The following is a 288,358-nucleotide window of genomic DNA, read 5'->3' as shown; positions in this document are numbered from 1 at the left end:
CATATAAGCATAATAGCAACGCTGAATACCAGAATTCAAGAGTACAGCTGGCCTACTGATAGCCCATCATAATTTATGGGAAATATTCCAAAAATGTTGCACCCTGCCAGCCCTGTAGATAGACAGTGGTCAAGTTATGAACAAAAAAAAAGTTTAATCTGGTTTTTCAGCCTCAGGAGGTATGTGGGAGTGGGAGCGGGGGAGTCCAGTATGGGGAATTAAGAAAAGTCCTTTACCTAGCAACTGGTGCAGAGTGGAATTCACTGTCAAGCTTTATCGGACTTACTCTCACTCTTTGTTGCTCAGTGTTACTATGGCAAAATGTTGAGCAACAGCTATGGAAGCGATAAGTGCTGTGCAGCGCTTTACATCTTGCTTTCCAATCCCCCCCCCCCCCCCCCCCCCATGCTGCACATCACTGAATGCATGGCTCCAGCAACAGGGTTGTACCTGGTTCCTAAGAGTTTATTCCCAATGGTGTTTACCTTTGAGCCACAGCCTTGTCCCCACAATAGATGATTACAATACAGTGTGTCATTGATTGGACATGGGTCTCCCTCTCAAACACACACATGCATTGTCGTTCACACACCTGTGACGCTGACCCTGCGGGAAAAGAGGTGGGCTTCTGCTGGCAGGGGCTGTATCCCAGATCCCCCACACCCTCCCTCCCTCCCGCCATCCTCCCCCCATGCCTTCAGGGGGCTCCAGTTTCACAAAGGCCCCCTCAAACCACAGATGAACGCCACAGCTCACTGTGAGCTTTTGAACCCCTTAAAATCTAACCACTCACCCGCCCACTCTCGCCTCCACAGCCATCCTCACATTCCCTTCACTGTCTCATTTCTCACACCTCATCCTCAGTTAGAGCCGGAGTGGGAGGGAAGGTCTGCTCAGTTACGGGTTCAGGTGATGATGGGACGAGTGGGGTGGGGGGAGGTTGAGCAGGGGAATGAAGAAACCTCTGATATCGCCCTTTTTCCATTTTGATATGACAGGATGAGACGAGGGGGCCACATGTGCAGCCTGTTGAATATGCATTGTCCTTTGTAGTGCGGCGCTAAAAGCTAATGCAGGATGTAAACTGAGAACTAAAGTGGATTTGGGTGTGTGGTTGAGGACTAGGAGGTGGTGGTGTATGGGGGGTAGCTTGGGGTTATGTGTGTATGTGTTGGGGGGGTTGAGTGCTGGGACGGCTGCCAAGCACAGGTGTAAGGCAACTACAGCAGCAGTGGCTGATGGGCAAACAGCAGGGCCATTGTTCACACACATACACACACACACACACACACACACACAGACACACACACACACTGCACCAAGTGTGGCCCAGGCCAGCATATGCAAGAACAGGATATTGGCTCATCTGTTAGTCTGATTAGCTCTATAGCCTGGCGCTTCCCTCTCCTGTAAATAACCGCCCCCCCCCCCCCCCCCCCCCCCAAAAAAAAAAAAACAACCCAACACCTGATCCAGTTGATCCAGCTCTGTTCAGGACCTGCCATGAGAAAGTAGTTCCATGTGCCTTGTCAGATTTACTGCTACCTGATAAGGGGGACGGTGACGGGGAATTAAGAAGCAGGTTCAAGGTACACCAGGCTGTTTGTGCGACTGAACTGCAAATTACCTGCTGAAGCTAAGTTAAACATGGAGAGTTGACAGTTTAAGGAACGATAGCAATCATGAATTTTCATTAATGCCACCGCCAACAATCCTTATCCTTAACAGACTGAAACCACACAGTGCTAACACTTTTCATCAGCCACTGTAGAAGCCACGCGCACGACAGCTGGATTTTCACGAATCGACATACAAGAGAGACATCTGCAAGTTGTATATGTTACGCATACAAATGTGTGTACGTGGTAACGAGCAAATGTTGGTGGTAATGTGGCCCTGGTGTGTGTTGAGGTGAGAGGCTGGGAAGCTCGGGGGCATGTGTGACCTACGTGTTGAGTTGTAATGTAAACCAGCCATGTGTGGTTGGCTGCAGTGTGGTCATTTGTATTTCAAACAGTTAAAGAGGCCTGTGCTGAGGGGAAACATGCAGTGACAGCTGATGCTGAGATTAATCTTCATAGTCGAGCCTGCAATGCCTTTCATGGTCAGCTTTTCACTTTTTGTTCCTCTTTTCAGAGCTCTATATGTTTTGTCAGTCTCTTTAATACATCAAAGGTTTCCAGTAAAGATACAATTTTGTGGAACTGAATTTTTAAAATAGAGATTTTAGTATTAATGTGTCTTGTCTTTTATAAGCACGTGCCACATTGTAGGAAACACATTTGCTTGAAGCTGCTCAAATAATTTGGGGGACTTACAAGAGACTGCTTAAAAGATGAGGGATCAAAATCAAAGCAGCAGATGCAGAGACACAGTCGAAGTTGAAAGTTTACGCACACCTTACCAAATACATTTAAACTCAGTTTATCCCACTTCCTGACATCAATGGAGATGATCAGTGCCTCCTTCCTGAGGTGTATGATGGCTGTGTGGTGCCATGGTTTTTGTACTTGCGTCCTGTTGATCGTACAGGTGAACGAGGAACCTTCAGGCGTTTGGAAATTGCTCCCTGGGATGAACCTGTCCACATTTTTGTTTCCTGAGGTTTTGAGTGATTTATTTTGATTTTCCCATGACATCAAGCAAAGAGACCCTGAGGTTGAAGGTAGGCCTTAAAGTACATCCACCTCCAGACACACCTCAAGTCAATTAGCCTATGAGGAGCTCCTAAAGCCATGAAGCCGTTTCCTGAAAAGCAGCTTTAAAGATACAGCCTGTAAACTTCTGAACCACTGGACCAGCCAACTCAGCTCATCAAAAAGAAGCTGTACGCTGTTTTGTTTTAATCTGGTTTCACTTGCACTACAAATATATAGCATCATAAAAAAAAAAAATTAAAAATCCATTTGAGATCATTTTCGAGGCCAAGAGAACATAGACTGTAGCGCCGACATAACTAGCTACAGTCCTCTTCAGTATTTATCTTCAGTGGCTTTTTGAATGTGGTTTTATGGTGATGTTTGTACTAAGCATTAATCTTGACTAAACAAACCTACTTTTATAAATATGGTGTGTATGTCTGCAAGTGGAAGTAAGAGAAAAAAGATTTGTTTTGATTATAATATCAGTGGCTTGAAGAGAGAACAAGTGTGAGCATCCCATGTTTATCTTCTTAACCCACTGTAGTTCAGTTTTAGTGGGGCGCTTGATAGCAGCTTATTGAATGTAATAATTAATGATTTATCTGACAGAGGGAAACATTGTCTTGTGCGCATATCAGCCAGATACAACAGGCATGTTTTGTTTTGTTTTTTACCAAATCCTCACTGAAGTGAATTTGGCTCAGAATCCTGGGTTTTAGGACCTGACGCTGGACTAAAAACTGCACTGGTTTGCTGTATTTAAGAGACAGTCTTAAGAGACTTTGACCTGACCAACCAAAGCTGCATAAATACACATGCACACACACAAAAGAAACCTAAAACCGAATGCAGATATTTCCACTATTCATGTTTAAGGTCATCAGTTGTCAATGAATGGCTTTATCTGTGTATCTATCATTCATAATTCACAGGGGTCCGCCCTTTGTCCACATTTATTCCAAAGTAAAAACTTCCTCATTCACAGCAGAATCTCCCTGATTTAGAAGCTTACCTAGCCTTGCAACTATTTCACAAAACCTCCTCACCCCCCTCTTCCTCCCCCTCACCTCCATCTCCTCCCCATTAGAACTCGCTGTCCTTGGAAAGTACCCTGCAGGGAAAAGGGCAGAATAGATGCACCGTACCATTCATTCAACTCCTTATCACAACATTATCCCAGCATTCCAATGCCCTGAGCTGGAACGTGCTCATATTCTCATCCAACGACGCCCGTGTTTTTTTATTGGAGACACGGGTCAGACTGGAGTGGCAGATGTTCCCATTTGCTCACCCAAGTAGAATGACCTGCTCCTTCAGGCGCCTCCTTCCTCTCCTCCTTCCATATCGAGTGACTGCCAGCCTAAAGGCCATTGTGGACGTTTAAGGAAGCGCAGAGGAAAGAGCGAAAGGAGCCAGAGCTGAGAATAAAGTTGAGATGGATTCCTGGAGGGGCTGGGGATGAGGGACATCCTCCTGGCTCTGAGGAGGGGCCCCCGGGCTGCTGAGAGCCTCCATTGAAAGCCACCTGTTGATTCAGTTCCAGATGACCCTGCTGGGCTCAGTGACATTAGATGGGATGGAGAGGAAATGGAGAGCTGTGTTTGGATGAGCAGTGTGTGAAAATGAGCTCTAATACTCAAGTATGCCTCAAGGTTTTTGAGTCTGGGGCCTCTGTTCTGTTCTGTTGGTCAAAATTAGAGGCCAAATACCAGCAAAAGTAAAACAGAACACCACTGAACAAGTCAAAGAGTCTGCAGCAGCAGCAGCTCTGTGAGGCTGAGCTTAAAGGCTCAAGCTGCTTTGAGTGAAATGTTGACTTCAGCATGATAGCCAAACATGCTCACAATGACAATGCTAACATGCTGATGTTTAGCAGGTGTAATGATTACCATGTTTGCCATCTTTGTTTAGCATGTTAGCACGCAAACATTTGCTAATAAGCGCTCAACACAAAGTAGTGCCAAAAATACTCAAAAAAATACACAATACACCCTCTGAGATAGAAATTACAGATGAAAAATATTTAAGTATTTGGATGGCAGCATGTATAATGCATAATTTATGCCTATGGTTTATTGACAGTGCACAAAATAAAAGCAGCAGAATATACAAAGACACAAAAAAGGAGAATAGTTTTGAAAATAGTAACAAATAGGTTAAAAAAAACGAGCATAAAATCCTAATTATATCATTATTTATAATATTCATTTATAATTATTCTTCATATTATGAAGTTGTGTATGCATCCATTGTGTGTAGACCTCCTATGAAAGCCCACAGCACTGCCAGTCTGTGTGAGCGTACCCTCAGCCAGATAAAGACTTTCCAACAGCTCCATGATTACATCTAAAATTGCTCCTGAGCCCAGCTGACTAAGTATAAGCTGCAGTCGACTTGAGGAACCTGCCTGAAAAGATGCCTCAGTTGTTCAAGCTGTGGTAGGTAAGTTTAAAGATCAACAGTAAGATAAACACTTGCAGTTTCCGCTCCCCTCCTCCTCCCTGGAGCCTGCCAGTGGCAATTAGCAACAGGTGATTGACAATGAGAACACAGCTTTCATGCTTCACTGTTGATTCTACTTGGTCAGATGCCCAAGCTGCACAACTTTCTTTGAAAGCAAACAGAAGAGGACTGTCAACCCTGCCAAGATTCTGACATATAAAACTGCTTATTTATGTTCACACTGCATGGGAATTACTTTTGCTGAGCCTACACAAAATATCAACTTGTGAAGCCTTCAGCAACTTAAAGTCTTAAGCTAAAAGTCTCAGGCAGCAGTTTGATTATTTAAACAGTTGGGCAGCCATGAATAATCTTAAAAATGGGGCCAGTGCACTCTTCAGCTGGCGTGAGGTTGATCATTCATGCATCATTTCCTTTCTTTGTCACCCATGAAGTTGTGCCTTTCTCATAAATCTCTGTCATGGCTGTAGTTTATCTCTATTTAGCTTTTTGAGTCTAAGAAGAGGACAGCAGCACTAGCACTTGTACTGTTGGTCGCACTCTCTTTATTATTATATTCTCATTATCTCACAGTTGTAGCTGTCATCACTGCTTGGTCCTGGATGCATGAGAACTTTTCGAGTAGCACCCACCCACAATGTGCAGTGATGTCATAGCAGCAGCACCTGTCCTGGTGGTTGGAGCCCACCTCCCCACCGTGGTTTGTGGTTTGCTGAGGTAGGCACGTCAGGCATGTCTAACTCTGACTCCAAGTAACGAAGGGCTGTTATGCCAATGAAAGTGTTGGGACAGCTGTGTGTGTGTGTGTGTGTGTGTGTGTGTGTGTGTGTGTGTGTGTGTGTGTGTGTGTGTGTGTGTGTGTGTGTATGTGTGTGTGTGTGTGTGTGTGTGTGTGTGTGTGTGTCCTCACATGCTGATCCTGAAGTAGGTTGATTTTTATTTGTGAGGCTTAATCTCCTTCACATCTGAGAGATTATTTCAAGAGCTTGTAATTATTAATGAAACTGAAGACGGTGATAATAATAGTGGAAGGAAAAAGACGATACAGCACCGGAGCAAAATATGGTGTTGCTAGTAAAAAAATATGTAGGATTGGCAAACCAGTATTGTCCAACCAATGACAGTCAAGCATTTTTACTTTATGACCATTTCCTTTGCTTCTTTACACGTCTATGCAACTGCATTTGACACATTTAAGTTTAGTTTAGAAAATGTAATCCATTCCTCTAGATTTAAAGACTCGCCCATCCATATTTTCTTGTAAACCATCAATCAAATGACAATGTGTAAAAGTGACCACTTATCATGAAGTGACCACAGAGAATAATCTTATACAGCCTCTAAACTCTGTGGGGCATGTTTTTAGCTCATTATTTAGCTTTTCAGGCCCGAGACTTTACTGTTTTGGTTCACCGCGCTAATCAGCTCTGCTGCTGAAAGCAACTGCCTGCCGCAGCTGTTTTCTGCAGAAAAGTTCTGTTAAACCCAGTTTCTTAGCCAGAGGAAACATCCTGGTCCAGTGTCTCATTTCCCAGGGCTGAACCTTCAAAACAAAAACAAAAAAAAAAATCATTATTATTACTATTTTTCTTAGTGTTCACTAATCATTATAAAGAACAGTGGGAAGTCATTCAGTCACTCAGTCAGTTTTAATTCAACTATTTTGCTTGAATTCGGGAATGAATTGATGAATTTTATTCAATGAGATAGGATTTTCTTTTCTTGATTCACCATATAAAGCATCAAATTCAGCATCAACGTGACATTTTTGAAGGTTTTTATTTTGTCTGACTCCTGACTAAATGTTCCTGCTACAACAGAACAATACAGACAAATTTATATTGATCACTATACAAAATATTATAGGAAACCATCTGGAAAGCTTGCACTGCTATAAATAAAACAAAATTATTGCAGATGTCAGGGACGTGAAAGTTGACATGTAATGAATAAGAAAAAAAAGGAGCTGCAGCACCCTCTGCACCCCTACTTCCATTATTTTGAGAAGTGCATACTATGGGGGCATGCACTGTGCCATGGGTGGGCATTGCACCCCAATGCACTGCTTTCACGATAAACCCACTGTTGAGCCTGACACGACTCTGCATGAATGCTGATGTTACTCTGTGTCTTCTGGATGTGCAAATACGCTGTAATAATTACGGTTTAATAACTGTTTCCTAACACATTCAACATATTCATTTTCTAAGGCAATAATATGTCAGTGTTGAATTAACATCTTGTTGCGGTGCCCTCGAGGCTGAGCAAATATTTTTAAAGGCTCAGAATACTTTTTCTACCACCAATGATTGGTAGAAATACATTTGCCAGATTACATAATTGCAGTTGTCTGTTGGAGGCCGTGGACCTGGTGTGCTGATTTCACACATGTATGTTTTGATAGTAGCAGCGGAGGCAGAAGCAGCACTTGCAGTTGTGTAGTTGTTGTAATAGTATCCTTGGGTCCAGTGAAGAGTTCTTTTATCATGTTGTGTAACTGCTGTTTCAGTTTCCACTTTGCAAGTACATTTATGTTTGTCACCGAAAATGGAGGAATACCAGGATAAAATATTTGAAAGTAATATTTGCAGGCACCCACAGCTTAATCCTAACAAGCTGCTACACCTGGGCGTGTCAATGAGAATGAAATGTGTCCAAAAAAAAAAAAAAAGAAAAAGAAAAAAAGAAACAATCAAAGCTGGTGATATAATGATGATGATGGTGTTGATAAAATATGCAGGGTGAGGCATGTATGCGTGTGGGCACATCTAAAATGCCAGCATAAGAGATGGTATCGCTTTACTTCCTTCCTTACAGAGGAGCTCAGGTGGTGCCATGCAACTGCTGTCTTAGGTCTAAAACTTTTAACCTTTTGCCACCATAAACACACCTAAAATGATCTTCCAGATGGCAAATTACTATAAACACACACATTCGCTTTCACTTGCAGCGCTGTCAGAAGCGGTTGTGGCGTTGCAGCATTTAAACAGCCTGCCTGCAGCTGTTCCATCCATAGACTTCAAGTGTGGGAATGCAGGGTGTGTACGTATGCCTGCATGTGTGTGTGTGTGTGTGTGTGTGTGTGTGTGTGTGTGCGCACATGTGTGAGCATGTACAGCACAGGCGGGTGCATTCATGTACCTGCTTGCTCCTTTGCCGTATTACAGAGTCACTGGACACGAGCGCTGAGGGAGCTGCTGGTGCTGGCGCTTGTGGTGAAGTTGGATCAGTGGAGCGATGGGTTTCACAGCTGTTTGTGGAATGGCAGCTCATTGCAATGCCTGTCTGTCAGGAGGGCTTCACCAAGAGCCTGTTCTTGCTTGTTGATCTCTTTCAACAAACACCAAATACCACAGCAAGTCTCTCTCTGCACCTGTGAGTCTGATGAGGTCTGCCTGCTCGCACGTGGGTGTGAGATGTGAATAAAAGACAAAATAAGCTATGTAATCATCACAATTTTTGAGGTGCATAGTTTTGTTCTCTTTAACTTCTGCCCACACATGTACCTGAGGGGATTTGTCCAGCCTCATCCACTGTTTCCAAGCCAAATCACCAGGTGGGCCTGGAACAGACTTTAGATACTTTTTCAATGACTTAACAGACAGTATAGTCTCCATATTTGCGTGTATTTGGAGCAAGAATCTACACCCACATTAGTGACTCTGTGAGGCTGTAGTTACATGCTTTAACTTAATGGTTAATGTATGCATACATGTTCACAATGACAACATTAACAAACTCATGTTCAGCAGGTGATTTAACACACTGACCATCTTAGTTTAGTGTGTTAGCATGATTACATAAGAAATACTTTTAAAGTGTACTGTAAGCCTGATGGGAACATCCAAAATTCAAGAGGTCACCTATCTGCTTTTAACAGGGAAGACTGCAACAAATTGTACAGCAGTCCATCCAATACTGTAGCTGTTGAGATGTTTGACTAAAAATGTCAACATGCTGCTGGCGCTAGGAGAAAAGTCAGGGAATAACCAAAGTCAGTAGAATTCACCCTCAGGGAACCTTGAATGTCTGCAGCAAGTATGTTTGCAATTCCTCCAATAGTTGAACATTTAAATCAGAACCAAAACATTGTGGCAGAAATGTTGGGGGGTCATTAAATCATCCAAAATCACTGGGATTCATCATGAATGTCTGTGCAAACGATGCTAGCCTGGAAAAAAAAAACTATATAGCATCACTGATGTCCCCCATAGGTTTCTCAGGGGAAGTTGTAAAGGTTGAGCTTAATCAAATCACACACACACACACACACACACACACACACACACACACACACACACACACACGCTCACACACACACACACACACACACACACGCACGCACGCACGCACGCACGCACGCACGCACGCACGCACACACACACACACGCAAAAGTACAGATTTGATCACATACCTCTACGGGGTGTTGCCATTCAGAGAGTTTCGGTTTTATCTGCTGAGGTTTGGAGATCTCCATCTCTGAGATTTCTGCTGCCACCAAAACACAATGGAGCTAAATGGAATTCCATTTGCGGTGATCAAAGCATTGAAGAGTGACACAAAATCAGCAGCAAAAAGTCTTTCTCAAAACTGGGAACTTATGATCTGAGAGTTTTCTTTGGAACAACGCTGTACTGAACAATTGATGTGAGCTGATGAAAGCAACCGTGACGGCTGTCGACTGAGACACGAACTCAGTTAAGCAATAGCTATTTAAATCCTTAACCTTACGTGAAAAATGGTTACTTACATTATTTTTCTAGGGGGAACTGGGACTTTTAAAATTGCTTTAAATAGTGAGAGATGTCGTAGAGCCAGCATCTGCTAACCATTAGTGGCACTGCACCTTAATGCAGCTCTGCACTGACTTCAGCTTTGGGCCTCTGCTTGGTTGGCCCAGACATAATTCTGGTGTCAGGTATGATCAGCTCTCGTGTGTCCAGAGAAAGCTATATGCACAACTGTAGAAATAAGATCTTTAACCTCTCATGTCCCTTTGGTCTCTTTATGTATGACACATCAGAGAGTGGCTTTGCATTGCATTAACCCTAACCCACTTTCAAACAAGTTACCTCCTGGTGCCAGTTTGTCTGGCCACAAACAACTGATACAGTGTTCTGCTTTTTAATTGGTGTTTCTTTGTTCACATGGGAAGTCTGACCTTATGTGGCTCTTTTCAGCCTGGTCACTGTAAGCCAATCAATTTATTTATTTTATAAAAAAAAATAAAAGATTGTAATACAGTCATGGAAAAAATTATTAGGCAGCCCTTGTTTTCTTCAATTTCTTGTTCATTTTAATGCCTGGTACAACTAATGGTACATTTGTTTGGACAAATATAATGATAACAACAAAAATAGCTCATAAGAATTTAATTTAAGAGCTGATATCTAGCCATTTTCCATGGGTTTATTGATAATAACGAAAATCACTTAAGTTCTTACATCATAGCTATGGCATTGTACTGCCAAAAACAGTGTTTCAGGCATTCCATGTTTTCTTTTCTGCTAGTCGCATGATACACACAGGAGTTAGTATTTGATTGCATAACCATTGTTTTTGATGACTGCAGCCATGCGTCTTGGCATGCTCTCCACAAGCCTCTGACATTGTTCTGCTGTCACAGCAGCCCATTCTTGTTGCAAAAATTCAAACAAATTTGCTTTGTTTTTCCGCTTGTGGTTCTCCATTTTAAGTTTGATGATGTTCCACAGGTTTTCAATTGGATTTAGATCTGTTGATTGAGCAGGCCAAGGCATGGTTCGAATGTTTTGGTTCTCCATCCAGGCTTTAACTGACCTTGCCGTGTGGCAAGGGGCATTGTCTTGTTGGAAAATCCAGTCATTCGAAGCAGGAAAAAGTTTATCAGCTGATGGAAGAAGACAGTTTTCAAGAGTAGCCCTGTACGTGACCTGGTTCATTCGCCCTTCACACAATTGCATTTGCCCTGTTCCACCCATACTGAAACAACCCCAGATCATCACCGATCCACCCCCAAGCTTTACTGTAGGGGCAAGACAGTCTGGTTCGTAGGCTTCTCCAGGCTTCCTCCTAACCAGTAAGTTGGCTGGAGTGGGCATCAACTCAACACTGGATTCATCACTGAAGAGAACCTTAGCCCAGTCATCAGCAGTCCAATCCTTGTGATCCCTTGCAAAGAGTAACCGGGCCTTCCTCTGCCTTTCATTGATGAAGGGCTTCTTACGTACCCTGTGTGACTTCAGATCAGCTTCAAGAAGTCGGTTTCAAACTGTCCTTGCTGAACAAGCCACATTTCTCAACAGTGCCCACTCATTTCTAAGGTCCCTGGAGGTCTGACGACGATTCCTGACACAGGAACGGGTGAGTGCATGGTCCTCTCGTGGGGTAGAAAGATGGTTCCTGCCTAGACCAGCTAGCAATTTGGTATTACCGTGTTCGGCTTGCTTTTTCTTGGTGTAATGAACAGCTGTCTTGGAGATCTTCAGTTTTTTGGCTATCTGTCTCTCACTCATGCCAATTTCCAGAAGTGCCAAGATGGCTGCTTTTGTCGCTTCACATAATCCTTTTGTTTTAGGTATTATTTGAGAGCTGACAACTTCTGAGTTGTGCTACGGCTTGAATGTAAGCAGGAAACCACTCGTGTTCATTGTATTCAGGTAATATACCTTTAGTGGTATAAGGCATTAAAATGAACAAGAAACTGAAGAAAACAAGGATGGTCTAATATTTTTTTAATGACTGTATTTAATTTTTATTTTTAGATTTATTTGAGATACTCAAACCACAAAGAGCAACTAAAGGTCACAGAGTTCTGTTTTAAAAGTGTCCATGAGGAAGGAGCAATTGAGCTTAGGTTGAAGGCTATACCAAAGCTCTGGAGCCGCCACAGCGAAGGCATGGTCTCCCCTTACCCACAAGCCTCGATCGTGGAACAGCTAAAAACTGTTGTTGTGATGATGTAAGAGACCTGGAGTTGGAGTAGGGGCAGAGAAGCTCTGAGATGTACAGGGGTGCTGGCCCATTTATGGCTTTAAAAACAGATAAATAAGCCTTAAAATCTGTCCTGCATTTGACAGGTAGCCAGTACAGGGATGGTCATGTCAGTGCAATGTCTCTTTTTCTGGTAGGGGTAGATGTCTCACTGCAGGTGATACAAAGAGGACTAGCCAACATCTAGGTACTGATAGTTGCTGTAATCTAGCCTTGAGAAGAGTAATATGAGTAACATGTGTAATATAACAGTCTTCATATCATTGAGAAAGAGGATGGACTTAAACTTAGTCAGGCTTTGCTGAAAATCGCAACTTTTCACACAGAGTTGATCTGTTTATCAACCTTCAGCCAAGACTCCTGGCATGGTCATGAAAGCCCCAAGTGAGCAGCTATACACCCTGGTGTGTTGGGGGGACTAAAAACAAAAATCTGTGTTATTGCTCACCAAAACAGATCCTTTAGGTGGAAATTTAAAAGCATAAGAGGGAAATATATTACATCTGGGAAATAAGGCTTACTTTAACCAATCTCCTCAAAGAATGCAAAATGGTCAAATATTACTATTGTCAAACGCACAGTGTTCCAGTTTACACAACTTAAAAGGCTCCAGAGTCTCTCACCAAGACATAAATCTATGTGAAACTAGACTTTGGTAATAGACTAAATCTCTGGTGAGACCACAGCTTTCCATAAATCATAACATGGTTGAGGTTTGAGGGCAGCAGTGATATTCTTGTAAACAGCTTATAGCTTGTTAGAGCTGCGGATGCTCAGCAGAACATATTCAAAAACCAGCAATGCAGGGACTGAACAATTAGCCGTCCAGGAAACACAAACAGACACACCATGGAAACAAACGCTGCTGCGGAATGAGGAATGCTGTTGACTGTCCTCGCTAAATGCCATCCTTTGTGTTTTATCTCTTCCTTAATTCTACTTTCACATTTTCCAGTCTAAAAAAAATTCAAACCCCATCATTTTCCCTGCAAGTGTGCTCAGCGCCGGGCAGGCAGAGCACACTGAACAATCAACACATCCTGACTGGCATAATAGCTCTTTGTGCTCCCTCAGCCCGACCGCTGGAAACCTATTACAGAATGAGTCAGGCACGTACTCACAGTTTTCAAACCTACACCCACCTCAAGTGACCTGGGTCCAGATTTGCCACCCGATCACCCATGACACAATGTCAAGTCTCTAGCACTTACTTACGCTGGCTGACAGATTGAGTTCTGGAGGCGGAGAGCGGTTAAATCCAGAATAGATGGAGGGTGAAGAAAAAAGACAACAACACACAAGCCTGTCTTTTATTTTCGCTGAAAAGTGAAAGAACCGCAAATCAACTTCACATCTCCCTGGAGCCAGATCACGACCCAAACCCCAGCGCTCTGGGAAAGAAGGAATGGAACAAGACATGCATGCAGTCCCACTGTAATATATGGACCGTAGCACTGTATTTAACTGCTCCTCATTCACATGCAAAAAAAAATGTTGACTTTACATATTTCATGTCAGCTGTGCACTTGATTGTGTTACTTTAAGATGAATCTGTGTGGCAAATGAATGCAAAAAGAACAGTCTGCACTGATGCGTTTTGGACAAAGTCCTGTTAAAGATCATTCCAGTTCAGCTCTTATTTTATTTTATTTTTTTCTTTGTGCCGTCGTTCCTGTCTGTAGAAACATTTTATACCAAATTAAACATAGGCATCCAGCACACACAAGAGGATGCATGTGCATGCGGGCAATATCCATGTGGCGATTTTACGCAGTTCCACCGACCAACAGTTGGTGGCGGCAATGCGCAAAGACGCAGTATGTTTTACCAAAGCACTCACTAGTCAGCAAAAGTCCAAATCAAGCTACGTAGCATATTAGCACACGACACATCTGAAGATGGACACTAACAACCTCACAGTCTGACTGAAGTAATTACTTGTTTTCAACCTTTTTGATCATGCGACCGCGAATGTTTCCTGCCCTGCTGGACTTTGATGAAGCGAAGTTGCTGTGCTCCCAGATCTCAGCACTGAACTTGGTAGCTACAGTCACAACCAATAAAAAGAAGTCTCTGAAACAGAGGTTTTATGAAACCAAATGACGCAGAGACACAGAATATGAAAGCTCACAGATTACATGGTAGATATCAGATTGCAACTGGGTCACCGAGGCCTGATGTCAGAAGACAGTGTTGTGTTTATGAGACTTGAGTCACCAGGGTGAGGCCATATAGCTGCAGCTTTGCCTGTTCGCACCTAATGTGTATTGTGACCCCATCAGTCACCTGATCTATTTCTGTTGTCCATTGTATAGCGGAGCGATCACATCGTTGGATTTCATTCAGCAGTGTTTGCCTGACGCTGACCTTTCATATTCAGCCAGGAGAAACATTCTCACTTTACGTGGACTGCTATTGTAAGTTAGCTATGGATCATATTGTCCGCATGACAATTTATTTACAGGGTTACGAGATGGATTGAAAGTTAAAGTGCATTAACAAGAGTTTAAAAATGCATAAATCAAAGGGAATTTTACTGAGATTTGTAAATGTTTTCTAAATTACTTGATAGAGCCTGTATGTGTTTATCTACATGACCTTTGCCCCTTGTTCTTCCCGGTTGTGATGCTCTGGTAGCCCTACTGAAACACTAAAACAGCAGTGTATCTAACTCAGTCCACGCTTTGTCTGCAGTTCATGCCCACATTAAATCTCTCAGATTAAAGCATTTACACTCAGGCTCCAGGCAATGTTTGTATCCCAAACATACTCTGATAATTCATTTTATCATTAGCAAACAGTAATGTTAGCACCATAAACAAATACCGTGTTCTGTATTTGTTACTGTGCCTTGTAACACGGACACATGGAAACCAGCCGTATCTACTTTGTGTGAGCTCTGTCTTTTGGAACCAGTGGACACAACATCTCACCGGTTCACACTTTAGGAGGAGAAAATTTGGTGAATGTGATCTGTTCTATCCTTACCCAGTATGTGACACTAGAAAATGACTTAAATATCAGGTGTTTCTTCGCAGAGCATTCATGCTAACCAGCTTGTGTTTTTAAAATTGTTATTGTGACTTCCACTGCTGCACATTAAATGTCAACCTTTGACCTTAGTTACTGGCTGCTCTATCATATTGTTTATTGTCTGTCTGTTATTTATTGTGACGTGTGCTGCTGACCTCTTGGCCAGGTCCCCCTTGTAAAAGAGATCTCAATCTCAATGAATCAGAATCAGAATCAGAAAAAGCTTTATTGCCAAGTACGATTTTACACATACGAGGAATTTGCTTTGGTGAGGTTGGTGCATGACACATCTATGGGTCTTTTACCTGGTTAAATAAAGGTTAAATAAATAAAAAATAAAACCATTCAAGGGCCTTATTCTGTGTCTGTGGACAGAGAGAGTAAATAGACCTATGGGACTGTATTTAGTATTCCTGTTTAGCAGCCTTTGATAAACAACATTTCCCACAAGCCCATGATGGTTGTTTATTAAATGCCACCAGCTTCACAGACTGAGGCTCACCCAGGGTAAAGCTATAGAGGGCCAAACAGTAAAAACATTTCTAGACAGCAGAGATTAAAGCTAAGAAGCTGAAAAGATAAAAATAATTTAGCATGAGTGGATATCGTGGATATGGAAGAAACAGTCACCATGACATGTAATACTGTAGCATGCATTGCATGCATTCACTGTCACTGTCTGGTCTGTTCTGTTGTATATTTTACAATTTCAGTTTCTGCACATCTAATTCAATTTTGCACATTCAATATTCAGTACATAGTGTAATTCTAATATATATTTTCCATCTCAATTTTGCACATCCAATTGCTCAGTATATAGTATATAGTAAAAATACTTGTTTTATTGCTGTACATTTTATTGTGTGGTATATTTCTGTATATTTGTATATTTCTTATTTACATATATCCTTAGTATTAATATTCTGTTTCTTTTTATATTGCCTTTATATATATATTCCTTCGCATTCTTCTTTCTAATTTTATTCTAATCTATAATTCTATTTTGTATGGAGCACTGCTACAAAAAAACATTTTCCCCTCTGGGATCAATAAAGGAACGCTGATTCTGATTCTGATTCTGATTCTGAACAAATTCATTCACTAATAGATGAACTGTTTGTTAACGTTAACTTGGCTAAAATCACAAAATATTCAAATTCAGGTTGGATAATTCTTATTGAATTGAATATTGCAAGTGCTGCAGTAGATATTTGAATGTTAAACTTTTTTCAAATGAGAGACCTAGAAGCTCGTTGGGGTGGAACAACATCTAGCAAATGTCACTTGTTATGCCATCTTTATCTTATAGAGCCTCAAAGTGAAGTTGCACCACAGTAACTTAAGTTAGCTGGTGTCTTTTGAGTAACTTAACCATCCCTACATGTTGTACTTTTAGGCTAATGCAAGACACCAACAATTAGTGTACAGAATGCTACCCTGTCAGATAATGGGATAACTTAGGCTGGACATGGCTGGCAGGCAAAGGGGATATGATCAACACAGGAGGAATCAGGACAAACTGGCCAGGTGAAGAAAGCCAGGCTTATATACTGCTGGTCTGATGAGCCTGATGCAAAGCAGGTGCACAGGTGATTAGGCAGGAGACGGCAGAGTGTGGAGGAGACCATGCCCAGCCTCAGACAGACAGACGACATGAAGGGAAAGGGGAAAAGGACAACAGTAGGGACAAACAGGCGAGCAGATGCTAACACAGACAGTATGTTTAGGAAGCTAAAACACAGTCTAAACTTAGACCTTGAGAGCTCCACCAATATAGGCCAGTATCCTTTCACTTACAAGCTCTTGACCATCTTAATTCAGTCCAGCTCTACACTGATGAAAGCGTCTTAAAAGCTGGCTTACAGTTGGCTTAATGAGTATCAGTCTGCAGTACATAATATACATGCAATTAAAATATGTACAGTATTTTCTCATCATTCATTGCACAAATTAGGCCAAATAAAGAATTTGACTGAGATCTGTTCACACAGTTATTACTGTAAGGGACGAGCTTCAATGTTTTATGAAAGGTGAAAAAAGATGGAAAACATATTTTGATGAGTTGTTTTTCTTTTTTTCCTTTTTTTTTGTTAATATCGTGTGAAATAAAAAAAATCAACTAAAACACACCCACAAAAATCCACCAGCTATGTAGAAAGCCTGATTTATATTCCCAACAGCTAACAACTGCAATTAACAGCTCAAATTCCAGCAGCACATGAGGGCGTCATTGTCCTCAAAAGAGTTCACTCAAACACAAAAGCTTCCAAACGTCTACGACCTGGAACAAATCACAACACTGCTGTATCAAAGCTCTCCCACGCAGTCAAATCAGCTACAACCACGAGTCAGGCTTCAGCCTCTCAGATCAACAGAATAAAGGCTGCTGGAGCTCCTTGTGACTTTAAAAAGGTGATATTACTGCTGCCTATTGTTTTGAGGGTTAAGGCCTTTATAGGTTTCTGGCAAGAAAAGCAGCCTGGCAGCCATGTGGAGAGCAAGTTCACTTTAAAAACCCTTTAAGCTTCCTTTGTGTTACTCTGAACAGCTCTTTCAGAACGTAATGAGTAAATGCCACAACAAAAGCATGCATATATGCTTGTCATGTTGATGCATCTTGCATTTAAGGTCATTCGGCATCAATGTAATCTGTTGTTTTTTTAACCTCTCACCAGTGATTGGTGGTTTTGATCACCTGTTGGATGCATTGCACAGGTTAAACTTCCATTCACACACTTTGGAACACGCAGCAAAGCATATGCAGATTAAAGTGCGTATTTTTAATGAAAGTATCGGTTTCACTTGGTTTATTCTGTGCTCTCATGTAAGGACAAATTATCCAAACACCAGCATGGAATGCTGGGAGCTCAATGCCAAAAGGACACAAACAAGAAAACAAGCAGTTATCAGTGTCTGAAAAACCGACCTCAGAATTTTCAACATTCTTTTCATTTTATAGCTAAAATTGGGCTTTAAAAATGTCATCTCGTGGCAAAGAATGCAAGAGGAGAACAGCTCAGAAATATGAATAGTCCACGTTAAGGACGCACGAGTCCTCGACTTCGCTTCATCGCCCAAAGGCAGAGCCTGTAATCTTAGGGGGACTGTGAATCAGCGCACAGGGAAGTGTCTTAAATTTCTTCCTCGTCTTGCCTTTTCCCTGCCATGTACCAGTCTGATCTGCCTCTTCTCACGCTGCAAACAGGGCGTCAATTATCATTCCAAGTCTTGGCCTGTCAGGGCTCCATAAATCACTTGTGCCTCACCTTCTTCTGCGTGGTCACACTCCTTTGTTTCTACTGTATGCATAATGACAGGACAAAATGAATAAAGCGTGGGTATGGCCCTCTTTACCTCTGGGTGCTCCATCACCAGCTTATGCTGCTGCAGCTGGTGTTCCTCAGTGTCATGTTTTTTTATGGGAATCATTGACCTACTGCATCAGACTTGTGGGATGAAGTGACTCTCTATAATGTATTACAGGCAGTTACTTTCTTACATAAATATCTCTTGACAGCTAAGATTAACAAACTCACTATAAACTAAAAGTCATACAGTATGTTGCTGTCTCTTCGCAGGTCCTCTGCATTTGATTGTAATTAATTGCACTCTAAGGAGTACATCCAAGAATAATGAAAGATCCTGCAGCCCTGACCACAAAATGTTCCCAAATAGAATTCCAATCACCGCTAAGTCTCCATAGGCCTCCCTCCGGAGAATCTGCCAGCTAGTGTGCTCTTGAATTTGACGGGTGCAGCCGGAAACCCTAATGTTCAAGCCACAGTCTTAAAATTCCCAAAACCATGAAGCTGTTTTCCTCAGGGATGAGTCTATAACTATAGCTTTGACAGCCATGGTGCTCATTTGTCTTGCTCCATATCCATTTGAATACAGCTCTAAAAACTGAGCCACAAAAACATTTATAGATTTTGTCATTTCATATTTGACACTGTGCTTGTGTGTAGCTAGATAATCCTGACGTTCTTAAAATTTTCTTTGTCAGTTTTAACAAGATTTCATATAAAGGGCTGACTTGAGTGTGTATTCTCAGTATGTCTTAGCACCGGTACGGTGATGCAGCAAGCCCATGCGTCCTATTACTTAAGGTGCAATCTTTCCCAAGACAGACAGTTTTGACATACAAAATCCCCGCAACACCCTCTGTGGCAGACCAGAATTAAATCCAGATCTGGCTGGCTGCAAACAAACACTATAATACAAGTCAAAGACAAATTTATTATGTACTTGTAGATATTTTTAAGGTCTAAGCAAAGGTTCTCTGTTTCCAAGGGTGCACGTTTCCCTTCAACAAATGATGCAGGAAGAATAGTAACTGCTTCGGGGTCATGTCAAACAGAAGGCAGAGCCAATATTTCAAAGAGCAAATTTTCATGGTGAACTGAAACATCAGCGGCCCGATTCACATTACAAAGCTGTGTCACGGTATGAGCCTCAGCAGCGTAGCTTGGGCAGATGCTGACATCTTCTGTCTGCTGAGTGGACTGCAGCTCAGATTCTGATGAGCGAGGATCAGCTGCAGTGTTGCAACATGTGGACACAAACAACTAGAGGTTTCCAGATTACTGAAGGTAGTGTAGCTTGCAGACTTTAGAATACATAATGCCTTTGAAAAGAGTCTTTCTTTGTTAACTCACAGTCAAGCATCTTTAAACACCTTTCACCAGTAAATGCATCAAAATAACACCAGAAAGTCACAAGAACACAAACCAAGAGTGACGGACCATTTAATGATCTTCAGAAGTAAGTTAAACAACCATTTATTTTACAGTTTAAAATGTCCTCATGGAGGAACAGCAAAGTACACTCAAAATGAAGATTGATCAAAAGACAGTTTTCATATTAATCACTGTTTTAAGTTTGTTTTTTGTATTTTCTTCTCATTTGTTTATCAAAAATTATAAGTGCCTTCAACATAACCATGAGAGTATTCAGCTTGCAGCCATAGAAATATTTACACCACAAAACTGACAAGCATGGTTTTACTTTCAACATCGGTTTCACACACCTCATCTCCTGTCTCTTTCAGACTGCTTTGTTTTGTTGCACAAAACAAAAATAAGGACCCTGAAGAAAGACAATTATAAAGGGGAAAAATACACAAGAGCACAGATTAAGGACATCAGTATTTACAGCTTGGCTCAAGAAGACAGTTGAGGGGAGAGATGGAGACAGATGATCAACACATCCATTAGCGGCATGATGTCAAGTTCAAGTCACATTCTTTGCCTCCATGATTTCACTTTACCCTTTAAGATTAGAAAAAAAAGCATGCTATAGCACATCTGTCTGGAGGTCAAGACTTAAATGACCTTAGGGTGCAGTCCTTAACATGTGAGCATGATTTCAGACAGCAGGGGGCAGTAGAGGACCACATCAGGGAGAAGGAAAACCGGAATACAAACACAAACGCAACCCTTACAATACAATGGTGTCTTCAAAATGAGGATTCCATTTAAAAATGTAAAAGCACTGTAGTAACAGAGTCGGGTTGATGAACAATAGCAAAACAAAAAAAGGAATTAAGTCTGCCCTCTGAGGGGGCAAATACAAAGTCACATATGAAAATAGGTTCTGATCAAAATGTTTAAGATACATTGCGTGTGTTGAGCGTTTGCAAAATACATTTTGGCACAGAATCAATTTAAAAAAATCTTTTTGTGGATTTTACTTCTGGATCCTGTTCAGATCCTTCCCACCATCCCCCCATTTGCCCCTGTCCAAAGAAAGAAAGAAAGAAAGAAAACACTGAGATTTGATGATCTGTCTTGTAAAATAACTTGGTCTCTCCACATTGCTTCAGTCTTTAAATATTTATAATATTTACAGTTTCACAATTGTCCACAATACCCTTAGGCTTAAAGAAGATGCAAACAAAAATTAAATATTCTTTATATAGTCCCCTGTTGAGGCATTGAGTGTAAACTGTACAACTCTAAACGTCCCCTCATGAGTTCCTGGGGCAGGGAACACTTCGGGATGGAGAGTTGAGTCCGGAAATGACGTAGAAGTTGGCTGATGGTGGCAAAAGCAGTATGACTGATCAGACTGAAATGATTCTCGATCATTTTCCAGGCAATGATTTTCTTTTGTCTTGCAGAAGCATGGCTGATCACAAGAGAAAATTCCATGACATGTATCATTTTATACTTAAATCTGTACAGAGTTCACAATTTTTTCCTTAATATAGTGCAATGACTTCTCACATCATTTGTCTTTTTTTAAAAAACTCACAATCACTTTTATGAAGGTAAAAAATATCCCATAGGAAGGTCTCAATCCATAGCTTTATGGGTGCTATGAATTAGAAAAGGCTATGCTCAACACCTCCAAAAATGGCAAAAATGAAATGAGAAATCAGAAATGGTCATCAAAAATCCCCGTTTGACCCTTCAGATCCTCTCTGTAAAGGTACAGTTTTTGGAATTCAGTATCATTGAGTGACTTAAGGACTTGGTGAAGTGTAGGAGAAAAAGGTGAGTACATGCTAAATTAGATTTTTTTTTAGTCAAACTCATGAAAATATGAGGCAAATCCAGTTTACAAAGCTGGACGAGTCCAAAAGGGCTGGTGTTGGTATTGTTCAGGAAAAAGAAAATGGAGGTAATTAAACAGAGGCAATGACAATCATGAGGTGAGGGGAAATGCTGGAGATGCTGTTGAGGAGGTCTGGGGCCAGGCGTGAAAGGTGGCTCTCCGAGAATTCACACGGTGGGAAAATCTGCACCACATAAGCTGGCTGTGAATTCAAAGATGAAGATAACATGATGAGAGAGGGAACCGAATCTTCATGATATTTCATTAATAAACAAAGGTCAAATTAAAAAATAAATGTAGAACAGAAAAGGTTTCGGTAAACACAGACCTGATTAGAGCCAGGATTGGGCACATTGATGATGCCAGCTGCCTGTTTGGCCTGCAGGTAGGTGATGAAGCCACTTTTCAAGGCCTGGGTTTGACCAAGGACATCGTCTTGGTCTCGACCGCACGGTAGAGCCAGTAGCAAACAGTAGTCATTCTCCACCTGTCATGAACGATAAATCTTGATTATAAATGTTAACAGAAGAACACATGCCTAGAACTAAGATAAATGCAATATTTTTATAAACAGAGTATTAATGGGGGTAATGGCTGAAATCCATCAATCTGCAATCCAGTCTAAATTTGAATGTTATGTTTGAACCTGCCTTTCAGAGGTAGTAAAATCCAGAATACTCACAGTCATTCTGCGTGCCACACTGTCCAACTGGGAAGCCTCAAGCCTCATCCTCTGGACAATACGGAGAAGAGGACCTCCCTCTGGGGGTGGCAGGGAGCGCTGGGCCAGTATGTTGTTGCCAGAAACAAAGTGCAACTGGACAGCAGCCTGGTCGTTCTTCAGTGCCAACAGGCCTTGCCATACAATAGGATATTTCTGTACAGAAAAAGGTTTTTAATCATATTTTCATCTCTGAAAATGTATTCATGTATATTGACATTGCTCGTCCATCTGCCTTCCTACCGTCAACAGCTGCACCATGTCGATGGAACGATGTCCTGAATGTTCCAATTTAGCATCAGACCGTGGCTGCAGTGAACTTGATGGAGGTGCTACTGGCGGAGGTGTTTGCAGGAAGGCTGGAGGGCCTTTCTGTAGGGACAGATCTGGCTTATGAGTAAGACCCATAGGGGACGTCATGGGAGACTGGTATGAGGGTGAGACTGTATCCCCTTGTATTCGAGAAATGTGTGAGAGATCCGTAGAGGTAGCATGGCGAAGATGGGAGCTCTCTGGCTTTGAATCACTTCCCCCTCCAAGTGATTGAGACATTTTACTCCTGTGACCCAGCTCAGGCTCTGAAGGGACCTGATTAAGAAAATGTGTACCAGATTATGTTAGTTAAATTATGAATATGTTTTACAACTTGAAAATTGCACTGACATATGTGTTACATAATAAAATGCAGAAATATTTGCAACATGTCAATAATAATAGCATATCAAGAGACCTGTGAAGATGTAATGCCTTGGTTAGCCACGTTGTGTCCCGATGAAGGATGTCCTGGAAACTGGGATGGGAAGCCCCGCATGTCCCGGTAAACTGAAAAGGAGCCTGCACCTCCTGGATGCATCAGCTGAACCCCATGAGAGTGAGGAGACACCAAGACAGGACTAGATGCATGGACTCCCCTGATTCTACTCTCATTGGCAGGTGGGTGTATCAGCTTTCCTTCTAGTGGTTTGAGAGATTCTTTTGTGGAAAGTTCAATGCTCTTCCCCACTATAGGACTTTTTGAGGGCCCAGAGATGTTGCTTGAAGACGTTGTTCCAGTCTCTGCGGTGCGTGACTGTCTTGCTTCTACAGCGGCCTGCTCTTCCAGTTGCTGGTGTATGAGGATGCGCTGGTGCATGTCTCTGTACTGGTCCATACGTATGCTTGGGTGCAGCCCTCGGTGATCACTGTGAATCATCATTACATCAGACTGGAGCTGTGGCACTGAAGGTCTGCTGAGGACTTGGTTCAAGTGTCTGGGGTCTTCTTCACTTACACTGCTGCCACCACCACCACCTGATACTGGCCCTTGGGGACTTGAATGGGACTGCAGTACCATATCTCGGATGACATTAGGCTGCGGTGTGTTTGAGCGCTGTGGAGGCCCTGGATGAGGAGAAGACAGGGAGTCACTTCGCCTCCCGTAGCTTATCCCAGACATTGGTGGAGTGTTCATCCTGGCTTCATGAGCCATTGACTGAGTGACACTGTGAGGCTGAATTATGACGGAGGACTGTTCTGAGTGCGGGTGATGCATACTAGAATGATATGTAGACATTGATGACATGCCATGACCTAGAACAACATTAGTTCCTCTTGGAGAACTGCTTGGAGGACAGGCTTTGACAAAGGGTAAAGGGGAGTGAACAGATGTTCGTGGGGACTGGGGTTCTTGCTTTAGGTGCAGAGTTGATCGATCAGTTGGGATACCAGGACTGGGACTCATGCGGGTTCCTGAAAGTGATGGGTGGTGTGGACTCATGACTGGGCTGAGGTTAGACTGTTGAACAGCTTTGCCAATATCCATCTTTTTTGGTAGAGGTTCTGTCCCCAGTCCTCTCTTGCCATGCTGCTGCTGTATCACAGCTTGGTTGTACATAAGGACTTGAGGAGAACTAATTGGCTGTTGGAACATCTTAACCACACCACCCTGGGATGCTGTGTGGTACGGAGCTTCAGATTTGTCACACCCAAGGGTCTCCTGCTTAGTACTGGAAATGACAGGTTGAGAGTTATAAGACTGGCCTGTCAAGAGAACCCCTGTGTGGCCATAAACTGTTGGAGTTGGGACTACTTTTGGGGTAGGCGACTGGGATGATGTGATGATTGGGTCTTGCTTTATTGAAGATTTGGACACAGATTGCTGAAACTCTATATCACCAGCACTGGCTTGAGGAATTTGACTAATTTTGGCTCTCATCCTGTGAGGTCCTTCAGTTTTCTGACCGGAATAACTCAGAACTACAACACCCTCTGATGTATTGACCCTTAGGCCAGGACTGGAGCCTGTACTGTAAGAAGTAGTCTCAACGACAGAGCGCCCTCTAGTCCCATCTTCTACTATATCCATGCCATGGTAACGATTATTCTCATTAGAGTTTGATCTAAATTTTTGCTTGGGAATAGACAGGCCAATGTTTCGGTTGCTTAATGAAATTCGTGGAGTTTCCTCTGTATCATAAGGCATTGGAATTCGACTTATTACTGAGGTAGCAGGAGAAATAACTGTATGTTTTTCTCCACAATTTTGTTGTGACTCTGTCAGTGGAAAGGGTTTGTGGTGTATAGGCTGGGGGGCTAAAGGTGGTCTCTCTTCAGGATGCAACTGTCTTGAACCCACTGTATCAGAGGGATTTTCATTCTCTGACATCCGTGAGGGATCTGACAGTACAGATGTCACCATAGTGGTAGGTATAGAATTGCTGTTTGATGCAGACACATATTTAGGTTCCATTAGGATCTTTCTTAGGGTACTGGAACTAGGGTCAATATCTGAGGCCTTGGTATCAGGGGGCATTGGGGGATTTGTTGAAGTGGTTCCAAGTGCAGTTGATGCTGGTGCAGAAGGAGTTACAACTGTGACATGACATGATGGAGCAACATAGATTCTACTTTCTTCCGTTCTAGGAGGCCAGTCTGGGGAAAGTGGCATTTTGGCTGGCCGTAGAAGGGGTACACTGAACTGGGATACAGGTTGTTGTCGGACAGGAGCAGGGGCAAGAGTAGGGGTAGATGGTTCTGCTGCTTGGGGATGCTTTTTACAACTAGAGTTGCTTGTGCCTGAATGAAAAGCAGATTCTTTGGGTACAGGCTGTTCAACTTCAGGCTGTTCTGCCTCTTTGGGTGTGTCTACAGTTATAGCACTTGTGACGTCACGCCTACAAGTTGCAAGAGCAGTGACCACAGAGGCTGCTGCAGTTGCCCCAGCTGTAACAGTAACTGCTTTTGAATTAATGGTTTCTGGGTCTTCTGGGATCGACTCTGGTAACTTGACAGGAGAGGGCTCTGGTTGTGAAATCTCTTCAGCAGTATCCCCTTTCTTGGCAGCTGCACCTTTACGACTTCTCGACTTCTTCTGGGTTTTGCCTCTAACTTTACCCATTTTCTTGGGTGTTTCAAGAAGAGGGGTGTCCTCAGCTGCTTTAGTCTCTGCTATTACCCCCTTTGGGCTGGGTGTCAGAGGACCATCATCTGAGTCCGCTGCAAGAATATTGTTGATAACCATGTGAGTTTCAGGCTCCATAATCTCATTGGAGGAGGGTGATATCACAGACTCAGGCGTAGGAATAAGAGCCGTGTAAGTAGGTGGAGCTGTGAAACCATCTGCATCTGCACATAATTCTTCAGCTGTAATGGAATCAATCGCAGCTGCAAGCTCAGTTTCGCTTGCAGGATTAGCTCGCTTCTCCTCCTCAACCTCAACTTCTGGTTCTGCTATGACAGGAGGCAATATGGTAGGTTGCCCTGAAGGTGGTTCCTTATACGGTCGAGAAGGTTGCTCAACTGTAAGTTTAGCAATATTTTCAACTGCTTGTTCTAGTTCCATCTGCCGTGCTAAGAGAGCAGCTGGATCAGCAGGCAGTTCAGGTTCTGATAAGGTGTCTTCTGTTTCCTGTGCACCATGTTCTTTTGATTCTCTTGGAAAGCCTTCAATCTTTGTTTCCTCATTCTCTTGTACAACTGTCTTGGTTTTTGTAATAGTTGGAGCTTCAAATGACTCAGGCTCATCATCCTCTGAACGAAGTAAACCTTTCACGTCATCCACGCTTACACGGATCTCAAGATTTTTTAAGCTGTGTGATTTATCGTCAGTGACCTGTTTGGTATTTCTTTTCAGCCTTGGTGTTTTCACTTTGACACTCTTGTCAGGCTGTTGTCTCCTCTCAGAGCAGCTGGTGTCTATGTTCTCAATAGTCACATCAGTAGATTTCTTTACGCCAGAATCTTTTAAGTCCTTTTCCTTTCTGTGCACTGGTGAGCTTACAATTTCCGCCTTTTCTGATAACTTTCCAAACAGTTCTGAGTCAGTTTTAGGCTTAATCTCTGACTCATCATGACTTGCCAGATCAGCTTGTTCAGTTAGTACTGTAACGCTCCCAGACTGTTTGTCTATTCTACCTCCTTTCTTGTTAACCGGGGCAGATGAGTTCAGTTGTGGTTGATGCGTCTTTTGGGTTCGGGGTGAACGCCATCCCTCAGAGGCTTTCACAACCTCTACAGTAGTTGAGGTCTCTTTGACCTCTGTGTCCTCCTCTATCATTTTTTGCTGATCCCCTTTAACTGGTGATACATCCTCACCTCGTTTGACACCTCTTTTAGGTGGGCGTCCTCGCCTTGCATTAGTAGATGGAATTTGAACATCTTGCTGTATTGGTTCTTTATCAGCACCTCGTTTACGCATGGAGCGTGATGACTCAACCACCTCTTTGCCAGCTTGGTCGTCTTCATGTAGCGTGGCATAAACTGATCTCACGTTCCTGCGGCGCGTTCTACCGTGGATCAAACTTGACTCAAGGTTATGCTCACACTCTGATGCATGAATTGGTGACTTAGATGGGGTTTTAGACTCAAGTGATGCTTTTGGTACTTCTGCTCGAGGAGATGAGGCCCTTTTGAGTTTCTCTCGATCAATCCGTTCACTCTTTCGCGTTGCAGGTTTCTCAGCAGCAACAATTTGGGAAGGTTGCGAAGTGCGTAAGACTGACAGTGGTTTTGCCCTCTTACTCTTGGGTTGTCTGCGGTTTGGTAATGGCTTTATTTCAGCCTCTAGCTCTGGCATACACACCTCACTATCTGTCTCAGTTTTTTGAGATTCCTCAAAGTGTTTGGTTTCCTGATTTTCTATTTTGGGTTCTGTCTTAATAATTTCAGATTTTTCTTCAATCTTTGGATAGTCAGGGTAAGTGAATTCTGCAGTCTCTCTCTCAAAACCACTTAGAGAAGCACCAGGAGTGGGAGGCTTATCTTCCACAAGAGAATTATGTTCCACTATCAAACTTTCTCCAATTTTCACTTTGGGTTCAATTAACTCTACTTTTGTTTCCATTTCATTTTCTGGCTCTGGAGGGACGAGTGGAGGGGTTATGGTTAGCTTAGGAGTAACTTGTTTGAAGTCTTCCACAGGAAGAGAATGAGATGGGGACACCTCAAGAACTGGCTCTACTTTTTCTTCTTTAACAAATGATACAGGTTGATCCGACGATGGACTTATAAGTTCTTTCTTTTCTGGTGAAGACAGTTCTTTAGGGGAAGGATCATATGGTGAAACTGACAGGATTAATGGGGGACTGGCTGATTTATCATCAATCTTCACAACTGGCTCAGGTTCCTTATCAGACAGCACATTATCACAATTCTGTACTTCATCTCTTTTGATCTCCACCACTATTGAATCATTCTCACTGTCAGGTGGGGGATGGTCCTTGTCCTTTTGTTGTTGAAGCTCCAAAAATCGGCTATGGAAAAGCACTATGGGCTCTTGTGGTATGTCACCTAATCCAGATTCAGGCTGTGCCTCAGTAGCTCCTGGCTTAGCAAAAGGCCGGCCAACTCCAGTTTCAAAATCTTGGTCTTTACGTTCAAGGTGCTTCAAACGTCGGGAATCCTGTTCAAAGATTGAGCTGTGCAAAAAGCGAGAGGCAAACAGGTCCTGACGCTCTTGGTCCTGTGGCTTAAGTTCCTCCTTTTTATCATGCAGCTTTTCATCAGAACCGGTACGAATCTTTTTCTTTTTCATATACCAAGAAGGAATAGGTCGAGGCGCAAGCTCTACCTTGTCCTTATCTGAACAGGTGTGGGAGGTTGGAAAGCGTGAAGGAAGAAAGGACCAATTATCTTCCCTGGAGGAATACAGTGTCTTGGCTCTTTCAAGGAGTGCTTTTGTGTCAGGAGTTATAGTTTTGTCTAATGCAAAAGAATAAAACTTATTCTTTTCCAAGGACCCTGAAAGCTTCAGGTCAGTCATCCTCTCGTCACGCTCCCTGAGAATATAAGACAAGGAACTATTGGACTTGGGAGAGATGTGTTTGTTTTCTCCATCATCATCTGAATCAGACTGCACTTCTCCAGGTTCCAAATCCTGGCCAAGACGTTTGCGGATGTTTTCATGCTTTGCAATATCACCAGACAAAGTCATTTCCATTCTAAGTGAATCAGATTTCATCCGTCTTTCCCAACGTTGCATTAACTCCTCATCACAGCCAAGCAAATTTGTCTTAAGTTTTGGGAGCTCAGTGTCAGAAGACTGAAAATGCGCAGCTGTCAGGCCCAAACTGTTTTTCAACGAATCTGTGTGGGAAAATTTATCATCTGCTGCTGGTGAAGACTTTCTTTCTTTGTTTACAACGGACACAGAAATCTGGGCAGTTTCATCTTCCTCGTTTGCAGAAAAGTGACCATGTCCTATTGAGGATGTTATACTATGATATATGTCCTCATTCAACTTTTGGGAACTTGCAAAGCTGCGCTCTCTTTTTGCAGTGACTATTTCAAAGTCAAAATTCTCTAATTTCTTTCGTTTACAGGAAGAGAAGTCGTCATTGGGCATATCCTGAATTGGTTTTCCAACAACATGCATGATATAATCCTTTTCAAAGTCACGAGCCTCATTACTTGGTGGGTTTTCAGACTTGACTAACTTATCAGCATCACCAAGCTTGGGTCGGAGCCATCGACTCTGTTCGATTTGCCTTGATATATTATTCTGGTCAATGTGCACAAAGTGTTCATCTCCATCATCTGAGTCTCTGCACTTCCCCCTCTCTTGATCATTTTCAGACAAAATCTGTTTCTGCTGTTCTTTTAATTCATCCAAATCAAGGCTACCATCATCTGACATCTTAGTGAGACTGGAGCTGTTTTCACTTTTTAAGCCTTCTAAATCCATTTTAAGGTAGGGAGAATCTAATTGATCTGTAGAATCTTCAGGCATCTCCCCCATCCGTGACTGTCGCTCCAGAGAAAGGCCTATGGAGTTGCTTTCACAGTCTCGTACATCTTTTGGACTGTTAGCCGAAACCATCTTGACACATTTATCCTTGTGGTGCTCCTTTTTATGCATCCCTTTCATCAGAAGGTTCTTGTCCAACTCTGTCTCCTTAGCATTATTCCATAGTTTATGAAGTCCAGGCCTAACAAGATCCTCCTCACTAGTTCTTTTCTGTCTATCAATTTTTCCAGAGTCTTCAAAACGCCTTTTCCGTGCAGCTAAACGGTCAATATCCACAGCAATGCCACTGTCAAATCCCATTTCAGATTTTCCATGTTTTTTGGATTTGACTTTAGCATCCTTTTCAATAACCTCAACTAAACTGTGCATATTTTTGTCTCTGGGCACCTTTCCATGCTTAGAGAGATCACTTTTTGATGATTCTGAGCGGAATGGAGGACTCCTCTGGTCAGCTGAAGGTGATGCCAATCTCGGACTGTCACACCCACCCCTCGGTATTTGTTTTTCTTGGACAGAATGACCAATCAATTTTCCTTCTCTTTCTTTAACACGTGTTAACTGCACAACACAAGGCAGAAGGTCTAACCTTCCTTTGCTTGAGCCATCCTTAGGAACTTTACTGTTTTTACTTCGAAGGACAGACTCAGGGCTAATATCTCTTTCAAGTTCAGGTTCCGTCTCACATGGCTGGAGAATAGGTGATGCGACTTTGAGCTTCTTAAGCCTCTGTTTCTCACTTTTGTCCTTGTCCCCTCGATCTTTCCGTCCAGCCCGCTTCTCCTTTTCAACTAAATTTCCTCTTTCAACTTCAAAGACTCGATCCTTCTCAAGTTTGTCTGTTTTATTATACCTTTCAGTGCGTGTCTTTTCAAGTTTTTCAAATCTGGGTGGGGAGATTGAACTGCAGCTACCACTTCTTTCAGAAGATCTGCAACAAATACGACGGTCTGAATCACTTGGTATCCTCTCAGAGAGTGAAGGAGATGCAGTAGGGCTTGCAGGGCGACGAGAGGCAATGTGAGATGGGCTTTGACTACGTTCAATTGTCCTCCTCCCATGATCACGTCCACGATCTGTTTCAAAGCGTTCCCTTTCTCTTTCACGTTCCCGTTGCAAATAGCTGTATTTACGAATGTCCTGCTCGTAAGGGTCAGCTCTGTATTCTCGATATTCCCGGGGATCTTCGAAGTACTGTGGATCATAGTAATCCCCCTGATATGGATCCCACTCAGTGTAGAACTCCCGACTTCTGGCAGGATATTTACGACGGGGATCTTCAGTATATGTTCCTGGTGTCCGTACATTTTCATAATACTGTCTCTCTGCTTGAAACTCATATTGAGTTCGCCGATCATCCCTGCCAAGAAATAAATCAGAAAAAGCAAGCTATAATTTCATCATACTTTAGCATCAATAATGTTAGGTTTAATATTAGACAGCACTGAGGTGAAATTATTATTCCTTCAGCAAACTACACAAACCTTCTTTCTGAGAGAATGTCATAAAAGTCTCGAATATCCTGACCAGATGCCTGCATTGAACGGTAGAAAGCCATCTGACTCTCCTGATTGGCAAAGTCCACCTGAGGAAAACATACATTTTTAGTCTGTCGCATATGGGGAACACACAACATTACAGAGCAAATTTTCAGAGCAAAGCTTTATTTCACTTACCTTGATTTTACTGCCCCCTATCTTCCACCCCTTTGTGTCTTTGACAGCAGCTTGTGCATATTCAATGTTGTTATACAGGATAAGGGCCATTCCTTTCATTCTGTCGAATACAACCTGCGGAAGACAGAGGAAAATAGAGTCCCAAGTTGCCAGAAAGTAAACAATGGGTAACTATGAGGGGGGATATAAACAGACTTACCTTGACAACATGTCCATAGCGGCAGAAATGACGAGTAAGAAACTGCTCAGTTGTGTTTGATGCTAATCCATCCAACCAAACACACGTTGTAGGCATACTCTTTCCAAAGCCCAGCTGAAAAATGAAGGACAAAATGTAAGATTATTTTATTAAGCATTACACAAATCGTGCTCATAAATAATACTGAGTGATTGTGAAAGACAAGAATGTGGTAAAGGTGTGAAGGCAAAATTTTAAATTCAAATTAACGTGATAAATCTCACCTTTAATCTATTGTTACCAAGGTACTCGCCATCCATCTTCTTTATGGCCTTACAGACACTGGCAATGTCGCAGTATTGTAGAAAGGCATACTGTGGGGCCCCATTCACCTTCTTAATGTCAATATCCTTTGTGGATAAAGAAAACAGAGATATGCTGTAAGTAACCATGGTAATCTGAGACTGTGCAGCGTGGTAACCACTGCATACAGCCTCATGTATAACCATTTCACAACATTAACCTACCACAATTTCTCCAAAGCGCTGAAAGATGTTAAGCAGGTCATGGTAAGTGGTGGTCTTCTCAAGGTTTCCAATGAATAATGTTCGTGTGGCCTTTGGATGAAACTCATCTATCCTCTCGTCCAAGGGCCGAAACTCGTTCTCACTTTCTGTCTCTGAAAAATAAGAGCTCATTGGGACCTTCTGTGTTCTGAAAATAATTCTGTTTTTGCTGCGAAACAGTTAAAGATCAGAACTTACCCGGGCCATTCCAAGCTGTGACGTCAATCTGCATGCCAAAAAAAAGCTTCCCCTTTGATGCCCCAAGTGCTTTCTCTTGGTCTTCTTGCTGACGAAAAAAGACAAGCCCATAGCGCTCCTCCGAAGCTCCATGGATTTGTACAGATGTGACCTTTCCATGTTTCTTAAACTCATGGAACAAACCATCCTTCAGGCTCGTGTCTGCAGCAAACGGATCAAATGTTTAATTAAGTATGTATACTGAAAAAAGTAACATGTCATTAAATGATAAACCTATAGGTAATGATTTTAAATAAAATGTGTCAAGATTTAAGGTGACACATAGAAATACAATGCACCAGCATTTCTGTGCAAAAAAGCTCTTTGTCCTCGCACCGCAAGAGCACCTTATAACTAACCTGTAGAGCGCACAGGAAGATTTTGGACCTTGATGCCAAAGCTTTTACGTGGTTCATCCTTGTCAAGGGAGGATAAAGGAAGTGCTGAGGGTGCAGGAACGGCAGCAGACTGCACTGAACGTGCCGGGGAGTCATCACTGGAACTACTGCTAGAATCACTGTAGCAAAAGAGTAACATGGACTTAGATGCTGTTCCAAACCTCAGTTTTATCTCTACCATTATGATAAAAAAGGTGGTTATTTTGTGTTACAGTAACCTGCTATCTCCTTTGCATACCCAAGTAATTCTGAAGAATCTACTTATTCACATTTGTGCTACATGCTCTGCATCTGAGAAATCACTCATAGATCGTTAATACATGCTATATTACGTTATATTTGAATGCAGAGTCAAGAACACAAGACAAAACGTGTATGTGCATGTGTGTGCGTGTATATATGTGTGTGCGTGTGTGCGTGTGCGTGTGTGTGTGTGTGTGTGTGTGTGTGTGTGTGGTATAGTGATTTGAATAAAACTCATGTAAAGCACTGTGAATGTGTCTTTCTCCCGCAACGTCTCTCAGATGAGGAGGAGAAAAATACTGCCTTTCTCCCCACTTCATATTTATAATGGTGCATCTGGTTATCAGCATGAAAATATGGATTTGCATGTCAGTGGCATACTCATTGCTGCCTCATGCACCTTTTTTCTCAAACCATTCCCATGCCTGTCTCAGCTTTCTAGGCCCTCTGCTGTTTGTTTCCTTCTCACTTTCTCCTCCTGTGCTCAGACACTCCCGGAAGTGCTGCTGACGGAGCCTGGCCTGTGGGAGTGGGCAGGCAGCCAGCACTGGCCAGAAATTTCCAGTTCCAACTGGATCTCACGGAGGGGGGGAGCCATTACCCATACACAGAGGTAGGCAGTGAGAAAAATACACCAGCCGTCTCCTGAAATTCCCCCTATAGCACTACCTCTTCAAACCACATGTGTCGCTACATGTCGTTCAGACCTGCGGACTCTGCTGCGTCCAAAGGTGATGCAGTTAACCAAAAAATAAACAACTGGAGAAAGCTGAGGAAAACGTCTGGAGTGGAGTAAAACCCATGGACAGACATGCTGACATTTTTTAGACTGCAGACCTCATTTGGTTATCCTAACCCTTTCTTATTTATGGATTCTGTTTACAATTACTACTAAACAACAGCCCGAATCAACTAATAAGAAGCAATACATTTACAAGATCTTGGATGCAAATATCCTATTTTGCACAAAACAGCTAAATTAGCATGTGAAATTCAAAACAGAGCTGAGACTCCATGCAGAGACTGAAATTTGGTTGGAGCACTATAACTAAAACACACTCACAGGATGCCATGAAACATCTTAATTATAGTACATATATCCAATGCAATTCTAGTATCAGTTGTGGTTGCTGTATGCAAATTTATTATAGCAACAAAACGTAGGCTTAGGGTGTGTCTGTGATCATACGAGTGACCTATAACTGAAAGGGTCTTAATTCATTCATAAAACCCTTTTATCATATTTATAACACTACCTCAGAAATTTCATTCCTTGGACAAGAAACAAAGCACTCTATCTTGTCAAAAATATTTTAAAAAGATGATGATAATGTTGTTCTGTAAACTACGTATCTATGGTGATCTGTACGTCACAACGCTGATCAGTGGACTTATATATACATATAAGGAAACCAGTAACAACCTCAGACAACAACCTGATTGAGGAAAGACAGGTGGAAACAGCTTAATCCAAAGTATTAAACAGCAGTAATAAACCAATTGAGATCAAATCGCACCAAAGTGTGTCATTGCAGCGGTTACATGCAATTTTTACATTTGTCATTTTAAAAATGTATCATACAAAAATGGGCAAAGTAGGAATTTGCACACTTTCAGAGGTTTACACATTCACAACTAGTGTTATGTTACTGAATTAGAAATGATACTGCGACTGAAATCTTAGAAGGTGGCACCCTTGCCCATATATGGATTGCTTTAAATCCTCAAGATTTATTTAGATCAGTGACAGTGTCACATGGGAACACATGTCGTGTCTTTACAATAATTTTTCTGACACGCAGATCTTGTTTGTAACATCATTGACTGCACACCACAAACAGTTGCCCTGGTCAACCACCTGCACCTCAGTTTTGCTATATATCCCCACAAAGTATCAAAAGTATGTTCCATGAAAAGAAAATGATGCAGTATCCGCTGAATAAACAGGCAAAAAAACACGATAGTAGGAGATATGATATCTTGAAACAGTTCATGTTATAAACCACAAGTGAGGGATGTTGAGCAACAGTCCCCACTAACCAGTGACAGGAATTAAATGTAGATACAAGTCTTAGCTTGTTGGCAAAACTGGTGTTTTTTTTACCCTTTAAAAACAGTTGCTGAAGTCAATACAGCCAGTACAGCTGATGTAAATATATGCTGGAGGATTATATTAGGTTTAAGAAGACAGTATGGGAACATAATGTGAAAATTCTATTCATTTCTCTTGATAGACATTGATTTGAATCCTGATATCCACATTTGGCAAATGCTAACGCATTTATTCAGCCACACATAGCTGGCCTAAGAAACCTGAAGAAGAGTCAAAATCATCCCAGACATTAAAAAAAAAAGAATATCTCATGGAATTGTGAATAATACTGGATTTATAAAGCTCAAGTTTTCTGTAAAACAGTGTGTGTTGAATAAAAGCTAAAGCATTTGAACATTCCCAGGGAGTGTATCATCTTAAGCCAGACATAAGGACCACTGTGAACTGCTAAGCAGTGAAAAATGACAGATCGATGGCATTCCTAATCTTCTGAATTGGTTCAATAAACTTAAACATACTGTATAATTTTGTGAAATGAATATTAGCTTTCAGTGTGCACATTTCTTTCTTAAATTCTTATATCCTGTGCTCTGTCCACTACCTGTTTTAGGACTGGGATGCACAAAGGTAAACAACAGCCAAGCACTGGGGTAGAAATCTTGACAGCCAGATCAGCTTCACTCACCTGCCACTCGTGCTGCTGCTGGTACTGCTGACCGAGTCTGAACTGGAGGAGCGGCTGCGAGAGCCTGACCCACTGTGGGAGCGAGGAGGACGGGTCGCCTGACTCGCCAGTCTCTGAGGAGAGGGATTTCGCGAATGTGTCGAGTGCGGAGACCTGCTGCGACTGTGGCGGTACGACCGCTCCCCGCGCCGCCCCCTGTCCTCCCGGTAAAGGTCCCTGTGAACCACGCTGGCCAAAGTAAAGGGTTCCCTGGCACGAGACTCATAGCGAGGCTCTGGTGTCTCAAAGCGACAAGGACTCCTGCTATGGGAGCGGTAGAAGCCGACCCCGCTGGATGTAGATCCTCCACTTCCGCCCGACGTGGCCCCTGCTGATCCACCAGTTCCCGTGCTGCCAGCAACAGCGCTAACGATAGTTCCAACAACTCCCGATGACACCGCTGTACCACTTCCACTGGAAGTACCAGACCCGCTCCCAGCTGTGCTTAGAGTCCTCTCTCTTGCATCACGATAATAGTCTGTTTCATAGTGCCGCTGGCGTTCGAAACTGCTACCAGGACGCTCGTGGTGTCCGTAGGCACTGTGATCGTACGCCCGATCCCGACTTTCAGTCGTCCTAACAAACAGGAAGAGAGAACAACATCACATTACAGTTATATTTAAGACAATTAAGAAAAAGCTGTTAGCATCAGACAGTGGACAAACAAAATTGTCAGGTGTCTCTGGTGGGTTTTCCTTAATTAGACACATGGGAAGACAGGGCAGTAAAGTGTTTTGAGAAGGGTGGTTTCCATACATCTAAACTGAGAATTATTTTCCAGTTTACAGAATGAACTAGAAGGCGATTTAAATGACTAACTGGTTGAGACAAGTGAACATCTGGTCTAACATCTTTTCTCAACCTAACTGTTTATGACTCGGAGATTAAATGTAGCCGATCCTTCGGCCAACAGACCAACCTTTTATTTCTACAAAAATGCTGTTAGGTAACGGTCTATCACACAGAAGCTTGAAGCCTATTTCATTTAAACCTGCTTTTCTTTGAATGCAGAGGAGTTTTCATTCAGTAGTTTCCCAGTTCAAGCATCAAAGAGGTACACAAATAGTATACCCTACTTTAAACTGAAACACACTACATTTAAGATACAATTAACGTGGGTTATGTAGAAGAGAAAGTGGGCACAAGGCATGCATTCAGTATTCAACAGAACAAAAATCTGCAGCTTATTTCAAAGTTTAACTGCAGGATACGACAGATTTGCACAAGCATTTACATGAGAGAGTCATGCCTTTATGGATTGCTAAGTCATTCTTGTCTTGTAACCACTAGCAAATGTAACAAAGACCACTTTTTGAGGCGTTTTATCATTTATCTGAGAGGCTTTGTTGAAGGATTTTAGAGGTGACTTATGACAAGCCTTTTGTTTATAATGTTACACAACTTGGCACCACTTGTTCTCCTGAAAGCTCTTCAAAGCATCTTTTATGAAGATGCGCATTAGAAACTGCAAATAAGAACATTCTGTTCAGACCTGAACATCCTCTTACTGAATAAAGCAATCAGAATTTAATTTGGTAATACGACTGCTGTGTCATTACAGCAGTCATATTACCCAACTCCCTGTAATGAGCAGGACAGGACAGCAATTACCACTGTTTGAATTCAAATCAAATTATAATCAGCAAATTAGCCATGATGTTCCAACACAGGGCAGAATATGCTTTAATATAACTACAGTTACAAACTCTCATTAAACGGATTCTTTTTATGTTTCCTTCTTTGTCCACTTCAAACACAGGGACAGAAAAATATGAGATTCAAGCCAAAGCCACATTTTAATTGCAAAAAAACTTCAAGTACTAATGTGAAGTTAATATATCTTCATAATTTACTGCAAAAACATACAATATCTTTGTGCCTGTGTGACAATGCAAAACACTGTATACATATATATGAAATAAGATGCAACACACTCAACTAGAAATTAGATCTTTAAGACTGGGGACTGGGTGCTGGAGGACAGCACACACTTTGGAATATTAAAAAAAAAATTGGACTGTTGTCTTAGTCTTTCTTTTTTTTACTGTGTGTGTATGCATGTAGGTATGTATACGTGTGTGTGTGTACATAAACTGTTTGAGAAACTTACTACCAATCCTACAAAAATATTATATTCCTGACATCATGCTTTTACTATGTGACTTGTATCTAAGACTAGAAAGATTTATTAGTATAAACATGCCTCTATGATCATAGAAACCAAAGCTCTGCAGATGAAAATCTTAAAGGTAATGGGGCGTTCAAATCGGAAATTAATTTGTTCATGAAAACCAACCGATGTGCATGGCATCTGTTTGGACTATCGTTCTACTGCCCGGATCATCTAACTGCAGCACCCTTTTGTTTGACTCTGGGCAGGGTCAAAGGTCCCTGATATCCTCACTGCCTACTGCTCTTATCTCCAATATTTCCTGTCTGCTTCCAGCTATCCTATGAAGGCAAGGATGGCTGAACGAACTGTCTCAAAGAAAGAAAGAGTCGCATACATTGAACCTAAGCTTCAATAAAATGATGATGATGATGTTCTGCCTCATTTCAGGGTAAAATTCAGATTATAATATCAAGTATGAGAAAAAAAAATAGTCTAACCAATTCCCTCGATAGAATTTCCACATTTCCCATGCTGATAATTAAGTGAGGCATCCAAATCTTTCGGTTCTTTGATTGATTTGGGCCATCAGATGTTTTGATTACATCTGTGTAAATTCTGTCCAAATTTGGCTTGCATGCTGCTTAACTCTCGACGCCAACAAAGAACTGTAAGTACAAATCAAAGACACTTTCAACATGGAGAAACTTCAGAAACTGTTTATCTCATTAAAGAGGCGTCAGCAGCCTTTGGTTAGTATTTTCCCCAATGACAGCGAAAATGAGGGCACAATGCTTTGTGCTTTGAATCTCAAGCAAATGTTTGTGATTAGCTCCTTCATCGATACGTTGCACATTTTATGGTCTTCCTTTTGTAATGTTTTCAGTTTTATGATTGTTTTTGTGCTTCACAGTTTAGTGTTTCCACTAGAATTGGTCCAGTTGTTTTGGGTAATGCCAGAAATTGAATAGCAGTTAATAGAAAAGCACATTTCAATCTTTTTCAATGCATTTCCAATATATAGTCTTGGGGTCATTGAAAGCAAACATCTGAGGAGCCAGATACTGTATGCTATTTTCCACAGCTAAAAATAGTTCCTGAAATGAGCTGCCTGCATCTCAGTCTGAGCTTTAGAAACCAAGTAACGTGGGTTACAAGAGGTGCTAACAGGAGGCTGCAGCCATTTCTCTGAAGATATATGACACAGGCGTCTTCCTGTGCATCACTGATGCCCTGTGATGTCCTGAAAGGCATTTTGGTAAATGATCCATAAGATGAGCTTCTTAAAAATGCTCAACCTGACCTTTACACCTGACAAAAAATGTGTCACGCATATTCACACTCACAATTTACGGCCATACCTGAGAGGACTTTGATAGACTGCTTTCACCCCCTAAGTTTACCCTCTGTGACAAATAACAAACACCTTCCCCAGCCAAAAATTGGCATTTTAGAATTATTTAGATACTCTGTGATGTGGCCAATCTGGAAATATTCACCAGTGAAAAAAAAACCTGACACTGTTTACGCTAGACCTACAGACACCAACGTTGTTTTACGTCATAAATGGAAATCAATCATTAAGTCTTTCCACTGAAGGCTTTTATGCCACGGGGCACGAGAACAAAAGGCTGCATGGATGCACAAAGTCTCCTGGATGTTGAGGATTAATTGGTTTAGGACACTCACACTACGTCTGTATTTCTCTGCACTATAGATAAGGTACGGCGGGTCAGAGGCAAATTCTGTTTCAGCTTATTTGATTTAATCATCTGTGTGCTTGATTCATGAATAACATCTATGGCACAGCGATGTCTGCTGTGAAAGTGATGGATTACCTTGACCCCCAGATGCTCTCAAAAATGCTAATTCGGTGGCGCAGGCTCACTGCTCAATAGACAGCCTTCAATTTCACTTCAATTTCACTTTACAGAAAACAGGTTCTACATTATTCATGGAGCTTAAAAATAATTCAGTTAGAAATTTTTGGGGCTGAATTTCCATCGGTGTTTGATTATTAGTCTGCTCTGGTGCATGCTAAGCACATCAACTGTTTGGGGATTATGTGAACGGCATAATTACGAGGATGCATTCCAGCAGCATGCTCAAAAGGCATCTTATGTGGTGGCTCAGTCATGCGGGAGCAATTTAAAATTTCCAGGTCTGTAAGTTTTGGAAATTTACAATGAGTAGTTCACTGCTAAACATCGCTGTGCTATTCAAGACAACAGCTAACTGTGCAGCTCTGGAACATCCTTTTGTCCTTACGGGCTAAAGCACAAAACAAGGAGCATAAATCATTATATCATGATATTGATATATTTTGTGATATAGTGCATTTTTAGGAAACTCAATTGAAAAACCATTTCTAAATAAAATAACCTAATTGGAATGTCTGTTTTTGGTTAATCCGGTGAATTAAATACCTGACGGTTCAAAGTAATCCATCAAACTGAAGCAACAATCCTATAAACCCAATACTGCCATGAATCAGTCCTGCTCATTGATTTAACGCTGCCTGCAACAGTCTAACACAGCCAGACAGAGCCGCAACGATTCATCGATTAGCTGTCAATTATTAAATTAATCAGCAGCTATTTTGATCATTAATGAATCCGTTTGCGTAATTCTTTTATGAAAAAGAAGTTTGATTATTCTGATTCCAGTTTCTTAAAAGTGAGTATTATCTGGTTTCTTTACTCCTCTGTGACAGTAAACTGAATATCTTTGGGTTGTGGACAAAACAAGACATTTCAGGACGCCATCTTGGGCCTCGTTGAACAACGATTGACATTTTTAACGATTTTCTGACATTTTATAGACCAAACAACTAATTCATTAATGGAGAAAATAATAGACAGATAAACTGGCCGTGAAACTAATCTTTAGTTGCAGCCCTACAGGAAGAAATGAAAAAGCCATAGACACCACAGAACAAATGGTAGAGAAAAATCTGTCCGTCTGCAAATTTCACAGCAATTATCATTTTATTGGCCAACCCTACACAGAGACCTTTAAATCCACTTGAATGTAATCTCTCCACCTGCATATTTCCCGTGAACGACTACGGTCAACTCTCTAATAAAAATGAAATGCTACAGAAATAATCTGAAATGACTTATATTTCTCAGGAGTTGAAGCTTTAGTATCAAATTTTGAGTCTGCACCCCGTGACAAGTTATAAAGTATTCATCTCCTACTCCTGTCCCATAAAAGGAAGCTGAGGACCTTTTAAAACTGCAAGGCAGGAACAAAAGACACAAGGGCTAAAGGCTGGAACTAATGGTTATTTCATTATTGATGACTGCGAAGATTATTTTTTTAATTAATCGATCAATCATCTAGTCTACCTCTGCTGCTACTTTCTTCCAGAGACGAAGGTGACATTTTAAATGTTGTTTGGTTCAACTAACAGCCACTTAAAAATGATCTACAAGAAAATCCAGCAAATGTTTGGTATTTCTGTTTGATTCAAAACTTAAATCAGTAATTAAATCCTTTAACAATAAGAGATAATGTCATAAAAATCTGAAACTGTGACCTAGACAAAGATGTTAATTTAATCATTTCATTCTGTTTTTTTTTTTTTATTAGGAAATACAGACAGTAAATTCATATATATATTTTCATCTTTGAAATGTTCGCCTTTTATGCTTTCCATTTTTTAGAATGCTTTTTTTTACCCCTATTGTTTATGAATATTATTGCTTTTCACTGCACATACTGCAAAAAGGCGAGTCTTTGAATCTTAATACGAGTCCACATCCCAACCTCGTGCTACATTAATACCATGGTGTACATTAAAGGGACATTTGTTTACTTTGATCACTCGTCATGAATAACAGCTGCAAAATGGATTTATTCATTATAAGGAGATCGGGAGGGAGAGCAGCTGAAGGAGGGGTGAGGTGAGGGGAAGAGAAAGCAAAACAATTCAAGGTAAGGTATAGATTTCTGCATATAGACACACAGGCAGTAATAACAGTCTATATACCAGCTACTTCGGTTAGTGGGGAAAATGGAGAGAGACTGGGGTTCAAACTAGGGGGTTAGAGAGGATAGCTAAAATACACAGGGCAGGACATACCAACCTTTTGAGAGAGTGGTAACTTGACCTATAATTCCAAATACAATCTAGGGAGACAGAACTTTGTGAGCAGAAAAAATGGGCAAAAATGTTGAGTGGAGAGGGGAAAAAACTGAAGCAAACTAGAAAACGTAATCCTCATCCTCAGGGCAGGGGACCATGTGTACTTGATGAGCTGGAGTGTCCATTTTGATTAGATGGGTGAAAACAAACATGACCTTGTAAGGATCCACATTCGGATGTTTTGTATGCTGGAAAATGTTAATTTGTGTCCATATATCCATCCACAACACCTGGGAGGGGAAAAAAGAAGTAAAAAAAAACAGTTGCACTTGAGTCCAGCAAAATAAAAGCATGATATCCAGGAGTTCATCTTCAGTAAAGCAGCGTGCCACCTCAACAGCAATGATGGAAGAGATGGGAAAACTAAGTCTTGCATCTTCATTTGTGAAGTCCTGCACATTCCACTTTGGTCAAACTGCAGTGAAGCAGTCGAATTCCTTTGGCAGAGGGACAAAATCTGGCCATGACAGATTAAGAATAAAGAACGTGTCTCTAAACCATAATCCAGATTCTTGCACATAGTAGGACTGTATTCATTCCCAGGATGGACTTTTGTAGCTTGTGGATGTTCATGTCTGTTGTCTTCCTCCTTTATGAACAGAGGAGCCTGCACGCAGTCCAAAGCGGAGCTGAGTCAATGAAAAACGCAGTTCATGGGTGCAATTCAGTTCTGATTCTGTATGTGACTGTATCCAAGGTTTAGTTATAGTTCCACACTCAGGAAAGGAGCAGGTAATCCACAGACATGACGTAGGTTATCTCCAACAGCAACTTTCCAGTCTGAATTTCCAGCATTCTTCTCAGAATTGTATGATCCAAACATAGTCCGTGTCGGTCCTCATTAAATCTGCGAGTCCGTTGTTGAAAAGCAAAAATAATCTCCACAAAAATAAGGTGGGGAAAAAAGTCATTTGCTCACTTGTTTTTGTTGTCTCTACTGAGGTGCATCACCAGTAGAGGTCTCCCAGCACTCAAATTGTAATGCCCTGATTTTAGATATAATCCCAAATAAAACAACAACAAAAAAAAACACAAGAACCAAGAAAGCAACCCATACCTTTAGCATGATAGCATATCCTTAAGGTGTCTGGCCAGTGTTAATCCAACAGAGGGGAGTAAATATCCTGTGTAGGTTATCCACATGACTCCAGCCCGCGAGAGAAGTGAACACCTCCATGAGGTGTGCACGATTATTGAAAACCAAATTAGACTAATCCAAACAATGGTGTCTTATACATATAATGTGTGCTCTTGGATGTTTTGTTACATGAGGAAAAAAGGGTGACATTAATCCACCGAGCAGGGCACGTAACTCCAGATTAGGGGAATCCCAGGGATGGCCGCTGGACCACTCTCTCTTTCTCTCTCTCCCTCTTTCTCTCTCCCTCTTTCTCTCTCTCTCTCTCTCTCTCTCTCTCTCGCAATCTCCAATAATCCTGGGAAATTTTACGATATCCAATCTTTGCCCCGCATTTTCCACAAGAGATATATCCACCTCACAGAGATCTTTTGGGTCACAAAGATAATCCCCTACATCCGTTTAAACTACTGACTACTCATGTACGTAATCGATTAACTTGTGTGCAATCGTGCCCTCACTTATGGAATATCTCGGTATACGAAGCCAGGAGCGCCCGTCACGCTCCGAGGACTTTAGAGAGGATCCCTATGAGATTGACACCCCTCCCCAAACCAGTATAATGAATAGATGGTGGGGAAGATGCTTGGAGGTAAGGTGTTTACCAGAAACTATGGTTTCCCCTGCCTTCAAAGAAACTTTGTCCACTTACCCGTCTAGTCTGCGTTCATAGCGTCCATCTCTGCTGTGGAGCGACGTGGGGGGCCCATACACGGCCCCCCCTGCCGCCCTTGTGAACCCTGATACATCCCGGCCACGAGAGCCTAAGGACAGACTATCGTCCAGCCCTCTCGCGGCACTCGGAATCGTGCCTGGTTCATTGTAATCAGTGCGCAGGTCTCTGTCCCCCATCTTGTTGATAGCATTGTGAGCCTTCTGAGCACTCTTAATGTCCACAAAATCCACAAACGCTGCGACTCCACCTTCTGAACCCCGCTTGGGCAGGACCTTGACACTCTCCACACGTCCATATCTAAAAGAGACGACAATGGAAAAAACAAGGTCATCGCTCACTTCTGGACTGCACTTATGTCGCATCAGTGTTTAAGCATTTCAGTTTAAACTCAAAATAATGTCATTTCCCAAAAAGATGACACCTTTTTTCTGACTGCAGTGAGTGCTGAATGTCAATGTGTGTGTGTGTGTGTGTGTGTGTGTGTGTGTGTGTGTGTGTGTGTGTGTGTGTGTGTGTGTGTGTGTGTGTGTGTGTGAGAGACAGAGGAGGGGTGGGAGGTAAGGTGGCTTTTCTACTCGTCTTTTCTGCTCTGTGGTACTTTCTTACAAGGCAACAGTAACCCAGCAACTGGTCGTGGAGCCTTGGCACACTGCATGCTAATAAATGCATATATTTCCTAACATTAGCATGTTCAGGGGGAGCTCTCATGAGCTCACGGCTGCTGGAAAGCGTATGGATGAGGTTTGGGCGTCGCATGAAAAGACGTGGCATTTCCTGACGAGCTGTGTGTGGATTTATTTATCTATCCTTTTAAGAAAATCAATAATGACTATGCGAGTCCCTCTGTTTCACTGTAAGGAAAAAGCACTTTGGGTGCATTTTTACATTTCGCATTTCCCCCACCTCAAAATATAAAGGAGTTTTAACAGATGAACATGAGGCCAAGTGTTCCATTGTTCCTTAATAAGCCTGTAAATACCCCGTGAAGTGATGGCTGAATTGACTGATGGGAAGCCTATTACACTAAATTTACAAGCCCAGTCTGGGATTACAAAGCCTGCTATCATCCTTATGTGCTGACTCCCACCCCCCCTTCCCCAAAAATCCTTCTCTCGGGTGTGTATTTCCACTGTCCGACAGAGACAGTAGGGTGCCCATAAATTTATTGGCATGCCAGTTCCCAACATTGAACAGCTTCCGACGCCATTTTAGAAAAGCTGTTCACACTGCTTACTCATTCTGCCGTCCCCCATCTTCAATGACTTCTATCACACATTGGGCTGTCATGCACCTGCATACTCCGGCTACCTCTGGGTGAGCGCTGGAGCTGAGGCAGCATGCTGAAAAGGGCTCGCCGACACACTTTCCCCTCAGCTATTGCAATAACATGCAGCCAGGTCACCATCCCCCAGACATAACGTTGCGCACATCATGAAGCAGCCTAATGTAAATAAAACGGCGCACAGGTAGCCCATTATTGTGCCTTCTGCAGCAAGGCTGCACGGATCAGACACGAACCATATTTGTAGTTCACTCATTGCATCCGTCTGACGCAAATTACAAAACCAGAGTGTGGAGCGCGAAATGAATATGATCAGTTTATGTATTTTAGAGAGTCGTATGTTGGGGGCACGCTGTGAGACAAACGCGCCTTTCGCTCACAGCTGCGTTAAGGACATGTATGATTTATGGTGGTAATTGATCAGCTTTCGTCCGATATGGCGACGCCTACACAGTAAAGCTGCTCATATAGGTGGACTGTGATGTTTTTCAGTAGGCTGCTCTCCTGCACATATGCACGGAGAGGCGGGCTGCTATTTCCTTGACAGCCGAGAAGAGAGAGGCGAGAGCGCGCAGGCAAACGTTAGAGCCACACAAAAATTCATATTTACATTTTTTTTTTTCCTCCGTCCAAGAAAGACAACAAAGAGCCAAAAGCCCATAAATGGTGCACGGGTTTGCTCCAATATCCCAAACGAACAACAAAAAAAGCACAGATGGAGTTCAATTTGAATATCGTAATTAAAATATCGATATGATTTCCCTTAAATCGGATCACGCTGCAGGCTGTGCAAGTCAGCAGCTGGGGAGGGGGGGCAGCAGCAGCAGCAGCGCGGTGGTAATGCAGCAAAGACGATCATTTCTGTGTTCATACGCGCACAAAGTAAACACAAGTAGGCGAGCACAACGTTACAGTGTTGCACATCAGAGTACACGGCAGCCTGTTCAGTCACAGCCAGTATGCAACAACGTTGCCGCATGGATGGCGGCGTGATGTCGCGTCACCTTTTAGGTTTCTCTCACTCGTGTTTTACTTGGGGGGAAAAATCCGGTTCTTGCAACAGCGACAGCGCACTCTGATAGACAGGTACACAGTATGCTAATGAACCATACTCCGAGCACAGGTTTGGCTGGAAGCAGTGACCTGATAAACTCACGGAGTCAAGTGAAACACCGGGTCCCTGATTTGCTCCGGCACCACAAAACACACGGCATCAGACTTCACAGGCTGATGTCTGCCGGAGATGCAGACTGGGAAATGCATAGCTCTTACAATGCTAGCAGCTCGCCAGGTTGGCTGAAGTTTGTTTACACTGGCGCTAGGCTGTTAGCGTCCACGCTACTGAAAAATGTGTTTTCTGTACGGTGGCCAGGTGGAGAGATAGGCTCCTTAAGAGTCAAACGATAACCTGGTGGGAAGGCACTGCCACACAACATGGGAGGACAAGTAAAGTTATCACCTCGCCTGCAAGTTAGTAACCGTGTCAAAATGGCAAAACCATATGTCCGCTAGCTGGGTGGTGGAAGCGTGCTAGCAGCTTTCTTTCTTATCTCAGCTGAAATGCAGCGCAGTGTTGCTGCTTACGGAGAGCTGACAGCACAGTTGCCAAATGGGACTTTGCTACTGGGGAACCTCCTGCTTCATCCCGACTTCACTAAAATGTGACACAACAGAGAGATGCTGGCCGCGCAGCACTTCGTCGTAACGCCAAACACACACAGAGAGACACATACACACACACAAACACACTTCGCTCATCAGCGTCTCTACTCACCGCTTGAAGTGCTCAATGATTTTCTCTTCTCGTACATTTTCGGGTAAATTTCCCACCCATAAATGTCTGGTTTCCCGGACCATACTGTGTGCTCCTGCTCCCCTATCATACAGATGAGTTTGCTATGTCAGTTTCTTCCCGTGCAAAATGGAAAAGGTTTGCAAAATAAACGCCGGACAAGAAAGACAAAAAAAATGTTCGGCGCAAATCATTGACTGGTCGTTGTGTGACCTAATGTAAACCATTAGGTTGGATCCCCGCACGCTGTTTGATACTCTTCACTGTTAAAGCGCGGTCTTGTAGCTCATGAACGCGCACCGGACTGTTCCCGTGACTAGGCGCGTCCCTGACACCATGCGACCTTTGGGTGTCGAAAGAAAGCATGTAGCTTCCTAAAAAGATGCAGCAACTTCGCTTGTAATGAGAGGCACACCGCGCAGGCGTGGCTTTGTGTGTGAACTTTTTTTTTTCTCCCCGATGAGATCGTCTCGCGGCGCTGCGCATGCGCGAGAAAACCCCTGGTTGAATGAAGGTGCTTTGACATCTGAGAAGGTTTGACTCGCAGGAGGATCCCATCACTGCTGGTTGGGAATGGGCAAGGTGAGGCACTTTGCATACAGTGAAACTAAACGAGCCCGAGCTTGGTGTTTTTAGAATTTTTTTTTTTTTTTATTCCAACAACCTACATTTTATTTTTGTCAGTGCACAAAAAAAAAACATAACCCCAAAATGATCAAGTAAGCCACAGGCCCACATTTTAGGTGAAGCAATCAGGATCACTGCTTCTAGCCTGACAGTTTGTTGAGGCACATCAATCATCTATCCATGTGACTCAATGCTAATAATTACAGGGTGTAACTGGGATGAGCCCAGCGTGTGCTCGGCTCCAGCCTCACATGAGCCTGAACAGAATAAGCAGTTTGAAAAATAGATGGATGGGCTGATTACCATTTAGATGCCACTAATTGCTTCATTGCTTATTTGTTGTTCTTTATTGAGGTTAATGCTTTACACCAGTAAAACAATATCACATATAATATTACTTACGAACGAGACGGGACGAATAAAGCCATATTGAATTAAGGATTTGCTGAGTTGACCCCTCCATTTAAAGTCTAAAAACGTGTTGAAGATTTTGACACATAAAGCGGAAACTTAAGCCTGCAGGAAACAGGAAACTAAGGGTCTGTTGTAGGCAACTCTGAATGTTGAATGATTAGACAACATTTGAGGCTGCAATGAGCTCTAGTAAAACAACATGCTGTGACATACTGTAGGTTAAAATCTGCATAGACCCCATGAAAGTTCAATTATTGCTATGAAGTGGCTTCATGATTCTGGATAGAATAGATTACAGTAGATTCTCTATTTATATGTTTAAGAGGTTTTGTTGTTTTGTTAACAGTGCTTTTGGTCCATAGAATTAACAGGAAATTATATATTACTATATATTACATTTTTAAAACTTAAAAATGTAAAGTTTTCAGAGATGTGAGCACTGAAGTGTTACGTAAACTGAAAGATTCAGCTTTTTTGTATCATCAAAGCTAATCCATCCGTTAAACACAGGACTGCTGCCCTGAACACATTGGTCTAAAATAAAAAGTAAGGTCAGAGATATCCTTTAAAAAGATGTTCTCAAAAAGTAAGAATGTCTGCCAGCTGTGGGATTGACATGTGGCAGAAAAGCATTCAGTCAAACCAAAAATCTCTCTTGATTCTCACTGAGTTGACTTCAGAAGAAGAAACCCAAATTTTTGTATACTTATATTTTATTTATATACTTACATTTTATACTTATGCATTACTTATACTTTATTCTTATTACTTTGCATGGGTGCTGTACTCTACTCTCCTGTGTTTCTTTCTGTTTGCACCTGAATGTCTCTCAGTGTATAAATAAAGGTTTATCTTATCTTATTCTTGAGCAATGCACTGTTAGATCTGTTAGGATGATTGATGGTGCAAATACCACTAATGTCAAACGATGCATGCATTAAAAGATTTTGCTGATTGACATGACGACTAACAAAACAATATAGAAAAGCAAAAGCTGTCACAGTTTAACTCAGGATTGAGCAGAAGAGCAACAACAGTTATTCATAAACCCCTCATGATGAAGTCCTTAATTTGTGTGATTCTGCTTTACATTTTGTATTAACATGTTGTCTGCCTTTTCCTTCTAATAGGCCTACCTGTGGTCCATCAAGAAAAAGCTACTAGGCTCCTACTAGTAAGATGGCGTGGAGTCTATTAACTGAAAAACTTTGACCTGGTCTGAGCTCTGTTTTTAAGCTAATATGTAACATGAGCAATTGGGCCCATGTCCCAGGGTTCAAGAGACCAGTGATGATAAGCACTGATGAGGGGTAAATAAAAGCTGCTCTGTTTTTTTTTTTTATGTTTTTCCAAGACTAACCCTGTTACTGACATTTTATGATATTGCCTGGTGTGTAGATTACTGTCAAAATAATGTTAACCTTATCAAGGAGAAGCTTAGTTTCAGTATATTTTGCCCACGCTGATGCTGAATGCAACGTTTAGCCAATAGAAAGCGGCTGTTCAATCAAAGTTTGGCATAGAAAACTCTGTTACTACACTACAGCATTATTCTGCTTTTGTTGCTATATTAAGCTCGCATCTTTGAGGCACAAGTGCGCATGCGCTAAACTGCGGTAACAGGGGACTCGCGAAGCTGCTGTGCGCATGCGTGCAGCGTGCCTATCATATGAGAACAGAAAAGTGTGGAAATCTCCAGAGGAGGCGACAAGAGGAGCTCAGTCAGTGCTATGGGCATTTTCACAGTATTCGGGTGCTCATGGAGATCGTCCTCCCTGTGTCTACTGAATTCGTCCTGATGTGGAACTTTATTCAGTCAAAAATCTAATAAACCTATGGGAGTACAATTTCCTATTTTGGTGGATCGACTAGACACCAAAACTAAATTTGCTCTTCAGTCATCCTCAGACCTGGATTATCTTGGGAACTGGACCGCAAGGCTAATGTGCCCACTGTAATGTCACACGCCTTTTTTGACATGGAGTGACGGGACAGATAAAACAAAAGCTTTCTCGTGGAATATGTTCCTGTCAGTCCACAGCTCTCAATAAAGACACATCTTATGGGCACAATACCGACGTCAAAGTGTGGATTGAGTTTGGTGTGGGTGTATCAGAGAACCTGTAAAATGTCACAAGAACTCAGACTTTACTGTCACTGAGAAAATGTAGCTAAGACTCGAGTGTAAACGCGGTGATAAATCTGTCATGAAAGCCTCTCGGGTGTTATAAAGCGAATTTGGTGTCAGTAGCCTACGCAAACAATGTCCATTAATGTGGGCTATTGAGCTTTGTGTTTGGTTTAATTCCGCAAGATTTCAGATGGAGCTTGAGTAAGAGGAAAACCAAGTAACACAGCCTTTCCTTTGTCTAACGCCATTTTGTGTGACTTTACAGCACTAACGCTGTCGTCAGCCATTTTGCCTTTTCTTTTCAAGCAGACCATCTCTGGAGAGACACGACAATAGCGGAGTGATACGAGCAGGCCCACGTGCCGTGGAAATTGAGCTTCCAGACATTAAATGACCAGAAAATCACACTTATCCAATTGCCCAAGTAGTTTTGGGTGGAGTTAAATGTCTGCATTTGACATTAACGTGTACAGCTGTCAATTACTGCTTAAGGTGAAAATGGCGAGCTGTCCATTGTGATAGACGCGTTAAATTGTGTGCAGTCAGTCCGTTACTGAGCAGCGCTAGCTAACGCGGGTTTGTGTCGTGGTAAACCCTCGTAAGCCTTGCCTGACTGTCTTGTGAAAGGTACCCCCTTTGAAATCCATAATATATGTAATGTGCGTTATGTATAATATTTTGTTTTCTGTCTGCTGAATACCTTTTTATATTCATGGTGTTTAAAGGGGAAAAGACAATGATTGTTAAAAATGGTGGAAAATAAAATAGAGTTCAGTCCTGGAATAGTTTGAATCGGCTGATTCTAACAGCTAGGCTTGATTATAGAAATATAACACTCACATTATAAACCTCTCTTGTTTTGACCTTTATCCATCACCAGGACGTGGAAAGGCTCCAAAGCCCTGAGGCTCAGGGGCCCCATAATGAAAATTTGGAACAAAGACTCTCAAGGAGAAGCTGACATGCCAAAATCTTTCCATGATTACAGCGTTAATTCAGATGGATGGAATAACATAGAAAAACTGCATGTTTGTCCATGTTCATGAACTGACAATGAGATATCTAATCCTTTCCTGATACCTGAAGAAGCATAATGATAAGACCTGTGGAGGGGCAGATTATACTGTGGGTCATGTTACTGTACTCCACACAGAGGCAGTGCTGGTTGGATAAGCTTCTTCTGTAAAGTTAAAGAGCTGGAAACATTTTTCAAAGAGATAAAATTTCCAAATCATGTCCGACATAATATGCCTGTCGGATTTTTTTAATGAAAAATATCACATTCTCAATACAAAAGCGTTTATTGTTGATGTAGCCTGAATAGGTCTTGGCTACACTAATTAGTGCCATTAAAAGAAGTGCCACTGGTGTGTAAAATCCCAGAGAGGCTATCGCTGATGCTCCTTCTCTTGTGCCTGTGGCCTTCGTCGACGATGTCTTTTTGTGTGGTCTGTATAATCCTCTTCATCCTACGTGGTATGACATGAAGTGCATTAGATGATGACAGTGTATGGACAGGAAGAGCATAGACTACAGACAATATCTACTGACTCTGCTTCTGTGTGGTTTTATCATCATTATTCCCCCCAAAAATCAGTAAACATTATATTAATGTCAACATTTAATTGAGTTTTCAATTTATCGCTGAATTAATGTCTTTGTTTAATCTCATTTAAACTAATTTTAGCAACATTTTATTTTTCTTTTATTACATCTAATTAAAATTAATGGGGAAAAAATGCCACTTTTTGAGCTTCGTTTTGAATCTCTAAACTATTTAATCAAGAAAGCTCAGTCAAATGAAAAGTAGGCTCGGTATTCTGAATCAGAGACTACTTTGACCTGAATCTGTCGTGGGGATCTTAAACCTTCTCCACCTGGGATACAAGTTTGAGAAGTTCAGGCTCATCTTGGGACCCAGTCTAATGAACACATTGATATTCTGCCCCAGTTTTGGGGTCCCGACGGACAAAAAGTGCTTTTGGCCCTGTGTGCTGCTTCCAGGGAGACTCGCTGACCTGTGAGGATGCCGCATCCAGCAGATCCATAGTGGGGATTAGACAGCTGGCCTCACCCAGGAAGCACATTAGGATGTGGAGCACGTCAGCCCAGCGTCCAACAGTCAGCATCAGGACCATCAAACCACCGAGACGCACCACCACTGCGTTCAGGACAGCCTGGCTGCCGGGAAGACGGTGCTGGTCCTCTGCAGAACCAAAAGGCAGCATTAGAGGGAAATATCAGGTGAAAATGTAGACAATTTAGGATAGGTCTATAGAGGTGTTAAATTAATGCTCAAATTAACGATGGATGCATTACTGGTCAGACAAGACCACTAAGAGAGACATATAACTGATGAATTAATCATTCTTTTCCTCAGTCCTGACAGATTACACAGCTAAAGGCTGCGGCATTATTGAAGATCCTGTCCAGACTGATCAGGGTCTAAGGAGCACTGCACCCTCATCTCTGATATAAATGTGTCCAATTTTACATGTTTCTCACCCTGCATGTACACAACCAACAGCGTGTAGCAGATAGTCAGCGGTGTCCAGAACCTGAGGGCCTCTGTTGCGGAGAGGAAGTGTTTATTGATGGTGGATATGGCGGCCACCACAGCCACAGTGAAAGTAATGATCATAGCCCTGCACAGCATGGGCAGCAGGCTGCGGCCTGATTTGAGGAGGCTGATGCAAATGCCGCAGTAGCGCTGTGAGCTGTGGAGTTTGTACAGAGCCATGACATGGTGCAGCAGGAGTGAAGCCTGCTTTGCCAGGAACCAGCTGAGTGCTGCTGCCAGGAGCAGACATAGCCAGCGCTGGGACGCCCCCTCATGGAGGAAGTGCAAACCGCAGCTAAAGGCACAGCCCAGAGAGAACTGGCTTTGAACTAACAGCTGCTGCAGAAATTTCCCAGACTCCTGGGGAATAAAGGAGCATATGAACAGAGATGATGGATGAATCAAAGCAGATGATGGGCTGTTTGTTATAATAGATATGATGAGTCCTCATGACATGATAAGTCCCAGAAATTAACTCAGTGAAACTGAGCAGTAGAAGCAACAAGCAATTAGGGTGATACAGTTGAGTATCAGGCATATGTTTGTCACGTAATTGTTTGTTTACCGCTCCAGCTGTAATCCGTCCAGAGACTGCTCGAAGACAAAACTCTAGCACAACTAAGGAGGCAACACGGGAGCCCACTACAGTCAGTATCCCAGTCACAAAGATAAACTGGAGCCTCTCAAGAAGTCCAGTTTTAGTTCTCCTTTGATGACTGGGCGTCCTCTGGCTTGATGTGTCTTCGTTTTTGTCACTCCGGCTGTGAGTTATGGGAGGAAAACTCTTGTAAGAGATAAAAGTAAAATGTAAAGGATCTGAAATAGGAATATTTTGTAAACAAGTCAGGGTATGCAACTTAACACCAAATTCATTGTCATGCACACATCTATTAAAAGGCATTTTCCTCACCTCTCCTCAAGAAATAAGTGCACTCTCATCAGCGAGCATAGCACAGAGATCCCACATGCACCCACCAGTCCTGCAGGTCACATAACACTGAATTTACAACCAATAACACTTCAGCCACCTTCTCTACACAGTTAAGAAACAGCCTGAAGCAACATCAGAGAAGATGAACAGATGAGCAGCTCACCTTGAAGTAAACAATCCAGTGGACTTGTATCCAGAGTCAACCATCCTGGTAGGTAGGACGTGGGAAGAAACGACGTGATGAAAGATAACATCGTACTGACTTAAAAGAGCTCAATCTAATTTAAGCAATCGCACAATGGGGAACCATATTTTGTGGTTATTCCAGGTCGGGTTACAGTTACGCGGAGTATCAGCTCAGCTCTTCTGTTTATTGCCTCAGAGCCGAGCTTTGCTCATGCCTGCTCCGTGTCCAGTATCAAAGGTCATGTGAGTGTTGGTGGAAGCAGGCTGAGTCAGATAATGGAGGTTATTACACTTGGAAATGAAATGATTGTGATGTGTGCTATCAAGTTGTCTGCAAAGTACAATGAAAGTGACAAAAACGGCTTCATCTCCTAGTTATTTTTTGAAAAATCCTAAATAGTTTATCAAAGAGCAATATTTCAAGTCAGGGTATTATAATTATTGTTAATCATCAAATTCTAAATTTCAGGACACCATTTAATATGTCCATTGTTAAATATTAGATTTAGATCAAGAGAAACACACACACACACACACACACACACACAAAGGGAAAAAGGGTAGAAATCTGAGAAACAACAGCACACGAGGGACCCCTCCTCCAGGACAGACATGCAGTAGGTGCCATAGCTTTAACAGAAGTAGCACTGGTAAAGTTAGATTATGAACAAAAAGAAGAATAAAAAACAAAACAGAATAAAAAAAATACCAAGTGTATTAAATAAAAAGAATTTCAAGCACAGTGTGAAAGTCTTTGTGTTCATGTTTTACATAAAGGGTGCTTATCTTATGAGATGGAACTCAGATATAACTTTGGGTCAAACATGTAACACAAAAGGGTGTTACAACCGAATGTCTTATTATGGAATCATCACATCATATCATCATCATATTTTGCATTGCTTAATCATACACAAAAAGGAAAATGTGTTTAAAATGTTATATAATAAATATAAAAAGTTTTGAAATTTGACAATGAATAGGGGCGGCACGGTGGAGCAGCAGGTAGTGCGCGTGCCTTACAGCAAGAAGGTCGCTGGCTCGATCCCTGGGTCAGGCAGGGCCTTTCTGTGCGAAGCTTGCATGTTCTTGCGTGGGTTCTCTCCGGGCACTCCGGCTTCTTCCCACAGACCAAAAACATGCTCATTAGGTTAATTGGTGACTCTAAAATTGCCCATAGGCGTGAGTGTGCTGTCTGTTTGTGTATGTTACCCTGTGATCGACTGGCGACCGGTCCAGGGTGTACCCATACCAGAAAATGGATGGATGGATGGACAATGAATCGGCCCATAAAGAGACATTGGCCATGAGGGGGCAGCAGCACCCTGGAACCATCAACCACCAACCAGTCATTGGTGTAACAGACAAGAAAGAAAGAAAGAAAGAAAGAAAGAAAGAAAGAAAGAAAGAAAGAAAGAAAGAAAGAAAGAAAGAAAGAAATCCCTTTATTAGTCACACACACACACAGTTACAGAGGGGGGAAACTGCACACGCCATGCATTATGCATTTTGTGAAATTCGTTTCTCGACATTTAACCCTCCGCGGCAGACCAGGAGCGGTGGGCTGCAAGCCAACAGCGGCGCCCAGGGACCCAGCTCTCCCCTGCCACCATTGGTCAGGTGGTGATCTTCTTGCATGTTTTTAATGGAGTTTTTTTTAAGAAAGGCCCCTTTTTCCTCAGGCAGCAGGCACTGAAGGCATGGTAGAGGACACGCCCCTGGTGCCCACAGCGGGAATCGAACCCACGACCTTCTAGCTGTGAGGTGACAGTGTTACCACCGATCCACCGTGCCACCAATAATAATATGAACACTGTAACAATCTGATGTTCATCATATAGCTGATTTTCTCCTGAACATTCAAATCTAAAACCTGAACCTGAAAATGTGTTCATTTACATCAGTGTTTCTCAATTCCGGTCCTCGGGCCTCACTGCTCTGCATGTTTTAGATGTTTAGATGAGTGGCTCGTTATCAGGCCACTGCAGAGCTTGATGACGAGCTGGTCATTTGAATCAGGTGTGGTGGAGGAGGGACACATCTAAAACATGCAGGGCAGGGGGGCCCGAGGACCGGAATTGAGAAAAACTGACTTACATCTCAGTGTGCAAATGTAATGTGAATCCTTGTTCATTCTGGAGGTAATGTGGGTATTGTACAGAATGTTTACAGAGGGAGCAGATGCTTTGTGGTCTCCTACTTAAAGGTGCCATCTGTGGCATTTAAAGGCCACTGGGTTTGAGACATGAGTGCATTTACGGTAATGAAATGAGCGTTATATTCGAAAACACAGGAGGGCACTGTTACTCCAGCAGGAACACATGTGCAACCTGTTCATCTGCCTCTGTGGAGCCACAGAAGAAATCTTTGAAACAACGACGTGATGTTGTATTCAGCCAAATCACATTTATTGACATGCAGCAGAGGGAGTTTCATGAAAATCTACACGAAGCATGTTGCTTTGCAGTCCACTGTCTGTGCAGGATGTGATGAAACCAGAGACTAGCAAACCACACAGAGCTCAAGTTGACCTTTGAAAGAGTCATATAATGAGGAGGTGAAAGACAAAAGGCAGCAAATAGATTTATGACAGGTTCACTTAGTGAACTCGTGAACTATGACCAGCAGTCAAGCAGGAGGCATGACTCTCAGTGAAGTCGACCTTTAAAAAGTGCAGGAAAGCAGAGCTCTCTAGGCAGGTTGTTGACTGTTTCGGACTCTTGCAGGTGAGCACATCTTGAGTTTATCTGAATGTGGGGATGTGAAGTGAATTCAGCTTTAGGTGACAATCATCACATCACTGCTTTTGAGTCTGATTGTTTTAGTTGTGTGGTCTGATTTAGCTTCTGTGCAAATTACACTGAATACTTGATTGGTACAATTTGCTTGCACCAAAAATCATTTTAAATGTCGTTAACACTTTTAGTGCATTCTCGTGTGATTTGATGAGGATCACAATATGAAGTACATGACGAGCATTATGATAACAAGTAAATTATTAAAGTACAAGTTAATCAGACATCTTCAAGTTACCTTTAACTTTGAAAAGCAGTGACGCAGTGAGCGGACAGTGATTCCAGGCAGCAGATAAAGCTCTGAGGAGAGGACAGACTTCCCACATGGACTCCAACAGTGCCGGCAGCGTGCAATATGACCGCTGGAGCGAGAACAACATCAACATGAACGTGGAGGGATCACAGTCTACTATGACCAGGTGAGGCCAAATGACAGCGGACAAAAAGATGCAAAGTATTGGCGCTACTAAGCAGAAAATATGTAGATTACGCTGTAAACTAAAACTGTTAGACTTGACTCTGCCTCCCTTTCTGTTGCATTGACAGGATGTATAACAGAGTGTGTGTCGGCACCACTGGAACAGTAGTGAAGGCAGCAGGAGCTCTGGCTGCACTGGTGTCCATCTACATCATAGGATACGTGACAGGATACTACGTCCATAGGTGCTGATGGTGGAGCCCTGCTGAGCAAGGAAAGATCTCTGAGATGCTGGACAAATTTAGAAACTTTTTCGGACAAAACTCACCAAAAGCAGCATGTTCGCAGTCACATAAAGCATCAAATTCGAATTTTGTTTCTTTCACTATCCTTGTGTCATCATTTTTATATATGAAATTGAAAGTTATACAGACATTTGTAAGATATTATTTATTCTAATCATTGTTGTGATTAATATCTGTTGTCTCAATAAAACTCCAGTGTTGCAACTGTGCACCAACAGAGTCAACTGAATATCAAAAGGAAAAAAAAAATTGGGTCTTGCAAATGCACAAAAGTTACATCTAAGTGCACACACATATGAAATTATATAACATTTAGTTAATATGATGACTGCAGCAATAAAAACACTTTATCAAATCAATCACCGCTGTAGAAAGCACCTGAATGCATCACCTCATAGAGAGAGTGGCATCACTGCATTGCTGTCATTGTCTCTAAGATCACTGATGTCAACCTCCTTCTGTCTTATGGAGGGTCCACTGCTGCAGGGGTCACTGCAGTCTCAAAAGCAGACGATACTCTACACTACAGGTCCTCGTTATACAGCTGTGTGTCTTAAATGTGAGGAAAAACACAAATAACACTCTGAGTTCACGTCACAGCCACATGAACTATCTGGAAATAGCGTCATCATCTCTCCTCTCTAACATGTTTTGGGTTTTTTTGTGGAGTCATGAAGCTTGGGAAAATGCAAATGTCTCTGTAATACTCACAGAGTGTGGTAACATTTCAACAAGGTGCCTATCACAATGAGTGTGAACTGTGAAGATGTGGCAGTGGAACCCCTCCGTACTACAAAGATTACATAAATACAAGATAACTTTCAGCAACTTAGTGAGAGACCTGGAGGGCACTTTGCTTCCACATGTGGTTATATCATTCTACACGTGAACACAAGGACAGATATGTGCACTTATTTTGGTTTCATGCATGCACACAGGTAATCAACAGGCTTCAACAACACGTTACTGCTACCGTTTTTTTCTTGCTCACTCACTGACTACAGCCACACAATGAGCGGATGAAGGATCCACTCTTCAGTCCGCTCTCATCACAGATACTAATGAACTGTGGCAGCTGGCTGAGTATCAAAAGTCCTTTTAGTCAGTCTGATGTGAGTCTGAATCCTGGACGGCTGCTTTGTTTCCTGATTGTATTCTATTTGTTAGACTTGTGATTTGCTTGTGAGCGCACACACACACACACACACACACACACACACACACACACACACACACACACACACACACACACACACACACACACACACACACACACACACACACACACACACACACACACACACACACACACACACACTCTATTTTCCACCAACTGATAACTTGGTGTGATATTCTTTTGGTCAAGCTGACTCTTTCCTTTGTTATGATGCAGCAGCTCCACTCTGTCAAAGATCCACTGATGCTGAAGCCTCTGTGGGCTGCTGCAGCAGCAGCAGCAGCAGCAGCAGCAGCAGCAGCAGCAGCAGCAGCAGCAGCAGCAGCAGCAGCAGCAGCAGCAGCAGCAGCAGGAGTTTCTCTTGGTTTAGATAAACTCATGAGGTGTTTTGACCTGAGCTCAATGTGTGCAGGCTTAGACAACTTTTTAGCTATAACCATTTGGCCATCAATCAATACACCTCCTGTCTCTTGAAGACCCACTCCACACACACGTGAGGACACCACAGCAGACACCTGTAGAGGCTCGATAAGACCTTCTTGAAGATTCTTTCCACGCTGCATCTTAAGGGAAGATATCTATTGTGATGTGAAGGAGAATCTGTGGAACAGGAAGGTGTTTAAAGGCCGCTCTGTAACTCCCAGCACAGCGCTGCATGTGCAGTCCTGCCTGAGTGTTGCTTCCTCTGTTTACATTTCTAATTTTTTTTCGTTGTGCGATGCAGTACTGTCATAGTCGTCTTTTTCTGTTCTGTATTGCCATGACATGGTCTGTCCACAAATTATAGTGCAAACATTAAAGGCATAAAAAGGAGTGCTGTCCAGTCTTATGTAATTAATCTCTCATATACAGTGATGTGTAATTTTGTACTTTTGGAACTGATGTAGACTCTACTGAAGAGGTGCAGCTTTGTGCATAGTTTTCATGAGAAAGTAACATGTACAATACAGTCATTGACATATTCATTGATTAAATATTATAAATATGAATTTATTTCTGAGAAATAAACTAAGAATTTTGAGCTAGTTACTGGCTCTTGTGTGGCACAATTTGTACACATCTTTTGGAGAAATGCACTGACTGAGAAAAACTATAAAAAGGTTTTTATTACATTTTCAGCATTTTTCACACATCAAATCACAGTTCAAATCATCAGCAGTAAAAGTTAGTTAAGTGTCCCTCTGTCCCAACATCAAAACTTTGAATGTGTCACATGACAATGGAAGCGATCGTTACCACCGGTGGTGAACGTGCAGGAGAAAACACACCGTGCTGCCTTTCTGTTTCACAGGAGCCCATCCAAGACTTTCACACTGCGATCCTGACTGACACCATGCACAGAACTGCCGGGACTCAGTGGGACATTAAAGTGGGTGACAAACTGTCCTTCAAATGGACCAACCTTTGCATAAGCAAAGCAATTTCCCTCCACAGAGAAACAGAGTGAATATTTTTACAGTGAATATACAGCACGACTCAAAGATATCTGCGTTTGAGGCCTATTCAATTTCATTATCATGATGCAACAACTACATTTGAGTCACCATGTTACACTGTAGATCTGCACTGAAAGCAATCAAACACAATACATGACCATAAAATAACCACCACAATCATGCATATTTGTATGGTGTGCGATCAAATCACAGGCAGACAGCAAACGGTCTGGGCCAGAGGGTGGGTCAACCCTAACCCTCGACATGACTCTGGGTAGACCAGTCACTGACTGTAGTGTAAACTCGTGCATGCAGGGCGATGTTTCTCCTTTTATGTTTCTCGAGAACCGCTCACCCAAACTACTTCACACTAAACTTCCTTGAATTCTCAGCAATACAACCACCAAGTGTGAAGTCGATCGCATGAATGGTTGTTGAGAAAGTGAAAGGGCGGGCGGGCGGACAGGTGGACGGACAGACAGACAGACAGACAGACAGACAGACAGACTCTCTCCCTCCCTCCCTCCCTCCCTCCACTTTAGTTAGATGTTAGCTCAGTGTCTCACTCCAACCTTTCGCTCTAAATGCAGCATAATGTGCACCCCTCTCAAACACATTACGTCTCTTTCTCGATGATCAACAGAAGGTCTTTCAGACTGGTCCAGCTCAGACAGCCCGGGTTAGAAACTTTGTTCATGATTCAGCGCTGGCTCGTGCAGCAGCAACAGTCTGCAGAGCGATGACCTACGTTTTCTGGGCTCTCTCTTCCACGTAGAGCTGCATCTGTTACAGACAGGGAACAACCGGAAATCAAGGAGAGCAAATGGGATTTGAACGCAGCATGACAAGTCAATGAAATGCAATTACAGAGTTAAACATCAACTTGAGTTTGGCGTCTACGGTTTTGTCTTTGAACAGATGAGGTGATCAGTGAGCGGGGTGATATTTCTGCTCACCTTTACTAAGTCCGATGTCATGGTCTTCAGCGGGATGAGCCGAGGCTCCTGCATGTGGACCTCCTGCTCATCAGCAACTATCCACGGAAAATCCTGAAGAGGGACACGCACAAGTGTGACAGAGTTTTTACAGATTATCAGAGCACACGACAAAACAACCAAGAAATAATCAGGCCGCTCTGTTCGTATTAGAAGTCGTAGATCATGAGTTACTCTGTAGGTTTGCAGTGTTTTAAAACCTCACCTTGATGACTTGAACCTTCTCCATATTGCGTGTGGCAGCATCTCTGGTATGTACTAGTACTGTAAATGAACACCCTGTGGAAAAAAGTACCAGGTGACAAATAAGTCTATGAATATCGTTTATGTGTCATTATCATCTCTCTAACAACAGCCGTTGGTCGGGACACTACACAGCCTGGTAAGATAAGATAAGATAAGATAAGATAAGATAAGAGAAATTCCTCAGCTGATAATACTGGATACTGCGCTGAATCAGGTCAGGAATCAGAGAAAAATCATCATAAAAGTGACATTCAGAGGGGAGTATGTATCATGTGCTTGTCTTTGCGTAATCATCAGTGACATTACCTGGTGGGTTATTATTTAAAACAGCATCACACACACTGATCTTCAGGATGAAAGCCCTCAACAGCTGCTCCACATGTGACAGTAATGTGTCTGAGCTGTAACAACAAAAGCCCTGGTGGTTAGTGACCGTGATCACCTTGAAAATGTATAAAATGTACAAAATAAGCGTGCTGTTTAGAGAGCTGCAACAATTAGTCAATGAAGTGATTAGTCAATGGAAAGAAACAGTCACCTATTCTGATGATCAATTCATTCTTCAGGCATTTTTCAAGAAAAAATGTCAAACATTTGCTCATGCCTGCTTCTAAAGTGTAAGGTTTTGCTGCTTTTCTTTGTCATTTATGATAGTAAATGAAGAGTCTTTGGGTTTTGGACTATTAGTTAGACAAAAAAGCATTTTCCACAATGTTATAGACCAAATGATTAATTGATTAATAATGAAAATAGTGGAAAAACCTGATGGACAGCAGTGTAGGTTGGGAAATCTCAAACACAAATCTCTCTACTGGATGATGCTCTTTGTCCATGATGACCACGACCACTTTCTCTGCATCATTCTGGGAGGGAAATGGAAAACTTTAGCAGCGTGTACGCGTAGATGAGACATGACAAGCCTTTCCTAAATCAACCTCAGCATCAGGTCACGTCTTACCTTCTCAATGAGTGGCTTTACACAGTGAAGCGTATCTTGAATATACTGATTCAGCTCTGGGTGACATGACATCTGGAAATAAGCACACCAAAATCAGAAGACCAGTATTAGACACACAGTATAAATAGGTAATCCTAAAAATTGCAAGCATATACTACTTGCACATGTATTCATCTGTACCTGCACAGGCACATTGTATTTCTTTCTCTTCTGAAATATTCCTGAGGGATAAACTTCACGGACATACAGGATGAGATGAATGGCGACCTCCAGGAACTCACACAGGATGTCAGCAACCACTGGAAAGAAGAAATCAACTGGATAACGACATCTGATGCGTTCCATGTGTTCTTGTATTATAACAAAGCACCACAAAACCCCATGCAAATATCCGTCAATTTAATGCTGCTGTAACGCCATCAGTTCCTCTATAATGGCAAGTAACATGACAGCAAATGAGGCAAAATGTACAGAATCAAAGTATTATTGTATGCCGAACAGACCAGCACATGTCCATGATTCATCGGATCTGTGTTAATGTCTTATCTACTCAAAGGCAAATGGCCAAATATATCAACTGGATTTTGCAGAGATATTCGTTTCACAAATCAGCGGCTATGAACCACAGCGACAGGAAAGATGCTTGAACTTTCCCAGCCATTGGTTAAGTTTGGCTGTCTTACCTTGTCCAAAATTCAGGTCTTGTCTTGTTAAAGTTGTCATATTTTCGCAGTTGTCAGATGAATCAAATGGCGAATTTTTAGCTAGCTCGCGTTAAAGAAGTGGCGGTCTGTCGAGCGTTCATCATCCAGTTGAGGCTGTTTTTATCTTGTTCATGTCCGTCTTCTGTAGCTGCCTTTCGGGTCACTGTCAATCAGTCGGGGGGGAGTAAGATGCCTGTTGTTAAAAAGATTTACGGAGGATTATAAAACACGCAGTGGCAGACAAGAGACGAGCCGAGAAAAAAAACAAAAACAATTTCACGACCCGAAAAGCAGCTTTTCCTCATCTATCCAGAGCTTCGTCGCGCATATATTACGTCACTTATTATTTGTAGGCTGCTCTCCGTCCACTGGTGATGACGTCATTGACCTAACCTTGGTGTTTTTGTGATCGATTGATGCGAAAAAATACCATGAGCTGTGGACATTTTTGTTTATAGAAATATGTCAAAATAATGAGCAGAGACTGCGGAGGGTGCTGGAGCACCTGCCCCTTTGCCCCTCGATGCCCAAAGTGCCCTTTTGTCAAAGTCTTTTTTTTTTTTTTTTTTAAATATGTAAGTGTGTGTCTGAAAGTCCGTCTGTGTGGCCCAAAATAATAATAAATAAAACATAATAATAATAATAATAATAATAATAATAATAATAATAATAATAATAATAATAATAATAATAATAATTTAGATCTACCTTGGTCGGTCACATGATCCACAACGTGCCCTCACTCTGCCGTCGCTGCCCAGACGTGCCCTGCTGCTCATCGCTGAGCTGCTGGAGACGGCCACTGCTAGTCTCGCGTAACCGAAAAAGACCCGACTGAGTAAACAACTGGTCCGGTGAATAGGTTTTGCAGCGGTATTCGTTTGTGCACGGTGTATTCTTGCAAGTTGACTGACGAAGTGAAGTGAGCAATGAGCATCCTCTGTGTCATCCAACCACACACCTCTCACAAGTTATAGCCGCTCGTTAAGCACACACAGCGTGTGTGAGACTTTTTTGTTTCTTTCTGTATGCTTCTCTTTTCATGGGCAAAGTGCATTACAGAGATCATGTGTTATTTTACTGTCAAGCTGTTTTTTCCTATGTTTCTAGAGGCAATGAGGCATAGACTATGTTATTTTACTGAAACTATGCAATATGCATATTCACATAATTTTGGACTATTACAATATAAATACAACAATAATTGAAGAATTTGAATTTTGATTTTCTCAATCTCTCATTTAAACATATCAGTACTTGTTTGTTTATAACATTTACACACAAATTAAATATAATTTGCATACAAATTATATAACTTTTAGAACCTTGCTGTCGATAGTCAAACTGAATAAAAGCACAAAATATTTAAATACATGATTTCTATATCATTTAATTATTTTTATTTTATTAATTTAGCACTAGGAATAATAAAGGGCAGATTATGAATGGATTAAATTCATGGCTATACAGTACAATTTTTGAAAAAGTATGAAATGTCATATCAGCAGCAGCAGCCTCCTCACCAACCCTCTCAACAGAAGCTGTTTAATGTACCCCATCAGGTAAAGCAGAGACTAATTTTGCTTTGCGCTGGCCTCTAACAGATATATGAGGTGTGGACAATGATATGGTATGTTGTGATTCCATGTTACATTCTTTATGAATATGGGTTGCTACCATTCAACCGGTTATATTGCAAGGTATGTTTCTGTATGGTGTTTCAAATTCGTGCTCCATGTGCCCCCTTTTAACTTTGAGCACCTGCCCCTCCAAAGGTCTCTGCACGGCCCTGCCATGTTCCCACACAAAAGATCCAGCAATCTAATTCTGGATTCTCTGGATGCTCTGGAGTGACACCCCGACTCATCCCTGGGTAAGTCCACATGGGCGGGGAGGAACCTCACTGAGCAGAGCTCCACCACCCTGATTCCACTGACTAGGATGTGAGTGCTGGAGTTCCCTATGACTGTGGGCATAAAAACCTCAAAAAAGTACTCACATGGCTTGTAGTATTAAAAAATGAACAGCTCCGTGTGTTTCTGTCTCTACTGTTGTTTAAGAACTCTGTGGGAGTATTTTTTTCATTGCAACCTATTGCTCATTATGCATCCTTATATGTTGGTCCTCTTGAGGTTTACAACAACAACATGGTACTGAGTAGGTTTGACTGATATGAGAGTCAAAGTTCAGAGTGAGTGAAAAGCTCCTGAGGTATGAGAACTGAAGACCTGTAAAACCACCACACTCACTGATAGGCCTCGAGCTTATTTCACAAGCATGTTCTGGTGATTTAGCTTGAGACTACATTTAATTCAGTGTAGAAAAAGAACATTTTAAGTGCTGACTTTTGGGTGGACAGTGCAGGAATCACCCCTTTTTTTGCCGGAAATCTGACAGTAAGTTTATGACAATGCAACAGGATGATCCTAAACAAGGTAAGGTAACCAAGACGTTTTAAAGCTCAGCCAGCGGAAAGTAGTTGACAGGTCTGACTTCAGTCGAACGGAGACATGCTGAAGACCAGAAAAAAAAAATGCAAAAAGTGTCTGAAAACGAGCTAGAATAAGCTGGCAGCAGTTCAGGTGTAGTCTCCCAAACTGATTTTTGAATCCTATCAATTTGGGAGAGTGTGTATGACAATGATCCAATATATATCTGGTGTGGTTGTAACGGCCCAGTAAAGAGAGCCAGCACTGTAACCTCATTTCAAACCCATTGTCCTGAAGAACAAAGACATCAGAATAAACTTCTCACTGTCCAAATACTTATGGACAGTAGGCTACTGTGTTCTGTATGTAGCACATCTCTGTGGGCAAGGCTTTGTTAAAGCGGGACAGTCCAGCAGTCAGCAGCTCAGTGGACTTGGATGAAGCAGTTGTTGAATTGAAGCCACGTTGTGTTTGGTGTGCAGCTCTGCACACATTAAGAAAATGCCAGGGAACAAAATAATCAATTGTCATTATTCTACTAAGTGTAACCTTCGGAGCAGTGCAAGACAAGCGACAGCTAAAGTCAAAGTAGCTCAACAATATGAGCGGAAATCACTTCACCTTCAAAATAAAAACGGTACACGCCTGGTAAACGTGTTAAAAATGCTGTACAGATATAATAAAATAATGATTGTGGGCCATATTATACACCATACGTTTAAATAAGTAAGTATCTCAGTCCCACAAAAAACATTGTCAGTATATTTTATGTAACTCTGCAAGAAGCAGTTTGGATAACTCCATGATTTTAGGGTAAACCAGACCTTAAATCACTATGAAAGAGGTGATTGGCACAGTGAACTGAAGTGAATGAATGACAGAGATTGATCTCTAAACTAAAAACGGCAAACAGAGGTATAGAATATTTTCTTACATTTTTGCATCCTTTTAAGTTCTGACCTTCGTGAAATATATTCATTTAGATAAAAGTGATCACAAAATATATTTAATGGTCCAGCCACTTCACTAAAAAACTCAACGTAGTCCATTAAGCCATATTTGGTGACGTGTTTAAATGCGACTTTTATTTTGAAACGGCAGCCGTGTCAATCCAGAATAAATACCGGTTGCTTGGAAATGTGAATCTGTTAGATGCTGTGCCAGCGCGAGGAGGGGTGGATAGGTTCACACTGAGCTCAGGTGTACTGGAGATGTTCTCACAATGAGATGATGCTTGGAAAAGGTAGGAAAGGATTTCTAAGTAAACATGATATTATCCTACACATGATGCTAAACTCGTTAGCTACCGTAGCGGATGCTTTAAAAGTTGTTTCAAGCTCGTGCTGGACAGGTCAACGTTGCTCACTAACGAGTAAACGAAAATGAAATGTCCTCAGTCATGATGTTCAACCCTCTACGAAAGATGCTTGTGGGAAAAGTCGGTCAGTTTTACATTTATAGTCCAGTTTAACTGGATGTTACCGTCACCTCCGACCTTCATGTGATGTAAACATATATGAACGTTGCCTTCACGGTGCCCACCCCTCACTGAGTCGTATAGTCATATGTTAACTGTCCTCGGCTGTCAGGCCATCGCCAGCTCGCTGTATATCACCTGTAAATATGCATCCTCTGGTTTCTTAAAAACACCTTAAACATGTTGATCTTCTTTGCAGGTTAACAAACTGTGCAAGTCATGCCTTTTTTTGAATTCATAGCCGGGAGCATTTCAGGTGAGAAATTTATTAATTTTCTGAAAGCAAATATATCATTTGAATATATGTGGAGAAATAACATGTCCTTGCTCGCTGCAGGCGCAGTGGGGCTGGCTGTTGGACACCCCATAGACACCGTGAAGGTTGCATGACACAATACAACATGACTGCATGGATGTATGAAAGTGGCCTTTTCTGACTCTTCCTGCTTCATTTGTAGGTGCGCCTGCAGGCCCAGTCTGCGTATAAAGGGATATTTCACTGTACATCTAAAACATACTCTCATGAAGGGGTAGGTGTCAAGTTGTTCCACCAGACGTCAGTGCATAAATACCCCCAGTCTCCACCAGAAGACAGGAGAGAAAGTATTGTTGCATGCTAATGAATCTGTTTATCGCACCTTTATTATATCAGCTCCGTGGATTCTTCAAGGGCATGGCGTTTCCGGTGCTGACCACAGGCATCATCAACTCTGTTGTCTTTGGCTCTTACAGCAACGCCTTAGATTACCTCACACAGTCTCAGCGCAGTGACCCCAGTAAAGACAAACAGGCCTCTGCTGGACAGGTCTTCACTGCCGGCTGCTTCTCAGGCCTGATGCAGGTAAGAACACCTGAGGTTCACTGGCTGCTTGCATCCAAAGCACCTTGCAGGACCAGGGCTGCAGATGTTACTTCAATGAGGACTGTTGGGGCGTCACAGGACAGAAAGTGCTGTGATGCTGATCAGTTTCAGGTTGTGAAACCTCTTCTTTCACAGACGTATCAGCCAGTCGTTTCTAGTTTTATGGACGATGTGCCTTCCTCGGCTGCTATAAGGTAAAGCAAGAGGAAGAGCTCCATGGACAGTTCAGGTGTGTGAAAAGTGCTGCTGGCCCCTAGAGGTTGCAATGTTCATTACATCCAACAAAACCACAGTTAAGCTCGTGACAGGGTTAAAAATGTGTTTAACCTGAGCCAGGCGTCAGAGGAGAAGCAGAGGGTTCATATTGATATTTCTTGTCTTCCAGTGGAAACTTGACGTGATGCTTGTGCCCAACAAAAGGCTGTGAGGATGAAGTAGGAATAAGTAGTTGTCAGCATATCATGTCATTAGCAGACGTGTCGCTCAAGGGGGAGTTTTGAACTTTTGAGTGTGATGCTGGATGGAAAAGGTCAGCGGGCAAGGAAGCACTGTTGCATGAAATAAGGTGTTTGTGAGACCATCGTAACTATAAAATAGATTTAGAATAGATTTTCTGAGACATCATGGGTCAATAGTGAAATTAGCCACATTCTGTTGGGACAGATACACAAAGTGACTACAAACAGTGGCCTCAGCTATCACTGGATACAAGAGCTGTGACCTCTATCATGTCATGTATATTATAGATTCCATCGATAGCCTGCGTGTGGATGGAGCTTGATACTTATTCTGGCCAACACACACTTCATGTTTTGATGGTGTAGTTATGTCTTACATCTGTTACACCAACCATGCCAGACAGTTGGGGGAACCTAATGAAGCTGGCTGATGATAGAGAGCGTGTATGGTTTAATTGTACCTGCAGATGGCAGCACGGCATCAAAAGCTCCACTGCTATCAAAACACGAGCAGACACGAAGGAAGGTCACTGCAACGGTGTGGCAGTGAGGAATATGATATATCAGGCTGTGCAGGAAGTGCAGGTTTGTTTCAGTGTTTGTTGTTTTAGTCTCTTCATGGAATTTGCTGATAGTAAAAAAATGTGACCCAGCTTATCCTTTAAGGTGGTATTATTTTTAACACTTTATGTCTTAAAATTTTAAGTAAAACTGACAAAAACAAACACAAAATATCAAGAAAACAGAATCCTCATGGCCTGAACTCATTAGACCTGACCTTTTCTCTTGATCTGCTTTCAGGTGTTTGTTTGTGCACCCATTGACCTGGTGAAGGTGCGCCTGCAGGGTCAGACAACTGCTGACAGATACCGTGGACCCATTCATTGTGTTACTGTCATCCTGAAGGAGGAGGGGCCCAAGGGTCTCTTCAGAGGAGGGCTGGCCCTCGCCCTGAGGGATGTACCCTGCTATGGACTCTACTTTCTGCCTTACGAGATCATTCGAAAGGCTCTGACTGAGAGCGGCAAAGAGTCAGGTCCGTTTCAGAGGCCACAGTGCAACAGAACCAGCCCTCATTAAATCTGTAACCAGGGTAATGTGTCGAATATGGAGGAAAAATAATGGATGTAATGTCAAATAGCACAAAAAGTAACATGGAATACGATCCTTAAATATTCATTTAGTATTGCCTACTTTTCACTTATGTGTTTGAGGAAGTTGGATGTCCAGTTTATTTTTCAGTACACGCATGACTTCAGAGGTTTACATTACACCCTAAACTTTTCTGTCCTCAGGTACATTTGCAATATTGATGGCAGGGGGCACGGCGGGCGTGGTGACCTGGGCCTTCGCCACGCCCATGGACGTGGTGAAAGCCCGGCTCCAGATGTCGGGGGCCGGCGGCCGGGAGTACAGCGGGGTCCTCCACTGCATGAGAGTGAGCGTCAGAGAGGAGGGAGTGAGGGTCTTTTTCAAAGGCCTCCTACTGAACAGCCTCAGGGCCTTCCCTGTCAACGCCGTCACCTTCCTCAGCTACGAGAGTCTGATGAGGATTTTCTGTCCGCGGGCGGGATGACCTCACTCCTGACAGAGAGCGTATACACTCCCTTTTTAATAAAATGAGCCTGACATACTGTTTTAAGCTTTTTAAAGTCTCTGTGAAATAGGTGAGCTCTCATCCAGGCAGCATCAGAAACCTGAACACACCTCAACTGAGCACAAACCTGAGCCGCTTTAGTGAGAAACATCAGGTTTAAGACGCTCATGTTTGCTGGGAACCAAAGCCATTTTTACTTGACAAATATGAATGGAAACATTCTAACTTTGTTGCATATATTCATACTGTCTTCTCTAACAGCTGAGCACAAAAAAATAAAAGTGACTTCCCAACAAATAAACAATATCTGTAAGAATTATTGATGACCAGTTCATTGAGAGCACATAAACACGCCGGGTGTATACAAATAGCTGGGACTTAACTATGTGTGCACTTGGGCATTCAAACATGGGTAAAAATCTCCAAAATCTTGAGCTCTCCAATAGGGGTGGGCAACAATATTGATATTCAAATTTTGAATATCGATATTGAATCGGAAGACAAAGTATCACGATATATTGCCACATCGATATTTTTGCCCACCCCTGTTCTCCAAATGTTAAGAGTGATCTCATTGTGAATTAACAGTCAAGTGTCATTTGAATGTGCTGCTACTTCTGTCTACTCTCTACACACTCTGCTACGAGGAAAAACGCTGTGATAAACTCACTGTGTACACAATGTGCTGAAGAGAAAACACTTTTATTTTCTGCACAGCGTCCATCAAACATCATCACATCCTCACTAACGTACATATTTTTACACCTCTGATTTGCACGCTCCCAGACAGTTTCCAGCTGCTCTTTCCTATGTGAATCCTTTCCACTTAGAAACCTTTAACAATACAAATACACAGAAAAACTCAGCGTGTTGTTGCATGGCTCTTGAAGCAGTATTCCAAAGACTTCATATGAAAGATGAACAATGTATCAGAAGGGTATCAATATTAAATCTAAACCCACATCTGGTTTTTTATAAGCACTTTATCAAGAAACAACTCCTCAAACAATAGCAGGAAATAACCATGAACAAGGGACATTTTTATAATGTAAATAAAAAGAAAAATGTGTTCAACTCAGACAACCCTTGTGGTTGAAACAGGTGAAGAGTTTGGGCATAACGCACATCAGGAAAAACAAAAAAAACTGCTTTTTGAGGCACAAAAACAGCAGCAAAAGAAGAACATTACTAATATGCTGACAAAAAAAAAACGCTTAAAGGCAGACTATGCAGGGATTGTCTGTGACTGTAAACACTTTTCTATACTGTGAGCTACTTTCAGAGCTTCCTCTTGGCTGCTTACCATCAGGCACCTGGTCGCTAATTTTCATTAAGTCCTGACCTCACCTGTGCGCTGTTATTAGCTGGGGGCTACACACCCACTGCCCAAATGTTGCAGCCCAAAACATCCTGAACACAACAGCATAAGAAAGTACAGGCAGAGGGCAGAGTCTCCACACATAAACACATCAACACACACTCCTACTGGGTCATCAGTGATGACTGAGAGACATTACTGTCGTATGAGTCTATACATTGTTTTACAGGAAAATCCTGCACAGCTTAACTGTCTTACTGACAGTGATTAACATTGGTTACTCCTATCAGACACCTGTGTTAATCACTGATCTCAGGAAAATTGGGAAAGGAGCCTCAACCATACTGACGCATACTGAGGCTGTGTGACTGAAGCAGTGTTTATGTCAGATTACTGGCACCTCTCAGCTGTTTTTGGCAATATGTCAACGTGGCACTAAGTTGTTCCTGTGACAGGAAGGCATCTGTGGAGGAAACTTCATGTTCACCACAGAGGCCGAGATGAGACTCAACGAGGACAGAAAGGGAACTTATTGCATGTGAATGTGTCGCCATCGCTCTTATCGCCAACAGCTGATCTATGTTTAAATGCAGCAGCACCCACAGGATGGCTCACAGAGATGACGCTTTCACCAGTCCTAAAGGTTTAACATTGAATCCTAGCAGAATACATGATGATCCATGTGCTGTAAAGCTTCTTCTGATTAAAGGAAAACTCTGGTTTACTACAAGTTGGGTTTTTCTCCTGTTGTTGGGGCCACTGGTTCTGTTGTTTATGACACCACTGCAATCACCAGAGATCGTGAACATGGCGACATGGCATGAAGCACATGCAGTCTGACGGCTTGTAAACAGTTTTGCTACAAACAGTCAATCAAGTTTACACTTGATTTGGAGATGTGAGCGGAGGCTGGGAATAATCACTCACTGCACAAGAAAAATAGAGCAAGTACAGTAGGTTAAAGATGAACCACGAAGTTGGTTTGCACACTGTGATGAACATTTACTGCCGACAATTCATTGATTTTACAGTTTGCCTACAAAATTGTATTAAGTTGGGCGTTGCTTTAAAACCTATGTGATCACCTGACTGTCGGACATAAGCGGTAGAACAGGCGGGCCAAGTTCTAAAAATAAAAACTGAGTTGTAATAAAGCGTTTTCCTTAAAGACTCTGAATGTGCAATATGCAGCAGCTCATTCATTGTCTGAGGCCCTTCGTCTGTTCAGGGTTGCCGGGGCTGCTATCCCAGCATGTGGTCAGTGTATAAAGAAAAACAAAAAGGAAATATGCAACGTTTCGTGAAAGACGACGAGCATTCCTAGAATGCAGCATGTTGTTTTCAGATGTTCCACACATCACTTCAGACATGTGTCAAACGGCCCGTCTAAGCTTTGGCTGGATGAGGCACCGGTGCCCTATTCACATCTTATGTTCAGATGCAATCAAGATCAATTTTACATTGTACGATACAGTGTAGGTTCCACCATCACAAAATTAAAACCTTACAGCTTCAACGCTTTACAGATATTCACAGAGCATAAATTCAGCAGCTGCTGTACCACAGATGAGACAAACCAGCACACTGGAATGCAAATGTAAGACAAAAAGCTTACAGAAGTCACTTCCTTCAAAAAGCTGAAGGACACCCTGAGCTTCTCCTTTTACTGACCGATACTCGACAAAGCAAAGGATCAAGGATGATTAAGGTACGCAATCGGGTTAGGGACAAGAAATACTGTGCAGTGCATACTGTTCCACAGGACGAGTGATGGCTTAGTCAGAGACTGACCTTTACCAAGCCGGTCTTCTTTAAGCTTTAAGACATGACAGTGACACAAAGTGGGACAAAACAAAAACACGAGCGGGTCCTCTTTCACTGGAATGTGTGCATGTGTGAAGAACAAACAAATATCCAGTCATCCCGTCTCGACAGCCACAGGTCAGCAAGCACAGCTCTGCTAATACCTTGATACTGTTTCAGGTAGTGTTTAAGTCCGAAGTGCTGAGTCCTCAGTGAGACTGAGGGGCTTGAAAGTCCTGGTCCTGCAGCAGTGGTTTGTGGTTCTGCTCTGCAGCCATGGCCTGTAAGGTTTCCCTCTGGATCTGCCTGGCCTTGTTGTACAAGAAGACGCCGATGAAGACGAGGATCGTGCCTGTGGCGCTGAGGATGGTGATCTGGTTACTGAACACGATGATGCTCAGCCAAACCGACAGGGCGTGTTTGACGGTGCTGGCCACACTGAGGAAGAGATGAGGGCTGTTACTGCTCACATTCACATCAAGTGAGTACAGTTCATGGTCTGGATGAGAACATCATCTGTCATGAGATGATGTGGTCTGCCTGTTACTACTCTTTGTCCTCTCTGGGCCATAATCATGAACTATAGTTCTCATAATTTGAGGACTTATAAACAGGAAGTATAATGGTTTGCACCATTAAAAGGATGTCCAATCAGCTATTAGCAGTTCCTGTTTGCGTTGCACCAATGACTGTATTGATAGCTGGATTACCTTTGATACTACGGAAAACTTCATAACATGATGATCCTCAGGTGAGTTGTGGAGTCATAACACAACTTTCTTTCTATGATTTCAAAGCAGATTTAAGGATGTTTATTCACAAAGGACATTGGATGACGTGTGAGTCACACTGAGTCTAAAAATCTGCATCACGTAAGAGTGTTCAGATTGAACGGAGCTATGACTCATGCCTCCCCTCTCTCCCTTCACACCCGTATGGGAGGGCGCACCTTGCAGTCTGAAAACCTCTGCATTTGAATGAGCCAGATGTTTGGTGGATGTGGTGGCTCACATGCAGCCACCTCATGTAGTTTACAGGGAATGGTGTGATAAAGCGCAATCAGGTTGCGGGTCTGTATGCTAAACCAGGGCTTGTTAATTAGTTCATTGGAAAAAGGACAGACTGGATCAAGCACAGTGCCGCAGTAGTGTGCAGACAGGTGTCTCTGCTGCTGCATGCTGATCATGTGGTTAGAAACCGGCATAAAGGTCAGGTGCTGGAGACGACAGGGTAACCAAACATGACGGCAAGCTCTGACTAAGGTTACTCGTTCTAAATGGGCTGTGTTCTCGTCTCCCACCTGAAGGTAACCGGGGAAATCCGTCCCATGAGAGCGTACGCGGTGACGCTCTGCAGGTGGAACAGGCCGCCGTCGAAAAGCAGCAACAGGATGATGTCTTGACTGAGGATGAAGCTCCGCCCACTCTTCCCGATCACTGGGAAGTCCTGGAAACATGGCGACGGAGCACAACAACCATCAACACTGACAACTCTGCCCTTTAGTCCTGCCACATACTGTACTGTGATTTAATAAACAAACATTGTACTACATCTGATAGTAATTGGTTGTGCCATGCGGCTTTTTACTTAATATTAACTCCACTAATAAGTGCAGACTTTAACAATAACTCAGAAAGTAATAATTGTACCAAGTGTGTGTTGACCTACCAAGAGGAACACCCAGGCAGGTATGAGCATGATGACGGCCGCTGCACTCGTATAAAACTGCAGTTCAGGAGGGCTGAAATAAGACAAATAAGACTTTAGAGCAACTGTTTGATTGCATTAAATGACAGAGTTATAAATCAGACGTTCACCGCGGTTTCACCTGAACCTGTATGTGTCTCCACTCAGCAGTTTCTTGGAGAACACGTTCTGTAAACTGAGATCAGAGACAAAGAGTTATACAAAGCATCGCAGTGCTGTGGTGCACGAGCCGTGCTGAGTGTCGCAGTACCAGTCCATGATGTTGGTGGAGAGAGCGGCGGAGAAGCCGAGCAGGTTGAAGCTGATCTCTGTGGCTGTGCAGAGGGCCAGGCCGGCCATGACGGGGAACAGGGACAGGTTCACCCACAGCCCTGCAGGTTGCAGGAAACACAGCACACATGAGGAAATGAGCCACCACGCTTATCATCACAACATCTAAAGCCTGGATTCCCTGTTGCAGTCTTACAGGTATGACCACATTAATGCCAACAAAGAGTGGACTGACGGAGGTGTTGTGATACGGAAGAGATCTGGAACAGTGATTCAAACAAACAAAGAAGAGCTCTCCCATGATTCGCTCAGCACAGTCACCTCTCAGTAGATCTGCTCGGAGATCAAAACTTGTTTATGCTCCCATTTTGTATGAGCTGAAGTAAAAACTTCTCCTGTGCACTCAAAAGCCTTATTTCTCTCAAATTGTGAGCACGATGTTGTTTAAATATGTGTTAGTGGTGAGTGCTACCCTTTGCCAAGGCAATCTCCCTACCTGACAGGTGTGTCATATCAAGATGCCGGTTAAACAGCACGATTGCACAGGTGTGCCTTGAGTTGGACTCAATAAAGAGCCTCTATAAAATGTGCGGTTTTATAACACGACGCAAAGGTACAAATGTCACAAGCTTTGAGAGAGCGCGCAATTGGCAAGCTGACCGCGGGACTGCTTGTTTCACGACCATGTCGTCATTTACGAAGATTTGGCAGAACATCCAACGGCCTCACAACCACAGACCACGTGAAACCACGCCCATCCAGGACCTCCACATCTGGCTGCACCTGTAAGATCGTCCGAGACCATCATGGGCTGCACACTGACTGAGCATGTTTGGGATGCTCTAGATCGACATGGTGTTTCAATTCATGCCAACATGCTGCAGTGAAGAGGAGTGGGCCACCTTCTATGCAAAGGAGATGCATGAGGCAAATGGTGCTCACACCCCAGACTGACTGGTTTTCTGTAGTCATGCCAAAATCCACAGTTCAGTTCCTAATAAATGTATTTATTCAAAATAAAACTGCACATGTGCAATAATCATACTGTTTAATCAGGATCTTGTTATGCCACACCTGTCAAGTAGACAGATTATCTTGGCAAAGGAGACGTTCTCACGAACACGACTTTAAACAAATTCCAGTAATGAGCCCTTTGGCTGCAAAGAAAAAATCTGTTTAATCTGAACTCATGACAATGTTGAGGGTGCAGCAGTGTGTCCTCTACCTGTGTACTCCCCGAGGATCAGCCTGGACATGATGACGGTGAAGATGGGCGCTGAGCTCTTCACCGTCTCTGCAAAAGACACGGCCACATTCTTCAGGCTCACCAAGCCCAGAACCACTGTGGTGAACCTGACAAATGGAGACAAACACAATGTTGATGCTGGACTTTGAGAAGAACAAGGGATCAATATTGAGCTTGTGTCAGTATTTGAAGGGGGGGGGGGGGGAGAGAGAGAGAGAGAGAGAGAGAGAGAGAGAGAGAGAGAGAGAGAGAGAGAGAAGCCACCTCATGAGCCCAACAAACAGCATGATCATGATGAAGTTGGGGGGGTACTCGGTTCTGGACTTGTGCTGGTACAGGCAACAGGGCACAAACATCTTTATGCAGCCTATGACGGTGGTGGAGAGCATCTGAATGGCACCTGGGGGGGGGGGGGGAGCACATGGAAGACAGTAAAACAGAGCTCCAGTCACAAACACCTGCAGCATGAATGTCAAATCAGCTAGTCCAACTCCTTGAGCCATGACTGTTATCTAATATTTACCTATGCCTTGTTTCTTCACGGCTAGTTGAATAAAACCACATGCTTAACAGGTTTATCCTAAAAGTCTACATCAGTCCTGTTCCTGCTGTGGGAACCAAATCAGTGACATGAAAATGTTCACGTTAGGAAATCCATCATAGTGAAGAATTTGACATACTTAATGTGTCGGAAAAGTCAATTATAGAGGCACAACAAGAGCGTGGTGTCCCTGAATGCATCACCGGAGGTTTTTCAACTGTCTCTGCACATAATGGAACCAACAGAGGTTGCTCTCCGAAGTCAATTACCCCTGTCAATCAGTATTTCTGCAGGCTATTTTTCATGCCTGGGAGGAACGAAGGCAACTTAAATTACTCATGGTATGCTTTTCAAGGGCTCAGCGGCAGCAAAAACAAGTCCGCAACATGAACTTATAGAGCTGTGACGTGTAAAACCACCTGCACAGTCCTGTAAGACGCTCCCAATCACAAAAACGTGCCTAGCAATAACATCCAAGTTTAATGCCATGTTTAATCTAGTTAATATTGACATTAGTAATAGCAGAAGTATATCATCCCCTCTCCTTACCCAGCATGCTGGGCTCCCCCTCCAGCAGTGACAGGATGTACTTGTTGAGGAACAGGGTGCAGAAGCTGAAGAAGTACCAGAGGCCCAGGTAGGTCATGGAGCGCCAGTTCCTCACCCCTGACTCCGCCTCAATCACCGTCGTCTCTGTGACTGTGATCTTCAGCACCTGCTCCCCTGGCAGGCTCTCGCTGCGGGCCAGCACCACGCGCTCCTGGCGGGTGCGCAACGGTGACAGGAGGCGCCACAGCGGGTGCCTGGCAGCCTGCCTGCCGCCTGGCATCGCACCCGCTGCCTGAAGGCCTCCAGGGGGCCAACAGGTGGCCGATGAGAAGGAGGCGAGGGGGGTGGATGAGACTTTTGAATGTCAGTCCATTATCTGATTGATCAGGCAATTGATCAGTCTCTCAGTCTTACAGTGAATGCTTCCGGTGCTTGATGTCTTGATGTGTCCTGTCCTGCAGAAGCTGGAGAACAAAAATCACCTTCTGTCAGGTGAGAGTGAACAGACGGAAAAACGTGATTCAGTAACTGTCAACCTACTTGTAAGAGCTTTTAAATACTTCATAAAGTGTCTTTTGTCTCATGCTGGTCTGATATTTCACATGCAGTCCACATTATACTATACTATAACTTTTTATTGTGTTATGTCACTGTTTTCTGTATTACCTGCATATTTATTGAACACTACGCAGCTGCTGCAAACACCTGATTTCAAACGCATTTTTAATTCCCCTGAAGGCAGCATCAGCAGAGCCCCTCATGTGGTCTGACCCCCCCAGGCTGTGTAACGTTATGCTGCTGAGGATAACAGGTGACCCACACACAGACCTCAGACCAGCTCTGAGCTGTTTGCTCTTTTAACACCGCAGACTTCAACAGCGGTTCAGTGTTTCTGAAGCGCTCCGAGCTTCGTTCACAAGCGCCAGCTGTGAGCGCGCAATGCAACGTTACCTCAAACCACACAGACAGCATTTGAGCTCTGCTGTCACGATAGTTAGCTTCCTCTAACAAGAGCACCAGGTGTCAGGCTCACATGTAAACATGGAAAAAAAAAACGGACTCTTACCTGCTTCTGAATGTGGAAGCTTCAGCTCAGCCTGAAAAATAACTCCAAACTCAGCAGAGTCAAGGAGACAGCAGCGAGTGTTTTTAAAAGAGGAAGTTGACGTTAGCTAGCCGCTGTTATTTGCGGCAACATGGGGAGCAAAGGAGTGGAAGCGACAAAGCCAGCAGAGCTGTCAGTCATATTCCACAACATGAGGGACAGTTAGATCAGACTACATTTACGATGGACAAACATGAACTTATCAGTCTGGGTTATCCATTTCTGTGCACCTGACAATGAGACGTGGCCGCTAACAATGATCTAGTCTCAATGCCAAGTTAACCCGAAACAACCGAGTACATGTGAAAAAAAAAAAAAACCCTTCAAATTAAACCTCTATTCGCGAAACAAGTTCACTGCCAACCCATTGGCCAAGAATTAGCGTGAAATTCATTTTTATCATAATGATCGCTTAAAAAAATAGATATGTATTTGTAATAGCGTTGGCAACTTGTTTCTAAAATAGTAACTTAAAATAAGAAAAATACTTTTATTTTGTATGATGAATAGCTGCGTGTCCGGTGAGGCTCATTTCAACTTGACACAGCTGCCACGAAACAAAACAGATGCTCAAATAAATGCTGTCTTCAGGGTTTCTGTGGGTCAGATCGCTTGTAATGATTTTACAAAATGTAAATATCGATGAGATTTGAAAGTCAAAGGCACCTCTAAAAATCTACAGAAATAATAATGCAAAGGAAATCTCTGTGTTGTAGTTCCTAATTGTGACCACTAGAGGGGAGGGAACACTCATTATTCCAAATACATGCACTAACAGTATATGGTGCAAGAGGTGGTAACTGTACTGTATTAACTTGTAAAATGCAATTTACCAATACTGGTGCAGCTATTTCCGTTTTCAATTCGGAATAATCACGTTGGTACAAACTTGCTGGTGCTGACATTTGATAATGATTTCACCAAGATTACAGTATTTTACAACTGTTTGCTCACTTTTCTTTAAACCAACTCCCCCTTTTCAAAACTCTCCATGTTGTAACACAATGACAACAAAAATCTCTAACTATTGATGATTTTTATTAGTGACTAGGGACAGGTAACATTACAGCGTGTCTCACTATTGTCTTTCAAGTATTTATTTATTTTGCATAAACCAAGATTTCATTACAACATAAAGAAAGGCACCATATACAGTACATAACACAAAAATAGAGTAACTCCGAGTGCACAACTTGAAACTACAGCAATCCCAGTAATGCAATACAAAAGTATACATTTTCACTACATATGGAGCTACAGATATAGAAATATAACAGTGCTGTGTCGTCTGCATTGGCCACAAGTTTTCATCCACATCATACCTTCTGTCTTCTTCTGTAATACACATGGGAAAAATCTTTCCCCCGACTCTTCTGCAGATATGTCCTGACATCAGCATTCACTGAGTCCAAGAGGGACAGCTGACCATACGGCTGGTGGCCCTAAACTTTCCACCTCCGCAAGGAAAAGAATTTCTCAGTGGGATTGAGGAATGGAGGGTAAGTTAGAGGGAAGAGTGACACCATCCTGGGATGGGCTGTAAACCACTCTGTGACTGGAAGACAATAGTGAAACGCCACATCATCCTACAAAATGCTCTGGATACTGCCTCACTTTCCTCATGTGGCACAAGTCTTTCATTGAGGTCATCAAGGAATGAAAATAGGTGCTCAGTGTTGTATGTCCCAGTTAGGAGCTTATGCAGTTTTAGTTTTATTATTTATTTTTAAATGTGGATGTATGGAGTAAATCATAGTAATCTTAAATTGAACAGTTTTTACAATAGTATGTAGACATGTCCAAAATGCAATGTAAAAACACAGAAGTATGTTTGGGTGAGAAAACAGTTACATTAGCAACACTTTTGGTGTCACCTATCTGTTATGTTTCAGCAGGATTTGGACTCAATGGCAGACCCGCAGGGAGTAAGGGTAAAATAGGAATTTATTGAATGAGCAATGGGTGGATACTCCAGGTACACAGGAAACTCATAGCTGGCAAGTCCTGAGAACAGCAGGTGAGGCACGGGGTACAGATGTGGAGAGCAGTTCAGAGATACGCTGGAGCACACAGAGCTCAGGTGGTATGAATACAGCACTGGGGGCATGTGGTGATGGTTGTGGACTTGAGGCTCAAGGCAGGTGGAGGCAAGTGGCTGGATGGTGTGGTACCCAGAGATGCTGGAGCTAGGGATCAATGCAGGAGAACTCACTGAGCAAAAAGGAAAAAGACACAGGAGATAAGACACTGGTGATTAACATGAGAGAACAACAACTGAAAATTCACATAACCAACTCTAGCACTAAGCAGCAGAAACAATCTGGCAACAAGTCCTCTGCAGTCCACAGTCTTTATACTGTGCTTGATTGTAATGAGTCCCAGCTGTGATGGAGCCAGCTCCCAGCCACCTGGAGAACCATGTCCAGCCTCTACCGAAAAAGGAAACACAGGAAACAAAGTCCCATACCTCTCCACAGCACACAAGAAAACCTTACAGTTTTCCAAACTACCACACTTTCAAAATACTGCAATCAAAACAGATAATATAAAAATATAAATAGAAAAGATAGTCCACTATTTATTACAAGAGTGTTGGAATTGATTCAATTGTATTGTCTGATGAGCAAGTGATTAATTTGACTTGAATACAGGTATTGCTAGCATTAGTCCTAACATGGCCGTTAATAATAAAAACATTGATATTATTAACGGCCCTACCAAAATGTGGAGTTGTAGTTCCTACTTGCGACCACTGGATGGCAGCAAACATGATTCTAAATACATTCAACAACCACTCAATTCACCACTGTCACATACGCGCTTCGGTTGACAGCTTTCAAAATAAAACAACTAAATCAGTATGTAAATGACCAGTTTTGCTCCATAAACATACAAAACCAATAGTATAACTGTTTCAAGGGCACCTACGTGACAATTAAACTAAACTCACGAAAGCCTCTTTGTTGTCCTGCGGGGGGCAGCAGCACTTTGGAGCAGCCAAACCAAAGAGGAAGAACAGACGTAAACCGCAGCAGCGAAGAAGGAGAAGAAGAAGGAGAAAAAGTAGTAGTAGAAGAAGAATAAGAGGAAGTCTTCAGGCTGTTGTTCCTGTTTACATTGTCAAATGTGAAACTGAAGTTCTGTCGGCTGCGGGTGGACGGCCAACCACAGGTCGCAGGAATGTAAACTCCGGGTCCTTCAGTCTTGTCGGCTGAGAAATGGACGAGATAAGGTCAGTAGAAAAGTTTGTCGACTTATTTATTACAGTTTGTGCTGTCAGGTAGTTTGCGACGTTACCCTGCAACAGTGAGTCACAGCCACTAATAACGTTATTACAGGTTGTTTGAATGAAATGTAAACTGTCAGCATGTGTTCATCTCATTGTCTGTATGTTAATATGACTGTATGTAAATACACTCTGATTCCCTGTTGGCTGTCCTCTTCTATGCCATGTCTGTGGAGGACTAAAGCTGACATGAGATATTACTGTAAAACTCATCAGTGAATGAATGAAATGCTCTTTTAAATGGAGAAATAACAAAATAAACAAAACACTTACATGCAAAAAAGGGCTGAGAAATATCTAGAAGTGAGATTTAAATGCATTTCTGCATTCATTTACAACTCAGGGTTTATGTCTAGTTATGTTTACGTTTATTTGTTTTCCTCTTTCAATGGAAATATGATCAAGGTTCATGATTAGCCATCAGCTTTTTTCATTGCTAATGCTTACAGAATGCAGTCGCCACATGTGACACTTTCCTAACTGATTGACCTGTTTTCTATCATGGAAAATGATGGTCTCACAGCAGGATCAGTGTCTGGATTCTCCTCCTTACTTGCTCTCTGAGATTGTGGCCCCTGTGGGCTCAGCGGGGCCCTCCTATAGACAGTGACGTGTCCACAGGTTTTTGTCTGCCTGAAGTCCTTGCACAGACAGAGCTGTTCATGATGGTTTGTGTGTTAGTGACTCTAGAGCTTAGCTATTTCTTTACTTTGTAACAAAGTCTGTTTGATTGTGTTTTATGATATTGCTATTCATCCTCCCCTTTCATAGGCCTTTTTTCAGCAGACGTGTTGATGATGATGTCATAGTAGGAAATGTGCAGGTGTAAAAGTTAAAATGAGTGACCCCTGAATCACACGTCTGCAGTGCATTAAAGAAACTGCACGTGTGTATAATTCTTTCTCTTTTTTCACACTACAGTCCACTATTAGGCAACCAGCTCTCTGGTCAACCACCAGAGGGCCCAGACCTCCTGTCTCCAAACCTGAGGCCCAGACACCAAGAACTGATCCCGACACCATGTGGACCGGTGAGCTGCTGCAGAAACAGGAGTCATTCTGAAAGTAGAAGCTTAATTTGCGCAGTGTAATGAAATGAAAGAAATTAACTGAAGAGCATCAGATCAGAAAGTCCCTCTGCCTGTTTCTATTTTTAATGCTTGAGCTGCTGTCTCCACTTGGGAAATGAGTCACAAGCTTGTTTAGACTTGTCCTCAATGAGTTTCACATCCTTTGTCTTCTCCATCTCCGCCCTCCTGCAGATAAAGCCGTGGTCGGAGCTGTCATGTCTGCTCAAGCTCTACTTCTGCTTCACCATCGCGTCTCTGCTGGCGCTGCTCGGCCTCACCCTGTCCAGCATCTACAAGCAGCGCATGGACACGGACGTGTCTGACGAGGACAACTTCACCGTATCTCTCATCCAGTTGGTTGGAATACGTGGGTACCACTTCTCCATCAGCAGGAGGGGAGCCGTTTACTGCTGGTGTCTCCAGGAAGTCGATTTCACTCCACGCCCATTTAACAGCCAGTTAGAAGAAAGCAGAAGTTTTTGTGATGTAATCAAGTGATGAAGGAGATGAGTGCCATCGCTGTAGCCATTTACCGCAAAGAAAAACAGTTAATAGAGAAGATCATTAGGGTTAATAAGTAGTTAACCCACAGTACAGGATCATAATAAGACAAAACTGAGAAAGAATGCTGCATTATGAGGGCTTTCCAATCAGACACACAGTGATGATGGAGAACCAGAAAACAAAATGTGTGCTTATGAACATCAAAGAAATAAAAAGAATGTGTGTATGTACATGTGGAAGTGTAAATAAGTGTAGCTCTCTGAGGAAACACTGTTGTAATGAAGGGACTCTTGTTGCGTCTGTCCCCTGCAGTGTTCTGCATCTACTACATCAGCCGGGGCGTGTTGCAGGAGAACAGGCAGGAGCTGGTGGCGTTTGTGCTCACTGTGTTGGTGGTGATGGTTCGATCGGTGGTCAACTTCTCCGTGCTGGGGTCAAAGGGCAAGCAAGAGCTGCTGGTAGGTCGCCCTCTACTGGACAAGTCCTCATGCTGCGAGATAACAGGCAGCACGAGGACTTGTCTGTGCGTGGTACGTCACAGAAAGTGCATAGAATCCCTGATCATGGACAAAATTCTGATAAAAAAATGCAGCTGTGGAAGGTATTTGTAGTCCTTTCTTCTCAACACTGATTTTAGAGCGTCAGTCCACCAAAAAAGAAAGATTACACCACGATGCGATGCTGAGTTTGTAAATTTTAGAAGCTGCTCTGACAGGGTGATTCATTCTAGCTGCTCGTTGCTGCTAATAATATCACTTTATTAATGACGGGAAATAACAGTGCACCCCCGTAGCTTTCATCCTGCTGAAAGGAGTCATGCTTCCACCACTTGATGTCACTATTGTTGTACATGTGAGTCACACCTAGTTGGAATGAATATTCAAAACAAACTCTGTCAGGGCTGATAGCTGATGTTTGTAGATGCTAAATCATCTTATCAGTTGCCTCGATGTGGTGAAAGTTAACCGATGGTGAATCATAAGAAACTGATTTGGGTTTGTGCAGAAGCAGAGAGCAGCACTGTGATCTGCAGCAGTTGCTGGTGACCTGTAGACTCTCCAGGACACGTGTTACTGACCCCTGCCCTGAATAATGTTCCACAGGCTTTATCACCATGCAGCAAACACTGTATCAAATCTCCCGACAGCTACTGAATGCACTGTCCCGTGGTGCACACACTCATGATGACAACGATGACAACCTGACTTTTCCTTTTGCACCATCATCACGACACTTTGGTTTGTGACCAAATAACTGCAAAAAACTGCGTTCAGCCTCAGCTGAACTACTTAGTTTTTCGTGCTAAGTTGCATACGTTTGCATGCTAACATGCTAAACTAAGATGGTGACATTTGTGAACATTGTGCCTATTTAGCATCAACATGTTAGCATTGTCTTTGTGGGAAGGTTAGCATTTAGCTCAAAGCACTGGTCTGAGCCCTGCTGGAATGAAAATGGTCAAAGTAAACAGATTATTGAGCAGAGCTGTGACTTTGTCATCAAAGTGTCAAAGTTCATGTTGTCCAGTCTCAGTGTGAAACAACATGTTGGACTTTTGGGTGAGGTCAGCATACTGTGGATGCCTCCTTTATGTACATGATAAATAGACTAAGTATCACAGTTTCTAATTAACACCACTCATCATGATCATAAAAAGGATGATACACCTGAGGGTCTGTGGACTGAGACGTTGCTTCCTGAATCAGCAGCTGTGTATGTTGTGATCTTGCCGCAGGTTCGTTTTGTGTGCATCATGTGTCTTGGCGTGATCCACGTCTTCTGCACCACGCTGCTCATCAACAGGCCCAACATGATGGCGTTCCGTGTGGGCGGGGCCTTGGAGAGCCTCCAGGAGCAATACTTTCTACTTAACCTCTGTTTCTCCATGGTGACCTTTGACCTGCAGGCTCAGGTACAAGTACGACATCGTGCAGTCCATGAAATTTGATTGTTTGAATTTCCCGTTGTGGTGACACGTGTTAACCTCATCCAGACTCAGTGAATGATGTTTCCTGGACAGACCAGAAGCAGCCTCCAGACATTATGCCCGGAGCTGCTGAATGTGATTTAATTTGATCTGATTGTGCAGGGAGTAAAGGCAGCGATGCCGATGAGAGCAGCAAAAGAGTTTTTCTGGTTGAAGCACATGTTGTGTGGCACATTGAGAACAGGCACATGTTGTTTTCAGATCAGCTGGGGTTACTGTTGCTGGAGGGACTGGTCTCTGTGCCACCATGTTCCCCCTCACGTTTGCTGAACGTTTGTTCAGAAGCAGCCGATATGAGCGTCTCCTCCAGTGAGCTGCCGACTTCATTAATGACGTGCTGTCGGCTTGTTTCAGTTGTGTCTGTGTATCCTGATCACGACGTCGGACTCGGCCATGTCTGCCACCAACAGCATCATCCTGGGCGTTGGGGTGGTGTGGGCCTGCCTGACCGCCGCTGTCGGAGCTGTTGCGGTGAGTGCTCTTAATCCATCTTCTTCACCAGTAAAGCTGGAAACCATGAACAAATGAGGAAAACATCGTGCAGGATGAGAATGAGAATGACAAATTCAACAGCAGTCAGTTGTTGTACCTCCTTGTCATTTTCCAGGTGTTAAAGGAAGCCAAGGTCTGGGTCTGGGTCTTCACGGTGCAGAACCTTCCTCAAGTAGCCTTCTTTGTTTATCTGATGTACACGGTGAGCTGACGATGACTTTCTCCTGACTTCAAATGTTTCAACTAGTGCTGTCAAAAATATCGCGTTATTAATGCGTTAACGCAAATCAATTTTAACGGCGTCATTTTTTTATCGCGAGATTAACGTTAAGCTGTGGCCACTGCTAGAAACATAAGAAAAACTACAGGATCCGGTTATAAACCGGAAACAAAACAATAGGCACGGCCCACGCACGTGTTTGGTCTTGTCTGCTCGCTAGCTGTAAAAGAGTAGGCTACCGGTTTGTGTGGATGTCAAGCGCGAAATGCTGAAATGGATGCGAACAAGATTCTGAATGGAAAGTTTAGTTTCAAAAAGTTGCCCGATGGAACGACTGACAAGACCAAAGTTACCTGTGTGTATTGTGGGGTGAACTGAATTATGAACGTAGCACATCCAGTCTGAAATACCACTTGATGACCAAACACACGGTGAATGTGAATTCTCCGCCGCCTCCTTGTCAAAACCAGGTGACAATGTATGGCTTTCGACAGAGGCATATGGATGCTATCATGTTCAAAGGAAACTTAAGAAAGGAAAGTTTAAACCATGGTAAATTCAAGGGACATTTAGAATAGATAAAAATGTGTGATTAACTTGCGATTAATCGCGAATTAACTATGACATTCATGAGATTAATCGCGATTAAATATTTTAACCGATTGACAGGACTAATTTCAACATCTCTGAGTCTGTATGTGCATAGAATGCTTTATGAAGTGATGTTTCTGAAGTATAACAGGAAAAGAAAGTAAGAAAGTACCTCAAAATGCTGCTTAGGAAGATCCACTTTGCTAAAGCACCATTCACTGTTACATGATCATGACGTGATGACATGCTCACATTCTGATGACCTGCACATTCAGAAGTGGGTTCCTGCAGGAAAACGATGGTGTGCTTGAGTTGCAGGTGGTGATGAAATGGTTCCGGGACAGCACGTACACCCTGGAGGCAGCTGCTGTCACCGGAGCTTTGATTTCACTGCTGATTAAAGCGGTTTTATTCTGGGGCCTCGTCAGACTGGTGCACAGCTTTGGCCAAGGCCTGAGGGAGAGGAGTGAGTGTGCTGCTTTTCTTTTCATGGTTTCCGTCTTTTAAATGCTTCTTCGATCAGAAGACAGAACAGATGCTACATGAGGGGAATATTGGCTAATCAGGGCCTCTTTGCAGATGTGTAAATATCCGGAACTGCTTCCCTCTTTGTGTTGTCTTAAACACATCCCTGATTGTTCCTGACTGTGCTGACCTTAAGTGTGTTTAAGTTGGCTAGGAAGCAGCAGAACACCAAAATGTTGCTGTTAACCTCACTTTTTTTTTTTTTTTTTGCAGTGTTTGCATCCAGCAAGTGATAAAACATCTGGTGGCTGTGGACCAAGGACACAGCTGCATGTTGGGAGCCTAACATTGAGCACTGCTGACTGTGGAGCTCGTGTTTTTAATCAACTTTACCACCACGTGCTGTTTACTGTATAGATTTTCTCAACACGTCTGTCAGTGTGCCTAAAGTACCACAGACATTTTTCTAGGAAACTCCATCAAACGCCTTTGTAGACTGGATCCATAATGGTTTTTGTTTTTCCTGTTCTATGCATCGATCTGTCGATATCCACTGGTGTTTGCAGATTTTTTTTGAAGTGGCCAACATCCTTTATTAAAAAGGAGCTGTTATCCTCCAAGTCTTTTTTTTGTTTCCCTCCCTGTAAATGACTGAAAGTTGACTGTCTTTTTTTAAATTCTAATTGTCTAACTTTAATGTTTTATCTGCTTTGTCTCGACTACATCTCTGAGCAACACTGGAATACTTTTTAACGTGATTTTCTGCTGCACCTTAATGCACTTAATCAAGTGTTTTTTTCATTCAAGGTTCTTAATAAATTATCAAACCAGAGTTGATTGTTTTGAGTGACATCTGGTTAGCTTCTGTCACATTTTTTCGGAAACCGCGCCCTCCAGTTTGTGGACATTGCAAGCAAACTGCTTCCAGCACATTCCCATGATTCATAGCAGACATGAACTCAAGGACTGTTGTGGAGCACATTGATCAGACAGGAGGATACACACTTCCTGGTTACATTTTCTCAGTTTATTAAAGTGCTCTGGGAAAAAAAATAGCAGGATTCATATTAGAAACATTAACAAACTTACCCATACAAAAGTCAGAGTTAGAGTCTCAGAGTTACAAAAGTGGAAAGCACTTGAAGAGAAGAGCTGACAACGCTTCATAGAAAAGAGAAGTCGAAGCTTTGTGTCGAACTGGGTTTACTGGGACTCCGCTCAGACCAACATTTGAAACCATACTGGGCTTTGACACATGGATTTAAGAGACTATTCAAGTGGTCTTGGAATGTACTTTGAAGAAACTTTGGCTCTACTTGAATGTACTTCACTGCCCTTTGACCAATTCCAGACAAAAATTGAGTTTGAGAATCAGAACTGTTCAACAGACTTTTCTTCATCAACAAAACAAATTAATCACCGAAGAGCTTATTCATGTAAAAAAAGTACCAAATAGATTTATTTTCACCAATGATACTTTGTAAACCGGTTAATAAACATATAGACTTTACAAAATAGATCCTATTCAAGCATCACATATATAGTGTACATACATACTCGGAGTTAAAGGAATGATTGCCTTTTAGTCTTCAGTTGGTCCACTTCAGAGGTGACACCGCTTCATATTTTCACCCTGACACAATGTGTCCAGCCAACTCACAATGTATATATTAACATTTAGACATTATATGTGAAGATATGTAAGATAGGCCATCGTTAAGCTTTCAACAGAGACTGATAGACATCCTCAACACACACGCAGAGCCTTAAATCACCCCCAGCCCACACACACTGCTCTATAAAACCTACAGAGTTCCACTATGGCTTAAAGGACATTTTAAAAACAGATGTTAAAAGGACGCAGAGGGCATCGGAGCTGTGGTCTCCTGGTCTACAATTCAAGCTCACCTTGACGCAGTCCTGACATGTCGTACGATGTACATCAACCTGTGATTCAATTAGTCAATCAAGTGTCGTGACTGCGGTCAACATGTGGTTACAATGAAAAAAAGCACAAATCACAGATCTGTGTGTGATTAAAAAAACAACCATGATGTAAACCTTGAAAAATAATAGTTCCATACATTAATGATACCAGTGTTTAAGGCACAGTCTGAACACTTTTGCCGAGTCGGTGTTCTGTAAATCTGCTCATTGATGTCATTATATATGTTTTTTTTCTGATTTGATAGAGCAGAATTTGGGAAAGCTTGAAATAAGAGATTTTTTTTTTTTACATTTTCCAGAGAATCGCAATGTGGCCTTTGCCTCTACTGAGAGAACTAGCTTTCATTGTTTATTAAGAAGTTGATGTGTCTCAGCCGTGTGTCTGAAAGATTAAAAAGTGCTAGAACAGACCTGATAACGCCCATCAAGAGTACGCCAACCACGACTGACCTTGTGCGTTTTCATTCTAGCTCATCCCAAGCCTTTCATTTCCTTTTGATTACGGGTAAAAAAAAAAAAAAAAAAACTATTTTGACTTCAAAAGGGCAGTTTTCACAGCATACAGAGAGAAAACACACAGGGACATTCCTGGAACGACAGCGGGGCCAAACTCCATTCATAAAACCACCATTTTAACGTGCTCACACATGACAAGATGATAAAACATCTTTGGGTGTATTTCACAGACTCCTCGTGAACGCTGCATACTCCTAACACACACAAAAAGCTGATCTGGGTAGAATGAGTTTGATTGGGCTCAACGTTCAGTCGCAAAGTGTCCGATAACTTTTGAAATAATTTAACAAATTATTAAAACTCAACCACTTTTTGTGTAAGTCTTCGTATTTTCATAGTTTTTTCATCTTTTTTGGTTCATTATAAACATTTCTATTTCAAAATGCCCTTTTGTCAAAAGTCTGTTTTTTACTTTATCTTAGCATTTTTTTTAATGGCACTTTTTTTCAGAGCTGTCCTGAACATTTTCTAATGATGATGAGTTTTAATCACTTACTGAGTTATTTCAGAAAGTACTGGTTTGGATATTTCACCCAATTTATTCACATTCTATTCAATTTTGAAATGCCTTATTTATTTATTTTATTTTAATTTTATTTAACTGAACACTTGGGGAGTTTGCCGATTCTTCCCACACATTTATTCCACCAAAATCAAACGTGGTGCTCTTTGGCCCAAAACCTGTTAATTTACCACAGTACTGGAATCATTTTGATACATATGAAAGGCAACATTATCATGGCAGATTTTTTTCTGAATGGAGTTTGGTAAGACCCCCTCCCCCCTCCATAAAAAGACAAAATGGCACAGGCCACGGTCAAGCTAAAACTGACTTAGGACTTGGGAGCCCTGAGACCTCGGAGAAGACGATCTCTAGGATCGTGGAAGCGGTCTCAGAACTCCTCGTCCTCTGAGCTGAGGTAGTTCTGCTTCTTCCTCACGTTCCAGTGCAAACACTGGGCCAGGCTCTCGAACCAGTCGTTGACCGGGTCCCGGAAACAGATGGAGGGAACGGGGAAGCAGGAAGTAGTGATGGTAATACTGGAACAGGAACGGAAAAAAAGCAAAGAAAACAAATCAGAAAGGGTTTTGGCTGAACGAGGACAGAAAAGGTATTTGCAATCAAAAGAGGAGGTGTCGACATCAGACAGGACTTCCTCCTGAAGCAACACTGGCCATTTGTTTGAGTGTGCCTCAGTAACTCTCAATGACTGGCAGCTCATTTCAGGAACCAGGAAGGTGATTATCTCTGGATAAGTTACATCGAGGAAGAGGCTGAATGTCCCATAAGCCCATTACAGCAGGTTGATAAGGTTACGTAACAAAGCCTGTAAGTGTCGAGGCAGCTGCTGCAGGAGCTAACCTTGTTATCCATTACCGAGTGTGTGGGCTTTGTCTTGGTTCATTTACTCATCTTCACTCACTGTTTACATGGGTGAGGTGTGCAGACCAGCTCGGTATGTGGACCTACCTGTCTCCATGACAGATCTCTTGTCTCTTTCTTCCATCAAATGACACCCAGGCTGTGTTTCTGGCATCGCGTGACAGCATTATCTAAAACACACCAGAAAAGTCACAAAAAGAATGTGGTTTGCTTTCACAGTTGAGAAAAAACATGTTTTTGACCTCTGCGCTGAACTGAAATGAGACTTGAATCACAAACTTTTGCTCGGTAAGACGTGTCGTTGTTGTCGGAGCACTTGCTTAAGATAAATAGGTTGAGGACGAGGAACGAGAAAGCGAACGGTGTGAATACCTTGAGCTCCACCCCGGCAGGTACCACGATGGGTCTGAAGGAGAGTGAGTGAGGGCAGATCGGGGTGATCATGATGGCGGGGACATTGGGGTGGATCATAGAAGCTCCCGCTGCCACCGCATACGCTGTACTCCCTGTCGGTGTAGATACTATCACACCTGTGGGGGGGGGGTGCAGAGACACATGCACACAGTGAACTAAAGCACTGTATCACGGCTAAGGTACAAATACTGCATCTCAACAGACGACAGCGTAATTGTTACTGTAAGTCATCCTTCACAATAAAAGCATCATCTCCACAAACGTCAACTTATGTCTGTATTGTCATGTCACACCAACACTCATTTTGATTAACAGATGGATTGTTTGGTCTATAAATGTCAGGAAAAAGTGAGAAAATGATATGAACAGAGAAGCAGAGAACCAGAAAATATCTTGCATTCACATTAACAATTGACTTAAACAAGTAAATGAATATCAAAAGTGTACTAATTTAGACACCCATTTTATGCATTAACATTCCAACAGGAGGTGCACAGTGGACACTTCTGATGCAAGCAATAGCATGGGTGCACTGACGTAAAGGGTGAAGCGCAGGTTTCACTCTTCAGCTGCCACAGCGTTAATGTTGCCGGTTAATTACATCAAGATGCTGTTGACTGGAACATTACTTGCAATCTTGTTTATCAGGCCATAGACTTGGGTGTGCCATTCAAGAAGTATATCTACTTGCAAGCAGGTCAATAAATGAATGCACAACGCAGTCTGAATGCTCTTTGTCATTGTTACGCTGAAAGAACCTCGTGCAACCTGCAATGTTCTGTCCAGAGAAGCTCAAGCACATGAGACGATGTATGATTCATATTCAGTTTGACTGAAGAGACTAAAAGCTTTTATATCCTTTGAATGTTTTGCTGTTTTTCATATCTATTACTATCGTGTCATTCTGACTTGTGTTTTAAGGAATGCCCTCTCTTACACAACAGTAATGTCTAACTGCTTTCTGGGAGGTGAATGTCAGCCAGAGGTGCAGAGACTAAACTTTGCCCCGTCCACACACCGTCTTGTTTGCACTGTTGAACACATTTTATTCAAACAGCACTCTGGCTGAAAAGTGAATGTCTGGCAGCTTATCAACACTGGACACTGATCTGATTTATGTGTCTCTGACTGTGGACTTGTTAAATGGTGGCGATACGGTGCAAATCAGACTGACCCAGTGGAAGTGTTTCTATTTCCTCAGTCTGCTGAGCATCAACAGATTATCTGCCCACTCACCGTCTCCCTGCACTGTGGTAATGAGGTGTCCATCCAGGAAGAGGTCGACGTTGGAGAGGTAGGAGGAGGGTCCTCTGTCCACCACCACCTCGTTCAGGACCTGAAACACAGCACACAGGTTAATATAAACACATGAACACCTGACATGATGAGCATCACTGTGATACCCATCATCTCTGATTAGGGTTTTAGCTTTTATCTTCCTTTGCGGTACACCACTCTAACACCTTACCCAGGTTCATGAAGATGATTTGTTGGCACAGACAATGACTAAAATGTTGACAAGTCGAGATACAAGTGTACACAGACGAACGTGGATAGTGTTAGAATCATGTACACGGGGATATGAATAACCAGGTTTCTCATGTTCCATAAGCACACGGAGACACACTCACACCCTCCATCATGGGATTTGTGCGGGTAAAAATACCTGAAGAGCTGGTGACAGCGTTCGTTTGAGCAACAACATGCTAAAAGCCTGCAGGCAGTTTGAAGACAGCAGTCATTATAATGAGACCACATGGCTGACCTATTTTCACGTATTCACAGCGTGGTCTAATGCTTTAGAGGAACTGCATTCTGCTGCCATTTATTTACCTTTACAACTTTTTGTGTGTGTTTGCTACAGTTTTGGAAAGCCAATCATATCCCAGGGCTGGAAATCACCTGATATGAAATGATGAACAGAGCGATGTGTCTGTTGTCAAAAGCTCAAATGTTTTTCTCGTTGCAAAGAGATACCAAAGCACTGGTTTAAGATGCAGCTTATACCTCATACTGCATGGCTTTCCGGCTACTTTCAGTGTCCCCATTGGTCAGGATGATGCCTTTTTCGTCCATTCTGGCCTTCTTCTCCCAGTTCTCTTTAAGCACCCGGACTTTCAAGCGACTTCGCAGGACGATGGCAGCATTACCTAAATACAAAACACAAACAAATACATGAAGCTTCTTTTGTAAATGGAGACCAGAGCACAATACAAGCTGTGCACACAGTACAAGAGTGTCTGCGCTGCCTGAGGCTGACAGACAGGTTAGGGAGCATTCAGTACCTTCAATAATTTGGGTGACCTGAGACTGGTAGGTGTCAAATTTGAAGGGTGTCAGGAAGCCAAGGGAGCCCAGGTGAAAGGCCATAACTGGTGGAACGCTATCCTAGAAGTTAAGAAAAGGAGGACAACATTGTTAGGCCATACCAGCAAAAAATTCTCGAAGGCAGTTTTTAAAACACACGGCTGAATACCTGGAAGAGCGAAGACGCATACAGCAGAGTTCCATCTCCACCGAGACAGATGATGAAGTCTACGCGGTTGGAGATGTCGTCGAGATCTGACAAATGCAAAGACACAAACCTTCTCAGTATCTCATCTAAGATCCTAACTGCTTTTTTTTTATTCTTTAGACAGACAGTGTCCATACAATCACAGCGAAGACTGAGTGAAGTTTTCATACCTTCTCTGAACGTGCAGAATTTCTTAGTGATGGCCCCAAAGTTTTCATCGCCTGAAATGGCTGGGTCCTCCAGAACTTTCTTTTCCACATAAACAATCATGTTTTTAACCTACAACAACACACACAAAAAGATTAGCAACGATATTAATGACATTAAAGTGTAGCCTGATGGTGGTATGGAGTCTTCAGAGCACGAAAAGGGCAAAGAAAATACTGTTTCATAGGACCAAGCGTTCAGGCGATGCCGCCAGCTAATGGAAGGACCACGCGGTCATCAAAATCAACAGGTTTCTTGTCGTTTTTTCATACCTCAGTGAGGAATATGCAGAGCTCTTTGAAGGGCTCGAGCAGACTGGCATCTCGTATCTTCTTGATGACAAGGACACTTTTCGGTGGCTTGTTCCACGTCAGTCTCTGGCTGGCGGGGTCCTGAATGTGCCTGAACACACAAACACAGCTTTCACCTCAGGAGGTGAAAACAGACTCCACGGCCCCTTACATCAGCGCAGACCTGAGCCCTGATGTAAGATCTATTAACTAACAGAAGCATCCTACTGCTCCTCATAACCAGGCCTGCTTAGTGGCTATCCAATTAGAGTCCCTGGCTTAAAGTCTGCTACATACTGCTGATCAGTAAGTGTCTGCAGGCCCCTGCAGTGAGTCAGGGATATCAGTAGCACAATGTAAAATGTTTACAAAAGGTTAAAGTTAAAATGAAAATGTGTTTTGAGAGAAAGAAATGGGCAAAGATCTCTCCAAAACTTGCATTCTGAGATAGCAGGCTGTGGGCATGTTTTCAGAGGCAAAACAAGACATAACAATGACTTCAGTAACAGGATGAATGGAGGTCTGAACTCCCCCCTGCTGAAACAAATTCAAATTACATGAAAAATCAAGTGGAAATAGCCAAGGGGTCCGAGTCTAGGACTTTTTCCCAACACCGATGCCTGTCATTAGTTACAGCTCTGTCATACATGTTAAGCAGCTACTGGTGGTACAACAGGCTGAGTGTACTTCTTACACAAGATTGCATTTTTGCGATATGATTACAGCTTTGAAGCAACCGTTTTCTAAATACTGTCTGAGGCAACATTTGAAGAAATAAGACGCCCTCGCTAATTTGAATAAGAAATCCCCCAAAAATGACAAGCTAACACTAACATACACTTGTATTTGTGACTTACAAATAAGTAGCGGATTACATACCACTTTGCTGACTGTTGCAACAGTTCTATGAAACCTGTATGTAAAATATGTAAATGTCTAAGAAATGTTCAGTGAGAAACTGCACAACTGCAATAATGTGATCAAACATGATTAAACTAAGTCAATTTGTTTGAGCTATGACAACAGAGGCTGTCTGCATACCCAAACACAAAGCATGTAAATCAGTATTAGGAGATGACATTTATGCCCATCATATGTGGAGGATTGTAGCTTCAAGCACGGTCGTAAGCAGCTGTACCGATCAGTGGACGTCACACACTAAATGAGAGGAAGAAGACATGATTCCCAATTGGCATCTGCAAAAAGGAATTAAGAATTTGACTCAGTCCAATTACATCAGAGAACATAAACATAACATTCGACTTGAGTTCTGCTCCATGCTTGTGCCCCATGCAGTACTTCTACACGGTTTGAGAAACAAGGCGCTGTCAATGCTGTGTTCATTAACCTTCTAATGGTGTTTAACTGTACAAGTCTACACTGTGATATCGTCACTTGTGTCAACACCGGCCGCACAACTGGCCTTCTACCTACTACTGTTTCAGACCAAAACAAATATTGAAATATTATCGATGTGATTGCTTGCAGGCTTGAGCGAGAGCACAACACGATATGACACCACACTGTGCAGGTGATCTCCCCACCTGAGAATCCTGCCATGAGAACATCTGTACGTCCAATGAAATCATCAGATCAATGATTCAAGAACAAAAAAAACTTCAGTCTTCACAAATAACATCAGAAAGCAGCATCATGAGAGCATGCTCCTGTTTCTCATTAAATACAAGCCTTAACATTGCCACAGCTTATTTACAAAGGCAGTCATTTCACTGTGCTGTACAGGTTACTGTGCATCAAGGTACCACAGAATGACCGACCCAAACACGAACGAACTGAGAACTGAAGCTGCGCAAGCCTGTTTTCAAATCCAGCATACAAAGTAAAACTTCATTAGCATTTGAAGCGGCGATGAGCTGTGATCTATTCACAGCCAGTTTCTCCTCTGACCACCACAAAGCATCCACACCCCGACCTTCCCCTTTCATCCAGCGGCCCAGACCACAGGGCCGAGCTGTGACAACAAGCCTGCCTGTGATGACATGCAAACGCCGCCACTCATGTTCCAACGACCGCGACGACTAAACCTTGATATCACATCAGCCTCCAAAATATACATTTTTCATTAAAAAAACCCCACAAAAAACAAAAATAATGATCATGTGCTTGAAGCATGGCTCTGACCTGACATCAGTTTAATATTACTATTAGCTCACTGCAGTGAAACTCTCCTGAGCATCTGGCTGGCAGTAATCCACACACTATCTGCTGCTGCCAGTAAATATTTCACCCATCAAACATGTTATCTCCTCTCACCATTTCCACACGGTGTTCTCGTTGTGCGTGCCAGGAGTGTCCTGAAGTATGCACTGGAACTTCATGGCTGTACACATGAAACAAGGATGCTGCTTCAGGTTGACTCAGCTGGAGAACGGGGCTCTGTCCTGGTGGCCCGCAGCGACACAACAACTCATTCTGCCTCTAGCAACTTCCTTGAACGCTGCGCATTGTAGAGCAGCTGGAGCAACGGAGTGGGTTCGCTTCTTGTGGTCGAGGTGTGAGTCAGCCACCGGTTGCCTGAGCGTCTAGAGTCTCCCCATGTGCTGTGGTGGAGCTCCAGGATCAGCGAACGAGCCGTCGAGCTGGATTCACTGTGGCTATATTTGTCCCACTGAGGACTCAGCAGTAAAACCTCCCTGGTGCATTCTGCTGCTGAATTAAAGCTCTCACTCATCTTAAAGGCTGACTTCACCTCAGCTCCCGCCCACTGTGCTGTGCTGAACCTGCCCATTTCAGGGAAGGGCTGTCCTTATTGGACAGGTATGATTAAATGAAACACAACAATGACACTGCTGTCTTTGAAACTAGTATATCCAGTGTAATGACAGGCCTTGTAACACAACACACAACCTGCTCTTCCAAAATCATTCTTCTTTTTGTTCACACTTCAATCCAACAATGATAGATGTTAAATAAAAAACTGGGAATTCTTTGATTCTACCCATAAAAAAAGCTTGACTTCCCAGACTAATTAAAGATTTATGGACAAATAAAATGATTATGTATTTTTTTTAAAAAGCCAGAAATGTGGCCGAGTCACTTTATGATCACTTTCAAGAAGAGGCAATGCCGCCAGGTGACGTGCCTGAAAGGGAAGTCTGCGGTGAGAATGCATCAATGCGGCGACGTGGATAAATTGTGTAATTATGTGTTATTGGAATGCAACAGGATGAAGCAGAGACTACAGCTCCCATGATATCAGCAAACATATCTGAGAGCCACCTTGTTTCTGCTCAACTTATTGATGGTATTTATCCAGAGAGCTATGGACTTCCAGGAGCTGCGTAGGATCGTGTGCTATAAACAAGGAACTTGCAGCATAACTTCAATGTATTGTACATTGCACCAAAACATGCTGTAAACAGTGAGTAAGTTCCACTATTTAAACCAGCGGTGGGGAACCATGTTACTTTTTATGATTTTTGAAGGCCATTGTCAGTGGTGTCCCACAGATCTTTAAGATAAAACTCTATTGTTCTTACGCCAGGGAAATGAAGTTGTTACAGCCAGCAAAGTATTAAAAAATAGACAAAAAACAGTGGCACAGAAGGATCAACATAAAAAGACAAAAATAAATGTATATGTGCACTATGTACAGATCATAAAAAGACATTTTTATGAATAATCGAACAATGCCATATGTTGAACTGCTCTTGAATTGAGTCAAATGTGGATAATAGTAGCAATGTTTGTACCACTGCACAGCTGAAGAAATACATAAGAGTAAAAATTGCACAAGACGCAATGGAAGTTAATGTGCATTAGCATAAATAACAGAGCAAAAACAGAAGGTTTGAGATGTTGAAACGAGAAACAACATCAACACAGTGCAACATTCATTGTTCACAAGGGCGATACACACATGGTGGGTGGGGATTGGGCAGCACCTGAGAAGATTATAATGCATATGTAATGGAGGGGAAGAGTGGGCTCCCTTGGAGGGGCCAGCCATGGTTTCACGGTGGCCTTGGCCCCTCTGTCCCCCTTTGGCAGCGCCACGTTCACCTCTGCACTGGCTGGAACTGCTCCTCTTCAGTGAGGCATCTGATGTCAGATGGGAGTGATCATGATGCTACTCTCGGTGGGTTTCCCACAGCCTAGAACAGAGCCTTTGGCTTTGCAGTTCAATTATTTCACGTTGTGGGTTTTCAGGCAATCAGCTGTGGAACTTGCTGATTAACACAGCACAGCAAATATGTTCAGTTCCTCTCGTTTACTTTTCATGTCCTGGAACCTCTGGCCAAATGCCTGAAGTAGTTTACACACTGAATAATTTGACACTTTGGAGAACAATTCGACTTAGTCCGGCGCCTACAGCTCAGCCGCAGCAACAAGGTAAAGTGAGATTACAGAGAGGAAGGGTGGAGGGCAGTGTACTGACAAGGCTGGCTCTAAAACGACTCCTTGAGTCATCATTGGTTTTGCTGTCAGGGTGTGTGTGGGGCGTCAGGGGCCATCATGCTGGGGGGATATTCTCTCTGTAGCTGACCAACAAATGCTTTCCAACAATTAATGGCCAAAGCAATACCAAACAAAGAAAAATCAAACTGGCTGTGCAGCTCTACCTTGGCCAGTATCACAACCACACCCTCCCACAGAGAATGAATGAAAGGTCCGTTTTGGCTTTGGATGGTCTGAGCTCTGGCTACTTGACTTTGATCTTTGCCTCACATTTTCAAGACCATTTGCACAGCATTCCTCAGAGGAACTATGTCTTCCTAAAGGTACTACGGCCTCTGCTTCATTTAGGAATAAAGATAGTCTGGTTTTGCTATTTTTAACCTGTCTAGCAGCTTTGAGGAGGCTAATCCTTCAATTACTGTGGGCTAAAACAAACAGTGCTGGGAGCCACTTATGTGACTGAGGGAGTCAAGAGGCCAATAGTCTGACCAGGCTTCGACAGGAAAACATCGAGTTATACAAGACAACTCTGCTAACTGACCCATTAAGTAGATGCTTTAGTGTTGGTGTATTATATAACATCATATACTGAAGCAAGATATGTTGTATTGCAAGTGCAGGTGGTGCAGGTGTCGCACTTCATCTACAGGCTTACAAATGTATTAAAGGTCTCTCATACAGGTACTTGGAGCTTTATGAAGGCAGTGTTCATCACAGGGTTACTGCATTGATGTTATTTCTTTTATCTATATAAGGCCTTTTGCGATGGTTAACTAAATATCTTTGTTTGACAAAGTCATTGCAAGGTCTCACAGTCTTCATCTACGCATGTGGTTTGGACAAAGCTAGTAAGTGCACCTTGAGTCAAGACTGCGTTGTAAAGCTACTGTTTTTCTCTCTCCTCTAAAATTCAGAACAGTCAGAATGTGAAGTATTAGCAGTGACAATTTTTTTTGTGTGTGCTCCGGCTCACTGGATTTAAATTGACCAATGACTGTGAGGTTAAGAGTGGTAGCTCCCAGCTGTAATGTGAGGGAGTTTACACTCACACCAGATGAACGGTGTAGGAACTGTAGGCCTTTAAATACACAGTTGCTCAACTTCAGGAGACTTGACTTAAATGAAGTCATTATATATTTATATCTGGCTGCAGATCCTTTGCAGTGTGACAGGCTTAAGTCCGACACACAGCAGACACTTGGTTTCTTCCAGATGATACCCCATCAGGCCTGCAGCACAGACATCTCAACTTCTTGTCTGTTTCTAAGGCTGGCTGAAAAACTTCAGTGCAATGACTGTAAGATGTACTTTTGGATACTGTTACTTACTATAAACATATTTTGCAACAGACACATTTCAGTTTGGACCAAAAAAGCACTCCACATGCAGCTCTATCAGTTTCAGGGGCTCTTTGCTTTCAGTCCAGTCTACAGCAAGTCAATCACATCATCGGTTAGACTGAGAAATTCCTGTTGCCTTGTCTGAATGTTTAGGATTATTGTCCTTCTCTACTCCTGACCTCACAGTCATTATTAAATTGAAAAGCAGATAAAATCCAACGCAGAGTGGAGCACAAGTAATGAAAACCATGTCACTGTCTCCATACGTTTTAATTTCACCATCACTTTGCGTTAGATCATGTCAAAAGTGAGACAGGGCTGTTTGTCAGATGCACTACATGCTGCTCAAAGCCACAAAGCACAACTTTAGCTTTCAAGATGTCCCTTCAGATGGAACAAAAATAAATACTGCATGCGTGTGACACTGGTATACAGTGTGCAATACTTTTGTCCTAACTCTGACCTTACATAAGAGGATATTAGGAAATGTAAGTGGAAGACGGAGGTTAAAAGCTTCTCATAAACAGCCAGTTTAGGAGAAGTATACCACACAGATCAGTATGCTGTATTCACCTGTTACAGGAGGAATGGGTTTAGCTATACTTACTCTCATCAGAAACAAGTGAGAGTGATGTCACTCGGGCCCATGATGCTTTTACTGTATGAAGAATGTTACATTGCTTTACATCCCATTGACTTTCAAAAGGATGGAAACTTCTGGAAAGCTACGTGAAAACACGGTCAAAGAAAAGATAATATTAACAGACCCCACACCTCAAAGTCATTACTGGCTCAACGTGACGTGAAAGCAACAGCAAGGGGCTTTGATGGTTTTTGGTGCTGCGCAGGCTTAACGGATACTTCTGTGCAAATGAAAGTGACTCATGAATGGGATGACAAAACAAACAGGATGGGTGCAAACAGTCGTAATGACACAAAATCCATTTGCTTTCCTACTTACATTACTGCGTGGGGATTCTGCAGCATGCATGCCTTTGGGCCGAACGTGGTCACAGGGCTTGGTCCATGAAGAGACTGATTCCTCCTGAAGGAGAGGGTGACAAAGACAAACATTCAGGTTTGTATAACCAACGCCGTCAGGCAAATGGCTTTCAGTGCAAGCTATGTTTGAACAGTAAAAAAAAGGAAGCAGAAGTTTAATTGTTTTTTTAAAGGTGTTGGGTTTTTTAGTACTTTCTGCCTTTATTGGACAGAGACAGTGAAAAGGCAGACAACACACAGGGGACAGGGGTATGACACGCCATAAAGGTAAGGACAGCATGCTCTGTAAGCATTCGGCCACTAAGACATACCAAAAGGTTTCATTTTGTTTCAGTTGTATCATGCAAAATAACATTTCCACAAGCCTGGAATTAAGGCCATTTTAGCATTTGCTAAATACAAATGTATTGTGGCATTCTGGCCAAAACCAATAGGTACACACAGGGCAGTACACACAAACATCATACTGCAGTCACCCAGTGTTTCTGAGGTGGTGACAAAATGGAAAAAATAATGTAGCTACACTATTTGCACCAAACGGAAGGTCCCTGTATTCTCCGGGGAGATTACGGCAAACTCCCTTTAAGAAACATGACATACTAACAGTAACTTGCCTGTCAGCCAAAACGCATTACTCTAGAAACTCAAGACAACAGGCAGTAAATGTTGACAGTTTTATTGTCAATTCGGCATATATATAATTCAGAAACTGTATTTCTATATAAACTTTATTTGGATATGGTCGCCTCAACTCCCTTCCAGTCACCGCAGTTAATTTAGTGGGAGGCAGCCGTGGGAGTCAGAGGTGAACCATTTCAAAAATGACAATTTGTCACTAAAAGTCAAGTTCAAGTTACTTTATTGTCCCCCAGTGGAGCAATTTGTTGTGCAGCAGATAGAGAAAACAGGGGCTGTATGGTGTATCACATACACACAGAATTAAACACAGACTCAAACCACTGTTAAGTCACAGTGTAGCATCAGTGCGTCGACAGTGACTTTAATCCATCCTTTCATATTTTTACACAGCACATTTACCTTTCAACGTCCCTGGAAAGTGAGTACTACTAAATGGCAACTCAGATCTCACAGCAGCTTATAAACTTTATGTACTTTCGTAGTTTGGTAACACTACGCAGGATTATGCTTAACTTCAAAACATGCGTACACGTACTTTAAATACTCACAGGATACAGTGTTTAGCTGCTTGTGCTGATAACAGAACGTTAATTGTTAGCTAACTGGTTAGCAGCTAGTGTGGACAAAGTGGGAATAATCTGTTGTTTATGTGCAGCGTGATGACGGACACACTGGGAAACATGAGTTTGTTTATTTGCTGCGTCGCATGTTGTTGTAAATGAGGAAATCGGCTGCTTTGTCCAGGTCAGGGCAGGTCAAAACTGGCCATGTGGCATCACAGCCACACCCCGGGCCGCCACGGCACTGGTGTCATTTCTGCCGTGTTTCTGTCATGGACACTGTTAGATGAACTGGAGAGAGGCCGGTGATGTGCACCCTTGGTTGCTGATGGAGGTCCACAAAATTCCCACATTTCTAAATGAATTTTATGTTAAGTTTCTCATCAAATAAAATCTACTTTCATTTCTCTGTTTTAAAGAAAAAAGGAGATGTGAAGCCACTGTGATTGAGACATGCATTGACTGAGCCTGAGCCCACGGATTTTCACAATTTAATTCATCATCAGCTGATATCAGATTTTTTCATATACTGTGGGCCATCTGTGTGGTCGCGCAGCTATGACAAACCACCAGGCTATCGGATGTAATCTATAACATTAGAATGGGCTGACCTTTAATGCCGTGTCATTACAAATTGTAATAACGTTTTGTGAACTGCTTGACAAACAAACACCTCTATCTCTCCAACCTGCAATACAAAGACCATATCAGTAACTGATGAAATCAAGGCCAACCATTTTAATTGGCATTAGCACAAACACATCAGCTGTCAGTGGAAAAATTGTAGCACACCCTGACTTTCCAGACGTCTGAACAATACAATTGTGTTGGCAGTGAAAGGTTGCGTCTGTGAGCTCTGATGGAGGAATACTAGACGACTGCCTCCAACTTCAGAAGCCTTCAAGCTGCATCACATCAGCCAACAAATCCTCTTAGCAGTCTGATTCTGTGAATTCACCATCTGCTGTTTCGTGGCTCTTAAAGCTGCATTCATCGACATTTTCATAGTAACACTGAATGAAATGAATCTGTGTAATGCGACAGGTGTTGCTTGTAGTGACCAACACACACAGAATTATCACCAATTCAGCTGCCGAAGTTCTTAGCCTCCGTTAGATCATTGTTTTTTTTATCATTGTTTTCTTTAATGCTGCGTGTTAGTCAGCTTGTTTTCGAGCTCTTCTTTCCCCTTGTGGACAAAATGGTTTTAATGCAGCTTTAAGATTTATATTCACCAACTTGGCAACAGCACAGTCAAAAGAGAAAACATGGCTGGAAACTCTGATACTGTAACACATGAAAGAAAGTAAAGTGATTCATTGTACAACTGATATTTAAATGAGTCGACTGGCCAAAAATGACTCCCATACAATGTCATATTTCAGCCTTTAGGTCAGAAATATTACTTTGGTTCCTGAGGGACATTTTGTTGGCGACTATTGCTGCAACTAACCTTATATTATTTTTTTTAATTAAATGTTAGTCTGAAAGGTGACATTCTCAAAAACACCAAGAGTTAATAACCTAAAGGTAGGGTTATTAACTCCTTTACCTTTAGTTAATAACCTAAAGGTTTAAAGGACAAAGAATCAGCAAATCCTACAACATCACAAATAAGGGAAAGACCAGAATATAAAGAACCTTAAATACAACCAAAAAGGCTGTTAATATGAGCCAGTCACATACTGAATGTCACAATGCTCAAACCTGACGTCAAAACCTAATGCTATCCTGATGAAATCATTGTGGAGGGATCAAAGAAATCTGAAAGCAGAGAAAGCTTCACTTTCACCATTCACCCATAGAACACCATTTCAATTCAACACCAGAACCAGAACAAGAACCTTTGAAAAAAATCAAAACAAAACATGCAACTCCTCTTTTTGCTGTTTTGAAATGTTTTGTGACACGACAGTTAACTATCAAACGTTATGTTAGCAAAAAGCTAATAACTGTGCTAATATCTACAAATATAAATGAAATTTCTCCAAAACCACCAACATTGAAAGATGATTCAGCCATGTCGAATGTTTAACTCGAGATGTTAAACTGCACTCAGCTCGTCTTAACCTCTGACTTTATTTCAGGCTTTTAGCCAAACTCACATTCAGACTGGAAGCACCCTTCAGACGAGGGAAGCCACTTCCCTCATGTTTTTATGAGTCACTGCTCTAAAACCATAGAGTAACTCTTGAGAATTCATCACCTTCCTATTCCAATTTTGAAACAGCTGTTTGTGTGGCTAAATTCATCATCGTGCCCGTCTGTCAAATGTCACAAAAATGAGCAGTGCCGTTGCTAAATTAAGAGGAATTCAATGGAACTGTATTCGTGGGAGTGTATTTTGACATCTTGGACAACAGTAAATATTCGAATGACCGTCCACTTCCTCATTTCCTCATCAATAATGGGACAGTCCTGATTGATACTTAAGGACATGTGAAGGCTGGGCCGGGCCTTTTGACTTCTCCTTCTGAGAAATCTCATTGCCCTTGCTAAAACATACAGACAGAGCCCCTGCAACACCCACAAGCATTTCAGGTCTTAAATATTATGTTTCCTTAACGTCATTCCTGTGATGGCTGAAGTGACGGTAGACACGTGCGTGTCTGTAATGTCTGAGGTGGTGCAATGCATGTCATGTCACAAAGCCATTTCAAAAACATTTCTCATGAAACCTTCAGCACCTGCAGCTGCTCTTAAATACCACACAGCAGTAACTCTGTCTGGTTCTTTTGCTGTAGCAACGTGCTCAATTACATTAAAATATTTAGCACACCTAACTGGGTTGTGTCAGTTCACTGTTCTAATCCTTAACACAACACAGTGTGGCATGACAGGCTAGACTGCATCACAAACATCAATACAGACATGAAAATGCAGAAAAACCAGGCTTAGTTAAATTAGTTCACTCAAGGGTCATATGTCTGATGAGTATATCTATTACTGTTTTGCCTGGTGAGAGACAACAGAGGACGCCAGTCCAGGCTAAAGACTGATTCCTTTACCTAGAGCTCCAAACATAATAACAGGCTCGTGATCACCTTAACAGGTCATGTTGCATGTGTGGGCTGTTCAACACCCACCTGTACTCGGAGCTGCAGTCTGAAGACGTGCTCAGGCTGCGGGTCTTCCTGTTGCGTCGTGCCAGGCTGCGGCCAGCGACCTCCCCTCCGTCACAGGTGGAGCAGCAGTACGGGGCAGCTTCTACTCTGACCTCCTCTCCACCATCCATCTCAGACAGCCAGGCTGCGAGGAAACTGAAGGGACGCACAAATCATTTATGAAGCTTGAGTCATATGCTATCAGGCATACAATCATTAGTCAGCTTAAAAGTTACAGGTGAACAGCCCTGATCTAATCTCTCTTGCACGGTGGAAACGCAGCTCCAAACTCCATTGGGGGAAAAAAAAAGCAATTTAACCCATGCTTCATAAAGATAGATAGAAAGTTTAGAAAACATTAACTTAAATAGTATTCACACATAAACACGAGTTAATCTATGATTCGATAAACATACTGTACAATCCACCATGACGCAAAACATTCTGCAAGTGTTCAACTTTTCATATCGGTTAAATAAAAGGCCTTCGACAAATTACAGAAAAACAATACTGTTCAGCTGAAACTATTTCTAAGTCTATGTCAAAGTTTAAATAGTATTACCGAAATGTTTGTTACATTCTGATAAACACTGAAATTACGCTAAAGTTACATGTAAAGCAGCACGTTAGATTAGTTTATCAATCACAAAAAGGTTTTTAACAGCTCCATCATGTGTGGTTACCGTTGGCTAACCAACTGGATAAATAGCTAGCTATAACCTAGCTATACAGAGTTTAATAATTACATTTCATTAATAAGTCTAAGTGAGGTTAACAGGCTTGTTATCACTTAAGTTAGTTGGCTTTACCAATGATCAGTTTTCCATAAGTCTAATTATGATACACCGACACGGACATACATGACTGTTACGCGGATGACTAGTGACGGAGGCAGATGGTAGAATATCCACAGAGCTAGCTAAGCTAGTGCTAAGCTAGTTAGCGAGCTAAGCTAGCCGTTCGGCAGGCTCAACACAAAGCGTAATATCATCCACTTTTGTGGCCACGCTACCTTTAACCCACAGCGCTTTAAGGGACGACACGAATTTGGAGGGCAGCGATCTGTCGTCTGATCAGAGCCTCACCATTGTTCCATTAGATAATAATGTTACACCATTTTACTTCACAAGAGAGCTGTCAACAGGCAGCTCATCACTTCCTGATACTCACCGACCAATCAATGGCTCTCTCCTCATCGACGTCATGTTGGACGACTTCACCAAACTCACTGAACCAAAGGGCGTCAATATCTAACCTACCCACGAATCACAGGGGCAAATAACTATATAACAACATTATAAGAAAGAAATCCCATTTTACAGGCTTAGGTTGTGAGCCTGTCAGGCATTTCTTAATCAAACCAAAGTTCTAAACATATGGCTGTTAGCTACTTTGTGAATTAACTGATTATTAGTCATCATGTTAGTACCAGTTTTAAGGATATCACCAAATTTTGTATGGAATTTCACCTAAATCTACTTTTTAGTAATTTTTAAAATATGGAACTGCACTGTATAATAGAATGACATATCATTATAATTAACAATATAATAAACATTATAATAATCATTCTTATGTAATATATAACAATCTTTTTTCTCCCTTGTGCTTAATTTACTTTATACATATGCCTATGCATTCCTTAATTGTGGATACTGATAATTCAAAATTTAGGAAAGCAAATTGTGTCCCTTCTGTGAACTTCTGTGAGATTTTGAAAACAAACACAACTCATCACAAAGTGGCAACTGTTTCCACTTTGTCTGACTGGTGACACAGTGTGGACAGTGATGCAGTCGGACTAAATGTTGTCTGGCCGCTCCAAATGGCTGGAATAACTGGCTTGGGGGCCCTGAGGTACAAACGTGGTCCCTATCGCCCTCTAGGGGTCTGACCTGGGGCCTTGGGGCAGTTTATAATGTTGTTCTGTAGGCCATACATTAAGAGTTTACTGCCCACTCACTGTATCACAGACAAGCTGATAAGCTCAGTAAACTGCTATGGGACAACAGGAATAAAAATCTCCGTGTTGAACGTGTCACACAGACTATTTCGCCTCCCAAAATAACATGACCTGCTAGTTATTCATCGTAAAATGTTTCAAATGAACACAAGTTCTGGTCATGGTCAGACTTTCACTCACATTGTGCAAAACCCAACTCAATGATATTCATTTCTCATAAATGATTTGTTCTTATTTTGTAGGAGAGGCTGAATAAACAAGGTGCTAACGAGGGAAACACCCTTAAGCAAGGCATTCAAGATCTGGGAGTTTACTGCGAGTTGACTGATAAAACTGGACACATCACGCTGACACGTCAGTCTGCAGTTTCAATCCTCACAGTAACTTCATACAAACGGGACTGTGAGGTGTCCCTTTATGCTGCTGATGAACAAAGTGTGTGCCTGCAAAGAGAAAAGTAACTATGTGCAAATGACCGTACAGAGGAGCCAGGCTGATTCAACAGTGGATAAGAAATTGTTTATTTGACTTGAACATAATTACAAGGAAACCAAACAGTCTGCAACATTCTAGCTTCAGTGGTAACCGCTCTAAGTGAACACACTCAACACAGTAGGTCATCTCAAACTGCTTTTTATTACATCTTAAATAACAGTACATTTTAATATAGTTTCTATCTTGCATCCAGCTTTCGGTTGTACACTGACTGACTTTAAAATTAAATACAAAAGGTGAAAAGGGAACAGTGGGGGTGCAGAGCTCTACAGTTATTTGATGGAGAAAGAGAGAAAAGGAAAGGGAATTTAATTAATTTTTAATATTTTTTATTTCATTTTATTTTTTGCCAACTCCAGGCCTAACGCACAATTACAGCACATTTTTTGTACAGAATGTCGCAGAGAAAAAACAGAATGGAAAAAATGTCACTACTGCTAAAGAAAGAGCGTCTCTGTTTACAAGAAGGGAACAACAGAAAATTCTGCCATTCAGATGCTGCAAGATTTTTTTTTTTCATTTTTTATTAAAGGACAGAAAAAAACCTGTTATAAAATGTTTTTCTTTGTAAGTGGAATTTTGTTTGCTACAGAAGGAATGAAAATTTCTTTGTTCCATTTGAGATTGTGTATGTTTAGGTGAATGAATGTACGTATGCATGTGTGTACAATTGAAACATTTACGTTACTTCTTAATTTGTGGAATCCCTCCCAAGTATGGACCAAGTAACCGTATATGTTGCAGGGTTTGCTTCTCAAGTGCATAGCTTTGACATTTCAGTTGAATCATGTATGCACAGAGTAGCCAAAAACAAAAAGAAGAAAAAAAAAAGAAGAAAAAGAAAAGGAAAAAAAAAAAGAAAAATATAAATATCATTGTATTGATATATTCAACAGGTTATTTTCTTAAAGAAAAACATCAAAGGACTTAATTCCATATGCACCTTTTTAAGCAATTCTACAGCATGCGATTCTAAGAGATAACCCACCCATGGCAGACAACCAAAATCTTTTTTTTTTTCGTTTTTAACTTAAAAAGTTTCAATATCATTATTTTCAAACATTGATTTATACAACATGTCATTCACAGAGTAGTAACTGCATTTCCAAGCACGGAATGGGCACCTCTGTTAAAAGAGAAACGTCCGGATTGTAACCGGGCTAAAGTGGAGGTACTCCCTACCCAACCAAATCACATCACCGGTCCCAACCACGGGCAACAGAAACCAGGGAAAACCAAACTAAAGGAGGAAAAACAAAATGAATAAAAAAGGGGGGGAGGGGTGGATTATGATCCGATGGGTTAATCTTCATTTAATTATTCTACACTGTCGCCAGACAAAAAGGTGTAAGAATGGTTAAAATGGTTGTTTTTTTTGTTGTTTTTCGTTTTAAAAACGAGCATTCATCATCATAAACAGCATGTGCTTGGTTAGTTAACTTTTTTTCTTTAGACATTACTCTATATATGCAAAGTTTAATTTTTGTGCAAACAAAGATTTGTGGACTACACTGGAAAAAAAGAAACAGTAAAAGTATCATGGGACTAAATATACAGAAGGGCCAGAAGTGGCTGAGGACTCCCTGTTGAAGCTCAATTCTCTCGCTTTGTTCTCCAGTGGGATAAAGCTGGATTTAAAATGACGTGATCTGGAGGTTTCTTTTCATTTCCAACTTAAAAACAATCTCTAAAATGTGTAAAGACTAGGAAATAAAACAAAGCTTTGATCCTCAGTTTAAACATTAACTGACAGTTCACTGATCTACTTCTCTTGAACAAAAAAAAAAAAAAAAAAAAAAAAAGATCCAACAAAGAAATGAAAACAAACATGGCCAAAAAGCTATTCAGAATTAGATCACCGTCATGTAATAACCTTCACTCAGACCTGTGTATAATGAGGACTCAGGACACGTTTGCTTGGTGGCGGTGGTGGTGGCGGCAGCGGCGGTGGGGTGTTTGTATTTTCACTTACTACAATACCAGACCATGGTCATGGGAGGGATGCACAATTTTCCCCTCCGTTCCATTTTGAAACCACTAAATTCCTCAAGCTTTTTTTTTTCTTTTAGTTTTTCTTTTTTTTGTAGCTGAATGAGTGACAGACAATTGTGCTCTTTTAAATGAGAAGGAGATAGAGAGAGAGAGAGAGAATGAGAGAATTCTTGCCCTTGATAGTTTTTTGGGGTGTTTGGAGTCAGTATCATGGTGTTTTTGAAAAGATTGGATATGCAATAAAATTGAACATTGTGATGTTGGAATGGTCTTCCACTCAACTTTGGAGTCCAGATGCCATCTGGAAACAAACAAATGGAAGAAAAACATGTGAGATTATCAGTATTCAGTGAAATTAGCCAGACAGCTGTGAAATGATTAAATCAAAGGTTCATCATATGTGCATGGCACTTTCTCCCACTTTGATTCCTGCAGACTAAGACTGTAAACAGATTGATTTTACCCATGTTTGTGTTTAACATTTAAAAATCAATATCATGTGACTGTAAAGCTATGAAAAACATTTTTGAAAGCAGTGAAATTTAACACAGCTCAGGCATTATGTTTGAGGTGTTAGTCTCACTGTTTCATACGCTGCACTCTCCTTTCCAACCACCAGACGGCAGTACATGCCAGCTCTAGGTGAGGTCCCATGTGGCTGATGCTGTTACTAAACCATCACTCTGACTCAGTCATTCACTGATGCACATCAGAAAACTGGTCCCCGTCCGTCATTTACCTTCAGACTCTAGTTCCAGATCTTGAGGAAGCTGTCCCAGGACCCTGTTGCCACTGCCATGCCGTCATCGGTCACACCCAAGCAGCTCACTCGGTTATCATGACCAGCCAGGACACCTGCAGAGACACCAGAGGCTGAGACACAGCAACAACCCCAGTCTGTCTGATGGACACCACATGGTGACCCATTTAATGGATATCAGAACATACTGCAAGTGACAAACTGGAAACTGTGAAAACCTGGTGTGATTCTGAGGGCATTTGGGGTCCTCATACCTGCCTGGATGATGTGATTTGGTTGTTTGGTTGAAACCACTGGCTGAGCTTTTAGATGATTATTAAAGGCTAATACTGACCCAATATGCTGATAATCAATGATAATCAACCCACCAATGGATCACATACATGCATGTGTGTGTGTGTGTGTGTGTGTGTGTGTGTGTGAGTGTGTGTGTGTGGGTGTTTGAAATAACCTGCTCAGATGTGGGCCTCCTCTGATCCCTATCCCACTATGCAGTCAATAGCTGTAAAGTATTCATGCCTACATAGGGGTTCTTCACTGCTGGAGCAGCTGATGCTTGCTGCTCTCCCAGATGTGTATTAATGTCTTTAATAGTTTGTCACTTCTGCCTTATACTGTCAACCATCATGTGCACAATCTAATCTGTAGGCACTTAAAGATGTCAAATTAATATCCAACCAAGTATTTACTTTACCCTGCTGCTCTTTGGTAAAGGGCAATACACATCGTGCTTGTAAAGTTGTGCACGGCACAATGTGAAGCCCAACGTTTGCTGTAATATCAAACGTAGGGATCAGATTTGCACATTTGGTCACTACATTTTTACCCCCATTCTTGTTTGCAAAACTGCTGAATGGGGAGCATGAATAAACAGGGATTTTCAAGTCCTGTCACATATTTTGGATTGGACTGAGGCCTCTGACCTTCTACACCGATGATGTCATAAGAGAGCCTTAAAAAATCTGGCTTGGCCACTCCAGGACATTAAAGGTTTTTTTTTTGGAAGCCATTCCTGTGTTGCTTCGCCTTTATGTTTTAAGTTAACTTGCTGGCGGCAAGTTTTCCCTCAAGGATTTTTCTGTTTTTCTGCATTCATGTTAAACTCTGCCTTCACAAGCCTCTCAGGGCCTGTGTTTCACCAAATATAGCATTCAGTGTGATGGCCAAAAAGTTAACTTTCGTCTGATCATAGCACAACCTTTTCCTCTACTTTATTTCCCGGTGTTGCAGAGTTGCCTTCTGGCAAACACTAGTCCAGATGTCATGTGAGGCTTTTTTTTTTTTTTTTTTTTTTTTCTTTTTCAACAAGCATAAAGCTGCGACTTGTGCACCAGGCAAGAGTCCTTGCATGAAAGTGTCTCCCATTGCAGCCTGCAGCTTCTTTAGAGTGTCCACACACCTCTTGGTGGCCGCCTGTAAGATTTCCTGTATCCTTTCCCAGACTCGCACTACTCAGAAAGCTTTTCACAACTTCATTTGGAAATGTTCAGTTGCCTTATGTTGTAGTTTTTAACAGGAAATTGACTAACCAGCTGTTTAACGTTCGAGATGCCCATACAGAAATAAAAAATATACAGTCACATTGTGACAATGTCTAGGCTAAGGCACTGAAAACCACAGGATGTGTACACTGGAATAAACTAATTTAACCAAATTATACTTAGACTGATCACAATAAACTCAACTGCACAGATATCAGGTTGATACCTTAGTACAACAGGGAATTAGTACAAGTCTTTCCTCTTGTACTTACACAGGCAGGCATGTATTTGTAATTCTGTCATAAACACCTGTAATTTACCTTTTGGTATATACACTTTCACTCAACATGCTCTCCTCCAGCAAGTGGCTTTCTACTTGCTGAAAAAAAAACAACAACTCAGAGACCATTTCTGACCTCTGTCATTCAGCAAGGAGAGAAGACACAGTAAACACTTCAGTACATCACATTGTGCTGTTTGGATGTCTCAAAGCAGTGGAAAAACTCCTATCAGAGGGGGGCTGGTGGTGTAGACTGGTTGGTGGTCACCCAAAATGTCTAACTTTCCAAAGCCAGTGAGAATGTGAAGGCTATACCCACTTTTTGGCCCAACTGGTCAGGTGCACAGAGGTGTGAAAACAGAGCTCAAAGTGTACAACAGATTATGTTTTCCACATTCCTCAACATTGTCCGTGTTGACTGTGTTGCACCAAACCTGCTTTATATTTAAGAAAACAGACTGTGGTGGAAGGCGTCAGTCAGTTGCTGGTTAGTCAGACAGCTGAACATGCTACCACTGGTACATTTTTATATGGGGCACTACATCAGCACGACGTCTTCATCTACTCCAGCTCTTTTGCCCCACACAGTGGCTTACCTGCACGGTCGGCCTTCAAAGTGTCCCAGACGTTGCAGTTGAAATCGTCGTAGCCAGCCAGCAGTAGGCGGCCACTCTTGGAGAATGCCACGGAGGTGATGCCACAGATGATGTTGTCATGTGAGTAAACCATCAACTCCTGGTCAGCACGCAGGTCAAACAGCCGGCAGGTAGCGTCGTCTGAGCCAGTGGCAAAGGCGTTGCCATTGGGGAAGAACTGCAACAAAGGTCAAGAGAGATTTGTCAGCTATGATCTGTGCATACATCCTTTATTTTACAGCAAATCATGTAAATACACACCTTTATTTAGTTACTGTGATTACATTTATTACTGTCCTGAAGTTGTGTAACAGTAACTGGGCTCACCTTTCTCTGTGCTAAAATATGTGGCACCAAATCATTTCATTTCTTTTGTCAGAATCTTTCTAGTCATCTATACGAAAGCTAAGTGCATAGATTCTACAGACTCCAGGTGTTTCATCTTGACACATAAATTTTGCAGCAGGAAGTTCTAATAGTTCCACTGAAATGCAGTGAAAGGACACTACTAACACAGCTGTGGAAGGCAAACATTCAAATTGAGCGTCACTGTAATAGTCAGCATCCACAGAACTGAACAATCTGCAGCCTGAGTTACAATTAGCACATGAAACTTGTAACTTTACCTGAACATTACCTGAGACTTGCTCTGACAGACTTTACACAGACATGCCGTGAATGACTTGAGACTTGAAACCCAGATATGATTAGTTTATAACATGTTAGTGTGTGCGTGTGTGGCCTTACACAGATAGCGTTGATGTCTGACTCGTGGCCAGTGAAGGTCTGTCGACACATTCCTTCTCTGATGTCCCAGAGCTTGGCTGAGGCATCGCAGGCTCCAGAGACAAACAGCCTGGTATCGGGTGCCAGAGAGAGACTCATGACATCACCGGTGTGACCAGCAAATGTAGTTGTCTGCTGACCAGTCTCAATGTCCCACAGAGCACTGCAAGTGAGCAGAAAGAACACTGTCAAACCTCAGCTGTCGTACACAAAACACCTAGAGTGATTTGAAATTTTTTAAGTGTCATTCAAGAAGAGCCCTAAGTGACCCATTACACAGTGCTGGTATAAAGTCTAGTAATCTAAATAATGGAAACAAATATGATAACCCTGCAACTAATAGTATATCTGAAGTTGATAGTCCGTCATTTCTGATGAAACTGTGTTGAGCTATGTTTATGGTGATTTCTGAAGATGTATTTCGAGGTGGGGTGTTGTATCGGATTGCATTGGGTGTAGTACCACAACTCACCAGGTGGTGTCTCCAGAGCTAGTGACAATCTGGTTGTCATCCAGGAAGCGACAGCAGGACAGGTAACCTAGGGGGGAATCAAAGAAACTGATTGAAAAACTCATGTATGATGGAGCGTCTTTTCTACAGAACTAGAGTGAGAGTAATATTCTGCCTCTCTCTGTTTTCCTTGCTGCCTCTCTGATGCCCAACCTCATTCTCACTACTCTCATAATATCTTCACATCTAACTTAGTGAATTAAAAGTTTATTTCAACAAAACCAGAGCTGGTGATTGTTGGCAGCAACACTGGAAAGACTGACCAGATGGTTTTGATGAGTTTGACTTTGTTTTGTCAAGGTGGATGAAGTGTGTTTTACAATGATCTGCAAGGTAAAATTACTTTTTTGTCAATGGAGTCTGGTGGCTCTGAGCAGAGCAATGTAATGGCTGTTTCTAAACAAAAGGATCTTATTCTTTCGCAAAAAGATCTGTCTCTATAGGGATTCATTCCTTGATGCTACAAGACAACTTACAATAACAATCTGAGCAGTGACAAAAATAAACACTTTCAGTATACACACTTTGACGGGCACAGTTGCCTTCAAGGATTATGTTTGCAGCCATCACAGCCCACTTCGTAGCTGCCAGCTGAGGTGATCTACTGGACTGATTTCAAAATTTTTTGTACCCATGACGCCATTAAGACGACAAAATATGTAAAAAAAAATAGGGCCCAGGTTTAAAAATACTGGAATTACCCTTAAAGAGGGAGAGGCTTCATTTCCTTACAGTCTACACAGAGGAAGACATTCTACTCCAAACTGTCAGAGAAAGCTTTGCGTGCTGGATGTGGGAGAGATGAACTGACTAATTCGCTACCAGCCACATAAAAAGGCTGTAGGATATCTCCCGGTTCATGACTTGCTTCCATAATTCATCCTTTACTGCCTGGCAGACTGTACATACCCCTCCCTATAGCAAGGGAACTAGAACTAAAATGCTGACACACTTCCTGCATCATGTGACACTGATCAGATGAATGCTCCTTGCCTAAGAGCTCAACACTTTCATTAGTTTGAGCTGGGATACGGCTCGATCAACTCCTGCTTTTATGGAGAAAGCACACCATGTGACTGGCATCTCTCGGGTGTGACAATAAGTTGGAAAACATACAGCAAATAGCTAAATGTCTTACACTTGACTGATTGTCTGAAGGAGGTAGAAATATTTGTACAACACATTCACCAGTCAAAGTGTCCCGACCTCACGACCCAGAAACACCAAATTTGGGGTGGGTGTGATCTTTTCTCCAACAAAGAGAAGATACAAATTGAAACTCAAGCGTGAAATGGGTCAAACTTTCTCCACAAATGCAGCAACCGAGTGCTCTGTCATGAAAACATTATGACAAGATGACATTTCGGACCTCTCTTGTCCTTTAGGGGTCCTTTTGTGGAAAGCAGTGCACACTGGCTGGGTGAACATGATCATGCCAACTGCTGTCTATTAATCTTTCACATTTTCCAGTTACTGCCATCTTGGCAATATATGCAGATCTTAGAGTAGATTTGACATTAATTCATTAACATCCAAATGTTTTCTGTAGTATTATTCTTAAGCATAGTATGATTAGTACATATCAAGAAGGACTACAGAATGCTAATGAGGGACCAATGTAGAGAATTCAGTATTCCTGAATGAAGGATTAGTCCAATTGCACATAACCTGGGTGGTAGAGAGAAGCAGCATTACGTGAACTAAGCTGCTTGTCTATTTATTGTCATTCACACAGATAAATGGCAGAGGTCAGCACAGAGGCACTGATTACACAAAATTACAGTACGTGAGTCTGGGGCCGAAAGACAATTTTCATTTTCCCATAGCCTGGAATCTTTTCCAACTGCAGATGAGCATCCACATGGAGATATTGAGTATCTGTGCAGATCTACTGGCATACTGATCTGACCATCCAAAAAATCCTGGGATTGATGGGGAAATGGCTACATGCTGATGGACGTGTCCAGCCTACCTGTGTGTCCGGCCAGCTCACGGCTGACACGCACGTTTCCCTCACGGGTCTTCAGGTTGTAGATGGAGCAGATGTTGTCCAGGCCTCCACAGGCAACGTAGTTCCCAGAGGGAGCATAGGCGCACGTCATCACCCAGGAGGAGCGCAACGGGATGGCGTGGACCTGGAAGAGAAAGATTTAATATTAGATAGTATGCAGTGACAGATGGGACAGAGAGGGGGAGGGCATGTGACAAAGTCTGTCTGCAATATTAACTTAACCTTTCAAGGGCACAATACCCACTAAAAATAGCATTACTTGGCACCCTCAAACACTTGTGAATTGTTTTCTAATGAACTCAGCTCTTTGTCAGTCTATAACAAACTCTTTAGTTTTTGGCTCTTTGGTTTGATCAAATTGCCTTTTGCCAAGTTGATGTTCTATGATGTCATCTTATCACTTAATTTTTCTCTATCATGATGCTGATATTTGCCGTTATTGTTCCTTTGTTGTAACCACATAGATTTGAATTATTACCATTCAGTTTGTCTCACATACACACACACACAGACGCACACGCACACGCACACACACACACACACACACACACACACACACACACACTGAACATGGAGTTTGTACCTTGTTTGTGGTGTAGCTGTCCCAAATAATGAGTTTGCCATCCTGGGAGGCGCTGACCAAAAGCCTGATGAATAGAAAAATAAAATCAAACTACACAGCAATTTAAAATGACCATGCCCTTCCAAACTTGAGGAGAAGGTTTTCAAAACATGCCTGATAATGTATTGTTCTATAAGTGAATAGGACAGCTAACAGCAAGTGATCCAGGTCAGGTGATCTAATATGCTGTCAACATATGTGAGTGGACAGATACAGGGTTTGTCGAAGCTCCATCATGGAAGTCCAAAAAGAAGCAAAAAGAATTTTGCAGTGCAGAGAAAAATTGCAAAACCGACAACAGAGGATTCAATTACCTGGACTGACTAATAACCATAATGTGTGGAGTCTGAAGTGCCAAATCATGTTTGCTAATGAATTTAAAAGCTTTTAATCAAGTACCTGTCAACCAAGTAAATACATCACTGCACTATTTTAAAACGACTGCTATACCAACATGCCAGTATTCCACAGAATGGACTGTGCTAATTCTTAAATGGAGCTGAGGCATAGTGATTCATTTCCAGGTATTTCTAATACAGCATTAAGTATGTTTCAGACCATTGCTTTCAATATTTTGTGCCTCAAAAACATAACCTGCAGGGTCTGCATGGCACGCACAGTTATTCTAAAGTGGAATCCTTACAAACGCTGCTTTTTCATTAAGGAGGCAGCTCTCATGTACCTCTGTGCTGCTATCTGGGTGAATCCAACAAGAGTAACCACAGTGATGGCCCCAATGCACATAGGAACAGGAAAAGGAGTGAACACACCAAGGCCTGCTGGGACTATGCAAATCTTAACTACTGGGCTGGCAAGAACGTGCTCACATGTGCACACTCCAGCAGATAATAAGGCACGGACAGAATGGTCTGTGCTGGGAATTTTAGTCAAAAAGAAAATGCAGCATCAGCTTCCCGGCCTTAAAATGAACACATTAAATTCAAATAATCAAAGCTTAGGATGATGTCAAAAGCGGGAAAATGTACTAGCTTCAGATTAGGCCCACATTAGCTTCCAAAGCAATTCGAGGGGGTGAGTGAAAGTGAGCTTGTGTGTTAGGTGATGATACAATGCTTTGAGGTGCTCACTCTCTAGTCAGAAGAAGAGGAGGAATCAGAAGAGAGCTCTGCATCAACAAGGTTGGGAAAAGAGGCTCAATAATTTGTAAGATGAACAAATCAAACCGCGTTGATTTAATTTGTTGCTCTTTTCTCCACAAATCACTTTTAAACCTGAACAAAAACCTGATTTTGAGCAAACACAAATTCAGTTTGCTCACCATGCATCAGGTCTGTTTGAGTTACTGTGATAGAGTCAAACACAGGACGAGTGTGTGTGTGGCTGCAGTTCTGTTAAGATGAAGTGAATACCAGCAAAAGGAGAAAGAAAAACTAAAGATGTAGCCACACTTTCCACTACCTCTTATGTTTGCCATTCTTTCTATGTCTTTCAGCTATTGTAAATGGCGTCCATGCTAAGCTCACTTACACACAGTGTGCAGTTGTGTAATGAGTTAGGTTTTAGACAACAGCTTTGGATGCAGGGGTCCATGATGAGTCAAAGCTTGCAACATTTCTGCCTATTAACTTCAGTGCATACATGGTATTTCAGGTGTGCTACAATGGTTACATAATCAAATAACTCTGAACGCATTTCTTAAGAAATCAACATTAATTTGAAAAATCCTCTTAATTCCAAAGTCGAGAAACACAAGGCAACTGTGTCAAGAGCAGTCTTTTATCACTCGAGCCATAAAAACACCAACAAAAGCTGACAACTAATAGGTCAACTGCGGTTATGAAATAATATTTTTATGTGGAACATGAGCTGTGACTGTGATTTCACGAGGATCGAGGGTCTTTAGTTCCACGTTCAAGCTCCCTCTATTGACGCTAATACATTGTACTGTGATAGAGTTTTAGTAAAAGAAACCTCACCACTGCCAGAAAATTACATTTTGAGGGACTAAAATGTTGGATTTATCCTACTACAACTACAAAGCTTTGCATCTTACATGCTTTTCACATTTTGTAAGATAAACATTTATGTGGTTGTTGGGTCTACAGACGACAACATCCTGAACATTTAACTCAATATATTATTTCCTAATGAGTGGAACTAACGTGGAACTAACTGATGGGATTCTTTCTCAAAGTGTTAGCAACCCACCCGACTGAATTCAAGCAGAGCCTCCACAGGGCTAAAAATACCAGGCCTGGCCTTGACTCTGGGTCAAAACATCTTCATGTGACCTTCTTTCTGGGTGGCTGAATCTCAGCAGGTAGTCTAATAAATACCCCAACTTCTCTGGGAGGTGAAACATTAACAGAGGAAACAAACAAACAGGAAGCGCTGACAGTGGGTAAATACAGTGGCAGCCTTTTTCTTGGGTATATGACTGGGAGGATGATGAGGTGACATAGCAGTTTGCGATGGTCTCTCTGTGGACTGACGCACAGCAGCACCACAGTGATTAACTTGTTGGTTGCTGAGGTGAGAGGTGTGCACAACTCCAGGGAAAAGGCTTCATGTGAAATGAGGAGTGTTGCTTCATCTGCCTCGGCTATCAAGCCTCAACACTGCTTCAACAAAGGCTGACTCCATTTTGAGTATTTTCCCTACCCACATACCCCACCCCCAGCGCACACAAACACAGCACGCATAGACACACAACACAGTAGACACACTCAAAGATAGAGTGCCTGATGCATGCTCAATGTACTTCAACACAAAATGCATTACCTATTGTGTATGTGCACATGTATCCTACTGTTAAATTGTCAGAACACTGAGTATATGTTAATCTGATAGATCGCTTTGGACAGATGTAAAGAAAAAGAACTGCTTTTGGATGCAAAAGTGAGCCATTATGGAACGTCACGATTTGACGAGAACCCTCAGGAGAAGTAACTAGCACAAAGACAGCCAAGCTTGCTTTTATATCCATTTCCTGCATTTAGGCAAAGGGGGCTGGGCTGATGGGATGAAATATTTAGTTAATGGAAAGAACGCGGTTGAATGAGATTACCTCGAGTCAGTGCCCCAGTGCATGGCATAGATTTTAGCCAGATGCCCCCTCAGTGTCCGTCTAGTGCGCATCTGAATTCGGCCAACAGGGTCGATGTTAGCTGTGATCTGAAGGAGATTAATATGAGACAAGAAGTCACTTTAATGCCACTATATTCTTCTTCTGCTGTTTGCATTCAAGCTTCAAGCAGTGTGGCATACTGAGGCGGCATTTCTGTTTGTTAAAGAATTAAAGGCACGATTAAAGATACGACTAAGAAAACCATAAAAAAAATACCGTCTTCAAATTACACTACCTACCCATCATTTTTTATATATATATTTTATCATAGTTGTAAATAAATAATTGTGAGTGAAACTCGTATAGTATATATAATAGTATCGAATATATGTCTTACCTGAGACAGGGTAGCATCCGCACACGCTTTCCTGGCATCCTGAAACACAAGAACTCAGTCAAATCTACTTCAGCCCACCAACTCTCCAATATTAGTGTAAGATCAGTGAATCAATATGGCTGCGTCTTTTTGAGCACCAATCAATAAACCAAATTGTGTTTAGGGCACAAACTGTGCTGAAAAAGTGAAGTTCTATACTGGTTATAAAATTCTTATTATATTACTGATAGATTTTCCGACTTAGCCCCATGTGTAACTGTGACACACTGACATCTTATTGTAGCTCAAAGCCAGAGGGGTTTGCACTGTATTTGCAGGTGACACTTTTATGTCTGGGGCTCCTTCACCATTAAATCAAAGGTGCTCTGACAAAGGCCGAAAGAGGGGATGTGATGCAGCAAAGGGCCCTGGGTTGAAATCAAACCCACGCTGCAGCGGTGAGGACACAGCCTGAGTACAGGGGTGCGCGCTGTACCAGGTGAGTGGAAAAAAAAAAATGAAATCAATTCTGCATCATAACAATTAAGGTGGATTCTTGTTCATCACTACAATGATGCTAATAGGATCTCTGTACATGTTTTAGCAGACAGCTTTCACATTAATGTGGGAAATATAGTGCTAATATACTCATGATGGAATTGTGTCATCCCACTACTGTCTTAGGTGGCTGATTTACGGCACTGCAGGCAATGGCTTCAGTGAATCTGATCCAACAACAGTGTAATGTACTATCATGGGCTGTAAAAGCTTTTCTATCTCCAAACACTTAACCAAGACAGACCTTTATCTAGCAGGCTAACTCTGAGCAAATGGCTTCATTTGTGCCAGATCTTTATAATGTCAACATTAATGGAGACCCATCAAAACAGGAAACCATCGAAAGAAAACTCTACTTACGTCAATACCAGTATGAAGTATCAGTCTCTGGAGCGCATATCTTAATTGACAACTTGGACTGGCAAACTAATGGAAAACTAAAAACAGGCAGACTTGAGGACATCGAAGGACTTACTCTGATCTGGTTCTTGAGCTGCTCAGCCTCCTGGCGTAGCTGATCCAGTTCACTCATTTTCCTCTGCTAATGGTGTGCTTCGCTCCGCCGCCTAGACTCTTGCTGATCTGGAGGAGAGAAGAAATGAGAGGCTCAACATACGTACCACATACTGCTCATTTCATGTTGGTAGCAATACACAAAATGCGTAATTAAGTAACTTATACTATGTACTTTTTCACTCTGAATGCTAGTGCGCCAAATTACATGTAAAGCCTATGGCCAAATTGCAAAGACATTATATACTTGGTCTTCTATGGACATGGTTACTTCAATGAAATGCAGCTGAGGATCACACAGTGTCTCTTAAATGAGATCTGTAAGGCCCAGACAAAGTCGGAGGGAATCACAACAGCCCAACACTTTCTAGACAGCTCAAGACTTGTCCTTGCCAGCTTGAACCTGTTGCTTAGCAACATGCACTCCACAGCTACTTTAGGCTTAAGATTACAATTTTGAGGATGATGTTGAATTTGTTCTCTCTCCCCTCCCAAACAATGGCAAACCCTTGGGCAAACATTTGGCCACACTGAGCAGCTGATAACCACTCCTTAACAGCCAAGGTAAAAAAAAGAAAAAAAAAAAAAGGTTTCAAAAAATTGATTCACGGACTGAACATTCAAAACAAAGGAAGGATTAAGAGTGCAGATATCAAGAAAGCAGTGAGGCAGACCAAGAGACCAGCTTGGGTTTCGTTGCACTACTGGAAGCCCAAGGTGCTCAGATGATGGCCAGGGTTTGGAGAAGCTGTCAATGCTCTGGCCTCTGGACTCTAAACTCTCCTTCAATGTCATCCCTGTAATCCTGGGACACAGTTGATTCAGCTCCTCGAGCCAAATCCGGTTAAGACAAAACCTGCTGATGATCCTAAAAGCAGTGGCTATCCCGCTGACCTCAATCCTCTGGTTGACGCTCTTAGCACTGACACTTTCACTTTCCATAGAAAGAAGACAAATTCTTCTAAAAAGAAAAATACTGTTGTAAGAAGTGTAAACTCTGGCTTACAGGCTTGTAGGCATTTGGACACTGATGGAAGACATATTGTAAATGCTAAAATCATTGCAACTTTAAGCACCGATATGAGACACAGCCAGTCAGCAAACAAAGCTTTCCAAAACAGCTGTCCATTGAACAGTTAACCCCAGGACTGTTTACAATTTCAGTGACCATATCCAGTAAAGTACATGAAGGAAGTCTTCCTTTGACGAGCTCTTCTCACCCATTCCAAGGACCAATTACCATCACAAATCTACAAATCTACCATTTCCTGAAAGCAAATGCTGCAAGTATCATCACCAGCTATCTGTCAAATACAAGCAGACTACAGCACTACTGGTACTGCGAACATACCTTAGCTCCCTGTTTCTCTGGGTTTCGATATAGGTCCTTTGCCCGGGGAGTGGTGAGACCTTCTGAATGAACACCTTATCCTTCAAACGCCTGACATCTCAGTGGCTATCTGTTACCTGATTGGCCAGTGCTGCTAAATGGGTCTGCATCTAAGCAAGGCGCCTTAACCCCTAATCTTGGTGATAAAAACGTCTCATGGTAATGTCACTGGCTAATTCTTGTCTTCTCTGTCATAGCCCTCTGCGTAAAAGGTAACGTAACCCAACAGTGGATTTTACAACAAGAGCCATCGGCAGGGTCGACAGATTTTGGAAACTGAAAACCTACCAAGCTGTAAAACCTGAGCATTTGTAAAAATATGTATCAGACCAAGGATCTGTTCCACTGGTTGATGAGTTCAGGTGATTCATACACTGTTGTGTATAAATAACTGCACAACCACACTTCCACTGCTGACAGTTCTGTCTTTCATGTCCAAATGATTACAAACCTTAAAGCTAAACTAACCTAGCTCCTGAAGTCCTGCACTGCAATCTGAAAAGTCTATTTCCATTTTCTGTATCTTCATCTGACTTCATGTTTCTGCCTGCTGCCTGATTTTTTTCTTTTTTTAAACACCCAAGTCCAGTAAGTGTATACAGTCACTCCTCAAGTGTTCCTTATAAACACTGTTTTCCTTCTGATATGTTTGCACAACTCTGCAGAGGAACAATGCACAGGGCCACAGATCCTGCTCCAAAAACGTACTTGCTCCTGAGGTAGTGCTTTCCCATGGCCCAGGAACTATGGGGGTGGAGTCTGCAGTGCTAAAGGTTGCTGACTGGTCCCAAGAGCCTTGTGGCTGCTACGACATGTGAACAACATCCATTCTATCTGCAAGCAAGCACTGGTTGTCCTGGTTTTAAATGACAATGCAGCAGAGGACACAAGTGTTATACCCTTTGCACTTTGTGGGCTAGTAACTTGTTTCATGAGGTGTTCAGGCAATCCTGATCAATCTGTCTGGGGATATCATGTCTGACGTTATAAGACACGAGCTATTTAGTTCACGAGGTGGAAATATACCACATAACTTAGTAGACGTGGAGGATGTTTATATAAAAGAAGAAAAAAGACAACCAGGCATAAAATCAACTTGCAACTGTACATGACAATTTTCATTAAGTTTTGTTTGCAAAGCTACTGAAATAAAAAGAAACTGTGCAAAATCTTCAATCCATTTCCATGAACAAAGGCTTGCTATCTTTCCTGGTCATGCTCTGTCAGGCCTGTACTGCAGCCATCTTAACTTCTGTCTTGTTTCAGGGACTTTCTGTCTTCACTTTTGGCTTGAACAAGTGAAACACATGCCCAGCTGGGCTGAGGTCAGGTGATCGATGCAGCCTGTCATGAACATTTCAGGATTTGGTCCTTTTAAAAGAAGGTCCTAAATCTATGACCATTTCAAACTGCTTTGTATGAATGAAGTACAAATCTTCATGTTTTACTCAGTGGTCCCTGTGCACAAAATAACCTGAACATTAAAATGGTAAAATTTCAAAATGGGTTGATTTTGAAATCATGAAATCTAAGAGAATTCTTTCAGACAAAAACATAAAATAAGACAGTACTCTTTACTGGCAATTAATATTAGAGGTGTGATTCAGAGGACTCTTTTTCCCTTGTGCTGGTGGTGGGAGTGTTGAAGCCACTGGCAGCCCAACAGATAGAGCCTCAACTTCACTGCCTTCTCTTTCTGTCAGCTATTTTTAGAGAGGTGGTGGGGGAGGAGAAGAAAGAGGAGGAGGGAAGCAGACTTCACATTTTCCAGCCAGCCACTCCTATCAGCTCTGACATCTCAAGCACAACACTGTGACAAGGAGAGAGGAAGTGTAATTTGACCCCCCCAACACACACACACACACACACACACACACACACACACACACACACACACACACACACACACACACACACACACACACACACACACTTCATTGGCAGTTCTCTTTCCCATATGGCAATGATCATGCATGCACCATTCATTTTCACACCATACAGATTTACAAATGCGCTAGATGAGCTTCTTCATTGGAACATTTCGGCAGATGTTTCTTTATACGGGGTGAGAAAAACAATGATTTGAGTGGACTTCCTCTCTAAAAATTTTTTTTTCTTCAAAGAAAGGATTGACAATTAAGAACAGTGGATTTGTAGATTTCAGAAACTAGACTGATATATATATATATATATATATATATATATATATCGTTTTTAATTAAAAGACTTGAGGACAAGTTGATGAAAAACAAAACTAAATGAAGGCCTAATGAACGCAGTAAGGCAGCATGTGTGAACAGATAAATCACAGGGTGGTTCACTGGGGTCTGGCAGTAGATTTTTGGGGTAGATGAAAGGCCCCACCCTGATGACATAAGGAGTGGGACAGGCAGCGAGATGTTCTGGTGCACAAGAGGATAGAGGCAAGAGAGGCAAGCTGGAGGACAGAGCCAGATTAAACTAATGAGAGTGAACAAGCAGAGGACAATTGGGAGGGGAGCTGCTAATTAACCCCTTGGTGAAGGCGAGCAATACTGGGTAAGCTTCCCAGCATTAACGACTGAGCAGAGGAGGCACTGCACTTAGTTTGCCCTAGGTTTCCCAAAATAAAGCTTTTCTCCTCTGGTTTTCAGGCAAATGTGCTCTGTGAATGTGCGTATGAAGTACAAAGTATTGTACATGGTGTCTGCACAGAAAATGCTACACAACATAAAGCAATCTAGTACAATAAGCCTGCATTAACAATGTGTCTTTGTGAAACATATAATATTCCATGTTTAGATGAAAATTTAACAATCAACTTTGAGAACGTGTTGTCAACACTATATTACACTGTTGTCATTCTCAGTATGAATGCACAAGGGAACAAATGCCCCACTACTGTGGAGGTATCTAAATGGCCATTTCTAACTTGTTTGCCAAGGTACAGCAAACAAAATCAGATGATGGCACAAATTGTCAATTACGGGGTTTTCACTAAGACTTTCTCATTCTTTTTCCACTCTTAATTTGCTGTAGTATTTTTTTTTTTTTAGGTCAGACTCACACACAGATTTTGTCATTCAGCATATACTGGAATACTAGTTCTGACTATTGTCTGTCTCCTTCACTGACTCTTTTTTTTTTTTTTTTTGGCCTTCTGCAATGTCAAAAATTGATCTTCAATGTACTTAAAGCATGAATTTGATGTTGAGACAAATGTAAGCACACTGGAGCACATGTCCAGGACAAAACTACCAAAAGAGCACATCTACCAAGAGCATACGCACATATAAACTCACTTTCATAATAAAAACTTGAGTGAAATTTCTGGCACGCTAAGTGCGACACTAAAAAATAATATCAATCATATGTAAGCACTTTGATATTTGCAAAAAACTGCCCAAATTGTAGCACGCTCCTTCATGTCTTTCGGTTACCATTGCAAATGAAAAGAGAAGAACAGAAATCATGATGTGCACTGGGATCTCAGTGTTGTACGTGAAAGGAAAATATATAGGACTATGTCATCAGCTATCGTGATTGTCATTTTTTTTTTACATACTGGCCAGCAGTGAGACATAAATACACCATATTAAGCACAAGGTAGCATTCGAAAGGTGGGGTAGAGATGGTGGGTTTAATAATTTACGCCCTCCTGCTTGGATACCAGCTGCCCCACCCCTCGTCTTCAGGAGGGATGCATCCCGTCTCCCCGGTCTGATTGTTCCTGCTAACTTGCTTCTCTGCGGGATCTTATATTCTTGTGCTCGAGAGTGCCATTTAGGTTGTGGTTGATTTGCTGCTCCTAGAAACCTACAGTATGCGATACAGCAGAATATGGATGGGGCCAGCTGTCGTTGCAAGTCAGTCAGTAGCTGCCTGTGACAATGCGACTGATCGTCTGTGTCAGCACGCTGCCTCCACCTTAATACGAGAGCACAGCCTCTCTAAGCAGGCGTTTCCTTTTTAAGGGTGTTTCCCTTGCTGTGCTCGTCTCTCTCTTCCCTTTGTCAAAACATTGAGCGGATGTGGCGACAGCACACACACTTTACAAATACACTTGCTCTGTGGTTTCTGCTACTACCACTGCACTTGCCAGTGTCCATCCAGGCTTTAAAGGGGGCTGTGCAATCAGCTGCACTACAATAACAGGTCACACAGGACATCCTGACAGGCAGGCTTATACTGACAGACAAACATAGGGATAAAATCAGAGAGGAGGGTGCAGGATCAGCAGGAGGCGCTGTGTGTGGTGCTGCAACACCAGGGGATAGGCAAGCGCTTCACATAAAATTAGGTCAGTCTTGACTTATATTAGACCAAGCCCATGCTGGCAAACAAATAATCAAGACTGACTGCATGCAAGACACCAAGCATAATGAGTGAAGATGCCATGACACAAGACATTTTGTAGAGCTACTGGGAGTACATTCCTGGACAAAAGAGGGAACCAATAGTTGTGCAGCAGCTAGATACATATGAAAGGTAGAATAATTTCTATGTAATGTATAATGATCATTGTTATTTTCTAAACGTCTTTTCAACCTGATGTCACAGGGTCATTATTACAACAGCCTCTCTAAGTAATGTTAACAAGTGGTTTAATAAGCACATAATCCATACACTTTTCAGGGAGGTTGTGGCTCAGTAGGTAGAGCGTTCACCCTCCTATCAGAAGGTCAGAGGTTCAAGCCCTTGCTTCAGCAGCCTACATGTCAAAGTATTCTTGGGCAAGATACTGAACCCCAAATTGATGCTGAGATGTGAGTGTGTACAACTCATGAGCAGGTAGCTTAGCCACTGTACAAATGTGTGTGTGTGTGTGTGTGTGTGTATGTGTGTGTGTGTGTGTGTGTGTATGTAGATTTGTTGTGGCGCTTTGAATGGTCTGTCTAAGGACAGTGTTAATTTGTTTCAGTGGTTACTTTGTCACACTATAGGCACGTGAGGTGTTCGCAATGCACAAACGAGCAGATAACTTCTTGACAGTGATCTGCTCTGCATCACCATAGAAGTGCCAATCATTTCTGCTGTCAATTCTCATTGAAAAGCTCACATACATTGTGCTTAGTTTGAAACAAGAAGGGTGAAATGGCAGATGTCTCTAAAACCCCTATTCCTGGCTTACAATGGGACTGCACTTTTTAGGTCTTCGTACAACTAGAACGGCTTTCAGAAAAGCACTCTGTCTGGAGAAAAGCCACCACATTTCTTCTCCCTCTCTCCATGCATTCAGTGGAAGAAGACCCTTTGCAATATTTAAAAGCATTCTCCCACCCCTCTGCTCTCTCACTTAGACTTTAGCAAACCTCATATATTGTGCTCGGCATCTCCAGTCTAACCAGTGGTGACAGCTTAATCACTAATTAGCTCAACTGAACTGGCAACAGGATGATCAGACAAAGTTATGTCAAATTAACACAGCAGTTTAAGACAGAAAGCTGCCATGATCCAAATCTAGAGGCATTTTTGATTAATTGTGTTGGCTTAATAAAGCCCAATCCATTCCCAACTTAGAGCTGGACCACACCTCTAAATTTCTGTTCTTCATTTAAAAAATGTACTGGTACTTCATGCTAAGAATTGAGAGATGATGTCCAAACTTCAGAGTCACATCACCTTGCAAATTTTCTGGTTAAATGTGGACTATGACGCTGGGTGATGTAGAAAAGTACATCAATCAGATCATATTCGGTATTGGAAGTTACACAATATGAAAGGACTCTGATGATGACGCACGATCAGAACATTCCTCACAAAACTATAACCTTATGTCAGTTTTAATTTTCCATTTTAAGGATTTTTCTTCACCAGCGCAAACCATAGGTGAAACGATACTGTATATGCATATGTCTTCTTTTTTTTGTCTGGTTGGTGGGTGAGGGTCCGCCTAAGTGCTGTGGGGAAGTGATGCATGGTAAATGTAGCTGAAACTCAACCAGGTCACAAAGAAGGCAGGAACAAGGGGGCTGATGGTGCACTCAGAGAAGACAGAAGGGGATTGCTCCAGGACATTTCTTAAAAGCCCCATCAAATCTCACTCACTTTGTCATTCTCTCCAACACACACTCTATGGCTTGATGTTTTTCTACCAAACACAAGGCACTGTGGTGAATCCATACTCAGACCCATAGCTGCCTGGCTTGCATCAGTACTAATGAATATACTGTGAAAAGTTTAAATGATGGGAAGGTTTCAATACCAATACAAAACAAAGATTTACTTAACTGCTCAAATACATTACTGTTCACAAACACTGGACTGATTACTGATAGTGATAACAGTTTTTATAAAAACTTCTCTGCTATCTAAAACTATGCTTTCAAGAAGTTCACATCAATATTCAAAAAACACAAGGGGATATCATTGCATTTAAATTGTGGTAAGTTTGAGGCTGGATAAAAACTAGAGGTAGCAAAAATAAACTGTAAAAATACAGTGAAGTGATTGCAATACTTCAGTAGCTACACTCAGAACAACCACCAAGCCCAACTTTGCCCCTAGTGGCAAAGGGGAGAATGGGGAGAGTTTTTATGATTGTGCAACTACATCACCACAAAAGCAATATGACATGGCTTGACTTGCAAAGCAGACTGTGGTGATGAGCACAGTGCCATGTATTGGCTACTATTGCTGATGATATATAGTAGGTAACAAGCAATGGTTGACAAACTGTTGATCATTTCTTTAATCGTCTGATCAGTAGGGTGATTTTGAATCTTTATGGGTCCCAAGGAGAATGGGTGAACTGAAAATGAATAGCCTCAGGCCACATAACCCATTTTGCTCCAGTGAAAGTAGAGCATAATCTTGGGGCTACAAATGAGTATGCATACGCTGACACAGTTCTGATCATGATGCTCTGCTCGGTTTAGGCGCACAATTTATCTGGGGAAAAATGAAACGGTATAGTACAGCAATTTTCTTTCTTGACAAGGCTACCTGTACCTTTTCCCTGAATAGTTTTGGGGTGAATGTGGTGCCTTCCTTTTTGTGTAAAAGTTGGAGTAAAATCATACCAGTGGGGGTATAGTATTTTTTGCAAGAGCTGACTGGATAAAACCTATAACCCCAACGAGAGACTCACATCACAATGGTGGTTATCAACTTTGTTAAACCATCAGGCTCTGTGCGTGTTCCCATAAAAAGGGGTGTCTTCTGCATAATTTGGCTTAGAAAATAAGTAACACAGACTTGGCAGCAGATCAGGACCAAGCAAAAAAACATAATCCAAAGTCATCTGTAGTTTCTGTTCCTTAATCATTGTTTTAGTGTATGGATGGCCTGCAGTGTAAAATTTAAAGTGTTAATATTACCTCAAGCAAGCAAACAAACAAACAAAAAAACAAATTCTACATCACCAATGAATGCATGTATGTGTCTGTGGCAAAAACCTGGCACAATTACACAGCTTCATTCATTGACATTATTAACATATAGCCCAGCAAGTTTGCATATGTAGCTGAGAATCTATTTCGTTCGTAGAGAATATTGACAGGGAAAGAATTCCTGAAAAGTGTTGCACTTTTTGTAGCTGCTTTAAATCTGAAACACTGAACATAACCACTCCGGACGTCATGTGACCCAGCCAGGTCAAAAGAGCCATCTTTGTAACACAGAAAACTCTGGCGTTAGGCTCAACATGTCTCACTAACCCACTTATCTCACTTCGTAGTACCACCCCTCGGAAAGAAGGTTTCTTTGTTCAGTTATTTGTGTCAACATTTGGCCACTGAAGATTGACACACGCATTGTCAAAACACCTGACATACATTTGCTTTACACGCTATCAATTTACATGGCATCAAGTCCATCAAAGCTTGATGTCAGAAGGGCTGACTTTAGAAAAAGAACATTTTACAGGACACACTGGAGCTGTATGTGCGACTCAAAAACCTTTCCACATAAGCGGACCTGAAGCCAGGGGCAACAAGTGTATGGTGAAATCCTTTCCTGAACAAGAGTCACACTACCTAAAAGCTTAAGAAAAACAATGCACTGTCAATTACACAATGTCAGTTACCTTGCTTCTGTTACTGGAAATACGCTAATCAATGCAATGCTAAACCCTCTGTTTCCCTCTTAATGGAATATTTAATAGGCTGAAGGTTAGGTGTATCAGTGGCTAACTTGCTCAGAGAAGTGAATATAAGTGTAACTGTGAATGGTTGTATATTCATGTCAGCCATGTGACAGACTGATGGCCTGCCCTGTGTGTAAACCACCTACTGTTCAAAGTGAGATGGGATAGGTGAGTACAGAAAATGGATTGATGGATGAATGAAGGTTTTATGTATTCAAGTGTTACTATGGCATGAAATAATGCCTTTTATTTTCATGGTGCTATGCAATTTCGCTCAAAGCTCCATAAAAAACAAATACAGCACTTAGATCACAACTCAGGGCTCTGAAAAGGCTGAGGTGCCCAAAGACCTTTTAACAGATAGTCGTCCAGCTCATTACTTCTTGTTGCCTTCCTCGCATCTTTCTGTTAAACAATAAGTGTAGGATTACAGATTTAGGGGGATCTATTGGCAGAGTGTGGCAGAAATAAAAAAAAAGTATGTTTCATTGGTGTAAAATTACCTGAAAATAAGTTTAGAATGAGCCCTGAATGTCTACAGAGGAAGCACATCTGCCATGAAGCACTGTCATGTTTCTTTAGTAGACCAGAATGAACAAACTAAACACTCCCTCTAGAGAGCACCTTTCGTGTTTTGTTCGAGTTTCGCAGACACGTAGATGAGGCGAGGGGTTCTCAGTTGGATGGAATCTGCCACCCCGCCACTCAATGCCACTGAATCGTACACACTATTCTTTTAGCGAAACATGCCAAAGGAGTGTTTTGTTGCATGTAGACAAATTTACATGTAAGGAACATCTGTGTATTTTAATTGTTTTTTAAACCTAAAAACTAGGGCAGGGTATCATATGTAGCAGACATCTTTGCATCATGAAAAGCAAGATCATGGGACACACTTTTAAAAAACACACACACTGCATCCTTTAGACACGTGTTCGGGCTTATCTGCAAATATTACTGATGCTAGACGTGGAATTTGAGTGAACTGTCTCTTTAACTGGGCACAATTTTATGTGTGCTCCCTCAATGTGGCTGCCTGCTGAGGGTAATGTCTGATGATGGGAGACATAACATCAATGGGACTGACAGTGGAGTTTAATTGATTGATTAGTGAAACATTCCATGATGCGGTGTGCTCTTACTAGATAGGGTTCAATGTTTTAGAAATAGAAGGCATTGGCTTCACATCACAACACAGAAAAAAGAGAAAAAGCTAATCTGAGGGCTCAAGCTAAACAGATTCCACAGGCTAGCACCAATGTCTGCACATCATGGCATGAAAACAATTGGGGGGGGGGGGTCATATACATTAACAAAGGTATGTTTTGTGCTTGAGACAGCTGCACAACTGGCTTTTCATACAGATAAATGAATGAGTTAAATTTAAAAAATGAAAAAATAAAGGAAAGGAAGGTCAGGCTAGCCCAAAGCCAAAAGCATGACTTTATTTAAAACATAAAAAATACACTCCTTTGACTACATTAATAATCATACCCCTCCCCCCGTGCTTTCTCTCCAAGCTTCCAAGAGAGGAACAAGTGTGTGTGAGGAGTCACATGACAGCTAGCCCACTCTTTTGCTCAAGTGACTACAGCCTTTCTTGCCTTAAAGAGGAAGAAAACTCACTAATAGCTTCTGTCTTTCTCTGTCATCTTGGGATTCAGGTTTGGTCACATTTTCCTTGTGGCAGTCAAATGTAAGGGCTAGAATGTAAATAGGCAGAGAGACGGTCTCTTTCCAAAGCAGAGCATGCACATGCAAAGCACTGCTCGGGCTTGTGATGGGCTTTCAGCAGGGTAACACGGTGTCTAAGTGGTGACAGGCTTGTGTGTGGGTCACACACAAGCGGTCCTGGTGCCACTTACTTTGACTATTCAAACAGTGACCACGACCTTTTGGCCAGTGGTGACAAGCTATGTATGCGTAACAGCACCTGCAGTCATAATACAAGCAAATCTACACACTGGGCAAACTTGAGGTAGAATTTCCTTTGTAATGCTGACCCTGGGGATAGCTTGGAAAGAGAAAACAAATCAAAACAAAACAGACAAGCTTGCTTAGCAAAACAGATTGAGGAACACATATATTTAGTGTGTTACAGTCCAAAAGCATTTCATAAACAGGTTCAAGTGGGACATCAGGCAAATTGTCAGAATACAGTTGTAAGATGGCCAATTCCAATTCTGAACTCCTATTTTCTATTGTGAACTTCTATTCTTTATTGTTTATTTTTAGTATTTATTTTCAGTTTATTGTTTACTGAAGTTGTTAGGATACGTCTGTCTTTATTCTTTGTGCCTGTGCACTTTACTGTTTATTTTAGTGTCAGCAATGTCTTGTCTTGTCTCACCGTGGGATAGTGGGAAACATAATTTCGATTTCCTTTGTATGTCTGATACATGTGAAGAAACTGACAATAAAGCCGACTTTGACTTTGACTATTGTGACATCTCGTCTGGTCACACTGTTTGATATTTCCAACGCCACACCAATTAGTTAAACTAGGAAGCCAAAGGGACAAAAAAATTCTCTTCACACAGCAGACAGCGTACAATGCAGGTCTACCGAATGGGTGTTCATGTTGGACCGATTCCTGTGTGATACCATCACAGGTTAATCTTTCGTTGTCACTGATGGCTGAGACACCAGTCTGCAGCATAGTCCTACACACTTCACTGATAAAACAGACCAATTACCAAAGAAGAGTCAGATTTCGGTTTCACTTCTGTCCTCTTTTCAATATACGCACGCCTGCTCCCCTACACTTGCCCATATGTGCTCATATTTCTTTATTCTATATCTCCCTATTTGGAGAGTCTGCTATTTGAAGTCCATGTCATCAAATTAATTTGTTTTATTTGGAGAGACAGTTACGTCATACCTCACACCATAACCAATTGGGTTACAAGGAGGCAACCTGTGTGATCCAATTAATGCAGAAGTTGACCTGAATCACATCCTCCTTCAACCCTGGTTGTAAAGACTGGACATGGTTTGTGTTGACCCATTTAAAACGGTGTGTAAATCAGAATGGGGTTTTAGAGAGAAATCACACTTACAACTTTCAACATATTTAAACAGGCATGTGTACTGGCTAACTAAGTGCAATGTCTAATATGCTACCAAGTGTCCATTAATCCTCTTCCAATGTACCATATGCTCTAGGGTCAAGGTGAGGAATCTTATCGTTTCCGTTTTGCCTTACAATTCCTGACATGGGACAAGTAGGTGCACACATGTGGCTGATCACATGTGGTCTGCACTAAAAATAATGTGTTGAAGATGTGAATGTGTTCAAACAAACTTGGACCTCCTGGAGTCAGCTGGTTCAGTGTTGCTCAAAAGCACTGTCCACAGTAAGGCCAGCAGTATAATACACTCAAAATCAAAACTGCCCTGTTCCGGGTTTAAAGAGAGAAGAGAGTAAATCCAGGTTTGCACTCCTGAAAAAGAAAAACCCTGCATTCGGCTTCAGTTGCAACAATGGTCCCAGGCCTCTAATCAGAACTTTCACACAGGTATTCACCACCTACAGAGCACACTTACAACTGCTTATGTGATTAGTTGCACATTTGTTCACATCTAAAATGTAACAGTTTTGATTTTCCTATTACAGCAAAATCTGTTAGGTGTTCACCAGTTGTAACAAGGGTAATCAATGCTAGAAGAAATATATCCTTAGAAGTAGGCAGCAGAATGACCGATATGCCATGACTGTCGCCAGTTTCCATATTGCACAGCTTCAATTTCACTCACTAAATCCAAGAAAATTATAGCATTTTACATGTTCATTGCAATTTTCAGTATTGATTCAACTCTGTGCAGATAGTATGGCCCAAATACAAAAGACAAAATACAGAATATATCATACACGGGTATCTAATACTTCTCTCATGCAATAAAAAACATTACATTAAATTAATTTTGTATCTAGATAAATCAGCCACTCATTCACTCTCTTTCATCATGCTCTTTTTTTTAGATTAGCAACAAAGACAACGCATAAATTTGTTAATAAACATTATAAGAAATGTTCACTCCTTGTCCTAATATTGATACTACTGTCACCCTGTACTTGCATACTATGTGAATGAATGCTGTAAATAAATTGTAGAACTTTAAGGGTTTGTGTTTGACCAGTCAGCAACACTCATTACAGACATCTCCAAATTTAGACCAAGGTAAATCCAGGTGATATGCAGGTTAAGTCCTAAAAACGTGGCTGGGATGGTTTCTGTGGTTGGAAAGAGTTGGAATCATCCTGATGTATTATCAGATGTAACTTTCAGTGCAATCAAAGCTTGTGTTGTCTTTGTTTTTGGGATTACTTCCAGAATCATCCCTTTCACTGAAACTGCAAAGTCCACCTTGTTCTGGTGTAGTGGGACACCCCTCCTGTTGTTATAGTGGCATTTGCAGCCACCACCATATACGACAACCTTTGCATATACGCAAAATTTGATATTGAAAACTTCAGGTGGAACAGGCACTTAGAGTTACAAAAAACATGCAAACCTGCAACTGGTATAACTGTTTGTTTGTGTGTGTGTGTGTGTGTGTGTGTGTGTGTGTGTGTGTGTGTGTGTGTGTGTGTGTGTGTGTGTGTGTGTGTGTGTGTGTGTATCTAACAGATGTGTAGTGTCCATAGTGCGCAGATAGCTAGAACGGTTAGAGTGACCATCAGTATCACCGTATACAGATCAAACACAGAGGCCAGCAGATCTTCTAACATACCGCTTGGACAGCTTCTGACCATGGTATTGTTAAAAAGCAACAGGGTTACAATTACTCAATTTTTAGTACCACACTCGCCTATAGATGCGCAACACACCCTGATGAAACATTTTCAGTTGTGTTCTGTAGGAAACATAGTGAGAGAAAAAGAAAGGGATTCAGATTGCTCAACCACAATACACCAGACCTACAAGAAAGTAATGGAAGCCGCAATGTAAAGGCCACCACTAATGGTCCATTTAAACTAAGATACAAGAATAAGTTAGTTGACTGAAGGAACCATTGTGGATGAAAAGAGCTATGTCTCCAAAAGCAAAGAACAACAGCAGATATGCTGCCCTTGGTGATTTTTCCAACTCCAGGACTAAAATGATGACAATAAAGAACTAGGTTCTGAGAGAGAAGCGAGTGAAACACAAAAAACTTGATTATTACAATAAGCCCTGACCCCCAGCATCCCTCACCTAAAGCACTTCACCTCGTCTGAGTTACCGCCTCTGAACAATTGGATAATCTCAAGTTTAAGTCACTGGATTCATCAATGCCACTTTTCATAATCAGATTAGTCACAACAAAGGACTCTGTAAGGCATCCTTTTATTATTTTCATTTCTGATTAATTTGCTGATTATTTTGAGTCCATAGGATGTCAAAAAATGTGGTAAAAATGTTTGTCACAAAGCCCAAAGCAATGTCTTCAGATAGCTTTTGTCCAACCAACAGTCCAAAAACCAAAGACCAGCAAATCTTTACATTTACAAAGCTAGAGCCAGCAAATGTTTGACATCTCTGCTTAAAAATGACTGAAATGATTAATCAATTAGTTGGCAATTAATCTTCTTTCAACTGACTAATTGATTAATGGACTAATCACTGCAGTTTTATTGGCCAGCCACACATGTCATGGTAAACTGAAGTGTGGGGGTGTCACTCCATGTGAAATTCAAGGTTCAATATGTACTTGCAGTTGGGGGTCACAGATTGGTATAATTCTGACAGAGCAAGAACAACAAATAAAGGAAAAGATTAGAATTGGTTTCATTTATTTGTAGACTAAAAAGCAACTTACATACTTCCAGATGTATTATCACCCAACTAAGTTTTCTTCTTATACAATATTTCTGGTCCATTGTTGCTAATAGGCTATAATAGATACAGTATAGCCACTCATCATGGGAGTAACATGTCCTACATTCGAAAATTTGAACATTTCATATACCACTTATAAGTGATATTTTTGGACAATATACTTAAAAGTGATCAGACAACAGAAAGGAAGCTACTTCTAACCAATCATATTTCAGTCTTTCAGGAACAGACAGCCCACTTCCCTTAAAAGGCACGGCAGGATTGGTTGAGTGAGCTTAACATCACATTATTGTTGTTTTGGTAATAAAAGTTGGATAAAAAGACAGGTGTCTACACCTAAAATGACAACCATAAACGTATAAAGAGCTTATGTGGACAAAGTAGGTAACAAAACGTCAGCAGTGTGGTGATACTGAGGCTACTTACAGCAGGTTATCCCCACAGTCAATGAGAGTGTCCTTAACAGGACTGGAGTAAGCTACCTAAAGCCTGACACAAAATAAACTTGTGATCTATATTGTTAACCCTGCCGAAAAAACTGTCAATAAAGACAGGAAAGTGCATCACCTGAAAGCAAGACCATCCAATTATCCACACAGATTGAAAGCACTGAGTGTCTCAACACCAACAATTAGTCCCATCCACCAGAACAAGCAGCATGGTGCTCAATCAAACAACTCTTAAGGTTACTATCTGCTTTTTCTTATGTTAAAAGACACATCATACATGCTGATGTATGAATGTTAATATTTCACACTGTGATATTTTTGGATTCATTCTGTCCTTTTAAGGGTAGTGATTGAATTACATTGGTTCTACCATGTACTGATTCACTTTAAATCATTCTGTGCCAAATTTCAGTACTCAAGAGTGCATCTGGGTGATGGACTACCTGAGAGCATAGAGAGAAAGAGAGAGAACGAGACTACCATGTCACTCCTGCAGCTTATTCTAGTCACACAGAATGACTAAAACAAAACGTAACGCAGCGCAGACAACATTCATTGCAATATTTATAATGTGAAATGCAAAGCTAGCCAGGGCAACACACCTAACCGGAGGAAACACCTAATCAAACACAAAGCTCACCTCCCAGCAGCCACAGCTAAGGTGAGCAGACCTGCAGCCAGCGCAAAAGAAGTTCAACTCTCCATGGACGATGAAACTTTAAGTGAGGCATTGACATCTTCAGGTAATTCTGTGGTTGGATAAGCTGTTGTTCGTAGGTAAGTGGGCTTTCTTCACTCTCTTGGTTGATGTTAGCTTAGCACTTTTACTGGTGTTTGTCAAAACTCAGCCACTGGCTGTGTCCGAAATTCTTTACCAACATGCTATTCAGTATGCTAAAACAGTATGTGAGATATTTTAGTATGTCCGACACCAATAGTATATGAATTGTATGTTGTATGTATGTGGAAATATTACAGTATTCAAGCCACGCAGTAGTGATGACAACATTATCACAAGTACTCCCTCCAAGATTCATGACAGATTTCTCACACCATGCCCTGGTGACAGACTGACAGGCTAGAGGGTAGGTGGACAGGTTTGAGAGGGGTGTATTTTGTGTGGTGTGTACAATGTTCTATATTAATAACGAAATGTTCTCAATAAACATAATTGGAATTGAGAATTCTGTACTCATTTTTACAACTGAAATTACATTTTTGTTACTGCAGAGAAAGTAACAAAAAATGGTACTGTTCAGTACCGATACAGTATTCCAGGTACCGGTTCAAATGTGAATGGTTTCCAAATCTAACTTAAGCATATGTACTCGTGCATGTGAACACTTTTCTTTATAGCTATAAATTTCTCCGCAGTAGCACAGAACTGGCTACCATGGGCCATTTTAAGTAGCGTTCTTTCATGCGCTTGTTCTTTTCTGCCCTTTAAAGGCACCTAGTGGACATGCAGTTAAAAGCAGGATCATATCAGAGGTAAAGAAAAATCAGCACTATCACTGACCAAAGCCAGATAATCCCAAAGAGTGAAATCCACAGACTAAGAATTTAATCCTGTTCATATCCCGCACTTGCAGATTAAAAACAGAAAAAATACACGTCAGTGGTATGAAAATCCTCATTTAAAAACAAAAGACCCCCCCCCCCCAAGCAAAAGGCTAATGTTTCAGGTTTTAAACACATGGTCCTCATCTTGTGGTAACACTCATCCTACTGACAAGCTCTGCTGTGTATAAACCCAGGGACAAATGTCCTTCAGATGCACATTACTGCCATGAAGGCTTTCAGACAAACTTGTCATACACTACTTGTATGTCACATAGACATCAACATAATTTTTCAGAAATGCCGCAGATTATGCCATCACTGTCCATGTCCACTGGACAGGATGCCAAATAGATTCTGGGTGTCAGTATAGTGTGGGTCACATTCAGGTCACTAAAGATGATTTATGTTACATGTTTGATAACTGGATGCATACAGACTGTTCTGAAATTAAAACCGTTATTGATAAAAACTTTAACATGCCCTGCCCAGTGTTATGTATAGGATTTGTTTTTTACCTGTAGTGGGTTACAAGGTGAGAACAGTTAGATTAAAAGTCTCAAGTGCTGTGACAAGTTTACTCACAAAGAAATGACGTAAGAGAAAGCAGTTACAGAGCTGTCTGAAGTATACTGTTACTATTGTGTGGCTGAAAGAAAAAAAAAAGATGCATGTTGGGTGTTCTGAATCAATGCTTAACAATTTAATGTAAATATATTTAAATGCAATTAAGAAATTCAGTGCCATTGCTAATTTGCTGCTGAAACTGATAAGTCACATAGCACCAAACAATAAAAAAATACATAAATAAATAATAATAATAATACATACTTGTCAACAAAGTTCACATGAACTCTGGCTAAAAGAAATGTGGTTGTCTATAAGACATAAATGCACACAGAACACGTAAAGTTTATGAAATTATTATCAAATTAAGTGTTTTGACAAAAGACAAAATGTGACAAAATAATTTCACTTCAAAGTTTTGTTTTTTTTTACTTTTAGAGATCTATTCTTTTTAAAACTATTACTTAACATTTAATCATACTAGTGAAATGAGAAAAATATGCCCCATTACACTAAGATGTGGCTACAGATGTTTCAATTCAGATATTAAGTTTCATATTAAAATACGTAAATCAAAATATTATTGCTTATAAATCAGACAAATATCTATCATAGTTGCCATATTCCCTGATATTCAGGTTCACAGTCAAGATGTACAACACCCCTATCCCACCATGTTGTCCTGCATCTGAGGTGCACATATTGGATTCATCTGACCAGAAATCCTATCAGCTTTAAAACGTTTTAAATACAAATACAATCTGTACACTTTTACGATGGGGAAATCAAAGAAATCTAGTCTGCCAAGCCTGGACCCATCCGATGCTCGGCAGCTGTCTCCCTCAGTCTGAGAAAAAGCGGTGATGAAAAAGGCTTTGAACGCCATCTTGTTCATTGCAGCTGCTTGGGCCCTGAATACAGGAACCCATTCATTCGAGAGGGCGGAGGGAGGGGGCACACTGGCAAAATGAATTCATCTTTGTGAACCAGTAAATACAAATGGCTCTTTTAAGAAACACCGAACATTTACCGAAACGACTCGAAATCGCTATATTTAGCAATGGATTCTTTCGATGCAGTATCTTAACACTGATGATCAATAACTTCGTCAAAGCGGCAGGCTACATATATCTTGCCTCGGTGCTGGAGGAGGCGCTAAACTCGGCTTCCTGCGACAGCACGTCTGACTGGTTGCTAAACCATCTTTCGAAACATTTACCACCAAATAAAAATCTCCGATCTCCTCTTTTCTATTGTAACACCTTATCCTGGTGTACTGACTGGGATTTGACACTTCACCGTGGATAAAGCGTGCCGGTTTTCCGGGCTAGAGCTTGAAATACTACGGAGCAGCGCGGCCCGGTGGGGCATGGTTACTGTAGCTGCTAACAACTTGCCCTGCAAAAGACCCGTGATCGAGATAAACAGATTGACAAAATCCACTTAGACCATCTCGTTTTCACATTATTAAAAGAAGTTCAAATTAAAGCCGAAACGTGTGTTGGCAAACTGTCGCTGGTTAAACACTGATCAAACTAAAATGGCTATTGCCTCCATCGGGTCCACAGCGGCGCTTATTGTCATTTTTTCCATACAATCTATACAAGCTGTGTTACCGCTTGGCAATGGATGCCGATTAATTTTACGCATTCTAGGGAAGAGTCGCACAAACGAAATTAGCCATTTGCTTTTCAGCATCACCAGTGGACGACTTTACGGCTGACTCTGCAGACTAAACGTGGGGATGTTAACGTATAGCTGACATACAGTATTCATAATCCAGGATGGTTTGGTTTCGATTCACTGATTTAAACGCTGTTAGTTCAACGAGCCCGTTTCAACATAGCCTCTAAAAAAGTCCCCGCAGATGGGAATTTCAGCATTACGTAAATAATTTTAGCAAGGCTAATATTAGCGATTCAATGCACGAGATTTACATAAAAGCAGCGCTCAACAACAACACCGTCCATATTCACTAAGGATACAGGCAAATTGTTCTGGCTGCCATGTTCGGGATATACACACCCATATCAGCCATACCAGGCTGTAAACGTAGGCTGTGGCCACTGCTGGCTAACTTGTATGGACTGGCTACGAAATAGTGGGGGTGGTGGTGGTGGTGGTGATTCTGTTGGTGAAGTAGCCATTTTTAGACTCCCTTCGTTGTCAGTTGCATGATGCTACACATTTTCAACATGAGTGGAAGTACATCCAAACTCTGCTCGCGTTTGTTTGTTTGGCTTATGCAAGTGTAACGTTAAGAAGTTGCACCTCTGTAATTACCATCTTAAATATCTCGCGTAGAGTTAACGAAGTCAACCCCAAAAAATGTGAGTAGCTAATGTGCGACCAATTAGCTTACCAGGTAATCACTAACGTTAGCCATCTATAGAGCAAAGATGTGAAAAAATCTGGGCCGACATGCAGACTCAAATGTTGGTGATAATTGGGAGCAATGACACGTCTTGAATGAACCCCAAAGTGAAATACTGTTCAGATAAAATGGCTAATAAATCAAGGCTGATATGCTTTAACCTAGACGGCTTACTTCTTAAGAGAGTGAGAAAGATACCCGGACGTTGGAGAGGGGTGCTGGCTAACCTACCGAGCTGTCACCAACTAACCTAACCTAACCTTCTATTTAACATTACCACTGACCATTAACATTAAACATAGGCTTGCCGGATAGATCCATTAGATACAGAAGCAGTTCATTATTCTTGTGGTCAATTGGCACCTGGGTTAACACAGTGCGTTAAGTTTCTCTACTAGTGACCCCCACCCACTCTACAGGCAGCAACGACTAGCTAGCAGTAGGCTAACGGCAGCTAACTGTAACGGAGGAGCCACTCAACCCAGTTTAACCCCTTTCGTCCATCTCCCCTGCTCGGCAGGCTAGCCTACTGCATAGACACTCAATGCATTTCCTGAAGCGCAATTTCACATATCAATATATATGCTTACCCGCTTTCAATCGAGGGTATCCGTTGTTTATATCACATTGACTGGAAACAGCAAAATCTTGCCTCTCCTCTCTCCGCCCAGGCGCTCAGATTTAGCTAGTTTAGCTACCGAGGAGCGGCACTCCCCGAACCCAGTTTTTGACCCGCCGAGGGGGGAGACACACCGGCACAGAGGCGCAGAGACAAGGCGGTGTTCACCCAGATAGACGTGTCACAGTCCCGTTTAGGCGTTCTTCCGTTTCAACGCAAATTCCAACTCAAAGCAAAAATCCCTTCTTGGCTTTCCCACCGTCGTCGTCCCTCTTTTCTTCCTTCACGCCAGGATCTCAGTCGCTTCTTCCTCCGGCCATCAAACAGCAGAGATGGGCGCGGTAACCCTGCACTCAGGTCTGGGAAACCCCACGTTACGGCAGCGTCACAACGCACGGCGAAGGGTCGGCGACCACTCCAACAGATCAGGAAATACTGCCATTTTTGGTAACAGCAACTCACCTAGGTAACATTTACTTAGCAAAAACACTACTTTTAACACCACAACTTTGTTTATTCGAAGAGTTTAGATTAAATGTGATCAGAAAGTGCGCATTTTGAATGCCTCAATGGCTTAGAAGAATTGTCTTTCTACACAGCAGCCTCTGTTTACAGTGTTCTACACAGCTCCACAGGTTCTCGGAGATACACTCTAATTTATCAGCGATAATAAATTCACATAATTAAGAATTATTGTATAAACTTGTTTGTTTTGCCAATATTATATTGCCGTAAACCGTTCGCACTCTAATATCCAAAATAAATGTGTCTACATAAGACCCAGGGATCTAAAGTGGACGTCTCCAGGAAAATGTGACTTCAATGGCAGCAGAAAAAACGCTACTCCAAGCCAATAACACTGTCTCATTTGCAAACCAAAACATACTGTGCCACAAATTTAACTACAGATATGCACGTACTTCCCTGTCAGCCCAGCCAAAACACATTACTACATGTAGACCTACAGTCAACATAAACCACATTTTCTATAAAAGCAAAAAATTAAATCCCATTATTTGTACATTCAGGACTAATTATCCCCACACTGTTAGTTTGAAGACCTATTCATATTTGCACTGTTTGTATATGTGTACATTATTGTAGTTTGACAGCAATTAGTCACTGCCCTTGTCCCCAGATGGCATAAGTATAAGATAGCAATGGAAGATTTGTTGACAAGTGATATTCCCATTAAATCTGGTATACATTATGGTTTATGAAGTGATGTTGCCGTACACAAGCTCAAGCGAATCAGTGGGGACTGACTTCTTGTGCTGAGTGTTTGTGGGTGGACCATCAATTTCAGCACAGAGATGGCTTGATCATTATCAACAGTAGTCTAGGTAGAGTGCTCAGAGGAGGGGTTAATGCTCAGTGGGTTAAGGCGTTTCTTGGAGACGTGGAACACTTTGCTGTCCTAGAGGACAGCAAAGTGTGTATGGACTTGGTCCGATGGGGAAAGACAGAAGCATCGCCAGCTATGGTTTGGATGAAGAACACTCCTGAGGGAGAGAGCGCTGGTCTGTCTACTGTAGCCCAGCATTTAGGGATGTACTGTTTGTGCCAGATCTGTTTTGCTGTTGTCTTATTGCACAAATATTTTTTCACTGACAGTCACCATTTTGGCTCGGGTTAAATGAAATGTGAAATGGGTAAGAGCCAGCATACCACGCGACTGTGTGTGTGTGTGTGTGTGTGTGTGTGTGTGTGTGTGTGTGTGTGTGTGTGTGTGTGTGTGTGTTCCCAGCAGTTCTATAAACCTCAAACCTGTAGGAGGAAACTGGTCTCCTATCCTGTATGAACAATCACCAGCTGTGGGACGGTCAGCTCTGTAACCACACATAATGCACCTACATGAGGTACCTTCCCCTCAGTAAGTGTACGGTTATTTTATGTAGGGGTGTGTACACGTGCATGCGCGTGAGCGAGTGAAAACCCGTCTCATTCACTCACATTTTTAGATGTACATTAACGAAATAGGTGATCTTGGTGGTGGATTAGAGACCTTTTTTTTTTTTTTAATTAATTATCGACATTTAACTTAAAATAAAAAAGACTCAGGGTGAGCTGGAAACACTGCCCCTGTGTATGTGTGTGTGTACTTGTGTACCAGACATTGTTGTGGGTGTGGGTTTCCACCGGGACTCATCTGCCCAGGCTAATGCTGGTGAGATTTAGTTGCCCCTGGATACACCCCAGCCTGTCTGCATACATGTGTTGTGAAGCTCCTTTAGCAGAGCTTCAGGCCACCCAGGGGAGAAAGCTTATTGTCTGCATTCAGCCTTTGGATGAGGAAAGGGATCGACCCACGACCCAAGCCCCTGCTTTCTGTGTGAACTGTGATTCAGTTGTGATCGATAAAAAGTGGTCAAACTATGACAAACGCGACGGTGATTGTCATGGAGGAAAGCATTCAAACCAGGGGAGTTCAACAAGCACTCTATTTTTTTCTGTAAGAAACATTTGTTTGTCATTTTTATAACTAACACTACACACGTATGATGATGGCACATCAGCCTTCTGTATGTGGAAAGGCAGTAACCATATATAACCGTACATATTTTTAAATATATTTTCTACTGTGCAATAGTACGAAACACTGTATTATATTATCCATATCCTACCATGTGCAACTGAAACTGAACCATCCTTCTAAAGGCAACTTTATTCTTATAGACTTTTGTATATAACATACATATGACAGCTGATTCTATTTTGTATTCCTTTTTATTGTCTATTTGTCCTTTTTTATGTCTCCTTCTTTATTCTTGCTATGATTGCTGTCTGTAACAACATAATTTCCCAGGCGTGGTAATAGTTCACACAGGCATGGCCTCCAAGAAAGTGTTGCCTTTTGTCACATTCACTAACTCTATGGGTTGTAGTCACATACAGACAGAGGGGTTGGCAGACAGAGACACACAAACACACGCACATGCACATCCTCTCAGCAGAGCAGGGACCGTAAGTAGCACTATCTCACAGCATTAGCGAGAGATCAGAGGAGAAATCAGATTAGAAAAAGAGGCAAAATGGCAACACAAATATTGCCTAATATGATCTCATACATTTCATAAAACGAGTGACATTACATGAGGCTAAGCTCATAATGACCTTGCTTTTTATAGGCAGGTTGGGGTACAGTAATCTGATTTAGCATAATCTCCTACAATCTCTGATAAATGCTTACAGCATGTATCTCTGAGAGAGGTCAGAGCCTATTGGTCCATTCTGAGGCATTACTGACATCTGCTGTTCACATAAACACGGCCTAGTTCATATAGGGTTTGGACACTTAGGAGTTTATCAAGTGAGGCTCATCTTTGGAAACCTTGAGTGATGCTGTAAATAATCTAGATGAGATTGTCTTTGGTGCTGTGTCAGTCTGAAATGGTTTCCTATGTGTCCTGGGACTATGTTGATGATATTTATATTCCACATACAGTGGAGCACACAGTTACATATGTGGAGGGATCACATGAGTTCAGTCTAATATTTAAATACATACAAAGGAGTTGTACATTGGTCCAGAGGCAAGCAAAACAGCAAAATGAAAACCAAAACCCCACCACATTTGAGCAGCATCCCATTGCTCCTTTCAGTTAGAGTATGGAGTGTTGATCTTCAGCACATACTTCCTTTAACCATATGATCCCTGTCTGTTGAGAACATGTGCTGTCCAGTGAGGTGCACAGAAATGGCTTCAAGACAAGTTCCTTAATATTTTGAAGAGGTAGCTGTAATGTTGTATTGATAGACTTGATAGCAGCGTGCAGGTGCTTTTTTTTTTTTTTTAATACTTTTTCCGTCTTTTGAGCAGATTTTTATCTTGCACCTGCGAAGACTGTACATTTTTGTATGTGTGTTGTGTGTGAGAAACAAGATGAGTCAAAATAGTCGGAAAAGAAGTTCTTAAGTCCTATCGTAGTGACTTGTTCACAATGCATTTTCAAAATGAAATTGGAAAGACATCTTCCCCGACTTGAACTATTTTAAACACACTACACCGCTTTAAATTCCATGACATTTCAGGAATTCCAAAACCACTGGAGGGCCAGTGGGGACATTAGGGGCTCCTAGTGGTATGTGCTTGTAAGTGTTAACAGTCTAGTGCAGCACTGGGCCGAGTCCACAGCCCCTCTGGATGGATTAATAACCCCAGGACAGACTGGAGTGATCTCCATAACGTTCAAAATCAAGTGAAATGTATTTTGATCTTCATTACCAATCAGACATTAGCCACTAAGTTTTGTCCACTGTCCAAGGAAATCCTCTAATTCAGAATTGTAAAGCACTGTCATAGCGTGCTGTATTGTACAGATAAAAATGGGAAGCTTACACAGAAGTGGAATGACACTCTTTGATCTAATTCTGCTTATTTAACATCCACTTAAACCGAACTTTGAAAAAACAGGCGAACTGGAAATTTCACAAGCTAAATTTAACAGCGTTACACAGCACAAGTGCCTACTTATTTAGTGGCTCTCCAAAGTACCAGAGTTAAACCAATCACCTCTGGGTTTTTGAAAGGTGACAAAGGTAAAATATTCTTGGACTGAAGCTGCCAACAGCAGATATATAGTTTATAGAAAAAAAAAATCATCCTACTAGTAAGATTACTACTGCTTTTATTGATTTTACCATTATTACTGTTACAAGTAAGCCCACAGCTCCAACTACAACTATTGATGCCACATCATAGTCTAGACAAATACACCAGTTTATCCCTCATCAATACGCTTTTATACCGAAATACTGTTTTCCATCAGTTATCCAGATTATTATATTCCCATTCTGTGTCAGATTTCATACACTGCGCAATGTTTGGCCTCAGTGTGAACTCTTTTCACTTCATAGGTACAGTACCAGCAGTGTTACAGTATGTACTGTATACATCTGCTGGCTTACATCAGCTGACACACCCTTAACCATGATATAACACAGCTGCTTAGTCGACCTTTCACACGCCCCCTGGTGGTAGAATTAGGTGCTACAGCCAGCAGCATCAATAAATGGGCTGCCCAGAAATAATTTAGATGTTACCCTTAGTTGTTACCCTTCCTCTGCTTTGGAAGCAATATAATTATAGCTATAACAGAGGTACAATAATAAAGCATTTTACAGTTATTTTGGCTCAATTTTCACTGCGCAAAACCTGCAATAAATTAAAACTTCTCACTGTTGAACATAGAATGCTGTGCTTAACATGCTCAGTCTCAGTCAAAATGTTCTTATTTTTCATAAACACATTATCCAGGTGGCCACAATTACTTCCTTTGGTGCTGTCAGAATGTTGTAATGTGATGACTTTCTGTTGCAGTAGTGTCAGCTGTGTTATCTAATGTTTGGCGTCCTGATATAAACCATGAACAGAACAGCAAAAGCAAGCTGCTGAAAAGACACATTACACCGATGGTTAAAATTCAATGATGAACACACAGTACAACTTCAAACATGGGATGCACGATGCATTATCTACTTTGTTCAACTTTCCAGAGAAGAAAACTGAGACAAAACAAATGTAAAATACTGCAATGCACAATGTTTTATTCCAAATGTGTATTTTCCTAGTACTGTGTGTAGAGCCGTAAATGTGACTCACAGTTGAAACTTTTTGTAAGAGTAAAAATCCTTCAAGTTGAAATCCTGAAAATTGATGAGGCGGCTGTCTGTGTCTGACTTGCTGAGGATACCTACTTCAATGTGTGAAACACGAATCTGAATCCTTTTTATTTAAAAATGAATTCTATGGTACTGCAAGTCCTTCGATGGGTTGATCACACTCAGATATTCAGAACACTTCAGTCTTGCTGTGCATAAGTCCAGCATAACCTGTAAGGCTCATGAAGGCTCTATAGAATCACATCAGATCCTTAAAGGACACTTAATCAATTGCATCTTTAATAAATAGATTCAAGTCATAAGTAACCAATTAATGCGTTAATGATTATGTGTATTGCGTCAGTGTGTGTGTGAGCAGATTTCACACTGGCTGGCCTTCAGGTAGTGCAGAGGTCAGTCAGCAGTGGTGGAGACCGAAGCCATCAGGGTGACTCTGTAAACGTTCGTCTCATCCCCCTTCAAGGTAACAGGCACGCATGTTTGCACCACCTCATATGGCTGAAACACACACACACACACACACACACACACACACACACACACACACACACACACACACACACACACACACACACACACACACACACACACACACACACACATCAGCCAAGGCAGTGATCTCATAAATAAATACCTGAAGTACTGTGGATGATGTTCAAAAATCTTGTTGAAGGTTGATGCTGCTGTTACTGCACAGCTGCTGAGTTTTGTGTCAATATTTATTACCTTAAAATTCAAATATGTCTATACTAAAATGAGCAGGAGTCAGTTTTCCAGCAGGATTCAATCCTTGTGTGGGTGGAAAAGCCTGAGAAACAGCACAACACTAAAAGTCTTGACAGGCGAAGCAACAATCTTTTTGGCAATCAGTAATTCACCTTTTATCAAAACATGCTTTGAACGACCACTTCAACTCATTTTCAAGCCCCTTTATTATTTTACATCAGGATTGCTATAAGGGTTTTTTGATGCTGGTCAACAGAAAAACAACATTATTTTCATTTGTTGTAAAATACAGATTTTGTCAACAAAACCCTCACAGACACACCTTTAAGATGTTTGTGATTGATGCAAACATTTCCTTATACACTCTCTACGCTAAAGGTTGTTTTCCATAATGATCTCTACCTCACCTTGTACTCGCTGGGGGGAGTCCACGTGACAGTGATGGTGCGTTTGTGGCCTGGGTCCACAGTGCCTTTGCTGGGCTCCACGCTGAAGCCCTGCTGTCGCAGGGACGCCAAGTTATCGCAGAGAAACTCACCACTCTGGAGAAAAACAGACAAAAAATAGACAAAAAAAATAAACAGGTGAATAATTCTCTCACGATGCATCACAATGTACATGACGAAACGTGGCAGCAGTCAGTTGCATATTGGAGCAAATCTCTTGCTCAGGATATCTGGGCTGTCAGGATCTGATGACATCACAGTACCTTCTTACTGGGCAGTGTGGAGCGGATGCAGCCCACCTGCAGCTCCCTCACTGCAGGTGTGATGGTTCCTTTGCTGTAGCTGGCCCGCAGGCTCACCAGCACAGGGATGGTGGGCTTCTCCATCACCTCTGATTCTACTCAGAGAGGACCAGATGAGATGAGATGACAAATCCTACCATACTTTCTCTTATGACTTGACTTTAATGCCCACCAGACTCATATACATAGTTAAGACTGCTCACAATCTGCCCTTCTGTTCCAGAGTTATGGTGTTGCAAAATGATCAGAAAAGTGTTTTTGCAGAGCATGATGAAATCACAGTGATGTTGGCTTTTTGGATATAAAATGTCATCACTTCATCATTTTATCCAATGAAACATTTGTGGGAAATCTTGACATAATTAGTGCATTACTTATTAATTATGGTCCACCACCACCACCACCACCATGGACCACCAAAATCGAATCAGTTCATCCTTGAGTCCAAGTGAACGTTATTTTATATCGTAAATATTGTGTTCATGGGACAAATGGATGTATGGACAAACATCCCGAACTGATATAACTTAGCTGTGCCAATGCAGAAGCTTTAAATTGGACTTAAATGGGACACCACACAACCATAATATGACTCTAACAAGAATCCATGCTGACCTAATCTTCAGTATGATGGCTTACACAACTCAAGCAACTTTCAAGAGTCTACTAATTGATTTCTGTACAGAATGGAAATTGATGAAAATCAATGTCTGCCCAAAAGGAACGGAAAAATACACTCAAAAATCTTAAACTGTGTCTCAAAATGTGTGGCATGCATTTGAATATCCAAGATGTATAGTACAGGAGCTAGCTTCGTCAAATGAACAGTAACCTCGTCTCGGATGTGTGCCAATTGCACACGTGGTTTTGGTGGTGAAGTCTGATCAGAATGCAGGTGACAAGCACATGGGCTGTCAGCTATGCTACAATTAGTGTAAAATACTGCATCAAAAAATCACCATCCAAAAAAAAAAAAAAAAAAAAATACTACATCACATACCCTTGCTCGCATAAATTGTGGAATGTGACTGGGCATTATTTGTCATCTTTATAGTGTCAGAGTCTTTTTGTTTTCAGCCTGAGTTCCCTGTCTTGTTTGAGCCTTCAGTATCTTGGCTAATATGCTTGAAATTGAATCAGTTTCCATGAAATATTCCCATCCCATCCCATTTTCTATGCCGCTTATCCCTTTCGGGGTCACGGGGGGGCCGGAGCCTATCTCGGCTGTCAACGGGCGGGATTGCCAGCTGATCGCAGGGCACATACACACACCATTCACACTTACACTTACACCTAGGGGCAATTTAGAGTCACCAATCAACCTAATGAGCATGTTTTTGGTCTGTGGGAGGAAGCCGGAGCACCCGGAGAGAACCCACGCATGCACGGGAAGAACAGGCCGAACCTGCGACCTTCTTGCTGTGAGGCACGCGCACTACCTGCTGCGCCACCGTGCAGCCTTCCATGAAATATTTCCACAGATAAACAGTCCAGTATTGATCTGCTCCACACTAACTGTATTCCATTCAACTAACATCACGTCCGTCATAACAGACGTGTATGACCCTGGTGTTCAGATGAAGATGGAGACTTTCATACCTATTGGCTGAGGTTGATTGGTTATCAGTGGTGGGAGGAGGGATTCAACGGGCACTGTCAGCAGGTCTCCCCCATACAGATACATGTTATGTGAAGAAGCAGCACCCTTCAGATCCATCACACACACTTTACTCTGAGAGACAGAAATGGCCCAGTGTTAAGGTTGTTATATCATAAAAACCAGCGTGAACAGAGGATGGGAACAGGGTGCCTTCAGTACATTTGGAAAATAAGAGCGCATTGGGAGGACAACATTATGCCTGGACCACGTGAGGTCAGGTTGAGTGAACAAATGTGTTCAAGGTTTGAGTGTTTGTGTGTGTGGTGCTCTGCTGACCTTATTCATGAGCTCTATGGTTAGTCTGTCAGAATAGTTGACAGATGAGTGGTCAGGGTGAAAGGTGACAGTGATGTCCTGGCTCTCTCCTGCAGCGATGCTGCCCCCTGCTGGCACCACACTGAACACACTCAGTCCACTGTAATTCTGGGTTCCTACAGGATATATAAAAAACCACATAGTGTTACTTCTTATTTTTTACATATCAGCTTGCAGATACTGATGTTAATCAGCCGATATATTGACCTGGCCGATTTATTGGTCTACTCTAAAATACTCTAAAAACAGAAAAATGTATAAAATTCCCTCTAGCAATAACAGATTAATCCATGATAACTAAAAGATAAAACATTAACAATTATAAGCGCATTTTTTGGTCAATTTCTTCTTCCTCTTTTTTTTTTTAAAACTTTCTAAAAATGATTTAACCACACTGTAAAGCACTGTGAACCGAATCCATTTGCAACTGTACTACACAAATACCCTTGAGCTTAGTTTGTACACTGAATCTACTGACACACAGCCTCTTGTGCACAGTCCACACCCCTCATAAAGCTTGAAATAGTAACAGCATGGTCTCACTGGGCAGCAACAAAGGCTGGCTGTTGATGTGTACCACTGATCCATGAAAACACAGCAGTAAATGTCTATCTGCTGCTTAATTGGATACAGCTAAAATTAAGACCTTCTATGAAGCTCAATGGATTTTACCTTATTCACCATTTCACTGTACTCAAAAAAATCAAAAAGCATGGCTGAGTATGTTATTGATTACTAACAGACATGACAGAATGAACCTCATGTCAAAACATAAATTATATTTACTGATGGCTGTTTTTAAAAGTATTATGTTGATTAGCTTATTAAACATGTCTGGATGTTTGCAGCATTTTATACTATATACTGTATTTTATACTATACTACACTATCTTTATAGCTTTTTGTGTGCATATTCTGATATATACGGCAGTTATGCATTGTGACAAATTAAAGGAAAATCATGAGCCTCCAGAGGAGCTTCAGTGCTCCTTGTTGTGGATTCATAAAACTGGTGACTATGAAGGCTATAGCATAACATTCAAGCCCTTTTCATACCCATAAAAAACCCATGTTACTTTACTCAGGTTTGTCTGATCCACCTGTATGTTATGATGAATCAAATGCTTGGTGCTGAGAGGACACAGTGCTGTACATCTTTTTAGAGCTGTAGCAAACGACGTTGTCAAGTTCCTTGATGAGTCACTGCAGTGTTAATTACATCTTACCCACAGTAGGCTGGGCCTGAGAGTGTGTGTCACTGCCCAGCAGGAGGGCCACCCTGTCAGCTCCACCCTGGGGCATGGAGGGAGAGAGGCTGGCCAGCTGCACTCTGAAACCCACTGCCACCGCTGAGCTGTTCTGCAGCTGCAGGCAAGACAGGACTTAATGTCAGCTCCAAGGCTGCAACCTCTTCAAAAGCATCAAGGTAATCAGTGCAGATCAACAATCAACATTCAGTCCTGGATTTGTAGATATGGAAAAACAGGGAATGTCTTAGATCGCATTGATGTACTTCTCCTTATTGTCCTTTTACCATCAGCACACTGCTGACTGACCTTCAGGACCTGTGAGGTGCTCTCCTTCTCCAACACATAGCCAAAGTCAAGGAGGCCTCCAGGGTGGGAGGATGTGACAGCAGGAAGCACACCCTCTCCACACAGAGTCACCTCCAGGTTCATCTTCTGGCTTTGTACCTCCAGAGTCTCACGGTACTGGAGAACAGCAGAGGGTGGGTGGGTAAGGTATAATTCAATATTCATAATGTTACTTAAATAATCTTTCACACGATTTGAGAGGCACTATAGCTAATTCTGATGAAGACAGGACGGGATGGGATGACAATCATTTTGGATAATTCAACTCCACTCTGAGACTCAGGGGTCATTCATTAGTGTGACACACTGGTGAGTGACATGCTCATGTTTATTCAGATCTAGCTAAAAGCGAGTGCTCCATGGTAAACTCTACACTGTTAACACACCTTTTTCTCCAGACCTGGACTGAAGGCCAGGACCAGAGTGTGTTTTTCTCCAGGTCGTATACATCTGAGAGCGTTGAGAAGAGAAAAAGCACCATGCACGTCCAGCACTGATGACCGCAGCTTGGAAATGGTCAAAGTAGTAGTAAAATTAGGGGGTAATCGAGATGAGGAATGACATATGACAAAGGCCTCCAGACAGACTTGAACCTGGGATGTTACGATTACACAGCAAATGTCTTTAATGCGTCGACTACGAGGGCAGCCCGTCCAAGAGGTTTCCGCCTCCATCCCAGCACAATGAAGGTGAACAAAATTTCATTCATGGCCAACGCAACACTGAAATTTTTCATTTAAAATTCTCAAAAGCAGCATCTATCTCCAGGGAACGAGTCCTCATTCCTCTGTAACACCCACAGTCCATTCAGTGAACAGAAGTCCATGTCAAAGCAGCGTGGATGCTCCAGTGGCGAGAGTTTAAGGTGCTGGTCACAAACCGCCATATCCTCTGTTCCACTCTGACCGCAGACCCTTGTTGCATGTCACTCCCTATCTCTCTCTCCCCCCATTTCTTGTCATCTCTGTTCTGTCTGCTCTTACATAAAGGCACAAAAAGAAATACTGCTGTTGAATTTCTAACTTTTTGTTGCTGTGACCACCACAAACTAAATTCCATTGATCTCAATCATATTAAGGAGGCAGAAATCACAGACACTGATACTTTAAAAACTGAGCAAATAAAACCAAAACTATCTGTGGTGTTAAATACTTGCAGGCGTAGATGAGAAGAAAGTTTGGTTGTAATCTGGGTGAACTGACCCTTTAATACACACTAATTATACTCAGTTAAAAGATACTGAAAGTAAAATGGACCTGTAGCACAAAATATCTGTCTTTCTAATACTTGTATTCAAGGATGTGCACAAGTTTTTCATAAAATATGTTCAAAATTTGTATTTTAAGACGTGGGCATACAACACAGATACTATCAGGTGTGATTTAGTGACTACAGAAAATCTATTTCCGTTTGCAGTTTCAAACATGACTCTTTGTTCTGTAGTTCCACATTTTGTTTTTGTGTGTTTTGACAGTCAAGCTGATCAGTATTTGCTGGAGAAAGGATACGTCCAAAGATTCCCTGGAAATGTTCTGAACTGTAAACCTCTTGATCACCCTTTCCCCTGAAAATAGAAGCCACAAATACAAAACTATAAATACTGTGAATACAAAAAAGGTATGTGAGGAACCCTCAAGCAACATAAACTTTCAACATCACTCACCCACTGTCACCTGTTGGAAGTCTATGATACTGTGTCCACTGCTGGATATTACCACTAGAGGGGGCTGTACAGCAGGGCACAGCAGCTTCAAGTCAAGAGTATTGAGGGGACTGTGGAGATATTGGACATGACAAACTATGAAAAAAGGAGTATGTGTAACAACTCCCACTTTGAGTCATGAGAATGATGGAAAATAACACACATAATAATTGGGGCAGCTATGGCTCAGGAGGTAGAGAGGTCGTCTGCCAATCAGGAGGTCGGTGGTTCCATCCATGGCTTCGGTAGTCCACATGCCAAAGTATCCTTGGGCAAGATACTGAACCCCAAAACTGCCCCTGATGCGGTGCCATCAGTGTGTGAAATCATATATATGTCTCTTAGGATAAAAGCGTCTGCCAAATGACGAACTGTAATTGTAATTTTCATGCTGATCAATTCTCAGTTCTTAAAACAACTACTTATGATCAAATGCTTACAGACATGGTTTCCTGGTTATTCATCTGTCATTCCCCCACAATGTTATACATCAAGCTTTTAAATCTCTCATAACTGATTACTTTTGTGGATCCTTGCACCACAGAAATTGTAGCCTGAAGCAGCCTAAAGCAGGGCCGGGCCCCTCGAGCAAACGCCTGTTCCATCCAAATAAGTGAAATAACCGTGAATCTAAAAATCGTCTGCATTTTAAAACAACATGAAAATTGGGCTGCACAGAGATAACCAAATAGTCTGTATTCCATCTGAATCTCTGATCCACAACTCTGTACAAACAAGAGAGACAGGACAACATTCAACACAAGATCCACCTGAATAGCCTCGGGATATATCCTTCATATGAACTGCTTAGATCTAAACCAAAGGTGTTTCTATCTTATCCCAAAGGGCATTTCCTCAAACATTTAGAGCCGATGGATAAAACCTAAACATTACTGTAGAACTAAGAGATGGGAGGGAGTGACCAGAGAGTTTAGATGCATTTTTCCATTCATACATTCTACATACACAGAGAGAGTTTGCACACTTTCCACAGCCGATGTGTAAAAATGAACCATAGCTTAACATGATTATTTCCTCATTTGTTATTGGCAGAGATCATAGTAAGAAGAAAGAAGACATTTCCCAACTGGTTTCTCAACAATGTCAAGTGGTGATTTCTCTATCTAATTTCCCAAGGTTATACCAGGCAGACAGACTGACCACCTGTCAGAAGCGACGACTAAAGTACTATTTTTGTGGTAATCTGTGAGTTCCTCATGTTCTCTTCATCACTGCGAGCCAAGCTGTTTCTCTTTACTGGGTATAAAGGAAAGTTAAATGACTGTGTTCCACACAAAAAGGGTTACAGTGATAATGTTTCTTGCAGGCCAGCCTTGATTTTTTTTCCTCCCATAGCAGAAATCTTGGGTTTTTGATAAAGTAAGAAATTAAGAAACAAGAGCATCTCCACAAATCAGCATGGTACATGACACATATTTGATATAAAAAGAAAGCTGATGCGGCTAAATGCTATCCAGCTCCAGAATTCACAGACTGCATGACTTGTTGGGCAAAGCAAGCAACTCTGGACCCTCAGAGGTGCTGACCCCTGGAAGATCCAGGTTTACTGCATGTGAAGAAAATGAGATGAATTCCATTTTTTCAGCAGATTTTGGAATATGCATCACTAAAACACAGTATCAACTGAAATGCTAGGGCGCTAGAAGGAGTTTGACATTTTTACTGGCTGCCAATCACAAATTAGCACACAAAAACCAAGGGCAAGCTGTAGTGTTTCTACTGGATCTGTGGGCGAAATCTAATGTTGTCATGTGTGCTCTCAAGTTTGCACATAATGGCTACTTGGAGGTGACGGGGTGCACAATGCATAGAGTGCATGACAGGTCAACAGGTTTGCCTTACAACCCCGTGGCAGCTGAGATATGTCATTTATATCAAATGCAGATCTTATTTTCTGCATCAATCTGTGGGGAAAAATGCAGTGGAAAAGGGAAATCTTTAAATCATATCAGTACTTCAAATGGCAAACATTGGGTGCAGTGAAGACCCACAGAAAAAGGACCCAACATGACAAAAGTCTGACACGAAAGGGCCTGCAGTGTGTTGTACAGAGCTGTTACCTCCATGCTGGCTGCGTCTGTCGGTCTTCCTCTGAAGGGTTTCCATCAGACACAAAGCAGGGAATGGTGTACTCACTGCAGCGCTGGGTGAAGGAGTACAGCAGAGAGGCTCTGGCCTCCTCGTACTGCTGTGACCTTGAAGAAAACACCCAGCACTATCAAACAAACTCTCCTCACACGCTCGCACAATGAAACCCTTTTCATCAAAGTTTTCCAGCTCTGTTGAGATCATACTACTGTATGCATGGTGTGATCACTGCAAATGAAAAGAAATGGGAATACTGATGAAATCCCTCACACATTGGAAGAGGAGGGAAATACAAGCAAAAGCTTTGTGTGTTTTTCAGTGTTGCTGCTCTTTTTTTGCAGTACAACTCTTTGATATTTGGTTATAGAATATTTCTTAGTGAATATTTGCTTCACTGACATTTCAGTTCTGCCGTGACATGTAAGTAATTTGTGATAAAAAGTGAGCACAAAGATTGATGGTATAAAGGAAAAAATCAAATCGCTGTGCAACCCTGATTCCAAAAATGTTGGGACACTGTGTAAAACATAATTGAAACAGATGTGATAATTTGCTGAATCTTTCTGACATGTGCTCATTAAAAACAGCACAAAAACAATATATTCATGTTTGACCTCATCAAATTAATTGATTTTTGTAAATATCTGCTTATTCTGAATTTGATGCAGCAACACATTTCAAAGAAGTCGGGAGAGGAGCAACTAAAGACTGGGAAAGATGTTGTTGTTGTTGTTGTTGTTATGAAAGGGACATCCTGGAAAGGCTCATTGTTCACAATGAAGGATGGAGCGAGGTTCACCACTTTGTGAACATGATTGTAGGAAGGATGTGACTACATGGGCTCAGGAACACTTTATAACACTGTTGGTAAACACAGTTCATTTGCAAATGATTACATTCTGATTTTATTTTTGCTTTACACTACGTCCCAACTCTTTTGGAATCGGGGTTGTAGAAATGAAAACTTCCTACCCTGGCTGTATGTCAGCAGGATTTGGTGATTCAGTTAGTTGTTCTGTCTTTGGGCCATCTGACACCTTGCTGTTTTCTGGAATCACAGACGGCTTCTTTCCCTTACTGGTTTCCACTGGGACCTCCTTTTTTGTCTTATAATGCACAAACACACAGACATGATTGATGGGAGCGTACTAAGTTTAGTTTCTCTATAAACACTGGCACATTTATCAAAGTGAAAAGGTAAGTTGGTGAAGACGTGCGCAGATAAAAAACCCATTTGGCAAAGACTGACCCTCACACCAGCAGGTGACTGGAGTAGGTGTGTGTATAGTAGTACCTCCTGTTCGCTGTGTCTGTTCATCTTCAACTCCCTCTCACGGAGCAGCTTGGCTTGATGGAGGAGACGCTGTGTCTCTTCTTTGATCTCCTGGTCCAGTAGTCTGGGTCTGAATGTCACCTGGACCAGACATCTCTAAGTCAGAGGAGAGATGTCAGGAATTACTCAGATTTTGAGGATCCAGCAACACTGCTTCTTACTGTGTATTAAACACATTGACAGGAAAGAAAAGGCATTCAGATTCAAGTGGTCTTCATCACTGGATATTTTTAATTTAAAGCTCCACTTCATAGTGCAAAATGTAGCTTTAAATTAGTTTTGGGCAGTCTCTTTTCTGGGTTTTCTCTATGGTGGACCCATTCAAGTGGACTGAGGATGATAATCCCTCTGTTTTCCAATTGCAAACTATTTATTGGATTTCTCCCACTGGGCCTCTCTTACACAGCTGGAAAAAAAGTAATGCAACAGATTAATTGTTTCTATAAATAGAGTCTGCAGGGAAGTCCTCCACTGTCAACTTCACATTCAACTGTTGCAACCCATAACAATGAACTAACATTAAAGTCTGTATTATGCTCTGTACTAGTTGATATTGCAGCACAGATGCTGCAAAATAAAAAGTACTTCCATCAGTTGTCCAGTAGGGTGTGTCATTACATTATAAAGGCATCTGCTGTGGGCCAACAACGGCTATTATGGCTGTTTAACTCACTGTAATTCTCTACAACTGCACTGATTTTAACAGAGGCTGGAAAATGATCCTCTGACATCCGTTGTGTCTTTGTTGCACATTGTCATAATAAGTAAAAATGTACTTAGCACCAGGTTTGGTTTCCTCACATAGTAAAATTAAAGGTCATGCTTCTGTTATAAGTTATGAGTAAAGCTGGAGGAGTGCCCCTTTGATATCAGTGTAAACAACGAGAGGTGTGCTACTCCACCTCTCCGGGCAGCAGGCCACCTGCGGAGGGAGTGATGCTGACGTCTGAATCCTTGGGTAGGCTGAAGGAGAACAGCCTGGGTGCTACAGGAGCCATGGTGTCCTTGACCACTGGAGGGATTGCCTGTTTGGACTGGTTATGGTTGGCCTGATGGTTGATCAGGTAAAGTATTGCTGTGGAGCGGTCACCAAGTGCGGTGGCCCCAAACTGTACCAGAGAATGGGAGAGTTCCAGTGGAGGGTGGACACCCACTGCTCGGCACGAAAGATGGAAATCTCTGATGACAAAGGAAAAAGACATTGTTTAGTTATATATTAATACATATGGGATTTAATAAATTGTATCTATCATATTGGACATGATGACACTGATCAAACGAAATCCTGTGGTTAAAATCTGGGATATATTGGTCGTATAGATCAACAACTCCTCATCCCATTTACACACAGTGTAAGACTAAAAGTTAACCTGTTAATTCCAGATCTGCAGCTGAGTTGGAAACTGTACTCTTTGGCTTTGTCGGCACTGAAAATCAGATCAATCTCCAGGGTCTCTTGTGGAAGCAGAGTGCCAAAACCGTCATTAGGCTGGACCTCAATAAACTGTAGTGTGACAGAATACAAACAACATAAATTGCTTGAATTTTCAATTTACAGTTGTAATCCTTCAGTTTTTCATGAAATCAAACCCCAATTTTGACCCTATTTATGATCAACATTTCTGCAATATCCTTTCAATGTATTTATTCAGTAATTATCTTTGTATTGACTTCAAGTGGGAATGTGTCAGTTTTCTTCTGTTGCTTGTGCCTACATTTTACAAAGCCTCTCACCAGTTTTATCATATAACGCGCAGCATGAAGGACTAGTAAAGATGGAAGAAAAACAGTCAAACACCTATTTGCATAGCAGTGCTAATCGATCAGTTCTTTGCCCACACAGCACCAGGATCAGCTTCTCATCTTACTGTTAGTCATGGTGACTGGTCAGAATGTGTTGGTACTGGTGTTTTATTATGTGCTTATAACAATATATCGTAATGTAAGTTAATAAGCTAAGCTAATACAATATTCATCTGATTGCAAAGGTCAACAATGAACAAGCTAATTATTCCAAGTTATATTATCAATAAAACATATATTATACTGGGTGAAAGGGTGTGTTTTAATTCTTGTTGATGAATCAGATTCCAGACCAACAAAGTTAAAAATCATCTTGTTTCGTGATAATTTTTAATGGATACAAATAATGTTCCTAACTCAATAACCTGCAACATCATGATAACAGGTTAGCATCAGCGCTCCTGAAAATTGTCACTATAGAAACAGCACCTGCGACACACAGTAAGCTAGTTGTTAGTTAAAGCAGACTGCAATTGTGTTTTTAAAATTAAAATAGTGTTTTTAATCTGATCTGTGGCGGATGTGATGGTGTCAGGTGATATGGTGAAATGTGGATGTGTTCCCTACTTGTGAAATGTATAGAACGCTGTGCGAGCCAATCAGGAATGAGACTTGTATTTAACATAGCCAGCGATGTCAACCGGAGGACATAACTGGCAATGGCACAAACCCAAAAATGGGTGGGCTGCATAAGGATTACTGTTTTTACTAGTAGTGGCAGAGTCCGTCATTCCCATGTGTGATTCAGATTGCCTTCTCAAACATGAGGGGGATTCATAGGAATCAACGTATGGATGTAATCCAGCATAATTTCATCTCATTGATAACAGCTTCACATTAAAAACATTCAACTGGCGAAACACAGGGTGGTTTTTATTGAGAAGCTGCCACAGGAAACGCAGTGTATTTATCATCACATTTAGTACTAACCGTTCACAGACAGGAGCAACAGCCACAGTGAGCTGAAGATGAAGAGCTGCACGTGAGAGGCTACACATCTTCACCTTCTCAGTAAGGTGAGCACCTTTCCTGTGCCCTGCTGTTGTGTGGAAACACTTTGGCTGTGCACACCACCAATTATTACTGAATGACTTAAATGTCTGCTCTGTAGACAGATACACCAGTTGTTCTGCTGTTACCACGGTAACCACAGGTACCAAATCAACCAGGACTGAAATCTTAAAGACGACAACTTCAAGGGTTGAAAAAAAAGAGCAAATCTCAAAAATGGGAATCCTGTCACTGGAAGGATGAAGCTGAGTTTCCAACAGTGAAAGTAGCATCTTAATGACTAAATATGAGGCTCCTACACGCATGACATCATCCAGAAATGCAGCACTGACAAAACCACTTTCAATGACTAATAGTATCTGGGTTAGTTTCTGCTTGGATTGGGATCAAGGCAACTGTACTTTACAGATACAGCAGCATTTAATACAGGTGATTCACAGCACTACAGTCTAAAATGAGAGAAGCACTTGTTCCTCGTGCAGTACCTCTGGAACGCCCAAGAAGCCAAAGTCCTGAGGCAGCAGGGACAGGTTGGTAAGGCGAACGCTGCTTCTCACCGATTGGTAAATGGAACAGTGGCCAAAGTCCACCTTGGTCCGGTCAAACTGCAGGTCTGAGGAGGTCACCACTGCTTGGACTGTGAAATGGACAGGCTTCACCTGAACACACAAACATGGAGCCTCTTTACAGACCTTTTTCCTTTGACTGGAAGGTTTTCATTAACATCAATAAAGAAAAATCAGTTTCCTTGATACACGTTTGCTGCCTTTCAATGTCACAACATTGCATCTGACCTAGATTTCCTTTTCCATCATAATATCATAACAATGTTTCCATGTCTGTAAAGCATCAGGATGGTTTGATTTATTTAATACAAATGTTTCCAGTGCTATGCACTGGTCTCGCTATTTAAATCTCTTTAAATCTAATCTGGGACTAGCACAGATTGATGTTTCTTTTATTTAAAAAATAAGCCCTCTTAAGTCTGTGATTTCACAAATATGAATATGTGCACTTGAAGTAGCTAATCAATTGAATTAATGTTTAAAGCAAGGCCATTTTAGTCCTCCGAGCTGAAATGGAGCAATGCTTTTATGCATATAGTCATCGTTCATCACTGCGATGCAAGAAATGTGCGTGTGAGTGTGTGGGGGGCTCAACGTGAGTTTTAGAAATTGAAATCTCAGCACCAACCCAGGAAGCTGTTTATCAGTGACACTGTCACTCCCCCTCAATTATTATGGTTTTGGTTTCTGCGAATCATGCAAGGCTGGTGTTATTGGTTTTCTTTTCGTCAAAAGTCCCTTGAAATGCCTAAAAGCAATAATATGTTATTTACTACAGCAGACGGCGTATGTGAGATTGACTGTGTGGCTGTGTTAATGGTAATGAATGAGCATGTCAGCCAGTGCAGCAGTGTGGCTAATTGTTGTGTTTCTTATAGTTTTAAGAGGCCTGTGTCACAGAGGAATGAGATCCATCAATGGTTGGATACATAGACAATACTTGTGGATTTTTTATGGGATTTATTGGCAATAATAAAAAGTGTAGTAGTAAAGATTATCATGAGTCTTATCCTTTAACACTGCTTTAGGTCCATTATGTCTGCATTGTGCTAGATTTGAAAGCAAAGTAATCCTGTAATCTTGTAATCTTGTGAGTGGTGCTTTTTTCTCTAAGATCATGTCTTCTTGACTCATGTCAGCGCTCAGCAGATGACCTTGTTTATTGGTCTCTGCACGATTGCGTTCCTGGCTGTTGTGACGTCTGGTGACCATACAACAGAGTGTGTGTGTGTCTGTGTGTATGTGTGTGTGCGTGCACGCATGTGCATGTGTGGTTTAATGCCAGGAGCTCAAAGCCTGGGGCTGGGGGCAACAGCTTTGGTGCTCCACAGGAGCATCCTGGCCCAGTCTTTGGCTGCTCGTCAGTGCTCTGCTCCCCCCTCCTTGTCCTGGTAGAGACAGGGAAATGGGGCTGGATGGGATGGGAGGGGAAGGTGACAATTTGGCAAGAAGACCAGCTAGATTTAGATTTACTGAGAAAGAGGACTGGCACCAATGCAACACGAATGTCTGAGCAGCTGCTCTGTGTTTTTTAATAAAGGCTGCTGCTGACGAATTGAAGGAATTTAGTTGCTGTAAGCACTTTCTTTTCCACTTCAAGGGCGTCTGAAATGATTGTTTACATATTTCAAAATGAAAGTTGGACCATGAGAAGAGGAAATTTAGATTTTTATCTCTTGAGAAGAGTGGTAAAAGAAACCATATGATAAAGTTATACTGTAATATCATTACATTGGGAACCAGAAGGGGCAGGTAATATTGTATCAAGATAATATTGGCCATGAAGGCTTTTTTTGTCTAAGTCCATACATTTGATTCCAGAATGAACATCTATAATTCATATCTCACCCGAGCTGTGTTCAGAGTGCTGAAAATATAAAATATTCTTTTTGATGGCAGATTATGTTTTCCTCATTTGCTTTTAAGAAAACTCATTTAAAAACACTGAAGAAAAAACATACATCAATAGAAGCCCAAACTTAGCAGACATGGAAAGCTTTGATCAAATATTATTTAGCCACAGAAAAGGCCATGTTTGAAGGTAACAAAAAAAAAGTAACATTCTGTTATGTGTGCTACTAACAGCGGCTAAAAAGTGTAAGCTTGTTAGAAAATTGATTACACAAGATGCAGCTTAAATCAGCTCCCTTTCAGATTCTGGGTCAATTTCAGTGTTTTGCAAAGTGTTCCCAAATGCAACAGTGAAGCGTTCTGAATTTGTTATAGCTCTGGCATGCTACTCTGACGGGCTTCTCCTTTATATACAGGATATCTCAGAAGCTCATGGGTAGAATTGAGAACCATCCACCACACCATTCTGACAAAACTTGCTTCTTGGAAACAAAGCTGAAGTGATTAAAATTGATGGCCACAACAGAAATATTCCATCATCCACCTGAAAATGAATGCCACGGCGAATGGCTTGAAATAATACAATACCTATGAGCTTCAACTTTTGGAGTAAAACACTGTGCCATAGTTGTGAAATTTGCCCTGAACTGACTCAAAATCTAAAAGTGAATTAATTTAAAGGCAGAGTGTGAAGGATTTTCCAGAAAACAACGTTTACGCTCATAAAAAATGAATCCCTCTCAACCCTCACTCATGACCCATTGAAGTGAGTGGTGGTGTATATATGTGCAGTGACCCTGCCCTCTGCCTGTATTTTCTTATTTTTCTGTGTTTGGGATGTTTCTGGGTGTCTACTACTTGGGCAGTGGGTGTGTATCCTCCAGCCAATAAGAGCATGCAGGGTGCAAGAGGTGGACTGTATAAAAACAAAGCAACCAGGTGCCAGACTGTAAGCACTGAGGGGAGCTGTTGAGCCAGGGAAGAGGTGCCAAATTTGAATGATGTGTTTACAAACCGCAACTTATATATCCCACCAGAGTAACTGCTAACTGCTGCTCACGATACTCTGTGGCTGTATGTATGGCTACAAGCTGCCGTTAGCTCGTTAGCTCATTAGCTCAGTTAGCCATGCAGCTAGTGGTCCTGACTGGAGTCTGTGCCAACTGAGAGCTCAGAACACCGGGCGATTGTTGGTGTTTACACCATGGGCAGCAGAACCAGGCTCAGCAGCCTTCCAGTGAACATGGCTGGACTGTGCTGAGCTATGCGGACTCTTGCCTCTTACGGTACAAAATGGTGAGCGATGAGACAGGACAGGCCAGAACTCAGTAGATACCTCTGCAACGCAGTACATACGTGTCGTAATGTCAGAACTGTAAACTTCACATTCTGCAGTTAGTTTTGAATGTTAGTCATTTAGTCAGTTTTCTGAAGTGTCATTGTCAGCTTCCACTGGCAATTAGCAGTGCAGGTAACAGAATTGCTCCTTAACAAAATGCACCATGGGAACTGTCAAAGGCTTGTAGTTTCAGTAACTTATCAAAGAACCAGATATTCCAGAACACAGTTGCTCATCTTTTGTACTAATGATCAAACCTGGAGAATTTCAAGGCCATATTATGTCATATATCAGAGCACAGTGAAACTGTTTTCTTTATTCACTCTGCGATTGTGAGCATAACCTCATGTTGAAAGGCATGAAATGTAATAAAAAAAATACAACCAATAAATAAACCCATGAATAAGGTGTATTTTAGCACATAAATTGTACTCTGTGGAACAAGAAGAGGACACAGACATTTCTGTCTTCCCATTTTGAGCTTCTGGAGAAATTTTCACTTAAACAATAGGGGATAACCTTTATGCTTGGCTTATTAGCGCCCATGGAGTAACTGGGCCTTGGGGGTGGGAGATAATTTTAGCTTGTTATCAGCAAAATAGGTTACAACCTTCAGCAGCTCTGCTTCTGTTGGGGACAAAGTAGGACACAGGCCCTGAATTGCACAATAAGTATACTTTTTCAGGATTCCAGGGAGGTTTACTGTAAAATAGACTGGATGTATGCAGTGTATAATATTATGCAAACCTGGCCTGCGACTTGCACTGTCATTGGAACTTCCAGGACTCCTGTATCTCTGTCAAAAAACTTCTGGGCATCTTTGGATAAGGAGCATCTATGAGAGAGCAAAAAAGCAGGAACAGTGTGAGGACACACACTGTTATGTGGCATGAAAAGGTTTCATTTTCACACCATGCTGATGAACAGAGAAGAGCACCAACTAGGGGTTGATAATAAACATATATTTACAACAGTAATTTTAAAGGTTGCAAATTTTTTTTTCCGGCACATCTAATGCCAACAGTCAAAAGCCACGGGCCACGGCTGAACTTTTCAAAGAAAGATAAAGATTCAGACCCTGAAGACCCATTACTTTGCTTTAACCCACGACTGTGGGATCGGCTCGCCAGGGAAAGCAGGAGAGAGATGTAGAGCGCGCCTCCACACTACTGTAGGTTGTAGCCATGGTGATGGGAGACGTAAGTATGATTCAAAGAGGCCCAGTAGTCATGCACAGGCTTATGTAAAACTCCAGCCCTTCAATATATATATATATATATATATATATATATATATATATATACATACACACACACACACACACACACACACACACACACACACACACACACACACGTATGTATATGTGTGAAGTTCATTATCATGTCAACAGTGGTCACATGTCAAATGCAGTTTGTGGCTCAGATCCAGCCCCCACCTCTCACTTTCACTCTCCTTCTCCCAACATTTTTTCCCTTCATTCTTTGCTTTTCCCTCCTCTGTTTCTCCCCTATCAACTGTCTCCTCTGTATTTCCCTCTTTATGCTCTTAATGCTGGTTGAAGGCTTGAGAGCTAATGCTGTAAATGTCAGTGATTTTACGGCTCTCCAGATGTCAGCGTGTTTCTTTTTTTTTTTTCAAAGTGCTAAAACCAAGCTTCGCCTTCAACAGATCTGTCAGCTTCAGGTTCGAGGACAGGTTTGTGTGTCATATTTCCCAGGCCTCGCTGCTGCACGCAACTGCTGTAAACATACTGTTATACTGCAACACTCTTCATGACTCAAAGCTAAAAAGGTCACTTCCTCACACATCAAAATGAAATCTCTGCATTTACAAAGGGGCGTAATGAAAAAAAAAAAAAGCCATTTTCTTTCCTCCATAGCTTGACCAATGAGCGCAGAGGGTGTATTTAAGGAAGCATTCTTGTTCTGCCTGCAAATAGAATCGCTGCTGGAGAGACACTCTTGAATTAGCTTGGCAGGGCAGAGTGGAAAAGCATGGTGGGACATCGCCAGGTCCATATGCTCGGGAGAATTTTGCGAATGGATGGGGTTTCAGATTTGTCAGTGTCCTGCACAGATTTACTTGTGTGCTTTTCTTCTCTGCAGCCAGATTATCCACAGCCTCATCCAAAAGTAATTCTCCTCCATAGTCTTTAATGATACTTCTGAGATTAGTAGAGGACACAGTAAAACTGAAATAGTTGCTCTGACTTTGTGGTACTACTGAGAGAGCCACAGTACATAGCTCCAAAGGGTCTAATCTAGAAGTACTGAAATCACATCAGTACTTTATCAACATGACCAAACCTAAAAAACCTGGAAAGTCAAAGAAGTGATCATCACGAGGATCAAATATAAGCCACGAGAGCACAGCTGAAACTAAAAAGACATGTAAATCAGAAAACTTTAAGAGCCTATGATTTTAAGAAAGGGGCTACGGGAAGTGCTTCTTTACATGATGGAAGCAGATATGACACATTTGAAATATATATATATATTCCTCTTCAATCTGGACTCCTGCTTGGATTTCATTTCACCATTTAAAAACGTGATTATGAAAAGGATTACAAAAAGGATTAAGAGGCTTAGGGATTTCTCACGATGAGGAAATGGATGGCCAAAAAAATATGGTAAATGACCGTGAAAGAAATCTTAAAAATCATCTTGACCAAACAGGTGCTTTTGTTTGTTTGTTTCCTTGCAACTCATGGCATCATTAAAGTTACTGATACTGGTGTGGGCGGTGAACTAGCAGTGAAAGTCCTGGTGGAGCTGTTTGATGTAATCTGTAGTAAATCATCCTTGTAATCTCCCTTTTATCAGCCGGAACTGCTGGGGCGGGACACATTGCCTAGCTCTTCAGAGATTACGTTCAAAACCGGTCATTCCAGCCATCACATTCTAATGATCTTGTTACCAGGTTTAAATTTTCTGTCGGTCTTTTCAAAATGTGTTAGATTGACATTTGCTACATGCATAATGTTTTACTTGACCCTGGAACATGAACTAAAACACATCTATCTCCCCTCTCTGGGTAGAATTACATCAGTTCTAAAGGCAAAATTTCAGATCAAAGTAAGCCAGGTCACATGGCTATGTAATGTAGCTCGTATGCTACTTTTGACGCCTCATTTCAGTCCACTATCATGTCAGTTAAAGTTTGAACCTAAACCATAAACGTGGTGATGTAAAACACCTCTGATTTGCAGTGGTTTAAATGAGTCTCGTTTGACTGCTGTTTCCCCCTTTGGAGAAACAATGGACCAATCCATAGGTGGGATTATGAATGGGGGCGTGATCTTTCTACATACAGAACCTAGATATGCAGCTGCAGCCATGAACAAGGGAAACAAAAAAAGGTCACAGCAAGGGTAACAAGTACGAATGAGCCCAACACAACTGTTGTAATTTGACCTACACAAATAACAATGCTATAAATGCAATAAATTGACATATTTCTTTGATTATGGTGAAAAATATTAACTCCTCCAAGCAAGCACCATCAGGCCAAATAAAAGAAGTTTAGTGAAATGGCAGTCTGCAATCGGCTGGCGACCGGTTCAGGGTGTACCCTGCCTCTCGCCCATTGTAGCTGGGATAGGCTCCAGCCCCCCGCAACCCCGAAAGGGATAGGCGGTATAGATAATGGATGGATGGATGGAAATGGCAGTTTCCTTTGATCATGAGGCTGTCAGTGTCCATTTGACACAAATGAGCAGGATTCCTCTTTGCTGAACAGGATCAAAAACGCATGTACCACTGGCCTTGATTTTGTATGAATATGTAGTGTATGGAACAATGCTCCGGATATGTGAGAGAAACATGTGGGTTGGATGGTGACAAATAAACATGGAGGAAGACGAGCAGAGAAGGATGAAGCCAAGGAAAGATGGCGAAGGATGTGGGCAGGTTGAACACAATCCTTCAGAGCAGGAAGCAAGAATGTGCTCACCCTCTCCCAAAAGCCTGGGGAGGGGAGGCAAGAAGCAAACACCTGTGTAAAGAAGGAAAACTATGAGTCATTTCAGTATCCAGATTTAACATTGTATGAGTGTGTGTGGATGAGACAGTGACTGAAAGCAGTGCTGCTAATGAGGATTTGGAAATCCAATCACAGGCTCTGCCTTGGAAGACTTGGCAGTGCCGTTTTAAATGACACACCAGCACTGCAGAAAACAAAAGCAAACCTACCAAAAAGCAAGATCTGAAGGCAAGATCAAGCACGACAGAGATGAGACATACATCGAGCTGACATGCCAGAAAAATATTTATTTTCCAGTCCCTGTATGATTTCCTGTGCGGGTGGAGGACTCTGTTTGGGGCCTTGGGGCATCTTAAAGGATGATTCCAGTATTATATCTGAAAATTTGGCCATTATTTTTGTTGGTAATGATAACACTGAACTCACCTGGCCCTTGACTGTGCCTCTCCTTATTATCATTACATTCGACCAAAGCATTCATTTTTCTGAAAAATAAATCCCTTATTAGAACCCAGACGGTTGTTCGCCAACACTTTCTGCTGTTTCCAGAATCCCCAAAGGCTCTTCTAACCATCTGGATGATTAAATATTCCATCCCTTGCACAATAAAAGCCTTTCTTAAGCCATTTCCCAACTTGCAACTCCATTCCCTAATCCAAACAAAGATGGTCGACTGAAATGGCTAGTATTTCTTTGCATAATTTATAGGATGTACACCAAAATTCTAAAGTTTTATCCTCTGTTATATTTGTCTACATCAATTACTTATTAATTATGTTTACTGTGCAGCTGCTGGAATATTTTTTCTCCAAAATGTTTAGAAGAATATTTCAGGATTCCGAACATTCTGTCACGATAGATGCTTGTTTGGGTTTGTCAAAGATAATCAGGAATTAATTAATCTAACAGAAAAACAGATAACTCTAATGAGTGGTAACACATTCAATGGGGCAAGAACCATGGGTAAGATACATTGTTGTTAGGTTGATAATGCCACAAGACGAATCATCAGTCATCATCATAAATGATTTCATTTGCACGTTTAGTAAATGAGACTAAAACTCTGCAATAGCACGAGATCAAAAATTAGAAGGTGGATTACGTTTGTTAAGAAACATCATGGTCTGTATGGCCTCTTACACCAAGAGGGTGGTGAAGATGTTCAAAGGGATATTGAGTCATTACTTCAGAAACCCTACCTGAGGTGGAGATTTGCAAAAAAATTATTTGTGGCAAACAGTCATGTGTTCACAAAGTCTCTCCACCTTTGCTTGTGAACGACTGAACCTTTCCAGGATGCCCCTTTCACAGCCAGCCATGATACTATCACCTGTTTACCTGTGGAATGTTCCATACAGGTGTTTTTGGAGCATTCCACATCTTTCCCAGTCTTTAGTTGCTCCTGTCCCGACTTGTTTGAAACATGTTGCTGCATCAAATTCAAAATAAGCAGACATTTCCAAAAATCAGTGAAGTTGATGAGGTCAAACATGAATATATTGTCGTTGTACTGTTTTCAGTCGAGTATATCACATTCTGTTTTACTTTTGTTTTACACATCGTCTCAACTTTACTGGAATCTGGGTTGTAGAAAACACCAAAGTAACTGCTTTAAGCAACTGCTAAAGTGGGTTAGACAGATACAACCCCTCCCAAACTAAAATCAGCTAATACAAACACAATGTCAGACAAAATTAAGTGAAATGGAATGGAAATTCAGCTCATCGGGCTATTGTCGGATTTATTTTTTTAGCAATGTCGTCATCACCTACAATCAAAACTACAAAATAAGATCCAAGTTGTAATAAACTGGAATCATCCTTTAAGAACAACAGTGTTGTCAATGAGTGCACAGGGAGGTTGGTCTGGTGTCTAAGGTTATGTAAGCAGAATCAGTGCCATCATAGAAGCAGTGGTGGATGGTGGATGCATAGAGGGATGAGAAGAGTTTGAGACTAACAGAGAGAGGCAGAATAGATGTAGAGTTAGAGGGGAAGTGAAGGAGCACAGAGATGGAGGACTGCAGAGATTGAGAGAACCAAAGAGAGAGAAGTATAGTTAAGCACAGAGGTGAGAGGCCAAGAAAAATAGAAGTATGTGTGAGAGAGTGGGAGAAGACAGCACAGAAGCGAAAGAGAGAGACCGAGAGAAAAAGTGTGATACAGAGGGAGTAGGGAGGGGGTGGCGGCTGTAGCTGTGTTAGTGCTTGTGAATGCTGCACCATCTCAGCAGCAGCACGATTAATGCTGTACTCTAATCCTCGCATTAAAACCTCTGCTGATTCACTCAGGCAGATTACTAACATTTTCCCACTTTCCTCTCCTGCCCCACGGCTGAGCGATGACCGATGCATGCCCCAAACTTTTGTCATGTGTGAAGAAAATGTCCTCCTGTAATTTTTTTTCCATCAATATCCCCTCAGCCATCAATATCCAAAGCTGTTGGACTGTGAAGGGAATACAGGAGGGTGGGCAGAAGAATACTAGTGCCCACGCTGAGTTTTTGCATACTGCACGCCTCTCATATTTGCCCTGGGGGTCCCCTGTCCGCTCTCCTGGCATTCAAACTGCAGTTCAACTCCTGCTTCTCCATCTAAATATAGAGCCTGTATTGTTGTGGAGAGAATTAGCGCACCCTTCAAAGTCATTACAAACCATTATCATTGCGCTCAGAGTGCAGGTATGTGGAAGCATCTCATTCATACCCGCTGGGTGTTGACTGGCTATAGATTGTTGCCATTTGTACCTCTGTAAGTCTCCACAGCTTGCTTCTAAACAAAAAGAGAAGCAATCTAGATTTGTACATATTTTAAAACAGATCTATATGGCTGATACTGGCCTTTAATCAAGAATTGGATATTTAGTGAGAGCCGGGTGCAGTTTTATGCATTTTGTGGCTAGCTAGCAAGTTACCTCTTTAGCTGATGTGGCTACCCACCTTCTGCTGTCATGTCCTTTAAAGCTTATGTTGTGGTAGACTAGCTTACTGTGTACTAGTACCACCTTCATGTACTTCCAAGAGGTTTTAAATGAGATTTTACAGTGTGCAGTGTATAAAAACTATAGTAGCTTTTGTTCAGCAGAAGTCTAGGTTTCTACCTTGTTGAAGAAGCAGAGGCCGGGATGGGACACAGCTACAAGCCCAGCTCAGTACATATGACAAGTCTTCTTTGGAGTGAAGCAGTTTGCACTTTCATAGAAGGTTGATAGAATCTTAACAAGCTTACAGTCTAAAATAAGATTATGAATGCTCCAGTGATTCCATTATCATTGCATCCTCTGTGTGTCCTTCCTTACCTCGGCAGGAACTTGAGTTGGGCACTAAAGCTTGATTGAGCCTGGATGAAGCCCGTCTTTGGTAGGATCTCCATGTGTTTCCTCATTTCTGGGCACACCTCAAAGGTCAGCTTCAAGGCTGTGCTGGCCCTGACATACAAAACATATGGTGTCATTAGCATAATACTGACACACCGAGTGCATTCTATACTGTTTTTAAAAAATAATGCACAGGCAGTAGCACACAATCAATAATACAGGCAATAATTGCACAAGAGAACTACTGTAGGTGTATTTCCACATGGTCTGGAGTGAATGACCAAATTTCTGTTTCTTTTAAATAGAATTAAAATGATGTGTGCATGATCACTTAAAACAGTGACGTTAATAATCAAGAGCTTTCTGCAGTTAGATGAAAACAACACACACCCTTTGATTAATCCTATTGCTACTTCATCCATCCATCCATTTTCTATACTGCCTATCCCTTTTGGGGTTGCAGGGGGGGCTGGAGCCTATCCCAGCTGTCAATGGGCGAGAGGCGGGGTACACCCTGGACCGGTCGCCAGTCGATCGCAGGGCAACACAGGGGCCTATGGGCAATTTTAGAGTCACCAATTAACCTAATGAGCATGTTTTTGGTCTGTGGGAGGAAGCCAGAGTACCCGGAGAGAACCCACACATGCACGGGAAGAACATGCAAACTTCACACAGAAAGGCCCCGCCCGGGGATCAAACCGACAACCTTCTTGCTGTGAGGCACGCACACTACCTGCTGCACCACCGTGCCGCCCACTATTGCTACTTATATCGGATAATTCTGCAAAACTCCAGCATCATTTTATGAATAATTTATTCCTCTTATATCTGCACATGGAAAAAGTGCAGCATGGTAGAAATTAGGTAAACATATTAATTTCATATGATGGCAACAACAAAAATATATATTCCAGGTGTTATGCCCAGTGGATCAGAGGGCAGGGACAGAGGAAAGACTTTCGTTTGATTGATGTCTACAGAAATTGCCTTGTGTGGGGTGATGTACCCCAAGTCCACATTTTTTAGGTGACCCAATTTCCAGGAGCCCCAACAGATGGTTGTGCCTGTGGCTACAGGTCTCAGTTAGAGCTGAGGCTTGTGATATAAATGGCTCTTCACCTTGGGAATTCTCCAACACATCCAACCACAGCCCACACTCACACACCTTTATGAAACAATGACAGTAGAAACATGCTGAAAAAAGCCCTCTGTTTGCTGGGCGTGAGATGCGTATACAGTGATAATATTTTGTTATGTCTGCTTTCATCCTCGAAGATAAAAAAAAAGATGGGTGATGAGTTAGCCGTGGCCAAATAGGACCCTTCATTTTTCCATTCCCCTCTCAAATGAAGTGACCCACTTTGAACAGCGAGGTCAACCAGATGGTTGGTTCCCCGAGGCAAGGACTCTCTCAGGGACACTTGGGGGATATTAAGTCACTATCTTCATTCCGGCCAAATGATAACCTTCAAATCACTCTCAGAGGAATATTCATGGATACATAATCATTTAGGGTAATTAGGCATTTTAATTAACAGGGGCATTTAGCTGATCCCGTCTTTTTGACTGGCTTTCTGTGACCAGTTTACTTAGGAGGCAGTGTCCGATGATTTAAAGGTGAGTTTACAGCAAATCACATGATTTGCTTTTGTAGGGTAAAGAACATTGTGATGCTGATTGTGCAATCTTCACTTTATCAACACTTAAAAGATATTTTATGGTTTATTTAATCATGGCCACGATTGTTCCATAACCTTAACCACACGTTTATTACTATAACCATGGCAACAATGGTCCCCTAACATCAATAATGTAGTCATTGGAACCCAAATCATGACACTTCCCTAAACCCAATCAAGCCGTTTTTGTGTCTAGGCACCGAGCCCTGACCTCAACTCCTCAACACCTTGAGGATGAACTGGGATTCTGACTGCGAGCCAGGCCTCATCGCCCAGCCTTAGTGGCTGACCACACTAATGCTCTTAGGGCTGAATGGGGAGAAAATAACTGTGATCAGGTTCCAAAACTTTGTGGAAGGCTCTCCCAGAAGACTGTGGGCTGGCAGCAGATCAGCGCTCATGGTTTTGAAATGGGATGTTCAACAATTACACAATAAAAACCTTGGGTGTCCACATTCTTTTGGCCATGTAGTCTAGCTTTTAAAAGAAAGTGAAGACTGTGAGAAAGGCATGGATATGACAGTAACTGAGTTTGGTTTAATTTGCCATTTTTTCAGCCTACAGCATTCACACATCTCTCACTCATGCACATGCCTCTGGTATAACTGACACACCACGATTACACTCCCAGTCTATTTTAGTCCTACACTATCAGCATTATTTTTTCCATATTGTGCATTTTCAATCTTTACTCTTAAAATGTATTATTAGTTTATTTATATAGATTATGCACGTCACATCCCTTTCTCTCCCCATGCTTCCTGTCTATAAAAAATGAAGGCAAATGATCCAACAAGCAACACTGAAATGACACTTAAAATAATCACTGAGGTTTAGCGGTAATTGTGTCGGGTCATGTTGCAGAGAAATAGCTTATGCTGGGTCTACATGTAGGGCTGAACATCTCAGTGCCTGCACTCTGAGTGCCCACGGCTACAGCAGTGCCTCTGCCCTTTCTTGAAAGGGCCAGGTGGCTGCGCTTGCCTACTCCACATGTACTCCAAAGCCTTGTGGGATATCAAGGCTTCACTGCAAGGGTTCTAGGCAACCGTCCCCATTATGCAGCACTGTTTGCTTTATACCATGGAACATATTTCAAAATAGAATCAACTCTAACATCAACACATTCCTCAGGCCAAACGACAGAAGACGCAGGTTGGAGTGAGAGAAGGTACAGAAGGCATATTAGAAATACAGTGAACAGAGAGAAATCGAGGACAGAAGGCTTTGTAAAGGAAAAACAGGCAAGTTAGTTGTGTTTTTTACGGTCTGAGTTTGGGCAGGAATGCTTAACTCCTCAGCAGGTGCCAGTGGAGGAGGGTTTGAAATTGAAACACACACAAACACACACACACACACTGTTCCCAAAAAGGCAAACTCTGCCAACTGTCTGCAGAATATTCCAATCATTGGCTCACAAGCAAAAGTCAAACACTGCACATTTTAAAGCCACTTAAAAATTCTTTCAATTAGTAGGAGTAATATTCAAATCACTGGCTCACAGACAAGAGAGACATATTCAATTATGCTTTGTGCTGTTCTCTTAAAAAATCTGTCACAAACTAAGGACTTGTGGGATATCTACTCATCGACTCAAAGGAAAAAGTGACAAATTGTATGATGAAAGCAGCAGCTCTCTTATTGTTTCCCCGAAAAGCCTGCCAAGCTATTTTGTGTTCAAATTACTGTCTTGGAGGCAGAGTGACATATTGCATGGTTACTGGTGCAAGCATTAACATTTTCTTTCTTTTTTTTTTTTTTTTTTACTGCTGTTCACACTGACACTGTCATCGTCATGTTGTCACATGTGCTGGTGTGCCAGCGCACCAGATGGCAGTTGTCACAAATCCCCCACCCCCACACACGCACTCCCTCCCCCACATGATGTGACACAATGACTGGCTAGGTGGTGGACCACACGCCTGCAATGTTACTGCCCCCGGTGCATTGTTAACCTTGTGTGTGCATCATAATGTATCACATCCATAATCAGAACGGATTTTCTTCTACTTTGTCTATGGACAAAAGAGGATTGTGGGGATGTGAGCTTTCTGCTTGGCCCCTTACATCGTCCTTTGTTTAGGAACATTTATTGGCTAATACGTCTCTATTTTAATATATCCACATTGGCTCGGCTCTGAGCGTAGTTAGGCGGAGAGTTTTATGTTTGGCCAGCTGAAAAGTAAGCTGGCCCTGTCAGTTTTAAGGGATTTCCATGAGCCGTTTTTCTGTGAAAATTCCTGCTTTGGCAGAGACTGAGAATGGGAGAGAATTTTAGTATTGCATTCAGCAGATAAGCCAGCATGCTACATCAGCAGTCCATGCCACTTTCCAAACTCTATTCCGGGGATGTTTCTGAGCATGACAACAAATAGAATAGAAATATGACATGCACCACTTACTTGGGCTGAGGAGTTAATACAGCCTCTTCAATATTAAAATATGTTGTTCATACTAATAACCTTCTCAACAGTTCTTTTTGGTTGTGGCTTGAGTATAAAAATGTTGCTTCATATTGTGAGTTAAATGCCTGACAGGATATATGTGAAACACCACTTTTTCAGTAAACTTTTGAGAAGTGCTGACAGTGTGTGTTGGGCTTCACAAGCTTCTTTTGCATGACTACCAGGTGTGGAGTAGACAAGATCCACAATGACTTTATAATTTGCTGTTAATTATGCACATGGTTGTAATGACACACTGCACCACTGACTATGAAGACTGGTTCATTCAGCTTGTTACACAGACTGAGACTGTGTTGAATATTCTTGGCTTATTCTGACATGCTTTTTGTTTGCCCACAGGTTTTTTAACCATGTTCAAAGTAACTTCAACAGATTTATTGCACTCATTGTTTCAGCCTGTGCCTATAAAGTTAGATTTTTTTAAGTTTGGTTAAAGTTTTCATTGACTTGTGATATGAAACAGTCCGCAGTTATTATTTTTGCCTGCTGATCTCTTCTAATGAGCTTGGATTTGTGACTGCTGTTCTCCTTTGCCAGTACAACTAGATTTTTTGGCATATGCAGTCCCACTTTACATTTCCACATTACACGTTTTTTTGTGACATGATGCTTCCGTGAATAATACAGCAGTACACTTGTCCAAGAAAATCCTAAAAAGTAACAATGATGAATTTTCAGGAAATGATTAGGATACTAAGGACCTGTAAAATAAAGGGGTTCTGTTTTGATTGCCCTGTAACATAACAGATGCTTAGTATTTTTATTTGGCACGCCGTGAAAACTAATGGAGATCAAATAAGGTGTCATACAGACTCTTAGCAATCTATTTTTGTCCTTGAACCAATCTTGAACTGTTACTTAAAGTGACACTAATATGCTTTTAAAATACATCTCACATCCCTTAATTTGATGTGTTGCCTGTTCAAACAAGGTAGCTGGACAAGATGTGTAAATGGCTCACTCTGAAGTGTAAACCAATTGGACACCAGCTAGAGACAGCAAGCTAGTTTTATTCAAATATAGGGGCAGAGGGACTGTTTAAATATATCTGGTGTATTACTTCACTGAGTTACTGTTGGTGCTTAATATGACAGAAAATGAGCCAACAGTGTAGGCAGTTCATTATTCACTCACCTGTGTTTTTTTCCATCCTAAATTACTCCAAGCCTTTAAACAATTCATGTTTAATTTTACAAATAAGTGTGTACTGTAGGGATTTCTTGTTTTCCCTCATTAACAAAAAGGACAAACAATAGTAGAACACTTTGGGTTTGTAAGTACTGTTAGAGTCTTGAATCTGTTTTGTGGAGTCACAAAGACCCCTTTGGTCCCTCTCTTGTGTATTACACTCGACTGTGAGCCAAGCAGGACACAAATACATTTTAAGTGCCACACTGCAGGTGCTCAAGAACATTTCTGTATCAAGAGCACATTTGCATATATGACAAAGCTGTCAGCCATCTGGTGGACCCACCTGCTTTGGACCATGATACTGTCTTGATAGAGGCGGTCAAACATGCAGATCTTCAGGTCAATGCTGGGCTGGACCACCCATACAGGCACACTGACTGCCACAGCCCTCACCTGGATGGGTATCTGTTTGTACCAACATGTCTTTAATCACAAATGGTTTAAATAAAATAACACAGATGTGAATAAAACTAAGTAATGTCGATGACTCTGTAATTACCCTTATCTTCTTTTCTACCAATGACATTCACAAGATGATAAACATGCTGTGTCTTACTGGTTTGCTGGTTAAGTCAGAGAATTTGATGTGGAAGTCTAGTTTGGCCTCTCCTGGAATGGTTGGAGTGAATACCACCTCCAGTTTGATGCTTTCAAAAGGTCCAATCTTCCCCTCTTTAACCTGAAAGCAGGTACACCAAACAGGACAACCAAATGTTGGATTTTTTTTAATATTCATTTTATAGTCTTGTATCTTAAAGCAAAAAGAAGCAAAAAGTTAACTTCAGATATGAACATCAGACATTCCCATTAAATCCAAAATCACACTATGAGCTCGATGTATTTTCAGTGAGCTTCATGAGTTTAACCTTTTTAGTTCACCACACAAAACCACTTCCATCCATGTGGGGGAAATGGACATCTCTCAGCTGTGCAACCTCAAATGGTATGAAATCAAACTAGAGTGAGAAGCTGTGTGGATTGTCTTCTCTGCTGCAAAGCACCAAGGTGGTGAGAGCAATAACAGAAAACAAAAGCGAGCAGTAAGCCATTCATGCAGCACTGGCTCATATTGTGGGACCATGATAGCTTGATGGATAATCTGCCATTTTCAGACACCAGCCTTCAACCACACAATGTGAAAGTATTAGTCAAAATGACAATGATCGAGCCGCGGGCATGCAGGCACATGCAACACACACAGCCATAACAAGCGCAGAGGGAGAGGTGATGCACCATTAGCCCCCCACCAGAGAGATGTAATGAACCCATAACAACTCCAGAACTTCACATGGGCCACAAGGCACACAAAGCATCAGTGCTGAAAACAAGACAGAGAGGCAGAGAGTCTTCTACAGACACATGCGATAGTCTGTCTCTTCCAAAGCAGAGCAAGTGTCTCTCTGCTAGTACAGCTGATATTTACTGATATTTTTGGGTCAGATCTATCAAAAGCAATTCACTGTGCTAATATCTTCAAATGTGACAATTTTTATACCATCACCTAACACTTGGGGTGGGGATGGGAGTCTTACATGTTTCTGGTGAAACTTCACCACTGAGCAATACTATGTGTATGTATCTCAACAACACTAAGAGTCTGCAGCCATGCTAGTGGCTCTGTGCGGCTGTATTTAGACACAGCGGTGCTTTGAGCTGAATGCCAACATTAACATGCTAACATGCTCACAGTGACAGCGCTAACATATGCTGATGTTAAGGGGATATAGTGTTTATCACCGTCTTACTTTGGCATACTAGCATGCTAACATTTGCTAATTAACGCTGAACGCAAATTGGAGCTGAGGCTGATAAGAATGTCATTAGCTTTGCAGGGACTTACATTTCCAAGACTTATCTCAATGGGATCTGAGTGGCTCTGGTCCAACTGGGTATCCACATCTGTGGACACACAACCCTCTGGAATAGGTCCTGGACTTGTAGCTGAAGCCTCTGACACACACACAGACACACGCAAAAAGTAAAACCTAATCTTACATTATTTTTTCTGATAATTAGATAATTGATCAACCACCCTTAAGGAGCTGCCAACCAACCAAACACAACAGAAAGAAATCACTGTGAAGCTGGTAGATGCAAGAATAGTTTTATAAGGCAAAATTTGACCTTGTGGTGGACTAAGGGGAAGCTCATCATGGTCACCAAAATCAGTTGCTTTCTTCCTGCTGGCAGTATGAATGTGTACTTCAAATAATGTGTTTATATGAGTAAGAGTTAAGCAGATACAGAGATCCTGACAGCTTGGCCTGAAAAATTAAAGCAGTGCCTCTTCTTTTTGGACACCAAATCTGAAATCTGGCCATTAGTTGAAGAGACACCAATGACATAAAAAACAAACACAGGCACAAAATATCAACTACTGTCAGCAGCCTATAATTTGGCCAACATCAGACAGCCTTTCCCAACAATGGCAAATAAAAAAAAAAAGACAGTCTTTTCCAAAGCCAGCAGAGCAGAGGCAAAAGACTGAAGAGCTTATCAGAACATCGCTGGAGGAAAGTGCTGAGTGTGTGATGAAGATTTTAGATCTGAGAGAACATTCAAGAGAAGATGCCTCCCTGTCCCTAGCTGTGAGTGCAAGGTGAACCCTCCGTTTTCTATGGATGTGGGTGTGTGTTCTTTTATTTTTGTTCTTACAAGGACCAAGTGTCCTAACAGGAATAGAAAGACAGCAAAAATCAACCATAATGAGGAGATTTTGTCAGTCCTCACTTCCTGTATTTCAGAGTTTGTTTTATACAACACTGTCTCCCACAAATTCTGCTCAAATGCAACAAATCTGCAGTAGTTTATGTTTAGTGGGTAACATAATTCTGCTCAGATTACATTTTTATCAACATGACAGTAAAAAGTTATATGCTACAAATGAAGTTATATACTGACAGTATCTCACTCAGCTCACAGCACTTTGTTAAGATTAGGGAAAGATAGTGGTGTGTGCTAAATATCAAAAAGGTCACTACAACCTACTGCACACTTTTAGTCAACACTGACTTTTTCAATACTCTGACACATATTATAAAACAAGAGTCTACAGCCCTGTCAGTGGCTCTGTGAGGCTGTACTTCAGCACAGCTGTGCTTTTAGCAAAATGCTAATGTCAGCATGGTCACAATGACAATGTGAGCGTGTTGATGTAAAGCAGGTATGATGTTTACCATTACATATTCATTGGTGCACACGGTCATGCTCCATCTAACAGTTGTTGAGACGTTTCACTCAAAGCCATGAATGTCAACCTCATGGAGGTGCCACAAGAAAAACCATTAGCATTCATCGTTGCATTTCATGTAATGCAAACAACAATTATTCCAATAATGTGCCAAAGCAAATTAGTTTTATTTAAACATATTTTGTAGGGGATGAGGTTGTCTTAGGGAGGGTATTTGGATTCAGGGTCCATGCTGAGCTCTTGTTCAGGGTGAACTAGACCAAATAATTATTTGGGGTGTGTGTGTGTGTGTGTGTGTGTGTGTGTGTGTGTGTGTGTGTGTGTGTGTGTGTGTGTGTGTGTGTGTGTGCGCGCGCACGCATATGTATAAATAGCTTTACCTGGTTGCTCTTGCTGCAAGACCTCAGAGAACTCCTGACTCTCTTGCTTGGGTTGTAGTTCTCCTGTGACCACGGATGCAGTGCTCCTCTGGTTGTCAGATTTTGTGTTTTGACTGTTTATCTCCTGTCAGGCAAAAACAACCCACGCACAGGAGTCCTGGTAATGTGAATTGACTTCACATTCTGCTTTAAATTTTCGAATTAAATTCTCTAATTTTCATTTATAGCTGTAATGAAATTTACACTATCAGGCCATCGCAGAAAAAGAAAGTCCAGATTATTCTGACCTGGCATGTGTTGGCAGAGATCTGGGATGGCATCTGAACGTAGCTACTTTCTGGACATAGACATGTAGAGGTGTCCAGGCTGAAGTGGGTGGCCAGTGCACCCTTGTTGGTCAAGGTGACAGTCCGTGAAATAGTTTGGCCCACAACATGCAAACCAAAGTCGATGAACTGGCTGTCAACCTCCAGCTAGAGAGAGGATACATTCACAGTAATTAGCATCAGCAGTCAAAGCTGCCAGCATGAGTGCACAGTTTTACATACATTAATACATACATGAATTGATTAAATAAAATCAAGAGTATAAAGACCATTATACTGAAACAGATAGCAAGTCAGCTATCAGGTGTTATTGATTACACATTTATTCAATAATTACTGTTAGTATTATATTGTATTATTACAACAGTATTAGTGGCCCAAAGCTACAACTATGTAGGCAAACAAAATCCATGTTGTGTATATTCATGTTAGCAAACAACAGCATGTATATATACGCGCAGAGTGAAAACTGTCCTTTTGAGAAGAGGCATGAAAATCACATTGGTGGTCATTTGGAGTAGACACTCCAGGTTGGCTACAGCACATTACTCACGTCACATTTCTTTATGGTGCATCTGACGGGCACAGAGAAGGGACCCACTGCTGATGTGAACTGGACCTCTCCTTCCAGGTCCTCGTTGACCTGCAGGGATCAGATTATGGGACAATGTGTTGCTTCATACAAGCGTTGGCTACCGGACACTGAATTCAGAATAAAGGCTTGACTTTAGATTCAACTGGAGACATTCAATTCCAACACAAAAGAGTGGAATGACAGCCACCAAATAGAGAGAATGAGATGTGAACTGGCTAATGAGAGAGAGCAGAAAGCTGTATGCAAAAATCCATGGTTTTCCTGCACGATATTGCCTTGCACAGTCCTTAATGGCAATAAGCGGATCCACCAAGGCCACATGCATTAAGCTATATGAACTGTGAATCAAATGAAGCATAATAAAGCATAGTGGTGCAGAATATAGTATTCTGACAACTCGTATATATATATGTGTGTGTGTGTGTGTGTGTGTGTGTGTGTGTGTGTGTGTGTGTGTGTATATATATATATGTTTTGTTTTTTTTTTGTTTTGTTTTTTTTGCATACAAATGTGCCTTTACAGCATGCACAGTAAAAAAAAAGTCTGTACCACAGTTCATTCCAATTTGTCAAACTCATGCTTTGCTTGGATCACTCAGCAGACTCGACAGGGGTTAGAGCGACTAAAACTTATCAGCAAATTTGAGACGACAGTCTATTAACTGCAACAAGCACTGTAGATGTCTATGGAGGGGGTGATGTTACTAACCATAGGTTGAAAAACAGCCTGCATATCACAGCACATCCCTGCAGATAAAGGACCAGGAGGCTCAAAGCTGAAACACAAATAAAAATGAGTTATGAATAACAATTTGCATTTTTACACAGTGTAAAATGTAATGCATTGCTATAGAAGGAGAACAGAATGCTGTTCCTACTAGTTAATTAGTTGGGTGTTTGTTTTTGTCAATATGAAGGTATGAGCCTCACACATACGGTATATATGTGTACAGCAATAATATAAAACAGGACTCAAAGAAAACATTTTTAAAGCAACACAGAATATAGATGCCTCTGCAGTAGGAAATATGCTGAATTCAACAAAAGATCAGCAGCTTCAGATGTGCTGCACTGAAGAGTGATGAATCTCCTGAGAGTCGAGGAGATAAGCTGAGGTCAAAAGTCAACCTTATGCTCAGTTTGCACGCCGCGGAAAACAAAAGAAAGAAAAAGCTATTGTTCCGTATGGAAATACTGCAATGAGGAAGAGAGCGGTCTGCAATTATTTCACAGTCGCATCTTCTCATTTCAGACTGTCCATAGCAGAAAGCAAAAGTTTATTTCCAACAAAATAAACATGAGGACTGTGAACTGTTTAAAAGCAACATGTGTATCTCACAGCACATGTTTACACCAACCCCAGTGCTGCCCTGAGGAGCTTGATAACTTGCCGCCCTTCCAGAGACACAAGAAGAGGGTCAATCAATATGAATACAGCAGGCAGGCAGCCAGAGACGCAGGGAGGATTTTCAAAAATTCAATATATAAACAACAAGTTAGAAACATGCAACTATGAGCATAATTAGGGAGCAGCTACAGTTACTAAATATAATGAATCTTATTATGAGCTCTTGGTAATAGACTCATCCTGTTATACAGTCGAAACTACTACTGTTTTGATTAATTCAATATGTGTGTAGATTAAGTTAGTAAAATAGTTGATTAATAAAAGTTACATATGTAACAGTTCCAACAGCCACATGAGCAGTTAACCAGCTGAGGAGTTGATGTTGTTAGCCATTGCTTTTTGAGTAACTGGTGCATTACTCTGTATCTCCGCTACACAGGGCGAGGATGTGAAACCAGTCATTAGCACACCACAGAAATTTACTGTGTGTTTCCCAGCAACACCAGCTCTCACATGTCAATCAAACACTGGCCCCCACAGAGGCCTGCACACTGGACACTGTGCACACAAATATGTCCAAATGTCTCAACAAAAATGATGCATATTAGTTTATCAGAGATGATTTGATGTTGTCTGTAGCCACACATCATTTCAAATTAAAACAAGTCTGTTCTGAAACCTGGTTTGAAAAGCTATGACAAACCACAACATAATTAGCAATGTGGGTGCTGTCATCAACGCCAGTGGGCAATATGCCATTGTGAGTGGTTTGAGCCAGTTGTTTGAAGTCGTCTGTCCAGCTGTCAGGTGAACAACTTGGAGCAGACGGGCTGAAGCTGCCATCCTGCTCGCCACTGTGACCTGGAAGTGTATGAAAGGATTCCACCTGGTTGGGTTAGTCTGGTGGTAATTAGAAATGTCATATTCCACTTTCATCAGAGATGGGTTTTTTTGGCTAATTTCCTCCTTTATCGGTACCATCCTTCTTTCCTAGCTTCAAGCCAGGTGGTATGAAACGACACGTGAAGAAAAAAATAGAACAGTTCACTAGGGATTAAATGCTGAGTGAGGCAGTGTTTGAAAAAGCCTCCTAGAGCTCAATATAGAGTGTTGCAAACGAGGCCATACAGTACAGTATATCCACTGCAGTGATGAAGCAGAGACTGTGGCTGTGCAGCATTACTGACTCTGCCATGTGTTCTATAATACATTCTGGCCGCTCCCCATTGGCTTCTCCTACAGTAAATCAATAAGCACACTCAGTTCATTATTCAGTTCAACAGAGCTAAAACACCCTCACACTCGCAACCACTTCAAAAAAGCAATCAGCGAAGCATCAAAACTTTGATGAGTGTGAATATCATATCAATAATCTTGCTGTTGTGCTTATTTCACAGAAGTAAAATCTAGTTCTCTTTTCATCTGGTGGCTGTGACATAATGTGTATGTTTCCACTGTAGTTTAAGGAGCTATAAGTTTTCCTTCTGTTGAAGAATGATGGTATTTGACCAAAAATTCACAATGAATGCTTGAAAATGTGTGGTCTGAGGTGTGGATTGCTTTTAATCAGAAAGAAGCATGTGCCTATTAGAGGATATAAAGGCCAACTGCAGTTTTGACTGATGCTCATATTAAAGGACACTTAGTCGGACTACCAGAGAAGATAAATAAAAGAACAAGCACAGTTAAGTGCGGCATGATTTTCTGATGTCCATCACTGGAATAAGCTTTCCTTTGAAAGATTACAAGCACTTGAGAATATGAAGAGGCTCTTACCAGCTTTTTTTAGCAAACATGTTGCAATGGGTCACAAGCGTAGTAAACATATGGCTGTCAAGAGTTTTTCACAGTAACAATGTCTTAAAGACAGATCAAAAGGCTGACAGACCACTTTACTTTGAAGATAGGTCTAAAAGGATGAGACTTCACTTCCAGGTAAAATCAAACAGAATTTGTTCTGATCTCAGTTGCATGCAAGGCATACAGACTGTCAAATCTGAGATCACACAGTTTGGAATATAACAAGTAAAGACAGCTCTCCAGCCACTCAATTCTAGAGTCAAAACAGTTATCACGCTTGCAGATCTTGTTTAGATTAAATATCTACAATTACTGGATGCACTGCTATGAAATTCAGTACAAACATTCATGCTCTGCAGAGGATAAAGCCAACTGAAAGGTGCCACCCTAAGGCTGACATGTATCTGTCTCGTGTGAAGTGCTTTGACAACTATTGGATGGAGTGCCATGAAACGTGGTCCAGACTTTCATATCCCCCACAGGATGATCTGCAATGACCTGAAGTTTCCCTGACTTTTCATCTAGTGCCATCATCAGCTCAAAATTTGAATGTGTCCAACACTTTGGTTCATGACTAAAATACCTACAAAACTAATGACTAATCCCATTAGCTTCAGCTTTGTGTTTAGTGCTAAATAGTAAATGCTAAGCGCGCCACTTGCATTGGTGTAAACTCACAGTCTTGTTGTGTTGTGTCCCCGAGCTGCACCTTATCCAAGCTACATGCACAGGGGAAGCTTGGATAAGTTCCAGTGGCTGTTTGCAGTGTATGCAGTGTGTTTGCGCTTGTTGTCATCTCTGTGGTGAACCTGCCACGACACGACAGGAGCTGAATAACTAATAATAATTGTGTTGCTTAATGCACAGTTTCACACAACGTGTAGTTGAGATATGGGAGGTGTGCACATCAGCTCCTCTGAGAGCCCCTGTAACCTATGATAACCCATAGCACCCTTCTCTGCCTAGGTTCAAAGAAGTCTGTGTGTATCTGTATTCTGGCTTCAGGCTGCTGTCTGGCTGTTAGTCAGCATCACCGTTAGCCAATTACAGTGTGGTGACGGCTACAACTTTATGAGAGTTTAGGAAACAGTTTAGCAAAATATGAAAACAGGAAAAAAAACCATTCACAAAATACAGAGAACCGAGGACAAGTGAATTAATTTCAGATATGTACTGCAGAGATCCTCTTGGTTCCAAGTAACTAAGACCAGACACGGGACCCAACTATCACCGGATCAAAATGGAGTCCAGGTAGAGTCCAATTATGTTGCCTAAGGTCTTGGGTCTGTGTGTCTAACATCCACGTGTATCTAAGTAGACTAGCTATTAGCTCTGACAGGGTGGTGCTGCTTCACAATCATCACAAGAGAGAAGAGAGTTAATTTGAGTGAGATGAAGAGTGTAAACCATGAAGTACAAGAAAGCTAATATGTACTCTTTTTGACCTGCTTATTAATTGGTGGCGGATCAAGCTGCCATCTGTGTTCTCTATATCTGAAGCAGTTTTCTGTTTTAGTTGACCACATTTATCTTTTTTGAAAATGACTTCATGTACCTTGGGATTAGGTTATCCACAGGTCTGTTTCAGATTGAGTCTACAACTACGTGCTGTAGCAGATAAAAAACATCCCATTTCATTTCAGTTTGACTTGAAGGTTCCTTTAAAATTTGTATTCTCCTTGAACAGTTTTGTCATTAATGAACTTCCACAGGCTGGTATCCAAAATTAAACACTGTTTCTCATCCTAGCATGATTTGGACCAAATTGGAGGTGTGATCTCACCCTCAGATTATGTTATCACCATCTCTACTACAGTTAGGCTTTATCTCACAACAGAACACAGAGGGTTGTCTTCCTCTCAGCCAGTTGTTTGCAATGCATGCTAGGAAGTGACACTAATTGCAAAGCTTTTATACAATGACTTTTCACCAAGTCTGGCAAGCCTGGGCTGTTGTAGTTTTAGTCCCAGTAGTGAAAAGATACAGCAGAGCCCATTCTGGCACAAATGCAAAATACAAATGGGGGGGTAGGGGGATGGGAAGCCATTTTTAGAAATTCAGGGGGCGTACAGGGAACCATGGGCTGGTGTGAAAAAGCCCAGTGTGTTTCTGGTTCATGTTTCTCTCTCCTGCTGTGTTAATGTTTTTAGCTGGGTAAGCCATGAAGGCTTTGCCATTGTCACGTCTGATCTTAATATTGTAGGTTTTAATGTGTGAATAACCTACTTTCTTTTTTTGAATAGTAGAAAACTTCCTGACACAATAGCAGTTATGGCAGTGGTTACAGTTACAATGGTTGGATATGTACTGTTTATAGTAGTGTTGTGTTTGTTGGAAGATGCAAGGGAGCACACTAAAAATCACTGGGTTAAAAATGTACCCAACATGGGTCAATATTGCACTGTTGCAATAATGGATCAATTTTGAACCCAGTGATTTTTGAAGAGAAGGTTGTTCAAGACAAGAAATGTCTTGCTTTTTGTTGTTTTTTAGCTGTATGAGTCATGCAAACATTGGTCACGACTAGTTCCAATATTGTGCGAATAGTCAGTGGGAAGTACACAGAGTAACACAACAAACTTGAATAATAGGCCTAGACTGTGTGATGGAAATCAGGCAATCTGACAGCATCAGCTGTCTTTCTGCTTACTGGAAGATGACTACATTTAAAGTGGGATTATGTAACATACGCTAAACAGCAGCCACTGCAGTCCTAAGCAATGACAGTACAGCACAATGGAACACCGAACTTTCCAAGCCTCTCTTGAGTCTTAGTTGCTTTAAAGATGTCATCATGAGATGACCAGAGCGAGATGAGAGCAAGCGGAAGGGGTTGACAAGAAGGAAACCACAAAGGAACAATGTTTCCTAGTGAGGTGTGGTCTGTTACCATCTTGTTTTTCTTCTGTGCCATTGAAATGCTTATCTATGACATGCTAAAACATGCAAAGGTGGCACAAGTAAAGAAGAGCCATGAAGTCAGCAATCTGACTTGGCAATGTCAGATATGTAGCAACTTCCATCCAAAGTTTCCTAACATTAGCCACCATTAACCCTGACCCAGGGCTACAGATTATCATGGTCTTGGACCTCCATAATCCTGGATATTTCAGTCATCAAGCTGTTTCTAAAATTTGATACCATCACTGGATGGTAAGCATTCATTCTAAGTGACTTTCAGGGTTAGATGTTTAAGGTGGGCACAGATAAATACTGTCAGGCAAGTGTAAAGTGACAAAAAACACTAATTACTAGGACAAACAAGTTTTTTTTTTTTTTTTTTCATTTAAGTCAATGCAAACCATGTCAACAATTTAACTTTATCACTCAACAACTTGAACGCTGCTCAGCAGCAGAACACTCAGTGCTGCCACAAGTGGCTGGAAGAAATGAGCATCATTGTTCTTAAAACAGCTTCGAGCCACCTGTGGCAGCACTGAGTGCACTGCTGCTGAGCAGCACTCCAGTCGTGGATGTGGAAGAAATCCAGCACCATCTTTGATGTTAAATGGTTTGTATTGACTTTAATGGAAATACTTTTCTTTGTAATTTGAATTTTATTTTCTTTGCACCTGTCTAACATATTTTCCCATTTTATAAGTCAGTAGAAGAAACCATCTGGTGAGTTCAGATTCTTCCTGGAACAAATTTTCTGAGTCAACATGTGACTAAAATGTCCAGGTTTTGGAAGATGGCTGTCCAACCGCATGACACATAGTCATAACGCTTTGGTCATACCAGACCAATAAAGGCTACATCAGCAAATCTCATGATTACATTGAATTGAGTGAAGGTGTTATTTATAGCTTATGAACTTTTTTCATTTATAAGAAAAAGGCTGTGGAGTTTTTTTGGATGATCTTTTCTAAGATACAAAGTCACACTGGAAATATCTAATCCTTTCATTTATATCAGTGACAAATGAGCAGAGTGATGTTAGTAGCTTTATTTATTTGATTAATGTGCTTTTGAAATCTATTTCTTTATGTCTTTGTGTATAATCTATTTATTTCTGCATACCTTTAGACTATGTATAATCATAAAAAATCATGCGTAATTGAGAGAAGAGACAATGAGTGTACCGTTGTGTTTCAGTTATATGAAAGGGGGATAGAAGGTTGAGTGGGTGATAATAATGTCCACTATATAGTATGTATGCATTCACCTGTTGCGTAAGAAAGTGCATGTTTGCTACATTTGAGTTAAGAGCAGAGGCCGAGAGTGTGATGTGTTCAGACAAGTGGTGCAGCACGAAGGCTCAACAGCAGCATCAGCAGTTTCCAGATGACCCTGCTATAGCCTGGGAGACTCCTCACTCAGTCAGGCAGAAAGAGGAGAGACGAAGAAACCACATCAAGTCATGGGGGAGCTGATGGGAAAGTGATACACAGTGAGTGACCTGGAGAACAATGCAACTCCGCCTGGCCTGTGGGCTGCTGGCAGGCTGAGAGAGAGGAGATAGCAGAGACGTAGACTGACTCACTGAGCTGAGTCTCATAAGAGGAGCTGTGAGCGTGGTGATCCATATGTGGGAGGACAGGCTTTGCTTTCACGTCCACTCCATCGTCTTTTAAAATGACAAGAAGTGGTTGTATTAAATTCCTAAGTGGTGATACATGAGCGGATGTTTCCATGTGATAACAAAAGCTGTTTAGCATATAGTGAGTTCATAGGGGCTTTAACATTTGTTGTTGTAAACACCTCTAGTTCGAGTGTTGGCACAATAGCAGAATTCTGTCTTTGAACCCAAATTTAAGATATTTCAAACAACTACAATACATTTACCGATGAGAAGAACCATGAAGCAATGGCACTGAACAACTATGCTTCATTTTGTATTTTCATTTGGGTGTCTCTTATCTCTGTGGGGTGAATATTTTCCATATTTTCTTTAGGTGGGCTTCAATTTAGGTTCTAGTGGGCTGCTCGAAGCTATGTGACTGTGTGAGTGTTTGCCTCCACAGAGATTCATCTGTCCTCTGATATATAAAGCCAAGCTGGAGTTGCTGGCTCTTTTCAAAGCTCTTGTCTGTAAGTTTGGAATGTGTAGAACCAACCTCAACATGGCATTTGGAGTGATGGGGCAGGTTACAACAATGGTACTTCAGCAAGTTCAACAATTTGGACATTACACCTTTTTGTGTCAATTGATATCTGTTTCCAGGTCTTGGAGAGCACTACTGCACATGTGAATTAAGTAGTATAAAGTCTTCTCTGGCCTCAAGGGGATCTGCGCAAAAGCTGATCAGTTGCCTTAAATGATGTCACTTGAGTCAGCAATGGGAGTGGGGACGAAGAAAACAAGTTTGGAAATGAAAAAAATCTGAGGGTGTGGTGGAGTTTCGCACTCAATATTAGACAAAGACAGCATTTTAATATCACTCCCATGTGTTGATATGAGATGTGAGGTGTATGTTGCATGTCAGCACTATGATATGTTGTTGTAGTTCTGAACTGTGTCAGTGTAGTGTACATGGTGAATACGTCTGTCATAGTGCTCTCGCTTATTTCTGTCTTGATTTCTGGCGAACGTTTTGTCCCACCTGCACTACACCATTGCAATACCATGGTCTGTGACAATGTAAAAGTCTTACTTGATAAAGATAAAATTCTTCAGATGAGCGGAGACCCCGAGAAGCTTGCAATGGTTGGTGACATAGCTGATGTTAGTCAGGACAATTTTCTTCTTATAAGTTTTCCCTACTTCAAAGTCCTAAAACAGAAAATTTAGTGTAACATCAACAATGTGAAGGATCAAAAAGCAACTGTCAATCTGACTTCCATAGTTTTAAGCGGAAAAAAATGAAAATTCAACGCAAGGTCATGAGCATTCGTTCTGCCAAAAGACATGAATTCTTATGATAAAGTCTTTTCAGATGTGATGCTTTTACAGAGCCAGTAGTGTGGTACCTTGAAGAGGATGACCTCTGGTTTACTGATGAATGGAGGCCCTTTCAGCTCTTTTCCATGAACTTTTTTAGCAGGCATGTTGAGATTTCCACTGGCCATCGAAGGTTCTTCTTGCTTTACTTGCACCAATGTACTCTTCTCATTCAGGAGCTTCTGTAACGGCACAGGGAACAGCAGCAGCAGCAGCAGTGGTAAAGCCACTGAAATTAATCATTTGATATATTGTGTGTGATTCCCTGTGTGATTAAGTGGAGATGTAAATATGCACCTTCTGTCATCAAGTGCACAAAAGACAAAACCTCATCCAACGTAGGATTATGAAATAACGTAGATTAAAATGATCGGCTTAGTGTGCTGTAAACTAGTGGACACATCGACTGATTCATCAGAGTATGAACATGGAGCTTTATCTTAAGCTAAAATAAACTTTACACTTTTTTTCCAATGTCAAGAAGTTTCATCCACTGTCATAGTCAAAATATCTGATAATATCGTCTGTTTTATCTTATGGTCAGTATATGATCAATAAATACGAACAGCTGTTGGCTAATTTGTACAAGAAACTAGAGTATAGAAATTCTAGAGATATGCTTGAGGTGATTTACAAGAGATGCTGTGTTTCCTTTAAACAACAGCAGCTGTACAAGAACTATATTGAAATATAATACATGATAAAATTTGCTTAATTTTGATTTAATTCAAAACATGGTATCTAAAAATATCTAAATGACTATCTGTACTTGACAATTTTGAAACAATGTGCTAGCAAGACATTTTAGATGATTACAAAAAATAATGAGGTTCAACAACCAGCTGATTCAGAATACATGTGATCACATGGTGTGGAATAAAATGACTTTTCCAACACTAAAGCTATTTAAGGGGAAACAAAAGAGGTAAACTGTGTGTTAATTACTTTAAAAATGGTAAATTTGTCATCACCTGAAACTGTGTCTTTAACAGCCTTGTTTTATCTTGTATGGTTTTGTCATTTTCTCCCTGCTCTATTATTTCCTGCATTGTAAAGTACTTTTTATCATCATTCTCCCCCTCATGTATCATCTTATTAGCTTTATTGCATTGCACTGCTCATCTACCGCACTAGCCATTACTGTGTTGAGAAGTAGGCTTGATGAGGGCACAAGTCTAATCTCTGTGTTAGGAGGACAGATCACTTCCACTCGACTTGGTACTTGCTCAGAGCTTGGAGCTGTAGCACCGTGCTCGCTCACAGGCCTCAAAGGCACCAGCACAATGAGAAGTGATGCCTGTCGCCCCACATTTCAAGTGTGTGTGTGGGGGGGGCTGGATGAAACAGAGACAGGGAGCCAACTCACCTCTGTGGCAGGGAGCTCGAGACAGTTCAGATTCAGACTCAAGAAAAGTCAGAATTGTTGCTGTCACTGTGGTGCAGTATTATGGAGACTGATCAATATAAAAAAGCAGTAATAGCTTTGGCTTTGCAAAGTCTACAGTGTTCTCAAAATGCATAAATAAGTCAGTGCCAGTTGCCTACAGGAACTCAATGTCCTGCCTGCTAATGCGTTAGTAGTACAGTGTTAGTGCTAGTATTAAATCGACCAATAACTCTTTGTAGCCAGATACTGATCGGACATTTTCATCTGATCTGACCTGACCCTGTATCTCTGGTGATGATCATCATTGTTATTGTATCATCCCTGCAGTAGATATAGCAGTAGTAGTGTTGACGAAGCGTGTAATCGATGGATTAGTTTAGCGAGGGATCATTTTGCAGGTGAGGAATTGTAAAAGTCCCAGCAGTCAAAGTCAGCTAGCTAAATAAAGAGCTGCAGGCAACAGGCGAAGTCAAACCACCAACAAGTCATTGTACCATTTTCTGTGGACATCACAGCGTCTGAACACAGCTGCTTGTGCAGATACCCCCACTGTGGCAGTCATGGATAAAATCAATGCCCGTGGATTTTCACTATTGGATTTATATGTTGATTGTTCAATCAATGAATTCACAGTTCAGTCAAGAAAATTGTGAAAAATATAATTTCTGACATTCCGAAGTGACATCGTCAGATGTTCTATCTGACCAACATTTCAAAACCCAAAGATATGAATTTTACAAAGTATTAAAACAAACAAAAGTAGCAAATGATCAAATTTGAGAAGGTGGAACCAGTAAATGTTTAGGATTTTACTTGATAGACAATTTTGACTTCAGGAGAGTTTAGACAGACTTTCGATACACGGTTCCTTTTTCACTTGAAAGGGTTTAGCTTCACAGGGAGGATGTGGAGATTCCCCGTCCTGATCCAACCCCCCTAATACACAAGGCCCAACCAACTAACAGAGGTCTGTAGTGCAGGAGTGAACGGAATCCCATCAGCAAACTGACTGGAACACTTGATTGGAACACTAACCAGCTGGTAGTACAGCTGCTGAGAACTGAACCTGTGTTTTGTGCCTGCCTCACGCAACCTCAACTCCCAATTTCAACCAGCCCAATTAGATCAGTGACCAAGAAATCAGTTGGATCAGCTTTGTTGCTTACATTAAATCTGCTATGCAACTATTTCAAATCAGTTAAATATTAGTTTTCAGTGGAATTATTCATACAACATACTTCAGTTTGCAGGTGGGGATTTCATCTGTTGAAAATATGCAATGAGCACCTCCATAGAAAAATGGTGTGTCTGCTGTACAGGGGACATGATTTATGAGTGTTTAATTTTAGCAGCTTGCAGGGATTTGCTTTTGGTTGGCAGTGGCTGTTGTTTTAGTGCACCTTGCAGTTCTGGTCCCACAGCCCAGAGAACTCCGGCTCAGCCAGGCTTTCAGCAAAGCTCTGGCAGTCCCCTTCCTGGTGAATGGTTTCCTCCGGGTCCTCAGCATCAGAGGAAGCTGACGATGAGCTGCTGATGTCACTGAACTCTCTTAGCTGCTGGACAAAGGTACACAGACTGGGTAATAAATGTTCAAAATGATAATAATAATAATTTCTCAAATGTAATCTCAGATGTTATGAACCACTCACTATTGTGGGTCTCTCTTCAGAGGCTGATGGGGGGCTGGGATCAAGGTAGGACAGGAGCTTCTCTCTTGCCCTCCCCAGAGATGGGTACCTGCCAGTGTTTGAGGGTTTCTTCAGCAGCGGTGCTTGGTTCCTCTTTCTGTTCTTTACCAGCTGTTCCTCCTGAAGGATCCTTGCCACAATCTCCACTCTCTTTGACTTCTGCCTCTCTGCGAATTCCCTAAGAAGGGCAAATCAACAACACTGCATTATACTGAAACGCGGTCATGTATTCCTAAGCACACAGCAAGAGAAAACACCCACACACTGCTGCATGGAGTGGGAGTAGAGGACATGCATGTGGGAGAGGAGAGGAGAGGAGAGGAAAAGAGAGGAGAGGACGTACTCTTGTTTTCGTTTTATCTCCTCTTGTTGTTTCTGTTGGTACATATGCCTGATACTGTTGAAGCCTTGGGCCTGCAGGGATTCTCTCAGTTGTCTCTGTTGCTGCTCTTTCTTCTGGGCATTTGCTTTGGCTCTCCTTTGTTGGACCCGTAAGCTCTCCTAGAGAAATCACACCAGATTAATGAAGCTATATTTGGCCACATGAAGAGTTGATCATTTGAACTAGGAGAGCTGAATGTTACAGAGCTATTTTCTCCTATGAAATGTACCTGTTGAGTGTTGAATTGGAAACTACAGCACTAAGAATGATGATGATAGCATTGCAAGATCATAATGATGAGTGTATAAGTACTGTCGACAACAGCATACATAGTACAGAGCTGGGGGATTGTGGGGGCGGTTGGGTAGTAATGATAATAAAATGAAAATGTGGTTTCTGCGTCATATCTCTCCTAGCTCCTTTCCTTTGTTAAAGTCTGGTTTAATGCAAAATTGCAATTTCTGTACAATAAAGTCAGATCACAGAAATTATTGCAACTTCAACAAGTTAAGCCACTACTTCCAACATTATTATGCACATCTCCTATTAAAAACAGTAGCATTCATACTGTAAAAACTGGAGAGGCCAGCACTAATTTGTAATTAGTAATTTGTGCCCTCAAATTTACTGCACATGCGTCAGTCATCTGTGATACAGCCAGAGCATCCACACCATTAGCAGCACTAATACTAGTGCCTGTAAATTCTGCAGTAATTCCTTCTTATTAAGATTGTTAGGCTATCACATTATATTTGTCCTTGTCTGATTAAGATTCTTGTTTATACAGTTGTGATGACACTTTGGCTTCTATTATAGCCTAATATTAATGCAGTAAAAAATAATCAGTTAAAGTTATCAGGCCATGGACAAAAATATTTAAATGAAATCTCATCTTGTGGATAAAGTTCAGATTTTGCCTGTTAAACAACACTGTCTTTGAAATCCCCTAAACATAATGTTAAAATGCTGATAATTTTGTTTAGCATTATGTTCTGTTAAGTCAGTGTTTCTCAATTTCTCACACCTGATTCAAATGATCAGCTCGTCATCAAGCTCTGCAGTGGCCTGATAACGAGCTGATCATTTGAATCAGGTGTGGTGGAGGAGGGAAACCTCTAAAACATGCAGGGCAGTGCAGCCGGAGGACCGGAATTGAGAAACACTGTGTTAAGTAGTGCGCACAAGTTAAGCATGTTAGCTTAAAGGTGCATGATAAATTGAAACACTTATAACCAGCGTTGGGAAAGTTTGCTTTCTACATGAACTAGCTCAAAGTTCAGTTCACAAATTTTAAAATGAACTAGTTCAGTTCATAGTTCATAATTCAAAATTTTGACCTAAGTTCACCGTTCCAAAAATGAACTAGTTCATAGTTCTTTTTTTCCATATGTTGCTGCGAGCTATTATTTTTAAAAATTATTGCCACAGCCCATATAGAACCACAGACAGTAATTATTTTAGCAGTTTTAACACTGTAACTATCATAACCATCGTCACCGACCTTGTCATAAAACTCGTTTAAATGATCATTCGAAGCTTCCTTGCTGCTTTGTCGCCTCCATGCTGCTTTTTGTTTTGATGACGCATGCGGCGGTGTGACACTGGTGGCTGGTGTTGCCAGATTGGGCTTTTTTCCGCTACGTATTGAGGCCTGTTTACAGTGTGTTTTAGCCGGATTTTCGCCTGGAAGGCTCGAAAGAAATCTGGCACCCTATTGAACGAAGTTAAACTGAGAGAGCATGACGTTCACAGACACCAGAACAAACGAGTTCACAGTAACGTTCATCAGGCAGTAACACAGTACGTTCAGTTCACGTTCGCCCAAAATATGAACGAGTTCATGAACTATCGTTCAATGAACGCATGCAGGCGCAACACTGCTTATAACTGAAGACAATTCTTATTCTGACAATATATGAGAACTAATGATGCATGTGACTGATTCTGTCCAGCTGAGATAAAAAGGTTGTTTTATAACCTCAAAACCGACATGTTCACAGTGTGATCATACTAGTAATGCTGGTACTTTGCTTGAAATGCATTATGACAAATCTGTGACACTAGGCTGTAAGTAAGTACTATTATTATAAGACAGACAATTAGAAAATGATAGAGAATGATCAGGTTCGTATGCATTTAACTGCATACGTTGTTACAAGTGTGCGTGTTCGTAATGAACTCACAATGTGCTTAAATTGCCATTTTAATCAAATTAGGTAAAGTTGTACCACTGCGTCTTTAAAGCTTCATGAGCATTTAATGCATCACTAAATGTGGTTTGCACTTAAAAGGTTGTTCACTTATGCACTGAACTGAATGAACTTATATTGCACGATAGATATGGTAGCTATAGAAAGTGTTAATAATACATAGCACTACAGCCTTTGCATCTCATCACTGCTAAAACAACAACCATAATGCTACAGTATCAGTGTGTATGGGTGCTGTTGCTTACTTGGGTGGATGCTATGTTTGATTTCAGTGACTTGACAGCCTGTATCCTCTTTTCCAGTAACTCCCTGTTCTGCTGCTCCTTCTCAGCCTCTTGCTGATGCATCCTGTAATGAAACGGGGCCAATCAAGAAGCATGTGAATGCTCACACACAGCACAGAGAGAAAAACAAATCTGCTATTACTGCTTGGGATTCAAACTTCCAGGAATCAAGCAGCATTTAAGTTCATAACTCAGAGAAATGCTTTACAACAACAAGCCTCTCAGCTGTTGCATGGTAGAGTTTTACCAAGAAAATGCCATAGACTTTAGCTTTTCCGTGGTAAATACTGATACAAAATGCCATTCAGTTTAGGTTCTTGATTATCAGTGCTAAATTCTGATGACCATGGTACTCAGTTAAAGGAGTGACTGCAGATCTGTCATCTTATGATTGGCTGGTTGTTTTGGCTGTTACTAAAAAATGACTCCTGCGACTCCTTGGAGCAGAAAAATAATGCTAATCAAAGGTAGAGCCCTGTTAAATTCATAGGCAATAATTAGATTTCGCAAGATGTCATGGTATAAGCATTATAATCCACTCAAAGAAAAGTGGTTATTTGAAAATACAAACGCTGCAAGGGGCTTGTATATTGTTGCTTGTATGTTTGACTTCCTGACTTACTACTCTGTCCATGGCACACGCAAACACTTTGCAGTGAAGCTATGGTGACTTTACTGGATTTCCAAAACTCTTGGTTCATTTGGCAACAACAACACTTACAGTATGTTAGCGGATGCCAATCAAAGTCCACTGTCAACGTAGACTAGTATATACCAGAACAAAACATGTACAAGACAGTGTCAGCAGCTAGAATTTTTGGGGGGAAATATCACAAGTAACTCAAATCACCTTTTTTCCACTCAGATCTGATCTACTATTCACTTTCAGCTCCAACTTTTCTGTATGAATTTGAGCTCTTTCAAGTATCTTGTCTGGTCTGCTCGAAATACATTTTTGCCAGGATGAGCAAATCATCAATAGGATGTGTCAGTCTTAAACGAGTCCTCTGAAATGTGGAATATTTTTGTTGTAGTTAAAGCCCTATTTATTGGCTTAACAGCTGATTACCTTTTAATTGTCTCTTTCAAATGCTTGGCAGCCATCTTGCGGCTCGCCTGGCTCGCTTCAATTTTCTTCTGACATTCAGTCTCCTCTTCCTTCAGCATGGCTGCCTGTTTACTATCAGAACACAATCACAGACACTTAAACACATTAGCCTGTACACGGCTATTTAAGGTTCATGTAACTGGTTCCCCACACAGTCTAAAACAATTTCAGGACTAAAACAATTTCAGGACAAAAACTACTTTCATAGGGGAGTTTATTAGTAAATAAAAAAAAATAAAAAAAATTGATGCTACATCTTCTATTTTCTTTACCAAGATCAATAATTTTTGATTTTGTATGCCTCACAGAGCAGTACTACAAAAACAAATAAAATAAAAAATTAACCAAAAATAACAAATGCAGTGTGAATGGAAATGATGCTTATTCTGCCTACTCTCTGAGATGCTGCATCTTGAGTTGCAAGTTCTGGCTGGCTTTCCTCTCCTGCTGCAGCCTTGTCACTGCTCTCTGGGCCTTATGGACCTGGAAGACCCGCTCCTCCTCCTGCACCTCCTGTCGGAGCAAAGAGAACCTGCCAAGCTCCACCTCCACCTCATTCAGCTCCAGCCTAAGGAGCAGAGGTAAAGAGAGAACATGAGGTTAAAGATGCTGATTGATGGTTCGATATTATTTATCAGTACAATCATTTACCATAGTGCAGGTAAGTACCTTGACCTATATGGGGCTTTGAAGCACAATATTTAATTAAAACCATGATCAACAACAGATCAGTCAACTGGATCAACTGGTCTAAGAGGCAAACATTTAATGGGTGATTGCTGTAAAAGCCTATGAAAAAGCATTCAGACTATAAGAGGACAGAACTTTCCTTAAGCAAAACTGTCAGTTCCTCAAAAAAGAATGAGGCAGGATTCGTTATATACTTTACAAAACAAGCAAAACTGCCCCAGACCACACTGGAATGATTTTTATTATATAAAGTCCAACATGGCAAAGGCAAAGTTTTTCTTGCGTATCAAACTCTTGGGATATTAGCATGCCATAATTGCTTGCTTGGCAGTAAAAGCCTTCCAGCAAAGATGATTGTTTACAGCATTTATTACTGTGATGCAGGACTAAAAAGAGCACAGTGTTAGAAAAAACACAAGGGGCTGCACTGATGTGGGCGTGTTGTTAAGATGCTGAAACACAATCTAGGAAGTCCAGTTTGAGAAATAGAGCCATGGCTTTGAAGGTTTATCAGACGCCTAAACAGTGCACAGCAGCTTGTTCTACTATTAAACAGGATGCATCTGATTGGCAAATGCAGTGCTTTGTTTGTGTTGCAGCAAAAGTTTAGTCAGGTTAAACTTTTTTCTGGATGACCATGCTTTTTTGTCCTGTGAGGGGGCTGCGCTTTTCAGGCAGTACTAATGCCTGTCAGAACAAGACCTTTCTGTCGAACCTTTTTCCTCTCTGACTCACTCTTGTTGCTTCAGCTCAGTGTTGATGCGGCCCTCCAGCTCCTCCTCACACTGCAGCTTTTGACACAGATGCTTATGCTGGGATCTCAAACGGAACACAGCCACACTGCAGAGTAAAATAAACAAACAGTTGAATTCATAGGAGTTGGTCAAAGCAGAGATCTCTCATATACAAAAAACACACCAGTCACTGCTCGTTACTTCTGAACTCACGTGTTGTCTGCTGCTTTCTGCTGTTCTATCGCTTTCTCCAAGTTATCCCTCTGCTCCATCACACTATCAATGTTCTGACGACAGAGTTTAAGCTCTTCCCTGGAAAACAGAAATACGAGATAACATAGACAAGTTCAAGAGTCGAAACAGAGAAACATCCCGGATCAAAGCCAGTCAGAGGGAACATGTTCAAGGCTGTTAAATTGCAATATGTTCAGAGCGTCAAGCTAATAGATTTCCTTGTGGCCATTGCAACAAAAGGTAATTATGTTAGCTAACAAGGTAATCTATTGAGGATATTGAAAAGCTGAGAGTGGACGCACACACCTCAACAGCTTTAATTGCCCAATGTTCTTTTTGCAGTCTAATGGTGTGCAACACAGCAATCTGTGACTGCGGGAAAAGACTGCCGTAAAAAGAAAATCATGGCACATTGTACAGTAAAAGCTACAAATTGGTTAAAAGCCAGGTGCGCTTGGGATCCATTAAACTCATGTTTGATCAGAGTCGCAGTACAGCTCCACTCTGACCTTTGATGTTATGTGCTAAAGGAAAATGGAAGCCATTTTTGCTAGAGACTGTGTCACAGTTCATCTGGTGCCTAATGGCTTGCAGTGCAGACAAATAAAAAAGAGGGAAGAAAAGTGAGGAGAGAGGACATTATGGGAAATGTTCTCTCTTCGTCTGAAATGATTTTCTGCAAATTGCTGAATCAATCGGTACAGAAATGATTGGCCCAGTGTGAAGAGGGCAAGAGGCGGAAGACACGGGAAAATGGAATAACGCTGTAACTGAAAAGACTGTGGGACACTTGTTTTTTTTATCTTGTAAGCAACCTGTGACAAAAAAGACATGTTTTTTGGTATGCAGTGTGTGCAGTAGAGTCTAGAAAGGCACCGTGATCACTATCTTTAAGGAGCTACTGTGGCTCTAGAGGTTGTTGGTTGCCAGATCCAGACCTGGCTTTCAGTACGTCACGCTCCTTCTGTTGGTGGAAGCAGTCCAGCTGGTCCAGGTTTCGTCTCAGCTTGAACATCCGTGCTGTCGCGGCACAACTCCTCTTCTTACCATTGTCGGCTGCAACCGCAAGGTCACCAACACCATCACCATCGTCCTCTCTTGGGGCAGATGCAAAATGACATTTAGGAACGCTCACGTGTTTAATGCTAAATATGACTATTCATGATGTGCATACATAGAATAATACCACCATTATGCTGGGGGGTATTTGTACTGAGGTTTTACAATGTAAAAAATAAAATTAAGTCAAATTGAGCTTTATTATTTTCTATTAAAATATACTGAGAACCACATTGAGTCACAGTCACTTAATGTTCTAAATACTGAGAGGATGATAACAGGATTGAGGATTAATACGTAAGCATTTATACTTCATTGTCTAAATATGATATGATTCACAGAAAAGCAAGAAACACCCACTCATACAACTCCTCTAACCACTCCAAATCAGGAGGCAAGGCTGGCTCGTCATCATTAAAGGTGTCCTGGCCTGGACCATCTTCTGAAATATATAGAAGTGCGGATATCCCAGTCTCTTAAAAACCAAGGTAAAATAGACAGGTATGTGTAGATGTGTAATGGGTATCAAAGAGAAGAAGGTGTCTTAGAGACAACAAGTAGAGACAACAGGCTGCATTTTGCAAACAACACAGGAACACTCACCCTCACTGTCCTCATCAGTGGTGAGGTGGACACCAAGCTGTCCACGCCTGTCGGACGCCACATCAAATGGACTTTCCCTGTCTTCGACATCCATTTCACCTTATCTCTGAACAACACGGAAGCATATTATCAGACAAACCCATAAGCTAAGAGACAGTTAAACGTGGCGTTGCCCACTGAAACGCTGCAAACCACTTCTTTTAGTTGGCAGACACATCGCTAATTCGTTGACATCATTTCAATGGTGGCTAGTTCCTTGCCACAATTGCGGGGAAAGCCGCTGGTTTCCTTTTAAAAAGGCGAAATTTAATTTTAAAAATGTTGTTTGGTGGATTATATGTATTCCAAATCGAAGAGTGGCTCTTATTGAATAACAGAGGACATTAAAGGCATATTTTGAGGTGCGTGTCATTGCTAGAAAGTAAGGCGATATTCAATAACAAGTTTCCTGAATGCAATTTGGCGTGTCGTTTACTCGACAGGGGCTAGCTTGAGAAGCTAGAACGCTAAGCAACTAACGCACAATTAATGCTAAATTGAGGCTGCGTCACATTTAAAGTTGGAAACTTAATTTAACGAACACTAAGCCGTTACCTCGCTTCGCTAGGTTTTTCTCCCCTTGGCTGGATATCTTCAAATATCTATCTTCTATCTCAATATAACTTCTTCTCACCACAGAAGTTAGTCCGCCATGTTTGTTAGTGTTTCCAAGGAGACGGGACGCAAGGGGTGAGGCCTTGAACCCCACGAGACGCCTATCAACTGAACTTCCACGTGAGACCTGCTAAACTAGTGATACTGGATCCCCTGGCTTTCTGTACACGTACTCGTTATGGTACCCAATAACATTTTGTTCAAAAAGATCAATGCTGACCGTCGTATTTTTGTCGTTATGCTTCATAACGTCTGCGAAATTACTGGAATTAATACTGAATTAATGAGGCAACCCTTTTTCTTTCTTTCTTTCTTTCTTTCTTTCTTTCTTTCTTTCTTTCTTTCTTTCTTTCTTTCTTTCTCTTTTTTTTTTAAATACACAATAACAGAGATCTCTTGTGATTTTCTAAACATTGTCAGTCTTCATTTCCTTCACCAACACTGCTTTATTTCTTTGGATTGAAATCTGTGAAGCCACACTGCAGAAAATATCTCAGCTGTGTCAGAAAGAACGATAAATCTCTTGTCTAGCATGCGAGATAGACCACCATATGGCCCTATCTGATTTGTACAGTGGGAAAAGACATTAGCCTAATTTGTAGTTGATCAGTAGGCCTATTGCACTGGCACAATGGGCTTTTTACTGGAAAAGCTCTCTTCTACTTGACATAATAAAGCTTTCTTTCAATTCATTGCAATGCTGAAGTGTCCTAGTGTATACACGATTGAAATGTAGTGATACAGGAGTGTTTTGTATCACCATGGGATGCTGAATAAATAAGTTGCTCGGATGAGTACATGAATGGGTGCAGTGTAGGATATAGGGCAGGTTTTGCCGGAGAGATAAAAAACTGGGAGGGAAACAAAGACTTCGGTTGACATAGAGACTGGATCAACAGGAGGAAAACAGGGAGAGATGGAGAAAGGGGATACCTGAGGGTGGGAGGTATAAAAGGAATAAGAAATATTTTGTGTTTTTACAGACAGAGAGAATGGAATCCCATGCAGCGCACTGCAGCGTGCACTGTAGCTGGCTATCTTCATATCAAAAGAATTTGCAGTGCAAATCCAAGTGGAAGGTCCAGTGGGAGGGAGTGACAGTGGTTTGAATCCACAGCTGACTCCAGGCCTGACGCTGCTCCCCAGGGTGAGGCAGCAGAAACCAGGGCAGGTGCACTGCTCCAACTATGCGCTGAACTACTCTCTTTACAGCATATAAAAGAGGTTAGGTTTAATGAGGGGGGAATACAAGCCTGCAAATTCTGGCAGAATGGAGGATGAATTTCTTGTTGTAACTCACAAATCCTTTATTCGATTGTTTAATTAAACTGAGAGGAGAATCAAATGCCCAAGATTCTACCCCTAGGACCCATATAATATTTCTTTAATATGATGTTAATTCCTGTAGCTCCTTGTATCTGGTAAGCCTATTTAAACCTGAATGTGGTTTTACAGTGGGTAGACAAAATAATGTGAACAACCAGGACACAAATATAATAGCAAAGTGAATACAGTTAATCATCTGATGATCAACACTTTCAAATGTGGGTTTGCAAAGCAACATTAGACATTTAACAGAAATAATCAGAGCTCAAGAACAAGGGGAAGTACTATCAAGTGTAAAATGTTGTGTATAAATCCATGGGTGACTAATGGGTATTTGTGGTATAGATATTTGCACATGATTACCTCAAGTCTACACTTAGTTGTGTTTTCTAATTCACATATACTCCCTTAAATACCTTAAATATCACTATAATATTTGTTTTGTCTACAGTTTTGGGATCACTACATCAAGTTTGATGATTGTATTTAAAATATGTCTCTCCCCTCACTCCCCACAACTGATTTACTCTGCATACAGTTTTCCTGTGCTACTAAAAGTGTATTATCTACCAGTCTAATTATAGTATAAATGCTTTTAATACAAGGATTTTTGTGTCTTTGGTGTTCAATACGCCCTATATTCCATTGGTATATGGTTCCTCTGTGTGGTGCTCAATGATGACAGCAGTCAGTAGTGCTTTGCTTAATGGGATTGTTTTTTATGCCTTCATTTGATGGTTAAAAGTAGACAGAGAGGCAAAGGAGGGGAGAGAGATGCAATAAAGGGCCCCCATTCTTGATAGGTTTTTTTTGCATCAGCAGTGGTCCTATTGTACTTGGCTTTGATATTTTTATTTAATCTTCACTGTTACTGTCGGGACTGAATCCCGTTCAGTTATGATCTTTGGTCTCTGACATGAAAAGGGTTATAACCACTGAGCTACAGTAATAGTCCCTATTAAAGAATACTTAGGCTACAATAACGTGAGTTTATTTATTGGTGTGGTGAAAATATTTGATTTAGTGAAAACACACACTGAATCAGCCAACTCCTTTTTTATGGGGTGTCCTTACCCACCTTGGGCCCCAATGGGCCCCTCACTACGCTGGCCTCACGTTGTTTGTCCTTATTCCACTATGAGCTACAACTTTATTTGAGACAGTAATTACCAAATGGACATGATTCAAATGTGTCAAACATTACATAATATACTGAAATCCTATATGTTCGCGACATGCCTTCCTGCCGCGCCCCCGCCTTCCATGGCCAGATTGAATCTGACGTTTAGAGGCCAAGCAACGGAGGCATCGACAGATTAGTCTCTCTCTCTCTCTCTCTCTCTCTCTCTCTCTCTCTCTCTCTCTCTCTCTCTCTCTCTCTCTCGCTCTCTCTCTCTCTCTCTCCATCCCTCCCTCTCTTTCCATCACTCCCTCTCTCTCTGTTGCTGGAGGACAGGCGGCGGCGGCGGCGGCGGCGCAGCGGTGGATCGGCTCGTTGTTGCGGTCGGACGAGGAGTTTCGCTTCTCCTCGGCGCGCTCTCTCCTTGTGCGCTCCCGGACGCGGAGGAATTGGGGGACTGATCATGGGGTCATCCTCACCATCATCTTCAGCATCTTCAGCAGCATCAGCAACGCACTTTACTTTTTTCTCGGCAGTGCCGGATCACGACAAGAGCGCACGAAAATAAAACTCGGTGGTTTTGTCGTCGCTTTCCATTCCGGGAAACTTTTCTTTTCCCCCCTCATCAATTATTTATCAAGAAGCTTGAGGAATGGAGGTCCCAACTTTCCTGCTGTCTTGTCTTGCTCTGCTCTTCGTTGGAGGGGATATTTTCACCAGGTGAGATCAGCCTTGCTTTGTACTTGTGGCAGGTGTCTTAATACCAGGTCGGTCGTTAGAAAAAAACGAAACAAAACAAACAAAAAAGAAAAAAAAAACAAACCCCCCCCCCCAGTATGTGAATAAAAAGTTGGATGAACCATAAAGTCTGATCAGAAAAGAAAAAAAGAAAAAACATTGAACTTCAGGATTACATCAGGAGGACAGCATTATAATAATCATACCTCTCTACAGACGGTACATCAGGAGGAAATCAGCAAGCAATATCACAAAATATCAATTATACTTAAAAATGAATCCTAATTAAAGCCAAAATATCCTCTGTTAGTTGGATCCTCCTCGCCTCCCATGACTTTACCTTATTAATATTAACGCGCAGCGCGCTTAAAGCTAAGTAAATGGAATAAATGTGGCTTTACCCTTTACATACTTACATAAAAATACTTCTCTACACCCACAAGCCGAAGTCTGCTTTCTCCTCTGCTTTACCTCTGGCACATGGACCTGATGACACTATCTGCATAATGCATATGTGCACAGGAAGAGGTGATTTTTGGTTTGTTTTGTTTTTATGGAGATGAGTGCAAGGTGGGGTGAGTGGGTGCGTTTCTGTGTAACAGATAATGTCACCCACCTCCAGGCCTGTTGGATTGGGGTCAAATATCAGATGGTGCCATGAAGCACATGGGTTACTATAGGCCTCTTTGCAGGGCTAAGAGGCCTACAGTAAATTTAAAATGAGCAGCCCTTCTCCTACACAACCAGCAACATAGAACCAGATGTCCAGTTTGGAGAGTTTGAGAAAGGAGAGAATTCACAGATGGATAGCTGTCATCGCAAATATGCCACTGAATTCAGCTCACAACACCTCCTGTTTAGTGCATATTCTGCTTAAGATAGTCTTGAAAAATTAGCTGAATATATTCAACTGTTTACCTAAAGTGAGGTGAAATTTGCATGAAATGAAAAAACTGATCATCTTGAGCCAAAAATCCTTGTGAAAGTTAATACCGTTTAAAGTGGTTTTACATGTCCAACCATGACCTCTGTCAGTTTATGTTTAGTTTTGTTAGGATTGTAAATCTTACACAGATTTCTTGAATACAAAATCATACACTTTTGTCAGGTGGGTGAACCAGATGGTGAGTTTTAGTGCTCACACATTATATATTTTTATTTACAGCAGAGGTCTACAGTAGCTTCATCTCTGCTCAGTCAAAATGCCCTCATGTTCGTGTACACAAGCTTTCACAACCGTCCAATTCTTTGAATAACGAAGATCGACTACAGAGCCCCACATTCCCCCAAAGCTCATATGCTGGCATGTGCCTCCATTGAAAAGGCAAAGGGTGAAGCCGCTTAAGCTTTGGGTGAAATTTGGGCAAATCGCTTCTATTGTCCCTCTTGGCTGTTCACCAGCAGAGGGAGTAATAACTATTGTAATTGGATTTTCCTGCCTCTAGTCAGTGTTATTATTATTTTGTTCTCAGTACAATGCAGAGTGTAGGCTTTTTCTTGCACCTCATTATGTGTCAGTTCCCCCCCCCCCCCCCCCCCCCCCCACACACACACACACAATCATGAACACACACATAGCTGTTTTGCCTTTGGTGGTTGAAAGTTGCAGACTGCTTCTTTCCTCACTCCCTCCTCTGAACAGAATTACTCCGCTTCTCTTTTTAGCTCCTCGTTTATCTATTTCACAAAAGTTGCTTAGCTAAGTTATGCCTCGCCACCTTTGGTGTGGCGACAGTTTCACAGCTTTTCTTTCCAGCTGAAGTGTCACTTGCCCTTCTCTTCACCAAACACAGTGCATCTAATTGATAGTGTAATATGTGCAACAGAGACAGCAAGGACTGGGTTATAAAATACTGTAGCCTAGTAGAGGACAGACTAATGAGTGTTAAGACCATAGAGTGTACAACGCATTGTACACAGATTGAATCAGGCTTGGTTCCCAAAAGCAAATATTCTCATTGGTTGTTTCAACCTCAGTCATTAAGAACAAAGGTATTTTGCAGAATGATAAAATGATGAAAGCATATAGTAGATATTAAACAACAAGGCTAGTCATGTTCTGTATCTCTCTATCTTATTGTCAACAAAGACCAAAATCCACGTTGATGCTTCTAACAAGTGTTTCATGTGTAGCCAAATGCTTATACTGTATATCTTATTCCTATGCCTTCACTCTTGTCCAAAAACTATTCCTATATATACAATTCGAATGCTGTACACACTTGGCAGCACACCAAATGTGTATAATCCACTGCTGAATATAGTCCCCAACATATGCACTATTTTCTCCCGCGTGAGTCACCTTTGCTAAAAGCTACAGTACCCAGCTGTCTTAGACTTAACCTCTTTCAATAGACAGGTCAATGCTTTGTTTGCTTCGCGCTGTATCTCCTTTACTCATTTGCCTCTGCCTTTATTGTAGAAACTCAGTAATTTACTGTATCCTGGAGTAAATAGAGATTTTGGACACGACAGAGATGCATTTTCAAATCTATAACATGCAATGGATTGTATTGTGGGGTTGTGATTTTGCTCCATAGCCAGACACATACAAGACACAGAATAACATCAGCCTTACCCTCTAATGTCAGTGCTGTAGATCTTTGTCACTGTAGACAATTTGACTTGTTTTAACAGGAGAGCAGAGGGTCATACTGTATGACATTGATTGCTCTGTTTTTAGGTGTTGTCATCATGAATGATATTAACTACTACTGTGTCTCTCCTGCTACAACATGTCAAAATGTCTGCTGTGATAAAAGCCAATTGATGGATTTACATCACGCTGGCAGATAAGGTTTTTATAATGAAAATGAGCAAGTAAAAATCTTTTTGGCTGATCAGCTCACTCATGGCTACATCCTCTATTACCATTCCTCCCTTATAGTAATATAAGGGAATAGTTGTAACTTATTTGCTGACAGCAAAACACAAAACACCAAATTCATGTGCAGACCAATGTTTACAGTGGCTTGTTAATTTTAAGTGTTGACAGAGTTTTAAGTGTTGACTACATCTTTTATCATGAAGCTGCTGAATGAGGTGTTGAGTCTGACATATATTTACACTGTACAGCTCTGATTGCGTCATGCCACACTGAGGCTGCTATCAGGTGATGAAGGTAAGAGCAGGGACATCGCATTGAATCAAAGCAGCATAGACTCCCATGTCCTGCATGACCAAGTTAACCATCATTTCACCTTGCCGATGTCCCAGCTTTGTTGATGATGGGCACCATCAGGATTCGACCCCTCTGAACAGAGCCTCATTGTCGTGGATAGTGTTACCATCAGCTGAGAGGAGGTGGAGACACAGTGTCATAAATTCATGATCACAGGCAACTAGCAGTATCTCCAAGTTGTGTCTAAAGCTAAATGTGGCAACAAGAAATTAAAGAATTAAATCAGATTCAACTAAAAATAATGATGAGAATGATGTCCAAAACAACTTGAATACTCAAATTGTAAAAAATAAATGCACTGAAATAATTGAAAAAATAAAAATAAAAAACAGAACAAACTGCGTATTTCAGGTTTATATAACTACAGCTCCCATGATGCTTAGCAATAGACCCTCAATCAAAACCTCATTCAGCAAAGATGGATTACCAACAGGGCAAATGGGGTGACGGCACGCAACCCGTAAGGACCCCACACAGCAGTTTGTTGTAATTTAATTCACTGGAAATATGTTTGTGAGGAGGTCTGTGACAAATTCAAATTTGATATTTTTGGTCATATAATGCTGGCATAGTGCATTAGATTTTTTTTTTTTTTTAAATCAAATAATACAAACTAGCTAACATGAGAAGGTGTGGCAGGCTAACAGGAGTACTGGCTGGTTTCTGGGACTCTCTGCCAAATCGATTCTGTTTCAGCTTTTCAGGAAGGCAGTCAGAGACTGTAGACATTTTGTTTTATGCGCACACATGAGATGTGATGCAGCAGGTTTTAATCCCAGCATTTCATGATCTTTCTGGTCTGTCACACTTGTCCTTAAACCTGCTCTGAAGTGACACAGTGCTCCTAACTAATCTGTGTAAGAGGCTGAGTCAGCGGATAAATCCCTCCTACTGTCCAGAGAGCACATTTCCCAATAACACAGAGATTTGATCATGTTCCTGTGGCTGCATGAACTGGCTCTAAAGCCTGACTGTACTGTACTCTGGCAGCGGACTGAGATGGTGCGGGGACACTTCAGTGCTTCCACTAAAAGCCTCCTACTCAGTTTAAGGTGACACACCACATGTAAACAGCCAAAGGTTTATTCCAATAATTCTGCTGTCTAATCTGTTGAATATGCACATTCACATTCTGAGTCTCAGCAACTTTGGGGAGTATTTATTTTGAAATTGAAAACTAAGACTTGATAAATATTTGATATACTGATTGCAAAATTTAAGATAAGATAAGATAAGATAAGATAAGATAAGATAAGATAAGATAAGATAAGATATAACTTTACTGATCCCATTACGGGGAAATTAGGATGTTACAGACAGCAAAAATAGCCAGAACAAAGATGTAGAAATAGAACAAATAGAATAAAAAAGGAGTACCAAATACAATTAAATATATGTATATTTATATAGTGTATAAAAGTGCATAATAATAAAGATGCCTTTACAAGGATGGCTCAGTTTCAGAATGGAAACTTTGTGAATTGCACATGGTAAGATATGGATAATATAATACAGTTTTTGTACTATTGCGCAGTAAAAAATATGTAATATCACACGGGATATTTGCACAGATATAGTGAATATTAGCAAATGTTAATCATAAATAACACAGTAGTGCAAACAGTAGGATTCTGGTGTGTTAATTTATTAAAATGTGACTAATTTTAGCCCAAGAATAAAATAGAAAAAAGAAAAATCATTATTTCCTGTAAGTATGGAGAAGGCTCTGATACAGTATTTAGATGAAATGGTGTAAAACAGAAAAGCAGCATTATGCTCACATTTGAGAAACTGGAACCAACAAATGTTTGCTATTCTTTAACAAGATAAATTACATTAATTGATTTTCAGAATTCTGATTGATATGTTTTCTGTTGATTGATTAATTTGACTGATGCAATAACAGTTTTCACCATGGATGCCTCTCCATGAATTATTCAACAGCATTTTCTCATGCTAATACCAGTAGGTGATTTGCGGGGGGTGAGGGCAGGGTTGCTATCCCGCTTGTTAGGAAAACAACAAAAATGCCTCCCCCGTGTTAACCTGCCACCCTCCTCTCCATCCCCTGTTAGCAGAGAGAACCTGTGACCCTGCCCATGGCTCTGAAACATCGGCAGCCTGACTGTGCTGTGTTGATAAATCCATGGAGCTGTCCGTGGTGCTGAAGCAGCAGACAGATTTTTAATTTCACCTTTTCCTCTCAGTCCTGCTCTTCTGTCAGTTTCATCTTGGATCTACTGTCTTCTCTAAACTACATACTTAAATACTGAACTATATACTGTATTGTAGTGTATATACTCTGCAGGCTAGTATCACCTTCATGATCAAAGTGACAAGCAGCAACATGTAATCATGAGTGTGTCATAGAGGCACACTGCTGCCTGTAGTGTTCCTGTAATATTCCTAGAATATTTCAACCTGGTATCATGCCAAAGCATGTAATACGCCTGGCGGTCTATGCCGGTCCACACAGTCTGTGTCATGTTCCATGTCACCTACACGTGAAAACAGCACTGCATCATTCTGCGGTCAACTGCAACAATAAACATGTAACATCTGGTTTCTAAATAAAGCTTGCTGAGAAACATTTCATGTGACGGTCATTGGTTAGGTTTGGACACAACAACTACTTGGTTAGGTTAAGGGAAAGATTATAGTTTTGCTGAGCTCCATCCCTTTAGGGACTTTTGTTGCCCGTTAAAGAGCATGTGGTCTTTGCTCGTTGTCGTTATCACCCCCTGCTGGTACTGCACCCATGAACACAAGTGTACTTTTCACACTTACGAGAAGCAAACAGTTACACTGACACGCTGTCCTCTAGTAGATTGGCGAGTCAGTTACATGCTTTGGCGTGAGACTGCGTTGAATAATTCTATTCAGTGGCGTCAGTGCTGCTGAAAATACAGCCTCAGACCAAGAAACCTTTGGAACAAGATGCAGATGCAGAATGCAGTTACAGTTTTTACTATTGGATTAGGTTAGGATTAAGTAGATCAGGGTATGGGCCTTCCCCCCTGTTAAAAATTAACAAATCATTGACACACACACACACACACACACACACACACACACACACACACACACACACACACACACACACACACACACACACACACACAGAGGACCTGTTATGTTCTATGGTACTGAATTAGACCAAAGTCACACATTATACTGTACAGAATAACAGGAAAGGACAAAAGGGAGCAACATGACATTCATGCAGTACATACAGTGACGAAAGCTACTCAAGGACACATGTCACCTTATTAAAATTTGGAGAAGCAGAGGACACTCACTGACCTGAACATGAGCCCTGCAGTATTTTCCACTCAGATAAGGAGAAATCAGCTCGACTGTTCTCCACAAGCACTTCTGTCCTGCACGTTATGTTTATCCAGCAGATTCTACCATAGATGTCATTGTATTTAGCAGGATGTGATAGAGGCCTTGTGTTTAGAGAGACAGTCCAAAAAACTGCTGAGGTGTCCTTAAGCTCCAGTGTTGCTCATTATAGAGCTTAAACCAAATTATCTCCCAAGTAGGAAAGGAGAGGGTCAGATTTGTAAAGAGAGAAGAACCTTTAAAATAATTAGAATTAATATGTTAATTTGGCCAAGGATCGATGGCTGATTGAAGTTTGGAAAGATGGGATAGTATTTGATTAGTTTTTGTTTTAATTTTGACCAAACGCATATTGAGTTTTGGAAGAGCCTCTGCAATGAAAACACGATAAATTGCTTATTCTAATTTGTCTCAGTTAATTTGCTGCACCACAAAATTGTGTTTAGTTGTACATTTCAGCTGAAATCTCCCTCAGTACTAGAGCAAAAAGATCAACATGAGTAAAGATACACACCACTAATACACTACTAATAATAAAATGCGCAAGATATTGTGACTTCAAGTCTGTAGTATGGGTTGAATATTTCCCATAATTCAGCCATTAGCATCTTCTTGAAGAACTCTGTACCTGATAAATGTCTTTCAAAGTCCACACCTCTAGTTTAACTAAGACAGCTTTTCTGTGACAACCCTGATGTCATCATTGGAAAATGATTCAAAATGAATGAATCTGAAACAAAAGCATGATCAACGGTTTGATAGTTATGTTTCAGCTACTGAGAACACAGTCAGGGAATCATCGTTGTCTCGGTTTAATATCGAGAAAGTCAAGACTGACTTGACAGGACGTAACTTTTTCAATATTTGTGTGTGTGTTGTTCCTTTTTTCCTATAGAACACTTTTAATCATTTATCCATTTCCTATTTCCCTCTGCCTCCTCACAACATTCCCCACTGTCCCTGTTGCATATATGATGATGAGAAGGATGGGAAATAAATAAATGATTAAATGTGTGCTACATTGCATCACATTACATTCATTTGGCAGCTGCTTTTGTCCAAAGCAACTTACAGAAAGTGGATTCAAACTGCATAGCAGTCAGAGCTAGATATCATCAAATCTGGAGTTTATTCCTTCTGAACAAATAATTCAAAGCATGTTTGGTGCTTCAGTGCAGTTCTTTCTGGTTTGACATGAGGCATAATTAAGTGATAGAAAGGGTTGTTGAGATGTAGCCTGCAGTGGAAGACGAGCAGTGAGTCTGCTGTCCTGACTCCAGTGTGCAGCTCATTACATGACACATGGAGCCTTTACCAAGGTGAGCCACCACAGGGTCCTTTGAGTGGGACGGCTTCGACCATGGCTTGGAGGGAGGGAGGACGACTTCCTCTCTCTGCCTTATTGGCCAGCACCAGAGTTTTCAACAGGATGTGGGCAGCAACAGGGAGCCAGTGGAAGAGGAGGAGGAGAGGTGTGGGAAAACAGGTGGGCAGCAGCATTCTGAATTAGCTGCAGAGGGTTTCATGGCAGACACAGGCGCTCCAGCAAGGAGGCAGTTGCATCAGACCTGGTGGCTCCCTGGTGAGGAGGTGGCAATGTACAATGAACAAGGACATCAAGAATGAGGAGATTAAAAAATAAAAGAGCTAGTAAAAGATAAATATGACAGTAAAATGATTGATTTCGAATTCATCTTATCAAGCGGCTGGGTATAAAGGGAGACGTGTTCACTAGTCATTTTGGTGATGACTCAAATAAAGATTTAGTGAAGTATGTCACGTCTGGGACACCTTATTTAAGTGTCACACATTAGCAGAGTCCTAATGTAGTCAATAAAAAGATCTGTTTGCTGAATGTCTGCCTAATATTTATAGCTGTCAGTAATTGAGCAGCTGCCCATTGATATGTACTATGTATATATGTTTTATTATAATTGCAAAACGCTGCTCATCTCATAGTGATGCCAATAAAACAAATTAAACAGTGAGCCACAGAGTGAGGATCAGGGGGCCAGCACTCTATTCGTGTTCAGGTAGCTAGCAGTGTCAGTATATAAAACTAATTAGGCTTGTTACAGTAGTGTGTGCGGCACATTATGTTCGCAAAAAGACGCCATAAATTTGAGAGACGCTGGTGCTCTTTGTCTTTCCTCTCCCCATCTGTTTAATGTTAGCTCATAAACAGACGGGTGCAGATCCAGCCCTCGAGAGAGGCATTCAGCGAGAGCGAAATACAGAAGGAAGATGAGCTGAGTCTGGAAATACACACACACACACACACACACACACACACACACACACACACACACACACACACACACACACACACACACACACACACACACACTCTCTGTTTGTCATGGATGGAGGGGGGAGAAATTAGAGGGGTGCAAATCTTTAGTGAATCTCCATAGAGAGCAAATGTTCAACCCCGAATCTGTCTTCTAACAGCATACTATAATCTGACTTTTTTTCCCCCTGGAGAGCCGCATGTGAGCTGCGTTTGTGTTTCTCTGGTCATAAAAATGGTAATTCAGGTTGATGAAGAAATCAACACTCTTCCTCAAACATCGTCTTCCCGCACATTTTGCCAGCTTGTAGCAAGAAAATCAGGGATACAATATTTAGACAGTCAATGAAAGCATTGTCAGCAACCAGGAGGTCTATTGGATAAAAAAAATCTTGTGGTGCACAGGAAGTGACACGCTTCTGATGTGTTTAGAATAAACAGGAGAGCAGCTGTGTGTGAGCAGCAGCAGCCACTAACAGACGAACAGAAGATCGCCTCTGCGGAGAATTCATTAACGAGACATCCCTGAAAAAAAGATGTGGCACGACTGTGATATAAAGGGAGTAAAAATTTCATTTATGTAATCGCTAACTATAAATACAGTTTGTGCTAGAATAATTTGTGACGCTCGTGGGAAGCTGCATTGAATACAGGCCTTTTAACAGCGAAGTCGAACAGGAAAAGTCAAGGATTGTAATACTATGGATGAAGAACACTATGAAACACGGTGAACCATTAATCTGTTCACCGCACACACACGTTACAGCAAGCTCCTGAAAATGAATATGAAGTTCCAATGTTTCGACTACGACAGCAGGATTTGTCCCCAGCAGACACACGCCGTCCCCTCGCGCGGTTTGACCTTGGTGTGTTAACAGATTTCTTGAAGGAAAAGCTCTTTATTTCCAGATTTAGAAACTGCCAATTAGTGGAGAAATCCAGTAGTCACATAGTGATTAATTAATTCACTCAGTGCTCCCATTTATTTCAGACATGACAGTGATTGCCAGACTAAAAATACATCTGCCACTGCAAAATGGATTCACCAAGGAATGTTAATGACATGGCAGAAATACATGTACAAATACTGCTCTATTTTTTTTTTTTTTTGCTTTTTTACTGTTTGAATAGAAAAGTTGAATTTTTTTTTGTGACTTATTGCTTTGCTGTGGAGATCAGTTTTCCACGCAGCTGTGGGTGTAGAGCTTTGCTCTCTAGGAAGTCAACTTTTCAAATGTCAGCCGTATTTCAAAGGTCACGGAGTGGCTGTGCATTGTTGGTCAATAATGACGCCTTCGATCAAGCCTCCACACGGTCCATTTCCCTGTCAATGCTGCCACCAGCCTTTATGACTTTGAATGTCAGTCAAACCTTTAATTTTATCCAATTTATTTATTGCACGTCAGTCAGCTCTTTCAGCTGTGGATGACAGTATTGCATTAGAAATTTGATTCTGTGCCAGAGAGTGCATCTGAAAGTATTCACAGAGCTCTGCCTGTCCTGAATGACCGCATATTATAGAAGCCTTGTCTCTCATGATAGGGAGTCACTGACTTGACTTAAACTCAAGTACATAAAGGTCCTCACTGTATCTGTGTTGTATCTGTGTGCTATCTGCATATCTGCATGGTATCTGTTTACAGGCCGGCGGTTTTAGAATGCAAAACTGCCACCTGGTGGTGTATGAGCTGTGCTGCTCTTATAAAGTCTACACCCAGGCAGTGGCTGTCAGTATGGCTCTGGGCCCTCCAGCTGCTCCCGAGGGCTCTAGGTGTCCTTTTATAGTAGCAAATAGTTTTAATTTGACTGTTATTGTCCTCCTGAGAGGTTATATGAACCAGAAACAGCGTAAGGACTGCTTGAATTGAGGTGTCATGGACCAAACTAGAAGCAGCAGTATGATAAGGTGCTAACCTGATTAACTTAATAAAAGGTAATATGTAGTGTAATGAGAATCTATTTTCACTGCAGTGAAAATGCGTGGAGGCCTTGGACTGAGGCACAGCATGATGATCAGCCTGAGCTGTGTGACATCTGAAGCTACACTGATAGATATGGACGTGCTGTCAGCCTCCCTGTGGACTAACGCACACTGTGGAGACATGACATGATTGACGAAGAATACGCCAACCAGGCTTTAACCAATTTTTCCTTCACATGCAAATACAAGTACAGATATTTGATAGGATGCAGCCAACGGCTTGTATTTTGTGCCAACATTCATTATCTTCAGAATCAAAAATTCCCAACAAATGACATGTTGCTTTCATGACGTGCTGCTAATGATAACACATATCATTGCTAAGCGAATTCTTCATTTGAGAACAAGTCCATTTAACCTACCATGACTTGTAGATATACTTTATGTTATATCATTTGTTTGATGATTGCAATAATCCTCCAGTTTTTGCTCCCCAGAACGATACCGTACAACAAACAAAAATACAATTAATAAGCATATAATAAACATTTGGTTGTGCCACGTGTTGAGGACATCTACACTCCTACAAATAGAAACACTGTGCAATATTTTATTTCCTTATTGAACTGGAGATCCATGTCTAAAAAGCAGAATATGCCATATTGCCATTGTGCCGTAATCAAACTTAAAGCTGCAGCGCTCTAAAATTTCATATTAACAACAGTTGAAATGATTATGCGTAATGTAAAAGGAGTTGCTTGTAGTGACGAACCGAACTGAAAACTTGTAGCATTATAGCCTCTTTCTTTTGATTTCTGGTCCAGTCTCACCGCTTCATCAGCCTCTGCTCTCAGTGAAAAAGCTGTGAAAAATCCACTTTCCTCTATCAGTTCGTGACTAGCTGGGCGGTGGAGTGGAGCTACAATGATAGATATATTTCTCAGGAGGAAAAGGGAGTTCATATTGGAGTAGAGTAAACATAAACACACAATGCCAAATAAAGGCTAATGTTGCTCTGGATCTGCTGGATGTGTACAAGGACAACTAGTTGTGAACATGTTTGCCATAACAACTTCATCATTCAGGTGTTTGCAGCTGCTGCTGCCCCCAAGTGGTGAAACAAACAAACAATAAAGCAGCTTTAAAAGACAGCTTTTTGAGTTTGGGTTCATTTTTTTGCACCTAAAGATAAGGTCATACAGGCACAAACAAGGTTTGTCAACAGTCAACCAGTGTTACTGCAGACCAACAGCTAATGTTGTCTCACTTTTAGAGGTTTGTTTTTATCTGTTTATGTTCCTGATTGTTTGTGAGGCTCTGCCAGACTTTCCTGTGGACACGTGGTTTGGCTGGACGACCACTGAAGACTGCTGTGTTTGATGTTTGTCTCCTTTAGGGCCATGCTGAGTGACATTGGGGACTATGTAGGTACAGACATTGAAATATCCTGGTTACCTAATCTGGATGATTTAATGAAGGGCTATGCCAGAAATTTTCGCCCTGGGATAGGAGGTGAGTATGAGATCTACTGCTCGTGGCGTTGGGTTGCATTTCACCCCCTCACATTTACAGCCATCCTTAGCATCACCCACCCAAAGTTACAGCAACGTGGACATTTGCATTTCATTTACCAATTCCATTATCCTGAGAGATGTCTTTGTTTATTGTTTTTTTTTTTTTTTCTTGTATGACAGCAGAACAAAGCTGTGTTTACCTTATGTAAATCCCTGCTTTGACTCATCAGTAAGGAGAATCATTTTTTACGGACACAACAAAAACATTCAGGTGAAGAGCAGCTTTGCTGAGAGGATTATTGAGGACGATGCCCTTCAAGGACAAGAGGGAGATGAGTGGTGCAAACAAAGAGCACCGCTCAGGAGACTTTGCTAAGAATGGCTGCAAGATGTGAAACATCCAATGACCACAGCGATAGATTTCTCAATCTCACAGCTTAACTCAGCTGAGCAAAGGTGAAAATGTGGAGCAGGAGCACCGCTGTTACCAAACACACACACACACACACACACACACACACACACACACACACACACACACACACACACACACACACACACACACACACACACACACACACACTGCCCTGCGCACTACACGCCTACACTGACCGTCGTAACACGGCATCATGCGGTGACTGCATTCTTATTGACGTAACATTATAATGACCATTGAGGAATCAGATGAGTTATTTGGAGTAATTCCCTTCATTCAACTCACATCCCATGAGCTTTTAGTATGTTTGTGTCATTAAGGGTCAAATAAATACACAAATAAAAAAGAGGATTCATAAATGTGTTTTGCATCTTGAAAATGAGATAACTTTCACAAGTATGACCTGTCACTCATCATAAAGAATGTTACTGATTAAGTGAGGTGATGCACCAATGCAGAAACTTAGTTTAAAGCCATTTATTTAGGTTTGGAAAGTACAGGCTAAATTTCTAAATATTTTTGTTGGGGGACATGCAGGCATACAAATTTATGGATTTTTTTTTTTTGTTTACTAACTATGTCGTCTCAAAAATCCAAAAATGCACACAATTTGATTTGTGCAAATGGAAAACCACATTTGTGAACAAAACCATTTGTAAGAAAAGGATTTCTGAATTGCATTGCATTCTGCAAAACATTTTTACATTACATTCATTTACATCATTGCATTCATTTTGCAGATGCTTTTATCCAAAGTGACTTACTCTGCTGCTAATTGCATGGCCCCCAAAACAAACAAACAAGACTGCGTTCAGTGCTACAGTGAAGAGTTTTTTTTATTTTGTTGTTAGACATCTTCTGTGGCTGAGAGAGCTTAATGGACTGTGAGTTAAAAAAAAAAAACAGTTGTAAGTAGACAAAAGAAGACAACTTCTGATCATCAGTAAGTGCTAGCATGATTTCCTGAGTGCAAAACATGCTTGTGGACATTATTTACAAATGCAGCTTTTTGCATTTGTAAGGCACTTAACACGTTTGTGAATCCTATTGTATTTGTGTAATGCTCATGCTATTTATTTGAAGTTTTATGAGACTGAATTAATGCCACATTAACATTACAGTGTTGTTATGGCAAGAATATGCAGTGCAAGCCTTTCCATTTCATTATTAATGAAGATACATTGGTAAATAGTGGATCTATTACAAATGTGTTAATAATCTGTGCTCTTCCGCTGGAGGACACTATGTAAAACACGTCTGTTATTGCGTCAGGTGACATTCTCTAAACTCTCTCCTGTCGACCTTGCCGTACATTGTAAATCACCTCACGCCATACATTGAGTTTATGGCCAATAGGATATGATTTGTTGGAAATTGTGAGGGGAAGGTGTTGAATGGTGGGGAATGGTAATGTATGATTCCTTAATGTTCAGTATAAATAGCCTTTCTGTTCTGCATCAGTGAGCTCCCCTGTAGTTTCTGCCCTCTACCATCCGATGACAGAGACACACTCCATGCTAATCATATGGCAAACTGTTGAGTGAAAATGCTACAGTGTGTGCGTGTGTGTGTCAATGTTGGCAGAAGCTCACTCTGTGCGAGTCTGTGAAAGCCCAGTGCTGTTTATGAATGCCCACAGTGTGATGTGCCACTTAGCATGGTTAAACTGGATAATGCTTAATCTCTATGCACTGTAGGAGTGTTTGAGACGTGGGTGGATGGTGGGTGGGAGGAAAACAGATGGGTGATGGAGTGAGGAGGGACTGATGGATTCAGAATGAGCAGAGAAGGTGTGTGTGTGTGTGTCTGGATTGGGGAGGGGGCAGGTTTGCTTTCTTTTCTCACTTCTCCCCCCACAGGTCCACCAGTGAACGTTGCCATGGCTATCGAAGTGGCCAGCATTGACCACATCTCCGAAGCCAACATGGTAAACAGTTTCTTCTTCCTCCTGCACTGAGATTCTCTATCATCCCTCGACTTCACTATTGCACAAAGATCAAAGATTTGCTATTTGCATAATCCTGATTTATCCCACTTGAGGGTTTGAAAGTACTCAGTGTGAACATGTATGACACACTGGCTGAGTTGTTAGATAATTTGATACTTTCATGGATTTTGTACGTTGAAACCAAATCTAGTGGGCAGAGTCATATTATGTGGCCCTGATTCTTTTCCGAACAAATACATTTTTGCTTTGCTTCAGTACCTGCAAGTAAGCATACAAATAAAGGCTTGGTCATAGATAGGAATGGAAAATGGACTGTACAGTATTTATATTCACACATTCACACAGCAGCTAATTGCCCATTGGGGGCAATTTGGGGTTCAGTATCTTGCCCAAGGATACTTCGACATGTAGGCTGTCAAGGCCAGGGATCGAACCACCGATCTTCTAATAAGTGGATGACCGCTCCACCTCCTGAGCCACAGCTGCCCCAGGAAATCAATAGATGGGATACACAACGAGACCAGAATCAGTATTTATAACTGTTAAGAAATGTGTTTCCATGTTAATGTTTAAATACTATGGACTGGAACTGCTTTAGGATTATTTCTGATAACATTTACAAAGGAATATCTGTTTAATTTTAGATGATCTTATCTTTAAATCATAGCTGGCATATTTCAGGGTGGTTTTACCCTTTAATGAGACAAAACATGTGTATTGGTAACAGAAAAACAATAAATGCTTTCCTTTACACCTTGTTGATATATAGAATATTTAAGATGTGAAAAAATATCAAAGTGCAGAAAGTACAAAAAAATAAGTTCAAAATTAGATAAAAATTCTGTTCAACTTGTTTTAATTTTACATATTCTGGTTAATCTACTTTAAATGATGTGACCTTTATGAGACCGACTGAGATTAAATTAAAAACTGAATCCAATTTGTGCTTAGATTTCCACCTGATTGCAGTAATTAAAGGGGCAATTTAGTTTTGCAATCCCATTGAGTTGATAGAGGAAAAAGGGATAAACATATGAAACAAATACAATAGAAAATAAGACAATATGTAGAACAAAGAATGATTAAGTTCTTTTCTATACATTTATATCTGACATTTAAAAAAAAAAGAATATAGAATAGCCTGTTTTTTTTTTTTTTAAGTTCTTAAACTCCACAAACACTGAATCCTACTCTTCCCATAATCTAACTATTTTCCCTCTCCTCCAGAGCCACAGACCAATAGTGCAGCCCAGGTACTGAGTTGACCTTCAGTCTACTTGATACTAAAGCACAAACATTTGCTTGGTTTGATTTAAAAATATTCCTGTTACAAAGCGGGTTTCGGAAAAGGAAACCTCACTTTGTGGATGTTCATTTTATCTGAGTAAAGGTTGTTTCCCCATGCCGTGACTCAGCCTTCATGTTTGTGTCTGTGTGTTGTTCCTGGCAGGAATACACCATGACTGTGTTCCTGCGGCAGAGCTGGCACGATGACCGCCTGTCCTACAATCACACCAACAAGACGCTGGGGTTGGACAGTCGATTCGTGGACAAGCTGTGGCTGCCCGACACTTTCATCGTCAACGCCAAATCTGCTTGGTTCCACGATGTCACAGTGGAGAACAAGTTGATCCGCCTGCAGCCCAACGGAGTCATTCTTTACAGCAGCCGGTATGAGCAAACAGATTATTGTCTTCACTCGTCAGAGTCAGACAGTCAGACAAGCAGTGAGACGCATTACCTCTACAGTTTGTATCTGGGTGCTAGATTCTGATTTGCCATTATTTTTTTATACCCCTGCCTTCAGAAACCTCAGACATTTGAGAGCACAGGCATCTTTTATTTGTTGTCTTTGGGAATAAAAATCCCTCATGATCTACACCATGATCTGAAACGCTGTGTTCTCTGTGGTAATTCAATCAACACCATTCTACTGCCATGATAAGAAAACCCTGCAACCTAAATGACAAATGAGGTCCTTTGCCAGCGCCTGTCAAAACAACCCATGTGCTGCTGCCATTGGCAGGATGACATTGTCTGTCAGTGCCTCCCAAACAGCTACGAAGAAGATTAATATGATGGCTTCCTGAGCTGATATTGTTAAGATTTGGTAACATGTCAGCATCTGAGCTAATTAAGGTTAGAGAGAGATTGTAGTCGTGGTTAAAAGAGAGCAGACATTTGGGAGGAGGCAGGATGAACAGTGGTCTCTGGAGGTAAAGTTATACACTTTTCATCCAGCCCCAATCCCATATGTTGTTTTAAGTGTCGCTGCTCTCATTAGCAGTAGCATCGCACACTAGGCAGCTGCTTTCAGCAAGTAAGCTGTGATGAACCCACTGTACACTACCTGCCCAGCACCAAAAGGCAGACAGAGGAGGTTAGCGACTAGGTAAAGAATATAGTGGAGCATTTAGTGCTTAAAGTGCCAGAAAACTTTCTCAGGACTTGGTGGAGACCAAACCAGAGATAAAAGCAGAATGAGTGTTGGACTTCATCAGGCAGACAGAAACATGAATCCAGCTGAATGCTTATGTTGCTCTGTGTCTGCTGGGTGTGTGAATAAGTAACTATTGCTAAAATGCTGCTATCTACAGAAGCCCTTTGAGGCAAGTGAGGAAAAATAAGTTCCTATAGAAGCAAGTGAAATATATAAAAACCACAAAACCACTGACCTGCATGAATTGCACGAATTCTTTCTGGCAACTTGGTGGAAGCAAGAATAAGCTGTAAACACAACACTCATATCTATGGAGCTCCGAGAGGCAAGTGAGAGTTTATAGCTCAGGAAGAGATGGAAAAAATTTTTTCAGGATCATTTTTTAAAGTGTTTCCTTTGGTTTTCTTTCTTTCTTTCTTTCTTTCTTTCTTTCTTTCTTTCTTTCTTTCTTTCTTTCTTTCTTGTATATAACATAACTGTCATGTCTTGCTGTTTGCTAGAAATGAATTTCAATTGGTGCTTATCTGCTGTTAAATTTTTTTTCCCTCCCAAAACCTCTTTCACTTGTTGTCACGGATGAAAAATAGCATAACCTCCTGTTTTATTCCTAGAATCACTTCAACAGTGGCATGTGATATGGACCTGACCAAGTATCCTATGGATGAACAAGAGTGTATGCTGGACTTGGAAAGCTGTAAGTTGGGATTCACATTATGCTTTTTTCTTCCTCCACACATAATTTGGCTGCCTTGATTTCTCTCAATGTGTTCATACCAAAGTGGCATATGAGATTACTATGCTCCAAACTTCCTCCATTCTTCAGTGGTAGGATGAAAATGCAGCATGCTGAGCACCTTAATGCATCTTTGTACGCTGGGTAACGCTGATAAAATGTCTCTTTTCATTCTAGACGGTTACTCCTCAGAGGACATTGTCTATCACTGGTCGGAGAGCCAGCGGCACATCCACGGCCTGGACAAACTGGAGCTCTCCCAGTTCACCATCACAGACTATCGGTTTGTCACTGAGATGATGAACTTCAAATCAGGTGAGCATCCACCTTGTTTTGCTGTTTTTCTTCACTTGTCAAGGTTAGCGCCAGCACAGTCAGTTTGAAAGCCCCTTGCATGATCTGTCAGTGCTTTATACATCATGTACTATTCAGAGTTTTTGGACTTGGCTTGCCTCTTGTGTTGGAAAACTCTGCAGATTCTTTTTGAAGCAAGGGTTTTTTTTTAACTTCAGGTGCTTCTATGGTTATATTCTATGCACAGAAGGAATGGATCAAGTCAGGCTTGCTGCTGAGCCAGGCAGTAGGTTTAGGAGATGATAGGAATTGCTGCTGGGAAAATGTAGCCTGCAGTACGACTTTGTGTCTTTCCTCTTGAAGCATTGCCACCAGGGGCACGAGTGAGCAGACAGACAGTTTTTGATATCAGTATCTGTGAAGAACAAATGAATATTTTCACAATGGATAATTAGTTTATTCAGCAAAACAATTAAACATGGTGTCTGTTTTCTGCTTCCCAGCGGGACGATTTCCCAGGCTCAGTCTTCGTTTCCAGCTGAGACGTAATCGAGGAGTCTACATCATCCAGTCATACATGCCTTCAATATTACTGGTGGCCATGTCCTGGGTGTCATTTTGGATCAGCCAATCAGCAGTCCCTGCTCGTGTATCCTTAGGTTGGTATTAGTTTTCAAAATGAAATCTTAAAGGGGGAACCTAGATCAAAGTCGGTGTTCATTCATCTATTGAAGGATTAAAGCATACATTACAAGTTTAAAGTGCTGAGTTGTTGTGAATGAAATTGATCAAACTGAACCATACTGACAATTTTGCTCTTCTTAGAGGCAGTTGAGTAGTTCATCCTGGTTGTGGCACCAGAGGCAAGACCAAGTCAATGGTTTCCATGGCAATACAACAGTTTGATATGAGAGAGACTGTATGCAAAGTTGACATGTTGACCTGAAGGGGTTGTTAGAGGAAAGCTCATTAAATGTCCAAAATAGAAAAGGTCCATCCTCTGAGGAGCATGATATCCACAGTAAATTTCATGGCAATATGCCCATTAGACACTGTTATTTAAATGGTGGACGTTTAACTTTGATCTTGACATCTGGCCAGATGTTATTGAAATGTATTACTCTGGAGCAAGGTGTCATCAATTCTGCTAGCATCAGCTGGAAGTTTGTAGTTTAACATATTAGCATGCTAACAGTTGCTGATTCACACTAAACTTCAACAGAGGCTGATGGGAACATCACTAGTTTTGCACATAACAGTTGTCAAGACATTTTAGTTAAAAGCATAAACGTGAACCTCATGGTGGTGCAAAATAAGTCAGAGGATCACTGAAGTCATTAGGATTCATCCTCTGGGAACCATGAATGTCTGTTGAATACATGTTGAAATATTTCACAAGATAAGTTACAAATTTGACCTGCAGGTGGCGCTAATTCTTGCAATCCATCCAGTGTTGTTGAGACACAGACTCACAGAACGACATTCCCAAAACCCCACAAACCCTCATCTATGCTTTGCACCTGTGTTCTTCCCTCAGGGATCACGACTGTTCTCACCATGACCACACTGATGGTAAGCGCCCGCTCCTCCCTGCCTCGAGCGTCAGCCATCAAGGCGTTAGACGTCTACTTCTGGATCTGTTATGTGTTTGTGTTTGCGGCGCTCATTGAGTACGCCTTCGCTCACTACAACGCTGACTACCGACTCAAAGAGAAGGCCAAGGTGAAGGCCAACAAGCTTAGCTCTGAGGTGAGGACATCATTCCCATTATGTACCTCCATCAGCAGATAACAATGTAGAGCGTCAGGTGGTAGTTGTGAGTAATGAGCACGTCTTTCAAACATAGACCAGGGCCAGGCTTCAAAGCCAGATGTTGACAAGCATCCATCCCACTGACCTTCAGCAAGACAATGAATCTCTATAGAGCATAAAAACTACAAGATTTCCCATCAGGGAGTAATAGTGATTGTCATCATGCTGCCTATTTCATTTCCTACATCTGAGCTATACCTTCAGAATAGGATATATTGACTTGATAGTATTTTCTGTGAAATGATAAAAAATGTAAGCAAAAACTATTCATATGCTGAAAACACAAGAAAGATTAGGGCAAGGTTGTGAATAAGTGAAACTGAATCTTAGAGTGCAGTGATTGAAAATATGTGGAGAGCCACTACACATTGCTGATGTGAATAAAACCTCATGAAGTGCTTAAATGCGTCTCTCCCCGTCTCCCTGCAGTCCATTGTGAAGAACGGCAAACAAGCCATGGTTCTGTTTTCCCTGTCGGTCACTGGCATGAACCAGAGTGTGATGATTTCCAACCGCCATGGACGGGCCCAGCACTCCAGCAGTGAAATCCCAGGGGACGTCGGCAGTGAGGAGGCCGAGCCGAGGAGGAGAAGGTCCAGGCAGACGGAGGAGACCAAGGAGGAGAAGAAGTGCTGTTCCAAATGCGTCTGCAAGCCCATTGATGCCGACACCATCGACATCTACGCCAGGGCTGTGTTTCCTTTCACTTTCGCTGTGGTGAATGTGATCTACTGGGTGGCCTACACCATGTGAGAAGGAGGCAGCAGGTCTGTGTGAATGGCTGCCATCCAGGACTGTATATAAGAAACTGCTGGAGCTGTGCCACTTCAGTGCTGGCAGACTGGTGCAGCTAAAATACAGTTTACTGCAGGCCTCAGTAAAAAAAAAGAAATGAAGAGTTACGGCCTGTGAATATGGAAATATGGTAATTAATGGAAGTAGTTATGACTTAAAAAGTATTAACAGGACTTCATATATTTAAATACAAATACAGAAATGTATTGTATAAAGGCAAGGGACAGTGTTGCCTGCTGGAGGTTCACATAAACACTGAACACGTTTTCACCAACATGTCACCCTGTTATATGAACTCAACACAGGACACTACAACAAACCATCTTGCTTGCATACCCGACCACAAGCTCACATCTTGCAAACACAATTAATCATAGTTAGCTTAACTAACTCAAAGCCACAATCTGGAGTGACGCGCCTGTTATCTCGAAAAGCAAAAGCGCCGCCCAAACAAGACGATAACAAGATGAGGTGTTCTACTATTCTGCATGGCTGATAACTCACTCACCCTCTTCCCCCACCGTCACCACTTCCTCTCTTCCTCTCTCTCCCTTGGTCCCCCACCCATTTTTTTTCAGTTCATTTTTTTTTTTTGTTTCGGACACCATCTGGAGTGTCTTATCTCCTTCTGCCAATTCTGCCTGTTTCCTCACCATTAAAGGACTTCTTCTGCTACCTATGTGTGTCTCTCTCCTGGCTTCGAATGGTCATGGAACTAATATCTAAGCGGTTGTTGGATGTGATTAAAAGTAAAAAACATGGTGAAATCCCTTCTGGCAGATGTAAATTTATCAATGCACGGTCTCCTAAAAACAAGAGTAGGCTCTGCAGTGAATGCTTTTCAACAAGAAGGCTCATAAAAGGCTCTAATTTGAGGGATAATGAATAATTGACTTGTATGTCCAGCTGACAGAGGTCAAGAATTGCGCTCTATTAATAATTTCAGACTCTTGTCTGTCCTCTGTCTGAGCTTGGAAACTGATTTCAGAAAAGCTGGGGATGAGAAAGCACTGCAGCTTCCCAATCAAAGAACAGCATTGGTTTCTTATTATACTCAACATCACAACATTGCCTCTATGATAATCACTGCATTCCCAGGTGTCTTGTATCCCCACAATTTAATTTGATGTTTAAGGTTAAAGCAAATATTGTTAGAAAGTTAATCAGAAGATAATGCACACTTTATCCTCAAAAAGGTCTAACACCTGAAGCTACATCTATCGAAAAATGGGTGTTTAGCCATTTTAAGAAGCTTATCAATAAGGACTAAATGTTACCCTGAGGGGGCACCAGAGGAGACCTCATCAAAATATAGGCAATTCTTCCTCTGTGGACCATGAAAGTATATTTCATGGCAATCTGTCCATTTGGGTGTGATACTTCCTGTGTACAATGAGAAATTTCTCCTTGATGGTGTTTCTAGAGAAAAGGTCAGGGGTCATCAAAAACATGAGGATTCATTCCCTGTGAACTATTGATATTGACAATAAATATCATTGAGACTTGCCAAGGTGTCCAGAGAGCTTGTCAAAGGAAAATCCTGACCTGAGAGAGGAACTATAGAAAAGGTAAAAGACTCAGGATTGCCATTTGGTGGTGAGCAGATGTGTGAACAGATATTTTTCTAAGAATCTGCACAGTGGAGAATAAAACAGAGCTAAGAGGAGAGTTAATGTTGAACTTGCATTCATCAGCAGGATCCACATTAGCATGCTAATGTTGCGCCATGTCTGCTGGTTGCATAAATTGCTCATAGATTTGTGTGCTTGTTTCCGCTGCCCTCAAGTGATCAAAAAATCAGGTAATGCAGGTCAAAGGCCTAACTGGTGATAAGGCAAAAAACAAAAAAACAAAAAAGAATCAGATTTCTGACTTGTGGTCAGTCATCTGTCTTTGTTCCACTTCATCGGTTTAGTGGATTGACATTCCTGGGCAGCGCCGACCCACGCAGCATCCTCATTCTGATGCAATAGCAGTAACATACCCACACACTCCTGTACTGCGGTGAGTGCTTTGGGGGCCATCAGCATCTCCATTCCCTCTTGTTGCTCCATGTTTTTCTGTGTGTGCAGAGGACAGGCAGCAGGGCTGTTATCAGGGTAAGCAGTGCAGAGGCAGAGCAGGCATGGGTGGGAGCAGGGCAGGGCTGGGTGCTCTCTGAACAGGGAGCGCGGCAGGCCAGCTTCTCCCAGGGAGATAACTTTGTTCTGGGCCAGTAGAGATGACATCATGACGGATTGCGATGAAGATGTGGGTGCAGAGGGCAGGAAACGTTATCTCCTACAATGGCACCGTGGCGACGGAGGCACACATATACAGCTGTGGAACACACTACAGTTCACTGATATACTCCTGCAGTGGACTTGAACAGCAGTCACTCCCCACTGAACACATACACACACAAGGACACACAGGTCCCTCACTTGCCTGGGTGGCTGTCATTTAAAAGTCAAAGTCAGACAGACACAGGCCTAGTCACTGTGACTCTTTGGGTATGGTCATTTTCAACTGCGCAGCATCTGAGAACTTTTGGGAAATACACTGAAGAAACTGATCTCAACTGATCTCAGCAAGGAGTCCAGCTCATGCAGTAGGTTTGTACTGCATGCCACCGCACCATACATATTGCATGAATTCTGTTCAAGGTACATTAGTATTCACAATAACAGCACACAACACTCTGACTGTTTTTGACACTGAAGATAACAGTTACAGAGAGTTGAATTTGTGTTAAATGCAATTCAAGGTCAAAAACGGTCATATAAAAGTTATTTGTGCCAGTATGTACAAGATAGAAGCTGAGGTTTCAGTCCAAAACATTTATAGAGGAAGGAATACTTTTAATATATCTCTATTAGCTTCAGTCAGTAAGAAGTATAATTTGAAAGATTAAAACCTGTGAAACATTATTAATGACTTGCTAACATTTCAGAGCTGTCCAGTGAAAACGGTGTTCCTCCATATTTGGTGGATGCTCTGCTGTGGGTTGCAGCACTGTTACTTGAAATTTCATTGCAAAGTTGACATTATGGAGATACATAGTATTCATTAGAGAGCGACAGATTATGACGACAGTCTTCACGACTTCCTAGAAAGTAAGTAACGACTTTCTAACCCTTGCAGCTGCAGACAGAAATCTTTCACAACCTGTTCTATATTCAAACTGTGATTACTAAATCATTTAACACCTAATATAATCACCAGGTATAAAGCCCTTATATGCCTCATTAGAAAGTGGTATCAATATTCTATCTTTATTTCACAGTGACAGAGTAGATACAAAGAGGAAACATGGGGAATGAGAGAGGGATATTACTAGCAACAAAAGTCTCTGTCCAGAAGCAAAGCAGGTTATTTGGCATGCATCTTAACCAATATGCAACCAGGATGGCCCCGTTTTGGCACCATTTAAGTCATCATCACAATAATCCACGGACATCCAGAGATCAGTTTCAGCAAACTTGTGCAAAGCTTCCTGGAATCCTTTGATATTGACTGCGGGCCAGTTTCTCTAACTCTTGCTTACTAATCACTGTTTGCTTTGAATTCCCTCAAAGCTCAGAAGCTTTTATCTTGCTGACTAATTGACAGCAGTGACTGCATGTGCACTGACATCATGCAATAGTTATTGATAATGAAAGCTGAACTGTGGGTATCATGTGTAATGAAGCAGGCGGTTACCATGCCTGGTTTTGTTTTTGGCAGCCTGACACTGACTATTCTGTGTGGGATTATTCCTTAAATTTATTGCAAAATGCAATCAAATTGGAGTGGCCTATGGCACTTGTCCATTCTTTACTCTGCCCAAGCCTTTACTGCAGGATATGAAGTTTTTTGCAGTGATACAATGGCAAAACAATATTAGTTTCAAAACAACATAAAGCACTTTATTGTAGTGACTTTTGAGAAGTTGTTAACAAAAGTTTGAGGTTGTTCTCTCGTATGCTCTTTCTCTCTCTTTCAGAATCACTTTCATCTCTGAAATTGTTGACACATATTTATGCTCAATGACTCCCTGGCCATTCCTCTGTATACTGTGTGAGCGTTGTGTGAAGAATACTGAATAAGTGACAACTTCCATCAACCTTGCAAGAATGATCTGTTGAAAAGCAAAGATAGCACACAACTAGTAGTGGCTTTTATACAGGAAATTAAAGAAAGAGGAAGGGGACATATTGGTTAACCCACCTAAACTCAACTTCTGTCTTTTACAGTAAATTACAGTGAGTCTCATAAAGGCTGATGATATATAAAGCTATCATCTGTGCAGGTTTTCTGCGGAGCATGATGTGCCGTCTCCTCAATGTCCTGCTGGCTTTGCTGAGTCGCTTCCTGTTTGCGGTCCATGGGGTGGTGACAGTGTGGCGTGTGGTGGCCGTTAAAGAGGAGCCACTCTATTGGCTGCTGCTGACCGGCGTGGCACTGCTGGGCGTGGAAATGGCTGTCACTCTGAAGTGCACCCGAAACGCAGAGTGGAAATGGTAGCATTTAACATGATTTTATGATTCAAATAACGTCAGCTTTGATTGTAGGATTAGACTGACAATTGAATCCACTATGATACCAAATCTGGAAATTGGAATCCCTATTACTTACTCAAGCCCAAGCTGTTTCTGAGGAGCTTGGGGGGCCTTTAATGGCATCGGGGAGCGAATGCATGAATGAGAATCAAACTGTTAAGGTAGAAAAGCGGTATCTGTATAAGTGAAGGTAAAATAATACAAGTTGATAGTAGCTATGGAACTGGAGTAGCACTGATTTTAGCCCAACGTGACTCAACCATTGCGTTACATTGATCAAACAATAAATTTAATACTATTCTTTTTCTGTCTCTTCACATCAATTAAAAATTGATAAAGAAAAGAACTGATTGTTTGATAAAAGCAAGAAAATGTTCACATGCTGACTGAATGGTTAGTTTCAGGTTTGTTTGCTGTACCACATCAATAATGTGTCATGTTTGATCAGAATGATATTTGTAAATGTTAGAATATTAATGACTTTGGTTCAATGTGTGATGTTTTAAAAACATTCATCTTATACATGGGAGTTATAATGATTTTCATCTTTCAACAGAAGAAGAATGAACAATAATTGCAGTAGTAGTTGTGCTGTACAGGAGCAGTGGTATACATGTAAACACTCAAAGTGCCAGTAGAATGAATATCTAAGCAAGAGTAAGAGTGAGGCTGTGAGGCTGTATTTAGGTGATGCTTTGAGCTATGCTATGCTAACATCAGCATGCAAACTCGCATGCTCAAAATGACAATGCTAACACACTGAACTCTAGCAGGTTTAATGTTAACCATCTAACTTGAACATGTTAGCATGATAACATTTTTAATGAGCACTAAATGCAAAGTAAGCTGCGGCTGATGAGAAGTCATTAATGTTGCAGGTATTTGGTCAAAAACCAAAGCATTGTAAAAATAAAAAAAGTGAACAGCTGGTGGCGCTAGAGGAAAAATCAGAGGATCATCCAAGCATGTTAGACTTCACACTCTCATGCTAGATCCTACATCTCCCAGAATGCAAGTGGGATGTGTCTCTTTGTTAGAGTGGAAAAAGCTCACATCTGTCCATCTGTGATGACATCATCAGGGGGGGTCAGCTTTACAGAGCATTGCGATGACTCATCAGACATGATTGTACATCTGTTTTCACAAGCTGAGTAGTGTGGGAGAAACTTATCTTGGTGTATTAAACTGTTGGATCATTCTTTAAATGGTTAAACAACAACAATGAACTCATTAATTTAATAGGCGTGAAAGGGTTCCCTCTGCTTCAGCTGTGATCTACAAATAAGTGCCAATTTGTGGGCTAAATTAGCATGTACAAACCACCTGCTTGCCCACTGCTTTTGCTCTTTTTACAGGGGTGAAATGGACATTGAAGTGTTGTAGCCAGACTTTGTAAACCTGTTCTGTGTGGGGAGTAAATAACTTCTGAACTTGTAACTGTGAACACTTTACAACCCATCTGCCCAGGGCGGTGAGAGGCAGCTTGTGTAAGTCCTGTAATATTCTCTGCCACTAAATTCTCCCTTATCCTCTGCAGCTCTTTCTCTCTTTTGCTGTCTATCAAAAACAAATCTATTCCTCTGCTGTGTTATTGCTCTGTCTTTTTCTGAGCTGATGTTTTGAGCCTGCTATCACTTCTCTGTCACAGTCTCCTCTATCCTGCCATGGAGAAAATGTCTTGTCCTGGTGCAAGTCATTTCTGACCCCCCACAGCTTTGTTTTTTCTTAAAATTTGGCTTAGGTAAACATAAACTGAGATCAACGTTTTTATTGCCAGTCTCCAAAGTACTGTATATGAGCACTTATTGTCACACCTCATTCAACACCAAGCTGCATCTCATTCAAAAGCTGTAGCTCTCTGGCACATACACAGTGAACATCCTCAGACGCAAGCTTTCTTCAGGCCTCTCTCTTTCTCACTGAGTCTTACTTTGAAGTTCTCTCCTCATGGAGAAGGCTTTGCACTGTCAAGTGGGATTTGCATATATGATGAGAATAATTGCCTGTCTGAAATTCGATGCTTCTTTTGGAAAAAAAAAAAAAAAGGGACTCTTTCTTCTTTAGTGGCAAAAAAAAGCATGCCACTAAAAATAACCTACCCCCACCTTTCCTCCCTTCCTTCCCTCTCCGTTGGCGGTCCTCTTTTAGGTTCTCCCCCATGGTTTTCCTCTACCTCAGTACTGTCATCCCGTCCATTTGGTTTTTGGAGCTGAGCCTGCTGCAGTCCAAGCTGCCTGTCAACAATTCCTCAGGCTCTGAGCTTCATTTACTGGCTCACATCCCGATCACAGTGGTAGGTGTCCCACCACAAAACTGCCCTCCACGCCTCACCCTCCACACAGCCACATTAAAGCAACACCTGATAGCAGATAAGATTTAAATCTAGCAAAGGTGGTGGATAAACTATTAGTTGCAGGAAATGTGTAACAGACACATTGAGATGAAGTCCAGATACGCTCCTGCTTGAAAAACCCTTAGATCTCTCCCCTTTTTGGGTGGTTTTAGTGCAGCTTCTTTAATGTAGGATTTGAGAGCTTTTTTGCTCCCTGGCGGTGCTCAAGGATGGGTGGCAGCTTTTGAAACTTGAAGATGTAGTGTTTTGGGAATAATGTGACGTGTCAAGGGGTGCAAGCAGGATAGACTCAGTGAACCCTGACACAATGAGCAGCCGACTCACAAGTCATTGGAATTGAGGTAGAAGGGAGATGTCTGGTGTATGGATGATGCCCAGTGTGTGTCAGTGATTACACATTAAACTTTTTCACATACATACATAACATTATAACATTGCAGTGCTGCACAATACAAATGATAGACACACACACACAAACAAAAGAAAAACCAAAGCACATTATCTGCAAAAATTCACTGTCTAATTGTCGAACGCTTTGGCTTAACCAAATAGTGGTGTTTCCTTCACCCAGGGCATCGTGGAGCTGGACCCAGAGAACTGGGTGGCTGGCCTTGAGCAGACCATGCTCATAGTGTTGGTCCTCGGTCGCTGGCTGATGCCTAAAGGGGACATGTCTCGTGACCAGCTTTCCCAGCTCCTCATGGTCTATGTGGGACTGGGCGCAGACATCCTGGACATCTTCGACACCTTCAAGGAACCTGAGGTCAAAACCAACCGAGCGGTAGTCATCATTGGCTTGGCCCTCTTCTCTTGGGCACTCATGCAGTTTCCTCTGGTGCTCACCCAGACACAACCCCCAAAGGGTGAGCCTCCACAGAGGTGCGTGGACGGTCTCTCCTGCTGCCCTGCCGCTCCATCAGCATTTGCCTCCTGCTGCTCCAGTGAAGTGTGGAGCTTACTGCTCACGGTGGGACTTCAAGATGGCCCATTCCTGCTTTACCGGCTCTACCTCATGGTCCAAGAGCAAGTTCTCAACCAGCTGATGATCTTCTTCACCTGCAAGAACATCCTCATCGTCCTCTTGGAGCTTTATCGAATTTGTGTGGTGCAGTGCGAGCAGCCGATAGGGAAATCAGGACTGGATACTTGTGCTGCTTTGGTGCTCCAGTATCAAACCAAGAGAGGTGGGGAGGAGGAGGAGGTGGAGGAGGAAGCAGGTAGAGAGTCATGTGGAGAGCAGAACCTTCACATAGACACAGACAGGGGCACTGAGAGGGAGGAAGATCAGAGCGGTGTCCAGGTATAGAAAGGCTTAAAATGCCGTGAGGCATGACTATTGCCCTCAGGGGGGAATGGCTTTCAAACACCAAGAGAAAAGTCGAACCCATCTGCCATCTCTTGCATCTCAGCCTCACTCAGAGACGGTCCCGGCTCTCTGGAGGTTCCGTGACTAGAAATAGACCACAACAGAATGAGTCCCCAATGAAAAGTTCAGAGATGAATTTATGCAACTCCCTTTGATAAAACCTTTTTTTTTTATAAAAAAAAAAAAGAAAAAGAAAAAGTGATTTACAGTCAGAGGAGGTTTCTCCACTGAAGGAATCAGCTCAACAAGTTTAACATCTCAGTCTCTTTAGTATGATTTAACATGGCACTTGAAACAAGTCAACATAGCTTTCTGCTTTCCAGCACAACACATCTGTTTTAATCTGTTTTCATTATGTTGTGCATATTCATTTTTAAACAAAATGATGGTGACAATGATGACTTTGACAGGGGGAAACTATTATATGAACTGAATTCATATGGAAGAGTAAGACTGTGATAACATGTCTTGCTGAATTAATAAACCTTTTCCAATGAAGATGCTTCAGAAAAACTTTTTTTTTCCTATTGTTTCTTTTTTGTTTTATTATTTTTTACTCAGATCACCATGAGATGGCAGTATTGCCAAGTCAACCAAAGCACCACACAAATATACAGTGTTTACTTGACTGGAACATGCATGGCATTTACATAGAAAAAAAACCTGTGAGACAGCAGCACAGTAGAACAGTTGCTGTGTTGAACTTCAGTGTTTGTTGGGTTTTGATATGAAAGTCTCCTCCATTAGACTCTTTGTAAGACTTGATGATGCAGTGAGGAAGAAGTAAAGCAAATAATGAATGAATTTAAAAGACATTGTCAGCTTCAGGCAGCAGCTATGTAATGGATAGTCTGATGTAGTCAATGCAGAGACACCTAATAAAGTATAACAAGCAGGAGGAGAGTGGAGAGATTTGTTTCATCTTTCAAAGTTCGTTTTCCTCTTGAGCACAATCAGCCTCTGGAAGCCTGTTTGAGAGCTCAGTGCATTTTTATTATGTCTGAAAAAGCACACTCGTGATTATGTGGGAGTTGTTCAAGTTCGACGTGATTTGTTCTCACTTTCTCTCTTTTGAGAGATGGAAGGTGCTTTTGAGATATTCCTCCACAGCTCATCGAAGCAAGAATCTCTTTGAGAGCCTACAAGGACAGAGAAATGTTTGAGCTGAAGCTCGAGGTTTCAAGGTTTCGAGCCACTTCATGGTGGAGAGGTGGAGACAAACAGCCTCAGCACAACCCCCCCCCCCCATCCTTCGGCCCAGACAATACCTCTCCTGTCAAACGAGGGCTGGGATGTAGCCCTCCTGCATTTATGGATGACCCCCTCACTCTGTGTCTCATCCACTGTGTTGGGCAGACTAGGAATGAAGAGCAGCAATGGCAGCGAGTGGCAATTCAATCAGAGGCCTTTCTCGCACTGTGCTCTATCTGTGTCCATCAAATTGCTGCACTTGGCCTGGCCTGCAAGATGAAGATAGCAGCCGAGGCTGTGAACGAAAGGGGGACTCTCTGTTTTCAATAAGCTGTCAGTGAAAGACAGACAGAAACATCAAGGGCAGAGAAGAGTGGAACAGAGCTTGTGTGTGTTTCCTCCCTCTGATGTATGTGCTTGATTATATGGATGCACAGAATGTGAGCAAGATTTCCTAAATCGACTACTGTAGGCTACCTCCAGAGGATTTGCTGGAGAGCACTACTTTATTTCCTCTGTTTCATCCTTGTGGCGGCACTTAGGTCTAAATTATTGATGGTGGAGCCAACTTTTAAAAGAAAGAAGCGAAAAATTAATGGAGAGTCCCCCTGTGAGATGTTCATTCTTCCAGCAACATAATGCTGTCTATGCTGCTGTGTGCTGGATAATGCCCAATTTACAATGTTGCTCCCAGGCAAATGACACCACGCAGAGTCAATAGGGCGCAGCTTCTTCTAAGCACCTGTGTTTTGGGAGAATCCAATATTCGTGTGACAACGTGATGTGGGCAATACAATAGGGTGATGAAAGAGCTGCTTGCTTGTGAAGAGAGTGCTTTCCTCTTCAGATTAACTGCATGCTTTAACAAGATTGTGTGGGCATGTGGGAGGATGGGGATGTCAGCTGATCCACGGGCTGCCCTACATAGATGGAGAGAAAGGAAGAGAGCGTGGAAACTCAAAGCCTGCAACTCCAGCGCACATGGATATACCCTCACAAGCCTTCCAATGGAAAATATCTGTTTGCACGGAAAAGTGATGCTGCCTTCAGGTGCTCTTTAAAAGCTCCTACATGTACATATCTGATTAGAACAGTTCATTAAGCCTTATAGAAAGCATAGTCTTTGCATATGAAATCATTTCTCACTAAGTCTAACCTGTTCATATGATAATGTGTCAGTGTGGAATGATCACTGACAACATATCATTTGCTTGGATTAATAAGAGTATTAGTCATAATGAAGGTACCAGGTGCTCTTACACTTTTCAGTTACAATTTGATGCTCAAACAGATTTAGTTTGACTGCTCTCAAGCTGCGATGAAACTTTGGTTTAGTTTTCTTTGGAAATAAATCTGAATACAAAATATTACATGGCAGGTTGGGTTATAGGTTAAACCAACAGGGCAAAACTGAGATGTGGGACCCTATGGACACCGCCTCCATATATTTTGCCCAAAGCACTCAGAAACCAACAAGCTTTGTGGTCAGTTAGACATGAATTTATCTAGGATATATGCACCATTTAGGCACAATATTATCTGAAAAGCATGACTGACTGAATACAGGTATTGAAACTAGCTACTTACAACATATTTTCTTTGGTTTTTATGTATGTAACATAACAATTTCACAAAGAATGCAACACAAACTCAAGTGATGAAGTAATGAGCCATCTGAGTGTCTGCTGAGGAAGTCTTAAGTAAATATTGAGTGGATGTGGAACCACTATTTTTTTTTTTTTTTTTTGTCAAGCCACTGTTTCCAAGGTCAGGAATGAATGTTCACTCGAAATGAACAATTAATCAAATTGCCACAACCTAATGGCCACACTGTCAACTCTGTTCCTTGCAGGCCCCTGAGGGTGAGAGCAGTTTCCTGCTTTCAGTGCAAGCTTGAGTGGTGTTTGCTATTTTTGTTGTTTAAAAAATGAAATAAGGAGGATCAAGCATGTAACCGATGTTTTTTACTTATTTAGAATATAATAAAGACTGAGTTGAGTAGATGAGTCTTCCCAAAACACTTACTTGTGAGTCAAGAAAAAACACATTCCTCCAAGCTAACTGAGTAATGTCAAATAATTTATATAATACAAGAATAAATAATATACTTCAAGCTTCAAATTAGCTGTCTACAAAAGAATAACAGAAAATGATTGCTCTGCCATATTTAGACATATTTACCTCTTTGTGAAGTTTTTCATGTGTAGAAAACACGATATTAATATTTCCAAACGGGCCTGAAGGCTGCAGAAGTTGTAACGAAATGAGAGAGAGGGAGAGCCAGAGAGAAATCCATTCATCCTGAGCAGGTGCGTTTCCCATGACAGCGTGGAGCGCTTTCACCACATGCCACAATTTCCCTATTTTGTGTCAACTAATCAGGAAGTCCAAACACACCGAGGTGCGCCTCATCAGCCTCCCATCCCACAGATAAACCCGTCAACATGCCACCGAAATGTTACGGCAAGAGAGGAAGAGTGGAAACAAAAGCAAACTTCAAGTGAACTCCACAACTTTCTGACAGGCGGCTGAGGATCCAGCTCACACCGCCTCGTGTAACACCATGGATGGGAAAATAACGAGCTTTACTTCACTGGCTGTGGATCAGGGCTGTCTTGTTCTCACATAGTGTTGGCTTTTGAGATGAAGTCAACAGTGACATAGACGTGCCATTAGGCCTCATTTCTGGCAAATCACAGTGGGCCTCTCAAATACATTTCTCATAACACAACATAACATTACCGTTCCTCCTTCTCCTCCTTCTGCCATGTGGTCCCCTCCCACTCAGTGGCACCTCAAACCACCCAAGCTAGCTTCTCTTAATGAGGAACAGCAATGCTCCTTAAGTGTGTCTGAGCTCCTCATTCTATCCTGAAGAGTTCAGATGTCCTGCAGAGAGAAGGCACTTCATCCATCTTGTTTCTGGGAAGATAACGTACAGCACTGCTGCCTTCAAATGGATCTTGTGACTTGTACGAGTGGTTAAGTTGTGAGAACACTGCTGCTAGGCAATGGCAACATGGATGCCAAAAGACTCCGTATTGTTCTCTTGTCATTCTATGCTTCTTCCCCAGAAATTTTGACTTATTCCTCAGAGATGCTGTATAATTACGAAAGAAAAAGTCTACATGTCTAAAAATACAATGTACTAACTTGCCATCCACTGAGAAATGAACTGCCATCATTATTTCTGAAAACGTCAGCACAGACATCACAACTAGAAAACTCTGAGCTTTCAAAAACTTTCCACTTCAGAGGTCACAAATTCCTCAAGAGGGGGGCATTCATATGGACTCTTCTTGTGAGCATAGTAAACTGAAACCCATCTGTGATGTGAAGAGCTGAGGTGTTCCAGGTTCCAGAAAGCTGTTAACCAAACATCTGGCTATGGTAACTCACCTGTTTGACAGGTTGGTGACTTCATCCCAATTTTAATGTCACTCAGCTGTAAAGTGCTCCAATCGTAGATCAGAGTCTGCAGAAAGGAAATAAAACATCTCACAGCTTGATATGCTACCCTATAGAGTCCTGCACATGCTGTTTGGCTTTTGGCTGTGCATTGATATTGTGTCACAAAGAAACTGCTAGATTTGTCGAATATAGGGGTCAAGCCAACACCTGTTGGGTGAAGATCAAGGTGGTAAAGCTGGGCACGTTACAAATGTAAACTGGTTCCTAGACAATGGAACAACACCTCTCTGGGAGGATCAGAGCATGAGTTGTTGTGGTAGATCCATCAAGTCCTCACAACTAAAGGATAAAAGAAGTAATTATCCATTTGTCTGATGTTCCTATCTGCAGGATAGGTCATGGTGAAGTTGATATGACCAGTTTCTGGTCTGCCACCTCTATGAGTGACATTTGGCTAGGATTAGCCAACTAGCACTACTTTTGCTCAGTTTAACTTCCAGCTAATTCCTGATCCAAAGACAAACCAAAGTTGGAAAAGACCATTAGCTCCTCAGGTGTCCGATAACTTCGATTTGTCTCTTAGCCTTATTTATATTCATTTCATTTCGCTCCAGTGTTAATTGCTTCTGTAACCAATTTTATGCGGAATACAAAAGTGAGCTATGAATACGAAATCCTTTTCTAAACAGAGCATTGTGAATTGCTACCCACATGGCAGTATTGGAGATAACTCCTCTGACAGTTAGCAGTTTAGTCAGTCAATCTCAGGCCACAGAGAATGTATTGTTGAAATATTAATTGGCTGCCTCCTTTGCCATCCCCCAGTTCCTCTGAGCTGGGAGAGCTGCCACTTTACCCATTTCCAATCTACAACATGGCCTCTGGTCATAGAGGCCAAGGCTACGTCGGGACACCAGCTCTAATGGGGAAATACAGTTGACTGTCTGACTGGATGACATAATTAGGACAGTTGAGTGCACTCGATGAACAAACACATTTTTGAATTTAGCTCAAGTGTTGTTTGAGGCATATGCCTTGTGATATCCCCACAGTGTGATGTTGATGTCCTAATTCTGTCCTCTACAAAAGGGGACTGGCTACTCCCGGCTCATTTGCACTATATTTTACCAATGCAGCCCAGAAGGTTTTGTTGGTGAAAGATGCAAAGCAGTGGCTCTAAGTTCAACTTAAACTTAAAAAATAGAAAGGGAGAATGTGTGAGAATGTATTCTAATCTAGTTCACTGTCTACTTCAAGCTTTGTTTGGACGAAAGTATTGATTCATGAAGAAATCATCATTCATATATTCTACAATTATGACTCTGATTCACAGATTCCAACGCAAACGATGACGTCCCCATTTTTAATCCCACCTAAAACCTCTGATTGCTTCTCCAACTGCAAAAAAAGAGAAACTTTTCAAAGTATCTAAATTCAATTCAATTCTTTTTTGATATTACATTAGTCATCACAGTCAGAAAATGTCAGTTCCTACACATTGGAGCTTTAGTATCCTCTAAATGAAAAAGAAAGATTAGATGTTAGATTTGGCATTAAGTGGTAGCATTAAGAGGTTTTTTTTGCCACTTTGATTTATCTTGGAAACAGCGTTGAGTGGGCATTAACTGTGTTGAACGCTCCTAGGTATAAAGCATGCCATACAGCACATAATATCAGTTGGATCCCTTCCTCACTCAGACGTAAAGGCATAGACATCTTGTGAAATAATACCAAAAAGGAGTTACATGGAGTGTCTCCAAAGGAGGTGAGGCTCTGACATGATCTGTTATGTGAACATGTAATGTGTCAAAAAGAGGGCTCAATAGTGAGAAAATGCTTTCACTTCACTTTATGTGTGTCTTCATTGACCTGACAAGCTTAGCTGAGGAAAATGCCCCTGGCTTTAATGGCACCAATAGGCTATGATGTTGGGGTTCTACGAGTGTGTGTGTATGTGTGTAACTTAGCACTTCTTAAAACAAGACAAAAAAAGAGGGAGGGCAAACAAGTGCTGTGCCCGCTTGCAGATTGAACCACACTGTAATGGCACAAGTAGTCCCCAAGAGTGTCAATATAATCAATGGAAGCATCACAGAGAATGGCTGGACCAATGAGCTGTGTTACAAACATGCTGCTGTATAGATAAGACATACAAACCTTCTATCATGTATTCTCTCTTCCTACATAAGCTCTGCTCTTCTCGGCTCTTCATGTCCTTTGTCTGCATTTAGACCTTCACTCTAAATTAGATTTCAAAATGAGTATTCTTTGAAACGTGGTAACAACTGTACCACTTGGCCTGCAATATGCCAAATATCAGTGGGATACATGTAAAGGCTCTGAGTGTGTGTGTGTGTGTGTGTGTGTGTGTGTGTGTGTGAGTGAGAATATCATGGCAGCAATCTAGTGATGAGCAAGGCTTTCAAGGGGCATTTCATGAAGATTGAAGCATCAAATGGTTTCGTTGAAAAGACAGAAAATAGCCGTTGTCATTTTGGTCTTGGGAAAGCAATCTGCTGTCAGAGAAGATGCAGTGGAGGGCTGTCTCACATGCTCCTCTCAGTGCTTTAAGAACTTTCGGTCCTTTTATCCATGAATGTTAACAAAACACCCTTGCTGACTGTATTCCAGAGAATCCTCAGGATCAGAACAGCAGCACCATTTAACCATAACTGTGTTATGCTTCAATACATTTCTTTGCTTTTGTAGCTCTCTCAATGATTATCTGCCATTGATTGCGTGGTAGATTGTGTGGTGCGCGGGTTCTCTTTCTTGGTTTGGTTTACATAATTGCATTATGTAGGACATGGGCAGCCAGAAGCGCTTTTTCTCTTTGGAACACTTCAGAGAGTGAATGGAGCAGATCTATTTCAGGAAGTGGGTTAGTGGTGAGGGGAAGAGGCTTGATTCAGAGAATAAACACATATTTTACAAATTAGGATATTTGTTATTGCACCATGCAGCCCCTGGTGTCCCTGAGTCTGTAGATAGCGCGATAAACCATATCAGGCACATTTCAGCTTGCACATGAGTATTGAGTGTCCAGTGTGTTTACTGCTGTCATGTAAATGTCATGCATTCTATTCAGACTCATGTGGAGGATGATGCAATTATCTGGTTAACAACTTGTTTCCTAAAACTAGCCACCCTTTTGGATTAAACAATAAAAGCACTGGAAACATAGAATAGGTTCTCATTTGCAGACAGCTTAATGACCGTCATCCTGGCTCAGTTCAATGTGAAACAATACACTTACTAACACCTCTAAAACTCAATAATTAATATCCTGTACCTCAAGTGTTTAAAGTCAACATAAACAGAAATGTATTTAAAATCTTGCTAAAGTAAATTTACAAAAATATTATCAACTAAATGTAATTAAAGTATCTTTCTTGAAAATTGCTCCCTACTGTATAACTGACATATTATTACATAAGTAGATCCTTAATTTTGATGTATCATTACATAATTTGCATTTTACTGTTGTCAACTGAATGAAGTGAAGTTAGTTTTAACTATTTTCTATACAGTCAAGGTATTTTAGACCAGTGGACCCCTGGGGGTCAGGCCCTGTCCAAAGGGACGATTCATGGGGTAAGAAAGAAGAAAAGCAACACAAATCTGTGTCCGTTTATTTGAACAATTTCTCATGTCTGCTTTTTTGTGACTTACCTGTTGAGCTCAATTTATAATTCAGGTAAAACCATCAGAAACATGGAGAGGGGCCAGTAGCAACCCTGTCTCTCCCTCAACCCTGACTGGATTATGTTTTCTGTTAATGTAATGAAGAAATGTTGTTAAAAAGGGTAACAAGGAATATATCAGTAAAATGTTCACTGACAATGTATTTAATTTGTTTTGCACCAAAGTATATAGTATAAGGATAAATACTATAATATAGTATTATATAGAATATAATACTAAACAAGTTTAAGGATATGTTCAGGCAGTGGCAGTGCTTGGTAAGTCCACAGTGATGTGAAATATAACATGTTTATTATCATTTTACCAAACCACGATCTATCCTAACCTTAACCAAAGTGCTTCTGTTGCCCAAACCATGGATGGGACCTGGGATGTGAACCCTGCTCTCTCATGTCCTGCGCTCTGTATGGGAATCATCCACACCAGCCACCTCCATATGACTTGTGTGGTACATAAATGTAGAGCTTCATCACTCAAAAATACTTTGCCTTGTAACATAATCCAAGCAGCAATTATGCTTATCCCCACAATGTCATTGGAAAACAATTCAGTACTATATTATATCGACAGAGATGCAACTACACAATGTTCTTTTGGAAGGGGTCACAAGCCAAAAGGATTGGAAACTACTAACTATGTCTGTCTAAAAAATGTAGTTTAATGAAAAGTGCATTATTTCTATCTAATTCCCAGAGTGGGCTGCACGGTGGCGCAGCAGATAGTGCGCGTGCCTCACAGCAAAAAGGTCGCCGGTTCGATTCCCAGGTCAGGCCTTTCTGTGTGAAGTTTGCATGTTCTTGGGTGCGTGGGTTCTCCTCTCTCTCCGGGCACTCCAGCTTCCTCCCACAGACCAAAAACATGCTCATTAGGTTAATTGGTGTCTCTAAATTGCCCCTAGGTGTGAGTGTGAGCGTGAATGGTTGTTTGTGTATATATGTTGCCCTGTGATCGGCTGGCGACGGATCCAGGGTGTACCCCGCCTCCCGCCCGTTGACAGCTGAGATAGGCTCCAGCCCCCGAAAGGGATAAGCAGCATAGAAAATGGATGGATGGATATTTGCGGAGTAGAAGCATAAAGTAGGATTTAATGGAAATACTCAACTAAGGTACAACCACCCAATGGACAGATATCTTAGTGAGCATGACCATGCACATCCCGAAGTCTCATACAGTGAGGTTGCCCATTGGTACCACCGTGCCTGTGCAGAGACCAAAACAAAGACCTCTGTTCACTGTGCAATAGCCAGATAGCACTAAAATGCTGGGTGGATGGATAGATTGCTCTTCATCAAGAAATAGATCCAATGATGCCCCTGAAGTCACAAATATTTTATTCATTTCTGAATGAACCATTTCCCCTGAATCCAGTTTTTATGCTAAGCTAGGCTAATCCCTTCCAGACTTCAGCACTGTACTTTACTTGATATCGATCTTCTTCTGCCTATCTGCACTAAAAGGAAATATGCTTCTCCTGAAAAATGTATTTCTCAAAATGTTGAGTTTTCTCACCGCACTTAGTGCAACTCCTTGTATTCAAGTCACAAAAACTTGTGTTGAGAAGTCCTTGTGATGTAAAACTCATATAATCTGTGTGCATTAATTCAGTCATAGCATTCTTAATGTGCCACTCGAGTATTATTGGACTTGTCCTTGAAACCCACTTACTGAGAATTGATAAAGCGTACTCTTTTTTTATGCCCCACTCAAAGAGCCTCCCATGCAATTGCATTGTGGGCTAAGACCTGATTTCCATTTCCATTGCACGATAACAGCCTCGCCTGCCCCTGACTGAGAGACAGACGAGGATAAAAGCAAAATCAAAGCCAGTCAAAAACAATTTGACAAGCTAATGGATTTGAGGGTCCTGTGTTCTACACCCAGATTTCTTTAACATGACATCACATGCAGCTGTACACAAATCCCAAAGTCAAGCATTTGGGTTGCAGTGTAGTGTTCTAGTTAACGCACATGCAGTGAATATCTGTTGCTCAAATTAGAATTGATAGACTCACTTTGATGTACTGGGGAGCAGGTACATACTAAAAAAAATCCTTTGAAGGCAGGTTCTCCAACATCCCCCCAGTGTGCTTGCCAGGAAACACAGAGGAAGGGAGTGGCAGCAACAGTAATATGGCTCATCTCCCATCCATCCCTGATCTCCACAAAAAAACAGGCCTCATATGTCACTGTCAGTGCTGGCCCCATAAATCCAATATGTACAGCAATGAGAGACTTTGTTCAAACAGATTATTTGGCATTGGATAACAAGCAAAGAGGCTCAGGGTGCATGTTTCTACTAGTGTCACTGCTCTTCTATACAGGGAATAAACCTGCACAGCACAATGCATCCAGAAGACTACAGTATACAACCTGCATGAACAAGCAGGAAAACAGCATCTAAGCTTAGAAAGAGAACTGTGTCCTTATAGGACATGGTATCATGTTTATTTGCACTACAGCTAACTAAATGACTGCATAATCCAGAACAGAAGCCTTTTTTGCTGATCCTTTGTTTTTGAACAAATAATTGTACACACCTATCTGACGCCTCAGGGAAGGAAGGAAGAAAGATGGAGACGGTGGGGGGTTGGAGTTGGGGACATTAATATAATATGAAAAGGGATATAGCAAAATCATCAGCATTGCTAGATTTGTGCCAGTCAGACTTTGAACCAGTAGCAGTCACATAAGGAGGGACAGACTAAAGAAATGAGTAGGGATTAGAACTAACATTTTCATTAATTGGATCTCAGTCTGATCAGAAACCCACTGAAGCTCAAGTTATATGAACCTCAACTCAAACTAAATTCAATATCTGCAGTGCTGTGAGTATCAGGACAGTGATGCAATATGTTTTTCATTTGTTTATGAAATATATTTTGGCTCAGCACATTGGATTTGAAATGAAACAATGACTATGGGTTAAAGTACAGACCCTGAGCTTTAAGGGAGTTTAGGAAAAGAAACAAAGGGCTACAACTTCTACACAGTTCATCAGTTGTGGGTGTAAACATCCTCAAATTAAAGCTGAGTGAAGCAGAGTCTGGATATGAACAGGAGAACACGTAAAGGTCCAGTGTTTAGGTTTTAGTGCCATCTAGCATTGAGGTTGCAGATTGCAATCAAATGAATTGGGCTCTCCAGAGCCAGTGTTTGGTTTGTCCCTTCAGGGCTACTGTAGAAAATGGCAGTGGCTGTTGAAGATGCAGACATAAAGAGCTCATTCTGAGGTCATGAAAACATAATTCTAAATATTATATCCCATTTCTGCCAATAGATCCCCCTTTAGCCGACACACTAAATTTGCATTGTTGACCATTTCAGTCAAATGTTCAAATGTTGTTTGTCGCCTCACAGCTAGAAGGTCCCGGTTCAAATCACACTGTGGGCGCTGCTGGTGTGTCCTCCACCATGCCTTCAGTGCCTGCTGCTTGACACCTTTCTGTGTGGAGTTTGCACATTCTCCCCGTGCTCACCTAGGGTATCTTCCATAAAAATACCCCTACTAAAAAGATGCAAGAAGATCACCACCTGACCAATGGTGACAAAGAGGAACTGGTCCCCGGGCACCGCCGTCGGCTGGCAGCCCACCGCTCCTGGTCTGCCATGGAGGAAGACTTTCCAGGATGGGTTAAATGCGGAGAAAATAATTTCACAAAGCATGCCGTGTGTGCAGTCTCCTCCCTGTAGCATGTGTGTACAGTGATTAATAAAGTGAAATCTCAATCTTAATCTTAAAGTGAAACTCTAAAGTTGGACATCATGAAACTTCCATTCATCCATTATGTGCACTCCAAAATTCCAGATTCTTGAGATGAACTTGAAAATGAATGTCTTCAAAGGTGACAGGGAGCCTCTGAATGCACCACACTTTTTGAGAGCAATAAGTGCCCTGAGGATATTTTTTCTGCCTCCTTTGGTTTCTCGCTTGCTGTCATGTCGCCTCTACTAATTGGAACCTATGCACCCACTGATAATTGCATAAGCAAGTTTCCTGTTGTTTCGTTTTCAGTTTTGGCCAACCAATGTTCAACTGAAACAGGAAGAATTATTTTTGTTCTGGAGTTTCTCTATGGTATTGGGATGAATGATATTGAATGGGATCCATTCAATATCCTTTTCAAATGAAAGGATATCCAAAATAGTGTGGACATGGCTTAAGAGGCACTTCATGCATATAGGATTTAAAGTATACATTCTGTATGCATTACAGTTACATATGTGTGTATGAAGGACACTATTGTCTAGCTGGTAACTACATGTTGCCTGTCCCACCTATGCATACACCCCTGCTCTTACAGGATGGAGGTGCTCCCAAGCACACAAGCTTGACCAGGGTCTGACAACAAATGTTGAGATTGTCCAAGTATCCACTCGGAGGCAAATCCGGGTCAAATCATATGGGACTGATGCTGGATTATCTTTTGAAAGCAACACATAACTAACCATGGCGATGCTTGAGAACGTTGCTATAACAAGCAGAGAACACAACTTTGACATATGATCACCTTTTAAGTTGATATCACAAACTTGCAGTTCCTAATTAAAATATCTAGGAAAAGCAAGATCATCAGCCATGTGGAGTGTTGAATGAATGTAAGAATGTAAGACCAACATTGACTCTCTTTTAGCTCAGCTTTTGGTCTCTACCAACTCCTTAGAAAAGTACTTGACTCATTAGCTGTTAAATGTTCCACTATGTTCCCCAGCTAGACACTAACTGTGTCAGGCAGGTAATGTACAGTAACAATGCAATAAGAGCAGTGATTGAAGCAAAACAGGCTGAACAGCTAAATAATGAGCTCACTGTAAAGCTCCATGAAGTCGAGGGGACCTGCACATTCGGGTAACAATTCTCTCTAAGTTCATCATTACAAATGACCCCTCTCACATTGTCACATTATTTTCACATTGTCCTTTCATGCATTGTCATTATATAAATATGGATTATAGCCATTTAAATTAGCAGAAATATCATCATATAGATGTGGGCATTAGTGGAACACTTTGACTGCACAGGAGTTGCAACATGTTTATTCTACTTAAAGAGAAATTTAACAAACCAAATACTGCAAAACCAAAACTAGTAAGTCCAGGTGAACTGAGTCTCCCTGCCCATACATAAATCTGATATATGGCCATATATGTCAATAACATATATAATATCGGTGTCCATATATGTCTTTCACCAATATGTGAACATATATTTCTACATATTTGGAACATATATTTTAAAATATTACAAAAATGGCCCTTTTTATATATGGAACATATATGTGGCACATATATGTATGGCATATTCAGCACATATATTTTTCAGCCCATCCCAGCTGTCAATGGGCCCGGAGGGAACCCACGCATGCACAGGAAGAACATGCAAGCTTCACACAGACCCGCCCGACCCGGGGATTGAACCGGCGACCTTTTTGCTGTGAGGCACGCGCACTACCTGTTGCGCCACTGTGCTGCCATGATGCTGACATCAAATTAGATATTACTCTCAAAATAAGACCAGTTATTACACATGTCAGTTGGGATTCTTTGTTGTTGTTTTTTTCAACCTAGACCCTATTTTTGCATCTACTTTTATATAAATGAGTGATGGGATTTGCAATATTTGCAATTGCCCCTGCACGAAGCGTTTCGATTACACTCGAAAAACGGAAAGATCCGACCTCCGACCTCAACTTACAGCATATGACATTTCTCTCTCTCTCTCTCTCTCTCTCTCTCTTGAGTAGCTGATGTACCGCCCCAGAAGTATTTTTAAATGCTCGAAAGACATCCAAACAAACATCAACTTACTCTGGCCGGCCATGTTTTCCAAGGTTGCGCAATAAAATGCATTTAGCTCGGAAGTCAGAATTTCCGACCCGGATCTTTCCGAGTTCCGAGTGCAATCGAACACAGCATAACGGGCAAGGTAGTCTATCACGTTGCAGTCGCGGTCAACTGGAAGACCGCTTGACCTGCTCAGAGGCATAACGGAGTAACTTCATCGCTCATTGATTCGATTTCAGACAACAGTCCTTTCATGGTTGAAAAATTTGTCATAGCTGATCTAGGAAAAGGAGAATCGTGTTATGCCATTGGTCAGTATTTTGAGGAAAAACGCCACAGTTTTTTTTGCATCCATGCCGAACCCACACCATTTCATACCAGTCAGAAAGTTCTTGGGCACCTTACGGCTATGCCTGCCCCGTCTATTTGTATGAAGTACCTATTTATGGATACACCAAAGCTAAGGGTGAACTATGTTTTTACATTCTTGAATAGATATGAATCCATAACATCTTTGACAGTGTAGTAAGCCCCCCCCCAACTTTATATTTATCTATTAGTTATTTATTTTACTTGTGCTCTTTGTTTTATATTTTGTATTGCACATGGATTACATTTTTGTACATGTATTGTAATAGATGAGAGAGCACAGACTGTTTCATGATTTAAAATAAAATAAAAATTGATAAGTAAATGAAATTGCATTTATTTTATACACCTTACTTCTTAAGTATAGGGGATACTTTCTCTTAAACACTTATGGTCTATATGTCTGAACATATACTTTGGAATGCATCACAAAAATCCATGGGCTACATACATTTGCACATTTATACTGTAATGTATGTCATTAAAATATGTAGACTACATGTTTGTAGAATTATTCTGACATGTGTAAAGAACAAATATGGAGACTACATATTTCAACATGTATTGTTGAATGTTTGTCATAAACAAATACCTAGATTACATGTTTGTACGTTTTTAAAATATATATATTTATAAACAAATATCTAAACTACATGTTTGCACATTTATTCTAACATATATGTGATCAAAAATATCTAGTCAACAAATGTCAACAATTATTTTGGAATATATGTCAAACAAATATCTAGACTACATATTTGCACATTTATTCTGACATATATGTAAAGAACAAATATCTAAACTACATATTCCAACAATTATTTTGGAATATATGTCACATACAAATATCTAGACCACTTAATTTACCATATAATTTGAAGTATATTTCAAAAGCAAATAGCTGTTTTACATGTTTGCACATGTATTTCAGAATATAAGTTTAAAGCAAATATTGTAATTGCATATATGTACATATATCATAAAATATTTTGGCAAATATGTCACATATATGTACATAAATGGCCATATATCAGATTCTCTGTATGGGTGACCACCTGACACCACCCTCCAGGTTCCTGTAGGGAGAAGCCAAAGTCCTGTCTGGAGAGGTCATCACACCATCATGTGGACAATTATGCAGAACTGAAAGTAACTATAAGCACTATATACAATAAACACCATATCAACATCAGTCTCATGTGGCTGCCATGGTGGGAGTTGATGTCTGACAGCCCATCACAGTGTAAGTGACTGAATGCAATGAAAAAAAGAAGTCACAGCAGAAAGAAACAATATAAGTGTTTGCTTTGACAGCTTATGTATTTGCTTTGTTGCGCTCTTTGTTTGCTATTGTAGCCTCCATCTCTTAAAGGCAACAGTCCGTTTTTGAGCCGTTGTTACAGTGAGTTTGAGGGTGGGATTCTTGCTCCACTATGCACTGGAACATGAGCCAATTGCAACTCCTAGTCAAGTAATCTCTGAGTGTTTGGGAGTGAGTGAGCCACAACCCTATCTACCCACCACCATATATAACAGTCATTTTGTGTCATGAGACAGTAAAATTTATACTTATTGCCCCTTTAAAATGAACATACCAATTAAACCTCTAATGTGAAATCAGCAGAAGTGCAGTCTCAGTATGTGATGGACAGCAAATATTACCTCAGAAGCCCAACATGTTTTTTTCTTTTCTGGTCAAGCGGGATAAGTTTGATGAGAGATTTGTTTCCATTGCACTTCTCACAGCTCCCAGTTCTGTGTCGCTCCATTGCACATGCTGAAGCTCTTTCACTAGATGATCTAGTGTAACACTTTAAAGTCAGCGGACTGGTTTTATAACCACATTAATCACTGTTGCTCTCGTACACTCGGCGAGCACCCTCAGCCACTTGTGGAAGGGAAGAGCTCAGCCGGGCTTTTCATGAGTTAAGACCCAAGCAGACCAAAGGCAAGTCGACAGCACATCCCACTGCCTCGCATGATTTCCCTCACCTTGCTATTAAGTTTTCTCTTGCAGGTCTGACATAGAATTACTTTAGCAGTCTTCATGGACAGGGGATTTAGATTATCATTGTAGTTGCTAAGTTTGCTGGAATTTGCACTATAACACAGGGTACACAGGTAGAAGCAAACATTGCACACTATCTGCAGCAAGTCGTTGAGGACTCTATCTTATAATTACCATACAACATACAACAACAGCTGGAGCTTTAAGAAAACAGTGAAAATGGTAGAAATTCGAAACATCTCTCAAGAGATCATGAAAAAGATTTAATGCATGCTTGGCTGAGGAACAGTTCGATCAAATCAAAATGCATCAAAATGCAATGCAAACAGCGACTCAATCCTGAGGTACATGAAGCATGTGACTTAAACATCACTCTACTGAGGAGACACAGATGAAAACATCAGATATGTGTGAAATAAACATAAACACCACATTTCCATCATGCTCTCTTTCATTTCCACCATGTCGCTGCAGTTTGACTGGTGCTCTTTTCAGTTACACCATGTTGTTGCGCTTTTTTCCTAAATGACACGTGACTGGAGAATCAGTGCCACCAAATGCCCAATTCCTAGTATTTGCATAACAGTAGTGAGTGAAAATGCACATTCATTTGCACTTTCTTTTGCCAGTTTTCTGGAACGTTTGTTATATTTTGTGCCACACTTGGATGGAAACTTGACTGCTGTCCTCACCAAATGGCAATCTCTGGGGCGGCAAAAGGAAGCCACAAGCTCTGCAGTTCCTCGAATGGCCACTTGAGGCTGGCATAGATCCTCAGATTAAAATGGCCAACTTTACACCAGAAATAGACATGTTTACGGCCTGGTACAAGAAATGGTTTCAGTCCATTTTTGGTTTGGCTGGGAGTTGGTTGGAGTCGGGTTCTGTCAAGATGGCGACGCCTAGAACCGCCGACACTGAGCTCCACAATGTCTGCAGCTAGCTTCTGGCCGCTCTGCCTGCTCGCCAACCACAACATGCCAGAGACCTCTGATTGGATTTTGACAACATTTCAAGCATTTTCAAATGTACACTTATTGGCCCTGAGGGACATTGTCTTTGTGTGGGACATGCACTCGCTATGGTTATTGCTATCCTTTTTCTCAGATTCTCTTTTCCTATTCTCCTCACTTTTTATCTGCCTCTCTCAGTTTTGCAGCCCTCTCACCCTGAAAATAACCAGAGACACCCAAATCCCTGCCTGCAACAACTGTAAGTGCTTCTGTCTGTTGCTTCCACAATGCGTTAAGTGTGAAGTGAATCCCCCTGCCTGCCTCCAACAAGATTTCACCATAACCACATAGTAGACAGAGGCACTTATTGTGCTCTGTGTGGAGTCAGAACCTCACCTGCCTGATTGGCACCTCATTTATTCAGCTTAATGAAAGGAGGTGGGCCCTTGGGTGAAGAGAACCACGCAGATGCAAGTGAGTGACAGGGTTGCTACATTGTTAGAGACAGTCCCCTGGCCCTGACTTTGTTGTACACCAGATGTCTGCTCAGACAAGGTGGAATTAAAAAGAATCAGAAGTAACAGCTTCTTAGTTGGATGGAGTTGCTTTATATGAGGTGTCATGTTGCCTTTTTTTCATTGTCAGCACTAAGCTCTTTGAAAGTGGGTCAAAGAGTAGGTTAAATGAAACAAATCTACTGGGAGTTGTTAAAGATGTGAGCTAAAATGTGTGTAGCATCCATCCTAGCATAAATTTGGAGTAGAGGAAAGTTCTGAAGTGCATCACTTTAAAGTGGCTCAAAGCGACATTTTATAATAAATGTATCAGGTGAGAATGTGAAAGCAATGTGACAACGCTGAAGGGGTCGCTCCTAGTGATAAACCTTCATCCGAATCTGCAGCTCCCCTCAGCTTACGGAGCTTAATAGCGAGTTTCAGCCCATTTAGCTGTCCGGCCACGTCTATATCTTTTCTCCAACGCAGTTCTGTATTACGAATGCCTTGACGACTGCGTTCACATGGGACCTGCCCTCATGCGAGTCACTCCTCCTCAAATGTTAACATGCTAACATACTAAACTAAGGCGATAAACATGGTATACAACATAACTGCTTATCTGCATGTTGGTATTGTCATTGTCAGCATGCCGATGTATGCGTTTAGTTTAAAGCACTGTTATATTGATATTAGATGCAGTACACTTTTTATATATTGTAGACAGAAGACTTTAACTCTGTGGTAAATGGAAAATGGACTGTATTTGTATAGCGCTTTTCTAGCCTGAAGAAAAAGGCTTTTACTACTCAGGTCTACATTCACCCGTTCACACACACATTCATGCGCCAGCTAAGCCACCTGCTCATCACGAGCATTATCCACCCACACACAGACGCTCAGGGGTTTTGGGGTTCAGTATCTTGCTCAAGGATACTTCAGCACGTGGACTGCCAAGGCCAGGGATCGAACCACCAACCTTCTGATAGGCGGATGACAGCTCTACCTCCTGAACGGTCCCACTTGTGATTTCCTGTTGATGGAGTTGGGGTTTCTGATCTCTTTCCCTATTCAAATATTGTGGCTATTGCTGATCAATGCTTGAAATCAAACTATGCTAAACTAATACATAATAACTGCATTCATAGAGAATAACAACCCTCTCTGCCCCACCTGTTATTTGGATTAGCTTCAAACTTTATCATGTTTGATTCAGTGTATGGAAACTCAAAGGGAAAGTTGTTATCACAGTGCAATTTGTTTCTTTTCTGAGTGAAAAAAAAAACAAAAAAACAAAACAAACAAACTTCACTTTGAGCTTGTTATTACACAGCAAACTTTGACCTGTAGACAGAGAGAACAGACTGTCTTCTACAACAAAGTTGAACTGCGACCAATTAGTGAGGGAAAGTTGCCATGAAGAAGCAAACACAGAGCTTTCTGCTGTTGAGCAAAATGACTGCAACAAAACGCATCAGCGCACATGCACTGACACAGACATGGCTGTGTCTTTACCCACACAAACACACACACACAAAGCTGTTTTCTGGTTGGAACTGTGAAACAGAAGCTCTGGGCACCTTGATCTTTGTCAGTGTTCACAATTGTGAGCAGAAGTGTTATTAGTTTAACTCTTTTTTTAGTGTAGCCGCTTCATCTCTGTTACCTCCTTCATACTGTTACCTCTGAATAAATGCAGCATGAACGTATCAGTGTGAGACAGAAAAAGGCCCGTCCTTACGCTACTGATTCTGAACATATGTAGTTACAACTTGCTGTTGGTGTAAAGCCCTAAAAATCCCCCAAATATTAGTGTTAAACTGGTTTTGTACAAAATGAAACTCAAATTTCCTTGTTGTCACTGAATCCATCACAAGTACAGTACATACTACAGCTGAAGTGAACAGTCTTTAATGCTAGTCTTAATATGGGTGTTAACATGCTATCAAATGTAATTTGTGGATTTGACAAAGCATACCGCTGAACTCAAGAGTTTGTTTGTGCTTCTCTCTGTCAAGATAAGCTGGATCTGTGGCGTCACAAATGCTCTGTCTAAACAGGCCGCAGTGTTCAAGAGTTAAAAAGCTTTTCCGAGAGTTCACGCTTTACGTTAAAATTCCCTCTTGCTTTCATCCCCATGTGCAATTTCAATTCTGTGATCTGTGGCCTCATTGCTTGCACACACAAACACACACAAACACAATTTATGTATTTATTCATTTCCTCCACAGCTTGTTCAAAGCGATGTACACATCTCCCTCTCTTGACGTATAAAGCTCTGGTTTTTAATTATTTATTCATCAATATCTAAAGCAGATATATTCCAACACTTTTCTGCTGACAACCTGGGCTTCATCCAGAGTAAAATGGAGGACAATTTGAGTGAACAAATAACTCCTACAGGGCAGTAATAACATTTCAGCAGCCTGGGCTCTTCACTCATCATCATGATTTTGAGCTCTCTTTGACATGGTGGAATAAATCACTTTCCTACTAGATAAACTCACTTCGACTAAGAGAACATCCCAAATGCCTCGATCTTTGCACAAGTTTGTGGGTGATAAGTTTGTTTTAGACAAGACAAGCAAATATACGCCTCCACAGCCCTCTGTGCACCATGATAACCATTTTAACAGCTTAATGTGAAAATGTACTGCGTGCTGCATTGTAGCTGAATTTAGGAACAGAGGTCAGAGTCTCCTCAGGCTGAGTTACAGACAGACTGCTGTGCAGGAACACTTTAATGCCTCTTTGGTCACTAATGGTCTGGAGCCTTTTAGTTCACAGGAATTACTTTGTATTTATCTGCAGTTCTTCAGCCTGCACTGATGATACAAGACACATTTTTAGCAACAGAGCTGCTAAAAAATGAAAAGAGAGTGACACTTTGAACACAGCAAAAACATGAAAAAAAAGGAGAAATGGGAGAACTGTTGCTTAACACTCTGCCAACAGAACAGGAAAATTTCACAGACCAAGATTTTTAAAACAAGTTAAATTATCGAGTCTCAAAGAACCCACAGTTATCTTGTGCAGCCAGATCAAAGAATCAAGAAATTCTCACTTGACAAGTTAGTTGTGTACTTGTCAGTATTGACCAAACAGCTTTAAAATTCTGGAAAGGCTAGTTTCAAACATTACGTCACTCAGAACCAGTAATAAAAAAATGTTTACAACATTGCTAAGTTTGTGGCCAACATCTTAGCACCACTGGCTGGCAAAACGCCACACCACATCCAGAACTCAATGGACTTTGTAAATAAGGTCCGGGACTTAAAACTAGACCCATCAGAAACAATGGTTTCCTTCGATGTCACATCGCTGTTCACATGCATTCCAACTCAGGATGCAGTGGAAACAGTGAGGCGGCAGTTGTTACAAGACAACACTTTGCAGAACAGAACTACCCTTAACCCGGAGCAAATATGCCATTTACTGGAACTCTGCTTAAAAACCACCTATTTTCAATTTAGGGGGAGGTTTTACAGGCAAAAACATGGGTGTGCGATGGGTTCACCTGTATCCCCCATTGTGGCTAATCTGTACATGGAGAACATGGAAAAAACGGCCCTGAACTCTTTCAAAGGAACAACACCAAGTCATTGGTACAGATATGTGGATGACACATGGGTAAAAATCCAAAGCCAAGAAGTGCAAGCCTTCACCGAGCACATTAACTCAGTGGACAAGAACATCAAATTCACTCGAGAGGATGTCAAGGACATGAGTTTGCCTTTTTTGGACTGTGATGTGCACATTGGAGAGAACAGGAGCCTCCATATTGGGGTTTACAGAAAACCTACTCACACAGACCAGTACCTCCTTTTTGACTCACATCACCCACTGGAACACAAACTAGGTGTTATCAGAACTCTCCAGCACAGAGCTGATAATGTTCCAACCAGCCAACAGGCCAGAGACAAGGAAAACAAACACCTGAGGGATGCTCTCAAAACCTGTGGTTATCCCAGCTGGTCTTTTGTGAAAAGTTCAGCCGCTTCCAGAAAGAACAGGGTGACAGAGGAAGAAAAGAGAGACAGACGGCATAACATTGTCATTCCATATGCGTCTGGTGTATCAGAGAAACTCAGGCGAATCTTTAACAAACACAACATCCCGGTACATTTCAAACCTGGGAACACTCTCAGACAAAGGCTGGTGCACCCCAAAGAACGGACACCTCGTACTCAGAAGAACGATCTGGTGTATGCGGTCCAGTGCAGTGAGGAATGCACAGACTTATATATTGGGGAAACAAAACAGCCATTGAGCAGACGCATGGCACAACACAGAAGAGCTAACTCTTCAGGTTTAGACTCAGCTGTTTACCTGCACCTCAAGGAGGAAGCACACTCCTTTGAGGATAAAAATGTGCATATTCTGGACAGAGAAGACAGATGATTTGAAAGAGGAGTGAGGGAAGCCATCCATGTCAAGGTTGAAAAACCGTTTCTGAACAGAGGGGGAGGTCTGAGACACCACCTATCTCCCACACACAATGCTGTCCTTTCATCTCTTCCAAAGAGATTCAAAAATTTAGCCTCTGAAAATAAACAACAAAGCCATTCACACATGGCTCAAGGAGCCTCCCAATGATAAGAATGGGACACTAACGAGGCAGACGACTGTCGTTGACACCCAAGGGTTGCACCCTACCCCGCCTTAATGGGGGATCGTTTGCCTCACGATAGAGTGATACCATCCTTGGTTTTGGGGGTTGGCCTCACTCAGAGTACTTGAACCTAACACCATTTCATTAGACTAGAGCTGTCCTATCTAGTATGGTGCGCATGAACTGATGAAGTCTGCTCGGATGAGAGGCGAAACGTCTTCCAAGACAAACTGACAAAGTCCAGTTGCGATCGATTGAATGCCCTGAAGCTTACAATGACCTGGATGAATGAGAATATTCACAGGCATAATATCCTATCAATGTAATTAAGGACATAAAAGCTTGAAACAAGCAAAATGCATCTTGTCAGATAAAAAACGAGCATCTACTGCCTTGATTTAACATATTTCTTCTTATTTACATTTTACTTTTTGCAGTGAAGGCTCAATGTTTTTGCAGTTTAGACCCTTTAGTTGCTATGATAAAACTGGAAAATTGTAGAGGTAACTTTTAATTTATGCATTGCAAATAGCTAATTGTGCAGATAGCTCGTATTATCAACAAATCTTGAATGTAAAAATGCTGACACAGGGTAGAGAGTTCAGAGCCTTGTTCTGGATGAAGGGCAGACTGAAACACGTAGGGAGAGAGGACTGACTGGTCTATCTGGGTTCATGAGATTTTGTGCATGAGGAAACATCTCTGAGTTGGAGTGCTGAGGTTGGATTGACCCCAGTTCAAGGAGCACTTTTGTGTGAGCAGGACTCTCAAGTGTTGTGTTATGTTTTAACAGAGTTTCGAGGACCCAAAATAGCAGGCTCAAAGAGAGGAGATGGGAAGCGAATCAAGGTTTAACAATTTAATGAATATCAAGGGAACACGCAAGCGACGAGACAGAGACCAAAGCTGCTGAGTCTGAGTTGAGAGCAGACAGACAGGGCATGGACGACAACAGGTGAGGAATAGGCACCTGAGCACAGACAGAAAAAACAGGTCGGGAAGGCAGGCAGCAGACAAGGCAAAACCACTAACTCAGGTACCCCCTCTGCGAGAGGTCACACGTAAGGGGTGGGGGGGTGGGGCTTGAGCCTATCCCAGCTGTCAACGGGCAAGAGGTCACACATAAGGACAATTTAGAGTCACCAATTAACCCTAATGTGCATGTTTCCCATGCATGCACGGGAAGAACATGCAAACTTCACACAGAAAGGCCCTGCCCGACCCAGGTATCGAACCGGCAAACTTCTTGCTGTGAGGCACGTGCACTACCTGCTTCCCCACCGTGCCACTGTGCCACCCATGGTTGATACCATGACGCTTATGTACTGTGTGGGCAGGTGAGTCTTGATTGCTTGACTGAGTGCAGCTGTGCTGTGGAGGCTGGGCTCAACCTGTCGGCCACGCCCTGCAGAGACAGACTCAAACTCAGCAGACAGGAGAGAGACAGACAGGAGACAAAAGGAGGGGAAAACACAGGGGCACAAAAGGGGAAAAAGAAGGGGAGACTGCAGATCTCCACATGCTGTATTTGTCCCACCCTACCCTCCGCTGTGAATAAGCGGCAGTGACGAGTGCATTGTTTTGCACAAAGTTGAACATTTTTCAACTCGAGGTGACCAGAGAAAGACGGCAAATGCTCAGCGCTCAGCACAGAACAGATGCTCAGTGCCTGGTCGTGCTGCTGGCGTTTGTACCATACTGTACGTCTGTGGAGCTCCCATTGCAAGCAACTCAAAAAATATCCTGGCTTCAAGCAAAAACACTTGGACAAAGGCCCTTATGGAAAACTGCTTGGAATTCATAAATGTGAAAAATGTAATGAAGACAATGAGTTGTCAGTTTAGGAAAAGGAAAGGAAATTCAAGGGTCAATTAAAAGAAAGAATGTATTTGACTGAGCTTCTTGTAACAATTACTTAACCAGGGCCGAGAAAAGAACAAGACTAAGCTTCTTAGGTCTTGCTTGTGGCCCCTAGAGGTTGTGATGTTCATTACACTTTACAGTTGAGAGCATTGGACAGAATATATCACAATTTGATATTCCCATGCCTGTTGTAGAGTGTAGTGGAGCAAAGAATGTAATATTTAATTGATTTTTGTTGGTCACTAGGCCAGAGGAACGAGCTGCAACAAGCACTGACATATCAACTCATACATACAGTTGACATGGTGAATGTGTTCACAAACAGGTGCTATTCACACACCCAGCAGACACAGAGCAGCATTAGCATGCATTTGGAGCCATTCATCTGGCCATCTGATGAATATAAGTTCAATAATTACTATTCTTTTAGCTCTGCTTTGGTCTCCACCTACTCCTGAGGACAAAAATCTGTTTCCCAGCTTATCTGTCTGCTGGTGCTGGGAAGGTAGTGTGTAATCGGTTTACCATTTGTGCTGAAAACATCTGCTTGCTGCTGTTGAGAGTGAACCAAAAGAGTAAAGTTACAGGCCCTAAATCCAAAACAATGAACCAAAAGAGACATAGATGCTTGTGTTTAGGGTAGGCCCACAGGACAGCATATGTGTAATGAATGTCCTCAGTACATATAGAGGCACCAGAGAGGAGGTAATGATTTCACTAAAAACCTCTGGAATTGTTTTATTAACCAAATTTTACAGAATTGCAACAATGATTTTATGAAATGGAGGAGTCATCAAAAGTCAGCAGACAGCAGCCAGTTGTCCAGGACAATAAATATTCATACCACATTTCATATCAATACAGCCAGATGTTGATACAGCTGCTTTGGGCCAGAGTGTTGGTTGACAGATTAAACAACATACCAACTAGCAGACCGACAGGGCACAAATATGGAGGAATACAAGAAGCAAACTGCTAGTTTTTTCTTTTTTCTTTCTTGTTTTTTTCCTCTCTACAGTTCAAGTGCTGCTAAAGAGAAACCTGCTTGCAGGAACAAGACGTGTTGTTAGTGCAGCAACATTAGCGTTGTTGATGATGATGGTGATGATAATGACGACGGCAACTCCATTTACGCCTGTAATGATGGTGATGGTGACAAAATGCACTTTTTCTGGTCCAGTCAGCATTTCAAGTCGAGGGCTGACAGTAAACACGATAAACATTAACTGCTGTCAGCGACTGTGGAAGATGCCTTTATTATGTTGTCTTCACAGAGGATGTATTACTTTTCTTACAGAACCTTTGCAGCACAGCGGAGCTCATGAAAACCTTTCATTGGTAGGTGTGATAGGTAATAAGAAGAGGACAACTGAGGGTGAGGGCCGCCTCATATATATTTGCCTGAGGCCCCATAAACACTGTGTTTGCCCCTGGCTGTGCTGCATCTTGCATTTCTCTGCTTGAGGCACCTTGCATTTTTGGAAGATTGCCTTGAGCACCCCAAGTTGAAACAAATTCAGCTCATTGTTTTTGTTTTTCTTTCCTCTCTTCACCAGTTGTATTAATGCAGAGACGGGCCCTTCTGGGGGAACTACAGCGACTTGGAAGCAAATAAGAGTTGTTTTGTAACCATTCTCCTATTTTATATAATACTTGTGTAGCCAAATCGCACTGATCCAGCACAATAAACAACAGCTGGCCTCTGTGACTGACAGCAGATCGTCAGCTATTCTGTCGTCTCCTGGCAACAGCGAAACAATACCACAGCATGGTGCGGGGTTTTGTATTTGTAGGTTCCTTCCACAGATATAAAATAGTAATCTGTTTTATTTCTGAGCTCTTAACACAAAGGCAGTGCAGCATTGTGCACTCTACCTTCAGTTTGTACCCTATATGAATGGGTCTCTCAGCAGCTGATGTGTGAGCGCCTGCACTGTTTACGCCGCAGCACTGTCACTGGAAAAGGCGGCTACATCATGGACAGTTAATTACAATGAAATTCACAAGACCCTTAGTGATTACTTTTAATGGTAATGAGCTTTAATCACTCTAATACCATCATTATTAAATTATGACGAGGGACCTTATTAGTTAAACATGAATACATTACATGTTATTATTCATTTCATCTGCTGTACAATACTCCATTGTTATTTGTTTAATTCATTTACGTGTTCTTAAGATAGCTTAGAGCCATATCCAATGTCTAGTGATTGCATTAATTGCCTCATTTGAGTAGCCATTCAAATCAGTGTTATTTTATCTTCGTGGTAGATTATAAGTCTTAATTAAAAGTATTAGATATTTAATCCATAAACCTTAGCATGAAATATTATATAACACTGACATGAGGTGTGCTGGTAGACATGTTTGAGAGTGGAAGAAGACAGATTTCATATGCTGCAAAACACTGTGTATGGTCAGATTGTAAATCCTAAAAAACTGTGTTTTAGCCAGAATTCTACTTGAGGCATAAAATTTGAGTCAGTGTTTCAATCTTTCAATGTATTTCCATGCATGTCATATTAAAATGCCGTTAAACGAGTTGAACACATGATGTCAAGAGGTATTTACTAGCATTACAGTTTAGGTATTATTGTGTCAGGAAAAAACAAGCAAGACTGGCAGGCTGTCTTACTTTCTCAACAGCTTTGTAATGTTTTTGATTCACAGTCTATTGTGTTCTTGAATCAGTTATTTATGCTTTTGTCTCATTGTCTCATCGGGGCAGGGATACAGTAATAACTCTCTTTTCAAACAACTCAAATTCCTGTCAATGAAAAAACTGCTGCTGGGTGGAATCGGTCGGATCTCTGTCCTTCTCTCCTTGATCCCTAAATATATAGAGGACATCTGATACACACTTCGACCAATCACAGATGTTATTGCACATATACGTTGTTGTCTTAGCTGTCTTTACTTATACAAGTTGATTGATTTGACAGGTCTATACGGGGCCCTCGGTTAAGCGGCCCCTACAAACGCATCGTCATATATGGTTTTACTCAAGCTGGTCCTGCTCTTATATGACCTTTACCCTCCAATGCTCAGAGTAGACTGAGTTCAAAACATGTTCTTAAAGTCATCACACTTTATGTTTCAATTCTAACATCTTAATGTATTAAATCAGACACACCACTACTTTAGTGAGCAAGCAGAGATGAAGCATGGACTGCAGAGGTCTGGTACACTTCTTTTTAATGTCATACCCCAGATTCAGGCAGAACCCGCGCTGCCAAGTCAAGTGACACCGCTTGAGGCATTTCTCAGATTTCTTGTGGCTCCACTGGAGCCCCAAAATGCTTAATACAACTATATAAATACATACAGGCTTCCCCTTTAAGATATGGAGGAGTGATTCATCTTTCCCTGTACATCCGATGGAGCTCACCCCTACATTGGGGCAGCTTGTGCCACAAGGCTGTCTATGTTACATTCCCATGTCACAATGAGTTTCAACCCTTGTCATATCCTTCAATACCCCACACCCCAGCGATCCCCCTCCCAAGCTCTCTTTCATATTGTTTTGCAGCAGAAGGAACAGATGTGGAGAAATTATGGAACAACTGTGATTGCTCTGAGGATGAACAAAACAAAATGGTGCTGGGAGAAGTCAGCATTTCTCTAACATATTGTGCCCTGGAGCAAATGAAATTGAACACCACCGAAGACTGTACATCGTATCCATTATTTTTTATGACTGGAACATATTTAGAAGTATATACTGAGTCATCCAACAGTGAGAGGATTAGGATGTCCCTCGCTGCCATCGGCTGAACAACAGCGAGCCCTGCAGCAGTCGGTTCAGGATACTTTAGCATCAGCCTTCCAAAAACTTGAGACATCCTGGACTTTTCTGCTGGTGTCACACAGTCTATCAGACCTGCCCATGCTGTGATGGTAATCCTTCAAGGCTTTACAGTGGGTGTGTCAAGCCAACCTCCTGCAGCTTTATCCAGTGTCTGAAATTGGCAGAAATTGCTGGGAAAATGACAGCATTGGTCAACTGGTCAAGCACTTAAAATGACCTTTACTTTGTCCTGAGAAGGACGTCTTGTAAACCTGCAAATAATGACTGTTGTCTGGAAGCACAGTGTATCTGTGTGTCTTCATCACACATGTAGTTGGTGATGTAGTGAGTAATAGCAGGGCTAGTTGGTGAACTACTTAAGCTGCTGAGGTGGTTGCTGGAACACTAGGCAGCCTGGAACATGCTAGTACCTGTCAGTCACAAAGGCTCCACTAGCTTCTGTCTATTCTCTCAGTCCTGTCCAGACATATAGTTCTTGAGACTGTGCATCCTTTCATTGAATTACACTCATCTCACTTAGCATTTTACTGAAGTGTGGGAAAAAAGCTCTCCAGCTTGCTGAGTGGTTGGTTGCTAACAGGATAATATGTTCGTAGTCTATTCAAAAGATGTATTTGTACCATCGAATCCTGTCTCACAACTGTCTGCAAACCAGCAGCTTAGACACCAGCAGAGAGCTTAAATAGACGTGGATGACGCAACGCGGCTAACAGGCTACGACATCATCCTCTATTTTGGACTCGGCAGCTCACAGTTTCCTCAAAGGTCAACACTGTCAAGACAGCTTTCTGTTGGTCAAGGGTGCAAATTTACTGCAGGGCCATTAGAATGAATTGATTTTGCCACAAATTTCAAACTCTGGTGTGAGGAGGCCAGCAGGGAGGAGGATGTGGTGGACAGCCGCTGTGCAAAGCCTTTGACATGGCACACTGCTTTTTTCAACCATGACCACACTCTTTTTCCTCACATTAATCAAATACTTTTTCTTGTCTTAACTTCACCAGTCTTAATCATGGAGGTGGCAAATCAGAAAACATTTTTTTTTTATAAGCCAGTGTTTTGAATGCATTGTTTTCCCATGTCTTACAGTGTAGTCCCACTATGAGGGGACTGCACATAGGCACATATGAACATGAAGAATGATTACTACCAATAACTATGATCTGCTGCTGATGTTTTATTGTGTTCAGAAAAAAATCTGACCATATCTTACCACATAAAAGAGAATTTTTGCTTTGGTCCAAACTTCGCCATGCAAAATGGAATATAATGATGCAATCTGCTTTATATACAGGCTTCATACTTCTGCTAGTATTAAACACAATTATTCTTGCTTTGATTAATAAATTGAACGTTTTCTTTGTGATTGCTGACAGCTATATTAATATGTACACAGTGTGCATGTGACAGTAATAAGCACTGTTTGTAACTTGTGCGAGAGTGGCATCGTAATGCTTCAAAACAGTGTGAAACTAATTTTTGTTGGAGCCACATTTTTATTTCTGAACACAAATTGCCATGTTAGACTCCAAAGGCTGCTCTGGTAGCTCAGTCACGAGCATGCCTTTACAGGAACAGTGGGCCGAAGGTCTAAAAGAGGCATGGCAGAGTTGCAAACATCACTAGAAACATCAGCTGTGCGTCTGTAGCAAAACAGATGGAAAGGGGTTGAACACAGAAGAGAAAACACCAGGAAGTAAATTAAAATAAAGAGGATTCTTTTAGAGGATTTCTCAAGACTCTCAATCCTTGAGTGTGGCAGAGCTCTTTCACTGTTGGTGTGTTCAAGGACAACCCAGTACTTCCAGCCGCCACACACTTAAATGCAATGCAGTGATCGCAGTCACATTACTGTTTTCATATCATCCATGTTGGTTCACTGGTTTCAGACAATAAAGCTCAGGAATTCAGTGTTAGTGGCTGCATCTCAATTCCTGAATGCACCATCATGGAGAGATGGAAAATAGTGAGTGGTGAAGGCAGCCTGATGTTGATAGAGAAATGAGAGTTCAGTAGGATGGATTTCATATTTCTAGCATGTTTCAAGGGTTTGCAGGTTGATTTTCATCGACTGAACTGAAAAGTGTGGCGGCCTAACAGACCTCTCCATCACAACGTTGTGACTTGTCAGGAAGAGCACAGGTGTTACTAATGACATTAATGATGGCTTCGCTCTATTCAAGTGTTCACTGTGACAGTGAGCCAGCACGCACAACGCCAGCACCCTGAACCTGAAGCAGCTAAATGGAATTCAGCCATCATACATGTTATCATTGATACTTTTTCCACAGTGAAAAGCCAGCGTGGGAATCTTAAAACACTTAGGATATAAAGATTTATTCAGGGCCAGACTGGTATGATAATATCTGCCTTGTCTGTTTATTGTTTATGCCGGAAACATCTTTAAATCTTGTTTCAAGCAAAACCTGCTGAAAAAAACATCTGCAATTGTAGTTTCAACAGTTGGTGAATTTCATTTCCATAATCAGGACGACAGGAATAAATATTCATATATATAATTTCTTTTTATTGTGCACCTGGCATTTCCTCAGGCTCTGACTTATGTTGATCATCATGAAGCTCTGAGTAACTGCAGGTGCTTCCACCTGACAGTAAAGACTGTCCATAGACAGGTCCATTTTAGCATTATTTCATATGTACACATCTCCTGCTTTCCGTCATAGCATAATTAAGTGTTGATGTTTTTAATAGTTTTTCAAAACGTCAACACTTTAATAGTTTTTTCAAACAATCTCAGCTCGGGAAGGGTAGATATGATGATTCACTGAGGGTGGCCAGCTGCTAGCGTCTATGTTTTTCAACACTAACCATCTCCCTAATTGCTTATGAACATATAATTTAGCAGCATTTAGCAGCACTTTCCTTCAGGGCTCTTCTCCTTATAATGCGCTCCCTCTCCTCTCCACCTTTTCTCTCATTCTCTCTTTCTCCTGCACGTTGTAATGTTTGTCCACCCCGCTCAGCCACACACACACACACACACACACACACACACACACACACACACACACACACACACACACACACACGAGTCAGCTGAGATACTTTAACAATGAACCGAAACAAAACTACAAAAAATAAAAGCTGATATCCTCAGACACCTCAACCTCCTTGATGTGGAGGGCGCTTGGTGCAGCCTGATTGGCCACGTCCTGCATTTTACCGCTCTGCTTTAGGGGGCACATCTGCCAACTGCACTTCTGTCAGCAATAATAAATAAACTATGAGTATGATGTGTGAAACAAAAGGTCACCAAACTAAATGTGGAGTAAATGATGCTAAATGTTAAATCAGCTGTGTGGCAGCACAAAGTGTAATTAAAAGTCAAAAATGACACACTCGTCTGGGCTTCGGCTGTGGTTGGCCTCAGTCTGGACAGGTAGATTCTAAATTCTACTTTCAATAAGTAAATGTCCACAACAAAAACAGGACAGCAACCCGAGGAGGACGTTTTAACCATTGTTCTACTTCTTAACAAGGCTGCTTGTAATGAGTCACATGCACAGGCTGGCTTTCATCAGCTGGCACAAACGTCTTACACCGATCAATCTTGATCAATTGAGGACTGTAACGGACAAATTCATCTCAGGTAATGAAGACACTTAACAATGTTTTCCTGACGCTGAAGCGCCCCCAGAAGCGCTCGGAAAAATACTGCTTGTCTGGTAACTTATCTAATTGCCACAGGGCATCACCTCTGCGTTAGTTTTCCTTTATTAGTTTTCCGAGCCCAAACGAGGCTCATTAGCTGGCTCGCTCTAATTAGAGGACATATATCAGAACACTCTAGGGTTTCTCACGCTGCATGCTGGGAAAAATGAAATGCCATTAATCAATCTGGCCTCCTGTTTAATGTTCTGGACAGCGGAAACAAACGAAATGCTGATTGAGTCAGTGATGCGGAAACTGAGTTTGATAAGTGTGGAAAGCAGCGAGTTCTCTAAGGTCGACTGAATTCAGGCTTATTTCAGTTTGTTGATTCTACACTGCTATGAATTAGGTTTTTATACATTCAAGTTAATTAGCTGGCTGAAATTCAAATATATCCCGATATTTAGAAAGTTACCCTTAAACAAAATTGTTTCAGGCAATTAAGAGAACGTACTTTATATTGCTGTGTTTTAATTGCCTGAGAAGAGTCGGGAGAAGTCTCAGCTCTTCTTATGTGGATGGAGGACAAATACAGTTGGCTGTAGGAATCTGGAGAGATTCCAGTTCAATAAAGAAAGCAGAAAGTCTGAGAGGACCATTGTGTGCTTTCAAATATGATAACTTGGCACGGTGCTGTAAACTGAGCTCAACATGCCATTTCTGTTTTCAGAGTGACACTCTTAGTCTCAGTCAGCGTTTGAGACATTCATGAGTTTTAACAGCTTTCATGTCATTTTCTTAAGTGACTCTATTACCCTGGGGATGTTTTGTGATGTTTGCAATATATATATTATTATTTTTTTTGTCCAGCTGACTAAAAAGGCTCCACAGCTCCCCACATGTTTTAATTAAAAGCAGTAGATAAATAGATTTGTAGATAAATATTTCTCACTTTTAAATTATTCATTTTGATTTTCACATCAAATGTTCATTCAACCACAGGGAGTTAATGTCTCAGTTATGCCCTTTTTTTCTTCTTTGAGTGGCTGGGTGTGATGCTGCAGCACAGGTACGGAATTAGAAGAAGAAACAGAAGATTCAAGCTAAAGTCAAGCTCAGGAGGAGTTGCAGCACACTGATCTTGTTGGATTTGACTCTCCCTTCCAATTACATCCTTTTTACCATTACCTTTTTTTTGCAATAAGCCCCTATTGCAGAAGTACAATTGTACTGGATAATACATTTAATCAGCACCAGTGTACAGTTTCATGGCCCGTCTTATTCTGGTTTTCAGCTTTGACAAGTCTCCAAATTAAATGTCAAAATAGTTCCTTGTCCATTTACTCTCACCACTATCAGCAGGACAGCAGTGTGTGTCCCTGCCCTCTGAAACCATTACAAATCATCATTGCAAAAATGACATTTTCTACAAGGTTTGGCAGGGTCCAGGCACAAAAACTACGGCTGGGGAAAGATCATGGTTTGGGTTAAAATCGGTAGTTTAAGGTTTGTTGTCATGTTACAGTAATAACCACTTTGTGAAGGTTATAATTAAAAGAAACTAATGTTGACGGTTGATAGGAAACTGGAATCTAACAGTGTTCTCCCAGTCCACAGATTTGTGTGTTGACATATGTTCAACTGTAAAAAATATACTTACAATGAAAGAATGTTGCTTCAGGTCCAGAATATAAAACTGACAAAACACCAAACCATCAAGATCATCCCTGAGTGGCTGATTTCAGGAGTCTTCTGCAGCCTGCTTATGCTACTTTTGCGACATGGAAATATTTCATTTTATCAAGTAAAAAACACTGTATCTTACAAGAGGACATTTGTTTTTTTCCCATTTTTTTTTAATCTGCTTATAGATTATGTGATTTAAGGGACTCAAGACAATGCTGAGGACTGAAGGGAGATTCAGTGCACCAACACATGTTAATACACAGCCCCTGTGGCCATGGTTTGATATAAAAAAAAGAAAGATAAAAACTGACCTTAATTTTCTTCACTGATATTCTGTTTCATATCACGCATTCAAAAAAATGTCATTAAAAAAGCCTCTCTGATGTCCAGCTGACAGAAAATGTTGGCAGGTGAACACAAACATCAGTCAGTTCAAAGTAAACTGTTGTTTTTCCTCAGTTCAGTGGTTCCAACACTTCAACATGGAATAGGATGCCATGAGTAAAAGGACGGTGTTGTTAGCTTTGAATGGCAGCTGAAAACACACTGTGTACTCGACAACAATCTGGGTTAGCAGGAAAAGGATCAAGTCAAATACTGGCATTTTCTTTGGACAACAGACAAACCACCCGGAAAGGACTGAAGGACATTCATGGTGCTGCCAACAAATCCCTTCTGAATCCTTCTCTTTTTGATAAGCAAGGTGGAGCACATGTTGCTCTTTTGATCCAACAGTGCTTCTAAAAGACACTGCAAATGTATGAGAGTGAATGGTTTCACAATGGATGAATTTGAGTGACTTAAATCTTGCATCGTATATCATATATATCATATATATTGATATGTATCCATCAATCATCCGTCCATAACCTCATCTATTTTCACAGAAACTCAGGAGCAGTCATCTCAGTGTCGCTGGTCTCTGGAGTCAAGAGGGGGAGAAAGCCCTCTAAGCCTTCTCACAACCTTTAATGCACTGAAGCTATTGAACAGGCAAGAGGGGCTGTATTGACTTTGATCTGAATTGAGCGACTTTCATGGTCAATTTTACACGGGCCGCTAGCTTTGCGCATCAATTCACCCCGAGCCTTTTGGCCGAGAGGAAATGAGATTCCTTCTTCACTTGAGGATCTACTGCGGACCTGATACACGCTCCCTCACTCTCATGAGATGTGATATTATGTCTCCAAGACAGAACGCACACACACACACACACACACACACACACACACACACACACACACACACACACACACACACACACACACACACACATACAGTTGACCCTGTATTCTGACTTTTGTGAAGACCTTCAGTTGAAATGGAGCCCCTCCCTCACTGTTGCTGCTGATTCTACCTCTTTTACACCTTAAATTCTAACACAAAGTCTCATAACGTCTTTTTTGAGATGACCTTGAAGACTCCATTCATTTGCTGGAAACAGGAGGATTGTGTGACAACATTTGAAGATATATATATATTTATTTTTTGCAGTTCCTCATGTAACAAGGTTACCTATTTTCTTTTTTAATGCTTCAGGCAAGCAGAGCAACTTTGTCTTAAATTAGGGGCACTGAGAACTTTAGCCACGGTCAAACAATTCAGTGGTGCTATACAGACTAATGGCCCAGACAAAAAGCTAAAAGTAATTATCTGTAGACTGTAATATATACAAAATGCTGCTGTCCTTCACTGGTTACCTGTGAGTTTTACAGCTGATGTTAGGAATCCTGCCTGCTGTCTATCTGTGATCTACCTTTATTATGTGTTTTAATTAGCTCTCTTTTGCATTTGACATTGCCATTGTCGTTCTTCTTCCTACCAAGAAATATGGCTTCCCATGCACGAAAATTAAACAAAACTTTGCACATCAGTCCAGTCCTATGCCAAACTTCCTAAACTGGTGCTGTGTCCTGATTGCCCTGATGGTGGTGCTACAGCAGCCTTAAATTCATAACAAATCAGTCGTACGTTTTAGAACTTTGCAGCTTTCCTCAAATGTAGTCCCAGTGTGCAGCAATGTTGCTGATTTGAAGTGATGATGCTTTGAGCTGACAGGAAGGCCATCACTCTGTTTTTCTCAAAAAATGTTAAAATAATCTCTCCAAACTGACACCAAACTCGCTACACTGCATCTTCAGACTGTCCTCCACAAATGACCCGGCCAGATTTTTGAATGATCAAGAACTGAGCTACACAACTATGCTAAATTTTCCCTAAATAAATCTCTAGTGCTCATGAAAAATAAGAAAATTTTGATGTCATGGTAGTGTGGTGAATATCATAACTTCATTTATTTATTTTTACAGCACTTTCAGTTATATCCTTATTTAACTATGCAGAAATAAAGCAACTTTAAACATCAGTTTGTCAGATATGGAGTAACTGATCTTTGTAAAAATAAATTACAGACCTCTATGACATCTAGATGAAGAATACAAATTCTCAGACTTCTGTCTTGCTAAAATTTGACAGTAGTCTGACAGAAATCTGCATGCAACCCTGCTGATTGGCTGAGTCATAGCATGAAGCTATCTATGGGTTTTCACTTGGCAGGAAGCTCAAGAAGATCATGACTTGCCCTCAGTGTGCAAGGTTATGAGTTTGATGCCTGGGTGATGCAGAATGGACATGCTAATGTAAACTCAGGCACTGTGGATCAGAGACACGATTTCAACAATATTTTGAATTCAAGAAATTCAAAATAATTACGGTGTGGGCTGCTCTGCTGATGTCTCTGTCATTTGTCTCCTGGTTCCCCTTCCTTTCCCTCTTCTGCTTCCTCATCCTCTGTTTGTTCTTCTTTGCTGCTCAAAATGTCGTTTGTACACACTTCTCCATTGGTACTTTAGCTTAGCTATTAGCCTTTATGCAGTTTGTCCTGTTCATAATTATAATAATTACACACTACGTCACTTTTTCTTCATGTTGAACTTTGTTTTTCTTTTTCTTGGTCATTTTTCTCTGATCATTTGAACCAATCACCCTTTAATTAAAGACATTATTACTTATCTCTAGGCAGCAGCATGTCAATATGAACATAATGTAGCATTGGTGAGAAAAGTTGTGGGGTCAAAACCCCAGTGATGCAGAATGAACAGTGTATACCTACTTAGGCATTGTGCTGTGTGAATTAGCGACACATGACTTCAAGGTTTAATGATAGTAATGATCTGGACAGTCCTGCTAATGGACCCTCCTGTGTTTCTCATTTGTCTTCCTCCTCCTCCTTCCTTCCTTCTCCTCAAAATGCCCAGCTCTGACACACTGCAGCACAGCACCTATAATTGTGACTATTTTTTTGAAAGCTGCTATATACAGTAAATAAAGTTATCATTATTTGTGTCCACATATTTTAGGAAATGAAGCAAAGGGACATTTTTATCAGGACAAGATTAATGAAGCTCTGGTAGAAGTTCAGTCAGCAAGATTACTCTTCTGCATGTGCTGGCCTTTAGTTTACTCCTCTCATGCATGCTCACTCGTGATTTCAGTCACTCGTGATGAGATATCAGTTGATCATCAGTTGGTCACATGTGTCCAATAGCAAAGCAACACACCCACATTATCCTTTTAAATGCAATTCTCTCTCTTCCTTCAGTACATTCATGCTGCTGTTCTGCGCGCTCCTCCACCTCCTCATCACCGCCCTGTCTTTGCAGAATCATCAGTTTCGTCATTTCATCAGCCTCATCTGTCTCAGCAGAGTCATCAGCCGCCACCATCACCAGTGTCTGAACTCCATCGGGGGATTTATCTTGCTACTGCTCAGGGTGATGCCCCTCCATTACAAGATCTCTCTGTAGAGTCTAAGCATCAAAGACTTTCTGCCAAGACTTAATTATCACATATCAGCTGTTATAATAAACAATTATCTTCCCTCATTTGTCTCTCCTGATTGAAATGCCACTAGTTTCATTGTAAGCTGGCTGTCAGGGCCATTAGCATTGTGCTGGTAGTTCCAGCTCCATCATCCATTTACATTGGTGATCGTGATGCAGGTGTTTTATGAATATTCTGCCCACAAAATTCTGGTTCTAGACAGACAAATCTTGTCTCCATTGCAGAGCTTCTGAACAGGATGTACAGACAATTTCTGTAATATCATACTGATAATAAATACTTCTTTCATTGTTAGTCATGTTGTTACGTAATGGATCTAAAATACAAAATGTCAATGCTGAACGCATCAGTAATATGTTCACTGATAATCCTGCAGTATAATATCTGCTTGCAGCAAAGCATGAATAAAGGGTATGTTTAGACAGTCAAAGCACTTGGTTTAATTACGGGAAAGGTCATGTTCTTGGTATTATATGTTCAACCATCTTTCTCTGAACCAAAATCCCGCTTTTATCGGCAGATGGGACTCAGTGTGTGAACCCTGTTCTCTGCTGTCAAAGACCTGAGCTTTGTAGGCTCCCCATCCATCCCAACCACCTCCCTGCGACTCTGCTGCGGTTCATGAACATACCGAGAAAACATTGTGAACATAATCCTGGTGCAGGAAAGCAAATTGGTAGTGCAAATTTTTTGCACAGAGAGTTGAGCAGAAGTGTTAAACTGTTGATGAACAGCTCCTGTGCAACTAAGTCAGCACGTGACCAAATTCTAATCTTTTTGTCAAAGTAAAGAGGAATGTTTTATTTGTTTTTCTTATTTTCAACACAATGCAGAATGATTTCAATGAAGTGAAACTCTGCACGTTACTCCATGACTCAGTTGCTTTTGTCAACCTTATGGGAAAGTTTATATATTTTTTAAGTTTTTATATTTTTATATCTTTTATATTTATTTGCATCTACAAAAGTCTGGGATATGTTCCACAGAGAGCTATGGACCAGTAGGCCGGGTCAGTGGACAAATTGCAAGCAGAGCTATGTTTTAAGTAACATTAAGAATGTCCGAATCCAGTGGAATAAGGTTCAACCCAGGTAAACATTTTCTCATTTCATCAGAACGACATTGACACACCTTTCAAGATGAAATCCCCGCTGCAGGAAAAAGGGTAAAAAATAACCTTTTGATTTGTGTTCCCTTTAAGGTTGGCAGAGGCAATGCTATGTGACCAAATCATGTAGTAACGCTGAGTAATGCTGAGGTGTCAAATAGGGCTACCTGGGAGGAAGGAAATCAATCTAAAAACTTAGAGCATCCTTTGGAAAATTACCCAAAAAATCTGTGCTCAAACAGCTAAAGACATGATGCTGCCAACAAAAATAGACCATAAGGAGGAGAAAGGAGGCACAATGTTTGCTCTGTATAGGAAAGTATGGCTCTGTCTCTTAACTATTAAGTAAAAAGCTATTTTTTTCTATAGAGTGAGAGATGTGCCTCTCAGCACTTTGGAAAATAGTCAGCAGTAATGGAACATATTCACATTTTGTAGTTAATGTGCTAAAATATACAAGAGCCTAATGGTTGTCCAAGGATTTGGTAATGGTATCATCGAAAAACAACTATTTCTCTTCAAAATTTTATGCCCACCACGTAATGTTGTGATAAAGAAAAGTTTTTCTCATCTTGTGCAGAGAACATTGTATTGTTTTTACATTACTGTGGCACCTAGATTTTAAATCCTTTCTTTTAAATAAGACCCAAGCATCCTCTTGTAAAGGGAGTCTTTCATTTTCTGTTCTTCAACGCAAACATTTTGGCTCTCATAGAGAAAACTGAAAAGTACACACACACACACACACACACACACACACACACACACACACACACACACACACACACACTTACATTATGGGGATCTGCATTTTTTTCCCCATAAGGAAGACGAGTCCCTATGATGTGACTGTGTAAACAGATTTATGAGTAATACACGTCCATGCACGCAAACACAGAGGACATTTACATTGACTTCACCATAAAATTTAATGCTTTACATTATGGCGACTTTTTGACTTCATAAGGAAGGTGAGTCTCCACAGTGTCACTGTGTAAACAGATTTATGTCCCCACAATGTGAGTAATACACATCCACACGAATGCATCTCTCTCTCTCTCTCTCTCTCTCTCTCTCTCTCTCTCTCACAGACACACCAGTGACTATATATGGTTCCAGTTAAAAGGGGCTGTGTCATCTTGCAGCTTTTTCAGGAGCCATGTGATGGGGACTATCTCTCCCAGTGGTTCTCTTGCTAAAGAGCTTTGGCAACTGGGAGATGCAGTGGGGGTGAAGTGTAAGGATGAAATTAATTAAAAATGCAGGAGAACATCAGCAGACTCTTTCACAGAGCAGGCACTCTCACGCTCTCTCCTGGTATGTGTCATTGTATAAAGTGCATTTTCAAATACATCTCGGCTGTACTTGTTTGGCGTTACAAGCTGACCACACTCGCTGTCGTCCGTTCTGTCTTGATGGTGTTGCGAGGAGATGAATTGCAGAAGCATCTAGAAAAACTTCAACAATGCCACAGTAGCTCAGCTGGTAGAGCGGGAAGCTTGTATCAAGGCTGAGTTCTTCCAGCAGTGGCCGGGTTCAGTTCCGGTCTGGGCCCTTTGCTGCATGTCATCCCCTCTCTCTCTAGCTGTCACTATCTAAATAAAGCAGCAAAAATAATGTTAAAAAAACCCACTTCAACACTGCCAAAGAAGTTTATGGTAGTCCTCTGGTGAGCTCTGAGCTGCAGTGTGGATTACTCAATGATGACCCGGACGAATGGAAAATTCAAGAGACAACTGAACTTCTTTTAACATGACTTTTATCCATTTTCCTCTTAAACTTCTGGAATTGAGAAATAACCCCTTTATTGACGCATTATCTTTCCTTTTTTTCCCTCACTCCCATGGTCTTTGTTTTTTTTTCTAGGAATACCAGCAAGATCCAAAAATAACCTTACTGACTCACAAATGAATCTGTGTGGTATCTGAGAATTGAGAATTCTCTCAGTGATCAGTGATTAAATTCAAGTATGAAAGAAAGAGCGAAACAAGCAAATAAACTATTATTATAATTATAATTATATATATATGTGTGTGTGTGTGTGTGTGAATATATTTATTAATAATAATAATAGTTTTTGACTCACCCAGCACTCAGGGGCTAACCACTCCCATTCTATTAAATTACATTAGCTTCATTAGCTTGTAGTAGCTAGCTATTTTGTTTCACGCAAAGATATGTCAGATGATAGAAGCTAAAGATGCTCTGAGTGTCATTGTGCTGGGTCATTGCTAATGTGTTAGCAAACAACCTATTGACACATCCAGCCAACATAGAGAAACACAGCATTAGCATAGCATCAACAGTGCTGATTAGTCTCCACCAAGGCTTGTGGAAAATGTGCTGCCTTTTAGCAGAGTGAGTGCCAAAGGCCTAGAGTTTCTCTGCTGGAAACAAGGCCGATGAGAACAGGGAACCTGCATTAAAAACATGATAAATGTGCCGTAAAACCAAAACAATGAATGAAAAGAAGCTAAAATGCTCCATAGAGCTGCAGAGCAGAGGTGTCCAGTAAATGTTTGAACACATCTTTACCTGTGAATCTTCAAAGTTAATATGAATCACTTTTGTCACTGACCGAATCAGTAGTTTCTATTCGTGGAACTGCGCTCGTTGTGAATGAGAGTGCCGTTGTCAGCTCAGCTGTGATTCACAGTAGACTCTGTTACTTCCTTATTAAAAGCTTGAACCGTAAGAGCCACAAAAACAATCATAGTCTGATAACTCTGTTGTAAATAATAGGCTGCAAAGCTTTTAACCTTATGTTCAGTGCGTCTGTAGGCTGGCCTAGTACTCAGCTGAAAATGACAACTTGTATAAGCAGCAGACTGCTGAACTGAAGATGATTCCACGTCACTTACTGTTGTACATACTGAAGCCTTTGAACGGGAAAGTGACTGCTTAGCTTCGGATACAAAAGTGAACGAATGGTATGATTGGAATAGGCGAAGTGATTTGTGATTTCCATCTCAACTGCACAGTTAGCTCAGTGTACGACTGAACTGTACTGTATGTGACCATCTGGATCTTGCAGAAACTTGCCTCCCAAAGCAACCAATATAACAATTTTCTGATGCATTCTGATGGTTAGAGAGTAATATAACACTGAATGAAAGGTGCAACAGATCAGTGCCTTGTTGCACCTTTCACCACACCCAACTCTGATGTTATAATGTGCTCACACACCCTGGAAGGCACTTCAACCTCACTGCAGTAAGGTGAGTTAACCCACTGGAGGTCAGCAAAGACAAGATTTTCATAGGTTGTCCCTGTTAAAGGGTTGGTTTGGTTTAGACATAAAACTTCTTTGTCAATGTTGGTGAATGATCGTGGTTTGGGCAAAACAGTAACATCATTAATTGTTCAAAATCAGTTTAGTTTGGACTAAAATCCCAAAATCTGCATAGCCTGAAGAGGTCTTTGTCAGGAAAACGTGAACTCGGATAATTTTAGGCATTTGAACAAATGACCAATGTTGTTTTTCTGACAAGGGCAGGTGTGATATTTCCTTTTCAAACAGTTTGAGCATATTGACAGCAGCGCTCTAATCAACCATCCAATGAATCACACATCCAGCTGTTATCCTGTTAGCAACTAACGCCCTGAAAATGTTTGCATCCACTCATTGTGGGAAATGAAATCCTGGTGGTGAAATAACAGGCAGAGCAGCAGCTTCCCTTTCCTCTCTCTGAAGCTTCGAATTCAATCACTGCAAATTTGATTAACAACAAACCCTGTGTTGGCCCTCGGAGATTAAGTTTGGTTTAATATTTCATCAACTCTGTCAAAAGACGGTGAGGGCAGTATCGCCTGTGGAGCTGGATCAATGAGTGATGTGTCACTCACGGAGGATTAAGCTTGCAGTTTAGTCATGCGGCATTGTTTGCTGTGTTCTTTTTGTTGTCAGTATCGAAAGAGCAGCGGCCTGATGTTGTCCACATAAACATGCAAAAAAAATAAAATAAAATAAAATAGAGTAAGAGCCTGGCTGTTACAGTACTCTAAATCTAATCCTGATGGATTTTTTCCTTTTCTTGCGTATGTAAGCCTCACAGACCATAAAATCAGAGACTTCATTGCTAGGCAACTAGTCTCTGCACAGAGATGGGGAGGGTGTTCTGTGTTTACTGTCAGAGATCTGCTGCTAGTGGGAGTGCAGCCTCTCCAAAAGAGAATAGATTAAAAATAGATAAAACAGATACCAGTCGTTTGCACGGACTTAAAACAATTCCAAGTAATTGCTGAATCCCGCAGGAACATGTATGACTTGTTCATATTAGAGCTCTGTCCTGACTCGTATCAGCGCCCACTCCAAACGTGCCGTATTAAATTCTCACGGTGAGAGACGCTCTCTGGATTACCATGCTGTAAATTCACTGGGCAGAGTACAGAGGGAGAGGGAGCTCTCTGGAGAATGGGAATGATGAGGTAATCATTCACCCTGATCTGAATTAATAAGGCCTCATTAGGCAGTCAGAGACACACTGCAGCGCTGAAAAGAACCACAGTGTGGATTCACCCCATCATCTCCTCCGGTCAGATTTAGTCTTTGCAACCGCCGGTGCACACCGTGTTCGTTGAGAACTCCATGTCTCATTTGTACTTCGTGCATTAGCCTGATCTGAGATGCATGGGAATTGTACAGTGCGCTGATCGCAGGAACAAGCTTGTGCTACATACTCGAGCTTTGTCACAACATAGTATTTGAGGTAACAGGTTGTCTTTCAGGGGAGCTGAGGATGTGAGATCACTGGATTCAGTTCTCTATGTTCAATAGATTTTGTTCCTGTTTACATCGCATAATCTGGTGTATTTCTCTGTTTTTGAATGCTTTACCATGTGAGTAATGCTTTGTTTCAAGTCTGCCAATGAAAGCGGTGTGTTCTGGGTCAGTGTGAGGAGGCCTAAAGCCTCCAAATGCCCACAAGGCAACTTGTGACTACTCTCATTCCCTTCAACTTCAGTGGCCTTTCTGTGGTTTGCACCCATGCGAAGTGAACTTAAATGTGCGGACAGCCCCATAGAAAATCACTCAAGGGATTGATTAAATGGCCAAAGACTTCAGTGCAATCTAGATTTCATTACCCAGAATAAACACATTGCATCAGGGCCTGAGCTTTGTCTCCCTGCCAGTCAGTTTTGAAATTCAATAGATTGTAGTGGCAGATCTCTGAGGAGTGGCAGAGAGAATTGTTTCATGGAGTGGAAGCCTGTGGTTTTGGTTTTATTCCCAGGGAGTACTTGCCCGAGCAGACTGAAGGGCACTTTGGTTCAGAAAGCACCCCACCTTTCCTCAGCCTAAGTGGATGTGACAGGTAGCCATGAAAAAAAAAACCACACACAAAAAAAACAAAACAAAAAGCAGAAATGCAACGGAGAGACAACGGTGAAATTACTGACATGAAAACCTCTGCCTGTCCTAGCTGTTCTCTCTCTCCGCTGTACATGGTATTACATTTGGAGCACAACCAACCAGAAAGACAAGTAATAGGAACAGTTCCAGTTTGATGCATCTTGTTTATTTCCATTTACCTGAACCTTCAAAATGAAATGGATGTTAGGTAACAGTGTTGAACATTAAGTCGGTGAGGTGAAATTAAATTCCATGAAACATACATGAGGGAAAAAGGAATCTGATTCATCAGTATCGTTCACTGAGGTGTGATGCGCATGCAGAGAGAAACTTTGGGGTAAATTATTGACGACTGAGTCATTAACCTACTTCTGCTGTTTAGACAAAATTAGCCTCAACTAAGAATAAAGTAAGAAATTAGGGCCAGACACTTGGAGACATGACAGAAATAAGCACATTGTGTTAAGATTTAAACTTTTCAGTCGTTTCATAAGCTATGAAAAGTGGTGAAAAGCAGTGAGTGAATGTCTGACGGACAATACGGTCCCAATGCGCTGCCATATCACACTTTTTCCAGCATAAAACACCAATGTGCCTGGATGTGTAAGTTTTTACTGGGACACATCTATGACTGTGAAAAGAAGACAGAATTCCCAGAGGAGAGGTCATTTATAGGACAGAGCCACACTGTCAGAGGTCGCATTGCTGCACACAGACAGGGGAGATGAGAGGACAGCCACTCAGAGGTCAGAAGTGAATCTCTTTAAGATCCAGCAGAGAGTCTGCTGCAAAGACGTCAAAATGGAGACAAAAGCATCAGTGGACAGAGTGAAGAAAGAACTGCTAGCTAGATTTGTGACTGCTTTGAATCAATGTAGGCTGAGATCATGTTGAAGAATGCAGATCTGCAGAAAGTGTCTGGTCTCGTGGTCTGATGGTATCAGTTTAAGGAATGCATGCAGATTCATTCTGATGGTCATGTAAAGACCAAATAAACACTTCAATTTTATGTCAGCATATACATCAGTTTGTAAAATAGCTGCTCAGGTTGCAAGGTGCATGGCTTTTAGCTCATTAGCTCACTAGTTATAGACTGAAGCTCCTACTGCTGAGTTCAATGAACCTGCACACATACATTTGCAGAGTCCTGAGTGGTCACGCAGCACAGGAAATGGAATTACTGGATAAAAAAACAATGCAAAACAAAACAAAACAAAACAGAAAAAAATTATATTTGGTCTCTTATTTTTTGTCAGCAAAAATAAAGAAACAGTTTGGGAATGTTTTTATTATTATTTAAACTACATTTAAACTCATCTCTTTCCCTCAACATTTTTACATGTTAGTTAGTTAATTAGTGTTTAATGATGTTGTGCTGTCTCGTCATCATCTGAAAAAATAGTCACTGACAAACATATGTCATCATTGTTTTCATTAACAAAATTAACACTACTTTAGAGGTGCTGGTTCCAGATGAGGACAGAGCAGGCTAACTGCTTCCAATATGTGCTAATCTAAGCTAACTCCACCAGAAAGTAGATAAGTACATTGTCCAATATGTCAAGAAGTCTTCCAGTTCCACAAGCCAGTCCAGTTCCCTTTGGAAGCACTTAGAAGTTGGAGATTCTCCATGACTTAACGCCATTCTTTCAAGAGATATTCCTTCATCGCTGTAACATGCTGCTACAAAATCTCTCAAAGGTAATGAACTGATTTGCGATCTGGTGACTGTGAAGGGCGTGGCATGTGACTCCCATCATTTTCATACTCATCAGACCATCCAGGGAGCCCTCGTGTCCTGTATGCAGCACTTGTTATGTTCCTCCCTCGTTTACGTTTGCCACCCATCTTTAGTTTTCAGCCAACAGACCTCAGAACAGCTACAGCTTCCAACAGTCCCCACCCTGAGGCTCTGGGGATTGTGCAGGTGAACGGGGCATTGCAGTAGTCAAGAGATGATGTGATAAAATTCTTCCAGAACTCTTGTTTGTCAAAGGGATTTTGACTTGTTTTTGCAATATTTGTTGCTGAAAGGAGCAGGATGAGCAGATGACTGAGCCCTGATAATTCAGAGTATGCACATTACAAGACTGGTCCAGAATTACAGAAATACACTGAATAATCACCAAACAAATGTTAGTTTTAAATTTCACCTCTCTCCTTCTGTATAAACACACTCCCACACCTGCACAGTTTCTATTTATCTCTTTCTGTGTCTTTTCTATCCTTTCCAGCCTTTTTTAGAGAGTTGGCTAAATAAGTTGACTAAAACTGGATAGTGTGCGACTCAAAAACTGGTCTGGAGGAGGGTTGTTAGCATCTGATGACAACCTTTGAGCCAATTTTGATACGCTGCTGACATGGGATTGCCTTGCATCTTCGTGTTTGTCTGAATGGAGTACTTTAAGATGTTTAACTTCACTGCAAAGTGAGCAGCACCTGGTCAGGTAAAACTTGAATCATCGGTAATGAAGAACATTTCCTTCCAGCCCACACACAGAAGAGCCGTCCACACTGCTCCTTAAATAAGCACAGTTAAGTATGCATGACGCTCAAGCAGCCTTGGCACACAGCATTAACACTGAGAGGTCACAGAGAGACAAGGCATGTGGATGTGCATCGATATAGAGCCATTAGTCAGGCCTCTCCTGAGAATTCTCACTTCAACATAAAGCCTCCTCTGTGACAAGCGACCTCAACGGCATGAACTCTCCCTTCAGAGCTGATGTGTCTCTTGTGATACACGACGCCCACAGATTCTCAGCAGAATGTGGCGAAGCAGCAGGCCATACTGGCTCCCGCAATTTGCCCTAATGGTTTTACATACCTCATTCAGTGAAACAGTCACTTTGATTTACCTGAGCGGAGCAGGCAGCTGGGAGGACATTGAGATTCTGGTGGACGGGTGGCGTGTACAACAGCGATAAATAATCCAGAGGGTGTGTTTAACAGATAAATGGCTTTTTGCTTGAGTGCCAGACTGTGTGGGCCTGGAGGGGCTGCCGTGGAGTCGTCCTACTCTGTACACTGTTTATTCCCACCACCAGCAGCTTTAATGCTCAGCTGTGTGCTTTCTTATTCTGCTCATGAGACCGTTCAAGTACACAGTAGCAAAGCCTGACCCACCACCACAGACACAAACACACACAGTTAATAAAAGTTTCTACACTTGCCGCTCTGAACTGAACACTACAAGCTGATTCACAGTGTTTGGATGGAATTTGTATTGCCCCAAAAATGCTCCACCCTTGGGTTGTCTATTCAATTTCACACCAGGCAAGAAATTACATCAGTTAATGTTGTATTTCCTTATTGATTGCTTTTGAAACAAACACCATTTCATGAATACAAAGGAAGGAAGAAGTCTATTGAATCTCAGTCACTGCATCTTCATGATTACATTCTTGATGGTGAGTGTATGTGTTATTTTGAGTCATAAAACACTTCTTTCAGGAAGTCATCAGTCTGCGTTTCATTTATCAAAAACACGTTTCCACATAATTATCCCCTCAGGGAAACTGCTCTGATGTAAAGTAGGAGATGAGTTTTGCATTTTCAGTTTAATCAATCAATAAATCAATGTATTGATTGATCATCTTACTAAAGCTCTTACTTACTAAGGCTAATTGAAAATCAATGTTTGATATCATAACACTTGACTTAAATAGTTTGTATTCTGACCTGATAATAGCTGGAAATGAAAGGTCAGGAAATCATTAAAGTTGTTACAATTCATCCTGAGGTGAAGATGAACACATGGGTCAGATTTCATGGCAACTGACCAAGCAGTTTTTCAGATATCTCACGCAAAACTACACTAAAAGTGGCTCTCGAGGAAAAGTCAGGGGATCACCAAAGTCATCAGAACTCATCCTACCATGAATGTCCGTTTGAATTTCATCGCAATCCATCCCATAGTTGAGCAGTTTCAGCGAGAACGGTGGCCTGACCGACCCATCATTCCTGGCTGAAAATAGACTCGCCAGGGTTCTCTGGTGGTCGAATTATGAAATGATGACACCATTTCCAACTTACGACGAATATATTTTGGGCATTTTTCTACTGCAATGTCTTGCTAATTATGGGTTGACATACTTTACTTCAGATATATCTGTGATAAGCTAAATCAGCTCCTTGTTAGGACTGTCCACCCTGCTGCTGTCCAAGGTGCTGAACGTGCTGCTGGAAGCAGCGAGGGAGCTGAATGTGCTCTGACTGTCCCCCACCCACACCAGTGGGCCAGCTGACTGACCATGTAAATACCAATGTAAATTGTCACAGTGTTCCGATGTATGCACTGCTTAGAAAAAGGTCTGTAAAGGTCAATACTGCAGAACTGCTACATGGTTGGATGATTAGTTGAGATCTTTGATGCTTCAAAGGGACTGTTCCAAAATCACTGGGCAGAAATCAGGGTGCATTTTACATAGAAACTGTTGATACAAGTTGAGAAAAAAGGCTACCAAGTCAAATTCTGTCAAAACGAATATGCTACATGAAACATCCTGTATGCAACTGGATGTTGCAACTTGAAACACTGTCAACAGCATTATGAGTGATGATACATGCAGTTTTGTATTTGATCAAGTTAGCCAGTTGAGGAGATGTTGCTCTCTCTTTCAGATAAAACATTTACCGTGTAGACAACTTGGATGGAATTTTTCTTGCTGCTGTGCTGCTGTGCTGCTTTCCAAATCAATATGTCGTACCTTTAATAGATGTTTACTCAGTGAAACCTTTTTGGCACTCTGGAGAAAGTGTCTAAAATCGAACCTTTAACCAAAGATGAAAAAGCAGGTCTCACTGGCTTGAATTGTAGATATTATTAGTGCTATACCATTAGCACACTTCCTGTGCTGAGTGAGATACTTGAAAAGATATTTTCAATCAAATGCTTAAATTGTTTTAGTAAAAATGGGATACTTACATCAGCAGAGCATGCTTATAGACCAGAGCAGACGACTAGCACTGCATTAGTACACTGCTCAGTGCTGCTGGACTTAACTGCAGCTTCTGGTGTCACTGACCAGTCTTCTAATTACCATAGTCCGACTGTGGTTTTCCATCCTCAGCTTTTGGATGAAGAGTTGCATGTTGTGGTGTTCCACAGGTGAGCTGCTTAGGGCCACTTTTATGTTCAATTTTCATAGATGATTTCCCATATGCTTTAAAAAAGCTGATGATACCTCAACTTTGTTTTGTGTATTAGCAACATTAGCGAAGCTGAGGGAGAATCTCCGTGTGGAGCTGCATACCATCACTAAATGAGTGAAATCAGTACCAGTATTAGTCATAATACCAAGACTAAATATACTATATTTGGTTGGTTGGTCTTTCTGTGTTAAATGCATAAATCTCTGGCTATCTCAGCTAACTGACGTGGCTACATTGAAATCAAGTCTCTTTTATTAATGCTGGTTTTTGTTTGTACTGGGTATTGAGCACTGGTCATCTGGTCACACCTACAAATTACATGATGGGAACAACACATTAAAGAGAATGAAGAGAAATGTATTCATTTAGAAAGTCCGAGATTGATGAGTCTCATCTCAATGTTATTGTGTTATTGCTGTTTTTGAAACCCATTTGTTTGTTTTAGTGTATTTTTTGATGCAGTGGGTGTTTGACAATTCTGCGTTTGCTTCCAGTGGAGGCTGCTACTGTTTATAGCTTCATGTGTAAAGTCGGATCACTTGTTTTCTGATCTTTGTATTTGGCTCGTATTGTTCCCTTTTGCTGATACAATGTGACTTTGATTGTTGTCTCTTTATTGTTCTTGTTCTGTACAGACTCCAGGTAGACTAGCAACCACTTTGTGGAAGCTAATAAAGAAAAAAGAATAAACATACCAGGCAAAAGTTATGTGTTTGTTTCCCACACTGTAGATTGATGGTTGCCAAGTGAACTGTAGTGTTTTTAGTTTTGCCAACACGGCAAACTCATGTCTTCAGTTTCCTGCCTCTCACTGAGCTTTGGTCCTCACTGCAAACTTACAGCTACAGTTCAGAGTTGGAATCAGAGTTGGAAGTTAGTGCACTGATGGCACCCTACCATACAGAGGTGGGTAATGAAGTCAGTCACGCTTTCAAATGCTGCACTATCGTAGCCGTGCAAGTAAAACATTCAGCAAAATAACATGGAGCAGAGTTGGAGCTACTTCTGAGGGCAGCTTGTGGGAGAAGTTTGCCAGACAGCCTCTCTAACATGTGGTTAACACTGTGAAACGGACACAGTGCGGTTGAGTTCCGGCAGCAGAGCTATCTGGTTACATGTTGAAAAAGATTTTTATTTGGTTTCACACAGAACACAAACCCCAGTCTCCTGGCTGAGAGTTCTGTGTTTGACCCACCTATCCACCCCAACCCCTTGTTTATGTGGTCTACACTACGTCACCTGACGTCTTAAAGGCTTTCTGACAGAAAACCCTGAAGGCAAACTTCTTCCATGTGAAGACACCAAAAGCCTGTCCTCTGTAGTGTTTATGCAGATTTGGGTTTTCACCAAGCTGTATACAATTTACAATTAAAAGTTCAACATGTTTAATGTTTAGTTTTCACAGATCTTTTCGACTGATGCTGTTTGAGTTAACCTGTATTCACCAGTATGACGTACAGTTTGTGTTCACCTGCATATCTCTGCTTCCTTTTGTACTGCCAATGACTAAAGAGTGTAGGTACAGTGTGCACATAGTTATTTTAAGTATAGGCTTGCATCCAAAATGTTCCTTCCCAAACAAGTATAGAGGAGGCCAAAATGTGTTGCTGCTCTCCTTCTATCTGAGGTGCAATGTGTGGTTCACTTCCTCCGGACAGCTGTTGGATAACAGCTTAGACTCTTGCTCTCTGCTTCAAAATCCTGTGTCACTGAATGGCCTGGTGTCACAGCACAATGCAGACAGCACTGTTACGAGGAGTGGACGACTTGTTTCAAGACTTTTTACTGAAGAAACTCCCCCATTCAGAGCAAACAAATTCATGGTGACTAAAGATTTTTAAGAGTGACACCAATATCCTTTTGAGTCAGAATCTTTAAATGTGTCAGAGTCTGAAGGTGAAAAGCAATATTTGCTGCTGCTGAAAGACAGCTATCCCATATGTAATCTGACTAATGGAACGACCAATGTACGGTGAATTATATTTCATAGTTACTTTAGTTTGTGTCTGTCTTCTTTGCTTTGTGAGACTTCAACAATGTAGCTACAGTGGCTCCAAGGACAAAGAAATCTTAAGAGGGAAAGCACATACAGAGAGGAAAATGTGCTCTGTGAGAAAAGCAGCATTTAATGCAAACAGGCGTTAAATGATATGGTTGTTATTCTACAGTATATTTTCTACAAACAGAATACTATACTAAATTTTACTATAGCCTCTAAACATTTGGGTACTGTGGTTGTTACTCGTTACTCAAACTGGAATAAATAGTGCATTTGTTGAGGACTTCAACCGTGTAACAACATCCATTTAGTGCATGAGTGACTGTTTACTGCAGCAGTGTATGTGCGATTAACTCAAAATATTGGTTAAGGATTGCATCCTCCAGATCTGTGTTTGTGCTCTCTAATCATGATTGTCTGCGGGAGTCACCATTATGGACTTGCTGCTGATATGACATGCAAGACCATTTTCATATTCTTGTCTAGAACCCGTCATATGAGCAGCATGCTCATGAGGAGGTGTGTGTTTCTGAGACTTGATCTTTATCATAATCTACTCCCTGAAATTGCCATATAAGGCGGTCTGTTCCACTCCATTTGAGGCCTTCGCTCACAGAAATGTCACACATGCATTAAAAGAAGAACTTCACACCTCTGAGCTTCCAGTCCTGCTGGTTGAAACCAGCTGATGAAAAATAAGCAATTAGCAATCAGTGGTCGAATGAGGGGACACAAAAGTAAGGTGACTCTCTGTGAGAGCGAGAGAATTTCAGTTGCTTTGGCAAAATGTACCAATAACATCCTTCCAATTAAAGAAACTCTGAAAGACCTTGGTAATAATGATGGTGAATGGAGTATTCATTTTGCATTAAGGTCATTATAATTATTCACTCCTCAGATTAAGTCATTATGATTTTTGAGTCAAACATGTGTATGTCTGAATCACTCATGAGTTTCATTTGAAAATCTGTGAATTTGAAAGATTTTGGAGTTTTAGAGTGCTTCTGGAACGAGGCCTATTATCTCCTTTTCACATTTTTATTTCCCCGCAGTAATTAAAAATACTAAATGCTTTCTGTCCAATATGTCCGAGTCATATATATTCAGAGGACCCCCTAAACTATTAGCTTACTGCACCTACCTTCAAGTTTCTCCTTCAATTTCTTATTAATGTTGAAATGATGTTCAGTGACCCTGCATATTAAGTCTCCCCATCATTAATTACAATGCGGGGTGATCAATCCAACCTGCAGTCACAGTTTAGTGAGTGATTGTTGGTTGGCCTGTTGTAAAGTAAATTTATTTTGGAAAGGCCTCGACAAGCACTTTTTGATGAGAGCTTGTTGTTTTCATGCAGGAGTGCTTGACCTTGTTAAGTGCTCAGGGAGATGCGACGGGGAACGAAGGTAATTGTGTTTCACTCACTCAAATCATGCATTCATCCGTGCATTCATCATGCAACTATCCACCTGTTCACATCACAGCTCAACTGTATTCTGGCAGCCCAGCGCCTCTTAACAAAGTATTAAATTCACAGTATCGACCTACAAGCTATAAATAGACGTCTGATGTCCCTAGTGGAAGTCAGAGGTCAATCGTAACAGGATCCCATGGAAGACCAGAGTTAACAAATTCAACAGCTACATTTTATGACCCATGTTTGATACTTTTTCCAATTGCCTCAGAGTGCTCCATTTATTTTGGTGAGCATGCAGTTCCTTCCTGTTCAGTCAGTAACAAGAAATAACAGGTCCTGCGGCACTGCTCCAATGAGTATAAATCGGAAAAGACGGAGACGGTGACGGTGAGAGCACCACAGGACAAATCTGGGGGGGTGGAGGATAATGGGTCCATTTTCTTAGTCGGATTACTTATCTCTATAAAATAAAGCTTATATGGTGTGAAAACAACCAAAAAAAAAAAAAAAAAAGTTCAATAAATCAACACAGGCCAGTCAATGTCAGCGATGCAGCTCCGGGTTGCACATAGCAAACATCACAAGATAAAGCCTGTGTGATGTCTAACGGCAGCCAGGGGGTTCTCATGTTTGATTGCTGTTCCATTTCATTTTCGCAGCAGTAAACAGCTGATAAGATGAACACAATTTCTCAAGTTTACCCACCAATCTTTCTGAGAAATAACTAGGCTGGAACTATCTCAAACAGGAGGGAAAACAATCATTCGATGAAACCTTGCAATGAGGCCAAACACGTTGATGGAGAAGGCATGTTCCTCTCCAGAGCGGCTTTATTAATATGTAAAGCTCATGTAAATGCAGGATCTGTCACTTGTCACTTGAGGGGGAGTGAGAGCACCAGCAGAGTGGCTTTTTGCATCTGCAGGAGCTCCTCTCGTTCTGTTAGGGCTTTAGTTGGAGGAAGTGACACAGAAAGACTTTTTTCAGTTATCAGCTGGCAGTGATATTATTTATTCCCCTCATTTAATTGCCACCCACCCACCCACCCACCCACCCACACAATGTAAAAAGGAAAAGACCCACGCATATTGAGCACAAATGGCTATGTACCAACTTAAGCGAAATTAAACAAGTTGTGATGATGAAATTGTGAACAGTCCTAATTAATTTTGCAGCAAATTGTTTTCTAATGTGCATTAAGGTATTTTCCTTCTGGTACTGCAACAGATGAACACACTCAGTCTTCCACCCACAGCACCACTGGTGAAACCAAAGCGCCCAGTGTAGGGAACACTGACACTCAGAGCATCATTTGTTTTTTCCAGCTTTGTTACCCAAACAACACGTCATTACATAATGCTCAGCTGGGGAGATATTACACAGAGTCCCTCGGTGTGGAGCTGCTTTTTCTTCCTCGTTATGAGCCAGGGGCTGGTTGATATGGTCCCCCAGCTTTATCTGAGGTGGAGCATCAATGTCTAGTCAATAAATCCAAATTATTATCTGAATCCTGGAACATCTCTTATCACAATGTGGGCCCACTTGTATTGAATTCATACAGGCATTCTGGCTTTAAAGGACAGACTAATACTGACACAGAACAGACACAAAAAGGTTTTTTTTTTATTATTTTTGCATTGTAACCAACATATGTACAGGTGACAAGGAGGGGCGGGGTTATGGCATTTGTTATATATATATATATATATATATATATATATATATATATATATATACACACACACACACACACATATATATATATATACATATATACACACACACACACACACACACACATATATATATATATATATACATATATATAAACGGCATCAATTACTCATCAGAGTTATAGGTTACTTGTTACATTACTCTTTATTAGTCAAAGCTGCCTTCCAATAGCAATGGCTATCACATGCACATACTGAGTACTTTAAGGAGGGCTTAAGTTGTGTTTTCTTTGCTCTGACCATCGGTTCTATTGGTTGTAAATACTGTACACATTAAAGTAATTGGTAATATCTTGGACTGTAGTTACATTGCTAAAAAATAGGCTCAACAAGGAAAACACAGCTGGAGATGGTGGACATGGCTTCAGACAGCCAACACACCGAATGGTAAGGTTCAACTACTGTACGACCACTGGATGTATCCCCAGGAGGGTGAACATTCATTAAATTAAGTGTTGGTGAAGTAATTGTTTTGTTTTCCTCTTTTTCCTCATAATGTTTTGTTTCCTTCCTTTCACGGACAGAATTGAGCTGCTACAGGCGTCATATATTTAGCTTCAACCCAAGAGGTTTCAAATTTGAATACACCCACAGTTTTCCACGTCCGCCTTGCACGATAATTGAGTTTTTGTTGACACACATTTGAACAAAGGAATATCCAGTGTGAAATCAAGC

At 41.5% G+C, this 288,358-nt stretch overlaps 11 protein-coding genes across 19 annotated transcripts; 4 read left to right on the top strand and 7 right to left on the bottom strand.

Annotated features, from left to right (window-relative positions):
• Window positions 1-19,840: 19,840 nt before the first annotated feature.
• Window positions 19,841-47,230, bottom strand: spen (spen family transcriptional repressor). Of its 2 annotated transcripts, none has more exons than XM_070967642.1 (15): window positions 46,812-47,230; window positions 43,732-44,052; window positions 35,643-36,257; window positions 32,623-32,780; window positions 32,225-32,425; window positions 31,988-32,139; window positions 31,745-31,870; window positions 31,482-31,595; window positions 31,283-31,396; window positions 31,091-31,191; window positions 23,118-30,966; window positions 22,631-22,975; window positions 22,349-22,543; window positions 21,995-22,153; window positions 19,841-21,868 (listed from the first exon to the last, which is right to left on the bottom strand). In XM_070967642.1, the coding sequence occupies exons 1-15, from the start codon at window positions 46,892-46,894 to the stop codon at window positions 21,737-21,739; spliced, it is 10,665 nt and encodes a 3,554-aa protein (XP_070823743.1). In that variant the 5' UTR covers window positions 46,895-47,230; the 3' UTR covers window positions 19,841-21,736. The 2 variants fall into 2 exon arrangements, with proteins under 2 accessions (XP_070823743.1, XP_070823744.1); XM_070967643.1 differs by having other exon boundaries at window positions 41,883-44,052; window positions 46,812-47,110.
• A 4,159-nt stretch (window positions 47,231-51,389) lies between these two features.
• On the bottom strand, window positions 51,390-53,746 carry tmem82 (transmembrane protein 82). Its single transcript, XM_070968772.1, has 6 exons — window positions 53,656-53,746; window positions 53,472-53,541; window positions 53,127-53,322; window positions 52,507-52,921; window positions 52,020-52,207; window positions 51,390-51,470 (listed from the first exon to the last, which is right to left on the bottom strand). The coding sequence occupies exons 1-6, from the start codon at window positions 53,744-53,746 to the stop codon at window positions 51,390-51,392; spliced, it is 1,041 nt and encodes a 346-aa protein (XP_070824873.1).
• A 5,715-nt stretch (window positions 53,747-59,461) lies between these two features.
• Window positions 59,462-63,045, bottom strand: mad2l2 (mitotic arrest deficient 2 like 2). Its single transcript, XM_070968506.1, has 8 exons — window positions 62,692-63,045; window positions 62,189-62,307; window positions 62,009-62,080; window positions 61,813-61,913; window positions 61,357-61,451; window positions 61,010-61,083; window positions 60,766-60,858; window positions 59,462-60,592 (listed from the first exon to the last, which is right to left on the bottom strand). The coding sequence occupies exons 1-8, from the start codon at window positions 62,729-62,731 to the stop codon at window positions 60,554-60,556; spliced, it is 633 nt and encodes a 210-aa protein (XP_070824607.1). The 5' UTR covers window positions 62,732-63,045; the 3' UTR covers window positions 59,462-60,553.
• Window positions 63,046-66,305: 3,260 nt separating this feature from the next.
• On the top strand, window positions 66,306-69,978 carry LOC139335286 (solute carrier family 25 member 45). Its single transcript, XM_070968816.1, has 8 exons — window positions 66,306-66,384; window positions 66,818-66,874; window positions 66,956-66,999; window positions 67,077-67,148; window positions 67,271-67,459; window positions 68,740-68,974; window positions 69,234-69,675; window positions 69,866-69,978. Exons 2-7 carry the CDS (start codon window positions 66,838-66,840, stop codon window positions 69,512-69,514), a joined length of 858 nt encoding a protein of 285 aa, XP_070824917.1. The 5' UTR covers window positions 66,306-66,384; window positions 66,818-66,837; the 3' UTR covers window positions 69,515-69,675; window positions 69,866-69,978.
• Window positions 69,979-70,358: 380 nt separating this feature from the next.
• Window positions 70,359-78,354, bottom strand: LOC139335682 (solute carrier family 35 member E2A-like). Its single transcript, XM_070969412.1, has 9 exons — window positions 78,036-78,354; window positions 76,970-77,433; window positions 76,144-76,279; window positions 75,859-75,986; window positions 74,614-74,734; window positions 74,485-74,538; window positions 74,325-74,397; window positions 73,957-74,102; window positions 70,359-73,094 (listed from the first exon to the last, which is right to left on the bottom strand). Exons 2-9 carry the CDS (start codon window positions 77,247-77,249, stop codon window positions 72,866-72,868), a joined length of 1,167 nt encoding a protein of 388 aa, XP_070825513.1. The 5' UTR covers window positions 77,250-77,433; window positions 78,036-78,354; the 3' UTR covers window positions 70,359-72,865.
• Window positions 78,355-81,139: 2,785 nt separating this feature from the next.
• On the top strand, window positions 81,140-87,520 carry LOC139334944 (uncharacterized). Of its 2 annotated transcripts, XM_070968239.1 has the most exons (9): window positions 81,140-81,306; window positions 82,282-82,390; window positions 82,622-82,796; window positions 83,246-83,391; window positions 84,669-84,845; window positions 85,275-85,391; window positions 85,528-85,614; window positions 86,542-86,689; window positions 86,962-87,520. In XM_070968239.1, exons 1-9 carry the CDS (start codon window positions 81,293-81,295, stop codon window positions 86,979-86,981), a joined length of 993 nt encoding a protein of 330 aa, XP_070824340.1. In that variant the 5' UTR covers window positions 81,140-81,292; the 3' UTR covers window positions 86,982-87,520. The 2 variants fall into 2 exon arrangements, with proteins under 2 accessions (XP_070824340.1, XP_070824339.1); XM_070968238.1 differs by lacking the exon at window positions 86,962-87,520 and having other exon boundaries at window positions 86,542-86,951.
• Window positions 87,521-87,675: 155 nt separating this feature from the next.
• nadka (NAD kinase a) lies at window positions 87,676-106,204 on the bottom strand. Of its 3 annotated transcripts, none has more exons than XM_070968232.1 (12): window positions 106,038-106,204; window positions 105,008-105,181; window positions 100,682-100,765; window positions 93,944-94,073; window positions 93,635-93,743; window positions 93,426-93,511; window positions 93,235-93,337; window positions 92,957-93,099; window positions 92,186-92,285; window positions 90,908-91,065; window positions 90,623-90,705; window positions 87,676-90,192 (listed from the first exon to the last, which is right to left on the bottom strand). In XM_070968232.1, exons 2-12 carry the CDS (start codon window positions 105,154-105,156, stop codon window positions 90,045-90,047), a joined length of 1,293 nt encoding a protein of 430 aa, XP_070824333.1. In that variant the 5' UTR covers window positions 105,157-105,181; window positions 106,038-106,204; the 3' UTR covers window positions 87,676-90,044. The 3 variants fall into 3 exon arrangements, with proteins under 3 accessions (XP_070824333.1, XP_070824331.1, XP_070824334.1); XM_070968230.1 differs by having other exon boundaries at window positions 100,682-100,762; window positions 105,002-105,181; window positions 106,038-106,165; XM_070968233.1 differs by lacking the exons at window positions 100,682-100,765; window positions 105,008-105,181; window positions 106,038-106,204 and adding an exon at window positions 96,236-96,798 and having other exon boundaries at window positions 87,677-90,192.
• Window positions 106,205-107,605: 1,401 nt separating this feature from the next.
• gnb1a (guanine nucleotide binding protein (G protein), beta polypeptide 1a) lies at window positions 107,606-142,243 on the bottom strand. Of its 4 annotated transcripts, none has more exons than XM_070968234.1 (11): window positions 141,854-142,243; window positions 120,999-121,105; window positions 119,987-120,025; window positions 119,590-119,696; window positions 116,523-116,586; window positions 115,901-116,063; window positions 113,890-113,956; window positions 113,379-113,580; window positions 112,593-112,809; window positions 110,215-110,330; window positions 107,606-109,776 (listed from the first exon to the last, which is right to left on the bottom strand). In XM_070968234.1, the coding sequence occupies exons 2-10, from the start codon at window positions 121,053-121,055 to the stop codon at window positions 110,224-110,226; spliced, it is 1,023 nt and encodes a 340-aa protein (XP_070824335.1). In that variant the 5' UTR covers window positions 121,056-121,105; window positions 141,854-142,243; the 3' UTR covers window positions 107,606-109,776; window positions 110,215-110,223. The 4 variants fall into 4 exon arrangements, with proteins under 4 accessions (XP_070824335.1, XP_070824338.1, XP_070824337.1 ...); XM_070968237.1 differs by lacking the exon at window positions 141,854-142,243 and adding an exon at window positions 122,388-122,517 and having other exon boundaries at window positions 120,999-121,100; XM_070968236.1 differs by lacking the exon at window positions 141,854-142,243 and adding an exon at window positions 122,388-122,465.
• Window positions 142,244-147,424: 5,181 nt separating this feature from the next.
• Window positions 147,425-200,894, bottom strand: cfap74 (cilia and flagella associated protein 74). 2 transcript variants are annotated; one of them, XM_070968228.1, is made up of 39 exons: window positions 200,795-200,894; window positions 200,552-200,633; window positions 200,071-200,229; window positions 199,112-199,210; window positions 198,900-199,004; window positions 197,869-198,042; window positions 197,436-197,546; window positions 196,328-196,430; window positions 193,834-193,991; window positions 193,452-193,668; window positions 193,203-193,355; window positions 190,445-190,597; window positions 190,129-190,247; window positions 182,096-182,162; window positions 181,345-181,434; window positions 180,753-180,938; window positions 180,466-180,589; window positions 178,736-178,845; window positions 177,452-177,574; window positions 177,179-177,300; window positions 171,543-171,671; window positions 168,217-168,258; window positions 165,010-165,097; window positions 160,992-161,165; window positions 159,063-159,196; window positions 158,595-158,871; window positions 157,654-157,788; window positions 157,332-157,465; window positions 156,332-156,466; window positions 154,212-154,321; window positions 154,057-154,112; window positions 152,935-153,054; window positions 152,510-152,665; window positions 152,180-152,318; window positions 150,915-151,069; window positions 150,578-150,710; window positions 148,940-149,073; window positions 148,638-148,772; window positions 147,425-148,002 (listed from the first exon to the last, which is right to left on the bottom strand). In XM_070968228.1, the coding sequence occupies exons 1-39, from the start codon at window positions 200,886-200,888 to the stop codon at window positions 147,898-147,900; spliced, it is 5,040 nt and encodes a 1,679-aa protein (XP_070824329.1). In that variant the 5' UTR covers window positions 200,889-200,894; the 3' UTR covers window positions 147,425-147,897. The 2 variants fall into 2 exon arrangements, with proteins under 2 accessions (XP_070824329.1, XP_070824330.1); XM_070968229.1 differs by lacking the exon at window positions 168,217-168,258.
• A 3,130-nt stretch (window positions 200,895-204,024) lies between these two features.
• On the top strand, window positions 204,025-225,438 carry gabrd (gamma-aminobutyric acid type A receptor subunit delta). The gene is made up of 9 exons (XM_070967630.1): window positions 204,025-204,614; window positions 216,766-216,881; window positions 219,179-219,246; window positions 220,718-220,938; window positions 222,319-222,401; window positions 222,618-222,755; window positions 223,238-223,393; window positions 224,272-224,483; window positions 224,976-225,438. Exons 1-9 carry the CDS (start codon window positions 204,547-204,549, stop codon window positions 225,297-225,299), a joined length of 1,386 nt encoding a protein of 461 aa, XP_070823731.1. The 5' UTR covers window positions 204,025-204,546; the 3' UTR covers window positions 225,300-225,438.
• A 4,190-nt stretch (window positions 225,439-229,628) lies between these two features.
• Window positions 229,629-233,520, top strand: LOC139335547 (transmembrane protein 26). The gene is made up of 3 exons (XM_070969192.1): window positions 229,629-229,822; window positions 232,010-232,154; window positions 232,786-233,520. Exons 1-3 carry the CDS (start codon window positions 229,629-229,631, stop codon window positions 233,518-233,520), a joined length of 1,074 nt encoding a protein of 357 aa, XP_070825293.1.
• Window positions 233,521-288,358: the final 54,838 nt, after the last annotated feature.

Source organism: Chaetodon trifascialis, chromosome 8 (assembly GCF_039877785.1).
Source record: "Chaetodon trifascialis isolate fChaTrf1 chromosome 8, fChaTrf1.hap1, whole genome shotgun sequence".
Taxonomy (NCBI): Eukaryota; Metazoa; Chordata; class Actinopteri; order Chaetodontiformes; family Chaetodontidae; genus Chaetodon; species Chaetodon trifascialis.
Note: the sequence above shows the minus strand (reverse complement) of the source record. Positions and strands in the feature narration are given on the sequence as shown.

Excerpts from the sequence above, each read along its gene's own strand:
- tmem82 (XM_070968772.1), bottom strand. The coding sequence starts at position 53,746 with ATGTTATCTTTCATCACGTCGTTTCTTCCCACGTCCTACCTACCAGGA. Across the intron at positions 53,542-53,655 it reads ACTGGATTGTTTACTTCAAG|GACTGGTGGGTGCATGTGGG; the intron begins GTGAGCTGCTCA and ends TGTGACCTGCAG. Across the intron at positions 51,471-52,019 it reads TGGATGCGGCATCCTCACAG|GATGAAGAGGATTATACAGA; the intron begins GTCAGCGAGTCT and ends CATACCACGTAG.
- LOC139334944 (XM_070968238.1), top strand. Across the intron at positions 82,391-82,621 it reads TCCCGACACCATGTGGACCG|ATAAAGCCGTGGTCGGAGCT; the intron begins GTGAGCTGCTGC and ends GCCCTCCTGCAG. Across the intron at positions 83,392-84,668 it reads AGGGCAAGCAAGAGCTGCTG|GTTCGTTTTGTGTGCATCAT; the intron begins GTAGGTCGCCCT and ends ATCTTGCCGCAG.
- cfap74 (XM_070968228.1), bottom strand. The coding sequence starts at position 200,888 with ATGGATGTCGAAGACAGGGAAAGTCCATTTGATGTGGCGTCCGACAGG. Across the intron at positions 153,055-154,056 it reads TTTCCAGGGAATCTTTGGAC|CTGCGGTCATCAGTGCTGGA; the intron begins GTATCCTTTCTC and ends ACCATTTCCAAG. Across the intron at positions 152,666-152,934 it reads GTCCAGGTCTGGAGAAAAAG|TACCGTGAGACTCTGGAGGT; the intron begins GTGTGTTAACAG and ends GCTGTTCTCCAG.
- LOC139335547 (XM_070969192.1), top strand. The coding sequence starts at position 229,629 with ATGTGCCGTCTCCTCAATGTCCTGCTGGCTTTGCTGAGTCGCTTCCTG. Across the intron at positions 229,823-232,009 it reads CGAAACGCAGAGTGGAAATG|GTTCTCCCCCATGGTTTTCC; the intron begins GTAGCATTTAAC and ends GTCCTCTTTTAG. Across the intron at positions 232,155-232,785 it reads CTCACATCCCGATCACAGTG|GGCATCGTGGAGCTGGACCC; the intron begins GTAGGTGTCCCA and ends TCCTTCACCCAG.
- gnb1a (XM_070968234.1), bottom strand. The coding sequence starts at position 121,055 with ATGAGTGAACTGGATCAGCTACGCCAGGAGGCTGAGCAGCTCAAGAAC. Across the intron at positions 112,810-113,378 it reads CAGACATCAACGCTATCTGT|TTCTTCCCCAATGGCAACGC; the intron begins GTAAGGCCACAC and ends CCTTTGTTGCAG. Across the intron at positions 110,331-112,592 it reads TTTGAAGGCCGACCGTGCAG|GTGTCCTGGCTGGTCATGAT; the intron begins GTAAGCCACTGT and ends GTGTCTCTGCAG.
- nadka (XM_070968230.1), bottom strand. The coding sequence starts at position 105,156 with ATGGATGGTGGAGAGGAGGTCAGAGTAGAAGCTGCCCCGTACTGCTGC. Across the intron at positions 93,512-93,634 it reads ATTCTGCACGTTCAGAGAAG|ATCTCGACGACATCTCCAAC; the intron begins GTATGAAAACTT and ends TGCATTTGTCAG. Across the intron at positions 91,066-92,185 it reads TACCACAGTGCAGGGAGACG|GTGTGATAGTATCTACACCG; the intron begins GTGAGTGGGCAG and ends CCCCCCCCACAG.
- LOC139335682 (XM_070969412.1), bottom strand. The coding sequence starts at position 77,249 with ATGCCAGGCGGCAGGCAGGCTGCCAGGCACCCGCTGTGGCGCCTCCTG. Across the intron at positions 74,539-74,613 it reads TCCACCAACATCATGGACTG|TTTACAGAACGTGTTCTCCA; the intron begins GTACTGCGACAC and ends CTCTGATCTCAG. Across the intron at positions 74,103-74,324 it reads CTGCCTGGGTGTTCCTCTTG|GACTTCCCAGTGATCGGGAA; the intron begins GTAGGTCAACAC and ends CCATGTTTCCAG.
- mad2l2 (XM_070968506.1), bottom strand. The coding sequence starts at position 62,731 with ATGACAACTTTAACAAGACAAGACCTGAATTTTGGACAAG. Across the intron at positions 62,308-62,691 it reads AGACCTGAATTTTGGACAAG|TGGTTGCTGACATCCTGTGT; the intron begins GTAAGACAGCCA and ends TCTTCTTTCCAG. Across the intron at positions 61,914-62,008 it reads TAAAGCCACTCATTGAGAAG|AATGATGCAGAGAAAGTGGT; the intron begins GTAAGACGTGAC and ends TTTCCCTCCCAG.
- LOC139335286 (XM_070968816.1), top strand. The coding sequence starts at position 66,838 with ATGCCTTTTTTTGAATTCATAGCCGGGAGCATTTCAG. Across the intron at positions 67,149-67,270 it reads AAACATACTCTCATGAAGGG|CTCCGTGGATTCTTCAAGGG; the intron begins GTAGGTGTCAAG and ends TTATTATATCAG. Across the intron at positions 68,975-69,233 it reads TGAGAGCGGCAAAGAGTCAG|GTACATTTGCAATATTGATG; the intron begins GTCCGTTTCAGA and ends TTCTGTCCTCAG.
- spen (XM_070967642.1), bottom strand. The coding sequence starts at position 46,894 with ATGGTCCGGGAAACCAGACATTTATGGGTGGGAAATTTACCCGAAAAT. Across the intron at positions 32,426-32,622 it reads TCTTCCTGTGCGCTCTACAG|ACACGAGCCTGAAGGATGGT; the intron begins GTTAGTTATAAG and ends CGTTTGCTGCAG. Across the intron at positions 32,140-32,224 it reads CACAGCTTGGAATGGCCCGG|AGACAGAAAGTGAGAACGAG; the intron begins GTAAGTTCTGAT and ends CTTATTTTTCAG.
- gabrd (XM_070967630.1), top strand. The coding sequence starts at position 204,547 with ATGGAGGTCCCAACTTTCCTGCTGTCTTGTCTTGCTCTGCTCTTCGTT. Across the intron at positions 219,247-220,717 it reads ACATCTCCGAAGCCAACATG|GAATACACCATGACTGTGTT; the intron begins GTAAACAGTTTC and ends TGTTCCTGGCAG. Across the intron at positions 220,939-222,318 it reads GTCATTCTTTACAGCAGCCG|AATCACTTCAACAGTGGCAT; the intron begins GTATGAGCAAAC and ends TTTTATTCCTAG.